This window comes from Leucopleurus acutus (assembly GCF_964270905.1).
Source record: "Leucopleurus acutus genome assembly, chromosome: Y".
In the NCBI taxonomy this organism is placed as follows: domain Eukaryota; kingdom Metazoa; phylum Chordata; class Mammalia; order Artiodactyla; family Delphinidae; genus Leucopleurus; species Leucopleurus acutus.
The window spans coordinates 13,707,493-13,995,850 of NC_139164.1; the positions used below are offsets into that span (position 1 = coordinate 13,707,493).

Sequence of the window (288,358 nt, forward strand, 5' to 3'; positions counted from 1 at the left end):
CATGACTTTTTTTTTTTAACATCTTTATTAGAGTATAATTGCTTTACAATGGTGTGTTCGTTTCTGCTCTATAACAAAGTGAATCAGTTGTACATATACATATGTTCCCATATCTCTTCCCTCTTGCGTCTCCCTCCCTCCCACCCTCCCTATCCCACCCCTCCAGTCAGTCACAAAGCACCAAGCTGATCTCCCTGTGCTGTGCGGCTGCTTCCCACTAGCTATCTGCCTTACATTTGGTAGTGTATATATGTCCATGCCTCTCTCGCTTTGTCACAGCTTCCCCTTCCCCTTCCCCATATCGTCAAGTCCATTCTCTAGTAGGTCTGTGTCTTTATTCCTGTCTTACCCCTAGGTTCTTCATGACATTTTTTTTCCTTAAATTCCATGTGTATGTGTTAGCATACGGTATTTGTCTTTCTCTTCCTGACTTACTTCATTCTCTATGACAAACTCTAGGTCCATCCACCTCATTACAGATAGCTCAATTTCGTTTCTTTTTATGGCTGAGTAATATTCCATTGTATATATGTGCCACATCTTCTTTATCTATTCATCCGATGTTGGACACTTAGGGTGTTTCCATCTGTGGGCTATTGTAAATAGAGCTGCAATTAACATTTTGGTACATGACTCTTTTTGAATTATGGTTTTCTCAGGGTATATGCCCAGTAGTGGGATTGATGGGTTGTATGGTAGTTCTATTTGTAGTTTTTTAAGGAACCTCCATAGTGTTCTCCATAGTGGCTGTACCAATTCACATTCCAACCAGCAGTGCAAGAGTGTTCCGTTTTCTCTGCACCCTCTCCAGCATTTATTGTTTCTAGATTTTTTCATGATGGCCATTCTGACTGGTGTGAGATATATCTCATCGTAGTTTTGATTTGCATTTCTCTAATGATTAATGATGTTGAGCATTCTTTCATGTGTTTGTTGGCAGTCTGTATATCTTCTTTGGAGAAATGTCTATGTAGGTCTTCTGCCCATTTTTGGATTGGGTTGTTTGTCGTTTTGTTATTGAGCTGCATGAGCTGCTTGTAAATTTTGGAGATTAATCCTTTGTCAGTTGCTTCATTTGCAAATATTTTCTCCCATTCTTAGGGTTGTCTTTTGGTTTTGTTTATGGTTTCCTTTGCTGTGCAAAAGCTTTGAAGTTTCATTAGGTCCCATTTATTTTTGTTTTTATTTCCATTACTCTATGAGATGGGTCAAAAAGGATCTTTCTGTGATTTATGTCATAGAGTGTTCTGCCTATGTTTTCCTCTAAGATGTTGATAGTTTCTGGCCTTACATTTAGGTCTTTAATCCATTTTGAGCTTATTTTGTATATGGTGTTAGGGAGTGATCTAATCTCATATTTTTAGATGTACCTGTGCAGTTTTCCCAGCACCACTTATTGAAGAGGCTGTCCTTTCTCCACTGTACATTCCTGCCTCCTTTATAAAAGAAAAGGTGACCATATGTGCATGGGTTTATCTCTGGGCTTTCTATCCTGTTCCATTGATCTATCTTTCTGGTTTTTTTGTCAGTACCATACTGTCTTGATTACTGTAGCTTTGTAGTATAGTCTGAAGTCAGGGAGCCTGATTCCTTCAGCTCCGTTTTTCTTTCTCAAGATTGCTTTGGCTATTCGGGGTCTTTTGTGTTTCCATACAAATTGTGAAATGTTTTGTTCTAGTTCTGTGAAAAATGCCAGTGGTAGTTTGATAGGGATTGCATTGAATCTATAGATTTCTTTGGGTAGTAGAGTCATTTTCACAATGTTGATTCTTCCAATCCAAGAACATGGTATATCTCTCCATCTATTTGTATCATCTTTAATTTCTTTCATCAGTGTCTTATAATTTTATGCATACAGGTCTTTTGTCTCATTAGTTAGGTTTATTCTTAGGTATTTTATTCTTTTTGTTGCAATGATAAGTGTGAGTGTTTTCTTGATTTCACCTTCAGAGTTTTCATCATTAGTGTATAGGAATGCCAGATATCTCTATGCATTAAAATTTGTATCCTGCTACTTTACCAAATTCATTGATTAGCTCTAGTAGTTTTCTGGTAGCATCTTTAGGGTTCTCTATGTATAGTATCATGTCAGCTGCAAACAGTGACAGCTTTACTTCTTATTTTCTGATTTGGATTCCTTTTATTTCCTTTTCTTCTCTGATTGCTGTGGCTAAAACTTCCAAAACAATGTTTAATAAGAGTGGTGAGATTGGGCAGCCTTGTCTTGTTCCTGATCTTAGTGGAAATGCTTTGGGTTTTTTGCCATTGAGGACAACGTTGGCTGTGGGTTTGTCATATATGGCCTTTATTATGTTGAGGAAAGTTCCCTCTATGCCTACTTTCTGGTGCGTTTTTATCGTAAATGGGTGTTGAATTTTGTCGAAAGTTTTCTCTACATCTATTGAGATGACCATATGGTTTTTCTTCTTCAGTTTGTTAATATGGTGTATCACGTTGATTGATTTGCGTATATTGAAGAATCCTTGCATTCCTGGAATAAATCCCACTTGATCATGGTGTATGATCCTTTTAATGTGCTGTTGCATTCTCTTTGCTAGTATTTTGTTGAGGATTTTTGCATCTATGTTCTTCAGTGATATTGGCCTGTAGTTTTCTTTCTTCGTGACATCTTTGTCTGCTTTTGGTATCAGGGTGATGGTGGCCTCATAGAGTGGTATTGAGAGTGTTCCTCCCTCTGCTATATTTTGGAAGAGTTTGAGAAGGATAGGTGTTAGCTCTTTTTCTAAATGTTTGAAAGTATTCACCTGTGAAGCCATCTGGTCCTGGGCTTTTGTTTGTTGGAAGGTTTTTAATCACAGTTTCAATATCAGTGCTTGTGATTGGGCTCTTCATATTTTCTATTTCTTCCTGATTCAGTCTTGGCAGGTTGTGCATTTCTAAGAATTTGTCTGCTTCTTCCAGTTGTCCATTTTATTGGCATAGAGTTGCTTGTAGTAATCTCTCATGATCTTTTGTATTTCTGCAGTGTCAGTTGTTACTTCCCCTTTTTCATTTCTAATTCTATTGATTTGAGTCGTCTCCCTTTTTTTCTTGATGAGTCTGGCTAATGGTTTATCTATTTTGTTTATCTTCTCAAAGAACCAGCTTTTAGTTTTATTGATCTTTGCTATCATTTCCTTCATTTCTTTTTCATTTATTTTTGATCTGATCTTTATTATTTCTTTGCTTCTGCTAACTTTGGGGGATTTTCTGTTCTTCTTTCTCTAATTGCTTTAGGTGCACGGTTAGGTTGTTATTCGAGACGTTTCCTGTTTCTTAAGGTAGGATTGTATTGCTACAAACTTCCTTCTTAGAACTGCCCTTGCTGCATCCCATAGGTTTTGGGTCATCGTGTCTCCATTGTCATTTGTTTCTCGGTATTTTTTATTTCCTCATTGATTTCTTCAGTGATGACTTCGTTATTAAGTAGTGTATTGTTTAGCCTCCATGTGTTTGTATTTTTTACAGATCTTTTCCTGTAATTGATATCTAGCCTCATAGCGTTGTGGTCGGAAAAGATGCTTGAGACAATTTCAATTTTCTTGCTATTCGATTTTTAACTGGCAGAATGGCAGTGTCACCAGGGCTAGTGTAAGGCACAGTAAGCCCTTTCTTAATGTAAGCTGATATCAAAAGTTCTGTTTCTTCTGTGGCTTCCCGCCTCGATAGGTATTGACTGATATTGGACAGGGGTTTATTTTGGCCTGTGGTAATTTTAATGGCTGCTGCAGATGTATTTTCCCTATGTCAGTAGGATCAAGTGACCCCAATTCTTCAGGTACTAAGCCTGGCAGTTTCTTGTTCAGCATCACTCTCAGTCACAAACATTATATGATGAAGAACTCTGAGTAATCTTTTAGGGCTAAAACCATTTCTTCCTTAACAGTAAAAGAAATATGAGCATCATAAGTTCCTAATAAATCTATACTTTTCAGGTTCATAGGGGTATATTCTACTAGGAAAAAGGAGTTCCTTTGTTTAAGTTGTCCTAGTTATAATTCTAAAGGTAATGATCTGAGCCTCTTAATATTTGCATTAGAAACCCCTACCATCTGTCCTGAGGTGTTAGAGAGAGAGAGCCTTTAATTTTGATAGGGTTCAAAATGTAAAAGGTAGCCTCTGTATCTATTACTGCTTTAATTGTTTTCTTCTCATATAATCATTTGTATTTCTTCCAGGGTGTCAGAGAGGAGAAGGTTCCCTCAGATCAGCCTTACTCTTGTTTAACTTGAAATTACAGTCTGTATCTGGTTTCCCTTCTAGGTCTCTCTTTTCTTGTCTTGCAGTTTCCCCAGTAATGACCCGGTGTTTTTCAGTAAAAGCAAATTTCAGAATTTAGCAGTCGCGGATTGAATAGGGTTGGGTTAACTTTAGACTGACATTGATTATTTAATTGTTGCAACTGAATGTTCATAATTTTTATAGAGGCATCTTTTTCTTTTTAGTACTTTTGAAAAGTTGGTCAGCCAGCCTGACAAGGGCATTTGTATGTGATACAGACAAATCATGTCTAAATGATTAACATGCCTAAATCGTGTCGTTTAGAGCAGCCGATTCCTCATCCAGACCTTCTAAAAAGATGGAGTTAAGCAAAGAATCATCTTGGTGGTTAAACAATGATTCGGGTGTCATGCCATGATATTGTTTAAAAGTTTCCTTGAACCTCTCATAGTGATCCAGGATTGATTCATCTCGTGTTTGTTTACGTTGCTGAATCTTTGACCAGTCGGCAGTTTTTAGAAAAAGCTCTGTGATAATTCTGAGTAATTTATGAGCTAACTCCTTGCATTCACCTTGAGCCTGTGGGTTGTATAAATCAAAATTTGTTAAGGGGTCTCTCCATCCTGCTTTCTCTACCTATTCCTTTGTTTGACTTTTAGAAACTAATAGCTGTATTACTTGATACAAATCGGAAAACCTGAGCTCATAGGTTTGGACGATTAGCTCAAATTCCTTAGCAAATCCCAGTGGATCTTGACTACATTCGAGAAAGTCCTTAGCTAAACTAAGTTCTGCTCGGGTCCAGGATGTGTACGTAAGTGCAGAGCACAGTTCACCTCTTCCTGTAATAGGTTTCTCCTTCAAGGGAGCTATGAGTACTTCTGATCTTATGTCTTCCTTTCCCGGGGAAGGGGAAGCAGCAGGAGAAAGGGTTGGTGGAAGAGAGAGAGAGCGCGTCTGGGTTAGGCAGTTCGGATAAAGGAGGATATAAAGAAGGAACGGAGTGAGAGACAAGGTTAACGCTAGTGGCTTTTAAAAATTCTAGTATCATTTTGAGCAACCTTTTGTTGATTTTTTGCGAAGAAGTTACTGTATCATTTCCCCTTTTAGAAGCTTCTAAATACCAATTGAGATAAGCATTCCATTCCTGTTTGATCTTTTTCTAGCTGCATATGCAAAAAAAAATCCCCCGGTTTTCAAATGTCAACACAGACCCAATTGGGCCATTTAAGGTTGAGATCTCTTAGTGTAATTGCCCTAATTCGGTTGGTCCTTGCAAGCGTGAGCTCCATACGTATTGCACGTGAATCTGGCTAGAGTGTTAGCGTGGAGGCTGGCTTTCTGACACGCCATGTTTCTCTGTTTGAGAGTATCTGTTTCCCATTTTAAAGTTGAATTTGTTGGGGATAAAATTTTCTAGTGAAATTGTGGGGTGGGCCAGTGTGCTGCTTGTGAGTCTAACTCCTCCGGGATTTTGCCCTAAAGTCGTTTTAGCTCCTTTTACGTGTCTTGGGTTTTCCCTCTGGTAGTGTAAAACCACCACAATGCTCAGAACTTATCCGTGCTCCCAGCAGAGCAAGCTTTCGTTAAAATGAGTGGGTTTCCGCATAGGGATGGTTGCACAGTACAAGCACTTGCCTCCACCACTGCTGCAAGTTAATTATAGAAAACCGGACATCTCAAGTGAGTGAATGCAGCACTTTTCTACATAGGGGAAGATACAGGAGTCTAGGCTCACTGAAAGCATTCCTTTGATATGCACCTTAGCTATCTAGGGTCAGAATCATGTTCTTTCCCATCCTGAGTCCCCTCTGGGTGCACCATCCGGGGCGGCTGTAGTGGCTGAGGGCTTGATGGTGGGCTTCCTGTTTTTATCTTGAGTTCCCTCAGGGCTCAGCACTGGGGGCAGCTGTAGTGGCTGATGGCTGTTGTTCACTGATATGGCAGGTGGCATCCTTAGTCCACAGCTTCATAAGTATTTTTAAAAAGTTAGGTATTTCCTTTGAAGTCCTATTTGTTTATTATTTAGTTGCATTTTGGTTTGTTTCTTTTGTTGTTTATTTGGGATCCAGTTAACAATCAAGTGTTCCATTTACTTAACATGATATAATTTCTTTTCTGATTTGAGAATACCTTATAGATACCATACCCTTTTCCAGTCAAATTCTTCAGTGTATTTTCCTAAAAACAATGATTCTGCCTCATTACCACAGTAATCAAAATCAGAAAATTAACTAATTAGTACTATTTTCAAATCTATAGACATATTTAAATTTAACCAATTGAAACACAAATGTGGTTTAAAGAAAAAGAAAAAAAATTTTGTCAAGGTTCCAATAAAGGTTTATGCTTTGCTTTTACCTCTCAAGTCCCTTTATCTTCATTATTCTGGAACATTTTTGTCTTTTATGACCTTAACATGTTTGACAAATTCAGGCCCATTATTTTGTGGGATGTCCCTCCATGTGGCTTTGTCTGATTTTTCCTCATTAGATTCAGGTTTGTGTTTTTGGCAGAAATATCTAGAAGTGACGTTGAGTCAAATGTATACTATCAGGAGACACATGTTGTGAATTTGCTATACTGCTAAAGAAGTCAGCTTTATTTATGTTGTTAAAATGACGTCTGTCAGCGTTTCTCCACAATAAAATTAATATTTTTCTCTTGTAGTTAATAAGTGTCTTGGGGGGAGATCGTCCCCCTTAATTTTTAAAAGTAAATTTTTTGTTATAAGTTTGGAATCACAGCTTTGTTTTCCTGTCGTCTGTATCATAATCCAACACTGTCATTTATTTTGATGCTAGTTTTATGCTTTTAAAAGAAAACATGAAGTGGGGGGTTTCAGTCTTCGCTAAAAATCCTGAAGCAGTCCTAGGAAACCATGTCCCTAGAGAGCAAACAGTTTATAGATCTAAAAATCAAAATATCGGTCAATTTTAGTCCTATTTGATTTATGTGAATGGATCCATAGTACAAGTGTCTGATTTTAAGTTTTTTTTACATTACTGTATTGTAAACTCCTAGATTTAATCATGCCATTCTCTTTTCACAGCCAGTTGTTTAGCCTAGGTCTGAGGTCCTCAACCTGATAATCATATGCCAAACAAAGTATATGGATTTTTTTCTTGGGGAGAGGATCCATAGGCTTCAGTATATCTTTAACGGATCATTATGGGAACTTTTTGCATAAATTGCCTTTATTTTCCACCCACATTAGTTTATTTTTCATTTCAGCCTCAGATTGATTCCCTTAAACATCTTTCCCTTAGGTCATCGCTTTGCTTAGGATGCTGTATCTTTTTTCTGACTCATCAGTGCAAACCTAGGTACTTTACCCTAACTTGCAGACCTGCTAATAGCTAAATAGATCTATTTAGCTATTAGCTAAATAGACCTGCTATTAGCTAATAGGCTTTTTATGGCTTCCCCCAACCCCCTAGTCTTTTTGGTGCCACTTTAAAGTTTTCTCCTGAATTTTTACATTTGCTTTGTGCCCACTCTATGCCATTTCAGACTGCGTTCTTTTTCCTTTTATGTCACACATTACTCAGATTTTCTTCTTGATGATTTTCCCGTAGTAATTCATCCTGAATTCCGTGAGTATTTACATATTACAGTCAATACTACACTGTTGCATATTGTTTTCATGTTTCTTTGGAATTCTTCAGGTATTTAATGCGTGTAACTGATCTGCTCAATGGATGATACATTTATTGATAGCAGGGACAATATATAGTTTTCTTTAATTTTTGTAGATACCAGTACCTACTCTCCATATCTATTCTTTCCTCAAGTATTTATTGAACACCTGTTACGTACCACCGATTACACATGCAACAGCACAGAAAAGAAACAGCCCTGCTTTCAAGAGCATGCATGCAAGAGACCAAATAAATCAGTAAAGTATAATACTGATTTTTTTGAGCTTTTAAAGCTTTATTAAGTTTTTTATTGTGGCAAATATATAACATAAAATTTACCTATTTAACCCTTTCAGGTGTATAATTTAGTGGCATTAAGTACGTTCATAATGTTGTACAGTCATTGCCATTACATTTCCAGAACTTTTCCGTCATCTCAAACTGAAACTCTGTACCCATTGAATAGTAACTCCCAGTTCTTCCCAAACCAGGTCTTAGTAAACACTGTTCCACTTTCTGTTTCTATGAGATTGCCTAGTTTGGCTACCTCCTATAAATGCGGTCATACAATATTTATCATTTTGTGTCTGAATTATTTCACTTAGCATATGTCTTCAGCGTTCATCCGTGTTGGTTGCATCAGAATTTCCTTTCTTTTTAAGGCTGTACAATATTCCTCTGTACATATGTGACACATTTTGTTTATACATTCATCTGTCGATGTACACTTGAGTTGCATCCATCTTTTGGCTATGATGAATAATGTTGCTAGAAAATTGTTATACAAATATCTGTTTCAGTCCCTGCTTTCATTTCTTTTGGGTATATACCTAGAGATAAAAATGGGTCATCATATGGTAATTCAACAGTAAATTTTTTAAGAATCCATCATATTTTCTTCTACAGTGGCTGCACAATTTTGCATTCCTGTGAGCAGTGCACTTGAAGTTCCATTTTCTCCCAGTCTTTGCCAAAACTTGTTGTTTTCTGCTTCTTTCACAATAATTATCCTAATGGATGTAAAGTAGTATTCGTTGTGGATTTGCTTTTTATTTCCCTAGGGATTCATAGTGTGATCATATTTTCATGTTTAATGGCTATTTGTATATCTTCTTTAAATTCTTTGCCAGTTTTAAAATCAGATTTGTTTGTTTTTGACTTGTAGGAGTTCTTCAGATACTTTGGATATTAATTCTTTACTGGATACCTGATTTGGGTATATTTTCTCCCATTCAGTGGGTTGTCTTTGAGGTCTGTTGATTGTGCCCTTTTTACTTTTGTGGCCGGTGCTTTTGGTGTCATATCTAGAACATCATTGCCACGTTGTGGCAAGTTTTCCTCCTCTCTACTAAGACAGAAATTAATGGCTATAAACTCTTACCTTACAAAGGAAGAAATATCTCAAATCAACAAACCAAAACCTTACAACTTAAAGAACTAGAAAAGAGGAGCAAATAAATGAGAACTAGCAGAAGGAAGGAAATAATGATTAAACCAGACATAAATAAAATAGAAATCAACCCTGCTGACAGCCCTCCTGACCTAGGACTTGAGTTCCATAATTGTGAAAAAATACTTTTCTGTTGTTTAATCTCCCTAGTCTGTGGTATTTTTTTTAATAGATCTTTATTGGAGTATAATTGCTTTACATTGTTGTTAGCTTCTGCTGTATAACAAAGTGAATCAGCTATATGTGTGCATACATCCGCATATCCCCTCCCTCTTGCGTCTCCCTCCCACCCTTTCTACTCCACCCTTCTAGGTGGTCACAAAGCAGGGAGCTGATCTCCCTGTGCTATGCGACTGCTTCCCACTAGCTATCTGTTTTGCATTTGGTAGTGTATATATAAGTCCACGCCTCTCTCTCACTTTGTCCCAGCTCACCCTTCCCGCTCCCCATGTCCTCAAGTCCATCCTCTGCGTCTGCGTCTTTATTCCTGTCCTGCCCCTAGGTTCTTCAGAGCCTTTTTTTTTAGATTCCATATATATGTGTTAGCATACGGGTATTTGTTTCTCTCTTTCTGACTTACTTTACTTTGTATGACAGACTCTAGGTCCATCCACCTCACTACAAGTAACTCAGTTTCGTTTCTTTTTATGGCTGAGGAATATTCCACTCTATATATGTGCCACACCTGCTTTATCCCTTCGTCTGTCAGTGGACACTTAGGTTGTTTCCGTGTCCTGGCTATTGTAAACAGAGCTGCAGTGAACATTGTGGTACATGCCTCTTTTTGAATTAGGGTTTTCTCACGGTATACGCCCAGTGGTGGGATTGTTGGGTCGTATGGTGGTTCTATTTTTAGTTTTTTAAGGAACCTGCGTATTGTTCTCCATAGTGGTTGTATCGATTTACATTCCCACCAACAGAGAACCTCAGACCCCAGGGAATATTCATCAGAGTGAGGTCTCATGGAGTTCCTCATCTCAGCACCAAGACAGCTTTACCCGATAGCCTACAAACTCCAGTGTTGGAAGCCTCAGGCCAACCAACCAGTAAGACAGGAACACAATCCCACTCGTTAAATTAAAAAAAAAAGAGAGACGGCAAAAAATTATGTCACAGATGAAGGAGCAGGGTAAAAACCTACAAGACCAAATAAATGAAGAGGAAAGAGGCAATCTACCCCAAAATGTAAGAGCAGACACTGTGCTGCTTTTTAAGAGCAGCTGTGGCAAACTAACACCTGAAGAAAAAATGATTTGACCACCGTCATTGTCAAAACACTCAAGGACTTAAGTAGAAATAAAATCCCTCAACATATTAAAGTCCATGTATTGAAAATCCATAGCAAACCTCATATTAATGTTTGCTTCACATATTATAGAGCTCTTACGTTTGGTTCAAATGTATTTATAATTGTTAAATTTTTCTGAGGAATTGACATTTTTATCAATAGACTTTTCATCAATATGTCAATATTAAATTGACATATATATCAGTCTTTGCATTCTGTAATGGTTTTTGGCTTGTATAGTCTCCCTTCTCTCTTCTTCTGGTTACTATTTCCACAGAATATTTTTTCTTTTACTTTCAAGCTATCTGTGTCTTTAGATCAAAAATGGGTCTCCTGAACAATATGTTGTTGGTTTCTGTGTTATCTGTTCTGTCAGTGCCTGTCTTTGGGGAGTTTAGTCTCTTTACGTTTAAAGTAATTTCTTACAAGGACGCTTTCTGTTGCTGTGTTGTTACTTGTTTTCCCTGTATCTTACAGGTTGTTTTGCCCATCGTTTCCTCCATTTCCTCTTTCTTTTACATTTAGTTGATTTTTTGGTTGTTTGACATGTTTCGTATCCCTTCTCATTTCCCTGTATGTATATGTGATAGGTTTTTTTGTGTGTGTGGTTATCATGGGGATTACATGTAGGATCCTAAAGTTACAACAACCTAATTTGAATTGACACCAACTTCACTTCAGTCGTGTACCAGAGCCACTGATAATAATCCTCAGAGTGAGAAATCAACAAGATGGCAGACGAGGAAACTCTAGGCTCTCTTCCCCCATGGAAACATCAAATATATAATATACAGGTCAAAATAGTTTATAAGAACTTTAGAAATGAGTTAAGAACCAAGTACATGTCTAATCAAGAAAGGCTGCATTCAAAACAGAAGGAAATTTCATGCCATTTCGCTCACCTTTACCCCAGACCCTTTCCAATGTAGCACAGCATGTTTGGGAAGAAAATGCCAATTCTCATTTCTTCTCTCAGGCAAAGGTAATGAGTGGAACCTGCTTACAGTGTTCTGCCTTACCTGGGGACTACCGTAAGGGCTGGTTCTTGTCTTGCCAGACTCACACCACTAATGGTATAGTTTGGATATCAGCTTTGAGGCCACATATATCAGGGCTGCTGCCACAGTATGTTAGAGCCGCAGGGGGTCTGCAGTCCTGCTGTCAGCCAGGAATAAGAGGTTATAGGCAGATGAATATAACAGAAAATACGGTCCAGAAAAGAACCAGGGTGAGAATTTAGTTATATTAAGACGTTTAAAGGCAGCTGTATATACTGGTAACAGGAATCAAAGCAAGCCCAGTCCTAGGAAAGAAACGTCCTCAGACAACTTTTCTAATTGCCTGTGTCCTCCACGCTTCTCCTTATCATCTTACTGTGGTTTCCTTAAATGTGTCCAGGAATTTCTCTCTTGCTGCTTTCAGTGTTACATCATTATCTTTGTTCAGTTTGATACTAATGTGTCTTGTTGTGGGTCACCCTGAGTTTATCCTACTTGTAGTTGTGAAGCTTCTTGTATTTATATGTCTATTTTGTCAAATGTGGAAAGTCTTCCTATATCTTCAAAAAAATCTTTCTACTACTTTCTCTTTTCTCCTTATAAGGATCCCATAATGGTCCACTGACACAGTGTCCTATAGATCCTATGGGCCGTGTTCACTTTCCTTCAGTCCTTTTTCTTTGTTTGCTGGATTCCTTCTTTTCAGTTGTCCTGTCTTCCAGTTTGCCTCTTGTTTTTATATCTAGTTAAATATGTCATTTTACCTCTTTAGTGAATTTCTTCATTCACTTGTTTTATTTTTTTCACCTCCAGCTTTGCTTTTTTAGAAAGTAATTTATATCTTTTACTCATTATCATCATTATTATTTTATTCATATATTGTTTCCTGATTTCCTTATTTTTTGTCCATGTTTTTTTCCTTTTGCTCTTTGGACATACCTAATACAATTATTTGAAATCGTAGGTTTGTTGTCTGTGCTTGCTTTGAGATGATTTCTGTTGCTTTATTTGCTTCCTTTGAATGGGCCATCTTTCCATGTTTCTTTCTATGCCTTGTGATTTTTTTTGGTTGTTGTTGAAAATTGCACATTTGAAAAAACAGGCACTTTTCCCAGATTTTGCAGACTGTGAGCCTTGACATCACCTTGAAGTGAAAGCTTATGACCTCCCCAGTTTTTTCCGTCAGTGTGTGTTGAGTCTTTCCTTCAGCGTGTGTTGCCTGACCCTGCTTTCTGCTTTCTCAATTCCCCTATATAAATAGCTCAATTTTTGAAGGCTCAATTTTCCAGATTGTGTGTACCCAGCTTATTGTAGGGCTTTTTGTGGTCTATTGTATGTTTATACCAGTAGGTCAGTCCAGCAGCAGCTTTCAGGAGTCCCGCCTGCTGCTTCTGATCCTTTTCTATGACTAAGATGGGCCATGCTGCTTCTCCTGCACCTGAGATTCAAGTGAGGCAAAACTAGTCCAAACCTTTAGCTCCCTAACATGTAAAAATGTTACAAGTAAGGTCTACCCTACTTTTTCTAGTTTAAGGGAGGGAATTGGGAACTAGGCTGCTGTCTCCTCTAAGTTAAAAGACCATGGTCAAGGGTTAGTAAAAAATGAAATGCTGTAAACTTTCCTACCACTTGAATATTTTTTCACTTTGAATATTTTATCATTTTTCTTCATTCATTTGCTTGCTAAAGACTGTGATTCTTTGCAGAGGGTCTATTCAGCAGTGTATGGTTTTGTTTTGTTTTGAGGTATAGTTGAGTGTTTTTTGATGTTTCCATGAAGAAACCAGGACTTAGAGCTTCCTAGTTCAGCATTTTCGCAAAATCACCCTGATTTAAGAAAGCATTTTAACAGAGAGGCTAACGAACAAATAATATCATGAGGGTTTAGATTTTTAGGAATGGTGGTCATTTTGAGGCATCTCTGAGAAGGTGAATTTTGAGTAGAGACCTTAAGGAAGGAAGTGCAGGATCTGGGGAAGAGCATGAGGCACTGAGGTGGAAGGCCTAATATGGTCAGAGAATAGCAAGGAGCATGGGCTGGGGCGATGAGCAGAAGCAGTTGTCACAGCTGAGAGCAGAGTTAGTGAAGGGGCCAAATTATGTAGGGTCCACTCAGGACTCTTGTTTTTTTTCTGAAAGGGGTAGGAAATTGAGGAGTAGTTTTGAGCCCAGGGGTGACGTGATTGTACTTCAGTTTTACGGGGATCTCCATAATTGCACTAAGAATTGACTCAAGGGGAGGGTAGGCATGGAATCAGGCAGGGCAATGAGAAGTGTATAGCACTAATGTGCTGAGTAGGAGATGATGGTGACTTGGATGAAGGGTTGGTGACAAGGGGTCAAAAAACGCCTGATTTTTTCTCTCTTCACTTTATTGAGATATAATTGACATAAACACTGCGTAGGTTTAAAGTATACATCATAACGGTTGGACTTACATACATGTTAGAATGATACCAGAGTAAGTTTAGTGACCATCCATCATCTCACATAGATACAAAATTACAGAAATAGAAAAAAATATTTTTCCTGTAATGAAAACTCTTAGAATTTACTCTCTTGACCACTTTCATATATAACATACAGCAGTGTTCATTCTATTTATCATGCTGTACATACATGCTTAGTAGTTGTTTGTCTTGTAAGTGGAAGTTTGTACCTTTTGACTGCCTTCATTGAATTCCCCCTCCCCCAATCCCCACCTCTGGTAACCACAGATCTTGTCTGTTTTCAGTGAGCTTGTTGGTTTTTGAAATATAACTGACCTACAACACTTTATTAGTCCCTGTTATACAACATACTTCTGTACATGTCAGAGTGATCTCCACAGTAAGTCGAGTTAACATGTGTCACGACACAAAGATAGTGTGCAGGTATTGGCTCCGTTCCCCACCCTGTATATTCATACCTGTGATTCATTTGTTTTGTGATTGTAAGTTTGTACCTCTTAATCTCCCTCACCTATTTCTTTCCTCCCATCACCTGTCTCCCGTCTGACAATCCCCTGTTTGTTCTCTGGATTTATGACTCTGCTGCTGTTTTGTTAGGTTTGTTCAGTTATGTTGTGTTTTTAGATTCCACATATAGGTGAATCCGTACAGCATTTGTCTTCCTCTGTGTGACTTATTTCACTAAGCCTAATAAGCTCTAGGTTCATGCATGTGCAAAATACTTGTAATTCTGAAAATTGTGCCAACGCAGTTTCTCTTGGTCTAGATAATGGAGTGTGAGAGAAAGACAGGAGTCCAGGATGACACTAAGATTTTTTTGCGTGAACAAATGAAAAACTTTTGGTAGAGTACAGAAATTCACGTTTAGACTCATTAAATGTGAAATGCCAGTTAGAGCTCCAGTGGAAATGGCAAGGTTGTTTGGTGACTCCACTAATTTAATGCTTGTGTTCTAGAAAGAGTCGTGGTAAACAATAAATTACTATCTAGGTTGATAAGGAAACCAACACAGAAGATCTCTTCCCGGAAGAGGTGGCGAGTCTGCCGAAGGGGAGGCCCGGCCGCAGGGCCCGCGGCTCGCCCTTCACGCGGAGCAGCCCCGTTGTCCGTTCCCAGACTTTTTCGCCCGGAGCGCGAAGCCAGTACGTTTGCAGAGTAAGTCGGGAGTCCTTTGCCACCTGCCTGGAAGGATTCTTCATCGGTCACGGGTGGGGCTGGGCAGCAGAGTGTTGGAGCTCCCGGCAGATCCTCACCTGCACGCAGGGTTGAGAACTCTGAGACAGGTGGAGGGGGAGACCCCACCTGCTGTGGTCCGTGGAGACAGGACAGCAGGTTGGAGGTTGGCCGGCCGTGGCCGTGTGACAGTGACGGCACGGACTAGCAGAGACGAGGAGCTGTTGAGGATAAGTGCTCACGACGCAGCAGACTGGGGCGCCGTTTGGCTCGAGCAGAGCTTTGACCCTCCCGCTCCTCTTGACGGGGCTCGTTGGAGAAAGCATCTTCCCTTGAAAGGGCTACCAAGGGGCCGCTGCATTAGGGCAAAGCCAGAGTTTGATCATATGAGAGAGGCAGACCTTCAGGCCTCCGTGGGAGACACTGAGGGGTCTCCAGGCCCACCCTCAGGCTCAGAAATTGGCTAGGACTCACGGAACTCAGAAAAGCCGTCGTATCCACGATGATGGTGCGCCGCAGGGAAGGGGTGCCGACCGACGCGCAGAGGGAAGGGGTGCCGACCGACGCGCAGAGGGAAGAGGCGTCGGGCAGCGCTCCAGAGAGACGTGGTGGAGCTTCCAGCCCTTCTCCCGCAGCGGAGTTGTGCGGCAGCTCTCACTTCCCGGAGCAGTGGCAGCGTGCCCGGAGCACAGCGACCAGGGACGCTCACCCGAGGCTTGGTGCCCAGGGGTTTTGTAGGGGTGGTCACGGGGCACAGCTGGTGGCCGGCGTGGCTGACCTTCGTCTGCAGCCCCTCCAGGGTCAAGCTGGTGGCCCAGGGCCCCCCTCACATTGTCAGCAGAGACTGTGCGGCCGGGCCAAGGTCCCCAGGTAAACAGAGACACTTAGAACGTTCTAGGGACTTACAGGTCACTGCCCAGGAGCTGAGCAGGGAGCCCACCATTCTTGGGCAGGGAATCCTTTACTCACAGGAGGGAGCAACAGGGGCTGGGGCCCGGGTGGCCACCACGTTTGCGAGGCCTGCAGCTCCTCTCCCCACGCAGTGAGGTGTCCCGGTCGCGCTGCCCCGGGCAGCCCAGGGTCAGGCGCGGCACTCCCGCCCCATCAGGCTGCGGCCCTGTGGGGCCTGATGCTTCATCACGCGGCTGGAGGTGCCTGATCGAAGGCCATCCTTCCTTATCCTAGGCTCCTGCCGAACCCCTGTGGAGCAGCCTCCTGCCTGCTTGCTGAGGAGGACGGGGCGGTGAAGGAGGAAGCCCTTCACCTCCCCAGAGACAGGCCTCCAGCCCCGGCACTGTGCTTTGCGCCCAGCACAAAGGCACACGCACTGACCGGCGATACTTCTAGAGACCTCTGTTTTTATATATGTTTGTGATGACTGGGAGGCACGTAAGTGCAGTGCTGCAACATTTCCTGCTATCTGGGGTTCACTGGCATGGAAAGTAAGGCCGTGAAGGCCAGGACTTTGCTTTCACACAGATACATGTTGATCCTGAAATGAAAACCTGCCGCCAAGTGAAATCCGTAACGTCTCGGCTCCCGTGAAGTCGGCATTATTTATTTTTCTTTTTAAAGACAGGCCTTTTTCCCTTGACGGGCAGGGTGGGTGTTAGTGGTGTGGTCTTGTCCTCCTGCCAGGAATGAGGCTCTTATCTGGAACGCCACTCTTCCCAGCTCTTGCCAAAGCTAGAAACACAGCAAATGAGAATGACTGATAAAAAGTGAAAAGCACTGAGGAGAGTGCGGGTTTTCATGAGCGTCACACCGTACCAAGTGGCAGTTGGCATTGATAGGACCGAAATTGTGTTGCGCGATTAGCCTGGAAAACCTCAGCTGGTTCGGTTGATGGACCTGAAGCAGGGGTGGGGCCGGGGGTTGGTCTGCTTATTTGGTTTGTCTTTGTTTGGCCTGAAACTCTTGTGTGGGGTTTTCTTGTACGCGAAACCCAAAGTCTTGGTAAAAGCTCTAAACGTCGTAACTGTTTGAGTACCTGCACGAGAACCAAAATAATCCAGTTCAGAGTACACAGAGAATCAATGTTGAACTCTTGAGGAAGTGTTTCTGAACCGCCGTCTTTTTCGTGTAGCTTTATCGTAGTGACAGCGACAGTTCAATGCTGGCCCGCAAGTCCCCCTTTGTCCGAAACAATTTGGAAAGACGAACCCTTCGCTCTAAGCAGGTATGTGCCACGTAGACTAATCTGCCGTCTGTATGTACGCTGGGAGTTATTTCTACAAACCGGAAGGGGTAATATTTTAGGTAAGATTAATTGAAAGGTAATATGTTTATTTCCTTGTTTACTTAGATATAATTTTTAAAAGTGTATATAATGTCAATGTTACCAGTATTTGTTAATTTCCTAAGATAATGTCATAATCTAAGATAATACATGATCTTTACATTTTAAAATATAATAAATTAATAAACAGCCATTCTGTATAAGAGATTCTTCTTTCTTTTTTGACAAGGGAGTATATACAGTTTAGAAAATTTGGGTCTTTCACCGTGGCGCATTCTCCTACATAGGACTGTTCTACAGTTTTCCTTTATATACACCGGATTTTTTCTCCACGTCACGCCAGTTTACACAGTTTTGCTCCTTTTAATTTGTAAGGTAGTGGTTCCCTGACTTTCCCGGGCAAGAATTCTTTGAAAGAAAAAGAAATTCCCAGATCTCCTTGTGGTGGTTGTATTTAGAGTAGCCGCTGACTGAGAATGATAAGAAAATACATAACTCAGCAACAAAAGTATTTCTCAGCAGCCATGCTGTTGGCATTTTGGCCTAGGTCTGTCTTTGTTGGGGGCTGTCCTGTGCACTGTGGGCCGTTGAGCTGCATCCCTGGCCTTGACCCACTAGTTGCCGGTACCACCCCCTCCCCCAGTTGTGACGACCAAAAATGTCCCCGGAGGGCCCAAGTCACCCGTGGTTGGGAACCAGTGAGCTCTACTATGAATTCAGGAGAGCTTTTAAATGAGTTTGTGTTTATTAAGTCACTTAGATTTGCATTTAACTTCTGTATATGTGCAAAATAGTGTTATGGGTGTGTAAAACGCATACAGTTATTCAGTCCTCCCAACAACGCTGATAGGCTCGTGGACTTGTGATTTTGTTGCGCTAACTGCCTTCCCCAGCGTTGTTAGCCGTGGCGTGGGAAGTACTGCTCTCAGTTCCGTGTACAAAATTCTATTCTCGTCTTAGAGCTTTCTTGAAAACAGGAGACTTGCTTACTTCAGGCGTGTGTGGGGAGGAGCGTTTTTTGTTGTTGTTGTTGTTGTTGATGTTCGGCCTCGCTGCGCGGCTTGCAGTTGTAGTTCTCTGACCAGGGATTGAATTTGCAGCCCAGCATTGGAAGCGGGGAGTCCTAACCATCGGACTACCAGGGAATTCCCTGGGGAGGAACGTTTTTGACAGCTTGTGTGTGTTTAACCAGAAAGCCCTCAACGTGGTTTATAATGTGCTTTTTTCCCGTTATACAGTAGGCCATTAAGATTTTGCCATGTCGGTCTATTTTTCATCTTTTTACAGTAGCTGCGTTTTCTGCGGGCCTTATAATGTATTTGATCACTTTTCTCTTGTCAGGTATTTAGGAATTTTTCTGTCATAAAGCTTTTGCACATCATCAGCTGTGCCTTTCAGGTGCAAGTCAAATGAAATTTCAGAACCAAAGAAAACACAACATTTTGTGGCTCTTGCTTATATTGTCAAGTAGCACTTGAGAAAGATGACGCCCTCCTGCCCCGTGTGAGAGGGTCTGTTTCTCTGCGCTTTAGCCAAAGCCTAGGTCGTCATTACAGCGGACAGCTTGCTGTCACTGGCTCGTTACCGGAGTGGAGGTTTGAACCCGTGTGGCCCACATCCATGTTGTGTTGGCGTCGGGCCACGCTGCGGCTGTCTCTCTCCAGTGGGGTCGGTCACTCGGGGAAGAAGCTGCGGGAAGGGCGCGGGCGGGGTGGGCGCGCTTACGGCCGCGGTCTCGCAGCCCTGCAGGTCCTCCGTGGCGGCGCTGGCGGCGCGCACGTCCCTGGACCTGGAGCTGGACCTCCAGGCGTCGCGGACGCGGCAGCGGCAGCTGACCGAGGAGCTGTGCGACCTGCGCGAGCTGCGCCAGCGCCTGGAGGACGCCCAGCTCCGCGGCCACGCCGAGCCCCCGGCCTGGCTGCTGCGCGACGAGCGCTTCCGGAGCCTGCTGCGGGAGGCCGAGAGGCAGGTGAGGCCCCGGCCCGCCAACGCGGGGAGGGGGCAGGCGGCCGGGCCTTTCTCGCCTCCCGGTGCCCGGAGCTGGCAGGGGCTTCCATCGCTCTTCCTTAAAACTGGAAGCAAACCCGTCTGGTTCACCCCGCGTTGCTGTTCCAGACGAGACAGACCAAACTTGACTTCCATTCAAGAACAGGCAGCTGAGAAGACGCTGAAGAAGGCCTCCAAAGGGGTGTGCCAGCTGCGCGGGCGGAACCTCAAAGAGCCCATCCAGCTGGGTGCAGGCGTTCAGGTGGGGAGAAGCCCAGGCCTCACTCTCGCGCTTGATGTTTACTGTCATACCTTTGTCATTATGAAGAGTAAAGTAAGTATTGAGAGAGACCCACAAGGAAGTCGAGAACAAAGCTGGAATCCCCACTGCTGTTAGCATTGTGCGATTTTTCTCCTGATTTATTTTCTGTGGAGCTTTAATTAAGGCCAGGTATGATCATTTTTGTTTAATTTTGCATTCAGCTTATTAAGAATTAACATACCACATGTTACTACCTAACCTGTTATTTTTTTCATGACTGATTTCATCTAATAAACATAATTCACTTACCGGCTCTTGTAACATCTTTTATGTTTATGATCATAAATAACAGCAATTTACATATGTACAGTATGTGTTATCTTTGCTTTTTAAAATTTAGAGTGAAGCATACTCTATATTCAGGAAAATATTCTTTTCTTACAAAGATAGTTTAGTGAGTTCTCATAAACTGAACATGACAGAAATCAAAACATTATCAGCATTTCCAGATTACTCTGCAAATTTCCTTAAACACTGTGTTGCATTCTAATGACATAAATTAGTTTTGCATGGTTTTGTTCTTTTATACAGCCGCAGTTAACACAGTTCTATCCATACTACTTTGTGCCTGACTTTTAGCTTTGTTTTTTTCTATACCTGTAATTTTTATGTCCTTATCATAAAATAACACAAGATATTATAACCACTTCCTTCAGTTTTGATTTAGAATTCATATATTGATATATTTTTAAAATGTATTCATTTGTTGATAGAACAAGAATGAACACTTACTATGTAGCAGGCACTCTTCCAGCCACTGGAGGTAAGTCCCTGCCCTCCTAGGAGTATCATAAATTCTATTAAAATTTTGAAAATTTGTGTACAAACATATATTATGGGAATTCAAATTCTGATTGTTCTTTGAACAAGGAAAACCATCATTGATATGAGAGCTTCCTGCCAGCTTTCAGTGTCTGCATATCACCTTCTAACATAATTTTTTCCATGCCCTCCCAGGGAGAAGATAACATTTTTCACGAGACCGCGGGCTAACATATCTCTGCTGCCGGTTGATGATGTTTGATGAAGTATTTATCTGCCTATTTTATTTCTGCGAAGTTCTAAAATTGTCTAGCTAAAATTGTCTTTCAAATATTTGTGCAAAGTTATTAATATACAATTTTTTTTCGAAAGTCTATAAATACGTATTTTTTGATAGTGACAGGAGCAGGGCTTGGCTTTTCCTTGTTGTTAAATTAACATCTCAAACAGGTTATTTTATAAAAGAGTAGCTGTTGTGTGAAGATTCGACAGTTTCCATGCTGTTTTCTTTGACTTGAAGGGTGGAAGACAGAAACTCAGGCAAATTCATGTCATTTATTGATGGTTCTTTTCTTCCTCCTTGAAGGAGAATACTGACTTTAAGATGTATTTTAAGACTGAAACTTGGTTCTTCAGTATTTGCCATGTGGTAGAATGGATCTTTGGGGCCAGTTTTGTGTTCTGACATCGGAAATTCAAACACTATGTGCTGAACTCGTCACTCGTCCCGTTTCTCCTGTGTGCATTTATCATGTATAGTGTACACTTTCGCACCCTTTATGTTCTGTTAAGATGCCACCTTAGGGGCTCAGTCCTAAGTCAGTGCGGGGTGCGCTTTGCGGAGCTTGGTCTCCCACGCGGGCTGGGCACCCATAGCCCCTGGTTTCCGTGCACGTTTCCGTGCCCACCCCGGGTCTGAGGCTGGTCACGGAGCCCCCGGCAGGCACACAGCCCACCCTCACCCGGCCTCGGCAGCCCCGCCTGCCTTTCCAGTCCGCCCCATCTGATCCTGACCGACAAGGAGGGCAGTGGTGGAGCTACTGCTCTGCTGCTCTGCCCTGCAGGAAAGTGAAAATAGAAGAAGGAAGGTGCGTTTTCACTGAGTCACTGGATCCGCTTATGGATAGAGCAGTCACGGCATGGACATGATAACATTTGAAGGCGCTTTTTTGAGGAAGCCAGCTTCTGTGGGAACTACAGCTACCAGGCGAGTCACTCACAGGAGAGCATGTGCTTTCGCTCAGAAGGCCCCCGCCCATGCTGGAGTCTTGCCAACATTTCTTAAGAAATCTTAGAACTAGCTCATGAGGAAAAAAATTTTGGGGGGGGGGAATTCTTTATGAAATAAAACTATACCATTCTTTTAAAATGCCAGATGTTATAGTTTGCCTAATATGTATTTATTATATATGAAATGCACTCCTTCATGAGGCCTCAGAGGAGTAAATGAGGTGAGTCACACAAAATGTAAGAGAAAACGGAACCCACCTCCTGGGTCTTTATGCCCCTCCCATGAAAGTGCCCCTCCCCCCTTAGTCAGCAGCATCTCTCCTCCTTGGTCTGTAAGCACTCCCTTGTATAACCCACCTTCCTTTTCACATTTATTAAAAATGCATTTTGTAAAAGCATTTCATTGATATGTGACCTATCATGGACAGTGAAGTTGTCTGTGGTGGTAAGGCTGAAAACTGTGTGCTTTTTCACACTTGTCACTTCTTGCTATGTATTTCTGCCTCTAGTCCCGGTTTTTTCTCTTTTTTCTTTTGCTAATTTCTCTGCATATATACCCACAACAGAGGTAGAGACACAAAACACATGAGTGCTTGCCAGAAGTGACACCCCCAGGAGACAGCGTTGCTGCTCGGGTCAGGTTGGTGGCAGGCCCTCTCTGTCCCCAGCTGTTGAAACTTCAGATTGATGGGTTGGCTGCCGCTGGACTTTGGGGTGTGTGGAGAGCAAGTTATATGCGTTTGAGGTACATGGCTCCCCAGACATGGGAGAGCCCCGGCCGCGTTGCCGGGCCTGTGTTTAGGCACTGCCACTTGAAGCTCTAAGTGGGTGGAAAGGTTGAGGTAGCTTTCCTGCTAACCCCTACAAAGTAGCAACGTGGGAAAACCCACTGTGCCAATACGGAAAGCCCGCAAGGGTTTTCAAATGTCACTGCCCACTAGACACAGGTTTCTGTTTGGAATGCTTCCCCACCCCAGAGTTAAAAAAAAAAAAAAAAAGAAAGAAATCGCTTCTTTGCCACACCAGAAACAAATGCAGACCCAGCTTTAGTATCAGTTCAAGGAGTGCTGTGTTTTGGCGCCTTTCCCCTGTGCTTCTCCGCCTCCCTCCCGCGTCTGTCTGCTTTCGCACCTGAATGGGACCATAGTGAGAAAGGAAGGAAAAGCCAGGCCAATGAAGGACGGGGAGGTGACGGGTCCGTGCTGCTCGCAGGCCGTGCTGGAAGTGGCACGTGGACAGCGACAGAGGCTAAGCCAGCAGGCAGGGCACGAGGCACCCTAACTGGCTTCTCTTTCGTGATCGATTGTGCAGCTTCCGACTAGTTAAGACTGCCACCCCTGGAAAATATCCCACATGTCCGAAAAGTGAAGTCCAGTCGTCTTAAGGCGTATTTTCTTATGTTTAAGTTTGCCCGTAATCGTGCCTTGGACAATCCGAAGTCTGCCACCAGGGTCCTTTAGAAACAGTGTGATGAGTAAAAGGGAATTCGGTCTTCATTTCATCTGCTCACGTAATTGTCACCACGGAAATAAGTAACTTTCTGTTGTGGGAATAAGTTATAATCAGTATTCATCTCTGTTTCTATCACTGTTCTAATTGTGTCATTTGTATTGTTTGAAAGCATTTCTTCTACAAAATTAAACTAACCTGCCTTAAGAACAGAATGGAAATGTGTGTGATTAAAAAACATGTAATTAGAGACTTAAGTATATTAAAATGTATATAATTGTATTCAACATAAAAAATAGAGGTATGAAAATAGAATAGTACAATGAAGACACATGCAGCCCTCTCCCCTACCCCTTCAACATGGATCATTCTTGGCCCATCTTGTTTGGTCTACACCTCCGCCCGCCCCACCTTCCCGAGTTCTGAAGCAAATACCATACACCTTTCTGGTTGAGCTGGAAACATTTCAGTACATATGGCTAAGAGAGAAAGACACACACAGTATCCTTATCACATCATAACATTTAATAACTCCTCAATGGCGTTCATCATCAATGGTTCACCTTTTCACTTGCCTCAAGATCATTCCTTTTTTTTTTTTTAACTGAACAGAATCTAAATATCTGTTTATTGGGATTTTTTTTTTAAGTCTGTGGTGTTTTGGGGGGAGGGGGAGCTTTCTTGAGATAGAATTCACATACCATACAATTCACCCTTTTAAAGCATGTAATTCATCAGTTTTTAGTATATTCGGAGTTTAGTACGTTCGTAGTGCAAATGCTACAATCAATTGTAAAACTTTTTCCTCACCCCAAAAAGAAACCCTGTGCCGGTTAACCGTCACCCCATTTCTCCGCCCACCCCCGGTAACTGCTAATCTTTCTCTCTCTGTGGATTTGCCTATTTTGGATGTTTCCTGGAAATAGAATCACATGCTATGTGTGCTGGCTTTGTTCGCTCAGCATCATGTCTTCTGGGCTCGTCCACATTGTAGCCTGTGTCAGGACTTCACTCCTTTCTATTGCTGAGTAATATTCCTTTGTGTAGATAGACCACATCGTGTTTATTTGTTCGGCAGTTGATGGCCATTTGGGTTGTTTCCACTTTTTGGCTGATAGGGATAATGTTGCTGTGTACATTTGTGTACAAGTTTTTGTGTGGACATAGGTCTTTATTTCTCTTGGGTCTATACATAAAAGTAGAATTTCTAGATCATATGGTAATTCTATGTTTAACCATTTGGAGAACTGCCAGACTATTTCCAAAGCAGCTGCCCATTTTATATTCCTACCAGCAGTGTACAAGGGCTTCAATTTCTCCACTTCCTGGCCAACATTTGTCATTTTGATCATTGTCATCTTCATAGGTGCACAGTGCCATCTCAGCGCAGTTGTGTCGTTTTTTTTTTTTTTTTTTTTTATGGAACGCTTCACGAATTTGCGTGTCATCCTTGTGCAGGGGCCATGCTAATCTTCTCTGTATCGTTCCAATTTTTTTAGTATATGTGCTGCCGAAGCGAGCACTGTGTCGGTTTTTAATTCACAGGACCCACGCCCCCTACCACACACACACCTTTGTAATTTGTGTGTTTTCTGATCTCCCACAGCCTGGACTTGGCTCATTGTATCCCTGGGTGTAGTTTAACATGTTCCTCTGAACTTTATTTCCTAAAAATAAATGCTGAAAAAAGCTGTTGTTGAACCTAAAAGCTTGATCAGATTCCCTTTTGTTTTTTTCCTTTCTTTTTTGGGGGCTGGGATGGGTGGCAAGACATATCTTCATCCATCAGGTAGCTTATAATGTTTCTTTTTATAGGGTTTGCAACTATTGATAATCAATACCTAGATCCATTAATTCACTAAGGGTTGCAAAATGATGATGTTCTCTCAATTTTTAAAACATTATTATTTACTTTGAAATGCTTTTATTAAGAGAAACTTACTAGTCTATTTGGTTATCCAGTGGTACAGTTTATATGGGAAAAGCAAGATAAATGCTTGAATTTTTTCTTTATTGACCAGTTTTGAAAATAATGGTTTCCCCAGCACTGTTACAGTGGTGACCAATTTGTTTATGGATTTTTTTTTTTTAGTATCGTTATTAACACAAATTTAAATATGTTTGGTGTGCTTTAATCCATTGGAGTGGTTATCCTTATTAATGCTCAAATTCCCTCCTCTGTAGCTGAGGCAGACTGCTGGTTGACTGCTGGGTCCTTTTTAGATGTCCTCAGGAGTCTGAGATGGCTTTCTTGCTACTGAAACGGAGCGGGACCCTACAGAGCTTTCCCAGGGACAGACACTTGCCCAGGCCCTGTGTCCCCTGCCCACCTCTTGTGTGTAGAAAATCCTTAGCATCTTAGACCTTCCCTGAGTTCCAAAAAGAAAAATTTAATAAGAGAAGAAAAAAAAAACCAGAAACAAAAGAAAATATTCAAGTAAGACTAATAACAGTTTAGCCATAAAACAAGGTCAAGGGCCTTTGGTTCTTCCTCAGGGGCTACAGATAATACCCTGGGCTGTACCCTTCAGTTGTCTGCAGGCACTAAAACCTCCACCAGGTGGAAGAAGTTAATTGCGTGCTGGTCACATAGACCCCAGACCAGTTGGAACCAGAAGGTTGATGATCGAGATTCCTGATTTTTTAAATCACCCTGTTACCTCACCATCAACCCATGAGAGAATTGTGCACGAGCTAGCTGATCACACACCCTGTCACCCTCTCGCTCACACTGTCTTTAAAAACCCTTCCCTGAAAGCCACTGGGGAGCTTGGATCTTTTGAGCTAAGCCGCCAGTTCTTCCTTGGCCTTGAAACAAACGCTGCGCTTTCCTTCACCACAAGCCAGTGTCAGTACATTGGTTTTGCTGCTCTATGGGTGAGGGGACCAAGTTTGGTTTGGTAACACTACCCTGCTTGACCAGATGTTTGTGACCTGGAAATGGTCATTTCTCCAGGGAGACTTGGTTTCTTGGTGGCAGGAGTACTCGTTACTGCTGGGTTAGTCATTGTTTTTAGATTTATTGTCTCTGTTAAGTAGAGTGACAATATTTTCTTGTCACGCATCTCAATTTTTGCTTTGAAACAAGTGATCAGACACTGCCACCTCATTTTGGAGCAAGATTTGCAGGCCCTTGGTTGCATCCAAAGGCAGAGGCTGCACGTCTTTTGGTTTGGAAACATCGTGTCTGGGACCTGTGGCGAGAGGCACGCAGCCTTTTAGAATCTATGGTTTTCCGTCCTTCCCACCAACAGACACTCTGGCCAGATTGCTTTTCCTACTCTGCAGTTACAGACAGAATCCCCTGGGTAATAAACACAAATTGTTTTATTGCAATGGAATTAGTTTAAAAGAAACGCTTTGCAGCACTGCCCAATAGAACTATCTGCAATTATGGAATTGTTTTATATCTGCACTAAAATATAGTAGCCACTAGCCACATGTGGCGATCAGGCACTTGACATGTGGCTAGTGTGACTAAGGAACTGAAATTTATTTTAAAAATATTTTTTAATTAAAAAAATATTTATTTATTTAGGCTGTGCCAGGTCTTAGTTGTGGCGTGCATGTGGGACCCAGCTCCTCGACCAGGGATTTAACCTGGGCTCCCCGCATTGGGAGTGCGGAGTCTTACCCCCTGGACCATCAGGGAAGTCCGTGAATTTTAAATTTTATTAATTTAAATTAATTTAAACTTGAATAGCAGCTTGTGGCTAGTGGCTACCATATTGAAGCAGTGCAATTTTACCCTGTATTACTGTGTAAGGGGAATAATTATGTCCAACTGGCCAGGGGTTACATGCCCTGCTTTCCCCGTGGGTGGGTTTATGTGAGTTGACAATGGTGTGCAAATGAACTGGGCCACGTGGGGCTTTATATATAGGTGTGTGTGTGTTAGATTGTGAGTCTTTATAACTTTTTCCACTCGGCTCAAAATATGCTAGGTATTTTGATAAGCAGATATAGGGGTACACATTTTTCCTTGCGTCTCAGGCTGCAGTAAGGCTCTGCAAAGCACTGCTTACTCTTTCCAGAGCCCTCACTTAAGCCTCAAAACGCCCCCAGGTGGTGGATCCTTTTACTACCTCTACTGCTCCCCACTTTCTAGAAGGGAAAATCGAGGCTTGCAGAAGCTTGACAAATAGCACAGACAATAATACTGTAATGTGGTTGTTATGTAATACTTCAAGATGGCGTCTGAGAACATTTGAAGACATTGTTGGTTCTGGTGTAACACTGTATCCCAGAGACAGTTGTTTTTTTTTATTTTGTTTTGTTTTTTACCATGTAGTGTGCTTCCATGTCTACGAAAACTTCCCTTCCCTCTCTGTGTCCTAGTCACTGGGTTCCGCTCCCCAGAGATAACCACCCTTTGCAGCTTCCTGTGCATCAGTTCTGAAATAGTCTATGAAGATACAGGCAATCATACTTCCCACGTGCCAGCAGTACCACATTTAAGGGATTATAATGAAGCAGAGCTTCCAGCATGTTATACAATGGTGAACTCTTTAAAATGACTGGGAAGGGCCTGCCCTGGAGGTCCAGTGGTTAAGACTCCGCGCTTCCACTGCAGGGGGCCTGGGTTTGATCCCTGGTCGGCCGGGGGATTAAGATCCCTCATGCTGCGGGACTCGGCCAAAAAAAAAAAAGAAAAACAAAGCCTGGGAAATGGAAGATTTGAGTGAATGAAATTATACTGTATAAGCAGGGTTTCTCTGCTTCGGCACTAGTGATATTCTGGGCTGGAACCTTCTCTGTTGCAAGGCTGTCCTGGGCACTGTAGGTTGGTGAGCAGCATCCCGGGCCTCCACCCACCAGATGCCAGGGCCCCCCCCCCCCGCCCCGAGGTGTGGCAGCCAAAACTGTCCCCAGACAGTGTCCCATGTACCAGCAGCAGATAAGAGGAAAAAAAATGTAAACGATTCAAAGGGATTAAGAAGTAGAAGTCTGTGAAGAAAGCAGAAGGCGCCAGTATGGAGAAATTAAAGCTCAAAGGTTATTACGTAAGTGTTTGAAGAATCTTTTCAGGAAGGATCTTAACGGCTATCTTTCAGTCTTCGCACATAGCAGAATAAGAAGTGAATTTAAATGGAAGAGAAATTAAGGCTGGACCTGCGGACGATGAAATGGTAACATCAGTTCTGAGCTGCCATCTTCCTTCCTAAAGATTTTTATGAGCAGAATAACCTAGGATGATTAGGAATTGTTCTCTCCGGGCTTTGCAGTTAAGATTTGAGAATCTTCAAGGAATGAAATCTGCGTTAAAAAGTAGCAAAATGTACATAATCCATGATCATGCCTCCTACAGTGCTTAAAAAAAAAAGCAATAGCTGTTTCTTGTTATCAAAGCAATGCATGTTAATCGTAGAAAAATTAGAAAATGCTGCTAAGCTAAAAAGAAGAAAATGAGAAATACCCTTAATCTCACTAATGAGTGAAATACTAAGGTTGATACTTTAGTGAATTTGCTTCCCAGTTGTTTTCTCTGTTCAAAAGTATTTGTGTAGATATAAATATATTAAACTGTAGGGGGGGAAACTCTTCCCTTCTTCCCTTCTAGGTTTCTTGACTGGTCTAATAATTAAATTGACATAAGATGGATTAACAGGAGGGAAACAAATTTAATTTCCTGTGGTAGGGGAGCCCATAGAATTCTGAGACTCCAAGAAGTCACCAACGCAGGCAGCTTTTATACCTTCTAGACAAGAAAACCATAAGTTTGTGTAGAATTGGAGAAACAAAGGGGTTTGGGCTTGGGCTAGCAAATTAGTGCAAGTAACAAGGTTTGTTTATACAGCCTTCCAGGTGGTGAATTTCCTGTCTCCGCAATAAGGATGCCTTTTATCCACCTGGTGGGGGGCAGGGTACCTTCACATGCCTTTGGGGGGACCAAGGAAGGTCAGAGTGTCTTTTATTTGCACAGGCTGTTTCTTAAGTAACTTTAATTCAAAATAATCAGTATGCCAAGTGGCCTATTTTGGGGGTGGCATCTTCTGCTTCCCTTCAACACCTACATACATTCGTCGGATCATTCAGCACATAATGCTTTGGAGCTTGCTTTTTTTCATTTAAGACACGGTGAATGTCCTTCCATGTCGAAAAGTATCTATTACCATATCTGTTTTAATTCTTGTGTTGTATCGATGTCTTATAAACCTAACCTATCCTCTGTTTCTGGCCACTTAACTTGCTGCTGGTGCTTTGAGGTCATAAATAATATTGCAGCAATTCTTCCTTTCACGATTCTTTTTTCCTAATGCGGCTAGTTCCTGGAGCAAATGACAGCAATAGCTGTCGGGCCCACTCTATGTTTCAACCCGCGCATATTTGCAAGGTTTTTGGTAGGAATTGCTAAACATCCCACCAGGAAGATTGTTCAATTTACATTCTTATGGCGGGGGGGGGGGGGGGAGAATCTTTTTTTTAAGTCCTTGCCAAAAGGACAATTTCATGGGTGGAGGTGGAGGATGTTGGAAGTGATCTCATTCTGTTGAAAACCGTGCGCCCCAGTTTTAGGCTTTTCCTGAATTGCCTGTTTGCTGTAATGTTCTTCACACTTGAACAATCACCTGGAGAAGAGAAGGTGAAACTAACCTACTGGCAAAAAATTCGCCCCGCGACGAGGAAGGTGCCTCTGCTTGAGTCATTTCCGCCAAGCGGGAACACAGAGCAAGTCACTTCGGACCTCGGAGGGCATTTTATAGACCGCCCCGCGTCCCAGCTCCCGTCGATTCTTGGAACTCCCACCACCGTAGTCCCGGCAGCCCAACCCCAGCGGGCAGCGCGTCCCGTGTCGGGGACGCGGGGTTCTCTGTGCACCCGAAGGAACCGACTGTACGAGGCTTGGAAGGGCCGGCCTCCAGAGCCGAGGTGACCCAGCCTGCCGGGAAGGGCTGAGTGGCTGCACGGAGCACGTGACGCTCGCAGCCTGGCTCTTGGCTCGGGGTAGTGGGGGCCCGCCCCACGCGCCAAAGGCTGAAATCGGCTTCTGCCTCCGGCAGGAAAATGAGCTTGTCAGTTTCTGTCTCTAGTGGGCCCTCAACCCACTGGAGCATGGGATTTCGGTAGCATTTAAATTTTATGTCTCAGGAATCTGAAAGCAAAAGGTAAGTTGCTTATCACTCAGAAAAACAAATGAGAGGAAGGACCTGGAATACTGTACGGCCACTTTGTTGATTTTTCAAATCGAGTTGAAAATAATCGATCGCTGTGCGAGACAAGGGCTGTTATTTAGCCCCAAATTAGAGACTGACCTTCTGAACAGAAATGTGGTTAAATCAGGAGGGGATGGTGGTAAAAGGGCCCGGGGTTAAATATAGAAGGACATGAAAGCTGCCGCAATAAATAGCAAGCAAGTAATAACCCTGGCCTGCTTGTGAAACAGCCCGTTTCACATCTCTTTCAGGGGCGCCAGCGAAGGTGATGTTAAAATTGCAATTTAAATTCAAACGAAAGGAAACTAATCTATATGAAACTGGAATACAAATAAAAACAGTTCCTGCTTTTGCTCTTTCACATTTCAAAAACGTTTATGTGGTTTGGCAAGAAAGTTGGTATCTTCACTTATTAAGTCTGAAATATGCCATTTCAGATTTATGAAATGATCACAGTTGGAATTTTCTAAGTCCCTCTAGGCAAGGCTATTTCAGTTGTGAATGAGAAATATTGACATTGTACATATTTTCTGTAATAGAAGACTCACTTCCGCAGAATGTGATAAAAATTAGAAAACGTATAATAATGAGTTATTGCGAATTAACTTTCATGTCTGAGAGATCACATTCTTTACCAGAAGATTTAGGAAAACAGACACAAGTACAACCATGCTCATGCACTAGCACTTTACTTTGAACAGTCAAATGTTCAAGTAAGAAGTATAACTACGTGGTGTCACTGTTGTTTTCTTCGGCAAAAACACGTTGATATTGGAATGCAGGTATTGAGAGTAATTACAAGCATTATTCATCAGTGCAATTGGTATTACATTCCACAACGTATATGCTTCAAATTAATGTATTTGATATACGGTTTGAAACATGGACCCTCTATGCAAAATATGTATATGCATTCTGTATTTTAACTGTCATTTTGATTTGCACAAAATAGGTTTGTTTATTTAGTTCTCCACTGCATTTGATAAAGACTTTAAAAGACTAAATTATTTCCTTTCATTACTAATCACCTTATTGAAATCCTATTACCTCTGTGGAGCCTGGAGTCATTTGGGTCTCCCCTTCTGTGTGCTGTTTGTTTCCCACAGTTGGTGGAAGGCTAGGCCAGCTGCCCACACCAAACACACCGCCCTGAAAGGAGAGCAGAGCGAGGCTTCCCGGCCACTCGCTCTTCGCCTCCAGTGACTTCCAGGGTCTTCCCTCCCTCCCCTCCTCGCCCCGAGGGCGTTACGTGGCGGCGTGGGCCCGCCTCCCGGTGACGTCAGCAGCCATTGCACCGAAGAAAGGATGCGGCGCAGGTGGGCGACCGGCCTGCGCCATGCGGCACTGCAGGTAAGGGACTCTGCAGGAGGAGCCCCTGCAGCCCGTCGGCGCCCCAGAGTGGGGTTTCTGGCTGCTGCGGATGCTGCAGGCACCAGGCAGCAGGGGGGGCGCGGAGGGCGGTTGCTGCAGGCTCACGCGTGACTTGGGTCTTGGCAGGCGCACCCTGGGAAAGTGGGCAGGGGCCAGACTAAAAGACCCGGGCTTCTTTCACAGGAGGGGAAAAAAATCAGAAATGATCACAGTACACGCATTGTAAGGAGAGACAGGGGCTGCTTGGCAAAGATAACTGTTTACCGACGGTCATTGTGCTTCTTAAATAATGACACATTTACTGATTCTCCTTACAGGGGTTTGTCCTCAGTAGTCAGCCTGATTTCTTTCAAAGCCAAGCTGCTTTGCTTGAAATGGAGTGGAAAATTCTTGGTTAGCATTTGAAGAGCTAGATGTGCGGTCTAAATTGTTTGGCATTATTTTGCAAGGTTCCAGCATTTAAAGGGGATATGTCAGAAATGTGTTTGTTTTCTCCAGGTGTTTTAAATAGATTAAAATATAACAGTATCCAATAAAATAAAGCTCCCAATGTGCGTGTAGGAGAGTGCAAACCAGCTACATCTGTTAAGATCAAAAAGGTCTTTAGAAGGGGGTGGAGCTGGAAATGAACACCAAAAGCCATGAATTTCCAGTGTTCATTTTGTTTTTTACGCGGACCTCTCACTGTTGTGGCCTCTCCCGTCGCGGAGCACAGGCCCCGGACGGACGCACAGGCTCAGTGGCCATGGCTCACGGGCCCAGCCACTCCGCGGCATATGGGATCTTCCCGGACCGGGGCACGAACCCGTGTCCCCTGCATCGGCAGGCGGACTCTCAACCACTGCGCCACCAGAGAAGCCCTCCATTGCTAAGTAATTTGCTTGCTGAAAGAAGGGGCTTGATGACTGCAGTGGCAGATGGAGGAGGGATCAGCTGACTTCAATTTTAGCAGGACAGGAGGTGGGATTTTAATGGACTCTTTTGAGAGTTCACACCTGTGTTTACATTCCTTTCTCTGGTTCACATACGACCCGAGGCCAGGACATGTGTGGGTACCCTTAAGAGGAGAATGTGGCGTTCTTTCCTGTAAAATGTGACCCCTCTGGAAGCCGTGGTATCACTGAATTGTATTGGAACTCACACCATGTATTATTTGACCCATCCAGCAACTGTGGGAGGACCTGTAAAACAATGGTATTTTAGTTGATAATTAATAAGGCATTTTTTTCAGCGTTTGGACGCCCTGATGTGTTGCTGCAGTAATTCAGTAATTAATTTACTGCAGTTTTCTTCATTTGGTTCAGGTTGGCTATTAGAGTCAAGGTCCTCAGGCCCCTACCTTCCCTTGTTCCCCAGCCCAACCCTAGACAGAGCAGATGAGAGACAGATGTAGTAGAGACCTGATTCCACTTCTGGCTTTGGGACTGTGGAACCTGGGACAAGTCACTTTGTGTCTTTGGGAGTCAGTTTTCTTGTCCCCAGAGTGACCAAGGAATTTATATCAGGGTTTCTCAGCCTTGGCACTATTGACGTTTGGGGCTGGATAAATCTGTTTGTTGTGGGCACCGTCCTGTGCCCTGGAGGATGTTTCTTTAGCTGCATCACTGGCCTCCACCCACTAGATGCCAGTGGCCCCCGCCCCCCAAGTTGTGACAATGAAAAATGTCTCCAGACCCTGCCACTTGTTCCCTCGTGGGGCTCCATTGCCCCTGGTTGAGAACCACTGATTTGGATGATCTTAAATGTTCTTCTGGCTCTGGTATTCTAGAGTTCATTTTCCTATGATTTGTTTCATGCTGAGCCTTAGGTCAGAGATCCGATTCCCTTTCATGATGTTGTCAATGCGGAGACTTTTTTATGCTCTGGGGTTCCAGAAGTAGCTTCAGTCAAAAAGGGGAGGCCTGTTTTGTGTGCCAGTCGTAGCTGGGAAGCTAGCTTGCCAGAGTGTCAGGGAAGGAGGGAAGAGCACAAGCAGTAGACCAGCGTGTCCAGAACTGGGGTAGACCAGAGTCCCCATCCTTATCTGCAAAAGTGGGAATAGGACCCATGTGGAGGTGTCGAGGGGAGGGAGTGAGGTAACGCGGGTGCTGGCCCGTTGTGGCCGTCACGGTCATGCGCTTTACGCTCCAGTGTAGGACTGGCCGCTAAAGGTCTGGCTCTGACACTTCAGAGAGCGGCTTTTGCTGCACCACTTCACCTCTTGGAACCGTTGCCGAAAATGTAAATGGGGCTACTGTACTTGCTGGTCCTGCTTCTTTGGCTCTTGGGGGGATCAGATGGATGTAAGAGGGTCAGCAAGCTGGAAACTCCCGGGAGACAGGAAGCAGTCATGGCAGTGGCATTGCGAGGCATGGGCTATGTGTAGTGGGTTTGGGGGAGGGAGCTTATAATCAAACAATTATCCTTGTCCCCACCACGGGCCTGGGACTGTGGTGTGCCACTCCCCCAGTACCCTTGCCCTCAGCTCGCTCTCTCAGCCTCTTCCTGGCCCCATAAAAACTGCTCTCCTGGGGGAGGGTTGGTTCTTTAGCGAGAAGGAGCCAGTGTGCAGAGGCCGGGGCACAGGCAGCCTCCTTTGTCCACTTCCAGCCATTTTCTTTACAGGTGGCGCCCACAGCTGGCCAGGTAGCTTGTCCCCAGAATGGCTTGGCACGCTATGTGGGTCATTGGGCGTTGTCTCTGCACCCAGTCAATGATGTGAAAGAAAATGAAAGAGGAGGAGGGCTTCCCTGGTGGCGCAGTGGTTAAGAATCCGCCTGCCAATGCAGGGGACACGGGTTTGAGCCCTGGTCCGGGAAGATCCCACGTGCCGTGGAGCAGCTAAGCCCGTGCGCCACAACTACCGAGCCTGCGCTCTACAGCCCACGAGCCACAACTACTGAGCCCACGTGCCACAACTACTGAAGCCCGCACGCCTAGAGCCCGTGCTCCGCAACAGGAGAAGCCACTGGAGTGAGAAGCCTGCACACGGCAAGGAAGAGTAGCCCCCGCTCGCCACAACTAGAGAAAGGCCCCGCGCAGCAAGGACGACCTAATGCAGCCAAAAATAAATAAAATAAATAAGTTAAAAAAGAAAAAAAAATGGAGGAGGATTCTCCATCAAAAGCGACTTAAGCGATGGAATGACTGTCCTAGGCAGCTCTGCTGCTGTGACAGAGTACCACACACCGGGTGGCTCATCAACGACAGACATTTATTTCTCACAGTTCTGGAGGCTGGAAGTCTGAGCTCAGGGTGCCCGCATAGCTGGGTTCTGGTGAGGGCTCTCTTCTGGATTGCAAATGGCTGCCTTCTTGTGTCCTCGCATGGGGGGAAGAGAGCTCTCTGGCCTCTTCTTATAAGGGCACTAGTTGCGTCGTGAGTGCTCCATCTTCATTACTTAATCACCTGCCAAAGGCCCCACCTCCTAATACCATCACATTGGGGATTGGGATTTCAGTATATGAATTCTGGGGGATACATTCAGTCCATGACAATAACCAGCTATAACTTGTGCCCTTGATTGGATCCTGGCTTGAACAAACATCAGTAATAGGCTTTGGGGACACCTGGGTTATTTTTATGTGCCTGCCTCCTAGATCATGCGAGGAGACTGTTGTAAATTTGATTAGATGCCATAATCTCGTGGTGTGGTAGGCATCCAGCTCAGCCACTCCTCATTCCTGACACCGAAACAGTGAGATGAGACATGGTTGTTTCCTGCTGCCATGTTTCAGGGTGATTTGTTACACAGCAGTAGATAACTAACACGTGTATATGTACAGGAGTCTTATTTTTCAGTGATGCATGCTGAAGTAGTTAGGGGTGAAGTGTCATGAGAGCAAAAACTTTTAAATTTTTTTTTTTTTAACATTTTTGGAGATCTTTTTAATGTATGGCTGAAGAGAAGACAGATGAATTCTCAAACCTGCTTCTGCGTTCAGTCTGTTGCAGTATCACCTGTCATGTAGCCTCTGGAAAATTCCACTGTACACTCATGAGAGAATGAGAATGGAAAAAGGCAAATAAAAATGTACAATTATTATAAGAATGTTTTCGGCAGCATGGACCCCCTTAAAAGGCCTTGGGGACCTCAGGGTGTTCCCAGACTACACTTTGAGAACCACAGTAATTTACTTTTAAATGGTTCAATTGAATGGAGAGAGAGCGAGAAGAGGCAAATACAGTCAAATAGGAACACTGGTTGAATCTGATTGGTGTTATTAATTGGACTCTTCTCCATAATGTACTGTGTATTTGAAAATGTGCACAATAGGAAGTTCAAAAGAAGGTAGAAAAGAAATGTAGACTCTTGGACATGTGAGGGATTCTGATTGAGATCTGAGAGTGAAGCCCAAGGGGAGCATTCTTAACCTGAGCTCCAGGTGCCCTTGACCGCACGAACCTGAGGCCCCAGGTGAGACCTGCTGGCCCGGAGGTTCCCAGCTTGCCCAACTGCCCTCCAGCCCTGCACCCTCCCAAACCAGACCCAGGGGGATTAGTTAGTGGCGAGGAGGGTGGGTGTATGAGCCCTCTGCAAATTCTGGCATGTGGGCTGCGGGAAAGGCCTTATTATCAAACCCTTGCTTGACTGTGTTGTCGGCCTGGCCAGAGATAAGTTGTCCTTTCTGAGGGCAGGGGTGGTTTCCTTTCTAGAGAGCGATAAGTAGTTTTTGAATGACTTGTTTTCCATCGAAATAGTAATAGATGCTTTCTGGGAGGATTTCACGCAGGATAAAGGTTATGGAAAGAAAACAAAGTCTCTTTCCCATTCCCGGTCCCCCATCCCACTTGGAAAGGCAACCACTGATAAGTGTCTTATATACTGTTTCAGAAAATGTCTGTGCAAATACATCCATCTATAGAATGTACGTAGCACTTTCCTTTCTCTTTTTTCTTCACTAGGATGTAATTTACGTGGAATGAAATGCATAGATCTTAATTCAGTTGGTTTTGACCAACTGAAGCGAACATTCTTGGTACTCCCACAGGGCCTCATCTTGCCCTCCTTTAGTCAAATCCTCTGGCTGGAGGGTACCACCATGCTGATTTCTGTCAGCACAGTTTACTTTCGTCTGTTCTTGAACTTCATATACCTGGAGTCCTATGATCTGTACACTCTTATGTCTGGCTTCTGCACTGATTGTGCATGATTGTGAGATTCATCTGTGTTGTATCATGTAGCACCGATTCATTCATTCATTCCATTTTCTTGTGAAAGTACTTGGGAGAGTAATATACTTGATAGACCTCGTTTCTCTTAGTCCTGCTGTTTGGAAGCTGTTGTACATCAGCTCGCTCACAGCATGTTCCAGAGTGTGGACGGTGTGCAAGTTTACTTAACCAGTCCCCTCTTGATGGGTGTGTGGATTCCTCAAGCTTTTGTAATCAATGCTTGTGGTATTAATGCCAATGTAAAAATGCCAAACAGGAAAAGACCTCTGGGATTAATTAAATGCATAGAATTTAGATGTTGGAAGCTAGCTAGCTTCAAAAATCAAAGCAACCCTTATATTTTACATATGACCAAGAGATGTCCCGAGAAGTCAGGTGACTTGCCCAAGGTCACGTGACCAGTGGCGACAGAGTTGGGGAACAGCCCAGGTCCCCAGATGCCTTGTACAGAATGTTCTTTTTTGCACTGTAGGCTCTGTGAGGGAAGGAACCGTGTGTGCTTTGTTCAGCACTGTAAACCCAGCACATAGCACGTGGCAGAGTAAGTGCTCATTAAATTTTCGTTGGATGAAAAATTAAGTGAAATGTTAGTACCCTGAGAAAAGACCACCGATATCCTGAGAACTGCAAAGGCGTTTCCATGAGACGTGAGCCTCGATATTCTTTCGTTCATTCATTCATTCACTCCCTCATTTACTTCTTTGTTCAACCAGTATCTGTTGGGTCCCTGCTGTGTGTCTAGGCCAGGGTTTCTCACCCTGGACACTATGGGCTCTCGGGCTGGATGATTCTCTGTGGTGAGGGCTGTCCTGTGCACTGTAGGATGTTTAGCAGTGTCCCCGGCCTCCACCCACTCGATGTGGGTTGCAACCGTTCTCCACTTGTGACAGCTGAACTCCAGACATTGCGAAGTATCCCCTGGTAGGGAAAATTGACCCCAGTTGAGACTACCAGTCTAGGCACTGGGGTTTACCATGGAACCAAATGGCCAAGGTTCGTGCCTCGGTGGAAGTGACATTCAAGTCGAGGAAAGAGAAGATAACTGATGGGTTGTGCTGTCGCATGAAATATAGTGGGAGGCGGAGGGTGGGCAGTGGTGGATTCAGAACCCTGGTTAGACAGGGCGGTCACGGAGGCCCGTCTGAGGGCTCACATGTGACCAGTGACTGAGGGGGAGACACGTGAACATCGAGGGGGCAGAGAGCTCGGGCTGAGGGAACAGCCAGTGCAAAGGCCCTGAGGCGAGGCAGCAAGGAGGTGGCCGTGTCCAGAGAAGAACCACCCAGAGAAGCGTGGTGGGAGAGGTGCTTGGAAGGGTGGCTGGGGGGACCCTGTGGGGACTTGGAAGGAGTGGCACCAACCCTGGTGACTCTAGGTGTGATGGCAAGACACTGGGTGCTCTTGAGTGGGAGAGTGACACTTCTGGACTTGTGTTTGAAAGGATGGCTGTGGCTGCTGTAAGGAGAAAAGTCAGATGTGGGTGAGAGAGAGAAAGCAGGGTGGCCAGCGAGGAGGTGGGGACGGTGGCCACGTGAGCGGTGACCTGGGTGGCCAGGTGAGCTGTAGCTTAGAGGACCGTGCCCTTAACTAAGTTAGCAGCCACGTCGTGCTCGGAGCCAGGTGGGCCTTGGACATCAGAGGAGCACGTGTGGTCAGGTCACACTGTGAGTGTGTGATTACAGCGCCTCGAGCTGGAGGCCACCTACCGCACTTGTCAGCACAGTGTCACCAGTGACGGGCGGCAGTTTGCAGGGACAGCAGAGGCGACAGCTCTTGTATTCCACATACGACACTGGAAAGGCTCCCCTTCCGGCCTCCTGGTGTGGATGAAGTCGCTCGAGCTTTCTCGCGGGCCCTTGAGCCTGCCGCCTGCCTCTTTCCCCGTGAATTGGCTGTTCTCTGTCTGGAGGGCTAAGCCACCCCCTGTGCTGGCCAGCCTGGGTCAACCACGGTCCACTGTCGCCGAGCCCTCCCGTGCAGGTCCTTGTGCCGGTCCTGAGAGCAGGGAGCTGGCCGTCGGTTGGACTGATGGAAGTTTGAGACCAGAGCCTTCCCTGTTGGAGGTGACTGTCCGCCTCCTGGGGTCCCGTGCGGGGAGAGCCCCGCAGGCTAGGCCGGGCCCTCGAACCCCCGAGGATGCTGCGGGGCCCACTCCCACCAGCGGGAGCGCTGATCCGGGGGTGGGGGTGGGGTTTGGCTGGAGGGAGCGTGACACAGACACGCGGAGTTCTGTTAATCCCCTCGGGAGGTCTGTTCCTTGCCCTGGTGCCCGGGGACCTGCTGACTCATTTCTCGTGGCTGCTGTTGCTTCTCCTGGGCTCGCCCCGCACTTTTTACCACATCTCTGGGGTTGGCCAGAGCTTACCTCCTGCCGGGATCTTAGCCTCCCTTCTGGGTTGCGATGGTCAGTGTAAAATTTATTGTTTCCATCCACTGGAGCCCTTGGAGGTGCTGGTTGGGTTAGGACGAGAGGGGCCACCGCAGCGATCCCAGACATATTATTTTCCTCTTAGCTCCGTCAGGCCTCCCACCAGCCTGCCTTTTGCCCAAAACATAGGAGTTGACTGACGTTTCAGCCCTCACCTTGGTAACTCCGCTGGAATACGGTGAAGCCACCCCGTGGCCATGTTCCCGCTGTGGCCTTGCTCTGAGGACACTGCGAAGGACGCCTCGAGGCTGCATTGGAGGACTCCGTGCATTTAACCTTCACGGAGATGCTAGTTGTGAGTGTCTGTGACATTGTTTTCATCCACGAGGGGGAGTAGCCCACATGAGCAGGAAGTAGATTGTTGCGGAGGAAGATGGTCTGCAGAGGTCCCAGGAGAGGGAGGGACACCTCGGCCTTTCTCACGAGCATCGTCTTCAGCCACTGTTATGGGCTGATATTGTGTCTCTCAGAGCTCACATGGGTGAAGTCCTAATCCGTAGTACCTCAGAATACGACCTTACTTGGAGACGAGATCTTTATAGAGGTAATCAACTTAGAACGAGGCCACGAGGGTGGCCGCAGTCCAGCGTGACTGGGGTCTTTATAAGAAGAGGAGGTTTCTGCACAGACAGGCGCAGAGCGAAGAGGGTGTGAAGGGGCGCGAGGAGAAGGCGGCCGTCTACCAGCCAGGGAGAGAGGCCTGGATGGATCCTGCCCTCACAGCCCCCAAGGAACCAATCCAGGCGTACTGTCGCCTGGATCTCAGGCTTCTGGCCTCCAGCATTGGGAGACAAGAAGTTTCTGCCATTTGAGCCACCCGGCCTGTGGGGCTGGTCAGGGCAACCCAGGTGAACTAATCCAGCGGTGTTTTCCAGGGCACACGAGCCATCGCCCACCCGGGAGGTTGGACGGTAACCCAGCAGCCTTTACTTGAGCGCTTTCCGCGCAGTTTAGGAGAGGCTTGGCGAGCAGTGCCCTCTCCGTGGAAGCAGGTAGCTCTTGGGTCCCGAGAGGAACGAGGCGTGTTCAGTCCTCTCACGACCCAAGAGGAAGGGCCCTCAGGGCGCCGGTGGGAATCTGGCTCCCTGCTCACTGTTTGTGGGACTTGGGCTTGAGACCTAACCTCCCCTCTGCCTCAGTTTGCTGATCTGTAACGTGGGCCTGAGGGTGACGGCATTTGCTTCAGAGAGTGTCAGGAGCCCTGGTGGTGGATGCGTGTGAAGCGCTTAGGACGGGAGCCCTGTACAGAGTCGTTGTTGTTCTTACTACTGTGAGGAGGGGGCTCTGGAGACGGTCTCCATCCTTGGCCCTGGGTGCCGGGAACGTGGAGAACTCATGGCCATCTCCCTGCCCTCTGGTGGGGGGGATGTGAGAACAGAGTCCATTGCGTCACCGGAGGCCGTGTGCAGTTGGCCTCGGCCGCTTCCCAGCACGCAGGCCGTGTTCCGAAAGGGGACACATAGCCGCGCAGCCCTGGGGCCACAGGAATCGTGCCACGGAGGGCGGCCGCGCCCTGCACCAGCTCGCCAGCCTCGGGGGTCAGAAGGGGTGTGGGAGGGCTGGGTGCTGGGCAGGGGCCAAGGCGGAAGCAGGAGGGGGAGGTAGAAGTGACCCTACCCCTCTGTGCCCTCTCCAGGCACCATTTTGAAGCTGACAAACTTTAATTCTCACGTCTCTTTCTGCGCATCCTGCGGCTTGAGCTTTCTTCTCTTGGGGACGCCCGAGGGTGCCGTGGCCCTCGGCCTCTCGCCACGTGGCCACCAGGGGGCTCGTCTCAGTGTCAGCGCCGCTGGGCCTAACCCCCCCGGGGAGCGCCGTGCGGTGGCTGGAGCATTGGCTAGAGGGGGTGGATGAAGCGTGGCCCGTCACCCGCCTAAAGGTGTCTGCATCTTGAAAGCGAGACTCCATCATCTCAAATGAATTTGAAGTTGCTGGGGTTTCAGGTGAGATGGCGAGGGGAGGGGAGGAGCTTTGACTAGTGGGGGAACTGGCCTCCAGGACGGGCCCGATGACTGCCTCCTGTGTTCATGGCCAGGTGCAGCCTCTCCCACACTGAGTCCCTCAGGGCTGACTGCCACCGGCGGGGTGTGCTGGAAGGGACGGCGTGTGACTCGCCAGGCTAGGTCATAAGAGACGGCTGCTTCCACCTCGCTCCCGTGGAGCACTTGTTTTAGAGGAAGCTGACTGCCATGTCCCGAGGACGCTCAAGCAGTCCCGTGGAGGCGCAGGGTGCAGTGGAACTGAGCCCTCGCGCCAACAGCCAGCACTGCCTTGCCTTCAGATGCCTGCGGCCCTGGGCAACAACCTCCGGAGAGACCTCGAACCAGAAAGACCCAGCCAAGCTGCTCCTGAATCCCCAACCCATAGATACTGTGTAAGATTATATGTGTATGATTTTAAGCTGCTGAGTTCTGAGGTGGTTTGTTATGTAGCATTCTAGATAATACACCTGGGGAGGAGAGGAGCTCCATGCACAGTTTAGGTTATTGAGTGTTAAGTTAGGGCATATTGATGATGAGCTCCAGTGTACTGATTTAAGTAAATGGACAACTGTGTATATTTCAGGAAAATGTCTACTTCCCTGTGCATCTTCATAGCCTGGAGACTTCAGTCTCCACTAGCCCCCAAATGCCAGTGGGGTTTGGATGTCTGCTGTCACTTCAAGCACCCAGCATTGCAAATCTGGGATGCCACTTTCTTTGGGAGCATCTCCCCTTTTCTCCCTGCACCAGTGAAATGTGCTCCGGCCTGTAATGCAGCTTGGAGCCCATGTCATGGTGGGTTTGCCAATCCCAGTGCCCTTGCTCCGTCAGAGGGTTTAGACTTTGGACATGAATTATTTCAGTGGGAGATCAGTTTTTCTAGTTAGGTATTTTAAAAGAGAAAGAAAGTAGTTCACAGGCGCACTTGCATTGCTACAGAGGATAAAACTGCAGACCATGGTGCATGTGAAAGGCGATGCAATCAAAGAGACATGTCCCAACCTCTCATTTTCACGTATAGTGACTTGAGTATGGTTTTCGTATTCTTTTTGTCCTGTGTATACTCACAGGTAAGCTATCTTGCTTGTATGTATTTTTGAGTGTGCCTGTGCAGTGATGTCCCAAGGATTGAGCTGACTTCTTGATACAGTTTTCTATCTCTAGATGGATACAATATTGTTTGTTTTTTTAAAAAAATGTTTATATAAATGTGGTTGATTTACAATGTTGTGTTAGTTTCAGGGGTACAGCAGAGTGATTCAGTTATACGTATATATGTAAATATATGTATTCTTTTTTTTACATTCTCTTCCATTACAGGTTATTATAAGATATTGAGTAGAGTTCCCTGTGCTGTACAGTAGGTCCTCGTGGGTTATCTATTTCATATTTTAATCCCAAACTCTGAATTTATCCCTCCCTACCCCTTTCCCCTTTGGGAGCCGTAAGTTTGTGTTCTGAGTCTGTGGGTCTATTTCTGTTTTGTAAGGAAGTTCACGTGTATCATTTTTTAAGATTCCACATATAGGTGATGTCATATGGTATTTGTCTGTCTGACTTACTTCACTGAGTGTGATCATCTCTGGGTCTAGATGGATGTAGTTTTAATAACGCTCCTTGTAGAGGAGAGATCGTGTATGCGGTGGGTGAAGCTTTTTAGGGTTAACAGATATTGTAACTGTACAGCAGGCTCAGCAAACACTGCCTCAAAGGTGCAGATGGTGGATGGGGGTGAGTAACGCAGGCCTCTGCCCTCAGGAGCTCAGAGGCAGCAAGCTTTGAAACAATGATTCCAGTTTATAAGTAAGATCGGTAATCAAAATAGTAGTAATTAAAACACGACGGGAAGGATGCAGGGAAGGAAATGGAGTGGGGAACAGGAGCGGAATGAAGGGTTATAAGGGCCCCTGGTTGTTAAAGCCCGGTCTGCGGGCCAGCAGCAGCAGCAGCCTTCCTGGGAGCTTGTAAGAAAGGCAGATTCTCGGACCGTGCCCCAGAGCTGCTGAAGCTGAATGTCTGCGGGCGGGACGGGGACCCAGCCCTCACGATTTGCCAGGTCACCTGTTGCAATCAATAAAGTGTATCAGGGAGTTCGCCTGCATTCTTACATGGATGGCAGGTTTTACTTTGCCCATTAGTACAACTTATCCATTTGGTTTCTTTTAAGGGTCGTGCTTTGGTGTCATCCCTAAAAACTCTGCCTAGCCCTAGGTCACGAAGATTTTGCCCATTTGTACTGGGCGGTAAACATCACTCAGGGATTTACGCAGGCAAAGGCATCCCTGGTTGAAGAAAGAGAAAATGGCCTGCGATGCTGCCTTCATTTGGGTTCTCTCAGAAGCGGAGCCTGAGACGAGGATTCTGGTGCAGGGCGTTTCTTGGGTGCTGCAGGGACCCTGGGAGGGGCGACTGGGAGAAGAAGGCACCCGTTAGAGCCTGGGCTGTTAATGCAGCTCCCCATGTGGGCAGCCGGAGCTTAACTGCATGCTTTGGAAACTCTAGGAAATGATGCTTGCAGTGTCACGAGCTCCCCAAGTCACCTGTGGGTTCACTAGGAGGACCTAGGGGACTCGGTGTATAGTTGTCTTCGCTGCTGTGACTTCCTCTGATGGAAGGATATAAAGCAAAATCAGCAAAGGGAAAAGGCGATGGGGCAAAGTCTGGAGGAAACCAGGCTCTGGCTGCCAGAGTCCTCTTCCCGTGGAGTCCCACAGGGATGCGCTTCCTTTTCCCACAGTGAGCTGAGGCAACACGGGTGAAGTGCTCTCTACCCAGGAAGCCTGTTAGTCTCAGTGCGCACATTTCTGTTGGGGGGCGGGTCCTGTAGGCACTCTCTGTCCAGCTTGTATCAAAATTCCAGACTCCCAGAAGGAGAGCAGGGGTTCAGTATCAGTCACAGTATTTGGACAGCCAGTTTAGGTACCGCGAGCCATTCTTATCAGTTCTGGGGATGGTGTCAACCCTCCCAAAATCCACGTTCCCAGGTGCCAGACGAGGGCCAGCCTTGCCAGCAGGCCTTCCTGAAGAGAGCAGTCTCTGGCCTGCAGTGCTAAGTCTTTTCTGCACAGGTATGAAACACATGCCTTGAAATGACCCCATTCAGGGGGCGAGGGAGTGGGAGTATTTATGCACCAGTTCCCGAGACATCGGTTAATACCTGCTCTCAGTAATGCTCTTCAGGCGTGCCACGCCAGCAGAGCCACCTTCCACGGGGCCGGAGGCAGTGACCTCAGGCACACACATACAGTTGGGAATCAGCTGGAGCTCACTGGAAGGTCTTGAGGGATATGGGTGGGGCACTGGAAGCATCAGGTACAGTAGTTATTCTAGAAATTGGGTGGGGACGACAGAGCCGTGTGTCCAGGGCAGTTCACATGCGTGTAGTCATGCGGCAGTATTACAACTGTGGGTGAAACGACCAAGGTCAAGGCTTCCCTCTAACTTCCTTGGGGTGTGGCAGGAATGCTGGGTGGGAGGCACAGGGAGAGCCATGGATGGGCACCTCCTCCCTGTGTCTGCCTGTTTCTTTCTCTTCTTCTGAGCCTCTCATGTGCATATATTTGTTCACTTGATGGAGTCCCATAAGTCCCTTAGTGTGTGTGTGTGTGTGTGTGTGTGTGTGAGAGTGAGTGAGCATTGTGGGGGCAGAAGATACTTGTATGTTTAACAAATGTTTGCTATAGCCTCAAACATGCATGGCAAAATAATTTTTTTTCTTTATCCACACGAGCACATTGGGAGACCCGTGTCTGCTGTGTAATTTGAAGTTAGCTGTGAATTTGTATGGGATTGCATTTTTGAAGCGTGTCATGGGGTTGTGTGCACAGAGATCCAGGGCATGAATAAAGGCAGGCCCGCGTCCCCTCATTCATTTTAAGGTCCTGATTTCCTCCCCCCCCCCCCCCCCCCCCCCCCCCCCCCCCCCCCGGTCAGAGAACTGAGTGGATGGGGAGCTGGCCTGGCTGCCCTAGGAGGAGGGGCTGGGGGGAAAGGGTTTACACTGGATCACAAGTTCATGATGATGATCGTGGTAATGCAGGCCTCGAGTAGAGGTGTGACACTCTTCAAAGGCAGGAGCTCCAAGACTGCCCTCTTCCCCAGTCCCCCCTCCAGGATCACAATCTGCATTTTAATAAGACCCCAGGGGATTCATGGGCTCATCCCAGCCTGATTCAGGCTCTCAACTGAGAGGCTGCACTTTGGAAGCACCTGGGGAGCTTTAGAAATGCTGATGAGTGGGCCCCCCAGACCCGGCTTTAACTACTCCGGGCTGGACCTGGGGTTGGGGGCCTTTGTGAAAGGCCCCAGGTGATTGGGCTGTGCAGCCAGGGCTGGGACAGGCCTGGGACCTGCTCACTGCACCTCCACAGAACTCTCCTTTCTCAGCCACCAAGACACCTGCCCTCCTGCCTGCCTCTGACCATGGCGGCTTTTTTAAATTAATTAATTAATTAATTAGGCTGCGTTGGGTCTTCACTGCTGCACGCCGGCTTTCTCCAGTTGTGGCGAGCGGGGGCTACTCTTCATTGCGGTTCACAGGCATCTCATTGTGATGGCTTCTCTTGTTGCGGAGCATGGGCTCTAGGTGCACGGACTTCAGTAGTTGTGGCACGTGGGCTCAGTAGTTGTGGCTCGCGGGCTCTAGAGCGCAGACTCAGTAGTTGTGGCATACGGGCTTAGTTGCCTCGTGGCATGTGGGTTTTTCCCGGACCAGGGCTCGAACCTGTGTCCCTTGCATTGGCAGGCAGATTCTCAACCACTGAGCCCCCAGGGAAGCCCCTGACCACGGCTTCTTAATCTGCTTGGTCCGTGATTCTGTCTCTGGCCCCCAGTCCCGCCTGGCTCCCCGCGTTTCTTCTTTTGAGATTCTTTTCCCATATAGGCTATTAGAGAGCACTGAGTAGAGTTCCCTGTGCTGTACAGCAGGTTCTTAACTAGCTGTCTGCTTTATATCTAGTAGTGTGTTTATATGTCAGCGCCGATCTCCCAATTCACCCCTCCCTCCTCCCTAGGTTTCTGACTTCAGCCCGGTTCCTTTTCTATAGTCAGAGTGTGGTCCGCAGACCGGCAGCAATAGCTTGTGAGAAATGCAGAGTCTCAGGCCCTACCCTGGCCATGCTGGATCAGAATCCGCATTTTAGCCAGCTGTCCAGTGCTCCAAATGTGCAGGAAGGTGGGAGAGGCGCTGCTCTCGCTGTCAGGGCCGGGAGAACTGGTGGGAGGGGCGCCGCTCTCGCTGTCAGTGCGGGGAGAACTGGTGGGAGGGGCGCCGCTCTGGCCGTCAGGGCCGGGAGAACTGGTGGGAGGGGCGCCGCTCTGGCCGTCAGGGCAGGGAGAACTGGTGGGAGGAGCGCCGCTCTCGCTGTCAGGGCGGGGAGAACTGGTGGGAGGGGCGCAGCTCTCGCTGTCAGGGCGGGGAGAACTGGTGGGAGGGGCGCCGCTCTGGCCGTCAGGGCAGGGAGAACTGGTGGGACGAGCGCCGCTCTCGCTGTCAGGGCGGGGAGAACTGGTGGGAGGGGCGCCGCACTCGCTGTCAGGGCGGGGAGAACTGGTGGGAGGGGCGCCGCTCTGGCCGTCAGGACCGGAAGAACTGGTAGGAGGGGCGCCGCTCTGGCCGTCAGGGCGGGGAGAACTGGTGGGAGGGGCGCCGCTCTCGCTGTCAGGGCGGGGAGAACTGGTGGGAGGGGCGCCGCACTCGCTGTCAGGGCGGGGAGAACTGGTGGGAGGGGCGCCGCTCTGGCCGTCAGGACCGGAAGAACTGGTAGGAGGGGCGCCGCTCTGGCCGTCAGGGCGGGGAGAACTGGTGGGAGGGGCGCCGCTCTCGCTGTCAGGGCGGGGAGAACTGGTGGGAGGGGCGCCGCACTCGCTGTCAGGGCGGGGAGAACTGGTGGGAGGGGCGCCGCTCTGGCCGTCAGGACCGGAAGAACTGGTAGGAGGGGCGCCGCTCTGGCCGTCAGGGCAGGGAGAACTGGTGGGAGGGGCGCCGCTCTCGCTGTCAGGGCGGGGAGAACTGGTGGGAGGGGCGCCGCTCTCGCTGTCAGGGCGGGGAGAACTGGTGGCGTTGGCGGGAGCCAGGGAACCCGGCCTCAGGAACTGGAAGGCCCTTACTTATTCAGTTTCTCGGCTGTCGCTGTTGACATTGGCGCGGACCGTTCTTTGCTGTTCGGCCGTCCTGCGCATTTAGGATGTTTATCAGCATCCCTGGCCTGTACCCACTTGATGCCACTCCCCGACCTCCCCCGCAATTGTGACATCTGAGAATGTCTCCAGGCACTGCCAAGTGGCTGCTTAGGGACACAGTTGGCCCTGGAAGGCCACTTTGGGGAGAAATGACCTGTGAATCCACATGGTTCAAAGGTCACCAGTTGACTCTGGGGCCCCCAAATATAACCCCTGCAGGGAAGTGCCCAAAAGGCTCGTTTGGTCCAGTTTTGAATTAAGGCAGAATTTCTCCGCCTCAGCGCTGTCGGCACTTGGGGCCGTCCTGGTCACTGTAGGGCGCTGAGCAGTATCCCTGGCCTCCACCCACTAGATGCCAGCAGCACCCCTGTCAGATGTGACAAAATGTGCCCAGTGACCCCTGGGGGCAGAATTACCTGTTGGGTGCCACTGGTCCATCCATCTTTGGTCTGTGTCGCCCGGTCTCATCCCCCCGCTGTAGACCCGCCGTAGAGGTGGTGGCTCCCAGGGTAGCCACTCCCCTGGAAAGAGGGTCCTCCTTTTCTCTGTCGTCCGCATGTGGCACTGCATGGGTCCCCTGCTGGCCTCACAGCCAGTCGCTGTGCCTGGCGGTTGGAGACTGTCATTGGCCAGCCTGGGTCACGTGCCCACGGTGGGGAGGGGAAGCTTTGGTGCCAAATGGAGGGGAGGGACAGTTCTGGGGGCGAGAATGACCTGCTCTTGCATCCCTGTGCGGAGCTAGATGCTCGGCTGCACTGCCATCTAGTCAGTAACCAGCTCGTCTAGCGAATGCCAGGTGCCGGCGTTTCTCTGCCCGTTTCCAGGCCACCTCGGAGGGCGCTCAGCCCTTTTACAGGTGAGCAGCCCAGGCTCGGCGGGGCTGGCGAGGCACCCACATTGGCCCGCAGGGCCCAGGTGTCCTAAGCCCCCATGCCCCCTTCAGCTTCTTCCTCCAGGCCTCCCTCCACGGGCCTGTCAGAGGGCTCTTTCAGAGCATCCTCTTCTTCTCCAAACACTTCTGCATCTCAAAAGAAAGTGAGCGTTTTTAGACAGCCCCGAAGTCCCTGCCCATCGAACTGGAGCTTTTCTTCCCTCCATAGTCCCCTTCTACCCAAACCTCCAGGACCGTGGAGAGTGGGAAAGGGCTTGTGCTCCAAAGAAAAATGATACTACTATCGCTGGAAGAAGGAACAGATGTGCTGGGCAAAAGCCACAAATGAGAATCGTGCCTAAGAAGCTGCATTTCCTGATGGGCAGCCCACATTTTCAAACACTTCTTCAAATTGCAAAGTATAGCAAACATGCCCCAAAGTGCGTAACACCTGACTGTATGGCTTAATGGATCGAACACGAAGTCTCCATGTCACCACCTAACGTATAATTTATAGGATGCCACGTAGATGGAATCACACAGTGTGGATTCTGACGCGACTCGACTCTTCGGTCAGCAGGCTGTGTGAGACACACCCACTGCAAGCACACCTTGGGAAGCACTGGAGTCAGAGGGTGTGTAGAAGAAGCCACTGAAGGTGACAGAGGAGTGGCCACGGGTCGGAGCGGGAATTGGCCTTGAGTTGCTCAGGGCACAGAGCAGAAGCCATGGGCTGTGGAGACAGGAGTTCCTGTGACCTGAGGCAGGAGCTGGGGCTAAAGGAGGCTGAGGGAAGGATGGCAGGTGAGGCAGGGCGGGGTACTGGTTGGAGCAGATGGAGAGGAGGCAGGCCCCACTCAGTGGACTCAGCTGCCCCAGGCAGCAGGGCTGCTCACACACCACCCTCTGGTGGCCCCGTGGTGCAGTGACACCCCCTCTGAGCCCCAGGGAGCCCAGGCTGGTGGCCTTCAGAGGAGCGGCCAGCACCAAGGAGCTGGCGGCCAGCAGACGTCAGCCCTGAGTTTAGTGCCTGCTGTAATCCATGCAGGTTGCAAGAAAAGTGACTTGTGATTGGTTGTTGGAGCTTCTGGAAAATCTGTAAGACATGAAGCTTTTTTCCATATATTTTGTTTTTAGTTGTCATCTAAGGCTCTGAACTCAGTGTTCTGGGATCCTCTCCTCCTTGTGTCCTACTCCTTTCACGGTCTCTTGTGAGTATGTGTGATCTCTAGCCCTGATGGCCTTGACCACTTTGTCAAAGTGATGCTATGACCATATTCGTATTCACAAGCCAGGGGCATCTGGTGTCTTGAAGCATTAGGATACCTAACTTGTTGGAGAAACTTTTCTAATGGTAGGATATCCTAGAAACCTTGATGTGTATGTGTATGTGTTAAGAACTACCTTTTATTCCCTTGCAGCTTGCAGCTTCCAGGTTGAAACGTCGCTCGGGAGGTCCTGTGCTTGCATTTGCAGGGTCCCATCCTTCCTTTCCAGAATCCTGTGCAGGACAGCCATACCTCTTCATCTTTTTTTTTTGCTGTACGCGGGCCTCTCACTGTTGCGCACTCTCCCGTTGCGGAGCACAGGCTCCGGACGCGCAGGCTCAGCGGCCATGGCTCACGGGCCCAGCCGCTCCGCGGCATGTGGGATCCTCCCGGACCGGGGCACGAACCCGTATCCCCTGCATCGGCAGGCAGTCTCTCAACCACTGCGCCACCAGGGAAGCCCGCCTCTTCATCTTTGTACATTCCCAGTGATTGGTGATGCTTGCTTTGCTGCTTCTGTTGGTAGGTGAGGCTTGAAGGCTTGCCAGTGGCTCTGGCACTGTGGACAAGGGCCTGGCAGGTGGCAGATGCCCCGTGACTGCTTGTGTCAAGTAGCGCCCAGCAGCCCCCGAGCGCGGCCTCTTTCTGTAGGTCGCACGTCAGGGCACACAGGCACATGTCTTCTTTCTGCTCTGTCTGGGCTGCTCTGTGTTTCAACGACCGAAGGGCTGAGTAGACGAATTGTAACCGAGGCTGCATGGCCCCTGAGCTGAAAATATTTCTCATCTGGCCCTTTGTAGGAAACATTTGCCAAGCCCTGAATGGCAGTTGAGTTACTGCGAGGGCACAGGGAGGAGACAGATGGCAAGGCCAGCTTGCTGGAAAGGCTCACGGGGCCGGGATGAGGTTTTGGTGGCAGTTTCTCCCACGCCCACACTGCCAGAGGAACCTGCTGGAACTCACCCTTGGGGTGACCAGCCTTCCTTGCTGATTGGAGACTTTCGACTTTTTTTTTTTTTTTTTTTTTTGGCCGCACTGTGCAGCCTGCAAGATCTTATCTCCCCGACCAGGGATCGAGCCCGGGCCCTTGGCAGTGAAAGCGCGGAGTCCTAACCGCTGGACCGCCGGGGAATTCCGAGACTTTTAATATTTTAATCTGGGTGATGACTTTTCGTTCCATCTGCCCAAGTCATCTGGGGATTAGCTAGTAGTGTCATGGTTCCAAGTGGGAAACCAGCCAAATGTCCATCCACAGTAGAATGGATAAACTCACTGTGGTCTGTTTGCACCATTGAATACTATAGGACAGGAAGCGGCAAAGAAGGTCATCCCGTGGGCCAAATCCAGCTCACTGCCTGAGCCAAAATGAGCTAAGAATTGATTTTTATATTTTTTAATGATGCAAAGAAACTGAAGGAAGAATAATACTTGGTGACAGGTGAAGATTATATGAAATTCAGACTTCATTGTCGATAAATCGAGTTTCATTGCCAATAGCCCCAGCCATTAATTTGTGTATTGTCTCTGGCTGCTTTTACGTGACAGTGGCAGAGTTGAGTAGTCCCGACAGAGGCCACGTGGCCCACGAAGCTACAGATATTTACTCTCTGGCCCTTAATAGAAAAAGTTCACTGTTGTAGAGCATAGAGAATGAACGAATGATAGTTAGATAAACTCAACACCATGGGTAGATCTTACAACACAGTGTAGAACAGAAGAAGCTGGAAACAAAATATCCCGTTTATGTAAAGTTCAAAAACGGGCAAAATTCATCTGTGGTGTGAGGATAGTGATTACCTTTACAGGTGGGGTAGGGGCCTGGAAGGGGCCGTGAGGGAGCTTCTGGGCGCTGGTCACGTTCTGTCCTTGATCTGGGAGCTGGTTATGTGCGTGAGCTCACTTTGTGAAAATTTGAGGAGGTGTACACTTAGGACTTTTGCCTTTTTATGGATAGATGTTTATTTCAATGAAAAGCTTACTTAAGAAAAGTTATTTCAGTCTGACAGCTCCTCAAAAGGTTAAATGTAGAGTTACCATATGACCCAGTAATTCTGTTCCTAGGTGTCTACCCAGGAGAACTGAAAATACATGTCTACGTGAAGACTGGAATGACCATAGCAGCATTAGTCACCATAGCCCCAAAGTGGAAACAGCCCAGATGTCCATCAGCTGATGAGTAGACAAACACAACGTGTGTATATCAAATACAACGGAGTATTATTCACCCATAAAGAGGAGTGAAGCACTGATGCTCCAACATGGGCAAAACTTGCAAACATTATAATAACAGAAAGAAGCCAGACACAAAAGGCCGCATATGATATGATGCCATTTCTGTGACGTGTCCAGAAGACGCAAACCTGTAGAGAAGGAAAGCAGATGAGTGGTTACGAGGGGCTGGGCCAGGAGAGGGACTGCTGTGGGCATGGGGTTACTTGTAGAGGATGAAAACTTCTGGAATTAGATAGTGCACCTCTGTAGCCAGAAGGAGAAGGTCCCAAGATGACAGCCACCTCGCCTGCTCTTTCGTGCTGCCCTTCCAAGCACAGGTGACTCGAAGGTTGACAGGGGGAAGGCCTGACTTCTCCACCAGGTAATCCAGACCTGTCCCCAGATCCAGGCCAGATGAGTAATGCAGAGCAGTTTCCAGAACGTAAGTAAAATGAGGACGTTAGATTTGCTACTTCTGTTTACTAAAATAGCAGTTGCACGAAAAGCAGGGCAAGTTGGAAGATTGTAGATAACTCACTTCCTGGACTTGCCCTGTGATTATGCCCAGGCCAGTCCGGCGTCCCTGGTCTCTATTTCCTTCTGGCTTGATTGGAGAGGAGCAAGCATCTTCCTAGCAGCTACTGGTGCGCATGCATTTCCATCAAGGACAGGAGCGTGGACTCTTGGCTTCTTGTTGGTTACAAGATCCCCCTGCTTACCTGGGGCTTGCTTTTTCTACGTTTTTAATAATCTTTTCTGAGTTGCACTTTTGGGTTCCCATTTCTAACTGTTAAGGGCAATAATGCTCACAGATATCACTATAGCTTTTGAGGATGTGAGATTATCACTCAGATGATCTCAATTTTGCCAACAGTGAAGATTATGTTCTTTTTTCAAATGATTTTCTGCTCTGTAATGACTGATAGAAACAGCTGGCAGTGAAGACAGCTCTGAAATTTCTGGAAAGTTCCCTAGGCTTAACCAATATCTGTGCAGAGACAAAAAGTTTTGATGAATAAAGATTCTTTGCTTGTCCCAGAGCGTGTGGAAGGGGCGGGTACTAAGATTCAGTCTCTGTGACATCTGCTCTGGGTGGAAAGCACCTGAGAAACAGTCCAGCCCAGGACTGTAGTTTTTGAGAGGAGGGCGGTGGGGGTCAGCGGGGCTCAGCGGAGGTCACACAGCCAGATGGGATTCACGCAAATTTCTCGGTTAGTGGTCTTTTCATTTTGAGTAGATGTATTTAATTTGAAAGAAAATAGTCTCTAATAAATGTAAACACTTTGAGGAGTTTTCAGGAGAAGATATTTAAAATGCCAGGCATGGATTCATGTTTTAATGGCCTCACGAGTTCTTGGTGAACAGAAATCGCAGCAGGTCCCCCAAACGTTCAGTTTGACTTGCTTAATCTCCCTGAGCAGAACTGGAATCCATCAGGTCCCTTCTGTGAGCTACAGACATCAAAGGACTGATTAGATAAACTTTGGCAATGCGGGAACATGCAGGGTGGTAAGGAAAATGTGTTTTCATGAAATACTTAAGGGTTTTTTTTTTTAAACATTATTATTATTATTTTATTGGAGTGTAGTTGCTTTCCAATGTTGTGTTAGTTTCTGCTGTACAACAAAGTGAATAAGCTATACGTATACATATATCCCCTCCCTGTTGGACCTCCCTCCCCGCCCCCCCTCCCCCCGCAATCTCGCCCATCTAGTTCATCACAGAGCACTGAGCTGAGGTCCCTGTGCTGCACAGCAGGTTCCCACTAGCTATCTGTTTTACACGTGGTAGTGTATATATGTCAATTCTAATCTCCCAATTCATCCCACCCTCCCATTCCACCCCCCATGTCCATTCTCTATGTCTGCGTCTCTATTCCTGCCCTGCAAATAGGTTCATCTGTACCATTTTTCTAGGTTCCACATGTATGCATTAACACAACGATATTTGTTTTTCTCTTTCTGACTTACTCCACTCTATATGACAGGCTCTAGGTCCATCCACATCTCTACAAATGACCCAGTTTCATTCTTTGTTATGGCTGAGTAATATCCCATTGTATATATGTGCCACATCTTTATCCATTCATCTGTTGTTGTTTTTTTTAACATATTTATTGGAGTATAATTGCTTTACAATGGTATGTTAGTTTCTGCTGTATAACAAAGTGAATCAGCTATATGTATACATATATCCCCGTATCTCCTCCCTCTTGTGTCTGCCTCCCACCCTCCCTATCCCACCCCTCTAGGTGGTCACAAACCACCGAGCTGATCTCCTTACGCTATGCGGCTGCTTCCCACTAGCTTTGTTTTACATTTGGTAGTGTATATATGTCCATGCCGCTCTCTCACTTTGTCCCAGCTTACCCTTCCCCCTCCCCATATCCTCAAGTCCATTCTCTAGTAGGTCTGCATCTTTATTACCGTCTTGCCCCTAGGTTCTCCTGACCTTTTTTTTTTTTTTTAGATTCCATATATATGTGTTAGCATACGGTATTTATTTTTCTCTTTCTGACTTACTTCACTCTGTATGACAGACTCTAGGTCCATCCACCTCACTACAAGTAACTCAATATTGTTTCTTTTTATGGCTGAGTAATATTCCATTTTATATATATGTGCCACATCTTCTTTATCCATTCATCTGTCGGTGGACACTTAGGTTCCTTCCATGTCCTGGCTATTGTAAATAGTGCTGCAATAAACATTGGGGTACATGTCTCTTTTTGAATTATGGTTTTCTCTGGGTATATGCCTAGTAGTGGTGTTGCTGGGTCATATGGTGGTTCTAGTTTCACTTTTTTTTTTTTTTTTTGCAGTACATGGGCCTCTCACTGCTGTGGCCCCAACCCGCTGCCGAGCACAGGCTCCAGAAGCGCAGGCCCAGCGGCCACGGCTCATGGGTCCAGCCAGTCCGCGGCATGTGGGACCATCCCGGACCAGGGCACGAACCCGTGTCCTCTGCATCGGCAGGCGGACTCTCAACCACGGCGCCACCTTGGAAGCCCCTATTTTACTTTTTTAAGGAACCTCCATACTGTTCTCCATAGTGGCTGTAGCAATTTACACTCCCACCAAAAGTGCAAGAGGGTTCCCTCTTCTCCACACCCTCTCCAGCATTTATTGTCCGTAGGTGTTTTGATGACGGCGTTCTGACTGGTGTGAGGTGATACCTCATTGTAGTTTTGATCTCCATTTCTCTAATAATTAGTGATGTTGAGCATCTTTTCAGGTACCTCTTGGCCATCTGTATGTCTTCTTTGGTGAAATGTCTATTTAGGTCTTCTGCCCATTTTTTGATTGGGTTGTTTGTTTTTTTGATATTGAGCTGCATGAGCTGTTTGTATATTTTGGAGATTAATCTGTTGTTGGTTGCTTCATTTGCAAATATTTTTTCCCATTCTGAGGGTTTTCTTTTGGCCTGTTTATGGTTTCCTTTGCTGTGCAAAAGCTTTTAAGTTTCGTTAGGTCCCATTTGTTTATTTTTGTTTTTATTTTCATTATTCTAGGAGGGGGGTCCAAAAAGATCTTGCTGTGATTTATGTCAAAGAGTGTTTTTCCTATGTTTTCCTCTAAGAGTTTTATAGTGCCTGGTCTTACATTTAGGTCTTTACTGCATTTTGAGTTTATTTTTGTGTATGGTGTTAGGGAGTGTTCTAATTTCATTCTTTTACATGTAGCTGTCCAGTTTTCCCAGCACCACTTATTGAAGAGACTGCCTCTTTTCCATTGTATATTCTTGCCTCCTTTGTCATAGATTTTTTGACCAGAGGTGTGTGGGTTTATCTCTGAGCTTTCTATCCTGTACCATTGATCTATATTTCTGTGTTTGTGCCAGTACCATACTGTCTTGATGACTGTAGCTTTGTAGTATAGTCTGAAGTCAGGGAGCCTGATTCCTCCAGCTCCATTTTTGTTTCTCAAGATTGCTTTGGCTATTTGGGGTCTTTTGTGTTTCCATACAAATTGTAAAATGATTTGTTCTATTTCTGTGAAAAATGCCATCGGTAATTTGATAGGGATGGCATTGAATCTGTAGATTGCTTTGGGTAGTATAGTCATTTTCACAATGTTGATTCTTCCAGTCCAAGAACATGGTATATCTTTCCATGTGTTTGTGTCATCTTTGATTTCTTTCATCAGTGTTTTATAGTTTTCTGAATACAGGTCTTTTCCCTTCTTAGGTACATTTATTCCTAGGTATTTTATTCTTTTTGTTGTGAAGGTAAATGGGATTGTTTCTTTGATTTCTCTTTCTGATCTTTTGTTGTTAGTGTATAGGAATGCAAGAGATTTCTGTGCATTAATTTGGTATCCTGCAACTTTACCAAACTCATTGATTAGCTCTAGTAGTTTTCTGGTGGCATCTTTAGGATTTTCTTTGTATAGTATCATGTCATCTGCAAACAGTGACAGTTTTACTTTTTCTTTTCCAATTTGTATTCCTTTTATTTCTTTTTCTTCTCTGATTGCTATGTTGAATAATAGTGGTGAGAGTGGACATCCTTGTCTTGTTCCTGACCTTAGAGGAAATGCTTTCAGTGTTTCACCATTGAGAATGATGTTTGCTGTGGGTTTGTCATATATGGCCTTTATTATGTTGAGGTAGGTTCCCTCTATGCCCACTTTCTGGAGAGTTTTATCATAAATGGGTGTTGAATTTTGTCAAAAGCTTTTTCTGCATCTGTTGAGATGATCACGTTTTTTATTCTTCAGTTTGTTAATATGCTGTATCACATTGATTGATTTGCGTATGTTGAAGAATCCTTGCTTCCCTGGGATAACTCCCACTTGATCATGGTGTATGATCCTTTAATGTGTTGTTGGATTCTGTTTGCTTTTGTTGAGTTTTTTTTGCGTCTACGGTCATCAGTGATGTTGGTCTGTAATTTTCTTTTTTTTGTGATATCTTTGATCTTGGTATCAGGGTGATGGTGGCCTCGTAGAACAAGTTTGGGAGTGTTCTTCCCTCTGCATATTTTTGGGGGAGTTTGAGAAGGATAGGTGTTGGCTGTTCTCTAAATGTTTGATAGAATTCGCTTGTGAAGCCGTCTGGTCCTGGACTTTTATTTGCTGGAAGATTTTTAATTACAGTTTCAATTTCATTACTTGTGATTGGTCTGTTTATATTTTCTAATTCTTCCTAGTTCAGTGTTGGAAAGTTGTATCTTTCTAAGAATTTGTCCATTCTTCCAGGTTGGCCATTTTATTGGCATATAGTTGCTTGTAGTAGTCTCTTATGATCCTTTGTATTTCTGCTGTGTCAGTTGTTATTTCTCCTTTTTCATTTGTAATTTTATTGATTTAAATCCTCTCCCTTTTTTTCTTAGAGTCTGGCTAAAGGTTTATCAATTTTGTTTATCTTTTCAAAGAACCAACTTTTAGTTTTATTGATCTTTGCTATGTGTTCTTCTTTTCTATTTCATTTATTTCTTCTCTGATCTTTATGATTTCTTTCCTTCTACTAACTTTGGAGTTTTTGTTGTTGTTGTTCTTCTTCTTTCTCTCCTTGCTTTAGGTTTAAGTTTAGATTGTTTATTTGAGATTTTTCTTGTTTCTTGAGGTGAGATTAAATTGCTATAAACTTCCCTTTTAGAACTGCTTTTGCTGCGTCCCATAGGTTTTGAGTTTTTGTGTTTTCGTTGTCATTTGTTTTTGTGTATTTTTTAATTTCTTCTTTGATTTCTTCAGTGATCGCTTGGTCATTTAGCAGCATAGTGTTTAGCTTCCACGTGTTTGTGTTTTTTACAGTTTTTTTTTTTCCTGTGATTGATTTCTAATCTCATAGCATTGTGGTCGGAAAAGATGCCTGATGAGTCCAGGAGGGATATGAACTATTACTGTACCCATTTTACAGATAAGGAAATTGAGGCACAGAGAGTTTAAGGCTTGGGTAGAACCCCATGGCAGACATAAGTTGGCCTGGACCTTAGCACAGAAGTCTGGTTTTTCCCGGGAAGCAGAGCCAATCAGATTTAAGAGGATGGACAAACCAAAAACTGTTAAAAGAAACTTTGTTGTTAACTTGAATGCTGATTTAGTAACTCAGAATGAGGCGTGGGCTAGAATTTTCAGGAAAGGTGCTCTCTGTTCTCTGTACCTGAAGTGCTCCTGGAAGCCATGGCACAGAGCCAGGGACTGCTTGGGGGTGTTCTTGGTGGCTCCTACCATCCTTTTCTGAGGGTCAGATGTCCCCCAAATCATCCTGAGGATGCCAGTGCAGAGGAGACTGGTCTGGACTCATGAGGCTGTGCAGGAGTCAAACTGACAAGCTAATTCTCTTTGTACTTTTTTTTTTCTAGGCTGTCTCATCTGCTCACATATTTATTTTTGAGTCTGTTTATCCTATGTGTGATAAAATTGGGACTTAGACATTTTTGGTAGGTGCGTAGATGGAACCTAAAAAAATTCTGTAATGGGGCCTTGCCTTTGTTACCGCAGCGGTTCAGAGATAACCACACACTTAAAGGAACTCAAAACACTTCAGTGAAGATTGACCACATGCCAGAGACAGTGATGGGAGTGCAAATATAAGTAAGTCATTTTTCGTCACTGCAGAGGGTCATGGTGGAGTGGGAAGATGTTCCAGCCACAATGTAATTAGGAGTTCTGATAATGCTTTGGGGCAGAGTGACATCAGCAAAATGGTAAGATAGAAAGCTGCGGCTATTGTTCCCTCACAGAAACAGCAATAACAATGATATAGAGACCTTTATGAGAATTCTAGATTCCAGTCAGGAAGTTGCAGGACCCCAGAAGAGCACAAAGCCAAAAACAGTTGCTTTGAAACAGATAAGAGGAGTGATTTCACTTTACCTGTGTCGGCCCCTCCTCCAAGATGGCACAGTTCAGCAGTGAGAGAGACTGCCTGCAGTTTCTCCTCCTGGGGAAAGAGAGAGTAGAACGTGTCTCCAACATCTCAACCTTTCAGAGCCCTACCTCAGGGCTTGCCTTCCTCCCCACTTATAGCACTGATGGAACCAGCATAGGTTGGAGGCCTGAGGGTAGCTGAGAACAGTGAAAGTGGTGGGTGGCTTGTGGCAGCTGGCATGGATTTGCATGATTGGGAGAAGACCCTCAACTTGAGGCTTCTCACTTATGAGGGAGAGGAGTAAAGAGTGCGTCCAATGTCCTGGCTTTTCTGAGGACAGCCTGAGGGGACTGGTTTCTGTTTAACTTCATTCCTCATTTGCAGCAAGAGACAGGAAGAGAGGTGGAGTTTGCATCCAGCTCTCTGGATTTTTGCAGGGCTGCCTGAGGAATTGATTTCTCTTTGGTCTGATTAGAGGTACGGACAAGGAGCTGCCTGGTTGCCACTGAGAACCCAGGAGAGTGAGGTGGCTTGCTGCTATAGAACCAGAGAACTTGCAGAGCCAAGGACAGATACCAGAGGGAGCAAGAGGTTATGATCTCGTGAACAAATAAACTGGCAAGTTCCTTTAATTAGTACTTTACACGCACAGGTCCAGAGAAAATGCATCAGCAGAAAAGGTTTGAGAGGCCTCCAGATTCTCTAGTGGGCTGACTGGTGAAGGTCCTTCTCGGTACAAAACTAGTTTGTAAAGACTGGGAGAGGTGGCTCTCTTTTCACATGTGTAGATACCAATAGCAAAGTTGAAAGAACATGATGAATGGGCAAACACGACTCAACCAAATAAACAAAATAAATAACCAGAAACCAATCCCAAAGAAACACAGGTATATGATTTACCTGATAAAGAATTCAAAGTAAACTGTCATAAAGATGCTCAACAAGCTCAGGAAAACAATCCATGAATAAAACGAGCATTTTAACAAAGAGATAGAAAATATAAAAAAGGAACAGAAATTTTGGAGCTGAAGAATATAATAGTAGAACAGAAAACCTCACTTGAGGTGTTCAACAACAGACTTGATGGAACAGAAGAAAGAATCAGTGACCTCAAAAGCAGGTAATTGGAAATTATCCAATCAGAGGACCAAAAAAAAAAAAAAAAAAAAAGAGTGAAGAAAGCCTAAGGGACTTAAGGGACTCCATCAGGTGAAAAAGTACATGTATATGGGAGTCTCAGAAGAAGAAGAAGAGAAAGAAAAGGGCAGAAAGCTTATTTAAAGAAATAATGACAGAAAACTTACCAAATCTGGGAAGGAAAATGGACATCCAGATCCAAGAAACCAAAAAAATTCTGTAAAAGATGAATGAAAGAAGTCCACACTGAGTCACATTGTAATCAAACTGTCAGGAGTCAAAGATAGAACTGTGAAAGCAACAAGAGAAATCCACTCATGTCATACAAAGACTCCCCCGTAAGACTGTCAGTGGATTTCTCAGCAGAACCTTTGCAGGCCATAAGAGAGTGGGATGACATATTCAAAGTGCTGGGGGAAAAAAAAAAAAAAGAAACCCCAGCTAACCAGGAATTCTATATCTGGCAAAACTGTCCTTAAAAAAATCAAGGATAGATAAAGACTCCCAGGTAAACAAAAGCTGAGGGAGTTCATCACCACGAGACTTGCCTTAGGAAATGCTAAAGGGAGTCCTTTGAGGTGGAATGAAAGGATGCTAAACAGCAACACAAAAACATTTGAAAGTCTAAAGCTCGCTGGTAATCATATGGACAAATACAGAATACTGTAATGCTGCAGTGGAGGTGTGTAAATCAGTGAATTCTGGTATAGAAGTTAAAAAAATAAAGTATAAAAAAGAACTATACCTATAAAAAATGTTAACAGGTGCACAATATAAAATATGTAACTCATGACATCAATAATATAAAATGTGTATGGGGGGAGAGGTAAAAGTGTAGAGTTTCTGTATGTGATTGAAGTAAGTTGTTATCAACTTAAAGTAAATTTTTATCACTATGTTTTATGTAAGCCCCATGGTAACCACAAGAAAATACTTATAGAAGATACACAAAAGAAAATGAAAAGGAATCAAAGCATGTACCTACCAAAGAAAAAAATCAAATGAAACACAAAGGAAAACAGTAAGAAAGGAAAAGAGGAACAAAAGAGCTACAAGACAGGCAGAAAACAATGAACAAAATGGCAGTAGTAAGATCTTTCTTATCAATAATTATTTTAAATGTAAATGGATTAAACTCCCTAATCAAAAGACTTCACGTGGCTGAATGGATTAAAAAAAAACCAAGATCCAACTCTATGCAGGCTGTAAGAGACTCACTTTAGAATTAAGGACAAATAGAAGCTGAAAGTGAAAGGATAGAAAAAGATACTCCATACAAATGACAACCAAGAGAGCAAGATGGCCAGAAGAAACAGAGGACTTGAACAGTGGTATAGATCAAGTGGACCTAACAGACATTTGTCGAATGTTCCACCCAACAGTGGCAGAATACACATTCTTCTCAAGCACACACAACATTCTCCAGGATAGATCTCATGTTATGTCAACAGAATAAGTCTCAACAAATTTAAGAAGATTGAAATTATACCAGCTATGCTCTCTGATCACAATGGAATGAAACTATAAATCAGTGCAAGGAAAATAGGAAAGTTCACAAACATATGGAAATGAAACAACGCACTCTTGAACAACCAGTGGGTCATAGAAGAAACCAAAAGGAAAATTAGAAAATATCTTGAGACAAATGAAAACAAAAACACAGCATGCCAAAACTTATGGGATGCAGCAAAAGCAGTATTAAGAGGGAAGTTTATAGTGATAAACACCTACATTTAAAAAGAAGATTCTAAATAAACAACCTGACTTTACACCTCAATGACCAAAAAAAGAACAAACTAAGCCCAAAGTTAGCAGAAGGAAGGACATAATAGTGATTAGGGGAAATAAATGAAATACAGAATAGAAAAGCAGTTGCAAAATCAATGAGACTAAGAGTTGGTGTTAACATCAATTTTTTGTTAAATAGCCCCATCTTTTTGTTAAAGGTCAACAAAATTTACAAAGCTTTAGCTAGACTAAGAAAAAAAAGGAGAAGACTCAGATAAAATCGGCAATGAAGGAGGAGACATTGCAACTGATGCCACAAAAATAAGAAGGATTATAAGAGACTCCTATAAGGAGTTATATGCCAGGAAACTGGATAATCTAGAAAAAAATGATAAATGCCTAGAACTATACAACCTGCCAAGACTGAATAATGAAGAATAGAAAATGTGAAAGACCTGTAACTAGTAAAGAGGTGGACTTTGTGATAAAAAAGCCTCCCAACATAGAAAAGCCCAGGACCAGATGGTTTCATTGGTGAATTCTATCAAATTTTTAAAGAAGAATTAATTCAGTTTCTTTTCAAACTCTTCTAAAAGAAATTGAAGAAGAGGGAACACTTCCAGACTCTTTTATGAAGCCAGCATTACCCTGATACCAAAGCCAGAAAAAGACACTACAAGAAAATAAAATTGGAGACCAGTATCCCTGATGAGTATAGATGCAAAAATCCTCAACAAAATACTACAAACTGAATTCAACAGCATATTAAAAGGATCTTACACCATGACCAAATGGGATTTATCACTAGGTGCCATGATGGTTCAACATCTGAAAATAAACCCATGTGATACACTACATGAACACAATGAAGAATAAAAATTACATAATCATCTCAATAGATGCAGAAAAAACATTTGACAAAATTCAACACCCTTTCGTGATTAAAAACATTCAACAAGCTAGGATAGCTTGTTGAATATGAAAAGCCCACAGCTACCCTCATGCTCTGTAGATCCTTTCTTGCCTTTAAGGATTGGATAAAAGACCTAGGTGTCCTTTGTGTCTTCCGAAGTCCCTGTGTAGGTAAATACGGTTGTGTAAGAGAGATGCTCTTTCTTCAGGATGGACACCTCCAGCGTGAAGTTCGATTCCATCCTGTCTCTGTTGCCAGCTGTGTTATCTGTTGCTGCAACTAACTTAGTTAGTTGTCCTCCCTGGCAACTAACTTAGCCATCTTCATTTCTTCTCTCCCTCGGAGCCCACGTAAACCATACCTGTTAAACATTGTTACGATGCTGCTACATGACAGCCCTTTCAGAAACACCCGGTGGCTTGAAACAATAACCATCCCTTTTTCTCACGGTCTGCAGGCCAGCTGCGTGGTTTGATTGGGTCAAAGCCACCTGCTCTTGGCTGGGCTCACTCATGAATCTGTGCTTGGTGAGCCTGGATGACCCAGGATGGCCTCAGTTGAGATGACCCACCTTGACTCCCTGTGGTCGCTCATCTTCCAGCATCTAGCCTGGCTTCTGCTCGTGGCAGAAGGCCCAGGAAGAAAGCAGAGGCTGCGTCGCCTTTGGGGTCTAGACTCAGTACATGCATGCTATCACTTCCACTGCATGTCCCAAGGCCAGCCCTGATTCAGGAGCTGGAGAAATAGACTCTACCTCTTAATGAAGAGGAGCCGCAAGGTCCCACTGAAAATGCTGTAGATGCAGGGACAGGTAGAGAATCTGAGCTGGTTCTGTGTTCAGTCCACCGTGTAGATCGGGAGTCAGCAAACGTTTTCTGTAAATGGCCGAATAGTAAACATTTGAGGCTTTGGGGGCCATTTGGCCTTTGTCATAACTACTCAACTGTGCCGTTGCGATGTGAAAGCAGCCATAGACAATATGTGGAGTGGGCATGGCTGTGTTCCTCTAGAACTTATTTACAAAGTCAGGCAGCAGGCCGGTTTTAGCCCACAAGCTGCAGTTTGCTGTGCTCTGACCTCGACGATCCAGACCAAGTAGGAATCTCAGATGCAGGATCTAGGATGCTGTCCTTCCTGAAAGCATAAGCAGAGGTGTCATCTGCCAGCAGAAGTGCTCTTATTGGAGAGAAGAAATAAAACCAGGTGAGAGGAGCAAGGGCTCCCCTCTAAGGTGTGCAGATGACTATAGTTGACCCTTGAACAACGTGGGAGTTAGGGACACTGACCCCCAGTGCAGTCGAAAAGCCGCATCCTGCTCTCACTGCCTCAAAACCAAAGGAATTGATGAATGACTCACCCAAGGGCAGGAAGCTGAAACAGTCTGGATAGAATCAGGACTCAAACCCTAGTTCTTGTGATTCTACATATTGGGCTCTCTAATCGAACACAAACTTTTCCCCTCACGTAGGTAAAGATCTGTAAAACGAAAATACAGGTATGATACTTATCGAACTAAATCCACGTATAAGTGGACCCACCCAGTTCAAACCTGGGTTGTTCAGGGGTCAGCAGTCTTTGCATCCCTTTGGGTGCCGTATTGAACTTAACACAGGTTAAGTTTATTTCTCATCAAGTCCCTGGAGTTCATTCCTTTTTGTTCCTGTGTTTGGCTGGATTCTCATTTCCTATCCATCTATATCTCCCAGGGGATCCCAGATAGAATTCTTTCCATTTTTCTTTTCTTAAAGTTTTTGGCCATGCCACACAGCTTGCAGGATCCTACTTCCTTGACCAGGGTTCGAACCCCTGCCCTCAGCAGTGAAAGTGCTGAGTCCTAACCACTGGACCACCAGGGAATTCCCTCTTTCCGTTATTTCTGACCTGGATGCCCTCTTCTTACGCTTCTGGTCCTCCTGTCTTTCTTAACCTGAGCTTCAGAAGCGAAGTCACCACCTCCTTCTGGGCCCCCAGGGAAAGGCTCCAATTAGATCTACGGATTAGATCATGTTTATTTTCCTTTACCAATTATGCGTCTGATTGTCAGGACGATGACATGCTCCACCAAAGTTTAAAGATACATTTGTTCTCCAGAGTGACTTTTTGTTTCAATCATTATTGCCTGGAGTTGTTGCTTGACTAGAGATTTGGTTAAATTTCAGGTAACATGAACTTCTTTTTTTTTTTTTTTTTTTTGCGGTACGCGGGCCTCTCACTGTTGTGGCCTCTCCCGTTGTGGAGCACAGGCTCCGGACGCGCAGGCTCAGCGGCCATGGCTCACGGGCCCAGCCGCTCCGCGGCATGTGGGATCTTCCCGGACCGGGGCACGAACCCGTGTCCCCTGCATCGGCAGGCGGACTCTCAACCACTGCGGCACCAGGGAAGCCCATGAACTTCTTTTTAATAGAATGTCCAGGTCTCTGTAATTCTTCGATCTGCTGGCTCGGGTTTTCTTACACGGGCTACCCATTGTGGGTCAGCAGCCTGCCATCTTCTTTTTCCCCTCAGAGATTTTCTTTACCGCATAAAATACAAGGCTATTACCATCTTGTTTTTCTAGAAATGAAAATGAAATCTTTGCTTTCTAATTTTATTCCTTCCCTTTTATTATTGGTTGCCACTGACTTCTGCAATATGATTCTTCCCTGGACATTAATCAGTGGGTATAGTTTTCAGCTTGACATGGCTCAGACTTCAAACTTTTAAAGTAGCAAAGTTGCATAGACAGTCAATAAATCAATAACTATCGCCATTTTATTGCTTGTAAGGTGATTACTCCACTTTGCCTGTAGCGACTTTTCAATTTGATCAAAATGCAGTTTTGTCAGGTCGTGGTTGAGTCCTCCAGATATAAAAATACATAAAGCAATTGAGAGAATCCTGTGCTCAAATATTTTAATAACTACCCTGCACTTCTTTAACCATCTTATTCCGGCACTTTTGTGGTTCCCGTCCTATAATTCAAATTTCCATGCTCTTTGCCAAAGAAATTTTGGTTTAGTGTTTATTCCAACCTCTTGTCTTTGTAAGAGTGTATTATTTTTCTTGCTAACTGGTGGTGAACATTGGTCCTGCTGCAAAGCGTTTTCTCTGTGTCTGATTATTTCTTGTGTGATCTGTAAATCAGGTTCTGATGGTGGTGTAACATGGAAGATGACTTGGTTTATTTGAGATTGTTTTCCAGACAATGGGAGGCGGAATAATAGGAGTGGAATTATTATCTTAGGAAAGGAAGAAATCCTCCACTTTGCTTACTGCCCTGGCAGCAGGCACCCTTTTGACTGTATTTTAAGGAAAATTAGAAGTGAGGGCCTGCACTCAGGGCTGCTTACCCGGGGCAGTGTGCTGCCAGCCTGGTATGGCTCTTTGTCTTAGTCTGTTCCTGCTGCTATAACAAAATACCACAGACTGGATGGCTTATAAACAACAGACCTTTATTCCTCACAGTTCGGGAGGCTGGCAGTCTGAGATCAGGGTGCCAGCATGGTCAGGTGATGGTGCTTTTTCCAGTCACAGATTTCCTATTGTGTCCTTACATGGTGGAAGGGGCAGAGGAGCTCCCTGGGGCCTCTTTTATAAGGGCACTAGTCCCATTCTTGAAGGTACTGCCCTTATGACCCAATCACCTCCCAAAGACCCCACCTTTAATACCATCCTTCGGGGGTTAGGCTTTCAATGTATGAATTTGGGTGGGGAGACACACACGTTCAGACCATAGCATGGCTCACGTGGCAGGTTGTCCTGCCTCCTTGTCATCCCCATGGCATCCCCCCCCGCCCTGGTGCAGAGGACCACTCCCTCTGTGGATCACCTTGGCTCCCACCAGTGAGTTGAGTCTTAGCATTTTCACTCTGCTGTTGCTGTACGTCTCGAGTATCCGCAGAGGTTGTCTCCCTCAGTGGTCCGCTTTATCTCCCAGGAGAACCGGTTACTGGATTGACTACAGTGATTTGGTTTTGAGTGGTATGCCTCAACCCTGTTTCCCCCAGGCCTCTCATGTTGATGCCCTGCTTTTGCAGAAGGTGAGGTTTTCCAGAAATGGTTATAGTTGACCCTCATTATGAGCGGTTGGTTCCGTATTTGTGAATTTGCCTGCTCACTAAAATGTATTTGTAACATCCAGAGCAATACATGGGGCGCTTGCCCAGTCATTCGCACAGTGCACGTGCAGAGCCTCAAAAAGTTTGAGTTGCCAGGAATGCACGATCCCAGCTGAGGTTGGAGAAATTGGTGCTCTGCCGTCTTGTTTCAGTGCCCAGACCAGAAACAAGCGTTCTTTTCACAGTCTCTTTAGTGCCATATTTTTCGCATTTTTGTGCTTTTTTTATTGGTAATTTTGCCGTTTGCAGTGGCCTTGAAATGCAGGGCAGGAGTGTCTGTAGTGTTTCGAGAAGCCTTCTGTCTGTAGCCTTCACGAGAAGGCTGTGCTGGGCCTCATGGAGAGAATATGTTTGTTAGACAAGCTTCCTGCAGCGTGAGTAACAGTGCTGTTTGGCTATGAGTTCAGTGGATGAACCAACGATATATATTTGATAAGGTGTCTTTAAACAGAAACACACAAAACAAGGTTGTATATTGATTGGTTGCTGAAGATGTTCAGCCACCAGAGGCTCGAAGGAACCTAACCCTGTAACTTCTCTTGGGGACGGTGATTTAGTACTCACTAATTCGGTGGCCATGGTGACTTTATAGCACAAAACTACCACAAATAATAAGAAAGTAACATTTGTCAGAAACAGACTCACAGACTTAGAGAATGAACTTACGGTTACTGAGGGGAAGGGTGGAGGAAAGGGATAGTTAGGGAGTTGGGGATTGACATGTACACCTGCTGTATATAAAATAGGTAACCAACAAGGACCTACTGTGTAGCACAGGGAACTCTGCTCAATATCCTGTAACAACCTAAATGGGAAAAGAATTGGAAAAAGATACATGTATATGTATAACTGAATCATTTTGCTGTACACCTGAAACTATCACAACATTGTTAATCAACTATACTCCAATATAACATAAAGATTTAAAAAAAAATTAACGTTTGTGTCTCCCCAAAATTCATATGTTGAAACCTAATCCCCAATGTGATGGTGTTGGGAGGAGGAGCCTTTGGGAGGTGATGAGGTCATGAAAGCTGAGTCCTCATGGATGGGATTAGTGACCTTATAAAAGAGACCCCAGAGAGCTCCACCAGATGAGGACACAGTGAGTAGATGGCCATCTGTGAACAGGAAGTGGGCTCTCACCAGACACTGAATCTCTAAGTAAGTGCCTTGATCTTGGACTTCACAGCCTCCGGAACTGTGAGAAATAAATGTGTGTTGTTGATGAGCCACCCAGTCTGTGGTATTTTTGTTACAGCAGCCTGTGCTCACTAAGACAGACTATATGTATCTTTCATCACAGCAGAGGTGCCTATGCTGAAATGTCTTTCCTGTGCAAAAAAATAGCACACGTGGATTGTTCTGCCAGGTCCGTGCAGATGTTCTGCTCACGTTTTTAACGACAGGTTTTCTCTCCCAGGTGTAAGTAGCATGGTCAATGCAGGAGCGATGAGTGGCTCTGGAAACCTGATGGATTTCCTTGACGAGCCGTTCCCTGATGTGGGGACGTATGAGGACTTCCACACCATCGACTGGCTGAGGGAGAAGTCACGGGACACCGACAGACACAGAAAGGTACATGCTGTTCATAAGGACACTGTGAGGGGAATCCCTTCGGAGGGCTGGGCCATGCTTCTATCGGACAGTCACTGAGCTAGAGCTTGGGTTCATGTGTCGTGTGCTGAGCTAGGTTCTAGAGAAGAGAAGGGCTAGTGGGAGAGGCAGAGATGTGGACAGGTAATTCTAATACCAGGTGCTTTGGGTGGAAGGCTATGTCATACAGAGGTGTGGTGTGGAGGGCAAGGAGTGGGGCTCTGGAACCAGACAGATTGGGTACATCCTGACTTTGACATCTTTAGGCTGGCTGACTTCTGGGGTGCCATTTCTGGACCCCATCTTCTCATCTGTAAGGATGGAGTTAATTATACCAGAAGATTAAATGGGGCTCTATGTGTATGAAAGCACATATTACAGTGCCTGGCCTCTAGTAGGCAGTCAATATATATTTTTATGGGCTGCAGTAAAGTTATGTATCAAGTGCTGTGGGGTCATTTAGGAGGGATGTTTAGGGAGGGAGTTTTTAGAGAGGGTGCGATCTCAGTTGGGTCTTGAAGGATGACTAAGAATTTGCCAGGCAGAGGAAGGGGAAAGGATTCTCATCAGGAGTGGCTTTTTTAGGTCACAGAGGCATGAAATACCGTGGCACATTTAGGCAGTTCAAGGAGCTCTAAGGTTTGGTGGCAGATTCACGGAAGGGAAGGACTAGAGATGAGTCCGGCCACGTGGGCGATGGGGCCACATTGGGAACCACTGAGTAGACCATGAAGAGGAGTTTAGATTTCCTTTTTTTTTTTTTAAGATTTATTTTATTATTTTAAAATTTTTTTTATTTTTGGCTGCGGCGGGTCTTAGCAGCAGCACACGGGATCTTCGTTGAGACATGCGGGATCTTTTCGTTGTGGCGCGTGGGCTTCTCTCTAGTTGTGGTGGGTGGGTTTTCTCTCTCTACTTGTGGCTCACAGGCTCCAGGGTGCGTGGGCTCTGTAATTGTGGTCTGTAGTTGTGGCGCACGGGCTGCAGAGCACATGGGCTCTGTAGTTTATGGCACGTGGGCTCTCTAGTTGAGGTGCGCCAGCTCAGTAGTTGTGGTGCGTGGGCTTAGTTGCCCCACAGCATTTGGGATCTTAGTTTCCTGACCAGGGATCGAACCTGCGGCCCCTGCATTGTAAGGTGGACTCTCCACCACAGGACCACCAGGGAAGTCCCTGGATTTCCTGTTTACTTATTTATTTATTTGTTTATTTTTGGCTGTGTTGGGTCTTCATTGCTGCACGTGGGCTTTCTCTAGTTGTGGCGAGCGGGGGTTCCTCTTTGTTGTGGTGCGCTGGCTTCTCATTGAGGTGGCTTCTCTTGTGGAACATGGGCTGTAGGCGCACGGGCTTCAGTAGTTGCGGTGCGTGGGCTCAGTAGTTGTGGCTCGTGGGCTCTAGAGTGCAGACTCAGTAGTTGGGGTGCACGGGCTTAGCTGCTCTGCAGCATGTGGGATCTTCCTGGACCGGGGCTCGAACCCGTGTCTCCTGCAATGGAAGGTGGATTCGCAACCGCTGTGCCACCGGGAAAGCCCTGGATTTCGTTTTCATGGCCACAGGATACAAGAGAGATGCACTGCCAGGGGAGAAACAGGAAGCTTGGAAATGAGCTCAGGAGAAAGAGGAAGAAGATCTGACAGAGGGCAGTGAAGTGCCGATGGAGAGAGGCTTGGGGTCCAGATCCTTCACAGGAGCCATTGCCAGGATGGAGGTGGGCAGTGGGGCCAGGATGACACCCTGGCTGTGGTCAGAAGAGGGTGATGCCTTGGATGACGAGAGGAGGGAAAGGGGACGCGGCAGATTTCAGGGGGAGGCCGCTGAGTTCGGTTTCAGGCGCTATGAGTTTGAACTGTTTGTCCAGCCTGTGGCTGGAGCGGGTAGGCAGGCGAGAGAAGCCTGTGCCGTTCAAGGGCAGGGTCAGGGCTGTTGGTGGAGCGTGAGGGGTCCTTGGCATGCGACTGGGTGCTGAAGCTTTAGAAGCGGCCCAGGTGGCCTGGGTCTGGAGAGAGAGGTCAGGAGCAGTTGGGCCCCAGAGCAGTGCCAGAGTTAGTGGGTTCTGGGGGGCAGACTGGGGCTCAGTGACGGATGCTTAGCGGAAGCAGATAGAGGTGAAGGAGGGCAGCCAGCAGAGTGGCCACAAGTGAAAGGCGGGAGAGAGTGGCGAGGACGGGGCCCCCTCCACGGAGGGGTCAAGTCGGAGACGAAGCAGCCGTGAGGGGGCCGTCGGCGACCGAGGGCGAGCAAATCCAGCGCAGCGCGTGTCCGCTCAGCGCCGGTTCCTTGGCTCGCAGCCTCGCCCGCACGTGCGCATGCTCTATATGGCTGCTCCTGTGCTACAACAGCAGAGTCCAGTAGTTGCCACGGAGACCATCTGACCTGCCGAACTGAAAATATTTACCTTCTGTCTCTTTACAGAAAATGTTTGCAAGCCCTTGCTCGAAAGGGTTATGAGGGGAATGATGATCTCAGGAATGTAGGTTTCTGTTAACACAGGGAGGCAAACGGGTGCTCTTACAATGTGTTTAGATGTAACCATCTGCCTGGAAAGCGTGATCCAGGCTGGCTCATTCAGCCTTCTTGCTGTTAATCAAAACTACAGTGAGGTATCACCGCACACTGGTCAGAATGGCCATCATCAAAAAATCTACAAACAACAGTGCTGGAGCAGGTGTGGAGAAAAGGGGACCCTCCTACACTGTTGGTGGGAATGTAAGTTGATACAGCCAGTATGGAGACCAGTATGGAGGTTCCTTAAAAAACTGAAATTAGAGTTATCACGTGATCCGGCAATCCCACTCCTGGGCATGTATCCAGAGAAAACTCTAACTTGAAAATATACATGCACTCCAATGTTCATAGCAGCGCTATTTACAATTAGCAGTAATCACGCCTCGGATAAACCTCATTGGCTATGATACTGCCACTGCACAAAGCTAACAGCACTATTGACAATAGCCACGACATGGAAGCAACCTAAATGTCCACTGACAGAGGAATGGATAAAGAAGGTGTGGTACATGTATACAATGGAATATTACTCAGCCATGAAAAAGAATGAAATAATGCCACTTGCAGCAACATGGATGGACCTAGAGATTATCATACTGAGTGAAGTAAGTCAGAGAAAAACAAATATCATATGATGTTGCTTATATGTGGAATCTAAAAAGCTGGCACAAGTGAACTTATTTACAAAACAGAAACAGACTCACAGACATAGAAAACCAACTTATGGTTACCAAAGGGGAAAGAGGGTGGGGGAGGGATAAATTAGGAGTTCGGATGAACAGATACACACTACCGTATATAAAATGGATAAACAATAAGGTCCTACTGTATAGCACAGGGAACTATATTTAATATTTTGTAATAACCTATAATGGAAAAGAATCAGAAAAAGAATATATAGGTATAACTGAATCACTTTGCTGTACACCTGAAATTAACATTGTAAATCAATTATACTTCAGTTAAAAAAAGAAAGCTCTTGGGACTTCCCTGGTGGTGCAGTGGTTAAGAATCCACCTGCCAGTGCAAGGGACATGGGTTTGAGCCCTTGTCTGGGAAGATCCCACATGCCGCGGAGCAACTAAACCCGCGTGCCACAGCTACTGAGCCTGCGCTCTAGAGCCCACGAGCCACAGCTACTGAGCCCATGTGCCACAACTACTGAAGCCCACACGCCTAGAGCCTGTGGTCCGCAACAAGAGAAGCCACTGCAATGAGAAGCCCATGCACCTCAACGAAGAGTAGGCCCTGCTCGCCACAACTAAGAGAAAGCCCGCGCACAGCAACGAAGACCCAACGCAGCCATGAAGAAAGGAAGGAAAGGAAGGAAGGAAGGAAGGAAGGAAGGAGGGAGAGAGGGAGGGAGGGAGGGAGGAGGGAGGGAGGAAGAAATGAAGAAAGAGAAGGAAAGTTCGTTCTTGTTGTTAACGTGTAGCTTGGAAAATGAAAGAAGGAATTGAAGTCTTTGTCGAAGAGGGTCTTTTGTGAACAGACCTTACGATTTAGGCTAAAATAATGATTTGTATTCAAAACGGTGACACCGAAGTGATGTCTTCCTTCAGAATGGCTTTGAAATAATCAAAGATCACATCACACTTAGTGAGGTTTTTTTAAGTAAGTGAACTTTTTTGGATTCTTTGGAGACTACCATGGCATCTTTCTAGCTCTGTGAACTAGAAAGCCCATTTAACCACTGTGCTAGGTAACTGAAAGAGTCACGTTAGCGGCAGTCTAGTTGCTTCATTATATTCGTTTTCTCAATCACCGTGTTTCCTGAGGAAACAGTTTCAGAGAAGGAAGCCTGAATTGGAAAGTGTGTCCACATCAGCTCCGATGTCTTTCTGCTTCTAGATAACCAGCAAAAGCAAGGAGTCCATATGGGAGTTCATCAAGAGCTTGCTGGACGCCTGGTCGGGATGGGCGGTGATGCTGCTCATCGGCCTGCTGGCAGGTGCGTGGAGTGTTTCTCTTGTACTTCAGGCAAGGGGGCTGTTACTTGAAATACCTAAGGGCACAGTACACGACGATACACGCAACATAAATCTATCATCAGTAAAGCAAAAAGACCCCAAGGCACGGACAGGCCCAGGTACGGTCATTGGAGCGCGGTACCGAGAAGGCGGGTTGGCCCTTTCCACACTGTACAAAGGTTTACCGCCATGCTGGCTTTTATTGAAAACACACCTTCTATAGTACTTGGCCACGTAGAAGGCGAGAAAGGACGGGAACATGTTGGTCTCTAAAAATAAAACATATGAGACTGGCGTTTACTAACACCGGCAGGCCCTGAGATGAATTGTAAACATCGAGAGACGCTCACGGTAACGCGAGACACCACAAGGTCTGAGGTAGGCCCGGGGCGGGGGGGTGCCTCCAGCCCATGGGTTGTTCTGACCCTCAGGGACTCCGTGTCCTTCATTTTTATAATCCCAGCACCATGTTTGTGAGCAGTAGCTGTTTCCAGAATGAATGAATGAGTATCTGGAGGGGACACCTCCCCTTTTCATAGAAAATGCACAGCCCTCCATGGAAATTGTTTCCTGAAACTTACTTGCTTTTAGGAGGCTGTCTAAGGAGAAAAAAATTTGATCATGCTGAAGAGATTCCCTTAAGAAACTCCCCCTGCCTGTAGTAACACACTAGTTCTGCTTATAGGACTGATCAGAGAATGGCTGTGTGATACAGGTTGAATATAGTACATACTCGCAGAGCACCTGCGGGGCATAGGGTAAAATTTTGTGATTAGAGGACTTTGATTTCTGGCTGCCCTGTCACTCGTTACATCTACAGTGGTAGGAGGGGCCTGGTTGCTGGGGAGGGGCTCCCTCTGCCTGGCATGTCCTAAAGGGCCCAGGAGAGTGCTGAAGGGGCAGTCCTCTCCTTCCGGCCACAACAGCTACCCACCCATTCCGCCCATCCTGTCCTTCTCCTCCCAGTGGCACTCCCGGTATATATTGGGAGCAGTGCTGGGAGGGAATTTGAGTTCATGGACATATGGTATTTTGCCACCCATTTGTTTGGCTCTATGAAGTCCTTTAAAGGTAGGTGGGGTGGGGGGAGGGCGGGGAGGGTAGTTTGCTGCGAACTTCGATGTCTTTCTTTAGAATAGATTTATAAAACTGTACCCTGTGTTATTCTTGGCTCCTGGGAAGGAGGGATGAATACGGGAAATGAAGGAATCAGAGTAGATGTCTTGGCGTCCTGCTGGAGTCACACAGCATAGATTTATCAACTGATCTCAGAGCCCTGTCGGGCTATCTTTAGCAAGTCAGATACCGACCATCGGGCTTCACTGTTAATCCGATTTCCATCAGTTCTTTCAGGAAGAATCACCTGGGGAATTAAAAAAAAATTCTGCTGCCCAGGCTTCAATTAAATAGTAGCTCCCTGGAGATGACACCCTATCATTGAGTAAAGCCCCCTTTCCCCTGTGATTCTGATATGCAGCCAGGGGTGAGGACTGCTGGAGAAGGGCGATCCCATGGTCACATCAGCAAATGAGTATAGGAGGGAGGCAAGAAAGAGATGATCTTGGCAGTGAAGGTGGCGAAAGTGTTCTTTTGATCTGGATGAAGGAAAAGCCAGAAAACTGCCCCATTCACCTTCCCGTTCCCCAGTGGCGAGCCCCAGGGGTCCCACTGTCTGGCTTGTCACCTCCGTAGTGGCAGGCAGCCCGGCATTATATTCCGACGCCCAAGACGGAGAGGCCCAAGCTGCGGCTCCTCTGCAGGGCGTTAACCAGGAGCCACCACTGGGTGTCGCTGTTGTCCCACACAGGGCAGTTTTTGTTCCAATGTCGTCACCTGCTTGAGGTGTTCTCTGACCACCTTTTCTAAAAGCACGTCTCCCTCTCTGAGCCTCTCGCCCTCGCCCACTATATGTATGTATGTGTGTGTGTATACACATATATATAAATACTGATCATATCAGGATGTGATAGGTATGGTGATGGGGAGTGCCTGGGAAGTACACTTAGCCCAGACTTAGGAAATCAGGGGAGGCTTCCTGAAGGAGGTGATATAAATGCCAGCATCTGGAAGATAAATAGGAGCTTGCCGGGTTGGGGGAGGACAGTGCTATCTGAGGCGGTGCAGAGAGGAGGGCCTGGTGTGCCAAGGAACACTGTGCGTGGGATTCGTGATGGAGAGAGAGGAGCCTGGAGAGAAATGTGGGAATGGTGGTCAGAGCCTGTGCGCTGCTGAGGATTCGGATGTTCTGGCTAGAACAGTGGGCGACTGCTGATGGAACCAGGAGAGTGGCAAGGCCAGGTCGCCTGAGGCTGGCATATGGCTGCCTTCGGGGAATTGATGTTGTAATAAGGATCTAGTAAAAGTGTGAAAAGTTTGGTAGCGCAAAAGTATTCCCTGCCTTCGTGAAAGACTGGAATGGGTTATTCTAGAAAGAGACCTAAAATGGCCTTCTCTGACCCACTGCACACTCGATTTTATCCCACTCCTATCGGCCTTTAAAGTAGTTATTTACATATGTAGCTCCTCAGTCCTTTATCCATAATTTTTTAAAAATCCAGAAAGTTCTAACAAGTAAGATTTTTCAAGCTGGATTCCATTTGATGGGAAAACTTTATTTCAATGACAAGGCAGTTATAAATGGTTTTGTCTCCATTTTGTCTGAATTGTCAGGTTTCCTGGAGGATATTCATGTGTGTGATGCCAGCATCCTGCCCCAGAAGCCGCTGAGGGGGTTACATGATTTATAGGGTGTAGGTACCCTGTTTCTAAGATTCGGAGGGCTGGTTCTGAAAGCTGCTCGGCCCAAGGGGCTTGCGGTGGGGGTCAGCGCTGCGGGTCTCTCCCTCCAACCCTATCGAAGACCCCCAAGGACAGCGTATCATTGGCCTTTGTGTCTCACTGGGCTGGGCACCACTTTTGCCACACCTGGTGCCCTGCCACTCGCTCAGGTGACCTCAAGACTGAAGAAAGAGGCTTCCTGGGTGCGTGGCAGCCCGGGGCACGGGCATCTCCGCCTGGCCCTCTGGGCGCACGTGCTGCCCTGGCCCATGCCTGCCGTCCCTCTGAGTGGCTCTCGCTGCTTCTTCCAGGCACCCTGGCCGGGGTCATCGATCTCGCCGTCGACTGGATGACAGACCTGAAGGAGGGCATCTGCCTGTCCGCCTTCTGGTACAGCCATGAGCAGTGCTGCTGGACTTCCAATGAGACCACGTTTGAGGACAGGGACAGGTGTCCCCTGTGGCAGAAGTGGTCGGAGCTGCTGGTGAAACACTCGGAGGTGGGTGCAGGGGCGGGTCCTGGCTGGGAGCCCCGTGGCTGGTGTGGGGGGACGTCCGAGCTCTCACCTTGCAGTGTCTGTCCTGACCGTCGTTGTGGCTACTACGAGTGCCACTTGGCTTTTTCTAGCTCTAGGGTTCAAACTTCACTTGGAAAATCCTTTTCCACTATTTCATGTCCACTATGTATGTATTTTCTTTAAAGCCTTTTGTTTGGCTTCATTTTTCTTACTGAGAGAGATCTCTTGATCATGCTGAAGAAATAGGGTTGATTTTTTTCCCTTCTGATTGAGAAGAAAAGTTTTTTAATAACAGATTTAGTAAGACATGATCCATATTCCGTGGGGCGTACCCATTAACGGGTACAATGCGATGGCTTTTAGGATATTCACAGAGTTGTGCCACCATCACCTCGATCTAATTTTAGAACTGTTTTTTTTTAACATGTTTTTTTATTCAAACAGTCGCAAAAATTATAATTATCCTCATCAGTTCACTCAGTCCCATGTTATTAATTTTTTCATCTTGGTCTTTTGTTAGCACTTTTATGAATTCATCAGTTTTCCATTAGAGTTCTGAAAATGCTTATTCATTCAGTTCAGCAGTATAGTCAATTACCAGAAACCTGTACTTGTCAGAGCCTTTTCCATGAATTCCTTGAAGATGAAACCCTTTTATAGGAACATTTTTGCAAAAGCATCAGAGTACACCCAGAACTGTCTGTAAATGACAAAAGACTTAAAAATGGCCATGGTTAAAGATTTGATGAAAGTTCATAATAATGCAGTTGACAAAGAAATTTAGTTATTTCTGAGATATACGTTTTAAAGTAATAACTAGAATTATGACTTATAACATTATACCAGGGCATATAAGATTTTTAGAATTTCATGTAATGTCTGAAATATTTATATTAACATATTTCCATACAAATAACCCAAAGAAAGTTTAGTATTAGTTTCTTTTTTTTTTTTATACAACACGTTCTTATGAGTCATCAGTTTTATACACATCAGTGTATGCATGTCAATCCCAGTCGCCCAGTACAGCACACCACCATCCCCACCCCACCGCGGTTTTCCCCCCTTGGTGTCCATACGTTTGTTCTCTACATCTGTGTCTCAAATTCTGCCCTGCAAACCGGTTCATCTGTACCATTTTTCTAGGTTCCACATACATGCGTTAATATACGATATTTGTTTTTCTCTTTCTGACTTACTTCACTCTGTATGACAGTCTCTAGATCCATCCACATCATCCACATCTAAACATGACTCAATTTCTTTCCTTTTTATGGCTGAGTAATATTCCATTGTATTCTTTATCCATTTTTATGGCTGAGAAATATTTCATTGTATTCTTTATCCATTCTTTATCCATCTTCTTTATCCATTTGTCTGTCAGTGGGCATTTAGGTTGCTTCCATGACCTGGCTGTTGTAAATAGTGCTGCAATGAATACTGGGATGCATGTGTCTTTTTGAATTATGGCTTGCTCTGGGTATATGCCCAGTAGTGGGTTTGCTGGATCATATGGTAATTCTATTTTTAGTTTTTTAAGGAACCTCCATACTGTTCTCCATAGTGGCTGTATCAATTTACATTCCCACCAACAGCGCAAGAGGGTTCCCTTTTCTCCACACCGTCTCCAGCGTTTGTTGTTTGTAGATTTTCTGATGATGCCCATTCTAACTTGTGTGAGGTGATGGTGATACCTCATTGTAGTTTTGATTTGCATTTCTCTAATAATTAGTTATGTTGATCAGCTTTTCATGTGCCTCTTGGCCATCTGTATGTCTTCTTTGGAGAAATGTCTATTTAGGTCTTCCGCCCATTTTTGGATTGGGTTGTTTGTTTCTTTAATATTGAGCTGCATGAGCTGTTTATATATTTTGGAGATTAATCCTTTGTCCATTGATTCATTTGCAAATATTTTCTCCCATTCTGAGGGTTGTCTTTTCGTCTTGTTTATGGTTTCATTTGCTGTGCAAAAGCTTTTAAGTTTCGTTAGGTCCCATTTGTTTATTTTTGTTTTTATTTCCATTACTCTAGGAGGTGGATCAAAAAAGATCTTGCTGTGATTTATGTCAAAGAGTGTTCTTCCTTTGTTTTCCTCTAAGAGTTTTATAGTGTCCAGTCTTAACATTTAGGTCTCGAATCTATTTTGAGTTTATTTTTATGTATGGTGTTAGGGAGTGTTCTAATTTCATTCTTTTACATGTAGCTGTCCAGTTTTACCAGCACCACTTATTGAAGAGACTGCCTCTTTTCCATTGTATATTCTTGCCTCCTTTGTCATAGATTTTTTGACCAGAGGTGTGTGGATTTATCTCTGAGCTTTCTATCCTGTACCATTGATCTATATTTCTGTGTTTGTGCCAGTACCATACTGTCTTGATGACTGTAGCTTTGTAGTATAGTCTGAAGTCAGGGAGCCTGATTCCTCCAGCTCCATTTTTGTTTCTCAAGATTGCTTTGGCTATTTGGGGTCTTTTGTGTTTCCATACAAATTGTAAAATGATTTGTTCTATTTCTGTGAAAAATGCCATCGGTAATTTGATAGGGATGGCATTGAATCTGTAGATTGCTTTGGGTAGTATAGTCATTTTCACAAAATTGATTCTTCCAATCCAAGAACATGATATATCTCTCCATCTGTTGGTATCATCTTTAGTTTCTTTCATCAGTGTCTTATAGTTTTCTTCATACAGGTCTTTTGTCTCCCTAGGTAGGTTTATTCCTAGGTATTTTATTCCTTTTGTTGCAGTGGTAAATGGGAGTGTTTCCTTAATTTCTCTTTCAGATTTTTTCATCATTCGTGTATAGGAATGCAAGAGATTTCTGTGCATTCATTTTGTATCTTGCAACTTTACCAAATTCATTGATTAGCTCTAGTAGTTTTCTGGTGACAGTTTTACATCTTCTTTTCCGATTTGTATTCCTTTTGTTTCTTTTTCTTCTCTGATTGCCATGGCTAGGACTTCCAAAACTATGTTGAATAAGAGTGGTGAGAATGTACATTCTTGTCTTGTTCCTGATCTTAGAGGAAATGCTTTCAGTGTTTCACCATTGAGAATGATGTTTGCTGTGGGTTTGTCATATATGGGCTTTATTATGTTGAGGTTGGTTCCCTCTATGCCCACTTTCTGGAGAGTTTTATCGTACATGGGCATTGAATTTTGTCAAAAGCTTTTTCTGCATCTATTGAGATGATCATATGGTTTTTATTCTTCAATTTGTTAATACAGTGAATCACATTGATTGATTTGCGTATGTCGAAGAATCCTTGCATCCCTGGGATAACTCCCACTTGATCATGGTGTATGATCCTTTTAATGTGTTGTAAGATTCTATTTGCTAGTATTTTGTTGAGGATTTTTGCATCTATATTCATCAGTGATATTGGCCTCTAATTTCTTTTTTTGTAGTATCTTTGTCTGCGTTCGGTATCAGGGTGATGGTGGCCTCATAGAATGAGTTTGGGAGTGTTCCTTCCTCTGCAATTTTTTGGAAGAGTTTGAGAAGGATGGCTCTTCCCTAAATGTTTGACAGAATTCACCTGTGAAGCCATCTGGTCCTGGACTTTTGTTTGTTGGAAGGTTTTTAATCACAGTTTCAATGTCATTACTTGTGATTGGTATGTTCATATTTTCTATTTCTTCCTGGTTCAGTCTTGGAAGTTTATACCTTTGTAAGAATTTGTCTATTTGTTTCAGGTTTTCCATTTTATTGGCATAGAGTTGCTTTTAGTAGTCTCTTAGGATGCTTTGTATTTCTGCAGTGTCTGTTATAACTTCTCCTTCTTCATTTCTAAATTTATTGATTTGAGTCCTCTTCCTCTTTCTTGATGAGTCTAGCTAATGGTTTAGCAATTTTGTTTGTCTTCTCAAAGAACCAGCTTTTAGTTTTATTGACCTTTGCTATTGTATTCTTTGTTTCTATTTCATTGATTTCTGCTCTGATCTTTATGATTTCTTTCCTTCCGCTAACTCTGGGTTTTGTTTGTTCTTCTTTCTCTAGTTCCCTTAGGTTTAACATTAGATTGTTTATTTGAGATGTTTCTTGTTTCTTGAGGTAGGCTTGTATAGCTATAAACTTCCCTCTTAGAACTGCTTTTGCTGCATCCCATAGGTTTTGGATCATCGTGTTTTCATTGTCATTTGTCTCTAAGTATTTTTTGATTTCCTCTTTGGTTTCTTTAGTGATCTCTTGGTCATTTAGTAACGTCTTGTTTAGCATCCATGTATTTGTGTTTTTTACTTTTTTTCCCCTGTAATTCATTTCTAATCTCATAGCCTTGTGGTCAGAGAAGATGCTTGATATGATTTCAGTTTTCTTAAATTTACTGAGGCTTGATTTGTGACCCAAGATGTGATCTATTCTGGAGAATGTTTCATGCACACTTGAGAAGAAAGTGTAATCTGCTGTTTTGGGATGGAATGTCCTATAAATATCAATTAAATCTATCTGGTCTATTGTGTCATTTAAAGCTTCTCCTTCCTTATTTATTTTCTTTTTGGATGATCTGTCCATTGGTGTAAGTGAGATGTTAAAGTCTCCCACTATTATTGTGTTACTGTCGATTTGCTTTTTTATAGCTGTTAGCAGCTGCCTTATGTATTGAGGTACTCCTATGTTGGGTGCATATATATTTATAATTGTTATATCTTCTTCTTGGATTGATCCCTTGATCATTATGTAGTGTCCTTCCTTGTCTCTTGTAACATTCTTTATTTTAAAGTCTATTTTATCTGATATGAGTATTCCTACTCCAGCTTTCTTTTGATTTCCATTGGCATGGAATATCTTTCTCCATCCCCTCACTTTCAGTCTGAATGTGTCCCTAGGTCTGCGTCTCTTGTAGACAGCATGTAGATGGGTGCGTCTCTTGTAGACAGCATGTAGATCGGTCTTGTTTTTGTATCCATTCAGCAAGCCTGTGCCTTTTGGTTGGAGCATTTCATCCATTCACGTTTAAGGTAATTATGGATATGTATGTTCCTATGACCATTTTCTTAATTGTTTTGGGTTTGTTTTTGTAGGTCCTTTTCTTCTCTTGTGTTTCCTACTTAGAGAAGTTCCTTTAGCATTTGTTGTAGAGTTGGTTTGGTGGTGCTGAATTCTCTTAGCTTTTGCTTGCCTATAAAGCTTTTGATTTCTCCATCAAATCTGAATGAGATCCTTGCAGGGTAGAGTAATCTTGGTTGTAGGTTCTTCCTTTTCATCACTTTAAGTATATCATGCCACTCCCTTCTGACTTGTAGAGTTTCTGCTGAGAAATCAGCTGTTCACCTTATGGGAGTTCCCTTGTATGTTATTTTTCCTTTTTCCCTTACTGCTTTCAATAATTTTTCTTTGTCTTTAATTTTTCCAATTTGATTACGCTGTGTCTTGGTGTGTTTCTCCTTGGGTTTATCCTGAATGGGACTCACTGCGCTTCCTGGACTTGGGTGGCTATTTCCTTTACCATGTTAGGGAAGTTTCAACTAGAATCTATTCAAATATTTTCTCTGGTCCTTTCTCTCTCTCTTCTACTTCTAGGACCCCTATAATGCTAATGTTGTTGTGTTTAATGTTGTTCCAGAGGTCTCTTAGGCTGTCTTCATTTCTTTTCATTCTGTTTTCTTTATTCTGTTCTGCAGCAATGACTTCCACCATTCCTGTCTTCCAGGTCACTTATCCATTCTTCTGCTTCAGTTATTCTGCTATTGATTCCCTGTAGTGTATTTTTCATTTTAGTTATTGTGTTGTTCATCTCTGTTTGTTTGTTCTTTAATTCTTCTAGGTCTTTTTAAACATTTCTTGCATCTTCTCGATCTTTGCCTCCATTCTTTTTCCAAGGTCCTGGATCATCTTCACTATCATTATTCTGAATTATTTTTCTGGAAGGTTGCCTATCTCCACTTCATTTAGTTGTTTTTCTAGGGTTTTATTTTGTTCCTTCATCTGGTACATAGGCCTCTGCCTTTTCATCTTGTCTGTCTTTCTGTGAATGTCTAGAACATTGTCATCGCCCCCAAAGAATCCTTTTTGGATCGGCAGTCACTCCCCATTTCCCCACGTCCGCCAGCCCTAGGCAACCATGAATCCACTTTCTTGTCTCTGCAGATTTCCCTGTTCTGGACATTTCATGTAAATGGAATCATACAATCAATCAGTGGACTTTTGTGTCTGGCTTCATTCACTTAGCGTAATGTCTTCCAGGTTCGTTTGTGTTGTAGCATAGATTGGTACTTTACTCCTTTTCATGGCCAAATAACATTCCATTGTCTGGATAGAGCACATTTCATTTCTCCACTCATCAGCTGAGGAACATGGGTTGCTTCCACTTTTGTGCTATTATGAATGATTTTCTTTGAACGTTTGTCTGCAGGTTTTTGTGTGGACGTATGTTTTCACTTCTTTTGGGTAGATACCTAGGGGGGGAATTGCTGGGTCACATGGCAACTCTATATTTAACCTTTTGAGGAGCTGCCAGACTCTCTTCCAGAGTGACTGCACCACTTGAGACTCCAGCAGCAGTGTATGTGGGTTCCAGTTTCCCCACATCCTCACCGACCCCAGTTGTTATCTGGTTTGGATTATAGCCCTCCTAACAGGTGTGAAGTGTTGTCTCATTGTGGATTAAGTTACCATCTTCCAGTGCATCTTAGGAGCACGTTACAGAGGATGTTTGTGGGCCTTCTGTGATGGGAATATCCCAGGCCCAGGGGATGTAACAGTGAAGCACAGACCTGTTGCTTGCCTTCATGGCACTCCAAGCTTCAGATCCACATACACATCTTAGCTGGGGAAAAGGGTTAATTTCTAACCGAATTCAGTGGTTACCACAATGACTGTGGGTCATCGACAGATCAGAAGCCCAGGTGAGGGGGAGTTAGGTTGGAACGATTCACATTAGGGGCAATGTGAGGACCATTCAAGCTAGAAGTGTTCTTGGAAGATAGATGTGATCCCTTTATTCTCCTCTTCCTTCTCCCGCTCTCTTGCCCTATTGACTTAATGCAGCTGAAGACATTTGGAATGCACTTTGGCATTTGCTAAAGCTCTTTCTCAGTGGAGTTGAAAATTAATTCCTTCAAATCTCAGAAGTAGACCGGGATCTTGAAATCTCATACGTTCTCAGTGCTCTCCATTACTTCCAAAAATAAATTCTCTACTTGAGTTGATGGAGGTGGGCAGGCAGAATTGGCTGGGCGCCATGTTTGATTTCTTCTCTCCTAATTTGGGGGGAAACATGGCCGTCTAGCTTTTCAGACATTTCTAAGATTTATACTTTGATTCAAAGAATTACTGTTATCAAGGGTGAGACGTTATTTTTAGTCTCAAAAAAGTCCATTTTTCGGGCTTCCCTGGTGGCGCAGTGGTTGAGAGTCCACCTGCCGATGCGGGGGTTCGTGCCCCGGTCCGGGAAGATCCCACATGCCGCGGTGCGGCTGGGCCCGTGAGCCATGGCCGCTGAGCCTGCTCGTCCGGAGCCTGGGCTCCGCAATGGGAGAGGCCACAACAGTGAGAGGCCCGCGTACTGCAAAAAAAAAAAAAAGTCCATTTTTCACTAGGTGAAATGTATTCCTCGGTCTGATTTCTCACCACATAGGGTGTGAATATCTGTGATTGTTAAGGCTAGAGCCGTCTCCTGGAGCGTGTTTTTGCGTTTTACAGGCACACGTGTAGCCGTGCCCACAGCCTGGCTTGTAGGTGCCCTCACTTTCCCTCTCCATCACGTGCGGCATCCAGATGGTGGCAAGAAGCTGAGGCCTGGAGAATTGTGGTCTCTGCCCACAGACCAGGTCCTCAGCCTCAGAGACCCCAGACTGTGTATTTGGTTCAGAAAATGTTCCCCACACATCAGATAATTTGAACTATTGGGGCGGTGCCTGAGACTGCATTTCCAGCCCACACCCAGGTCCAGGGACCACATCTGGGTAGCAGTATTCTAAAATGCAGTTCCCACACTTCCTCACTGGCAGGGCAGCTGCGTGCTGCGGCACGGATGTGGCCTTCATGAAAGCAAAGAGGCTGATCCACCATACACGAGACCAAACAAACCTTCCCGGGGCTCGAAGGCAGAATTTTCTCTTACACCTTTCATTAACTTGAGGGCCCGGAGCCATTAAAACCAAGCCTCATTCACAGTTTCTATGACTGCTGAGATCTCACCTGGTAGAAGGTGTGTGTACACAGCTCCCGGAGAAGCAGCCAGCGCTGTGTGTGTGAACCGACTGCAGCAATAGCAGCAGCTGATAAAGCCAACCCTGCCTCTTCGCTGACACAGGACCCGGAGAGAAGCTGCCTGGCGGAGGGGCAGGTGCGTCGCTCGGTTCTGCGGTGGCTCACGTGTTCTTTCTTGTTCTGTGTCTCGTTTAGGGTGCCAGCGCTTACATTCTGAATTACCTAATGTACATCCTGTGGGCGTTGCTGTTTGCGTTTTTGGCCGTCTCCCTGGTACGAGTATTTGCACCATACGCCTGTGGCTCTGGTATACCCGAGGTGAGTGGGGGCTGAATGAATTTCTTTTGTGCCAATAATAAGAATAGCAAATGCTTATGTGGCACTTCTGTGCTAAGCACGGTTCCAAGCATTGGACATCTGTTCACTCATTTAGTCCTCACAGGGAACCTATGAGGTAGGTACTGTTATTCTTCATTTGACAGTTGGGGAAACTGAAGCACAGAGAGGTTAAGTAACTTGCCCAAGGTCATTAAGCCGGTGAGCTGGGAGTCGAATTCAGCTGTCTGGCTTTATGCTCTGTTGCTTCTCAGATGCTTAAATTCTTGTCTTTACAAACCAGGCATAACTCTTAAAGCCTGTGGAGTCAGAGTCCATCAACCACACACACAAACGTGGCACTCTAGTAACTCATAAGTGCGTCTGTGGTAGAACGTGAAAGAGGACAACAGTGGAGGTTTACTGCTCAGAAAGCTTACTGATGAGTAGACTCCCTCACCACGTTTTGCTCTTCTGGTGACAGGGTAATAGCAATCTTTAAAAAATGAATTCCACGTTCAGTACTTGTGCCGTGAATGCACCCTTGTGGGTTCAGAGTTCTTCTAAATATTTTTCAGCACTTTCTTATAACCAGAGTATGATGGAAGTGACCTCATCGACCAGGAGGAATGCCCAAGACCAAACTTCAAACCAAGGAGATCTGCTGGGTTAGAATAATGATGCTTGAGCAAATTCCCGAAAAGCCCACATAGTAAAACTTTTAGCCAGAAATCATTTTAAAAGCTCTTAGGTGATCATTCTAATCATTGCTGTTCCATTCTCCTTCAAGTCGGTGCTTCAGCAGCGCCCATAGACGGCGTAGATGCCGAGTCAATAAAGATGTGAGCGGTCATGGCAGTGCACCCACACTCTTTGGTGGTGTCGCCAGCACCGCCGCTGGTCTGGACAGTTCATGCAAAGGGCTGGGGTAATTGAAGGATCATCGAAAGGAAAGCTCAACATTGTCTTGATCCAGGAAAAGATTAAAAAAAAAAAAGACTATTTCATGCTGAACTTTGGATGGTTTATATGAGCATGTTGCTGCAGGAGCCTGAAAAATAAGCTGCAATACCATCCTGTTTCCTCGGTACAGCCAGTGCTGCTCTAAGGCACCATATGCATTCCTAAAAATCACAAAACTGCATCATCAAAACGACAGAGCTTGTGGGGAAGATGGGGCGAGGGGCACAGCACTCAGAAACTTCACTGGTGACACATGAAAAAGATGGGAACCTCATAAAAGCAGTAGCAGAGTTAGACACACATTAAATGGTTAAGAAACGTGTGAATACTCCCCTAGTGCATGCGTGAGCTGGGAGTCGTCTGAGACGTGTGCCTGTGTGCATTTTGTGTAGCCCTGCACGGCTCGATTCGCAGCTGCAGTTTTCCGCCTTGTGTTTCTCCCAGATGAAATTGTGCAGAAACAGGTGTGAAATTGGCATTATGCTCAAGTTCTGCCCTGACGCATGAATGACACTGGAACAAATTTGGGTTTTGCAAACAAGTGTTCAGGCAGAACTGACTGCGTTTTATTGGATATCGAAGACCGAAGGCACCTGGGACACTAAAAAGAACAGATTACTGTTGGCATCTTGGTTTCTGATCGCAATGCCCAACAGCAGGCGCTTTTCGACTCAAGCCGCCTATGAAAATAAGGAGATGGCCAGTGGGGAACTGGTGGGGAATTTAAAGCAGCAATAAAAGATGTGGGGGCAATCCCATCTTCCCTTTCCAAGAACCAGAGATGCGTGGCTTAGCTCACAGACAGACAGGGAACTCTATCTGGGAGGGGCTGGCTGGACCTGGTCTTTGTCCAAAGCGGGCATCTTTATTTGTGACAGCTGAACTCAAAAGGAATAAACTACTGAGTTGAGCATTGTTTCCTGTGTGACAAAGCACAAGGAACACACTGACGTGGATAAAACTCATAAAAGCGGTATCAAGTGAAAAAAGTAAGTTGCAGAAGAATATCTAAATAAAGTATGAATCTATTTATGTAGAGTCCCTAAAACAGCCAAAATGAAACAAGCATACTGTTTAGTGATACACATATGTGCTAAAGCTATAGAGAAAGGCAAGGGAATGATTGGAGGCGGGAGGAGGAAGGTTCCACTGAGGAAGCAAACAGGGCTTTCAAAGGTACCTGCTCTTCTGTCCTAAACTTGGTAGTGGGTACATGAATATGCTTTCAGCCGCATATAATATGTAACAGGTTCATGTTTCTATTTATAAAAGAGTTCACAATAATCTTTTCAAGTACCAGGAGCCCAGTGGAGATTTCATAATTAAGCTTTGGTTATTATGATTCAGTAGTAGAAAATTTTCCCTGTTATTATAGTAGAGCTTGAAATTCCTAACCTAAGGGTGCAATACCTACCCCAGTTCTTGGAGGAGAGGGGCAGAGTGAAAAGTAAGTGCAAATAAGTAGTTCCTGGATATAAAGAATGTCTTTTCAGTTAAAACCCAACCAACTATGCAAACAGCTCTACTCAGTTTGAGATACAGGGCTATTCTTCACTTCAGGAAAGATACTAAATGAGATCTTTAGAAAATACACTTCCCATCGTAGGAGGTGATCTGCTGTAAGCTGTTCCTGGTGTGCAGTGTCTGAACAAACTTTGAAGGCAGTGCACTTCTACACAGGTTAAAAATCACTCATCCTTTATAATGTTTGCTTCTGAAACATTTAGATTACTTTGGATGACAACGTTACTGACCAGGGTTCTTGACCTCCTTAATCAATAGAATGTGATCAGAGGCCAGGCAAGAAATTCAGGCAAGGCTTTATTGGGGCCAGAGCTGCAGCAGGGAGGGAGGGAGAACAAGTAACATGTGCCCTTGCTGGCTTACTTGCTGGGGGGCAGGGCGAGCTGGTTCCTGATATGTGGTGAGGGGAGGGGTGTGTCCAGGGGTCCGGCCGGAGGGGAGGCTTAGGGGGTCTGCCCACCCCTTTGGTGGTGTTGAGTGCAGCGGGCATGCGTAGTGCCCTGCTTTTGCTCCTGGCTCTTCAGAAGTGGCAGTGGGGCTTTTTGGTCTCTTTGTATCTTGTTGTCCAGAATTTGCCCCAACCGGGCATGCATGCAGTTACTTTTAGTCCCTTATAATTTCTCTGTATTTTGTTGCTAGATGTTTGTCCAGGTACAAGCATTGCAGCACTGCAGCAAAGGGTCCCAGGTCCCAGCCAGTGTCAAAAATTCCTTTGAAACGTTAAAAAAACCCCACAAATTTAGAGACCATTTCTTTTCTGTGTAATAAATGGTCTTGTATTAGCTCTACAAAGCACATTTAAAAGTCCACACTAGTTCTTGGGCTTCAGAACTTAGAACGAACTGGGCAAGGATGACTCTACTACTGTCTGCTTCATTCATAGAACCACTGTGGACCGTATAAGAAATCACGTCCTCCTACGGACTTGCCTGGTAGCACAGTGGTTAAGAATCTACCTGCCAGGGGCTTCCCTGGAGGCGCAGTGGTTGAGAGTCCGCCTGCCTGTACAGGGGACACGGGTTTGAGCCCTGGTCCGGGAAGATCCTACATGCCGTGGAGCAACTAAGCCCGTGCATCACAACTACTGAGCCTGCACTCTAAAGCCCACGAGCCACAACTACTGAAACCCATGCGCCTAGAACCCATGCTCCGCAACAAGAGACGCCACTGCAATGAGAAGCCCGCGCACTGCAACAAAGACTAGCCCCCGCTCACTGCAACTAGAGAAAGCCCGCACGCAGCAACGAAGACCCAATGCAGCCAAATAAATAAAATGAAGGAAAAAAAAGTAATCATGCCCCCCTAGAACTTACTTTGAGTTGATGTTTCAGTTCTATACAATGTGAACTCTCTCACAAATATTTATTTGCCAGAGAGGTTTTAAAGTTACCACCATCAAGTCACAAATGTGCTGCAATACATTGCCCTAAAGCCCTGCTTGATTCAGTCTCTGTTGATCCAAATTAAAGCAAGCGATTGGATTTTGGCATCTACTGGGAATGAATTTGCCTTCTTTAGTCCCTAGTTTGATCATGACAATTTTATAAAGTCATTTTAGAGAATTACAAAATACCTCTTACATTGTTCAATTCACCACATGTCATGGCTGGCAAAGGCTCAGGTAATTTAGAAGCTTGTAATTTTCTAAATGGTGTTACGCTCTTCAGCTGTACCCTGGGGTCCAAATCCACATTAACTAACTGACAAAAAATTATAGATAATTTTATTCTAGGCAACACAAAAGGGCAGGATAGTGGCAGGCATACTAAAACGTCCCTTAAGTAAAGGGATCTGAGATCCCCAGAGCACAGGCTCAAATAGGCCCACTAGCACTAGTTAAAGACCAGTTTAACCACTGCTAGTTTGTCTGCCTTTAGTTAAAGGCTAGTTCAAGAAATACCATCTGATTGTAGAGCTGGAAGCCCTCACTTGTGTTCTCTAGGAAGGATCTTAGTGAGTTCTTTCGAATGGATGCCCACACGCTCGCTCACTGTTGGTCTTTGTCCTTGAATTAAGAAACAGATCTCTATCAAGATCTCTGTCTTGTGCCATACACAACAGGCCGTCGGCTGGATTTGGCCCGTGGGCCATAGTTTGCCGACCCTGATCTAAAGTTCAATTGATACTTTGTTGTATTTGCTTTGTCACATATCCAGCCAGATGTCCCTTTATCTTGGCCATCTTTTAGTAGTGAAAAATTAACAGTTAAAATCAATAGATACAGAACAGTTAAAATCAATTTTCAACACAACAGAGGGTAAAATGCACAGGATAAATGCCATAAATAAAATGAGACTCTGATAATTATTTATTCAGTTCTCATTATGATCTCTCATTACTCTCGGACTTATTAAGATTTACTATGCATTGAAATTGTTTCAGGGTTCCATTAATATATAAAATTAGGCATTAATTTAAATTCTCAATATAAAATTATAGCTAAATTAACAACTAAAGCAGCCTGTCCTCCATATGATTAGTGAATCTCAGTTTGAAAGATGCTTCTCAGAGGAGGGAGAGGTTACTTTCCTAGCCGTGGTGCTGAAGCGGCTCACTCCCTATCGTTCTCCATCCTGTGTTTCAGATAAAGACCATCTTGAGGGGCTTCATCATCAGGGGCTACTGGGGCAAGTGGACCCTGCTGATCAAGACTGTCACCCTGGTGCTGGTGGTGTCCTCGGGCCTGAGCCTTGGCAAGGAAGGGCCGCTGGTGCACGTGGCATGCTGCTGTGGCAACTTCTTCAGCAGCCTCTTCTCCAAGTACAGCAAGAATGAGGGCAAGAGGCGCGAGGTGAGCAGGTGCAGGATGAAGCGCCCTCCCACCCTCTCCGGGCTCACCAGTACCCGCTGATTTGCCGGAAAGGCCTCGGGCTGACGGGGAGCTCTTTGCTTCGCAGGTGCTGTCAGCTGCGGCCGCTGCTGGGGTCTCTGTCGCCTTTGGTGCTCCGATCGGGGGTGTGCTTTTCAGTCTGGAAGAGGTGAGCGTGGGCTCTGGAGGGCCCCGTGGTTCTGAGCGCCGAGGAACACATGGGGGGTCGGGGCGGCAGGAGGCTTCCCTCTCTAGCCCTCTGAGGACTAGATGCGAAGGAGGATTGAGAGATTCCTGCAGCTCATTAAGGAGCCGCAGTGTTCGCCATGAAATACGTGTTTTCGAGTCCTGTTGAAAACGTGCCAGTGTGATTTCTGGGGGAGATTTGCAGTCTCCTCTCTTGTTTTCATAAACAACACAATGAAGCATTTTTATGTTTTGCAACGCAAATGGATCTAGTCCAGCAGTTGGCCCACGTTGTCTGTAAAGGGCCCGGTAGCAAATATTTTAGGCTTTACGGGTCTCAGGGCTCGGTCGCAACCACTGGGCTCTGCCCTTGTAGCGTGGAGGGTGCCGCAGACAACACGCACGTGCGCGGCGTGGCTGCCTTCCCACAAGACCTTCCTTACGGATGCTGAAGTTTGGATTTTATATCATTACCACTTGTCACTAAGTCTTGTTCTTTTGAATATTTCACATGTCACAAAATAATTCTCTTTCCCCAACCATTTAAAAATGTACAAACCATTCTTAACTCATGTGCCCTCCAGATACGTTTGCTGGGCCAGGGGTTTCAACCCATGATCTGTTGCCTGGAGAATCAAATCAGAGGTTTCTTTTCTTTTAGGAGGGTCTCTGTGCCATAAACAGAATTATGATGAAGTGTTCTCATTTCTCATAAAAAATAGCTCAAACACACCTTGACTAGTATCCGTTCCAATTTTAGACATAGAGTCCTTTAAATATCTTTGTTAGTGCATTTGGGCCATACTCACACCTAGGTTGAGGAAGTGCCCATCTTTGGTCTTGAGTGTGACTTTGTGGCCTATGCCAGCAGGTGGCTGCTGATCAGGGGCTGGGGCTCAGGGCAGCTCTTTCTTCCGCCAGTCTCTGATTTTCCACCTGTTCGTTGGTCGCAGGTCAGCTACTACTTTCCCTTAAAGACCTTGTGGCGGTCCTTTTTTGTGGCCCTGGTGGCAGCCTTCACGCTGCGATCCATCGATCCCTTTGGGAACAGCCACCTTGTCCTCTTTTACGTGGAGTATCACACGCCCTAGTACATGGCCGAGCTCTTCCCCTTCATCCTGCTTGGGGTCTTCAGGGGCTTGTGGGGAACCCTCTTCATCTGCTGCAACATCGCCTGGTGCAGGAGGCGCAAAACCACCAAGCTGGGGAAGTACCCGGTGCTGGAGGTCATCGCGGTGACCGCCATCACTGCCATCGTCGCCTACCCCAACCCCTACATGCGCCGCAGCACGAGTGAGCTCATATCCGAGCTCTTCAATGACTGCGGGGCCCTCGAGTCCTCCCAGCTCTGTGACTACATCAATGACCCCAACATGACGTGGCCCGTGGACGACATCCCCGACCGCCCGGCCGGGGTCAGGGTTTACACAGCCATGTGGCAGCTGGCCCTGGCGCTGATCTTCAAAATCATCAATACCATATTTACCTTTGGCATGAAGGTAAGTGAAGGGGAGGGAAGGTGTCAGGGGAGGGAGGCAACCTTTGTACTTCTGGGGATAGCACCCTACTCCCCAGAATAAGATTGTGACGAGGGGAAAAGGGGAGGTGACCTTATTGAACGTTCTTATGCGCAGGGCACTTGACATTCTTTTAATCAACAAGAAACAACGCTTTTGATAAACAGCAAGCCTATGGAATAGAGATTTATAACCCCATTTTACAAGTGAAGAAGCTAAGGCTTGGAGTATATCATTCATATGGAGACGTGTACAGCTTGGTGAATTCTCACAAAACATACACACTTGTGTGACCAGCACCCAGGGTCAGGAGCAGAACACTGGGAACCCTCCAGAACCCCCTTGTATTCCATGACTGTTGCTTTTTGTGGTATTCTTACGAATTAAAAAAAAAAAAGTCTAGGCACTTCCCTGGTGGTCCAGTGGTTGAGAATCTGCCTTCCAATGCAGGCGACATGGGTTCAATCCCTAGTGGTAACTAAGATTCCACATGCCGAGGGGCAACTAAGCCCGCCTGCCACAGACTACAGAGCCCACGCGATCTGGAGCCCCCATGCCACAACTAGAGAGAAGCCTGCGCGCAGCAACGAAAGATCCTGCGTACCGCAACTGAGACCCGACACAGCCAAAGTAAATAAATAAATATAAATAAATAAATATTAAAAAAAGTCTGAGAAGCTGTGCACTTGGGTGCAGTGGTCAAACACAAACCTGAATTTTTGCTTTAAGAACAAGGAAGGATGAACGTTATTAACTAGGTGACGTCTGATGCAAAGGGATTTATTTTCTTATGGTTCCTGCTGGGAGAAGTCTGCTGTGAAGGTACAGGGGATTAAATGATGGGGGGGATAAGGGGTGCTCAGAAAGGAACAATTTCCTCAGGAATGTCTCACACTCTGGAAATCACACCCCAGGATCCAAACTTAACTTGAATTTGGGTAAAGATCCACTTGCATCCTCAGATTGATGACAGCTGGGGGGTGGGGGTGGGTAGGGGTGACATAAATGCAGCTCCCAGTCAGGATCGGCGGTCACATGCAGTCTCCACGAACAGAGTCAAGTCTGTTCTGTAGCACATGTCTGATCACTAGAGGAATGAACATGTTTTTCACACAGCAAATATAAAACACGCTATTACCAAGGCCTTTCAGTTTCAATGGTCTATTTCTTTGCTGCATCTAGCCTGGCTTGAACATTATGGTAACATGATTTATCATGGTCTCCAGTCTTTATTGTATGAGGAAGATGAGAGAGAGACGCAGACAGACAGACACACACACAGACACCAACACCAGTGTGGCCACAGTTAGAACCCAGTGGACCAATTTTTACCCCATGCCTCTTCACTTGACCTTCGGTTTTACTTCTCTTTCAGTACGCCTGGGATACAAATGAAGACTATCTCTTCAAAGCAATGGTGGTTTTCTCCATGAGAAGAGTTCCCAACAGAGAAGCAACTGAGTAAGTAAGCAATGAAAAGTCTAAATTGATTGTTTGCAAGTATTACTTGAGACAGGACATTAATTCAAAACTCAATCTTGAAAATAAGGTATACATCTAATTTTTAAGGGACCCACATTTTAATTAAACATTATAAAGAACCTTTATAATCTAGCTCAGCTTATAGTTTATATCATGTTCTAACAATGCTTTTCATTTAATAGGCACTATGAAGATAAATATAAAAATTTCTAGTTACATGTCATAAGCTTTCTACATTTCTCTCTCTATATATATTATACATTATAGGTGGAAGTTATATAAGTTGAAGATTAAGATGCTGACAAGGTAGGTTTCATTCTGAGGCCTCTTCTTTCAGCTTGTAGGCAACACCAAATCTTTGTAGGCTCACATGACCTCTTCTTTGTTGAGCGGGAAGTGGCAGCGGGGAGAGTGAGCATTCTGGTGCCTTTTTGGATGAGGGCGCTAATCCTCTCTATCAGGGCTCCACCATATGACCTCATTTAACTGTAATTATCTCCTTATAGGCCCTATCTGCAAATATTAATACATTCACATTAGGGGTTAGGACTTGAACATATGAACTTGGTGGGGGCAAGGGGATAAGTGCATAGCACTCATTTTGAAAAGAACTTACATATGTATAGGTTCATCGCACCGTTGGTCTCTATCGTAGCACCTTGTTTATTTTCTTCAAAGCCTTAGTACAACTTTTAATAGTTTTACATTTGAATCTGTTCTTCCGAAGGATTCTTCCCTATTTGTGGTGTTTCCTTCCATCTCCATTTGTGATTAGGGTAACACTCCTGGTTTCTCTCTACTCCCTTACTTCACTCTTCCCTTGAGAGGTGAAATGACTGATTTGATTGGTGGGCTGGAAGGATAAACTGGGCATGGGTTTGCTTCTCTTGAGGAGCCGGCCTGCCCTCAGCATGCATTTTTCTGCGCTGCCCCCCACACTAAGTACAGAATCAGGCCCTGCCTGGGCAAGCTTACACATCCACGCGGCTGTCCGTGCTGTCCAATGTCAGTTGAAAAATTGAAAAGCGCAAACCTAGATTGGGGTCAACAAATTGTTTTCCTGTAAATGCTCAGGCAGCTTGAGTCCCAGCAGTACTGCTCTCAGGGGGCTGAGCGATGAGGGCTGCCTCACGAATCGGAATGTGTTTAAGATGCAGTACAAGTGCTGCCGCCTAACGGTGGCTGCTTCTTTACATGAGCAGGTTTCCTCTATGGGAAAGGGCACCGCACAATGCAAGATGAATTGAAAACAACTTCCCAGACAGGCTGCCTCTCCCGAGTGTGGTGGGTAATAGAAAGGCACCACTAGCTTGGCAAATGGATCCGATTTTAAATGTGCTTTTCCGAGGTCTTTTGGTGCCAGTGTGAGGCAGAGTGGATTCTAGAGGGTGGGAAGTATGCCTGTTAGGATGGCTTTAGGGATTCAAATCTTGAACATTGGCCGGTTTTTTAAATCGTTTTTTTCCTGTCCTGTCACTGCTTATTTCTATGGATAGTGCAGAAAACTTAGAGCTACTGAGATGCACTGGGTGGAAGATGTAAAGAGTAACTCACTAAAGATAGTCAAATAATGCACAGAGTAATGAAGACTCTTCGTCCCACCTTTCACTCAGTCCTAACTACGGTATCTCATATCAAGCGCGATCACCTCCAGTGACACAGGGCTCAGTGTCTCCTCTGCATATTTGGGAACGTACCGCCAGCCTACCCTTGACCCAGTATAAGCTGGATTGACTCTGCCAGAGGGTGTTCTTCCTAAAGCGAGGTCCTGGCCACATCCATGAAGGACTTGCAGGAGAGCTGAACGGGTCCAGTCACCATGACCCCAAGCGGGCAGTGGAAGAGAAGGTCGAGGTTCCGAGAGGCAGAGGGCGAGGCCCTGCAGAGCGGGTGCGGCGTGTCCACGGCTTTCCCCGCAGGACAGGGGCGGGGATGGGTCCCGGTGCGGGTGCACCACGCAGCCCGCTGGGAGCTGACAGCTGGGTCCATGTGATGGGCGCCCACTAGCGCCCAGGCCACACTAGTGGCCCCCTTGCACGTTCCCCTGCCCACCTCAGGTCAGGCAGAGCTGCTAGCAGAGAGAGGAGTCGTCTGCGAGAGGAGAGGGGGGCACATCCCTCCCCAGCTCGCAGACGTTCCCAGGGCCACTTCCAACTGCCACCGGAGTAGCAGCACCTGGAGCGCGAGCCACCGTGATGGTGTCCCCAGCCACTGCCACTGTCCCGTGGGTGGAACAGAAACCGGCGCCTGCCTCTTAGCTGGAGAAGTCTGAAGGCAAAGGCTGGCTTGAGCCTCCATGGCTGGGTGAGAGAGGGCGGCTTTGCCAACAGCCTGCACTGGGACGGCTGCCTGCACTGGGACGGCTGCCCGCCCGGCCCGGGGCCAAGCAGAGGCCTCCGGAGGGAGCTGCACGAGTCGCTGCCCGTGGGGCCCGAGATCCAAGTGCAGGGCAAAGGGAAGGCGGCAGAGCGGGCAGGGAGGGGCGAGATGGAAGCCTTCGGCCCCGGCCAGAGTGCGTCGTCCTTGTCAGGGGAAGGGGCAGTGCACAGGTCCCCAGACGGTCTCCTGAGGCCCCCCGGGTGCACTCTGGGTGGAGAACGCTAGGACCCGCCCCGGCAGGGTCCACCAGCGGCCAGAGGGCAGCACAAGGAGCCTGGCTAGGGAAAAAGAAGCTTGCCTTTTTCTCTCCTGTCGGATCCCCGCGCTCTCCCACCTCCCTTTTCCATCCCCCGGTGAGCGGGACTGCGGGGAGGTAAGGGGCGAAGCGCAGGAGGGGTGGAGCCAGGAGAGTAAAAGAACAGAGCAGGCCTCTGAGGCCAGCACGGCCGGGGGCGAGGGAAGCCCTGTGTTAGGGGCGGGAAGACAGTTCGTCTAGGTTTTGATCAGACCAGACCGGCCTGAGCTCTTTAAGGGCCAGAAGTGACAGGCAAGCTCCATCGCGCCTCCTCGAGATGCTGTCAGGGAGTGAGGGAGAGAAAGAGCTGACAGAGCGCCCAAGGCAGTGGCGTGAGAAGCAGAAGCCTCTTCTTCACGGCGCTCCCCTGAGGCCGCCTGTGCCCTACACTGCTGGATGGGGGGCCAGAGAATTAAGTAACCTCTGTTGGAAGCCTGCTGTGTAGGCTGCTAGGTAGGCCCTGAGATGTAAATGATGGGTAAATCCAGGTCGCACACAGCACAGGCCCACACCCAAGAAGCCGGCCCTGGGAGTCATGGAAGACAGACGAAATGTGACAGAAACAAGACAGTTCCTTTGAAAGCATTACTTACAAATCTTGATATCCAGTGGTTTTCTTGCTCTTCCCTGGATTTTCTTAAAAGTAGAACGGAAGAGGGAAGGACAAGTTTATGTTGTCTGAAAGTAGAAAGTTCTGGTTTCATTGGATCAGATTACTTGAAGGTTTCTTGGGACTTTGATTGAAGATGGTAAACAGGTGTTTTCAAGATTTTATAATAAGGTTTAGGCCAGGTTTTCTAAAATAGTTTCATAGGAATTTTTAAATGTTGAAAGTATTATCTCAGGAAAATATGATTGAGTTTAAACTTTAGTCTATTTTCCAGGAAAACTGAGAAATCTAGTTGCCTGGTTTACTCCAATATTGGTTGTTTAGAATAATTTATCATTTTTAGCAGGAGAGGCAGAAGTCTAACTCAGGCCTAGCGTTCCCTTTCTGAGTAACATGATGTAGGGCACGGACTGGATTTCTTCCTCTGCCTAATTATTCAAGGATAAGCCTTGTGATCTAAGAACGAACGACATGCTCTTGTATCCACGGTAAGGGGATTAACGGTCTCGTGCCTGTTAAACAGCAGCCCAGCTCCTGTTTAGTCCTTTGATTTCCAGAAACAAGAGCCCAATTCTTCCCACCCTAGTTGGCCCTGTCTGGCGCCACTGATGAGGAGTGGCAGTGGAGCCAGTTCTGAGACAGTTACCTTCAGACCAGGGCTCCCCACACTTGAGGGATGGGAGTGGCCCTTTCTACCCTTTTAGTGATTTGCTGACAGGAGCGACTGTATATGTGTAAATACTACAGCTTTGCGAAGCAGTCGGACAAAATTATTATTCCAGTGAATACAAAGAGTTCCATCAGACCCATCTATATTTACAGATCTTGAAAGTGTAGGTTTGCTGTTTAGCTGTGCTGATGCCATTTCAGTCATTTATTTATTTATTATTTTTATTGAGGTATAATGGACAGATCCCGTTGTATTAGTTGCGGGTATACGGCACAATGATTTGATATTTGTGTGTATTGTGAAATGATCACCTCAGTAAGTCTAGTTAACATCCGTCACCGTGCATCGTGATGTAATCTTTTTTCTTGTGCTGAGAACTTTGTAAGATTTAGACATTTCAGTTTATTCATTACATCAAAACATACTTTAAAAGACACGTTTAGTTCAGTAAGTGCTGTTGGCTGATTAATGTTTCATTTTGTGCAAATCTTAGAGGACATTCAGTGTGGTCACATTTAGAAGAAAGGGCGTGGAAGAAGTCACGCTGGTTGGACATAATCTGTCACTGGAAGGAATCTGCGTCTTTTGGTCGCCAAGTAAATTATCTACCGAAACCCGTAAAATCACTCTTCGTGGTACTCCCTTTAGCACCCCCTTTCCTTACATGTACACTTCCTCTTGGCTACCTCTATCTGCACTATATTCAGGAGTCTTCTTACACTAGAGAGTTGTCTGTGTTATGTTGTCTGAATATTTGTGATTGGGGAAACAAAGTTTTAGGGAAGTAATCTCCCTCCTTTCCTTCCTCCCTTTTCTGTTATTGCCGTGCTGGCCCAATTTACTTTCTCAGTTACTCTCTCTTGGAGTAATGTAGAAACAGTGAGTAAAAACAGTGGAGCTCATTACTCCGTTCTGTTAGTTCATTCATCCACCTATTCACATCACAGTCACTGAGCGCCCACACGGGCCACACTTCAGGAATACAGGGCCGCACAGGGCAGGGTGGACTTGGGCCTTGGCCTCGTGGCCCAGGGCCCAGAGAAGTCTTGTGTTGCAGATGGACAGAGTGTTTGATAGGCTCCCAGGGAACGCTCAGCTGATAAAATTGAAAACGGTGCTCAAAGCTTGGAGACTATGAAGCTCTACTGTGGGTAGAAATTAGAGCCCCTCCTGACAAAGACTGTGGACAAACCACGTGGAATCCAGAAGCTCTGTGCCCTCTCCTCTGTCCTGCATCTGTTCTCCGACGGAGCATGGAGCCTCGTGGGCAGATCCGGGCATCTCGGGAGTTTTGGCTCCCACTTTGGTTTTAATCTTCTGGTGAGCTCACACTGTGACCTTGATCTTCAAGCGTCTTAATAGCACTAAACTCCTAGACCTGGCACTTATGGGCAGGGTCGTGCAATCTAAATGCCCCTGCAGTAGAACGCTTTTCCTAACCCTCCCTAACCATAGCGGCTAACCCTTGTTAGCTCTCGGTAAACATCTGTGAGTGAATGCTTAACGTCCTGGCTCTTAAACCAGGGCCCCGTCTACTGGGCTGCAGTGGACACAAGCAGACGGTGTCCCACCCACCATTTCTCCCTCGTGTTGCACCTGAGTCCCCTGGGCGGATACGCCCACGGTGAAGGTGGCGGGAATGGCCACAGTAGAAGGAGCTCCCGGCCGCCTCCATTTTATCTCTTGTTGGACCTCAGTGTCTTACTCTTGAGGTAGCCAGGACATCCGTTAATTTCCCAAAGGGTCATCCAGACAAGGAGGAAGCCCCAGCCCACGGGGGTGTCTCCATCGTCCTCTGCAGCCTCTGCCTTGCAGCTGGCTCCAGAAGCAGGGCTGTGCTTTCCCCTGGCCCTTTCCCCACAAGCTCGCTACTTTGGGAAGTGGGTTTACTCATTACCAGTTCAACTGCCTGGATCGGAACAAAATGTAAACACATCTCTGTAGTTCTGTTTCTGTAGTTGATATTTGTAGAGCAGAAGCTTACTGTTTTGTGTGCTTAAAACCTTTGACTTACTTTTCCTGGCTAAACTATCATGTAGGAGGGATACTTACTGCTCTTCTACTGAGGAAGACGCTAAGCAGTTAACCGTACCCTCACTGACACACGAAGGTCTCAAGCCCTTTCTGGTAACTCACGCAGAGTGCAGTGCCTTGTCTCATGTCTAGCAAATGGCAGGGAGTAAACTTCAGAATAAAAGCTTGATTTATAGAGTTTCAGCCCAGGTTGTTTTGTATGTAACAGTAACTGTCTCCACTGAAAATGTTGAGTTTAATATTTTCAGCCAGCAATTTTAATGTTTTGGACATCTTTATTTCTAAGTAGATAACATATTTTCCTGTTATTTGCTGAGGTGCTGTGTTAAAGCCTGAGTTGCCACCCAGTGGAAACACGGAATGAAGGACTTGAATTCATAGTAAGGGATAGCGGGTTCCATGGTGATGGGGACAGAGGAAGCGCTTGGGCCACAGTGTGTCGATGCAGCTTGTGTGCATCCCTCCTCCTGCCTTGGTTTCTTCACAGCACATCTCCCCACCTGTCAGTGTGTGTACATTCATTTAAATGTTTACCTTCTGTCTCTGCCCCCTTAGAAAGCGTGCTCCATGGGAGGGAGAAGGGGCTTTGCTATGTTTACAGCTCATTCTCTGACCCTCTAAAGGGGAAACCTTGAAATTCATGTTTGAACAGTATTTGAAGAGGCTTTAGATGGAACAATACAGGCAAAGTGTCCAAATGACCATTTACTTGGTTTCCGGCCCCCTGTATTATGCTAGCAATATTACTTTGTATATATATATTTTTTGATTTATATAAACAGCTTGTGCTACCCATAATATGCCACTTCCCATCTTTTTCATTTGACAGTGTATTTTTGAGATATACCCGTTTAAAAAAAATGCGTAACTCTAGATCGGTAGTTCCCAACTGGGGGTGATTTTTGTCCTTCAGCGAGTGTTTGGCAGTGGCTGGAGACATGTGTGATTGTTTTTACTGGAGGAGGTCCTGATGATTTCGAGTCCACAGAGGCCAGGTTTGCTTCTAAACATCCCGCAACGCACAGGGCATCCACATCATAGAATTATCAGGCCCAGACCGAACAGTGCAGAAACCCTGGGCTCTTTCTTTCCTTTAATCTGTGGAATGGTAGTCCCTTGATAGCAATACCATATTTACTTTATCCCTTCCCCTGTTGGTGGACATTTAGGTTCTTCCAATGCTCTGCTCTGACAAAGGGGGCTGCGAAGAACATCCTCACCAGTGTGTGTGTGTGTGTGTGTGTGTGTGTGTGTGTGTAAGAGTGTTTCTGGTGGCCGCACTGTGTTCTAGGAAACACTTCCAAATGCCGCTTCAGAAGGGCTGGACCCATCGACACCCATAGCACTGCCTGGGATTCCAATTCTCTGCATCATTTCCAGCATTTGATATTTTTTAACTTTTCAATTTTTGCCAACCTGAAGATGATAAATGAGTAGCTCATTTAAAAAAACACATTGTCTGATTGTTAATAAGGCCCAAAACATGAGTCATTCACACCCCACAGCATTCTGCAAAGTGGGGGATATGTTTTTGCCAAGCACACACCACTTCATTTTGTTCCTCTCTGTGTCTTTGCAAAAGGCACATTTTGGGAGACCGGGTGTGACTGTTTCTGCCAGTAGAGGGCACTGTCCCTCAGTGGCTCTCCACCAGTGTCATTGTGCACCGCGCGCCCCGCCCCTCGCCCCCCAAACATCTGGCAGGGCCTGGAGACGCGTTGTATGTTTACAATATGGATTATCTACTGGCACCTAGAGGATAGAGACCAGGGATTTTGCTAAAACCCTACAATGCAGAGTTCTGTGCCCCACAAACAAAGACTTGTCTGGCCCCAACACAGCCAGGGTGGAGAAACCATCATGTGGATGAAATCCTAATGTTTGAATCTTTGAAAGAAAGACCATGACAATCTCTAGGATACTGAAGCTATTTTAGTATTATTTAAAATAAGAACCACCTTTAAACCGTATGAAGTGGGCAGTAGGGGAGACGCACGCCTTCCTGAGAAGGGTCTTCTCAGGGGCAAAGGCAGCAAGGGTGGGTGGGCAGGAGGGAGTGCAGGCCTGGACGTCAGCGGTGCTTCCTCGGGGCGGGCTCTGCAGGTAGGAGAGGTGGCTCTGGGGCTTGGCAGCTCCTGGCTGGAGTGGAGGGAGCTGGCCTGGCGGTCCGTGCCAGTGACTCAGGCAGTGGTAGGGCAGGGGTCAGCTGGGTAAAAGAAATGTGGGTTTGAGTGTCAGGAGGAGGTGGCTTTGGCTCTCAGGACTCAAGGGGGACGTCAGGCTGCAGGAGGCCCAGGCCCGGGAGCGGTGATCCGCTCCCATCTCTGCAGCGAGGCTCTGTGACTGTGCCCTGGGCCGGTGGTGGGGGTGGGGGTGGGGTTGGGGGTGGGGGTGGGGATGAGGGTGGGGGGGTGGGGGGGTGCGGGTGGGGGGGTGGGGGACGGGCCTCACAGCAGGGTGGGCGTCAGGCAGGGCTGCTGTCAGGCCGGGGCTCAGTGTCCTCTTCTCGGAGGCGGTTGCACCGGGAGCAGATGCTTCTTCTCAGGGGCCTCGGCCTGGGCAAAAAGGCAGGGACCACTCCATTCCTCAACACGGGCCGGAAGGCCGACAGCCTGGGCTCGGGGCTGTCAGACCTCAGAGGCCCGTCGAGCCGCCTTTGTCCTTGCTCGCGTCGGCTGAGGGCCCTCAGCGCGGTCTCCTTGGCACAGGGTTCCGGGGACTCCTGGCTGGGCGGACACGTGGACAAGCTGCTTAGGCTTTCAGCGGGGGTGGTACGGATGTCCCCCAGGCTCTGCGTGTGGCAGGAGAGGCGGGCGTTCCACCGGGACCTCATCGTGAAACCGTTGCCACGGCCGGAAAACCCCAGCCCCGAGAAGGTGTGGTGGGGCGGCCCACTGGGAAGGCGCTTCCAGGCCTGGAGCACCAAGGACCCGCGGACCGGGTAGTACTTCCAGGTGCGCAGGGTGGTGGGGAGCGGCCTGCTGTGGAACCAGAGCCCGCGATCCTGGCGGCGGCGGCGGCAGCGGCGGTGGTGGCACAGGATTTGGCACCCGTCCCGGCCCATCGGGAGGCAGGTGCCACGGGCGGGCCCGGTCCATGGGAACCATGGGGACCGGCGCTTCCGGGCGTGGGCTGGCTGCGTGGCCTTGGCCGTGCCCAGGTACCAGCTCAGATAGCTGCCCGTGCTCGCGGGTCAGCGGGGTCGGACCTTCGACAGGCTTTGGCTTCTGGGCGGCCCCGAAGTCTGTAGACGTCAAGCTTACGGCGCTGAGGCGACCGTTGGCATCGGGGTGTGGGACGGTTCGTGGGGCGTCAGAACCTCTGGGCACGAGGTTCTGCGCGCGCCAGGCCGGGGCCTCGTGGACCCACCCGGGGCTTCGCGGACCCACCCGCGGTGGACGAGGACCCGGGGCCTCGCGGACCCGGGGCCTCGCGGACCCGGGGCCTCGCGGACCCGGGGCCTCGCGGACCCGGGGCCTCGCAGGGCGCCCCTGTGTTCTGAGCACAGGGGATCCTTTAGCTCCCACTGCTGGCCCAGGCGCTTGGCTCTGGGTGGCGGGGGAGCCCTCCACTTTTTGCCCTTGACATTTAAAGGGAGGAAATATAATAATTTGTACCAGGTCCTGAAAATTGACTGAAGGGCACTCTCTTTCATTACTGTAAAAATGAACAAAATGCACTTGAATGCTCCTTTAAGGAAAAAGAGTGAATTTACTTGTATTTCTACAGAGGCTGTGTGTTTCTTCTAGAATGGTTGCTAATGTCACTTTGTGTAATTTTATTCTTAAGGACCTAGTGAAAGCCTTTTGGGACTTCTTTTTTAACCCGGACAACACTGATTCTACGTGGACTCTCCTAAAGTTTTCAGTCCTCATCCATTCACAGATAGATAGTGTTCTCTCTCAACACTAATAACATTTCTCTTCTTTCATTTCTACTGATAATGAATAGTTGAAAATTTCCAACTTCCAAAACAAACTTTCCAAGGGCTGTTGGGTAACTGATTACAGTGCTGAGGTTTGGAGGTCTGTTGATGGTGGTGTGAATCAATCTCTTGTGAAAATTTCCCTCAAAAGCACACGCAGAAGGGACCTATTCGGCCAGCTCCATGGCTGGCATGGGAGACGGAAAGTAGAAGCCTGCAGTGAATCCAAAAGCGGTCAACAGATTCTGTCCACATGTGACAGGTGGATGGTTGAATGGTGAGGACACTAAACAGAGTTTAATGAGGAAGCCCCAGAAGGTTTCTGAGGTCAGAGAGAGGCCACATGTTTTGGGATGCCACGGTGTGGTCAGCTGGTGAGTGTGGGGGATGAGATCCCTAACACTGTCCGCTCACTGATGAATTCCTGTTGTTATTCTTGTTTTGGTCCGATTCCTTATTTAAGAATGATCCCCAGGTATATGATTTTGAAAACAGAGAAATTCCAATGGTATAATTTTCTTTTTCTTTTTATTTATATTTTTCCTTATTAGTCATCCATTCTATACATATCAGTGTACCCATGTCAATCCCAATCGCCCAATTCATCCCACCACCACCGCCACCACCACCACCACCCTGCTGCTTTCCCCACTTGGTGTCCATACGTTTGTCCTCTACATCTCTGTCTCAATTTCTGCCCTGCAAACCGGTTCATCTGTACCATTTTTCTAGGTTCCACATACATGCGTTAATATACAATATTTGTTTTTCTCTTTCTGACTTACTTCACTCTGTATGACAGACTCTAGATCCATCCACGTCTCAACAGATGACCCAATTTAGTTCCTTTTTATGGCTGAGTAATATTCCATTGTATATATGTACCACATCTTGTTTATCCATTCATCTGTCGATGGGCATTTAGGTTGCTTCCATGACCTGGCGATTGTAAATAGTGCTGCAGTGAACACTGGGGTGCACGTGTCTTTTTGAATTATGGTTTTCTCTGGATATATGCCCAGTAGTGGGATTGCTGGATCATATGGTAATTCTATTTTTAGTTTTTTAAGGAACCTCCATACTGTTCTCCATAGTGGCTGTATCAATTTTATTTTATTTTATTTTTTTTGAGATACGCGGGCCTCACACCACTGCGGCCTCTCCCACTGCGGAGCACAGGCTCCGGACGCGCAGGCTCAGCGGCCATGGCCCACGGGCTCAGCTGCTCCGCGGCACGCGGGATCCTCCCGGACCGGAGCACGAACCCGTGCCCCCTGCACCGGCAGGCGAACTCCCAACCACTGTGCCACAAGGGAAGCCTGTGGCTGTATCTATTTACAGTCCCACCAACAGTGCAGGAGGGTTCCCTTTTCTTCACACCCTCTCCAGCATTTGTTTTTTGTAGATTTTCTTATGATGCCCATTCTAACTGGTGTGAGATGATACCTCATTGTAGTTTTGATTTGCGTTTCTCTAACAATTAGTGATGTTGAGCAGGTTTTCATGTGCTTCTTGGCCATCTGAATGTCTTCTTTGGAGAAATGTCTATTTCTGCCCATTTTTGGATAGGGTTGTTTGTTTTTTTAATATTGAGCTGCATGAGCTGTTTTTATGTTTTGGAGACTAATTCTTTGTCTGTTGATTCGTTTGCAAATACTTTCTCCCATTCTGAGGGTTGTCTTTTTGTCTTGTTAATGGTTTCCTTTGTTGTGCAAAAGCTTTGAAGTTTCATTAGGTCCCATTTGTTTATTTTTTTTCCATTTGTTTATTTTTGTTTTTATTTCCATTACTGTAGGAGGTGGATCAAAAAAGATCTTGCTGTGATTTATGTCAAAGAGTGTTCTTCCTCTCTTTTCCTCTAAGACTTTTATAGTGTCCGGTCTTACATTTAGGTCTCTAATCTATTTTGAGTTTATTTTTGTATATGGTATTGGAGAGTGTTCTAATTTCATTCTTTTACATGTAGCTGTCCAGTTTTCCCAGCACCGCTTATTGAAGAGACTGTCTTTTCTCCATTGTATATCCTTGCCTCCTTTGTCATAGATTAGTTGACCATAGGTGCATGGGTTTATCCCTGGGCTTTCTGTCTTGTTCCATTGATCTATGTTTCTGTTTTTGTGCCACTACCATATTGTCTTGCTTACTGTAGCTTTATAGTATAGTCTGAAGTCAGGGAGTCTGATGCCTCCAGCTCCATTTTATTCCCTCAAGACTGCTTTGGCTATTCAGGGTCTTTAGCATCTCCACACAAATTTTAAGATTTTTTGTTCTAGTTCTGTAAAAAATGCCATTGGTAATTTGATAGGGATTGCGTTGAATCTGTAGATTGCTTTGGGTAGTATGGTCATTTTCACAATATTGATTCTTCCAGTCCAAGAATATGGTATATCTCTCCATCTGTTGGTGTCATCTTTAATTTCTTTCATTAGTGTCTTATAGTTTTTTGCATACAGGTCTTTTGTCTTCTTAGGTAGGTTTATTCCTAGGTATTTTATTCTTTTTGTTGCAGTGGTAAATGGGAGTGTTTCCTAAATTTCTCTTTCAGATTTTTCATCATTAGTGTATAGGAATGCAAGAGCTTTCTGTGCATTAATTTTGTATCCTGCAACTTTACCAAATTCATTGATTAGCTCTAGTAGTCTTCTGGTGGCATCTTTAGGATTCTCTATGTATAGTATCATGTCATCTGCAAAGAGTGACCTTTTTATTTCTTCTTTTCCAAATTGTATTCCTTTTATTTCTTTTTCTTCTCTGATAGCCATGGCTAGGACCTCCAAAACTGTGTTGAATAACAGTGGTGAGAATGGACATCCTTGTCTTGTTCCTGATCTTAGAGGGAATGCTTTCAGTTTTTCACCATTGAGAATGATGTTTGCTGTGGGTTTGCTGTATATGGCCTTTATTATGTTGAGGTAGGTTCCCTCTATGCCCACTTTCTGGAGAGTTTTTATCATAAATGGGTGTTGAATTTTGTCAAAAGCTTTTTGTGCATCTATTGAGATGATTATATGGTTTTTCTCCTTCAATTTGTTAATATGGTTTATCACATTGATAGATTTGCGTATATTGAAGAATCCTTGCATCCCTGGGATAAATCCCACTCGATAATGGTGTATGATCCTTTTAATGTGTTGTTGGATTCTGTTTACTAGTATTTTGTTCAGGAGTTTTGCATCTATATTCATCAGTGATATTGGTCTGTAATTTTCTTTTTTTGTAGTACTTTGTCTGGTTTTGGTATCAGGGTGATGGTGGCCTCATAGAATGAGTTAGGGAGTGTTCGTTCCTCCACAATTTTTTGGAAGAGTTTGAGAAGGATGGGTGTTACCTCTTCTCTAAATGTTTGATAGAATTCACCTGTGAAGCCATCTGGTCCTGGACTTTGGTTTGTTGGAAGATTTTTAGTCACAGTTTCAATTTCATTACTTGTGATTGGTCTGTTCCTATTTTCTGTTTCTTCCTGGTTCAGTCTTGGAAGGTTATACCTAAGAATTTGTCCATTTCTTCCAGGTTGTCCATTTTATTGGCACAGAGTTGCTTGTAGTAGTCTCTTAGGATGCTTTGTATTTCTGCCGTGTCTGTTGTAACTTCTCCTTTTTCACTTCCAATTTTATTGATTTGAGTCCTCTCCCTCGTTTTCTTGATGAGTCTGGCTAATGGTTTATGAATTTTGTTTATCTTCTCAAAGAACTAGCTTTTAGTTTTATTGATCTTTGCTATTGTTTTCTTTGTTTCTATTTCATTTATTACTGCCCTGATCTTTATGATTTTTTTCCTTCTGCTAAGTTTGGGTTTTGTTTGTTCTTCTTTCTCTAGTTCCTTTAGGTTTAACATTAGATTGTTTATTTGAGATGTTTCTTGTTTCTTGAGGTAGGCTTGTATAGCTATAAACTTCCCTCTTAGAACTGCTTTTGCTGCATCCCATAGGTTTTGGATCGTTGTGTTTTCATTGTCATTTGTCTCTAGGTATTTTTTGATTTCTTCAGTGATCTTTTGGTTATTTAGTAACGTATTGTTTAGCCTCCATGTGTTTGTGGGGTTTTTTTCCCCTGTAATTCATTACTAATCTCATAGCGTTGTGGTCAGAAAAGATGCTTGATATGGTTTCAGTTTTCTTAAATTTATTGAGGCTTGATTTGTGACCCAAGGTGTGATGTTATCCTGGAGAATGTTCCATGGGCACTTGAGAAGAAAGTGTAATCTGCTGTTTTTGGATGGAATGTCCTATAAATATCAATTAAATCTATCTGGTCTATTGTGTTATTTAAAGCTTCTGTTTCCTTATTAATTTTCTGTTTGGATGATCTGTCCATTGGTGTAAGTGAGGTGTTAAAGTCCCCTACTATTATTGCGTTACTGTCGATTTCCTCTTTTATAGCAGTTAGCAGTTGCCTTATGTATTGAGGTGCTCCTATGTTGGGTGCATATATATTTGTAATTGTTATATCTTCTTCTTGGATTGATCCCTTGATCATCAATGTAGTGTCCTTCCTTGTGTCTTGTAACATTCTTTATTTTAAAGTCTATTTTGTCTGATATGAGAATTGCTACTCCAGCTTTCTTTTGATTTCCATTTGCATGGAATATCTTTTTCCATCCCCTCACTTTCAGTTTGAATGTGTCCCTAGGTCTGAAGTGGGTCTCATGTAGACAGCCTATATACGGGTCTTGTTTTTGTATCCATTCAGCAAGCCTGTGTCCTTTGGTTGGAGCATTTCATCCATTCACGTTTAAGGTAATTATCGATATGTATGTTCATTCCTATGACCATTTTCTTAAGTGTGTTGGGTTTGCTTTTGTAGGTCCTTTTCTTCTCCTGTGTTTCCCACTTAGAGAAGTTCCTTTAGCACTTGTTGTAGAGCTGGTTTCGTGGTGCTGAATTCTCTTAGCTTTTGCTTGTCTGTAAAGCTTTTGATTTCTCCATCGAATATGAATGCGATCCTTGCCGGGTAGAGTAATCTTGGTTGTAAGTTCTTTCCCCTCATCACTTTAAATATATCATGCCTCTCCCTTCTGGCTTGTAGAGTTTCTGTTGAGAAATCAGCTGTTAACCTTATGGGAGTTCCCTTGTATGTTATTTGTCATTTTCCCCTTGCTGCTTTTAATAATTTTTCTTGGTCCTTAATTTTTGCCAATTTGATTACTATATGTCTCAGCGTGTTTCTCCTTGGGTTTATCCTGTATGGGACTCGCTGCGGTTCCTGGACTTGGGTGGCTATATCCTTTCCCACGTTTGGGAAGTTTTTGACTGTAATCTCTTCAGATATTTTTTCGGGTTCTTTCTCTCTTTCTTCTCCTTCTGGGACCCCTGTAATGTGAATATTGTTGCGTTTAATGTTGTCCCAGAGGTCTCTTAGGCTGTCTTCATTTATTTTCATTCCGTTTCTTTATTTTGTTCCGCTGCAGTGAATTCCACTATTCTGTCTCCCAGGTCACTTATCCATTCTTCTGCCTCAGTTATTCTGCTATTGATTCCTTCTAGTGTAGTTTTCATTTCAGTTATTGTATTGTTCATCTCTGTTTGTTTGTTCTTTAATTCTTCTAGGTCTTTGTTAAACATTTCTTTGCATCTTTTCCACCATCTTCTCCAGGTCCTGGGTCATCTTCCCTATCATTAGTCTCAATTCTTTTTCTGGAAGATTGCCTAGCTCCATTTCATTTAGTTGTTTTTCTGGGGTTTTATCTTGTTCCTTCATCTGGTACATAGCCCTCTGCCTTTTCATCTTGTCTGTCTCTCTGTGAACATAGTTTTTGTTCCACAGACTGCAGGATTGTAGTTCTTGCTTCTGTTGTCTGCCCTCTGGTGGATGAGGCTATCTCAGAGGCTTGTGGAAGTTTCCTGATGGGAGGGACTGGTGGATGGTAGAGCTGGCTGTTGCTCTGGTGGGCAGAGCATGGTAAAACTTTAATCCACTTGGCTGGGTTCCCTCCCTTTTGGTGTGTGGCCTGAGGCGACCCAACACTGGAGCCTACCTGGGCTCTTTGGTGGGGCTAATGGTGGACTCTGGGAGGGCTGACGCCAAGGAGCACTTTCCAGAACTTCTGCTGCCAGTGTCCTTGTCCCTTGGTGAGCCACAGCTGCCCCCTGCCTCTGCAGGAGACCCTCCAACACTAGCAGGTAGGTCTGGTTCAGTCTCCTGTGGGGTCACTGCTCCTTCCCTTGGGTCCTGGTGCGCACACTACTTTGTGTGTGCCCTCCAAGAGTGGAGTCTCTGTTTCCCCCAGTCCTGCTGAAGTCCTGCAATCAAATCCCACTAGCCTTCAAAGTCTGATTCTCTAGGAATTCCTCCTCCTGTTACCAGGGCCCCAGGTTGGGAAGCCTGTTGTGTGGCTCAGAATCCTGACTCCAGTGGGTGGACTTCTGTGGTATAAGTGTTCTCCAGTTTGTGAGTCACCCACCCATCAGTTATGGGATTTGATTTTATTGTGATAGCGCCCCTCCTACCATCTCATTTCGGCTTCTCCTTTGTGTTTGTATGTGGGGTATCTTTTTTGGTGAGTTCCAGTGTCTTCCTGTCGATGATTGTTCAGCAGTTAGTTGTGATGCCGGTGTTCTTGAAAGAGAGAGTGAGAGCATGTCCTTCTACTCCGCCATCTTGGACCAATCTCTAATTTTCTTTTTAAGACATTTTTCACGATAGAAATGACTCCATACGTATCTAACCTATCTCTTAAAGTGGTAATAGCATCAGATCGGATGGTCTAATGCCATTGGGTATGCATTTCTTTTTTTTTTTTTTTTTTTTCTGTATGCGGGCCTTCCACTGCTGTGGTCTCTCCCATTGCGGAGCACAGGCTCCGGACGCACAGGCTCAGCCGCCATGGCTCACGGGCCCAGCCGCTCCGTGGCATGTGGAATCTTCCCGGACTGGGGCATGAACCCATGTCCCCTGCATCGGCAGGCGGACTCTCAACCACTGCGCCACCAGGGAAACCTGTATTTCTTATAATGTATTTTTCTTTCCAATGTCTACAGAATTTCCCACATCCTAATCTGCCGTATAACCCAGTGGGTATCATTCTGGTTTTTGGCTAAAGACCCTCCAACAAACCACAGTCTTCTGCTAGTGACCTACAGGCACTTATAAGTGAAACACCCACATACCTTTACTGGTAAGTCAACATGCTGATTAATTAAAAGCCATTTTCATAGACTTTGAAGATGTTTGTTTTTTCTCACACACCAGGAGGTAAAGGATTTCACTGGCCAGTTAATATTGGAGTTTAGCATATATCAGTGGTGCTCAACCAGGGGTGAGTTTGCAAAGGACATTAGCGAATGTCTGGAGACATTTTTGGTTGTCAGAACTTGGGGCTACTACTGGCATCCAATGGGTACAGACCAGGGATGCTGCTAAACATCCTACAATACACAGGACAGCCTCCCATAATGTAACTGTTGGTATATTTATTGGGACCACATAAAATGTATGGAAAATAAACAATGCATTGAGAATGACCACTTAAGGAGAACTGACATCAAAGGCATCTTTATGATGTCTTCCTATTCAATTACATTGTATGAATTTTATTATTTCAACTTTTTTGTGTCCCTTAGGAATATTTCACAGTTTTCTTGTTAACATTTTATATTAAGTTCATTCTGAGGTATTTCAGTTTTTTAGTTTCCATTATAAGTAGAGTTCTTTCTTCCATTATATCTTCTGTGATTTTTGTATGTCAAAGGAATTGATTTCTATAAATTAATATGGCACTCCACTCACTAATCAGTTTTCTCATTTCCTTTATGTTTTTTGGTCTAACTGTATTGGCTACTACCAGAATTAAATTCAATTTAATATTCAGTATGCTAATAATAGTGGAGTTAGTAGATATCCTTTCCACACTAGGCATACTACTTACTTTTGAGCTGATGTTAATCTACTTTATCAGCTTAGGGAATTCTTTTATTTATGTTTTATTAAAAACAATAGATGGTGACTTTTGTCACATATGTTTTAGGAATCTGTGAAAATGAAAATACGAGTTTTCCCTTTAGATTTGCTAATGGTATGAAGTACATTAATCATAATGATATCATTCCTAATATTGAACCATCCTTGCATTACTGGAAAAAAAATCCTACTTGGACAAGATATACATTTCTTCTAATGTACTGATGGATTCTGTTTCTAATATTTTATTTAGCTTCCTTTTTTTCCTTAAATATTCTTGAGGGATATTAGCCTCTTGTTTACTTTTGTGGGGGGAGGGTCCAATCTTTGGTGTATATTGGTCTCATTGTTATCTTGGCTTCATAAAAAGGAATTTGGAAGCTTTTGTTCTAGTGAAAATATTTTAATCAATAAAAATCCAATACATACAAGTAAAAGCAGTTATTATTATTATAGTTTAGTTAGTTTATGAATTAAACAGGATTTTCTGTGTTAGTGTATTAACCACCAGTTAATCTTAGTGTCTAAAGGAAAGAAAAATAGCACGTAAAAACTCCTGACTTAGAATACAATTTCTGTGTAGGTATTGTTGGCTTCTGTCTTTAGCCTGAAATTCTATAGTAAAATTCCCTTAAGGAAATTAAAGTTTTGAACATATCGTTTCCAGCATTCATTTGTTCCATTTAAAAGAATCTTGGGCTTCCCTGGTGGCACAGTGGTTGAGAGTCCGCCTGCCGATGCAGGGGACACGGGTTCGTGCCCCGGTCCGGGAAGATCCCACATGCTGCGGAGCGGCTGGGCCCGTGAGCCATGGCCACTGAGCCTGCGCGTCCAGAGCCTGTGCTCCACAACGGGAGAGGCCACAAGAGTGAGAGGTCCATGTACCGCAAAAAATACCAAAAAACAAACAAACAAAAGAATAAAAGAGTCTTAATTTTTATAGTGATTCTACACAATGCATATACAGTAAAATATATATTACTGTCAGGAATTTAAAGTAAAAAGCTTATCTTTTTTATGTTTTAAGTCCTCTCTCTGGTTAATTTGAAGTATCTCCAAATACATGTCCAAACTGAGACAAGACATTAGCACATTTTAATAAAAATGTATAAGCATTACAAGATGTTAAAAACTGATGCCAAAGTTTGAGCCTAGCCTTGTTTTAAAGGGGCAGCTAGAATTTCTTAATACAGAATGTGGGAAGAACATACCTGATCATGATCTACCTCTATGGGCTGCTTCTTAATCATCCAGGTGACAGACTCCAAGAGTGGCAGGGTAGTCAGGGACCCTGAATAGGTCCAGTAATCCAGGCAGGTGGGCATCAGGCAGGAAGAATCAAATAATCCACAAGGGCATTCTGGGCAAGAGAAGGGGCCATCAAGGTATCATTTAGTGGAGAAAACCACTCAGGAATTGGATGATGAGGTGACGATACCAGCGGAGTCTAGGGAACCAGTAGTGGTCCAGAGGAGCTCCAGGTACCTCTGGACACCTTAGGACAGCATCATGCCCACGCTTTGCTCCTGTAATTAACTACATATCTCTCTTTTTAAACTTTAAATATAATTGACTTTAAAAAATTGAGATATAATTGACAACTGTGTATTTCTGATAGTTCTCACTAGGAGACATTAGGTGGTAGCAGGTGCATAAACAAGAAGACCCCTTTTTTTTCAAGAGAGACTAATAGAATTCTTGTTTCTAAAGTGCAATGCAAATTAATCTTAGAGGCTGGACAGAGGTATCCACCCTGAAGGATGTGGGTAATTGTTCTTAAAGCTGGACAAGCCAAGTTCTGTCAGACTTTTCTGTGCCCCCTGCCTATGGGAGCGTAGCTAGAGCCCAGAAGGCTTCCCTGAGTGTTTGCACAGGACTGAGAAGGAGCAGGGGTCGGGAGTAGAGGAGGGGACTCATGTTCCTGAGTTTCTGAGTGCTCAGTGGCATGGCAGCCAAACCAGAGCCGTCTGTGCCCACCAACAGGATCACGTCTGTCCTCTGCAAAGTGTCCCAGGGCCAGGAGCTCTCTTAACACAAGCATCATAAATGATAAGTTGTCTTAAGGGGCAGCTTTCAAAGAGAGCCTGAATTACACTGAGGTGAATTAACATTTTCCCTTTCAAAGTGCCGTGTTAGTGTCTCCACTCTGAGATTAAAACATAAAATATATTTCAAGTGATTTAGGGGGAAAAATTACCTTATGTGTAATTGATGCCGTAGTATCCACTAGTTTCTGGTGCTCTTTATGATGTTTGCCTAGCTAAAGAACAATAGATGAGAAAATATTAAAAACAATTGACATCTCACTCTAGAATTGTAATAGAACGTGAATTAAAATCAGACACCTGGACTTCCCTGGTGGTGCAGTGGTTAGGAATCCGCCTGCCAATGCAGGGGACACAGGTTCGATCCCTGGTCCGGGAAGATCCCACATGCCATGAAGCAACTAAGCCTGTGCACCACAACTACGGAGTCTACACTCTAGAGCCCGCGAGCCACAACTTCTGAGCCCACGCGCCACAACTATTGAAGCCCACGTGTCCTAGAGCCTGCACGCAACTACTGAGCCCATGCGCCGCAACTGTTGAAGTCCACGTGCTCTAGGGCCCACGTGCCACAACTACTGAAGCCTGCGCGACTAGAGCCGGTGCTCCACAACAAGCAAAGCCACTGCAGTAAGAAGCCCATGCACTGCAACGAAGAGTAGCCCCCGCTCGCCGCAACTAGAGAAAGCCTGTGCACAGCAACGAAGACCCAACTCAGCCAAAAATGAATTAGAAAATAAATAAATAAAACATATTATAAAAAGTAAGATAAAGTCAGATACCTGGTGAATACCTAAAAACAATCCACAGTACTGGAACTGCACTTAAATTGACAATTTAGAATGTTATAAACATCACTGAGTGAAAGTAGATACAAAACAAATGAGCAGGCTGTTTGCTGATAGGCTGGAACCCACAGTCCGCAGGAAAACGTGTCCCTTACTCCATCAGCTTCCCTCTCTGGGTCTCACTGGTACTTGGCGCACAGAGGCTCTGGAGGCTGAAGCTGTCAGGGCAAGCCAGCGCGTAGTAAGGCCCAGCTTTCAGTTCAGGCCCCTGAGTCCTGAGGAGCTTCAGTGCAATAGCTATGTTTTCCAGTTTCTATATTTGATGCTTTGATATCTGAGGCCTTGCTGATGCTAGAGGGATCACCTCTCCCAGGGTTAGTCAATTGCTAGAGAGAACAAACAACAGGGAGCATGCCTTTCATGTACAAACCAACCAATCCAGAGCTCAGACCCCAATGACTTCCTTTTTGGGATTCTTAATACTCTGAGCTACTATTCCTCTGCCCTAGTCACCCCAGGGCCACGTACCAGACAACTGGGGGAAGCCTCTATGCCCAGAGCCTGCTGAAATTATCCAAAGTGGCCAATCCTAAGCCTGCTTATGTTGTCTCACCCATTCCTTCCCATGGAAACACAACAAAGGTTCTGTCCATATCTTCCCCTGCTCTCTCTGCCTCCTGACCACCCCTGGTGCTTCCCCATGTGGCCGTGCATGGCATGCCATGTCTCCTCTTTTTAGGTATTTGTGAGTATAATAAAATTCTTCCTTCATGATAGCCATTTCCACGTCTGTGTGTCTTACCATACTTGACTAGACTAAAACCTGGGTATCCTTAAAACACTCAGCATCCAGAGTGGACTAAGGCAGGGAGCCTGCAGGAGGCCTGTACCTATGGAACCTGCAGGAGCTCAGAGGTGCTGTGCAGAGTATGATCCACAGATCTCCAGTCCAGTTCTCCAGGTGCTAGGTGAGTGACATGGCAGGAAAGCACTTAACCTCACTGACCTTTACTTTCTCCATCTAAAAATGGAGATGAGGGTCCACCACAGAGACTTCTATGGGAGATAAATGAAGCACTCAGCAAATGTATAGTCACATCACACTCTTAAATGTTTAGTTCCTTTCCTGAATTTCCCTTAGTTGTTTGCCTTTATCTTTTTACTCCATTTAAAATACATTCTTATCAAATCTCACATTTTAACTGATATTTATTAGTATTATTTGCTTTTATTCTTTTATACCAGTGCCTAAAAATAGAAATGTAATGCAAACCACAGAGGTAATTTTAAAGCTTCTAGGAGCTCCATTGAAAAAGTTAAAAAAAAAAAAACCACACAGGTGAACTTAATTTTGAAAACATTTTATTTTACCAAATATATTCAAAATATTGTCATTTCAACATATAATCAATGTGAAAAGTTACTAAGTCTTGAAAATATGTTGTGTATTTAATACATACAGCACATATCAATTTGGATGCTAAATTTTCATCAGAAATACTTGATTTGTATATTTTACACTTGAAAATGTAGATAACATACCCAAGCTGTTCCAAACATTTTTATTTTCCAATAACTGAATTGTCAGTTCCTAAATTTAAATGACAATCAACTGAAGCAAAATTTAAAATTCATTTCCTCACATACAGTAGCCACATTTCAAGTGCTCAACAGCCACACATGACTTGTAGCTACCATATTGGACAGCCCAGTTTCATACCATTTGAAATATATTCTTAACAGTCTTGTATTTTAAGCATTTTTTATCTTACCAATGTATTGATCCCCATATTCTTAAAGTAAATAACAATATTCTAATGTTCTATCTTTTCATTCTAGAATACAACACATCATTTAAACTTGGTGAGGTTTTTTAAAATATTTTAAAAAATATTCCTACCATAGCCAAACCATCTTCCTCCAGTTGCTGCATCCTCAAAGCTTTCAAATTGGATTGCATTCTGATGTACCAAGTACAGTTGAAACACCACTAAAAGAATTACTGCCTGACCATATAGGATTGCTCCAAAATAATTCAGCAGCCTTATTCAGCATACACTATTTAAACATGTTTCCCTACCTAAAATAAAGCCACTGGGAAAAAACATGACAATCTGATGCAAAATGAGATAGAAATAAAGAACAGGAAGAAACTTATGCAGGAGCAGCAATTAATTCCATGTGGATTAATATTACTTTGGAATAAAGAGATTTATCTGGGGAGAAAATTTTTTTAAATTATATAGTAAAGTGAGTAACATTTCAGTGAGGGATCAACATTTGTTCATTCCCATCTTGATTTGCAGGAAATACTAAAATCCAAAATCCATTTGCATCAAAAGGAGAGAAGATGCTTATCTTGAGAGAAATAGATTCTCCTTATGGGAATTGGACAGGAGTTGAAGACACATTTTTTTTTTGAGGGGTAACCACTTAAAATGTGTTTGTTTCTATTTTTAATGTAACATTTAAAATTAAATTAGGGGAAAAGTTGTAAGAAGAAATTTTATTTCCTTATATGCTCCCCATACTTCCCTACAAATTATTCTTGTCCATCATTCATGAACTTTCTGGCATTGCCATCCCCAGAGCCTCCCAAGTGAGACAACTCAAGGTCATGGTTAACTTTGCCTTCTCCTTACTTGAAGCCTTCTCATCTCCAAGTCCTGTTGCTTTTATTTTAAAAATGCTTGTTAAAACTTGCTCTCTCTCTTTCGACTGCCAAAGCCTTCATTTAGGCTCCCACCGTCTCCCACATGGATTAAGCTGTCCTGCACGGTTGCCTGGGTCAATCTCAAAAAATAAAGCAATTGACCAATTATTTAGATGATATCATGCTATGCCACTCTGTTTAAAAATAACCAGTGTCTCATAAGCCTACTTTCCACCTACCCTCTTTTTTAAAAAATATATTTTTTAAAAAATTTTATTTTATTTATTTATTTATTTTTGGCTGTGTTGGGTCTTCGTTGCTGCGCGCGAGCTTTCTCAAGTTGAGGTGAGCGGGGGCCACTCTTCATTGTGGCGCGTGGGCTTCTCACTGTGGTGGCTTCTCTTGTTGAGGAACACAGGCTCTAGGTGCGTGGGCTTCAGTAGTTGTGGCACACGGGCTCAGTAGTTGTGGCTCACCGGCTCTAGAGTGCAGGCTCCATAGTTGTGGCGCACGGGCTTAGTTGCTTCATGGCATGTGGGATCCTCCCGGACCAGGGCTCGAACCCATGTCCCCTGCAATGGCAGGTGGATTCTTAACCACTGCACCATCAGGGAAGCCATCCACCTACCCTCTTAATCTTCAATGATCACCAATCTTCCTGCTTCTTCCCACAACACACATTCTCATTCTGGCCACTTGGGGTTTTGGCCACTTTCTGAACATCTGCTTCTGCACATGGTTTTCCTTCAGTCTGGAATGCCCTTCTAAATTATGTGATTAAAAAGAGTATCACCAGTCAATAAGTCCATGTATCTCTCTTTCTGAAGAAGGATTCATCACTAAAAAATAATATATCTAACCAATTCAAAGACACAAAAGCTATAATCATCTATATTATTCCAAAATTAAAAAAAATTAAGTTCTAAGGCCAATGAAATAGAATTAAATGCTATACATATTAATAATGAGAAACTACAGTGTCTTAAAGATTTATATATAAAAGTATATATAGTACCTATACTATTTATATATGTAATGTCATCATAGCACTGTAGAATAAATAGCATATAAATTAAATATTTTTACATCATATGTTTTCCTATTTTAGAATTATAAAAATTATTTTAGATTTGGATAGCCCAAGTCTCATGGATCAAATTATTACCTTTACTTGGATAATTTCCCCATATTAGACATTCACATTTATATTAATTCATAAAAGTTGATCAATTTGTTAAGTACCTGATGAGAATTATCAATTACTCTTGTTGTTGCTGCTAGCACAGCTGCTGATTTTGCTGCATCTACTTTTCTCCCCCATAGAAAGCACTTGCAAAAATCAGGACAGAGCTAACATTTCTACTTTTGACAATTGCTACTTCATTCCTCAACTTGAAGCCTGAGGAGAGTTGCTCTGCATGTGACCAAAGCAATGCACAAGGAAACAAGGTGTGAAAAAATAATTCTCATCCTTCACTGTCACAGCCAATCTAGCAATACTATTCTTTATCCTTTGGTTTCTCTGTCATTGAAGGGTTGATCATCATGATCTGCCCTTTGAGACTCTAAAAAATCTGAAGCTTTAAAGCTATAACCCTACCTCCTTCAAAATAAAACCAAGTAAAACATCGTTTAACACACCCAAAATACCTTCCACGTAGTAAAAATAAAGCTAGGACAAGAAAGATACAAAGGCCCATCAATATCTCACACTGTACTTGACATGTTGTCATAGTAGCTACCAATCTTTATTTCTATACCCTCTCCTTCACTTAGTTTAGAAAATTTCCCTGCGTGATCTCATTTGTTCCCACAACTTTAGCTACTTTCTAACTTCTTGAAAACTCTCAAATTTTTATCTTTAGCACAGATAGCTTCTGACCTTATATATCCAGCTCTCTACTATATAGATCCATTTGGAAGGAAAATAGGCAACCGAAACTCAGTATATCCAAAACAGTTTGTTGCTTTTTTCTTTTTTTTTTAAATTTGATCCTCCTTCTCAATATCAAGTTGACAATAGCTTCCTTATTATTATCACAAATACTTGCCATATAGTCCTATTACAGCCCTTGTTAAACTGTACAGTGACATTTTCCTGTATGACTCACTATGTAATAGTTGTGAGGTCCTTAAATGTAGGCATCATGGCTTAATTTTTTTCTTCCAGTGTTATTGACATATAATTGACATATAGCAACTGTATATTTAAGGTGTACAGCATGGTGATTTGACTTACATATATCGTGAAACGATCATCACTAGAAGTTTAGTGAACATACTCCAGCTCATAAAAATATAAAAGTAAATAAATAGAAAAAAATTTTTCTTGTGATGATAACTCTTAAGGTTTATGCTCTTAAAATCTTTCATGTATAACACACAGCAGTGTAAATTATATACATCATGTTGTACATCACATCCTTAGTACTTTTTTATCTTATAACTGCAAGTTTGTACCATTTGACTGCCTTCATCCAATTCCCCATCCCCCACCTATGGTGACCACAAATCTGATCAATTTTTATATGAGTATTTTTTTGGGAGGGATTGTTTTTGATGTACAGTTGACATACAACACTATGTTAGTTCCTGTTACACAACATGTAGTGATACTATATTTCTGTACTTTTCAAAATGATCACCATGATAAGTCTAGTTACTATATGTCACCATACAAAGATATTACATTATTATTGACCATATTCTATACGCTGCAAATTTCATACCCATGACTCATTTATTTTGCAGCTAGAAGTTTTGTATCTTTTATTCTTCCTTACCTATTTCTCCCCTCACACCAACGACTTCCCCTCTGGCAACCAGTTGTTTGTTCTCTGTATTTTTGACTCATTTCTGTTTTGTTTTTATTTTGTTTTTTAGATTCCACAATAGATGAAATCATACAGCATTTGTCTTTCTCTACCTGACTTATTTCATTTAGCATAATGCAATCTAAGTCCATTCAGTTTGTTCCAAATGGCAAGATTTCATTTTTATTTTATGGCTAATATTCCATTGTACGTATATACAAGTACTTTAAAAAAATTTAGTATTTAGTACATCACATTTATTAAGACATGTAGATGGAGTAGAACTTTTGACTGGTCTCTTTTCTGCTTTTTTGTTATGCTGTTATGTACTGAACTTTCCACATCAAAGTCATTCAAAGAATCTAATATACCAGTACTTCTTTATCCATTCACCTACTGATGGCACTTAGGTTGCTTCCATATCTCTCCTATTGTAAGTAATGCTGCAGTGAATAGAGGAGTGCCTATATCTTTTCTAATTAGTGTTTTCATTTCCTTCAGATAAATGCCAAGGAGTGAAAAGGATCATATGATAGTTCCACTAATATTTTTACTTTTTTGAGGAATACCCATACTGTTTTCCACAGTGGCTGTACCAATTTACATTCTCTTCAACTGTGCACAAGGGTTCCCTTTTCTACACATCCTCACCAACACTTATTATTTGTTGTCTTTTCAGTAATAGAATTCTGACAGGTGTAAGGTGATATCTCACTGTGGTTTTGATTTACATTTCCCTGATGATTAGTGATGTTGAGCATCTTTTCATGTGTCTGTTGGCCATCTGTACATCTTCTTTGGAAAAATGTCTATTTAGATCCTCTGCCCATTTTTAAGTTGGGTTGTTTGTTTTCTTGATATTGAGTTGTATGAGTTCTTTATATATTTGGGTTATTAGGCCTTTATTGAATATATCATTTGCAAATATCTTCTCCCATTCATAATGTAGCCTTTTTGTTTTCTTGATAGTTTCCTTCACTGTACAAAAGCTTTTTAGTCTGACGTAATTCCATTTATATATTTTTACTTTTGTTTTCCCTGCCTAAAGAGACATATCTAAAAAACAATTACTAAGATTGATTTCAAAGAGCATACTGCCTATGTTTCTTTCTAGAAGTTTTATGGTTTCAGGTCTTACATTTAGGTATGTAATCCATTTTGAATTTATTTTTGTGCATGGGGTGAGAGAGTAGTACAGTTTGATTCTTTTGATGTAGCTGTCTGGTTTTTCCAACACCAATTATTGAAGGGGCTGTTTTTTCCCCATTGCATATTTTTGCCTCCATTGTGATAGATTAGTTACCCGTATAAGTGTGGGTTCATTGCTGTGCTCTCTACTCTGTTCTATTGATGTATGTGTCTGTTTTTGTAACATATTGTTTAGTTTCGTAGTATAGTTTGAAATCATGGGGTATGAGACCTCCAGGTTTGTTCTTCTTTTTCAAGATTGTTTTGGATACTCTAGGTCTTTTGAGTTTCATACAAAATTTTAAATTCTTTGCTCAGGTTCTGTTTCAAGATTGCTTTGGATACTCTAGGTCTTTTGAGTTTCATACAAAATTTTAAATTCTTTGCTCTGGTTCTGTGAAAAGTGCCATTGGTATTTTGATAGGGATTGTATTGAATCTGGAGATTGCCTTGGGTAATATGGTCATTTTAACAATATTAATTCTTCCAATCCATGAACATTGTGTACCTTTCCATCTGTTTGTGCAAAGTTCAGTGTCTTTCATCAATTTCTTATAGTGTTCTGAGTACAGGTCTTTTACATCCTTATTTAGATTTATTCCTAGGTTTTTAAATTCTTTTTGATATGATTGCAAGTGGAATTGCTTTCTTAATTTCTCTATCTAGTAGTTAGTTGTTAATGTATACAAATGCAACAGATTTCTCTATATTAATTTTGTATCCTGCATCTTTACCTAATTCATTAATGAGCTCTAGTACATTTTTTCATGGCATCTTTAGGACTTTCTATTTACAGTATCATATCATCTACAAACAGTGTTAGTTTTAATCTTCCTTTTCATTTGGATGTCTTTATTCATTTTTCTTGTCTGGTTGCTATGGCTAGGAATTCAAACACTATGTTGAATAAGAGTGGTGAGTGTGGGCATCCTTGACTTGTTCTTGATCTTAAAGGAAATGCTTCCAGCTTTTTCACCATTGTGTATGATATTAGCTGTGGGTTTGTCGTACATGGCCTTTATTATTTTGAGATTTGTTCCTTGTAAACCCACTTTGCTGAGAGTTTTTTTTTTATCATATATGGATATAGAATTTTTTCAAAAGCTTTTTCTGCATTTATTGATATGGTTATATGATTTTTATTCTTCAGTTTGTTAATGTAAGGTATCACACTGATTGATTTGCAAATATTAAACCATCCTTGCATCCCAGGGATAAATTCCACTTGATTGTGATATATGATCCTTTTAATATATTGTTGAATTTGATTTGCTAATATTTTGTTGAAGATTTTTAATCTATGTTCATCAGTGATATTTTCTTTTTTTGTGATATCTCTGTCCAGTTTTGCCAAACTGGGTGATGCTGTCCTTATAGAAAGAGTTCAGAAATGTTCTTTCCTCTTCATTTTTTTGAAATAGTCTGAGAAGGATAGGCATTAAATCTTCTCTAAAAGATGGATAGAGTTCACCTGTGAAGCTATCTGGTGCTGCACTTTTGTTTGTTGGTTTCTTTTCTTTCTTTCTTTTGTTCTTCTTTTTATTTTGTAATTACTAGTTCAATGTCACTACCAGTAATCAGTCTGTTCATATTTCCTATTTCTTTCTGGTTCAGTCTAGGAAGACTGCACATTTCTAGCAATTTGTCTATTTCTCCTAGGCTGTCCATTTTATTGGTGTATTTGTTCATAATAATATACTGTGAGCCTTTGTATTTCTGTGGTTTCTTGTAACCTCTCCCTTTTCATTTCTAATTTTATTGATTTGGGTCATCTCTCTTTCTTTGTTTCTTTCTTTTCTTTCATTTTTTTTTGTTGTTGTTGAATATAGCTAAAGGTTTATCAATTTTGTTTATATCTCCCTAAAGCCGTTTCTTAGTTTCATTGATCTTTTCTATATTTTTAGTCCCTTTTTCATTTATTTCTCCTCTGATCTGTATGATTTCTTTCCTTCTACTAACTTTGGATTTTGTTTCTTCTTCTTTTTCTAGTTCTTTTAGGTGTGAGGTTAGTTTATTTATTTAAGATCTTTCTTGTTTCCTGAAGTAGTCTTTTATAGCTATAAGTGTCCCTCTTAGAACTTATTTTCCTGCATCCCACAGATTTGGAATCACTGTGTTTTCATTTTCATTTGTCTCCAAGTGTTTTTTATTTTTTTCAATTTCTTCTTTGGTTTAGTCAGTAATCCATTGATGTTTTAGTGGCATATTGTTTAGAGTCCACATGTTTGTGTTTTTTTCCAGTTTTTTTCTTGTAGTTGATTTCTAGTCTCATAGTGTGTGCTGGGAAAAGATGCTTGATATGATTTCAATTTTCTTAAATTTACTGAGACTTTTTTTGTCTAGCATGTGATTTGTCCTGGAAAATGTTCCATGTGCACTTAAAAAGAATGTGTATTCTTCTGCTTTTGGAAGGAATATTCTATACACTTCTATTTTTTTTTGGCTGCGCCATGCAGCTTTCAGGATCTCAGTTCCCTGACTAGAGATCGAACCGGTGCCCCCTGCAATGGAAGCACGAAGTCCTAATCACTGGACTGCCAGGGAATTCCCTTTATATATCTATATATTAAGTTCATTTGGTCTAATGTGTCATTGAAGGCCTGTGTTTCCTTATTGATTTTCCGTCTGAATGCTCTGCCCATTGATGTAAGTGGGGTAGTAACACCCCCAACTATGATTGTGTTACTGTCAATTTCTCCCTTTATGTCTGTTAATATTTTGTTTATGTATTTAGGTGCTCCTATATTGAATTCATATATATTTACAGTTGTTATAGCTTCTTGGGTTACTTCCTTGATTTTATGTGATGTCCTTCTTTGTCTCCTGTTACAGTGTTTATTTTAAATTCTCTTTTGTCTAATATAAGTATTGGTATCCTGGCTTTAAAAAAAAAATTCCATTTGCATGGAATATCTTTTACCATCCCCTCACTTTCAGTCTGTGTTTGTCTTATATCTGAAGTGATTCTCTTGTAGGCAGCATATATCCACTCCATGACTCTTGTTTAGACTATTTATTCCATTTACATGGAATAAAGTCATTATTGATAAGTATGTAAGTGTTGCCATTATGTTAATTGTTTTTGGACATTTTGTAGTTCTTTTTTTGTTCCTTTCTTCTTTTGCTCTCTTGTTTTGTGGTTTGATGACTATCTTTATTGTTAATGTTTGGATTCCTTTATCATTTTTGTGTTTAACTATTATAGATTTTTATTTTGTAGTGATCGGGATATATATATATATTTATTTATTTATTTATAATTTTGTATATATAATTATTGTAAAATGCTAACATCTTAAGTTCAAATGAATTAAGAATCCTGAATTTTTACTCCCCCTCAACATATTTACTGTTTTTGACATCAGACTTTACATCTTTTTGTTTTGTGCATCCCTTAACTGTTTATTGTGGATATAGATGATTTTACTGCATCTGTCTTTTAACCTTCCTACTAGATTTATACATGACTGATTTACTATCCTTACTGTATATATGCCTTTACTATAGATTTCATATTTTGTAGATTTCAGATTTCTAGTTGTAGCCTCTTTTTTCCTTAGAGAAATCCCTTTAACATTTCTTGTAAAGGTGGTTGGTGGTGCTGAATTCTTTTAGCTTTTGTGTGTCTGTAAAATTTTGATCTCTTCATCAAATCTGAAAGAAAGCCGTGCTGTGTAGTGTTATTGGTTGTAGGTTTCCCTTTCATCACTTTAAATATATCATGCCACTGCTTTCTGGCTTATAGAGTTGCTGCTGAAAATCAGCTGATAGCCATATGGGAGTTCCCTGATATGTAATTCATTTTTATGGTATGTAAATAAAAATTTTAGAACATGACAGAAAACTCACTGTGCTTTTTCAGACTTTTGATATAATATGCTACTGTACAAACTTTGTTAAATCAAGATTAAAGACCTACATGACAGATTTCTTTCAGTGTTCACATTAGTGGCTTTGTATAAAAAGATTCTGTGATGGAGCTGTACACTATAATTTATTGTAAAAAATTAGTAATGTGTCCATAAGATTTTACCTCCTCTTGTTATTGCATTTTGTTTATGATGTGGGCATGGCTGGTGTCCAGGGATCCCAGGGCTGGTGCTGGCTTGCTGGTGGGTGAATAGTGTCCTGATACAGCAGGCTGTGCCACTGCAGTGTCCTGGGGCTAGTGTCCACCTCCTGGTGGGTTGAGCCAGTGATCAGGGGATGTCGGGGCTGGTGCCCATCCAATCGTGTGTGAGCCTGGGTCCTGGGGCTAGTATCAGTACCCTGGTTTGCTGAGCCCTCTGGTGGACAGGCCTGGGTCCCAGGGTGGCTGTGGTCTCACTGTGTCTTAAGGCAGCCAACTGCTGGTGGGTGTGGCTGTGTCCCGCCTTTAGCTTCTTGGCCTGAGTTGTCCCAGTACTGGTACAGATAGGCTGGTGGTCAGGGCTGTGTCCTAGCATAATAAGCTAGAAGGAGGATTCCAAAATGGCACTTGCCAGGGCCAGTGTCCATGAGGCAGAATGATTTCCCCAGAATGCCTCTCTCCAGTGTCTGTGTCTGCAGGGTGAGCTCCAGTTACCTCCTGCTTCTCCAAGAAGCTCTCTAAGATCAGTGGGTGGGTCTGACCCAGGATCCTTAAAATTACTGCTTCTGCCCTGGGTCCTGGAGTGTGTGAGATTTTGTGTGTGCCTTTTAAGAGTGGAATCTCTTTCCCACAGTGCTCAGGCTCCCCTGAAATTAAGCCTAACAGGTCTTCAAAGCCAAACGTTCTGGGGGCCCATCTTTCTAGTGCAGGACCCCTGGGTTGGGGAGCCGGATGGGGAACTCAGACCCCTCACTCCTTGGGGAGAACCTCTACAATTGTAATTGTCTTCCCATTTGTGGTTGCCCACCCAAGTGTGTGGGTCTTGACTATTCCACATCTCTGTAACTCTGATCCATCTTGTTGTGGTTTCTTCTTTATATCTTTAGTTGCAGAAGATCTTTTCTGCTAGTCTTCAGGTCTTTCTCATCAATAATTGATCTGTAAATAGTAGTAATCTTGGTGTGCCTATGGGAGGACCTGAGCTCAGGGTCTTCCTACTCTGCTATCTTGGCCACTCTCCCTATCACAGTATAATTTTTTTGTGTTGCCAAAAAATAGTATAATTTTGGCAGATATTCAATACATGTTTGATGAATGAATGGACATACCTCTAATATCTTGTTTTGAATTTTAATTTTAGAATTTCTGTCTACCTAGTTGTTCAAATAACAATCTTGCATAGTCATCCCATGTTTTTCTTTTGGTCCCTATCCCCCCACACCTACATCATTCATCTTATCAGTTATTTAATTCTGTTGTTTTCCTTCAATTGTAATGCCTTCTTCATCTCCTGTCTGTATTCTTCCAAATACTTTCTAACCAGTTCTCATGACTTCAGCTCCTCCTTTGTTCAATTCCTGTTAAATATATCTTATTCAAACACAAATTTGATCATATTATGTTACTGTTTAAAAGAGTCTTCAATGGTCCCTCATTGCTAGCAAAATAGTCACCTTTTAGTTTGGCATATAAGATCATTCTTAACTTGCCTTCCAATACTTTATAATTTTCCAAGTTAGCTATATGCTACCCACATTATTCTATTTTGCATTTTGAACATTCATTATTTAATTTCGCTTGCCTCCTTTAATGCATCTGCTAATTGGTCTTTGTCTTTTCTTGAATCATTTTGGTAATTTTATTTTTTCTAAAAAAATTATCTCGGGCTTCCCTGGTGGCGCAGCGGTTGGGAGTCCGCCTGCCGATGCAGGGGACGCGGGTTCGTGCCCCGGTCCGGGAGGATCCCACATGCCGCGGAGTGGCTGGGCCCGTGAGCCATGGCCGCTGAACCTGCGCATCCGAAGCCTGTGCTCCGCAGCGGGAGAGGCCACAACAGTGAGAGGCCCGTGTACCGCAAAAAAAAAAAAAAAAAAAAAAAAAAAAAAAAAAAAAATCATCTCTTTCGGATAAGTCTTCAAACATGTTGCCATTGACTTACATAGAACATTATAAAACTTTTAATGTGTATTTAGTCTATTGCTATGTCCCTATGTTCTTATTTAGTCTCTAATATATGTATTTTCTCCCTTCCCCCTCAGAATAACCTTGCCCAGTATTTGATGGCAGAGTAAGTCTGGGCTCCTGTGATGCTTCAGTTACAGTGGCTCCACTCTGTTCTGATTTCTATATAAGGTTTATGAGTAACAGTTTGCTCAATATGTTTGAAAATCATTAATCTAAGGTAAGATACATAGAAATTCACAAGTAAATCTGCAATTAAGCTTCCAGTTCCCAGGATCCAGACCTCCACTTTGATCCCCAAACTTCCTCTTATCATGGGTGGGGTGATCAGGCACTGAGTATACAACTCATGCTGTCTAAGCATGGCCATAAGATGGACATAAGAATGATAATTTATTAATTTAAAAATATAACTGTCATATGGATACGGATACTGACTTTTTAAAAAACAGTTTCTTTTTAATTTAATTTAATTTTTTTGGATTTTAAAAAAATTATTGGAGTATAGTTGATTTACAAAGTTTTGTTAGTTTCAGGTGTACAGCAAAGTGAATCAGTTCTACATATACATATATCCACTCTTTTTTAGATTCTTTTCTCACATAGGCCATTACAGAGTACTGAGTAGAGTTCCCTGTGCTATACAGTAGGTCCTTATTAGTTACCTATTAGTTATCTATTTTATATATAGCTGTGTGTATATGTCAATCCCAATCTCCCAGTTTATCCTTCCCTCCCCACCCCTTTCGCCCTGGTAACCATAAGTTTATTTTCTACATCTGTAACTCTATTTCTGCTTTGTAGATAAGTTTATTTGCACAGTTTTTTAGATAAGCAATATCATACATTTATCTTTCTCATCTGTTTTACTTCACTCAGTATGACAATCTCGAGATCCAGCCGTGTTGCAAATGGCATTTTTTTTTATAGCTGAGTAATGATCCATTGTATATATGTACCACATCTTCTTTATCCATTCCTCTGTTGATGGACATTTAGGTTGCTTCCATGTCCTGGCTACTGTAAATAGTGTTGTAATGAACATTGGGGTGCATGTATCTTTTCAAATTATGGTTTTCTCCAAATATATGCCCAGGAATGGTATTGCAGGATCATGTGGTAGCTCTGTTTTGTTTTTAAGAAACCTCCATACTGTGCTCCACAGTGGCTATACCAGGGTACATTCCCACCAATAGTGTAAGAGGGTTCCCTTTTCTCCACACCCTCTTCAGCATTTATAGTTTGTAGACTTTGATGATGGTCATTCTGACAGATGCGCGGTGATACCTCATTATAGTGTTGATTTGCATTTCTCTAATAATTAGTGATGTTGAACATCTTTTCATGTGCTTTTTAGCCATCTGTATGTCTCTCTGGAGAAATGTCTATTTAGATCTTCTGTCCTGACTTTATTTTTATTTATTTATTTTTTGGAGTACACGGGCCTCTCACTGCTGTGGCCTCTCCCGCCGCGGAGCACAGGCTCTGGACGCGCAGGCTCAGTGGCCATGGCCCACGGGCCCAGCCGCTCTGCGGCACGTGGGATCCTCCCGGACCGGGGCACGAACCCGTGTACCCTGCATCGGCAGGCGGACTCTCAACCACTGCGCCACCAGGGAAGCCCCTGTCCTGACTTTTTTTATTATTATTTTTCCTAAAGCCATTTCACATTGAAACAAAATTATAATCAGCAAGCAAGTCATTGATGATCATGGAAATCAGAATCCAGAGAATGAGACATCACAAAAAATAAGGATTTTTAGCAAAGATATTTTCATAAAATGAAACACTTTAAATAATGCCCCACCTCATTATTCAGGAAAATATACATTTATATTGCTCTTAGATACATAATTTTATAGCTTTCAGATTAGCAAAATATGAAAAGTCTCCTCATTGGAAGTGTTGGTGAGGATGTGCAGTAATTTGAACTGTTACATATTTACTGAGGTGAATAAAAATTTGGTATAAACACATTAGAAAACAATCTGGCACTATCTGATAATAATTAAGAAGTACATAAACTATGAACCAGTTGCTTTCCTAGATCTTTCAAGAATCGCTTGCATATGTACTTAAGAAGGCATGTATAAGAATAGTCAGAAGAGTATAATTCATACAATAAAATAATTACAAAGAAAGTCTAAATTTTCATGAGTAGAATGTGGAGAATATAAATTGATGGAGGCATATAAATGAATACTGTGGGCTTCCCTGGTGGTGCAATGGTTGAGAGTCCGCCTGCCGATGCAGGCGACACGGGTTCGTGCCCTGGTCCGGGAAGATCCCACACGCCGCAGAGCGGCTAGGCCCGTGAGCCATGGCTGCTGAGCCTGCGCGTCCGGAGCCTGTGCTCCACAACGGGAGAGGCCACAACAGTGAGAGGCCCGCATACCGCAAAAAAAAAAAAAAAAAAAAAAAAAAAACTATACAACAGTGAAATGTTACTCCTACAAATATCAACATGGATGAACTTCTAGACTATAATATTGAACACAAGGGGCAAGCTGCAAAAGCACACATACTGTTGGTATTATATTTTTTAATTTTTATTTTATTTTTTAATACAGCAGGTTCTTATTAGTTATCTATTTTATACATACTACTATGTATATGTCAGTCCCAATCTCCCAATTCATCCCCCACCACCCTGGCTTCTTGGTGTCCATACATTTGTTCTCTATATCTGTGTCTCTATTTCTGCCTTGCAAACCGGTTCATCTGTACCATTTTTCTAGATTCCACATATATGCATTAATATACGATATTTTGGTATTACTTGTACAAAGTGTTTTAAGACAAATAAAGCAATATTATGTTATTTAGTGATATATACTAAGAGTACAGACAAATGCATGGGGCTGATAAAGACAAATTCAGTATAGTGTTTATTCCTGAAATGGCAGGAATGTTTACACAACGGCTTCAAGTATATTGGTAATGTTTTACTTCTTACACTGTAAAGGCTATGAAATGGTTGTTATGCTATTCTTTGTATCTTCTTGGAAGACAAATCATAATCTTAAAGTCTTTGGTAGTCATTGAAAATAGAACACACCAAAAAATTCAGAAATAACTTTCGTAATACTCCAATGATAGGATATTTCCAATGTCCAAATTCTTTCTAATTGTCTTCTATCCTCATGGCTCCACCAAAGGAGCTCTGACTAAAATTATCATTGAGTTCAATGTCTCCATTGAGATTTAAAAGTACAAGCCTGGTGATTTATATTATATGCCCATTATTTTTCCCTTCCATGTGGCTGGTACAGAGGTCTTTGAGAATGAGTTTTGGAGAATGACAGTGTATAATGCTAAGCTTACATAAGCATAACTCCAGTGTTAGCACTGTTTCAGATGTGATCACGTTATTAGACCAAATAAACAGTCTCCTGGCACCTGGTATGTAAGTATCAATTCAGCAAAGCCTATATCTCTATTCTAACAAGCAGAGAACTCGTGAATTAGTTTGCCTTTACCTGGCAAGGATAACATTATGCCTTCATATCCCTGCCTCAAGGTTACTTCAATTCTCCAATAGGGTACCACAATTTAATCCATGAGGAGCTTGTTGGCTTTACTCTCCCATAAAATACTTTATCTATTCAATGATTTACTATTTTTGGTGATATATTGCTGATAATAACTGTTACATAGTACCTGGAAAATAGAATGTATCTAGCTGTCTTGATTAAATATATGAGTGGTAAAGAATGGGAAATATGTTCCTGTGAAAATTAAGCATCCTGACACTTATGAAATTTTTGTGGATTCTTTCAACCAGAGCATATAGAACATCCCTGTCCAAAGCAAAAATCAATTTACAGCTGACTGGCAGATAACTTGCTACCATAAAGGAGAAAGCTGAAGACAAATTTAACTTACTAAAAATCATATCATGGAGAATTTGAAAGAATTTGCATTTTTTATGTACTGTTTTGTTTCAACTCAAGGAATATATTCAAATTATTGTTTTACATAGACAGGGTTTTTTCCTTTTTGATTTTCTGATTTTAATTCTGGAATCATTTTCCTTATTCTGGAAGTACTTCCTTTTCAAGTTGCTTCAGTGAGTATCTCTTGCTGGTAAAACCTCTTAGTTTTTGGGTTTTTTTCAGAAGATATATTTATTTGGATCGTAGTATTCTTCAATGAAACTTCAACTGTGCAAATATTTGTAGACTGAAATTTAGTTTCTCTCCGCAATTTGAAGATATTATATCTCTCTTGGTTGGATTCCATGGTTGATGTTTTAAAATAATCAAAAATGTGCTAGAAAAATTATGTTACACATTCTCTTTCTATTCAGCATATTTTAAACTTCTCTTGCATATTTGCTTTGTCTCTCTGTATTCAAATATTCAGGTCTAACTTCCTGTACTTAATTCTTTTCTCAGCTGTATCTAATTTTCTATTTAATTTATCTATTATATTTTCAATGATCTTACATAACTTTAACACACTTCAGAAAAAGCTGGGACTTGCCTGTGGTGCAGTGGTTAAGAATCTTCCTGCCAATGCAGGGGACAAGGGTTCCATCCCTGGTCTGTGAAGCTCCCACATGCCATGCAGCAACTAAGCCCTGTGCCACAAATACTGAGCATGTACTCTAGAGCCCGTGAGCCACAACTACTAAGCCCACGTGCTGCAACTACTGAAGCCCGCACGCCTAGAACCCGTGCTCCGCAGAAGAGAAGCCACAGCAATAAGAAGCCTGCGTACCACAATGAAGTGTAGCTCCCGCTCCCCACTAGAGAAAGCCCGCTCACAGCAATGAAGAGCCAACACAGCCAAAAATCAATCAATCAAATAAAATTTTAAAAAAAAGAAAAAGGAGAGAACTGCAAATTATTGAAAAGTAGGTAGCTGTCATTTCAAGGGTGAACTTTAGTAGAACATTCCTACTATTAAAATTATAAATATCGATAATAACACTGCTAACTCATAGACATCTTAAATTATAATTTTTAAAAAAGCTTTCCATATGGCAATTGACCTGCCAATCAGAAAATATTAATTGTATCAAATACTTTAAAATTTTGTTCATTAAAAAATAATCATTGCTTGTGATAAGCTGTTGTTTCATGAAGAATATATTTTTCAAATATATTTACTACACCAAGTACAAATGCTAGCATGAATTTAATGTTTTATTTGAGAATAGCTAGAGTATAGGCAAAAAAAAATCTGAAGTTTTGCATCATGATTTTTTAAATGTTACAAAAATTCTTGAGTATCTAAATTACATTATTATGGTCATCATAGAGATTATTTTGGGAACTGTTAAAAGTGACATTACCAAACTGATATATTATTAATTTAATATTATAATTTCATATTGATTAAAATAATTCATATTTTTAGTGGTAAGTCCTTTTTTGTTATCAACATAACAAAAATATTCCATAGTGATTTTTTTCAACGTACAATGTAGTAGGTTAGTAGAGGGCAGGACATTCACATGTAACAAAAGACATCCTTGTCTAACAGACAAAATTTGAAATATGATGTGGAAGAAAGTAAATATGGTAGTTAGAGAAAAAAGTGACCTATATGATGCCATGACAATAGGAACAGTTTGAAGCCTGGATGGTGACAGGACAGAGTGGATTGGATCAATTTCCTGGAAGCAGAAAGATGGTGGTCACAAGAGAAAACTATTTCCTACAATATGGAAAATTGTAAACTAGATGAATAATGTATCAACAAAAACATCACAAAACTATAACATGAATATTATTGTTAAAAGCATGCAGTTAAATGATTTTAGATTCTTTAACTGAGATAAGGAAGCTTAAAAACTCATTTGTTTAAAAAATATTTCAAGTCAACTTTGCTGAAGGCACAAGGGTAATTCACTGAGTTTCCATTCCAACTGGGAAAATTAGTGAATTAATTGATTATTTCATTTAGCAAATAATGAGCATGTTATATCACAAGAAAGATGTAAAAGCATGAGTAAGGGTAACAGTGGAACAGCCTGGTAAGTATACAGAGAAAAGTCTAAAGTTCAGCTGGTCAGGAGGACAGAATGCATGAAGGGGAGTAATAGAAAATAGATGTGGAGAGGCAGGAGGAGGATCACAGGGGCTGACATGCCAGAATAGAGAGATTAAACTTCATTCTGCAGCCAGAGATACTAAACCTTTCTGAGCAGAGAAGCAGCAAATTAGAATTGTCCTTCAGGGATGCAAAGCTCCCAGCAATGTACAGATAGCTTGCATTAGGAAGAGTGAGACATTGCGAATTCAGATTAAACAGCTATGTCAGTAGTTCAGGTGGTGAAATTCAGGGTCAAATCAACGATGCTGGCAATAGCAAAAGAAAGGAGGGACTAGATGGGGAAGACTTTCTGAACTAGGAGGGACAGGAGTTGGCAATGAGTGGACTGTGGGTTAGGGTGAAATTAGATCTCAAGAGGGAAAGTAGTGTTTTCAAGTCTGAGTAACCTGTAATAATGGAAGGGACAGAAACTAAAACAGGAAACCCAAGAGGAAGATGAGTTTAGCAATGGGAGGGTGATGGAGTCAGTTTGTACACTTGACTTTGTGATGCAAATGGGATATCTGTGTAGAAGTAACCAGCAGATGATAAAAATATATGTGTACACTGGCACACACACATGCATACATGCATGGGCAATAGAACAAGGAAGAAAACAAAATGTCACTCTTATTTTCTGGACTCAAACCTTCCCTCAGGTTGTAGGTGCATTGTATGTGGGGGTGAGATGAATTTAGTGACAACCAGTTGACTTTGTTGGACCTCTTTGGGAACTGTTACTACAGTAGACAATTCAAAGCCTCTGGTTTTGATAACAGCGTCATAGGCAGCTGACAATTGCCACTCTTTCAAAATATGATGACATGTCTCCAAAACAGTGCAGATGTTCTGGGTAAAACTCAGTTATCTCCGGTCCACGAAGTTAATTAATTAATTAACAACCATTTCCAAATGGTTTTTAGTCCACAACATTCCCACTAGTTCCCTTCAGTCTTCATATTATCACAAAGATTTTTGTGGCAACCATGATCCTCAACAGTTTAATTTTTAAGTCAATTCTGTGTATAAGCTGTTTACATTGCCTGTTATTTCTGTGTCCCAGGCTTAGATAGAAAAATATGATCAACGTCTATATTCATCTCTCCAATACAGATAATTTGCTGAGCAGAATGGAGGGTGGAGAGAGGGAAGGAGGGGGAGAGGATGGAAGGGGAGTGTGAAGACTCAGGATCATCCTCGATACAAGCTAGCTTTTATTGATCAGTACTATGTGCCAAGCAATGCTCTCGAAAGTACTATTATTATCTCTGTCTTTATTTTTAAGAGAAGGCATCTGAGACTTCTATTCCTTTTTTAAAAAAAGCAATTTTCTGAATGTTGCACAGTTAGAAGTATTTGCTTTGAGAAAGACTCTGCTTTTTATGAATTCTAAAACTAAGGCTCTTAAACTTACTGCCTGATTCTCAAAGAGTTATGGAAGACTGATTGCCACAGAGCGGTTCCATCCCTGAATGCCATGTTTCCCATTTTCCACCCGATATCTCCCCCTTGTTAACCCTGTAGCTCAGAAGACCCTGTCTTTTGTAAATATATATACCACTCTAACAATGATAATGTCTAACCTGTTCTGAGCTCTCATTTGGTGTAAGAACTTTGTTAAGAACTATTTTTACATGAATAATCTATTTGAATCCTCAGTGCAGCCCTATAATTATTCCCTTTCACAAATGAGGAGTCAGAGGTTTGGAAAGAGTAAGTAACCTGTGCAAGGTCACACAGGGAGGAAAGGTCAAGTAAGACCCTGAATCTCTAAAATATACATAATACGTATTACTGCCATTGCATTCAGCAAAGCCTTCACACTGGCCCTTTCATGGGCCAATAAACTGTGTTTCTGTGCTTTCCCAGTTTTGAATATGAAATACCTACCTCTGTAAACACTGCTCATTAGCCTAACATTACTACATCTTTCCTCCTCAACTTTAAGTCCCTGATATTGTTTTACAAATGTATCCCAGGAATGAAGTCATCTGTTCTCCTAAACTTACTACAGCCTGGCATTAATTGTTTCTCTAAGTCTCTCATTTAGTCTTCATTATTCAACCCTTTGTCCCATTCACTGGTCCTTCTATTATTCCTCTCATTTTTCCTTATAACTTTTGTAGCCATATTCAAGAACTAGATATCTACATAATATGAAAATAATTTTTAGCCTTCTATAGTCATTTTGAGGTCACTAATGCAGTATCAATGATATAATTAGGAAGTTATCTCAAGCATTGAAAATAATCACAAATTCTGAAAATGTTAAGGAATAAATTACTACAAACAGTAAGGAATTGACTATAATTACATGAGCACACTATTTCACTAGTTGAAATGCCTCAAACGCAATAAGAACTTGCACACATGAAGGTCCAAATCCAGAGATAAACCTAAAATGGTTCAGAGATTTACTTCAATAAGCTCAAAAGTGAAAACAAACAAAATCCCTACATTAGGAAGTCCACGAATTACCTCCACTTATGTGCCTGGTCTTTTTATCTGTGGCCCATATGACAGCACAGTCTCATTCAGCTAAACCCCTTTGATTCTGGCTAAGAACTGTGAGTACAAAAGCACTTGAATATATGGGAAATTGTTGGGTTCAAGTGTGGGGCAAGCAATTGGTATGAAAATAAGGGAAAGTTTAAAAGTTCATATTGTAAACCAATTTTCCCTCTCCTTTAAAAGCTAGTGGGATAGAAAACTACTTCCAAAGAAACCTCTTTGAAATCACAGCTAGATATTGCAAACATACTCTTTAGCTGGTAGGCCCACTTTGTCTTCTTTCTACAGCTGGATATGTACTTCTTTTGAATTAAAGATAAAAATACGTTGTAAAGTGCTACACAGTATGAATCTGGTGATTAATGGCATTTTGTGCACACAGAATCTAAAGAATCTTTATAAAAAATATTAGCACACACACACACAGTAAGTCTCCTACATGCAAACGAGTTCTGTTCCAAGAGCATGGTCTTAAGTCCAATTGTTCATAACTCCAACAAAGTTAGCCTAGGTACCCAACTAACACAATCGGCTGTATAGTACTTTACTGTAATAGGTTTATAATACTTTTCACACAAATAATACATAACAAACACAAAAAATAAAGAAAACATTTTTTGTCTTACAGTACAGTACCTTGAAAAGTACAGTAGTCCAGTACAACAGCTGGCACACAGGGGCTGGCATTGAGTGAACAGGCAAGAAGAGTTACTGACTGGAGGAGGGAGAGGAGGTGGGAGATGATAGAGCTGAAGGATCCTCAGCAATAGGAGACAGAGGGCAAGCTCCAATTGCACTCACGTCTGACGTTGGTGGCACAGGTTCTGGTTCCTTGCTGGATTCAATTCTATTTACCCTCTTGAAACAATGATCCAGTGCTGTCTGGGTAGTAGCTCTTTTTTTTTTGGTCATAGATGACATGGTAGCACTGGATTGCATTCTAAACGGCTCCTGCAACCTTCATGTACCATTCTAATTTCGGGTCATGTTCCTCAAAGTCTAACAGTGCCTCCTCAAATAAAGAAAATCCTTCTGCCATTCCCTGCACCGTGAACCTCTTCTTAGCAGTACCAGCTACGTCACCCCTGCTCTTTTGCTTGCTTCCGGACATCCTAGGCTTGAAAAATTATACTGTACTACTGTATTCTTTTTTTTTTTTTTTTTTTTTGCAGTACTTGGGCCTCTCACTGTTGCGGCTTCTCTCGTTGTGGAGCACAGGCTCCGGACGCGCAGGCGCAGCGGCCATGGCTCACGGGCCCAGCCGTTCCGCGGCTTGTGGGATCTTCCCGGACCGGGGCACAAACCCGTGTTCCCTGCATCGGCAGGAGGACTCTCAACCACTGCGCCACCAGGGAAGCCCTGGACTACTGTATTCTATACAGTACTCGACAGTAAAGTACACAAAAGCACAACCACTTGCAGAGGATGCACGCACGTGACACTGTACGCCAGACATGTGAACTAACTTATGTGATTGGATATGCAAATGCATCTTTGAAAGTTTGCAACTTAAAGATTCATATGTAGGGGACTTAGTGTACACATATATATACACTTAGTCCTTTATCTGTATATCTATATATCTACCTATATCTACATGTACATAATACTTAGATATACTTGTAGATTATTCCACATTTACCCCTGCTTGTCAGACTTCTTGGGTCCGGAACTGGGGGTAGTTGGTAGACCACATATAAAAAACACTGGCAGAAGACTGACTCTGTGAGTATGTGTGTAGATCAGGAGTTCAGTTTTGATCATTTGATACTTGAAGAGGAATCCAAATGAAGATGTCTGTATGATGTGTGTTGGCTATATGGGCCTGAAGTTCAGAGGTATGATCTATTCTGGAGATATAAAATTTTAAATTAAGGGAATATTACTAGTTAAGCTGAACAATGAAAGTGGAAGAGATTTCTTATGGAAAACGAGTAGATTATAAAGAAAATGAAATTTAAGATCAAGACCAAAGGAATTGTGAGTTGGGAGAGAAAATAGCAAAGGAGACTGAAAAGGGACAGTTAAGAAAACAGGTATCAAAAGGGAGTGTGGCATTAGAGAAGCCAAAAAAGGAGTCTTCAGGTAAAAGAGAGGCTCGGAATGTAGGTTCTCTGGAGCAGCCTGTGTTATGGCAGAGCTAGGAAGTAAGGAACTAGAAGTACTAAAGCAGACCCAATAGGTTGTTTTCTTTGAGAAAGGGAGAAAAGTCATGGGGCAGGAGCTACACAGTAATGGGTTTCTTGGGATGATTTTATTAAATGGGAAGACTAAAGTGGCTTAAATGCTATTGAGAGGATCTAGTAGAATTGAAGAAATTGAAGATACAAGAGAGTGAATATTTTATAGTTTCCATAAAGGGGAGAGGGAATATATGCTGCATATATTAGGGTTCTTAGTTGCAAAAAACGTAATTCTCTCACTAGTTCAAGTAGAATAAAATAATTGCTCCTGATTGGTAGAGACTCTGTCATGTTTATGTCCTAGTTGTAAGGCAGGTGGAAATTTGAGTCACATGTTATGTTACAGAGGCAAGTCTCATAACATAGGATTTTATAGAATATAGATAAGTTATTAAAAATGTAATGGACATCTGCTATAGGATATCTACTATAAAAGCCAACACATGGGTGGAAGAATTAGCCTTAGTTAGTAGCTTAGAAATTTCCTCTGTGGTATGGAAATAAGAAATAACAAATGGATGATGATCTGAAAGTCAGTTTTGAGAGATGACATCTGAGGGCAATAATTTCTCTCAGAGAAGTAGGACATAAATTCATCTTCTGAGAATGAAGGGAAGAGTAGAGTTCTGAGGCTTGAGAATGTGGAGATTTTAAATGATCATTGTGGAGACTGGGAAAGAAGGCTGAAAAAGCAGACATAATATTTATGAACTGTGTAGAGGTTTTCACTGTAGGATGTTGACTATGAATTTATAGTGGTACCAATTCTTCCAGTTAGATGACTTTATTTATAAAAAACAATCAGGGACTTTCCTGGTGGTCCAGTGGTTGAGAATCCACCTTCCAATTCAGGGGACTTGGGTTCGGCCCCTGGTGGGGGAACTACTAAGCCTGTGCACCACAACAACTTAGCCCGAGTGCCACAACTAGAGAGCTTGCATGCCACAACTAGAGAGAAACCCACACACCACAGCTAGAGAGAAGCTTGCAAGCCACAATGAAAGATCCTGTGTGTCACAACTAAGATCAGCACAGCCAAATAAATAAATATAAAAAAAAATAAAGGACAATCAGAGGCAGGGGGATGACATGGAAAAGATGGATACCCAGGTTCGAATTCTGTTTGGAAGTCGTATGAAATGTTAGCGAAGAGTTGGGAGGTTAAAGATATTAGAAAGAGACTGGCATAGATCTACAAATACCAAGTAAGTTTGCGTAGCCGTCATGGCCATTGGCTAGTGTTATCATATAAAACCTGAAGTGTACTTGAGCCATTAGTATCTGCACAGATCCTGTATGATGTGAGTTGGCCTGTTATTGCAGCCTGTCAAGGGTTTTTGGTTTTGATTTTGTCATCCCTAATATTCACTTTTCTTCCCGGCTTTGTTTAACCTAGAAATTTTATAAACTGACTACATCTCCATCCAAGTAACTGATGAAAAAGTAGAGCAGGACAGGCTAATTATATGGCCCTGTAATATGCTAAGAAATTAACCCAAATGCTTAGATATGTGGACTTCAGTAATCCTTTTTTTCAGTGATAGAATCATAGAATTTTATAGCTACGCCTCCAACCCTCTTTCCTAATTCTTTCACAGCTGAGCAAGATGATGCTTAAGGAATTTACATAATTTTCCCAAAGTCACCAACTAGGTGGTTAAAATTCAGTATCGGAACTGAGTTTTCTGACAGAGGACACTTGGGTTAGTGACTCTTCCCACACTACTTCTCTGTTCCCTTATATGAATCAAATTCTTTTCAAATTTGAAGATTTCTACTTTTAAGTAAATTTTTATTTTCTATTAATGAACATAGAATACTATCATTATGTCTTCAGTCAAATTGATTCTCCACTTTTTAGCAATCCTTTTAGGTACAACTGTTAGTATGGATGAAGTCCCAGGGAGAATGTTACATTCATATCATCTGTCTGTTCCCCAAGATTATAGTGAGAAGATAAATATTGCTTTGGCATCATGACAATACAAATGCAAATTAAACTGAAATTAGAGTTCTGTAATTATAAGTAAATTTTGATTCTGTCTGTTCCTTAAGGGTATGTTGATTGGAATCTGCAAACTATCTTTATAGCTATTGGCTGATAAAAAACTAAGTATTCATTCACAGTCAACACTTAAACTGTAATGTAATAATACACAAATTTTTATGTGAAAATATTTTCCAAACTGTAAGTTTAATTATTAATAGTGTTAGACTAAGCTATGAACTTTTATAAGAGTAAATTTCTCTCTTTTCTTTTTCCATTGGGAACAAATAAAAATTTAGATTTAAGAATGTTTTCACACTCATTTAATCACTGCAGTACTATAGCATAAGTTTTGAAAGCCATTTTGGAGTTTGAATTTCAGATCTGTCACCTTACAGTTGTGGTAGTTGGAGAGGGCTATGTAGTCTTTTTGGCTTCAGCTTACTCATGAGAAATGGGATTGTACTACCTGTCTCATTAGGCTGTGGGAAGTAAATAACTATATGATATGTATATATTTTAACATCTTTATTGGAGTATAATTTCTTTATAATGGTGTGTTTGTTTCTGCTGTATAACGAAGTGAATCAGCTATACATATATGTATATCCACATACGCTGTCCTTCTTAGGTCTCCCTCCCACCCTGCCTATCCCACCCCTCTAGGCGGTCACAAAGCACTGAGCTGATCTCCCCGTGCAATTCAGCTGCTTCCCATTAGCTCTCTATTTTACATTTGGTAGTGTATATGTCAATGATACTCTTACGTAATCCTGGCCTACCTATCCCCCTCCCAGTGTCCTCAAGTCCATTATCTTCGTGCGCGTCTTTATTCCTTCCCTGCCCCTAGGTTCGTCAGAACCATTTTTTTCCATATATATGTGTTAGCATACAGGATTTGTTTTTCTCTTTCTGACTTACTTCACTCTGTATGACAGACTCCAGGTTCATTCACCTCACTGCAAATAACTCAATTTTGTTTCTTTTTATGGCTAAGTAATATTCCATTGTATATATGTGCCACATCTTCTTTATCCATTCATCTGTCTATGGACAATTAAATTGCTTCTATGTCCTGGCTATTGTAAATAGTGCTGCAATGAACATTGTGGTACACGACTCTTTTTGAATTATGATTTTCTCAAGGTATGTACCCAGTAGTGGGATAGCTACTGGTATCCCAGTAGTTCTGGTAGTTCTAATTTTAGTTTTTTAAGGAATCTCCTACTGTTCTCCATAGTGGCTATATCAATTTACATTCCCACCAACAGTGCAAGAGTGTTCCCTTTTCTCCACACCCTCTCCAAGGCATTTATTGTTTGTAGATTTTTTATAATGGCCATTCTGATTGGTTTGAGGTGATACCTCATTGTAGTTTTGATTTGCATCTCTCTAATGATTAGTGATGTTGAGCATCCTTTCATGTGTTTGTTGGCAATCTGTATATCTTCTTTGGAGAAATGTCTGTTTAGGTCTTCGGCCCAATTTTTGATTGGGTTGGTTTTTTTTTTTTTTGATATTGAGCTGCTTGTATGTTTTGGAGATTAATCCTTTGTCAGTTGTTTCTTTTGCAAATATTTTCTCCCATTCTGAGCATTGTCTTTTTCTCTTATTTATGGTTTTCTTTGCTCTGCAAAAGCTTTTAAGTTTCATTAGGTCCCATTTGTTTATTTTTGTTTTTATTTCCATTTCTCTATGAGGTGGGTCAAAAAGGATCTTGCTGTGATTTATAACATAGAGTGTTCTGCCTATGTTTTCCTCTAAGAGTTTGATAGTCTCTGGCCTTACATTTAGGTCTTTAATCCATTATGAGTTTATTTTTGTATATAGTGTTGCGGAGTGTTCTAATTTCATTCTTTTACATGTAGCTGTCCAGTTTTCCCATCACTGCTTATTGAAGAGGCTGTCTTTTCTCCACTGTATATTCTTGCCTCTTTTATCAAAAATAAAGTGACCATATATATGTGGGTTTATCTCTGCACTTTCTATGCTGTTCCATTGATCTATATTTCTGTTTTTGTACCAGTACCATACTGTCTTGATTACTGTAGCTTTGTAGTAGAGTCTGAAGTCAAGGAGCCTGATTCCTCCAGCTCCCTTTTTCGTTCTCAAGATTGCTTTGGCTATTCGGGGTCTTTTGTGTTTCCATACAAATTATGAAATTTTTTGTTATAGTTCTGTGAAAAATGCCAGTGATAGTTTGATAGGGGTTGCACTGAATCTGTAGATTGCTTTGGGTAGTAGAGTCATTTTCACAATGTTGATTCTTCCAATCCAAGAACATGGTATATCTCTCCATCTATTTGTATCATCTTTAATTTCTTTCATCAGTGTCTTATAGTTTTCTGCATACAGGTCTTTTGTCTTCTTAGGTAGGTTTATTCCTAGGTATTTTATTCTTTTTGTTACCATGGTAAATGGGAGTGTTTCCTTAATTTCTCTTTCAGATTTTTCACCATTAGTGTATAGGAGTGCAATAGATTTCTGTGCATTAATTTTGTATCCTGCTACTTTACCAAATTCATTGATTAGCTCTTGTAGTCTTCTGGTGGCATCTTTAGGATTCTCTATGTATAGTATTATGTCATCTGCAAACAGTGACAGCTTTATTTCTTCTTTTCCAATTTGGAATCCTTTTATTTCTTTTTCTTCTCTGATTGCTGTGGCTAAAACTTCCAAAGCTATGTTGAATAAAATTTGTGAGAGTGTGCCTCCTGGTCTTGTTCCTGATTTTAGAGGAAATGATTTCTGTTTTTCACCATTGAGAACAATGTTGGCTGTGGGTTTGTCATATATGGCCTTTATTATGTTGAGGTAAGGACCCTGTATGCCTACTTTCTGGAGAGGTTTTAATCATAAATTCGTGTTGCATTTTGTCAAAAGCTTTTTCTGCATCTATTGAGATGATCATATGGTTTTTATCCTTTAGTTTGTTAATATGGTGTATCACATTGTTTGAGTTGCATATATTGAAGAATACTTGCATCCTGAGATAAACCCCACTTGATCATGGTGTATGATCCTTTTAATGTGCTGTTGGATTCTGTTTACTGCATGATATTTTAAAGTGTAAAGAACAATCTCTATTTTATGGTATTTTACAGTATGAAGATGTAATTTTTGAGTTCCTAGAATAAGAAAGAATGGAGAAAAAGAAGCCTACACATGAAATCTGTTCTCTTTTTCTGAAAGAAGTTAGTTTCATTTATAAATTTCACCATGGTAATGCATCAAACAGAATTGTGGTATCATAGTTTGTACTGCAAAATGTGATTATGGCTATATTTTTAATAAATATTCTATATTCTATATATATTCTATTTATGCTATATTCTTTATTCTTGTATGTTGTGAACAAAGAAGAACAGAGAGCATTGCTCACCACCCAGTTCTACAAGGATCAACCCACTGCATTTCCCCACTGACAGTGCCCCCCAAGGGGAATTCAGGATGAAATCAGGATGAGGCCCTCTGTGCTTTGGATAAACAGCCCCTATATAGTTAGAAGAATATCTCAGGAAGGGCTCCAGTGACCCCAGATTCTTGCATCTTTTTGTACATAGAAAAGCACTAAGATAATAAACTTGAGATGTCTGTTCTTTGTGACTAGCAATAATCTTTTACCAAGATGTGTGCTTGACTACATGTATTTCCCAGCCAAAAAATTCATTTATATGTACTGCTTCTTCCCCTACATCTTCAGAGCAGTTCCTCAGAGCAGTCTCCCAGGCTATAGTCCTCAGTGAGACCTTAAATAAAACTTAAACTTGCAACTCTTATGTTGTATGTTTTTCTGTAACTAGAGAACATCAGCTATTAACTGTGAAGATAGTTTCTTTAGTCTTGTTTAAAAATGGTTATAAAATTGCTAATATAAGTCTATGTCAGGAGTTGGAAAGCAGGTGAAATCGACACGCATCATGTTTTTGTAAGTAAAATGTTACTGGAGTCATGCCCATTCATTTACATTTTGTCTATGGCTGCTTTCACGCTACATAAGCAGAGTTGAATAGTTGTGTGGCTTGTAAAGCCTAAAATATTTACTATCTGTCCCTTTGCATAAAACTGTTTCTAACCCCTGTTTTATTTGACTAAAATCAGTAAGACTGTGAGGAGATGAGGTTTAATTACTTTAAAATTTTTTCTTTAAGATATCAAGATTTGGAAAAATGTTGAAAAAATGCATAAAATTCTGGACTTTACAAAAGAGCTGTTATGATAATTGAAATTGTCCCTAGTCTATTTTTTTAACTTCTGCTATTATACCTTTTTTCTTAAAAAATTATTTCTAGTATTTATTTTTGCTTTTATTGCTTCATTCTCCATAATGCCTTTCTAAATTAAAAGCATACCACCATTATTTAGACACTAACTTTTTCCCTGTAAAATTCAATAAACAGGGGACTTCCTTGGCGGTCCAGTGGTTAAGACTTCGCCTTCCAATGCAGGGGGTGCGGGCTCAATCCCTGGTCAGGGAGCTAAGATCCCACATGCCTTGTGGCCAAAAAACCAAAACATAAAACAGAAGCAATATTGTAACAAATTCAATAAAAACTAAAAATGGTCCACATTAAAAAAAAAATCTTAAAATTCAATAAACATGAAGACTTTTGTAGACTTATCATAGAAAGGATCTTAAGTAATACAAAATAGGTAATGGGATAAAGATCACTTGTTTAACAAATATTGAACATGTGTACATCACTAAGTGGTAGAATTATCCCAATTGAGACATAAGATGTTTTAAGTAATTATCATAACATGTATGCATTCTATGAATTGAGTTTAATTTTTTAATATGACTTATACATTTTAGTTTTTCTGTTATTGAACTGATTTTCCTTTATCACTCAAATTATATTCCCACGTCTAGAAGAAATGGGCTTTTCATTCATACAAATCTCAATTCTTATTTAAAGAATGTGTTCCCTGAAATTACTATTATACTGGGCATGTTTCCATAGTATGAAAGTATTGTAATCAGAAAACTTTTTCAACAAAATTAGAATAATTTTCCCTTATGATAGTTGTACCACTTGATTGATTGAATTTTCTTTGTTTTCCTGATGGGCATTTTGATACTGCAGAGGTATCAAGATGTTATTATTTTGTTATTATTTAGTTATTACTAAAAGTTATTTAGTAATAACTTTTAGTTATTATAAAAGTCACCCACAAAAATGCTACTAAGACTATCAACTTACTAAGTCACATTTTTTCAACTACTAGAAGAATATGGAAATAATACAGTAAATTAACGTGACCTAATTTTGCTAAACAATTATTTAAGCATGTTAATTTGTGAGTAACGTTTCATTAATGAAACTGTGTTTGATAAGAATTTATTGGGTTCATACCCACACCACTATCAGGAAATGCAAAAATATCTTTTCTCTGAAGAAACCCATAATATAGCAAAGGACAGATACACAGGGATAATTTGTTATGCATCTTTTTATTACTAAGAGGGAGGGCTTCACAGAAGTAAAACTGGTTATAAAAGGCATTCCAGACAGAAGGCACAGAATAAGCAAAGCAATAGAGGAGTCTGGAAACACACTGGAAAACCAGCTCCACAGCTTTAATGTATTGTACACCATCACAGAGGTAAAAATGTGTCTTAGTTTTCATGGTAGTTTCTCAGCTTTATTATTTTTTTTTATTTTGACCATTACAAAATTAAACTATCCCATGATTAACTTTTTATGATTAAATTTATTTTGAACTTAGTTTCCACAAAACATTTAACAAAATAAAAATCTCAGTGCTTTAACATTATATTTGGACCTCAGCAAATTTATCAGTATTAATGTGTTCATTCATTTTTTAAAACTCACATATTCTTAGACAACAAAGCAAATAACAACCAAAACAACAACAATCAAAATCTTACTAATAATGGCCTATTTGAACTATGTTTTTTGAGATCTGCCTCTAGCTAAATTTTAATGAAATTAAATAAAATGGTAGAAAAAAATAACATTGATCAAAATTCTTTAGAAATGCTACACTATTATTAAAACATTACTTCCTGACGAATTTCTTTAAGCCTTTGTAAGTAAATTGGTATTTATTTTCAATTCTAGCAAGAGAAATAGAATTCAGGAGGAATTTATTTTCAATTCTAGCAAGAGAAATAGGATTCAGGAGGATCCATAACAATGCTACCAAGGTAGCAATTACTGTATATCATTACATAGAAAGTACTATAATAGACATTTTATAGTTATTATTACATTAAGTCATCTAATCCTATGGGCATATTAGTTTTCTATTGTTTCACAATAAATTATCACAGACCTGGTGACTTAAAACAAGGCAAATTTATTTTTCAGAATTTCCACTAGCTGGGTTCTCTGCACAGGGCTGCACTAGGATGAAATTAAAGTGCTGGTGAGGGGCAGTTATCTCATCTGAGCCTCAGGGTCCTCTTTCCAGCTCAGTGGTTATTGGTAAATTCATTTCCTTTTGGATGTAGTAGTGAGATCCTTTTTTTTTTTGGCTGCACGACATGGCATGCGGGATCTTAGTTCCCCTACCGGGCATCAAACCCAAACCATGCTCCCTGCAATGGAAGTGCGAATTCTTAACCATTGGACCATGAGTGGAGTCCATGAGATCCTTGTTTTTTCTTACTGGCTGTCAATTGCTCTGGGCTCCTAACTAGACGTCACCCTCAGTTCCCTGCCTTGTGACCACCATGTTTGTTTTCCTCCAGACCTGCAGGCATGCCTCCCTCCAGTTTCTCCATCTAGACTCAGTCTTACAAAATTTATAATCCTGCAGGTGACAATGTCATCATCTTTTGCCTTATAACACAACCCCATTAAAGAATGACTATCTTACACTTATAGGTTCCACACATATTCAAGGGGAGGGGATTCTACAGGGCAGGAACCCCAGGGGAGGAATCCTGAGGACCATTTTAGAATTCTGCCTACCACAGCTATGCACATATTCCTTCCATTTTATGGATTAGGGAATTAGGATTTAGAAAGGTTTAGCGATTCGCTTAAATTCACACTGCTAACATGTGGCAGGGATAACAACAGTCTGATTTAAAAGACAGAGCTCAAAACTATTTTATTTAACATCCTCTTTAGGCCTAATGGTATAGTAATCAAATTTTCCTTAGTATGGTTAATTCACTTTCTTAGTTTCAATTTTCCAGTCTGTACAGAAGACTTTCAAATTTATGTCTTTAATCCTGATGCCTTGCTTAAGCTATATGTCGCTATCTCTTAGCATCTTCTGCAGTTTTATAATTTTATGACCCCGTTCAAATTTAACTCATCCAAAACCTATTTCAAGAAATTACCCCTCCTGAAGTTCCAATTTCTATTAAGTGCATCATCATTTTTCTTGCCTGTACTGCCATCTTTGTTCTTCCCTCTTAGCTGCACTGTGGCTTAATTGAAGGCTAATATCCTTCTCCTATCATGGAGCTTGTCTATGGACAAGGCTCAGTCGATACCTATGTTTTTCTTTCTTTTTTTTTGGTACCGAGGGCTAGTCAGTAACCAATTCTTTCATTTCTTAATTTGAAATATGTCTGATATCCATCTGTTTTGCTTCATTCTCATTGGCATTACATTTAGTAATGACAATGCATGATTTGCCCTTTTTTTAGGTAAGCATTTTTTTGCAGTCATTTAGTAAATATACTAGATGTTTTCCAAATGCTGTAAACATGCATGGCTTTTACTCTGTCTGCGGTAGCATTTCAAATGCATTTAATTTACTTAAAGAAGTAGAATCCAATAGTAAAAAAAGTAGTAAATAGTAGTGAATTACAGAAATGTTGCCAACAGTTTAAGATTAGAAAAATTACTATTAGCAATTAATAAATTATTCAATTACTATTAAATATATAGAGCCTATTTTCATAACATAAGCATTTTCCCCCCAGAAGAATGATACTTTAAAAATAATTGCTTATGGATATGTTAGTAAAGTAATGCCTTAGGTAAGCTTATAGAGCTCTAGACTTCTGAGTACCTACAAGGACGTCTTGTGTTTAATGTTAGCTGATATGAATGAACACACATAACCTGCATAAGCATTTTATTGTACTAAGGTAGAGCACTGGGGAGTGGCTAAGTTTGTGGAGCCCAGAGCCAGGCTGCCCGAGAGTCCATCTCATTGTCTCCAGTTTCTATTTTGTGACCTTGGGGAAGATATTTGACCTTTCTGTGTCTTGTTTTTTTTTTTTTCTAAAATGAAATATTAATAATAGCATCTATCTCACAGATATCCTAGAAGAATGAAAGGAATTAATATTTAAAGAATTTAGGCCCTTGTCTGGTACTTTGTAATCACTATATAAACAAATTATTGACAGTAGAATATTCTGGATATTTTAAAGATTCATTTTTCTAAGACTATGCAGATATAGTTCTAGTTTAAGGATATTTAAAAACATCCATATAAAAGCATTTCATTTACGATGCAAGAAATAATGTAGAAAATTTTATTAATAATTACCCACGACAGATAATGTTTACAAAGCATTTTTTAGAAATAGAGAAAATGGTGTCTCATACTATTATCAATATCATATTAAAATTACTATGTTATCTCTTATTATTTTATATTATTATCGTTAATTTTTCCATAACCAGGTCCAACTTCTACTTGGGAACAAATTTCTTGAATTGCCTTATCTTTTAGCAGATATATTTTTGAAGAATTTTGCCATGGTGGTTAGATTTCTCTGAGCAACAAGCACAGTGAAATAAGCACAGGAGCAGGATCAAATCTGTTTGTAGGAAGAGAGACTGTGGCATGGGAAGTGAGACATAGATGTGGTCTGAACCTTTTAGCAGCCTTGTGTGAGGAGAGAGACAGCTTTATCATTCCTAACTGCCAGCTGTGTGCTTGATGTGAGCTGGATATTTTTGAGATTAAATCAAAAGGCAAAAATTGGGTCATAAATCCTATGGAGTTTTGTTCTGGGAAATATACTAGGAAACAAAGTGTGGTGGCAATCTTGAGTGTCCCCTCCATGGCCTGGCAAAGCAAACACGAGACAGAAATAAAAAATTAAAATGGATACAATTAAGTTACAGAATGATTTCAGGCTTAAGATCCCCATTCAAAGATGATGCCTTTGGTTTAAAAGTTACCACAGCAAAATCTCTTTGCAGAGTCCCCATTTCCAGGATCCACTGAAAATTCTTTCCTTGGGCTCAGTATGGCCAGAAGGGATTTGTCAGAGCTTTCTAATTTTACAACTATTAGATAAAATGATGAGGCAGCTGGGTCACTGGAAGGTGAAACATCCAAACCAGGATTTTGCTGGCTTAGAGAAAATAAAAGTAATGTATAAAATAGCAAGTCCCATGGAGCAATATCAAGAAAAGTGAAGAGAAAGTATACAACTACAAAAGATATTTAAAGCAAGGAGTCTCACAGTGTCTTATTTTCATTTGAAAGCTGGAGCCAGGAGCAAATACTCACTTTCTTTGAGCAGGTTAGGAATATCTTGCTAGGTTTTATTTTACTCAAAATAAGTATGAGAAACATATTGATAATGTGAGGTTCTTCTTACTCTGTCCACCCCACATTCTGGTCTTTCCCTTACACTTGAATCCTCCTCCTCTCATCTACCTCATCTTGTGTCCAGGGGAAAGTTTTGAAAGCTAGCTAAAAACACAGGAAAAGGAAATTCTCCCTGACAAGTGTTAAGCAAATTGCTCGCAGTATCCAGTGCAACATACATAATTGAGCTCTGTGGGTGTGAACCAAACATCCACTGACTGAGTGGTCATTTCCACAGGCCTGAATTTTAACACAAGATTTGATACTGGCGTAACTTCAGTTCAGTGGAAAGCAAATGTTCATGCCATATATACTTTTGAAATCTTCTAGGCCTCCTCAGGGCCATGATTTATGAATTACTTAAATAGTCTGTCATAGAGCACACCAGTTTTCTTCTAACATAAGGTGCTTTCAGGCATTGTATCAATGGCCATTGACAACAAGTTTCTTGATCACTGCTATGTTCCAAGAACTCATTTTGTCATGTAAATAAAACCCTTCAAGTATTCAAATATAATGAGAAATCAAGGGAGCATGGCTTTAGCAAAAAGGGGGAAGGAAGGTATAGCACAGGGAACTACAGTCAATATCTTGTAATAATGTAAAATGGAAACAAATCTGAGATTATATATATATTATATCCTATATATATATTTAGAGTGTCACATATATATACATATATATATGTGTATATATATATATATATAAAACTGAATCACTTTGCTGTACACCTGAAACATTGTAAATCAAATCTATTTCATTTTTTTTAAAAAAAGGGGATGAAAGAATGAGGTCATAAACAGTGAGAAAGGAGATGAGGGGAGAGAGGTGGAGGGAACCAAGCATGACTTCACCTCAGTCCTCAGTGGTGCCTGGGTTTGTGCCCAGTGGGTGAAGACGACTCTGTGCAATGAACAAGGAGGTCTTTCCTTCATGAAAGTGGTTACCATTGTCTTGCATTGAACAAAAACAAAACTTCTTGTCTAAATTCAAGTATATTTTGGAACATGTTTTGTGGCCACTCTGCATGAGCAGGATGGACTGCAGCCCAAACTTTGGTTCCTGTGTAGAGAGCAATAATAGCAACACACAAGGGGTAGATGAAAGGCTTGTTCTCACATTACAAGTCCCTCTGGGGTTAACAAGGCAGGCCTCCCAAGTTGGGATGAAATGTTTTGAGAGGGCAGGGAAAGAGCCTGGCTGGGATTTTATGGTAGTTAGTGGGTGGGACTGGGCTGACACTTCCTGGGTATGGGCCTGGGCTTGTGTGACTTGAATTTCCCAGTTTCAAAAGAAAGGAGCACCCAATATTTCCTATCAGCATGCCCAGATACAGGGCATCAAGAGAAGAGAGAGTGAGGTTTAAAAGTTGTCAGCAAACATCAGAAAATGGAGTCAGACTCCTTACTATAATACTCAGCAAAAATTGCCAATTGGTGTTTGTGTATTTGCATTATTCTCTTCTACGTCAGCTTACTTTTTTTTTTTTTGTCAGCTTACTTCTTAAGTTGCCTCAATATTTGGGCACTGTCTATCACCCTAGCATATTCTTCCATAATATCTAACTATTTATGGATATTTCAAAGTGCTGGCACCAAAACATTCTGTTTAACACTCCCAATGCCTTTCAAGTCTTACTTTCTTGCTGAGTCAGCCAGCTCTCTCCTCACTGTCCCACCCTTTACCAGCTACTGCACTCTGCCCTACTAGAACTATTCTTCTTTCAAAAAGCAGGTCAAGTCCCTTCTTCTGTAAAGTCCACTCTAATCACTTATGTTCTTGTCAATTTCTATATGTAGTTTCATTACGAAACTCAGTGGGCCTCCTGGACACAAAAGCCTTTCTGTGTCCCCTTCCCTGAGTTCCAAAGGGCAGGTTCAAACTGTTGCTAATCATTGAATGGAGGGGTTGCAGAGACAAGGGAGGAGCAGTCAAGAAACAATAGTGCAGCCTTGGGGCAGGATCCTGGTTCTTCCTCAAGGGATATACATAACAATATCTTTGAGCTCTTCTGCAGAAGAGCTCACCAAATGGAAGATGTTCCAGAGAAAAGGTGCAATAACATCTAGAAGATCTCTAGATTGAAGGAATGCAGGCCCTGCACACACCCTGATCCTTTTCAGCAACCCCAACCCTTGACTACAGAACTCTTTACATCCCTCTCCCTCAGGTTGGGATACAAGGTTTTGAGGGCATTACCCTGCTGTGGACCCCTTTGTCTGGCAAAGCAATGAACCTATTCTTTTGTACTTCACCCAAAACTCTGTCTCTGAGATTTAATTCGGTGTTGGGATTCAGTATCAATTAGTAAATCCCCGAAACAACTGATGGGAATAATTGTTTATTATTTTATCCAAATAACTATTGAGTGTCTGGTGTATACCAGATGCTGTTCTAGGTTCTGAACAAGACATAATTTCTGTGTCATGTCATGTTAGAAAGTCACATTACAAGCAACTTTTCATAACAGTGGGCAACTTTATGGAAGTCTCCTTAAATAGGGTATACTGGAGTTTAATTTTGAATGACAAATATATTTATTTATAATATTTATCTTTCACTATTGATATAAATCTTAAAACTTTGTACTTTTAAAAGTCATGTAGTTTTGCACTGTATAACCTGAATATTATTTGTATTGTTTGTATCTACATCTTTTTAAAACTTAAACACAAATTCGACATCAATTACATGGAAGGAAAAAAAAATTCACTAATTTACCTGAACAGTATTTTATGTGTGTGATTCTTAGACCAAGTGACTTTTCAAATGGTAGTAACTGAAACACAATAACTACAATTACTTACAGTCATATAAAAAGTTATAAGAAAGTAAGCTGTGAAAATTGCTTTTCACTGAAAGATGCTTTTCAACCAAAAGGCTTAGCTTTAGTTGGGCCAGATTTTCTCCCTTTTGTTCTTTTTAAATATTAATACAAATTAGATTATTTCTTTTCTCTATATATGTTTCATATTGTGTTCAAATGATTTCTCTATATTTCTATTTATTTAGAGAGAAGAAAACTTGTAAAAATTTTCACATTTTCTTAACAGTTCACAGAAAGTAATTGTTTCTACTGAAACATAATTTACAAGATTTTGAAATTGATGTAAGCTGTATTTGTGGTTCAATACATAGACAAAATAGTTTAAAAATCAATAGAATGAAAAACAAATATATTTGAGGCACCACACCCAGGAGAAGTACACTGGGGTGAGCAGCATTGAAATTGTTTCAAAAAACCTTGACCATCACAAACATGGTGATTGCTGTCATTTGCATATAATATAATGTAGGGAGCAAAATTTGCTACCCCAAAATTTGTCTCTTTGGCATGAGAATTAATAGGCTGATTATTTTTAAGAAACAGAAGACTCAGGAGGAACCTGAGACCTTTCCTCTAACTGCCTAAAAAATTTAGATAGAAGGCTTATTCCCAAAATAGAGTTATCACCAGAGGCATCTGCAAAGAATATGGGCTGGATGTGGTGGGAGAAGGGGGCCTAGAGATCAGAGTCCACTGTGTGTCCCATATTTTGTTAACATTTATTAACAGACATGTGCTTTTCCATCTCCATGGGAATTGCCTTCCTCCCCTTTGAAGTTCCAAACCACTACCCACAACATTCTCTTTTGTCTTTAGCTGAAGATGGTATTTAAGGTGAGGGTTTCAGGCATTTTGGTAAGTTACTCATTTCTCTTAGGTCTCTCCCAAGTATACATGTTATCAAACTTCTGTTTGACTTTTTCCTGTTTATCAGTCTCATGTCAATTTAATTCTCAGATCATCCAGAAGAACCTGCAAGGCTAGAAGAAATTTCTTCTTTCTCTATAATAGAAAAATAGAAAGTTTAAACCCACCAATTGTGTCTCAAAATGTGATCTTGACAGTTCAGTATAATTTTAACAAGAGATATGAAATAAAGCAAATCAGAGATTAAACAGATGTGTGTAATTATAAAAGCTGGTATCTAAATATTATTTGACAGTATCATCCAAAATCTCATCTAATGTCTCCTGGATATGAGATCTATCCATCGAGGTCAAAGGCCTAGATGGAATTTGGAACATCTGAAGAGCTTCACTGAAAACAACTTTCTCTAATGTAACTTCTGCTGTGTACAGAGCTTATTACATTGCTACAGATTCTCACCTGACCAGTATGATCTATTTTTAACTCCTGTGATGTTTCAATTGCATTTCTAAAAATAATATTTTCTTTGCACATGCACTTTTGTTTATCATTGCCCCTAATTGCATCTTTAAAATGCATGCTGTGACTATTTAGCCCTAAAGCAAACCATGAACTTCTTTTGTTTTGTTTTGTTTTGTTTTGTTTTGCGGTACGCGGGCCTCTCACTGTTGTGGCCTCTCCCGTTGCGGAGCAACAGGCTCCGGACGCTCAGGCTCAGCGGCCATGGCTCACGGGCACAGCTGCTCTGCGGCATGTGGGATCTTCCCGGACCGGGGCACAAACCCGTGTGCCCTGCATCGGCAGGCGGACTCTGAACCACTGCGCCACCAGGGAAGCCCCCATGAACTTTTTTTAAATGGAGCATGCTTTGATTGCTATGACTTCATTTTCTACATGAAATGAATATCCCTCATGTCTATACTATGAAATGAACAATGCTAGAGGAAGACTGTATCCTCCAGATGGCCTGTCCGGTTCTAATTCTCATAACACCCATATTCAACAAAAATGAGGTCATGCTTATCTCTATTCCCTAGGCAATCCCAAGGCAGCAGAAACATAAAGGCTATAAGCATTCCAAGCTCATAGGAGCTCGGGACTGCAAAAGGGGATTTCCCCCTCCTCTACATTCTTCAATAAAGCTTATTTCAAAAATTCTTTATAAAGGATGCATTCCTGCAATTTGTAATCTATATAGTTCATTCAGCAATGTTCTACTGATTTGATTTTCTTGAATCTCAAAGTCAAATATGATGGTATTTATTTATTCATTCAAAATTATTTATTGAGCACCGTTTAAGCAACAGACACCATGCTAAATGCTACAGTTGAGTATATGTGGAGGGTTTCACAAAGAACGGTAAACAAGTAAATACATTAAATGGTTATACATTGTGATATGTGCTATGGAAAAACCAATCAAAAGGCTGGGATGCAGAATAATAGCAGTCAGTAATGCTGTCTCTGAGGGATAGCTTTTAAATTAGGCAGTGAAGGATTAGATTATAGTTATTAGGAACAATAGCCCACTGGCCAAATACTGCTCACTGCCTGGTTTTGTAAATTAGGTGTTGTTGGAACATAGCCACACTCTTCTTTTATGGTTGTCTGTGGTTGCTTTTGCACCAGCAGAGCTGAGTGGTTGCCTATCGATTTGAGTCTTTACTATTGGTCCTTTTACAAAACAAGTTTTCTGATCTTGGTAGAAGGTGCCATCCACTCAAAGAATGGAGAAGAAGATTTTGAAGCAAAGGAAATCACAGGGCAAAATGACTGACATGAAAAACAAAAACAAAAACCATGGCATATTAAAAGAATTGAAAAAAATCCAGGTAGCAAGTGGTGAAGCAGGGAGACAGTGGAAGCCTCAGAGTCTGCGGTGAGCAGTTTGGGTTTTTAGTATTACAGAAAGTTGGTGGAAGGTTTTGAGAGGGGAGTGATATAATCTGATTGTTCAGAGATTTTGCAGCTGATCCTTACTATGTGCACATTGTAAGCCATTCATATTCATTAACCTATGTCATTCTTACATATTATAAAGTAAATAGTATTATTTTCCCTGTTTTACCAAAGAGAGAAAGAAAAAAATAAGCTGTTTGCTCAACATGATACTCTTGCAAATGGTAGAGACGGGGTATGGATCCAAACCTTTGTTTTTAAAAAGTTTATTTTATTTTATTGAAGTAGAGTTGATTTATATGTGTTACTTTCTATCGTACAGTGAAGTGATTCAGTTTTACAGATATAAACACATTCTTTTTTATATTCTTTTCCATTATGGTTTATCACAGGATATTGAATATATTTCCCTGTGCTATACAGTAGGACCTTATTGTTTATCCATTCTATATATAATAGTTGGCATCTGCTAATCCCAAACTCCCAAGCCATCCTTTCTCCACCCTCCTCCCCCTTGGCAACCACAAGTCTGTTGTCTATGTCTATGAGTTTATTTCTGTTTTGTAAATAAGTTCATTTGTATCATATTTTAGATTCCACATATAAGTGATATCATATGTTTGTCTTTGTCTCACTTAGTTCACTTAGTGTGATAATCTCTAGGTCCATCCATGTTGCTGCAAATGGCATTATTTCATTCTTTATGGCTGAGTAATATCCCATTGTATATATGTACCGCATTTTCTTTATCCATTCATCTGTCAATGGACATTTAGGTTGTTTCCATGTCTTGGCTATTGTAATTAGTGTTGCTATGAACATAGGGATGGATGTATCTTTTCAAGTTATAGTTTTGTTGAATCCAAACATTCTTGATGTGGAGTTCATGATTTTAACCACTTAGCTGAACATACCTACTTGTCTGGATGTCTGGAGTGTTGTGTCTGCTATGATGCCTAGGGTGGTCATGTGGTGTTTGTGTGTGTGTACAGAACAGAATTGGAGAAATGAGTATCTTGGGAGACTGTGGAAATAGTAAAGGTGTAATCAATTTAGTGTCCTGGTCTATGGGACTGAACACTGAATGGAAAATGTTGAATGACTTAGAGGGATGTCTCAGAGGGAGAAGAGTTTGGAGAAAGAAACAGTCGCCCACATTCAGTGCTGAGGAATGGTGAAGTAGTAGGAGAATTGAAGAGTGCACCCTAGAGTTTTCAGCCTGGAGACTATGGTTCTGGACAGACCTGTTAATCAGTAATCAACAATTGTATTTAACGCTATATTTCTATTTTTTCCAGAAAGATAACATGAATATGACTAAACTATGGTAGAAGACTATTTCCTTCTGAGTCTTCATTTAATTTTTTTATTTTCCAGTTTACCAAAAATATTAGCTACAATAATGTACTTATTTCTACATTAAAACTTTGTAGAAGATGAATATTACATTACATAATATATTCATTTTTATGTTTTATTAATTATAGTTGTCTTTTTCTGAGTAAAATACCTGCCAAAGGAGACATTATCAGATAGAATTATAATTTATGTTCTTGGAACTAGGTGATTTGTTTTCACATATAGGTCAAATAAACCATTTTGATAGCATTAGAAATAAGTTATAATAGGTTAATATATATATTTTTCTTAAATATAGGTGGCCCACATTGAATATACTGAGTTAGAATAAATAAATAAGAATTGAATATAATGAATTGCTAACTATCCTGGTGAAGTAATAGCAGTTGCAATTCTCTTAGTTAGGAAATAACTATCTCCAACAATATAAATAAAGTCAAAAAAGGTAATGGAATAATGAAATGGTCTTTAGAGAGCATAAAATAAATCGACTGTCCTTTCTCTCAAGGGTTTCTGTGTGCATTTTCATCTCTGAAAAGAGAGATAGTGTATATTAATACAATTATTCAGATTAAAAATTCAACTTAATTATAGGAGAAATTTCCTCTCCTATAAGGAGACAATTACACTTGCGTTATGAGCATTAAAAATATCTGCAACTCAATCTTGGCCTCCCCCGTGTTTTTTCCCCAAGTCTAGATATACAGGACTCTTAGAATTATATATTTTAAAATCTTCAACATATTCATTATTATTCAATCATATTCAATATAATTTGTTTAGATTTAAAAACTACTCTTTGCAATAAGATAGACCAGAGAAATAACTACAATACAAATTAATTTTAATGTATTTGTTGCTTAAAGATTGTCAGTACACAATAGGGAGAACCATTATTAAAGTTTTTAAAGTAACAATTATAGTGAGGTGTACATGACACAAATTTAGATTTTCACTACAATGTAGTATTCCATTTCTATGTTCACATGCAAATAATGTTGAATGTACTAAGTTTAATTTTGTACACATTTTGTTTGATTGGATGTTTTGCTTCTAAATCTGTATTATAATTCTAAATCTTCTAAAATGTTGCAAAATATGACAAAGGGAAGTTAAGAGAGTATTATTTTAAAGTCTTTCTTGGGATGAAATATTTAATATATTTTGTAACTGAAAAAATAATAAAAGGGTAAAATTTTATTTAGATTTTCAAATAGGTGCCACATATTAATATTATTGTGATAAATTTTAGACTGTCATTTAGATGAACAGTTTTCCCTGAAGATTTTGTTCATAATTTTTAGTTATATTGAGTTTTACCAATAGAATAACATTATAATAAAATAATGTCTTGAATAAAAATGTTCAAGTTTTTTTCTCTAGGTATACTTACACACACACACATGCACACAGATTAATTTATAATTTGTCACCCTCACCAATGGCAGGACTGTAATAAAGAAACCACAGTCTAAAGTTATTTATTCAAATGAGCACACTCTTAAAAATCTCAAAGGTAAATGGAAAAGATTGTGTATTTGAAAAGATTGTGTAATCTTCTTAAAAATTATTTATCCTTATTTTGGAAACATCAAAGATTTCATTAGCCAGTCACAAGCCACTTATGGGGACTGAATCTACTTTAAAAAATGTTTGAAGGGAGAGAGACAACATCAATCCTTCCAAACAGTCATAAAGTAATTAACTGAAAGTAAATTGTAAACAGGAAGAATATTTTCTTCAAACAAATCATGTTTCTACAAAGGTGAAATAAAAGGCTTTGGATTTATTCTACTGCTAAAAAATGAGGAGTGAATTGGGTTTAGAAGTACAGTTTAGAGTAACATACATCCAAATCTTTTACAATTACCTTAACACTGTTTTGTTATATCTATCTATATCTATATCTGTATCTCCAAATCTATATACTTCACTGCAATATATTTGCCATTACTGCCAAAATATAATTATATCAAAAACCTTCTTAAACGTGTAAATAAGTTTGAAAATTTCTTGACTGGAAAATCCTCTTACTATCCAAAATCTTATTCCAGTTTTTCTTATTCTGCTATTGTGAGATAATATTCTTTTACTTCTTTCATTCTAGAGATGAGATAATTTATATTTGGAACTGATGGTGTATTTTCTGAATCTATGGAAAATTTTGGAACTAAACAAACTTTACCTATTTTTATTCTATCACTTTTGCTTTTCTCTCATTTATTTATGAGCTAATGAGTTTTTCATTTCTCCTATTTTCGTTTTGTTTCTTGAATTGTTTTCTCATTTTCTTACTGTTGAATAGTAATAGTTTGATATTGTTAATTAATGCTACACTTTCATCTCAATAACTCCTTTTTTTTTAAAAAACACACGCACACACGAACACATTTTTAATTAATTAATTTATTTTTGCTGTATTGGGTCTTCGTTTCTATGTGAGGGCTTTCTCTAGTTGTGGCAAGCGGGGGCTACCCTTCATCATGGTGCGCGGGCCTCTCACTATCGCGGCCTCTCTTGTTGCGGAGCACAGGCTCCAGACGCGCAGGCTCAGTAGTTGTGGCTCACGGGCTTAGTTGCTCCGCGGCATGTGGGATCCTCCCAGACCAGGGCTCGAACCCATGTCCCCTGCATTAGCAGGCATATTCTCAACCACCGCACCACCAGGGAAGCCCCATCAATAACTCTTTAATCATTGCAATCTCGTTATATTTTTAAAACTTTCTTCCACTTAATTATAGGTTAGTGACTTTTGAATTCTTTTATGAAAAATAGTTATGGATATTTACTTACATAGATATGTGTATATATGTATACTTATTAATTTACTTATTAAAGGAAACTGAAAATGTCCCAATGTAGTTTGGCTTGAATCAGGCTTGGTATCATGTCTGTAGTGACTATAAGTCTATTTTCTTCTACCTCAGTTTGGTCTTGGAGATCTAAGAAACTCAAAACAATGATTATTTCAGTGTTTTGATCAGGTATGTGCAGCATTTCACTCACTTCTGAAAAGTTCTGGTTGTGGTGGTTGAATGACAAATCCTTATATCCTGGTTAAAAAAATTTTCTACCTTCTTTGGAAAACTGAGCACGAGGGCCCACATGAACCACTCTACCTCTCTGACCTGCCACTGAGAGAGTTTGCCTTTATGATCTTGGGCAAAGTGGAAGAAGCACTTTGTAAATGGTGTAGTTCCTTGGCTTATATTGGCTGCAATTTTAACTGCAGCTCTATGGCTGACATGTCTCATATTAATTTATAATTCTTATTCTTGTTCATTATTCTTTATTTCAGTTTAAAAAATTTGTCAAAGTCATACATATAAGTTTTTTAAAAACATCAGGCGATGCCAGGATGTTTACCATAAAACTAGCAGATGGAATGGCAGAGCTTCGCACAACTCAGGCTCATTCCCAGAGTCAGTTAAAACAACACTTTCAGTTCTTTCATCTGGTGGCTTTCTCCATAGATCTAAAAATATGTTTGCTGATTTTTTTAAAACGTAACAAGTTTAGCCGTTATTTGTTGATTTGTTAAGAAAGAGGAGGACTTGGCTTTTAGTAATATTACTTCACGTACCCTATCTATATATCTGTATCTCTTAATCTATATATGTGTCACAATTTGAAACTATTTTGATCAGTACAATTACATTCTTTTAACTATGCCAATAATGCTCATTGCAGACAAAGGTATTTATTTATAATATTTATATGCATATACCAATTTTCATTGTGTTTTTCAATTTTCTTTTCTCTGTATCTTGCAATTATTTTAGCCATTATCAGACCCTCAGCTCTGCCCCAACACGTCAGTTAGTCCTCCATGAGCACCTGTCCTCCTTTTCCCCTAGAGCTCTTTCTCCTGGAGCCTTATGCCCCTCAGTTCCCACTGCCCTGTTGATCTCTGGGCCTAACTGAACAGCTCTATGATAGGACTTGCCTTCCCTGCTCTCCTATGGCTACCCCATTCTCCTATATATCATGTCGTCCTTTTCCTTTGTTTACTCTCTCTCTTTCCTGAGTTTTAGCCTTTTGTATCTCATAAAGAATGACTGGAGTTGGAGATGGTTCCTGACACACAGATGATCAGGGACACTTCCCTGAAAAAGTGATCTTTGATCTGAAGCTTGACCCATCAAAGATCTAGAAAGAGTGACTTGTTACATTAAAAGCTCCTAAGAAAGTAGTGTTTTGTGGGTGTTTGTTAGTAACAGAGGGAAGTATACAGCCTACTTATGGGAAAACTTGGAATGGTATATTATAAGGTCCAAGGTTTATTCAAACAGGATCCAGGTCATTTAGGGGCTTGTAGTCCATGATAAGAGTTTTGGAATTTAGTTTCATTTCAATGAGATGCCACTGGCCAGTTTTAAGCCAGGGAGTGATAAGAGATATTATTATAATAATATGGAACTGATGACGGCAGGCCTTTTTGATGACCTGCATTTCTTCATCTGAAGAAGAAAAAGCTGGTAAAGTAGATACAAAAGAGATTAAATATATTTCAGTGATCTGGACTAAAGGAATAGGTAGATCTAGTATAAAAGATTATTTTTTAATAATAGCAAATACTAAGACATTATGTAGGATAACAACTCTAAAAAATATGTTTAGTGAAAATATATACCCAGATTAAGAAATATGTAGATGGTGAAGAAATGAATGAAAATGCAGAAGACAATTGTTAAAGTTTTGACAATGAATTAAAAGGTAAAAATAAATTTTGCTTGATGGGGAAGTGCAGTTGAGGAAGGGTTTGGAAATGTAGATGCCAAGAAGGTTAGTGCAGGAGTTAGAGAGGAAGCAGGAAGCAGGGAGAGGCTGAAGGTGAAGGTAGCAAATGGAGAAAATGGAAACCCAGGTAAGTGTGTGGACAAGAGGCCACACAAAGATTGAAAGATTGAGGATTCAGACTACCTGAGAATGAGGAGCCCTGCATATTGATCTAGAGAGATTTCAAGGATGGAAGAACAGAGAGGAAACAGATGCCCATGAAGTAAGAAGTGAAGTCATTTAATATCTCTGATTCATTTAACAAATACACTGAGCATCTATTTGTTAGGCATATGTCAGGTGATAGGTATGTAATGACAAGACATGTTCCCTGTTCTCAAAACGTTCCCATTTAGTAAGGGGGGCAAAAAATTAAGTATGTTTCATTGCACTGGAAGCATCTACAAGACAATACTGGTACTCAGGGATGGAGCAACTCTTCAGATTAAGGTGGGAAGCGGAGGGAGGGTTGCACAGAGCAGGTGGTGATTTGCTGATTTACTGAAAAATAAATATCCACCCAGTAGTAGACACAGAGAGGGTCAGAGGGGAGTTCATGACAGAAATAATACTTTGTGACAGAAAAGAAAAATATTAAACTTTGGAAAGTGCAAGTTTTACAGTATTGGAGGCCCTCAGAAAGTTCAGAAAGTGAGAGTAGAAAGCAAAGCCTAGATCATGAACTCCCATGATCAGGATTCTTTAGCATATAGGTATTTTCATAGACAATCTTGAGTAACAATCATATTTTTTATTCAGAAATATTCCTATGATAAAAGTAGGGTGATGATTTTCGGGGCTGAGTGGGAAGGGATTGAGATTGGAGACAAATACTGTAACATTATAGGGATATTTTAAAATAGAATAATTAAACATGAGCAGTGGGAAGGGAAAGAAAGGGTGTGAGTAATATGCAAACAAAATTAATAGGACATGGGATTGATTGAGTGTGGGTGGAACTGACCTAAAGAAAGGTGACAATGCCCAGATTTCTCCTATGAGCAACTGAGAGAACGATGGCTCCATTAAGCTAGGCTGGGGATGTAGGAGCAAAAGCTGGTTTGGTGGTCCAGACAAATGATGGAACTGGGATTCAGGAGAGATGTCTGGGTGAGGGAAGGGGGTGGGATAATCAGAAAGAAGAAAGAAAATGAGTCACCTTTCTTGAGTACCTACTATGTACTAGGAGCTGTGCTAAAAATCTTGTAAGTGATATGTTGGCTGCTTTTACTTCTCACTTTTACATTTGAGGAGTTCCTGGTTCAGAGAAGCTTTTGCCCAATTTGCTCTGGCTATGAGGTACCAGAGCTGGCATTCAACTACATGTCTGATTCATTAGTATTCTGCTCCCATTTGTTGCATAAAATTTGGGGGAAAATTGCTACATAGTTAGTATTTGAAGACATGGGAATGTATGAGGCATATGGAGGCAAAGGGAAGAGTATTTGGAATGAAGAAGACATGTATAACAGTATTGAGGAGCAACTAGAAGAGACTGAGGTAACAGCAAAAGGTGAGAGAAAACAAAAAAAAAAACTATAGTTGTGTCAAAGAAGCCAAGAAAGTAGAACATTTAAATGAGGGAATATAATTAGTGTCAAATGCCATGGAGAAAGGAAGCTCTGTTAATAAATTCACTGGACTTGAAAATTCCTAAACCCAAGCACAATTTATGTGCTGGTGGGACAGAAATCCATTTGTAAGTAGTACTGATAGATATTAATAGTAGATGAATTATAACTGGTAGATGAAAGAACAGACTTTTAGTTTAGGCAACTCTTTAAAGAAAGTTGATTACAAAGAGAAAGAAATGGCTAAAAGCTTATACAGAACTAAAAAAGATATTTCTAGGGTGGTTATTTAATAAAGAAGAAATTTGGGGGAGTTGTGAAGTGAGAAAGAGGCAAGATATGGGAGAGAGGGGTACATAATACAGCAAAGTCCTGGAGGAAGAGAGAAGGAAGGGATGGGATATAAAACCCAGACAGAGGTAGGAATTCACTAGAGTGAGAGTCAGAACATTTCATTTTCAAAGGATCCGAGAGCAGGGTGAGTAAGAACAGATATAAACAAGAATGTAGGTGTGTGGTATGTCAAGAGTGTTTACTCCTCTGGCTTCTTTTTTTTTTTTTTTGCAGTACGCGGGCCTCTCACTGTTGTAGCCTCTCCTGTTGCGGAGCACAGTCACCAGATGCGCAGACTTAACGGCCACGGCTCACGGGCCCAGCTGCTCCGTGGCATGTGGAATCTTCCCGGACCGGGCACGAACCCGTGTCCCCTGCATCGGCAGGTGGACTCTCAACCACTGTGCCACCAGGGAAGCCCAATTTTTAAAAATAATTTCCATTCTCATTTTAATTTCATTTAGCACAGGCAAAATTCCAAATGTACATGTATCTGTGTTTCTTAACTAGTTTATACTAAGTAAGATTTTTGGTAGCACAATGCATTCTGTGCTCTTTGGCTTGAGAAATACCTAGAGATTTCTAGCAAAGTTCTTTAGGTATAGATATATGTGCCCATCTTCAAAAACATTTGAGTAAGTGGTGTTGGTTGGAATAGTTATGTTGAATTACCAAAAGGCCAGAAGGCTTTTGTCTTGGCAGGAATGGAGTGATATTTGAATATGAGACATAGTATTTATTATAAAAGAAATAAATTGCTTCTCACAAACACTTCCTTAAATGGAAAGCAAAAGTTGGTCACTTTTAGTATTGCAGATGATTGACTAGAAAGAAAGTCCATGTGCCAGAACAAAAGTGTTAATACTTGAAATAGCCTCTTTTTCTTATTTTTGGCACCCAACTAAAGGACAACTTGGAAAATCATAAAAAGCAATGAAAACAAGCCCTTTTAACAGAACATCTTTATTTTATGCTGAAATCCATTAACTTTGGAACATATTGTATTTAAATTCACAGGCTATAATCATATGCAGATTGGGCTTCTAGTTCATTCCTAATTGATTTTAATCACGTAGAGTGATCTACAGCATAAAATGTTAATTTTTTTTTAAATGGGCATTTTTTCCCCTTCAATGTAAGAATAAGGTTAAACATTCAGATCTCTAAAACCTGTATTGAATGTGTGGCAGTATTTTATATCTAGAAGTAAATTTTGCATGTTTTTGTGTACTTGTACTCTCCACCATACTGTCATTGACAACTCCAGAGCAATTCTTCCTTCTTGATCCTGTACCAAAAGCAGAAATACAACATCAGTGAAGCTACGAGCCTAAGTTTGAGTCAGACAAATTCAGATTCGAGCTTGAAGTGTAGTGTTTCTATCATATCAGGCTGGTCTTGCAGGAAGAGGGAGCAAAGTGGACTGGATAATAAATGGTGAGGAACTGGGAGTCCTCAAAGTGGGGAGGAGAAGAAAGGTCTTCTCCTTTCTTCAAGAAGAAAGGAGGCCGCTGAATAGAGTGGAGAAATCCTGCACCTGTAAACAGCCTCCTGTTTATGGTCCTGGATACTTGAAGCTCCAAGCCAGACAAATGAAGAGGTTGCTATAATGGAATATAACAAAGGGTCTGGGGTGCTATGGAAACACATAGGAGGGTCCTTAACACAGACAGGTGGTGTTGGGAAAGCCATCCCAGCAGGGGCAAGCTCTGAGCTGAGGTCTAAAGGAAGGCCCTGACTTAGCCAGCAGGACACTGCAGGAACAGTCCAAGAGATGGAAGCGTCAGGTACAGAGACACAGGTTGGAAAAAACAGAGCTGGTTAGGTGAGCAATAATACTACAGTATGTCTGGAACCTAAGGTATAGAAGGCAAATGCATTCAAGGGAAAGGAAGGTTGCGTAGAGATGAAACTGGTCAGGTGTCCTCGACCAGGTCACAGCACAGCTTGAATTTGCTATATATGGAAAGCCATTGAGGATTAAGGAAAGGAGGGGCAATGATCAGCCTTATGATTTATAATGATAATTCCTGCAGTAATGTAGGGCAAGTATTTGTTGGTTAAAAAGTAGAGAGTATTTGTTGGTTAAAAAGTAGAGAGTTGGTTAAAAAGTAGAGAGTAAAAGTGAACAGAACTGTTATGTTGCCTTCAAATAGAAAATGATGAGGGCCTGAATTAGTGCAGAGAAAAATCTAATAGTTACCAATGGGGAAATAAGTGAGGGAGGAGCAAGATAGGGGTAGGGGAGTAAGAGGTGCAAACTACTATGCATAAGATAAATAACCTACAAGGATATACTGTGTAGCACAGGGAAATATAGTCAATATTTTATAATAACTTTGAAGCGAGTATAATCTATAAAAATACCAAGTCACTATGTTGTACATCTGAAACTAAACAAATATTATAAATTAACTATCCTTAAATTAAAAATAGAGTGGATCTAGCATGACACTTAGAGATAAAACACAAAAGTGTAATTCTATGTCAATTATATATAAAGTGTTTGAAAAGACTTTGCCACTTTGAGTTATTTTCTCCCCTGAAATCCTCTACTTGTCAGATTCTTCCTTCAGTCCTACAGGCATATACGAGAAATCACAAGCACAAAATGAATTGAGTTTTACTCCTCCTCTTGCTCATTTCCAATTCATTACCCAGAATAAGTACATGCTTAAATTTTAAAACATTTTTTTCTTTACTCTTAAAGTTCTTCATGCATTTTTAAATTAAGATTTTAATAATTGAGGGAAAAAATAAAAAGCTTACCATATGACTCCTGCCTATATTCCCCACATGGAATACAAAATGCTTTCATAAGAAGATCTGTTCTGGACTTCCCTAGTGGCACAGTGGTTAAGAATCCACCTGCCAATGAAGGGGATATGGGTTCAAGCCCTGGTCCAGGAAGATCCCATATGCCGTGAAGCAACTAAACCTGTGTGCCACAACTACTGTGCCTGTGCTCTAGAGCCTGCAAGCCACAACTACTGAGCCCATGTGCCACAACTACTGAATCCTGCATGCCTAGAGCCCGTACTCCACAACAAGAAAAGCCACTGCAGTGAGAAGCCCGAGCATGGCCACAAGAGTAGACTCCACTTGGTGCAACTAGAGAAAGTCCACACACAGCAATGAAGACCTAAGGCAGACAAAAATAAATAAATAAATAAATAAACAAATAAATAAATAAACTTATTAAAAAAAAATCTATTCTTCCTTATCCTCATTCCCTCCTAGTCCTTCCGTCAGCCAGTAGTCAGGACCTGAGCGGATGGTCATGAAGTTAATGAAGTTCAAGCTTCAGGGCCCCTCACTGGCATTGATCCCTCCGAGGTCCTGACAAAATTACCAGCAGGGTGTCTGCATGGCTTTACATTTGTAAGTCTTCTCAAGTAAGTGAGTATAACTCCACAACGAGCTACACCATTTTCTTCTTCTATGCTGAAGTCCTCTGTCACACTCCTCCTTGGGTTGCATACTTTTGAGTGGCCAGGGACATTTTAGGGACCTAGTTAATGGTGGTTGACTTGGGAATACATTTAGTTTGGGTTTTATAAGCAGTTATTTATGAGGTTCACAGTGACTTGTTTGAGTATAATTGGCTGATTTCTAGTTGTCCAGGTGCTCACCCAAACTGGGACAGAAATCAGAGGTGGTCCGAAGGTACGTGATGTGGGAGATAGAAATATTTTACAGCCATTTCTCCGATGAAGAAATTGAAGCTCGGTGAGGCTAGTGAGGTCCCTGAGAGTGCATGATACACCAGTGATAGAAGGAAGATTTCTGTATGCACTTGCTTGATACCAAAGATCATTCATTTTCCATCATATCCAATAACTCCTCAGGGACAGAGGGCATCTAAGCCAATGGATCCTGTACACTCAACACTGTTCGCTCACATGATATGTATGGCATGAGTGACGGGAGTGGATGAAGCCAAAATGATGGTTCAGGGCCATGCTAGTATTTTCCCAGTGCCTGCTGTGTGAGGTGAACTGTTGGTCACTCTTTGCTTGTAGAAAAGCAGCCTGATCTTTATGAACACATCACCAATTCATACATACCCATTGGAAACCCTGGATTAAAAGGTATAATACAGGGACTGTCAACATGGTGGAGGAGTGAGACATGGAGATCGCCTTCCTCCCCACAGATACACCAGATATACATCTACATGTGGAACAACTCCTACAGAACACCTACTGAACGCTGGCAGAAGACCTCAGACCTCCCAAAAGACAAGAAACAACACATGTACCTGGGTAGGGCAAAAGAAAAAAGAAGAAACAGAGAAAAAAGAATAGGGATGGGACCTGCACCTCTGGGAGGGAGCCGTGAAGGAGGAAAGGTTTCCACACACTAGGAAGCCCCTTCTCAGGCGGAGACTGCAGGTGGCAGAGGGGGAAGCTTCGGAGCCACGGAGGAGAGTGCAGTAATAGGAGTACAGAGGGCAAAGTGGAGAGATTCCTGCACAGAGGATCAGTGCTGACCGGCACTCACCAGCCCGAGAGGCTTGTCTGCTCACCCCCAGGGTGGCCGGGGCTGGGAGCTGAGGCTTGGGCTTCGGAGGTCAGATCCCAGGGAGAGGACTGTGGTTGGTTGGGTGAACACAGCCTGAAGGGGGCGAGTGCACCACAGCTAGCCGGGAGGGAGTCTGGGAAAAAGTCTGGACCTGCCTAAGAGGCAGGAGACCATTGATTCAGGGTACGTGAGGAGAGGGGATTCAGAGAACCGCCTAAACGAGCTCCAGAGATGGGCACAAGCTGCAGCTATCAGCGCGGACCCCAGAGACGGGCATGAAATGCTAAGGCTGCTGCTGCAGCCACCAAAAAGCCTGTGTTCAAGCACAGGTCACTATCCACAACTCCCCTCCCGGGAGCCTCTGCAGCCCACCACTGCCAGAGTCCCATGATCCAGAGACAACTTCCCCGGCAGAACACACAACACGCCTCAGGCTGTTGCAATGTCACACCGGCCTCTGCCTGAGCAGGCTCACCCCCGCATTCCATGCCTGGTCTGAGTGAGCCAGAGCCCCCTAATCAGCAGCTTTAACCCTGTTCTGTCTGGGCAGGAAAAGACACCCTCAGGGGACATACATGCAGAGGCAGGGCGAAATCCAAAGCTGGACCCCGGGAGCTGTGCGAACAGAGAAAGGGAAATTTCTCCCAGTGGCCACAGGAACAGCAGATTAAATACCCATAATCAACTTGATTTACCCTGTATCTCTAGAATACCTGAATAGACAACAAATCATCCCAAAATTGAGGGGATGGACTTTGGGAGCAATTACAGACTTGGGGTTTGCTTTCTGCATCTAATTTGTTTCTGGTTCTATGTTTATCTTAGTTTAGTATTTAGAGCTTAGTATCATTGGTAGATTGGTTTATTGATTTGGTTGCGCTCTTCCTTTCTTTAAAAAAAATAAATATAATATACATATTTTTTCCTTTTTCTCTTTTTGTGAGTGAGTATGTGTATGCTTCTTTGTGTGATTTTGTCTGTATAGCTTTGCTTTTACAATTTGTCCTAGGGTTCTGTCTGTTTTGTCTTTTCTTGTATAGTTTTTAGTGCTTGTTATCACTGGTGGATTTATTTTTTGTTTGGTTGCTCTCTTTCTTTTTTATTACTTTTAATTTTTAATAATTTTTATTTTTTATTTTAATAACTTTATTTTATATTTTCTCCTTTGTTTATTTCTTTATTCCTTCTTTCTTTTTCTTTTTTCTTTCTCTTTCTTTCTTTTCTTTTCTTTCTTTCTTTTTCTCGCTTTTCTTCTGAGCCATGTGGCTGACAGGGTCTTGGTACTCCAGCTGTGTATCAGGCCTGGGCCTCTGAGGTGGGAGAGCAGAGTTCAGAACAGTGATGCACCAGACACCTTCCAGAGATCTCCATCTCAACGATAAGACGCAGCTCCACTCAGCAAACAGCAAGCTAAGTGCTGGACACCCTATGCCAAACAACTAGCAAAACAGGAACACAAACCCTCCCATTAGCAGAGAGGCTGCCTAAAATCACACTAAGTTCACAGACAACCCCAAACACACCACAAGATATGGTCCTGCCCACCAGAAACAAAAGATCCAGCCTCATCCACCAGAACACAGGCACCAGTCCAGTACACCAGGTAGCCTACATAACACAATGAACCAACATTACCCACTGGGGGCAGACACCAAAAACAATGGGAACTATGAACCCAGAGCCTATGAAAAGGAGACCCGAAAACACAGTAAGTTAAGCAAAATGGGAAGACAGAGAAACATGCAGCAGATAAAGGAGCAGGTAAAAACACATCAGACCAAACAAATGAAGAGGAAATAGGCAGCCTACCTGTAAAGAATTCAGAGTAATGATAGTAAAGATGATCCAAAATCTTGGAAATAGAATGGAGAAAATACAAGAAACGTTTAACAAGGACCTAGAAGAACTAAGGAGCAAACAAACAATGAGGAAAAACACAGTGATATTAAAAATTATCTAGAAGGAATCAATAGCAGAATAACTGAGGCAGAAGAACTGATAAGTGACCAGGAAGACAAAATTGGAAATAACCACTGCAGAGCAGAATGAAGAAAAAAGATTGAAAAGAATTGAGGACAGGCTCAGAGACTTCTGGGACAACATTACATGCACCAACATTCAAATTATAGGGGTCCCAGAAGAAGAAGAGAAAAAGAAAAGGTCTGAGAAAATATTTGAAGAGATTATAGTTGAAAACTTCCTTAACATGGGAAGGGAAATAGTCAATCAACTCCAGGAAGGGCAGAGAGTCCCATACAGGATAAATCAAAGGAGAAACACGCAAAGAAACATATTTATCAAGCTAACAAAAGTTAAATACAAATAAAAATATTAAAAACACCAAGAGAAAAATAACAAATAACTTACAAGGGCATCCCCATACGGTTAACAGCTGATCTTTCAGAAGAAACTCTTCAAGCCAGCAGGGTGTGGCAGGACATATTTTAAGTGATGAAAGTGAAAAACCTACAACCAAGATTACCAGCAAGCATCTTGTTCAGGTTCGACAGAGAAATTAAAACCTTTACAGACAAGCAAAAGCTAAGAGAATTCAGCACTACCAAACCTGCTTTACACCAAATGCTAAAGGAACTTCTCTAGGAAGGAAATGAAAGAGAAGGAAAGGACCTACAATAATAAACACAAAACAATTAAGAAAATGGTAATAGGAACATACATATTGATAACTACCTGAAATGTAACTGGATTAAATGCTCAAACCAAAAGACATAGACTGGCTGAATGGATACAAAATAAAAAGACATGTATATATATGCTGTCTATAAGAGACCCACTTCAGATGAAGGGACACATACTGACTGAAAGTGAGGGGATGGAAAAAGATATTCCATGCAAAAGGAAATCAAAAGAAAGCTGGAGTAGCAATTTTCTTATCAGAAAAAAATAGACTTTAAGATAAAGACTATTACAGGAGACAAAGAAGGCCACTACATAATGATCAAGGGATCAATCCAAGAAGAAGCTATAACAATTGTAAATACTCATGCACCCAACATAGGAGCACCTCAGTACACAAGGCAAATGCTAACAGACATAAAAGGGGAAATTGAGAGTAACACAATAATAGTAGGGGACATTATTAACACCCCACTTTCACCAATGGACAGATCATCCAAGGTGAAAATAAATAAGGAAACACAAACTTTAAATGATATATTAAATAAGATGGACTTAATTGATATTTATAGGACGTTCCACAAATCAAACCTTGGCAAATTTAAGAAAATTGAAATTGTATCAAGTATCTTTTCCAAAGATAATGCTGGAAGAATAAATATCAATTACAGGAAAAAAACTATAAAAAATACAAACATATATAAACTAAACAATACACTACTTAATAACCAAGAGATCACTGAAGAAATCAAAGAGGAAATCAGAAAATACCTAGAAACAAATGACAATGAATAGATGATGACCCAAAACTTATGGGCTGCAGCAAAAGCAGTTCTAAGAGGGATATTTATAGCAATACAATCCAACATAAAGATACAAGAAAAATCTCAGATAAAAACCCTAAACTTACACCTAAAACAATCAGAGAAAGAAGAAAAAAGAAAAAAAACCCAAAACCCAGAGTTGGCAGAAGGAAAGAAATCATAAAGATCAGATCAAAAAGAAATGAAGGAAACAATAACAAAGATCAACAAACCTAAAAACTTGTTCTTTGAGAAGATAAACAAAATTGATAGAACATTAACCAGACTCATCAAGAAAAGGAGAAGACTCAATAGAATTAGAAATGAAAATGAAGCAACAATTGACATTGCAGAAATACAAAGGATCATGAGAGATTATTACAAGCAACTAGATGCCATAAAATGGACAACCTGGAAGAAATGGACAAATTCTTAGAAAAGCACAACCTTCCAATACTGAACCAGGAAGAAACAGAAAATATAAACAGACCAATCACAAGCACTGAAATTGAACTGTTATTAAAAACCTTCCAACAAAGAAAAGCTCAGGACCACATAGCTTCACAGGTGAATTCTATCAAACATTTAGATAAGAGCTAACACCTATCTTTCTCAAACTCTTCCAAAATATATCAGAGGGAGGAACACTCCCAAACTCATTCTACGAGGACACCATCACTCTGATACCAAATCCAGACAAAGATGTCACAAAGACAGAAAACTACAGACCAATATTCCTGATGAACATAGATGCAAAAATCCTCAACAAAATACTAGCAAACAGAATCCAACAGCACATTAAAAGGATCATACACCATGATAAAGTGAGGTTTATCCCAGGAATGCATGATTCCTCATTATACACAAATCAATGTGATACAACATACTAACAAATTGAAGGAGAAAATCCATATGATCATCTCAATAGATGCAGAAAAAGCTTTTGACAAAATTCAACACCCATTTATGATAAAAACACTCCAGAAAGTAGGCAAAGAGGGAGCGTGCCTCAATATAATAAAGGCCATATATGACAAACCCACAGTCAACATCGTTCTCAATGGTGAAATCCTAAAACCATTTCCACTAAGATTGGAAGACAAGTTTGCCCATTCTCACCGGTATCATTCAACATAGTTTTAGAAGTTTTAGCCACAGCAATCAGAGAAGAAAAAGAAATAAAAGGAATCCAAATTGGAAAAGAAGAAATAAAGCTGTCACTGTTTGCAGATGACATGCTAATATGCATAGAAAATCCTAAAGATGCTACCAGAAAACGACTAGAGCTAATCAATTAATTTGGTAAAGTAGCAGGATACAAAATTAATGCACAGAAATCTCTGGCATCCTTATACACTAATGGTGAAAAATCTGAAAGAGAAATTAAGGAAACACTCCTGTTTACCATTGCCACAAAAAGAATAAAATACCTAGGAATAAACCTACCTAAGGAGACAGAACACCTGTATGCAGAAAACTATAAGACATTGATGAAAGAAATTAAAGATTATACAAACAGCTGGACAGATATACCATGTTCTTGGATTGGAAGAATCAACATTGTGAAAATGACTCTACTACCCAAAGCAATCTACAGATTCAGTGCAATCCCTATCAAACTCTCAATGGCATTTTTCACAGAACTATAACAAAAAATTTCACAGTGTGTATGGAAACACAAAAGACCCCAAATAGCCAAAGCAATCTTGAGAACGAAAAAGGGAGCTGGAGGAATCAGGCTCACTGACTTCAGATTATACTACAAAGCTACAGTCATCAAGACAGTATGATACTCACGCAAAAACAGAAATATAGATCAATGGAACAGGATAGAAAGCCCAGAGAGGAGCCCAGGCACATGTGGTCACCTTATTTTTGATAAAGGAAGCAAGAATATACAATAGAGAAAAGACAGCCTCTTCAATAAGTGGTGCTGAGAAAACTGGACAGCTATATGTAAAAGAATGAAATGCGAACACTCCATAACACCATACACAAAAATAAACTCAAAATGGATTAAAGACCTAAATGTAAGGCCAGACACTATATAACTCTTAGAGGAAAACATAGGCAGAACACTCTATGACATAAATCACAGCAGGATCCTTTTTGACCCACCTCCTAGAGAAATGGAAGTACAAAGAAAAAATAAATGAGACCTAATGAAACTTAAAAGCTTTTTGTACAGCTAAGGAAACTATAAACAAGATGAAAAGAGAACCCTAAGAATGGTGGAAAGTATTTGCAAATGAAGCAACTGACAAAGGATTAATATCCAAAATATACAAGCAGCTCATGCAGCTCAATATTAAAACAACAAACAATCCAATCCCAAAATGGGCAGAACACCTAAACAGACATTTCTCCAAAGAAGACTAAGATTTTCAACAAACACATGAAAGGATGCTCAACATCACTAATCATTAGAGACATGCAAATCAAAACTACAATGTGGTATCACCTCACACCATTCAGAATGTCCATCATCAAAACATCTACAAACAATAAATGCTGGACAGGGTGTGGATAAAGGGAACCCTCTTGCACTGTTAGTGGGAATGTAAATTGATACAGCCACTATGGAGAATAGTGTGGATATTACTTACAAAACTAAAATCGAACTACCATATGACCCAGCAGTCCCACTAATGGGCATATACCCTGAGAAAACCATAATATAAAAATAGTCATGTACCACCATGTTCATTGCAGCTCTATTTACAATAGCCAGGGCATGGAGGCAACCTAAGTGTCCATTGAGAAATGAATGGATAAAGAAGATGTGGCACGTATATACAATGCAATGTTACTCAGCCATAAGAAAACACCTAAATTGAATTATTTGTAATGACGTGGATGGACCTAGAGACTGTCATGTAGAGTGAAGTAAGTCAGAAAAAGAAAAACAATTACTGTATTGTTAACACATATATATGGAATCGAAAAAAAAGAAAAAAAGGTTCTGAAGAACCTAGTGGCAGGACAGGAATAAAGATGCAGATGTAGAGGGCTTCCCTGGTGGCACAATGGTTGAGAGTCCACCTGCTGATACAGGGGACACGGGTTCCTTCCCCAGTCCGGGAAGATCCCACAGGCCACGGAGTCGCTGGGCCCATGAGCCATGGCCGCTGAGCCTGCGCGACCGGAGCCTGTGCTCTGCAACGGGAGAGGCCACAACAGTGATAGGCCCGTGTACCACAAAAAAAAAAAAAAAAAAAAGATGCAGACGTAGAGAATGGACTTGAGGACATGGGGTAGGGGAAGGGTAAGCTGGGACAAAGTTAGAGAAGGGCATGGACATATATACACTACCAAACATAAAATAGATCGGTAGTGGAAAGCAGCTGCATAGCACAGGGAGATCAACTTTGTTGCATTTTGAACACCAGAGGGGTGGGATAGGGAGGGTGGGAGGGAGGTGCAAGATGCAGGGTATATGGGGTTATATGTATACGCATAGCTGATTCACTTTGTTATGCAGCAGAAACTAACACAACAATATACGGCAATTATACACCAATAAAGATGTTTTAAAAAAAGGTATAATACAAGATAAAAATTCTGTTGTTAAACTTAGTCAAAGAATATAGCTGTGCAGGTCATGTCAGATATCATTCCTCAAAGGCAGGAGATATGGTAATACTCTAATATAGATAACTTACAGTATGGTTTTATATATTTGAGTGCAGCTACAGCCCAAGCGGGATTACTGTGAACATTTACTAACTACTTAGTCCACACGAGGCAGCACAGTAATGACTTTACATATGTTTTGTAATTTAAATAGTCAAATGAGGCTATTATATGATTAAATAATCTGAGAGAAGCCCATGGCCCAGTGGCATCCAGGAGGTTAGTGACTATGGTAGACAATATCTAAGGTTTACTGGGACTTTACCTATCTCTACTTCCAGAACAAGGAGAACTGAACTTTCCAGTATTGTGCCTGGCGATGAGATGGGAGCTGAAATGGCTGGCCGCTTTGGAATGGATATTCTGATTGCTGGTGCTCAGCTCTCCAGCACCCCCTTCTGGTGCTACCCAGGCTGCGGAAGATAGCTCATGTGCACAGGGGCCATCAGAGCAGCCCAGCCTGGATGCTGAGCCACCCCAAAGAGCACAGCTTCTTCGGAGCAACTGTGGCCTTTACACACGTCAGACAGGGAGATCAGCTCCGTGCTTTGTGATCACCTAGAGGGGTGAGATAGGGAGGGTGGGAGGGAAACGCAAGAGGGAGTGGCTATGGGGATATATTTACACATAGAGCTGATTCACTCTGTTATACAGAAGAAACTAACACAACATTGTAAAGCAATTATACTCAAATAAAGGTGTTAAAAAAAAAAAAGAAAGAAACGTTTAGCTTATTAAAGCCAATGAGACTACTGGGGCTGCTTGATACTGTGGCACACCGTAGCCTGAACAGGATAACATCTGAACCCAAGCTAATGTAATTTCAAAAGTCATATTTGTTCTTTTAACTGCAAAATAGTGTCTCCTGCTTCTAGGCTATTTTATTTTTAAAATGTTTATCATATGTTTGGTTATAAAAGTAATTTATGAACTGTGTGAACAAAAATATATAGAATGTACTCAGAAAGAAATGAAAAATCTTCTCGCAGTCCCAACGCAATTAAAATTTTGGTGTATTTTATTTTCAGCTTTTTTTTTTTTAACATCTTTATTAGAGTATAATTGCTTTACAATGGTGTGTCAGTTTCTGCTTTATAATAAAGTGAATCAGTTATACGTATACATATGTCCCCATATCTCTTCCCTCTTGCATCTCTCTCCCTCCCACCCTCCCTATTAGGTGGTCACAAACCACTGAGCTGATCTCCCTGTGCTATGTAGCTGTTTCCCACTAGCTATCTAATTTACATTTGGTAGTGTATATACGTCCATGCCACTCTCTCACTTTGTCCCAGCTTACTCTTCCCCCTCCCCGTGTCCTCAAGTCCATTCTCTAGTAGGTCTGAATCTTTATTCCTGTCTTTATTCCTAGGTTCTTCTGACCATTTTTTTTTTTTTAGATTCCATATATATGTGTTAGCATATGCTGTTTGTTTTTCTCTTTCTGACTTACTTCACTCTGTGTGACAGTCTCTAGGACCATCCACCTCACTACAAATAACTCAGTTTTGTTCCTTTTTATGGCTGAGTAATATTCCATTGTATATATGTGCCACATCTTCTTTATCCATTCATCTGTTGATGTATACTTAGGTTGCTTCCATGTCCTGGCTATTGTAAATACTGCTGCAATGAACATTTTGGTACATGGCACTTTTTGAAGTATGGTTTTCTCAGGGTATATGCCCAGTAGTGGGATTGCTGGGTCGTATGGTAGTTCTATTTTTAGTTTTTAAAGGAACCTCCATACAGTTCTCCATAGTGGGTGTATCAATTTACATTCCCACCAACAGGGCAAGAGGGTTCCCTTTTCTCTACACCCTCTCCAGCATTTGTTGTTTGTAGAGTTTTTGCTGATGGCCATTCTGACCGGTGTGAGATGATATCTCTTTGTAGTTTTGATTTGCATTTCTCTAATGATTAATGATGTTGAGCATTCTTTCATGTGATTGTTGGCAATCTGTATATCTTCTTTGGAGAAATATCGATTTACATCTTCTGCCCATCTTTGGATTGGGACTTTTGGGTTTTTTGATACAAAGCTGCATGTGTTGCTTGTATGTTTTGGATATTAATCCTTTGTCAGTTGCTTCGTTTGCAAATATTTTCTCCCATTCTAAGGGTTGTCTCTTTGTCTTGCTTATGGTATCCTTTCCTGTGCAAAAGCTTTTAATTTTCATTAGGTCCCATTTGTTTATTTTTGGTTTTATTTCCATTTTTCTAGGAGGTGGGTCAAAAAGGATCTTGCTGTGTTTATGTCATAGAGTGTTTTGCCTATGTTTTCCTCTAAGAGTTTGATGGTGTCTGGCCTTATATTTAGGTCTTTAATCCATTTTGAGTTTATTTTTGTGTATGGTGTTAGGGAGTGTTCTAATTTCTTTCTTTTACATGTACCTGTCCAGTTTTCCCAGCACCACTTATTGAAGAGGCTGTCTTTTCTCTACTGTATATTCTTGCCTCCTTTATCAAAGATAAGGTGACAATATGTGTGTGGGTTTTTCTCTGGGCTTTCTTTCCAGTTCCATTGATCTATATTTCTGTTTGTGTGCCAGTACCATTCTCTCTTGATTACTGTAGATTTGCAGTATAGTCTGAAGTCTGGGAGACTGATCCCTCCACCTCTGTTTTTCTTTCTCAAAATTGGTTTGGCTATTTGGGGTCTTTTGTGTTTCCATACACACTGTGAAATTCTTTGTTTTAGTTCTGTGAAAAATGCCAGTGATAGTTTGGTAGGGATTCCATTTAATCTGTAGATTGCTTTGGGTAGTAGAGTCATTTTCACAATGTTGATTCTTCCAATCCAAGAACATGGTATATCTCTCCATCTATTTGTATCATCTTTAATTTCTTTCATCAGTATCTTATAATTTTCTGCATACAGGTCTTTTGTCTCCTTAGGTAGGTTTATTCCTAGGTATTTTATTCTTTTTGTTGCTATGGTAAATGGGAGTGTTTTCTTAATTTCACTTTCAGATTTTTCATTATTAGTGTATAGGGATGCAAGAGATTTCTGTGCATTAATTTTGTATCCCGCTATTACCAAATTAATTGATTAGCTCTAGTAGTTTTCTGGTAGCATCTTTAGGATTCTCTATGTATAGTATCATGTCATCTGCAAACAGCGGCAGCTTTATTACTTCTTTTCCAATTTGGATTTATTTTATTTCTCTTTCTTCTCTTGTTGCTGTGGCTAAAACTTCCATAACTATGTTGAATAATAGTGGTAAGAGTGGGCAATCTTGTCTTGTTCCTGATTTTAGTGGAAATGGTTTCAGTTTTTCACAATTGAGGATGATGTTGCCTGTGGGTTTGTCATATATGGCCTTTATTATGTTGAGGAGAGTTCCCTCTATGACTGCTTTCTTGAGGGTTTTTATCATAAATGGGTGTTGAATTTTGTTGAAAGCTTTCTGTGCATCTATTGAGATGATCATATGGTTTTTCTCCTTTAGTTTGTTAATATGGTGTATCACGTTGATTGAGTTGCATATATTGAAGAATCCTTGCATTCCTGGAATAAACCCCACTTGATCATGTTGTATGATCCTTTTAATGTGCTCTTGGATTCTGTTTGCTAGTATTTTGTTGAGGATTTTTGCATCTATGTTCATCAGTGATATTGGCCTGTAGTTTTCGTTCTTTGTGACATCTTTGTCTGGTTTTGGTATCAGAGTGATGGTGGCCTCGTAGAATGAATTTGGGAGTGTTCCTCCCTCTGATATATTTTGGAAGAGTTTAAGAAGGATAAGTGATAGCTCTTCTCTAAATGCTTGTTAGAATTCGCCTGTGAAGCCATCTCGTCCTGGGCTTTGGTTTGTTGGAAGATTTTTAATCACAGTTTCAATTTCAGTGCTTGTGATTGGTCTGTTCATATTTTCTATTTCTTCCTGGTTCAGTCTCAGAAGGTTGCGCATTTCTACGAATTTGTCCATTTCTTCCAGCTTGTCCATTTTAGTGGCATATAGCTGCTTGTAGTAATCTCTCATGATCCTTTGTATTTCTGCAGTGTCAGTTGTTACTTCTTCTTTTTCATTTCTAATTCTATTGATTTGAGTCTTCTACCTTTTTTTGTTGATAAGTCTGGCTAATGGTTTTTCAATTGTGTTTATCTTCTCAAAGAACCACCTTTTAGTTTTGTTGATCTTTGCTATTGTTTCCTTCATTTCTTTTTAATTCATTTCTGATTTGATCTTTATGATATCTTTCCTTCTGCTAACTTTCGGGGTTTTTTTGGTTCTTCTTTCTCTAATTGCTTTAGATGTAAGCTTAGGTTGTTTATTTGAGATGTGTCTTGTTTCTTAAGGTAGGCTTGTATAGCTATAAACTTCCCCCTTAGAACAGCTTTTGCGGCATCCTATAGGTTTTGGGTGGTTCTGTTTTCATTGTCATTTGTTTCCAGGTATTTTTAGATTTCCTCTTTGATTTCCACAGTGATTTCTTGGTTATTAAATAGTGTGTTTTTTAGCCTCCATATGTTTGTATTTCTTTCAGATTTTTTCCTGTAATTGGTATCTAGTCTCTTAGTGTTGTGGTCGGAAAAGACACTTGATACAATTTCAATTTTCTTAAATTACTAAGGCTTGATTTGTGACCCAAGATATGATCTATCCTGGAGAATATTCCATGAGCACATGAGAAGAATGTGTATTCTGTTGTTTTTGGATTGAATGTCCTATAAATATCAATTAAGTCCATCTTGTTTACTGTATCATTTAAAGCTTTGTTTCCATATTTATTTTCATTTTGGATGATCTGTCCATTGGTGAAAGTGGGGTGTTAAAGTCCCCTACTAAGATTGTGTTACTGTCAATTTCCTCTTTTATGGCTGTTAGTATTTGCCTTATGTATTGCAGTGCTACTATGTTGGGTGCATAAATATTTACAATTGTTATATCTTTCTCTTCCATTGATCCCTTGATCATTATGTAGTGTTCTTTGTCTCTTATAATAGTCTTTGTTTTAAAGTCTTTTTGTCTGATGTGAGAATTGCTACTACAGCTTTCTTTTGATTTCCATTTGCATGGAATATGTTTTTCCATCCTCTCACTTTCAGTCTGGTATGTGTCCCTAGGTCAGAAGTGGGTCTCTTGTAGACAGCATATATACAGGTCTTGTTTTTGTATCCATTCAGCCAGTCTATGTCTTTTGGTTGGAGCACTTAATCCATTTACATTTAAGGTAGTTATCAATATGTATGTTCCTATTACCATTTTCTTAATTGTTTTGGGTTTTTTATTTGTGGGTCTTTTCTTTCTCTTGTGTGTCTTGCCTAGAGAATTTCCTTTAGCGTTTATTGTAAAGCTGGTTTGGTGATGATGAATTCTCTTAGCTTTTGCTTGCCTGTAAAATTTTTAATTTCTGCGTCAAACCTGAATGAGTTCCTTGCTGGGTAGAGTATCTTGGTTGTAGGTTTTTCTCTTTCACCACTTTAAATATGTCCTGCCAGTCCCTTCTGGCTTGCAGAGTTTCTGCTGAAAGATCAGCTGTTAACATTATGGGGATTATGTTTTACTTGTTGTTTTTGCCTTGCTGCTTTTAATATTTGTTCTTTGTATTTAATTTTTGATAGTTTGAGTAATGTGTGTCTTGTCATGTTTGTCCTTGGATTTATCCTGTATGGGACTCCCTGTGCTTTCTGGACTTGATTAACTATTTCCTGTCCCATATTAGGGAAATTTTCAACGATAATCTCTTCACGTATTTTCTCAGTCCCTCTCTTTTGCTCTCTTCTTCTGGGATCCCTATAATTCGAATGTTGGTGCCTTTAATGTTGTCCCAGAGGTCTCTGAGACTGTCCTCTATTCTTTTCATTCTTTTTTCCTTATTCTGCTCTGCAGTAGTTATTTCCACTATTTTATCTTCCAGGTCACTTATCCGTTATTCTGCCTCAGTTAGTCTGCTGTTGATCCCTTCTATAGAATTTTTAATTTCATTTATTGTGCTGTTCATTTCTGTTTGTTTGCCCTTTCATTCTTCTAGATCCTTGTTAAACGTTTCTTGTATTTTCTCCATTCTATTTCCAAGATTTTGGATCAGCTTTATTATCATTATTCTGAATTCTTTTTCAGATAGACTGCCTATTTCCTCTTCATTTGTTAGGTCAGGTGGGTTTTTGCCTTGCTCCTTCATCTGCTGTGTGTTTCTCTGTCTTCTCATTTTGACTAACTTACTGTGTTTGGGGTCTCCTTTTCACAGGCTGCAGTTTCGTAGTTCCCGCTGTTTTTGATTCTGTCTCCAGTTGCTAAGGTTGGTTCAGTAGGTTGTGTAGGCTTCCTGGTGGAGGGGACTAGTGCCTGTGCTTTGGTGGATGAGGCTGGATCTTGTCTTAGGTGGGCAGGTCCACGTCTGGTGGTGGTTTTGGGTTGTCTGTGGTCTTATTATTTTAGGCAGCCTCTGTGCTAATGGATGGGGTTGTGTTCCTGTCTTGCTAGTTGTTTGGCATAGGGTGTCCAGCAGTGTAGCTTCCTGGTCTTTGAGTGGAGCTGGGTCTTTGCGTTGAGATGGAGATCTGTGGTAGATTTTTGCCATTTGATATTACATGGAGCTGGGAGGTCTCTTGTGGACCAGTGTCCTGAACATGGCTCTCCTAGCTCAGTGGCACAGCCCTGATGCCTGGCTGGAGCACCAAGAGCCTGTCCTCCATACGGCTCAGAATAAAAGGAAGGGAAAAAAAGAAAGAATGAAAAAGATAAAATAAAATAAACTTATTAGAATTAAAATTTTTTTAAAAATAATTATTAAGAAAATAAGTTTTAAGTAATAAAAAAAAAGAAGCAGACAGACAGAACCCTAGGACAAATGGTAAAAGCAAAGCTATACAGAGAAAATCACACACAGAAGCATACGCATACACAGTCAGAAAAAGAGAAAAGGGGTTAAATATATATATATATATTATTGCTCCTAAAGTCCACCTCCCCAATTTGGGATGACTCGTTGTCTATTCAGGTATTCCACAGATGCAGGTACATCAAGTTGATGATGGAGGTTTAACCCGCTGCTCCTGAGGCTGCTGGGAGAGATTTCCCTTTTTCTTCTTTGTTCGCACAGCTCCAGGGGTTCAGCTTTGGATTTGGACCCGCCTCTGCATGTAGGTCACCAGAGGGTGTCTGTTCTTCGCTCAGACAGGACGGGGTTAAAGGAGCAGCTGCTTCGAGGGCTCTGGCTCACTCACGCCGGGGGGAGGGAGGGGTGCGGATGTGGGAAGAGCCTGCGGCGGCAGAGGCCGGCGTGACTTTGCACCAGCCTGAGGCATGCCATGCGTTCTCCCGGGGAAGGTGTCCCTGGATCCCGGGACCCTGGCAGTGGCGGGCTGCACAGGTTCCCGGGAGGGGAGGTGTGGATAGTGACCTGTGCTCGCACACAGGCTTCTTGGTGGTGGCAGCAGCAGCCTTAGCGTCTCATGCCAGTCTCTGGGGTCCTCGCTGCTAGCCGCGGCTCGCGGCAGTCTCTGGAGCTCCTTTAAGCAGCGGTCTTAATCCCCTCTCCTCGCTCACCAGGAAACACAGAGTGAAGAAAAAGTCTCTAGCCTCTTCGGCAGCTCCATACTTTTCCCCGGACTCCCTCCCGGCTAGCGTGGTGCACTAACTCCCTGCAGGCTGTGTTCACCCCGCCAACCCAAGTCCTCTCCCTGCGCTCCGACCAAAGCCCAAGCCTCAGCTCGCAGCCCCGCCCGCCCCGGCGGGTGAGCAGATAAGCCTCTTGGGCTGGTGAGTGCCGGTCGGCACCGATCCTCTGTGCGGGAATCTCTCCGCTTTGCCCTCTGCACCCCTGTGGCTGCGCTCTCCTCCGTGGCTTCGAAGTTCCCCCCTCCGCCACCTGCAGTCTCTGCCCGAGAAGGGGCTTCTAGTGTGTGGAAACCTTTCCTCCTTCACAGCTCCCTCCCACTGGTGCAGGGCCCGTCCCTATTCTTTTGTCTCTGTTTATTCTTTTTTCTTTTGCCCTACCCAGGTACGTGGGGAGTTTCTTGCTTTTTGGGAGGTCTGTGGTCTTCTGCCAGTTCAGTAGGTGTTCTGTGGAGTTGTTCCACGTGTAGATGTATATCTGGTGTATCTGTGGGGAGGAAGGTGATCTCTGCGTCTCGCTCTTCCGCCGTCTTGAAGCTCCTCCTCCAGCTTTATTTTCTATACATGAGTATATATATTTTTTTACATTGTTGAAATATTACTGAAAGTAATATTACAGTAAAATTACTGCTTTTTTATACAAAATAACTTTTGTCCAATGTCATTAGATGTCCTTTGAAATTTGGTTGGTGGAAGGTATAAATAATTCCTTACCTTTGCCTCGCTTGCTAGCTCTCTTTTTCCTATTTTAAAGTGCACTTTTTAAAATTACTTTTTTAAAGCAAAAAGAGGATAGATATTCTGTTACCCTGATCCAGGAACCTAGTCCCATATGATAATAAATGTTGTCCCTAAATCCCATCTTGTATACCAATAGTTTAGTTGCTCATAGAGAATCAATCAGATATTCAAATAAAATAACAGTTAACTGGTTAACAGCTGACTGAGCTGAACAATTGTTCACCTTACTGACAGTCCTATGAAAACATAATCTTGTATTTTTTTACCCTAAAATTTATCTTAAATATTTATCTTTGTTCTACAGTACTTTTATATTTCTTGCACACCTGAAATCTCTGAAAAGTGTTATAGCACTAAAAATCATGTTATAATGATCAAGTTCAAGGAGAAATGATTATATGTTAAAATACCTAGAACTATGAACTTTCCAACTGCAGAACTGACATATGTTACAAAAAGAAGTTATGATTTAAATACGAAAATATTGTACCTTTATTCCATCAGATGAAAAACTAACCCAAGATAGAATGAATAGTTTTTATTTGGTAAGAAAGACATTATTTATTTATTTATTTATTTATTTATTTATTTATTTATTTATTTATTTTGGCTGTGTTGGGTCTGCGTTGCTATGTACGGGTTTTTCTCTAATTGTGGCGTGTGGGGGCCACTCTTCGTTGTGGTGCAGGGGCTTCTCATTGCAGTGGCTTCTCTTGTTTTGGAGCACGGGCTTCAGTAGTTGTGGCATGCAGGCTCAGTTGTTGTGGCTTGCAGGGTCTAGAGCACAGGCTCAGTAGTTGTGGCGCACGAGCTTAGTTGCTCTGTGGCATGTGGGATCTTCCCGGACCAGGGCTCGAACCCAGGTGCCCTGCATTGGCAAGTGGATTCTTAACCACTGTGCCACCAGGGAAGTCCCTGGCAAGACATTTAAAAAGTCTGTGCTGCTCAAGCCTGGATGTTAGTAATATCAATACGGTACAACCCTTTCTTTTGTTTTGCTTTTTCTCATTTATCTGTCACTGACGTAGAGGTTATTTTTCAGTTTTTCCTAGGGGCACTGCTCATCTACCTCTGCAGAAACGATAAGTGGTGAAGTCATGTGAAGCTTAGCCAAGTATAATGGTTCATCAGTATTTCACCATCCAAAAAATAACTTCTATTCTGCACTTCAAGAAAATGTGCATGGATTTGTAGGCTTGTGAAAGGAGCCATAGTAGAAACTCTGCAGGCAGAAATTCTTTATGTACATAACAATACATCAATAGGCAGCTACCCTGCAAGTTCTCCCACATGTCCTGCTTGAATAGAGACACAATGAAAACAGGCTCACTGTGGTGTCTAATCCCATCATATTTTTCATGTAGAGTCCATGATGGTCAAGTGCTTCAAGGAAGTTAGATATTCCTTGCAGGTGGGCACTAAGATTTTGCTGAGGTATGGGGAAATTCTACAGAGTTCTGGAATAACAAGGATGACAACAAAACACCAGCAGCAGTTACCATTTAAGTTGTGATTACCGCGTGACAGCCACCTATACTAGGAAATTTAGAGATTATTAGATCTAACAAGTGTATGAAATAGGCATATTCAGATTATAAATGAGGGAACTAAAATAGAGATGTTAAGTAACTTGTACGATATTCAAAGATAGGCAATATCTAAAGCCCAGCGCTCTTAGCTATTTTGTTACATTGTCTCTGTGTCTGAGAGAACTGCACAGATCACCTGGCCACTTACTGGTTGCATGACATTGAGCAAGAAAGTTAACGTTCCTCAACTTCTCTTCTGAATAATTAATATCCTGCCTTTATCAGGGAGTTATTGTGAATATCAGAAGGAGTTAACAAATGTCAAAGTGCTCTGTCAACTTGAAATGCCATATAAATGTGAACTATTTTATAGTCACCATTATTGGTCAGAGTAATTGTTTTCATAATTGGAAACACTCCGCAGTTTCTCTCATGAAAAGAATAAATCTGAAGCCTGGGACTCAGAGTGTGGTCCACAGAGCTACAGTGTCAGCATCTCCCAGGAAGTTTTTAGAAATGTAGAATCTTAGGCACCAACCCTCATCTACTGAATTAAAATCTTCCATTTTTACAAGATTTTCAGATGATTCTTAGGTGTATTAAGTTTGAGAAGCCTGAAGATAGAGGCTAGATTATGGATATTTATCTGTTTAGAAGTTTTAGAGACTTTAGATTTTAATACAGGTAGCAGATTCTCCAGATCACTGAGATGTCTCCACATGAGTGGATTAGAATATAAGATCTTAGTATACCCATCCATCCCAGGCAGTTTCTTAGCATAAGTTGTACTGAGGGTCACAAGAATGGGCTTGCCTTGCTGCTCCCTTATAGCAGCATCTGTGGCTCTGGCAATCTATCAGATCGTGGGAATAGACATGTGCTTTATTGACATGATTTCCAAGTGATAATCTTATTTTTTGTTATTTTGGCTGGCTCACTGGTATGTTTGACTTTATGTATGGTGTCTATTTTCTTTTACTAGAGGAGAAATGGTAGCCTGCACACTTCAGAAGGATTTGGCAGATGTTGGGAGCTGATATGGGTTACGTACATCAAGGTTTCAACTTCTAAAAGCGGGCTATGAGAAAGATGAGGCCAATGATGTGACATCTTTGGACAATCATTCTGGGTGATTTCTCTTACATCTTTGGATAGGAACATCACAGGAAGCTTGAAGAATTCTAACAAAGGAAAAAAGAGAGTAATAATTCTCTTTATAAGGCAGTAAAGGGAGTTAGATGAGAGAAATGTGAGTAGAATAATGAAAACGGTCAATTTCAACAATGGACTTGTTGAACTTTGTGGGAAAGAAATGAAAGAAAGTGGCAGTAATAATTAATCTTTGAAATTATTTACTTAAAGCAATTTTAGCTGAAAAAATAGCTGGGAAATCCTAAAGACAATTTGAGGAAAGAGGCAGGGTGTTTAATTAAAAATATAATATATAATCTGAATACAAAAATGGAAGCTAGTAAATGAGTTCAAAAGTCATGATATAGATTGCTCAGGGGGAGGAATAAAACATGAAACAGATAATTCTCTAAAGGATGTACTGTCCAGCCAGAATTTAAGAGGAGGCAAGGTGTAGGGTGGATAAAGGATCTCATTAAATCACACAACCGTTAGATCCACTGGACTAGAACTTGGGTTCTCTAACATATTCAAGTGTTCTTTCCAACTACGCATGAAATGTACTTAGTAGGGAAACATTTATCAGATAGATTAAATCATGAAGAAATTATGATCCTAATTAAAACATAAAAGTGTCCCTAAGTTGCTTTCACTTAGAATGGTCAGAGACCCACAATGACTAGCAGGTGAATTCTAAAGCTGCAGGGTTAATATTCATGAAGACACCAGCCTGCATGAAGCCTTCGTAGCTTGAATAGAAATAGAACCAAATTTAGGGGTAAAGGCTTTTGAGGGAGCACAAGATATTTCTTAAATGATGGTATGAAGGAAAAGGCTTATAATGTTTTATAATATATTATGTATATTCAAAGTAAACAGGTAGGATTTATAGTCACTGAAAGTGTCTTATGTGTGTTTGAAACTAAAGACAAACTTGGGAAGAGCAGGAAATGATTTATTCCATCTGCATGTGTCACAGTAAGCAAGAAAACAGGAACAACAAAACAATATATTAAGGGCAGAAAGTACATAAATCTACAAAATATTTTTAGAAGAAAATATTTTATAGAACAGGGTGTCTAAAGTGAAGGTCTTCTAATAATTACACAATCTCAAAATCCATTTGCATATTTGATTGCATCAAAACTGCAAACTTCCATGTAATAAAGTGTTCCATAAATAAAAGCCATATGGACACATAACATATATACATATTATGTATACATATAGTATGTATCATAATATATAGAAGGGTTTTTTTTATTTTATTGAAGTCTAGCTGATTTACAATGTCACATTAGTTTCAGGTGCACAGCACAGTGATTCAATTATAAATCAATTATTTTCAGAAAGGTATTTGTATAAACAATAAACATATCAAAGATTCTTAACCTCATTAGATGTCAAGAAAATAAAAATTGCAAATTCAGTGAGATACCCTTTTTACTTTATCAAATTGGCACAATCTTAGAAAGACTTGATTATGTCAAATTGACAGTTTTACAAGGGACCCCTCATTCTCACACTCTGCTGGTAGAAGCACAAATTGGTGTGATATATTTGGAAGTTTCCATTGTAGATTCTATGCCCACTTAAAATGATTGTCTCATAACCAAGAAATCCCCCTTCAAGTAAACATTCTTACGTGACATATATATTTTTCTTAAATATACAGATATTTCTGTGTAATGTTTTTCATGCTTGGCAGTAAGAAAAAAGCAAAGAATGCAAATGTCTACCAGTAGGGGAATGGATAAATGCATTCAATGATACATCAGAATAATCTGCTGCATTTACAGAGAAATAGGTAGTTTATACAAAGAGTATTTATGTGATAAATATCCATGATATATGGTTCAGTGAAAATAAGTTACAGTTGATATATGTATACATATACACATTTATATGTGTATATATATTATCACTTTAAAATATTTATATAATTATATACTTTCTTATGTATTAAAACAGGCTTGAAAATAGAAAAGCAAAACTGTTGAACTGGTGCTATGTGGAGGTGGCTTTGGAAAGGGATGAGAAACTGTCAGTTTTAACATAATCATTGCATTATTTGAATTTCGTATAGCAAGCAAGGAGATTTATAATGAAAATAAAGATTAAAACAGTTGGCACTTCTCTTTCTGTGTCTTTCTCCTTTTCACAAGGAAGACTGTTGTTTTGTGACATTCTGAACCTCTGCATCTTCTCCCGAGGCTGCCTCTCCTCCAGCTGGACCATAACACTCTTCCCTCCAGTAACAGCAGCTGTGCAGTCCACAAGTTCAAGATGCTGTTATTCAGCAGTGTGCTCACTTTCAATTCAAAAATTGTTTTTTTTACCTTGATTGCAACACATTCAAGGACAATTTTTGAATAAAAAATGGCAAGAGCATTAGCTCATTAAGGTGCTAATGCAACTTTAAAGTGTGAGAAATAAGGATGGGGAAGCGGACAAGGGTTTGTGTGGGACAGCTGATAAAAATGATGATTTCCAAATGTAACATTTAAGTTATGTGGAAGAAAAAAGAGGGTGGCAAATTTGAAAGTCCATCATATTAATCAATCATTAATCCAATCATTAATTAATCATTAATCAATCATTAATCATTAATCCGGTGGTTTCTCTTGATATGAATATGGAAGAAATGTTAGAGACTATTTTAAACTTGTGGTTGAATATGTCTTATTTCAGTTTGTGATTAGATTTCAGTGCTCATAGGCATCAGCTGTCTCATGCTGCTTCCATAATTTTCTATCTTGATCCCTCAATTTCTAGTCTCTTAGGGGGCTTCCCAGTCAATTACAAGGGATGTCTCTGGTACTGAAACTTTTAACCCAGCTTTTAGTGCTGGGGTCAAGGATATTATTTTGTAGCATAGCAATCAAATGACATTTCCAGTTATAGCCAACTTCTAAGATTGTCATTTCTTGCTAAGATTTTGGAAAAGGATATGATTTTGTATCTAGTGATTCACTGTCTTAAGTCACGTGAAAATGAAAACTAGTGACATTTTCACAATGTTTTTCACTGACAAGATTCAAAGCATTTTCACGGCATTCATTAAGGTTTGCAGGGCCATCTACGCAAGTGGAGAGAAGTTTTGTCTGAAATGGAGAATGAAAAATTACTTAATAGGACAAAAGTAGAAAATAAAAACCTATGGAGACGAGGAAAAACATAATGGTTTAAAACATAATTACATTCCATGTAGAAAGAAACAAATTACATAGACCGAAATGTGATTACTGAAGGCTTTTCTCCCATCTCGATGTGCCTCAGCTGTCATGTGATTTATATAATATGCTGTGTCTAACACATCATCACCATCATAATTACTGTGCGCCAGACACTAGGCTAACTTTACATCAGTTACCAGTTATTATATACACCCAACAATCCTGTTGTGTTTAGAATTAGGGGGTTGGAGTTATATCTCATTTCAAGATGAGGAAACTGAGACCCTGAGATCGGCATCTTATCCAAAGTCACACATAAAAAATAATAGATGAGGATTTGAACTTAGAAACGTTGGTGCTTGTGTTTATATGTTTAATTGTACTTTGTAGACCACATGAATGATGACAGGGGATCAGAATTAGTCCCTGATACAGTCTTTCTCTAAAGCAGCACTAGATGTGTTTGAGGGATACTGGGAGGCCCCAGCCCAGTAGGAAGATCTTCATTATTAAGTTCCAATTACTTGAGTCAGTGTTAGATATTTTCATGGAAATAAAGTATTTTTGTCATTACAAAATATAGAATGTGATGGAGACAGGTGATTCACAGAAGAGGAAATCCAAATGGATAATTAATATTTGAATAGATTTTTAACTTCACACGTTATCAGGGAAATGCCAACAAAAACAACTATGGGGCTTCCCTGGTGACGCAGTGGTTGAGAGTCCGCCTGCCGATGCAGGGGACACGGGTTCGTGCCCCGGTCCGGGAAGGTCCCACATGCCGCGGAGCGGCTGGGCCCGTGAGCCATGGCCGCTGAGCCTGCGCGTCCGGAGGCTGTGCGCCACAACGGGAGAGGCCACGACAGTGAGAGGCCCGCATACCGGCAAAAAAACAAAAACAGAAAACAAAAAACTATGAAGTACCTTTTCACATCCTAGAGTTTGCAAAAATTAATAAGTCTGACAATGCCAACCGCTGGTGACGATGTGGAGACACGATAGCTCTCACCCTACACAGGGTAGAATACAGACCACTGTGAGAGCAAACTGGAGTTGTCTAGTGTAGTCCTGGGTGTTAGTATACTCTGACCCAGCAATTTTACTTCTAGTTACTAGCTCTAGAGAAGCCACACATGCACAAGGAGACATTTACAAAATTAAAAATTTTTGGAACATTGGTTGTATGGAAAAAACCCAACAACAATAGAAAATAAATAAATGAATAAGAACTATGTGTATCAAAATGGATCAATTACAAAGTAGCTGACCTTCACACTACTATATATAAAATAGATAAACGACCAAAGACCTATTCTATAGCACAGGGAACTATATTCAATATTTTGTAATAAACTATAATGGAAAAGAATCTGAAAATATATATATATATAAAACTGAATCACTTTGCTGTACACCTGAAACTAACACAACATTGTAAATCAACTACATTCAATTTTAAAAAAGCACAAAAAAATAGTTGACCTAAAAAAGCAGACTGTCAACAGATATATATAGGAGAATGGGATTTATACAATGTATGAAAGTTTCCAAAATGATACTTCCTTTTGGGGGGGCCTATATTTAAATGGTTTAACAATTTATAAAGTAATAGTAAACACTACCTCCAGGAAAGGAGATTCAGAAGTGGTCTTACTGGAGGTTTAAATTTTGTCTTTAATGTTATATTTAACATATGTTTAAAAGTAAATATGGAAAAATATGGAGATTTGTTAAAGCTAAGGGTTTGCTACTTGATGTTTACTATTCTCTATCCTTTGAATATGAATAAAATATTTCACAATAAGCGAATATGTACTAAGAGAATGGAAAATGCAAAAAAATGACAAAAAAAAAGAATCTAGCTGGCACACTATAATATGGTTGGTTATGATAAATACTTGTAGTTATTATTAAAAGTAAAAAAGGAGTAATTAAGGCTTCATGCTTATTCCTCCCATATAACACATTTTTTGTTTGTTTTTTTGGGGTACGCGGGCCTCTCACTGTTGTGGCCTCTCCCGTTGAGGAGCACAGGCTCTGGACGCGCAGGCTCAGCGGCCATGGCTCACAGGCCCAGCCGCTCCGCACCATGTGGGATCTTCCCGGACCGGGGCAAGAACCCGTATCCCCTGCATCGGCAGGTGGACTCTCAACCACTGCGCCACCAGGGAAGCCCTATAACACGTTTTAATCTATATTTAACGTTGATGGTGAGAACTGGTATCTCAGTATACATCTCTGTTATTTAATTTCTCCACCTATCAGAACAGCTTTGCCCAGATATTGCAGAACTTAATCTCTCTCTCACTCACCTCTACCTTCCGAGTGTGGTCCACTCTGACTGCCCTATTAAAACTGCTGTCGCCTCCCTCCCTCCAGCTTGAGAGGCCCTGTCCTTGTTTCTCTGCTTTATATTTCTGCATGGCATCAATTACCCTTTCACATCATATTTATCTTATTTACAAAATTGCCTTCCTACTGTTAATGCCTGCTTTATGAGGCAAGTATTTTTGTCTGTGTTGTTCACTAGTTTATTCCCAAACTGGTTAGAGGGTAGGCACAGGTGCTTAATAAATTTTTCTGAATAATTGAATAGATTAATGATGGCACTTAAATTTCTCATTTCCCATGTATATGAGATATTTTTGATTAAGCAAATTGATATATGTTGCTGAGAAGAAGCCCTAAGAAGAAAAATAAGTTGTTCAAAAACCTAGTTATTCAGGTAGCTGAGTAAATGCCTGAGCAGTGACTTAGGGGGTTCTCAGCTGTGCCTGCACAGAACTGAGGAACCACTCCCTCTCTGTCTCTCCTTTTCTCTCTCTCCTTCCCTCCCTCTCTCTGAATTAAAGCAGCTGTGCAAGAACATCTCTTTTCCTGAGTAATTTTCTGTCACTCACTCAGTCCCGCCCTGCATGTCTTAAACAACTGCTGCAGTCTTCAATCTTTATCTAAGATTCACCCCTTCACCCTTGTTTAATTTACTCACTTAAATATTCAGGCTATCTCGCAAACAGCAGTAATTAGAGTCATTTTGAGGACCTTCATACCCCCTTGCTAGCCATGGACAAAGTAGCCTGGCTTCTGGTGCGTTCTGCATGATAGAGCTTGAAGAATTGTGAGAATTGTTGGAACAGGGCGATGGGTTGTGAATGAATGATGTATTCTGCCTTCATGATACTTAGTGGGAGCTATTGCAGATAGAATACGTTAATTTAGATTTTTATCTTCATTAAACTACTTTGTTCATGCTTGTTAACTCCCAGCCAAGAAATTCAGCTGTATAGTATCAATTAACTTACTTTAATATATATTAAAAATTCATAGAACTAAAAAAATCTTTTTTTTTTTCGCCTCATGGAGGTGTCACAATAGTGTGAGCACAGGGTAAGTTCATGAATTCATTCAGTTTTTCATTCTATATATTCTATTTATTCATTTATTCATTCTATTTATGCATTTTATTTATTCTATTTATTTAGTGAACACCTACTATGTGCAAACACAGTGCTGGGTGTTGTGGACTTAACTATGAGAATAATTGACCTTTGGTGTAGATGGATTTAAAACTACAGCTATGATGGAAAACATAGTAGTGTATATTCTTAATATCAATCAATTATTTAGTTTCCATTTGAGCAATTCCTTTTTCCCCTACATCTGTTTAGCCTGCATCACAGGATGTCCACATACCCAGGAGAAGTTGCTATCACAGGAAATAAAATCCCCTCAGAGATGGGAGTGTTCATGCCAGACTGCTGTCAGGGGTTTCTTTTGTTCACATTAATAACTTTTTTTTGGTATTAATTCCTGACTAAAAAAATAAAACGAAGTGGGTACTATTATTATTCGATTATCAGAACAATAAAACTGAAGTATACACTGAGGCAGGTCACTGGCTCAGGTTCCCAGAGTGGAACCAGGTTCCTGACCCAGGGGTCTAACACCTCTTGTTGTCTATTTTTGTGCCCAAATGAAAAATGATTTGAGGAATTTTACTAATCCTTGTCCATTCAACCATTGCAACCTCTAGTGAAGAAAGCAATTCAAAAAATAATTTAGACTATTATTTTCTAGTGACTTCCGGTGTGAGAGCAATCATTTCAAATTGAGTAGCACCTAAAAAAATTCATAAGCACATGTATTAGATGACTATAGTAAATGCACTATTACTTTCCTGAAAAAGTTGGACCGTTGGCTTCAATTACATGAAATGCACAAGTTAGCGTATTCATCCCCATGAACTGAGTGTATAATTTTTCTACAGAGATTATATTGATTCTTATTAAACACTAAATAGATTTTAATATTTAACAAGTTAAAGTGTTCCTGTGACATGGAGCTTAAATGCATTTGCTCTTTACTATCTGTGTCTGAATCCAGCTTCTTCTGTAGCAGAATGATTGCTTATCCAAGATAGAGTTAAAACTGACTTTTTTTTTTGAAACTGTTACACTGTCTGCCTGACTTTTGGGCCCTCTGCTGGATTCATTGAACTAGTTTAAACATAAACTTAGTTTTTATCTTTCCAATGTAGGCATTTTCTGCTTTAATGTATTTTTGCCTTTCTGGTCATGGGCTATTTCAGGGTGAAGGACAGAATATGTGCAGCTATTTGATGTAATACACTATTGACAAGGCGGTATGTGTACCTGCCAGAGAGCCCACCTGTCTACTGGTTGATGAAAGGATTGTTAGGAACGTGTTCCCTCTTGGAGTCCCCTCCTAGCTTTTGGCAATAGAGTTCTTTGGGAAGAGCACCAGCTCTTGTGAATGATGCCAGGACTACTGTTCCATTGCCAACATGGGCACATGCTAATTTACAGCCACTAGGTGTCCTGGGAAATAAACAAAGCTATACAGGCCTTGGGGAATATTATTATAAATGATATCATTCATTTAATTTTAAAAATCCATATAAAAGTAGACAATAAATAAAGGTACTGTTGCTTAAATGAACTAGTGTAAAATGTGTAACTTGAAATACCAATTTTAGATCAACACTCCCCCTACCTACCCCTCTTCAGAAGCACTGTGGAAAATGCAGGACTAGTATTTTTTTAAAAGTTCTCTGATGATATAAAGAAACATGTGTTATTAGAGGGGGAGCTTGTGTACTGCTGGGTAACATGACAGATCACCTATGTATATACATAAATAACTGCTGTCTAAGGATTTGATTGGCCACATCTAATCAAGAACCTGTTGATAACTGAGAATAAGCCAGGTATCAGCAGTTTCTTGGGTATGCCAAACCCAAAGGGGAGCAAATATTTGCTTGCCATCAATAGGCTGCTGCTGTAATGGGGGTAATAAACCAGCTAAGGTCTCTCACACAACAGAAAGAAGGGGTATATCCAATTATATCTAGTAATTGCATTTAATACAAGGTTATTTTAACACATGGTTATTTCTCTTGGGAAACAATTTCTTTAAAGGACTAAATAAAGCATATTTTAAGTTATTTTTGAAAGAGGGTAAAATGTATCTGTGATTTTTTAATACCAGCAAACAACTGGGGATAATGTGAGAGAACATTTTTCATATCTTGTTAAATACAAATGGACAATTATTACCAGAACTTTTTATTACGAAATGATTTAAAAGTGGAATTATATAAAGACCTACATGGGAGTCTGTTCTTTATAACCCAAGAAAGGACTCATGATCTTTACATGTAGGGGGAGTGCTGGTAGTTTTATGACACTGACATTATTCAAGGATATCTCTGTTTACTGGAATTTCTAGACCCAATCTCAGAAAGACAAGTTTTAATCTATATTTATGTGACCATTACCTTTCTCTCTTTTACTTTTGTTGTTTTTAGCTTGTTTGTTTGTTAAGTCAAATATATTTTGGTTCATGGTAATTTCCAAAAAGTGTTGATAGGGCAGTTTTATGCCAAGAACTTAAATTCTAGCCCTGCCTGCTCTACCAACATGTAGATTCCAGTCCCACAAAGAAGGGAAAGGAAGCAGTGCTCTGTCCGCCCTGGTCCCCTTCACCCAAATAAAGGGATTCAAGGGGAACTAGTCAGGAGAAAACATGACTTTGAGATTCCTCTGAAGATTCATGGCATTCCCATGAAATATACTCAGGGCCTGAGAAACTCTCATTTGCAAAACATCTCACAATGGCAGTTGTGCATCTATTTCTGTGATTATTTAATTCATTTCTACCGTCCTGTCTATGAAGGCTCCGTGAACATGAGAACCATGGCTTTCCTCTTCACCATGCTTCCATGTATCTTCAGCTCGGCCACAGAGGAATAAGCGATTTTGTAATTAAGAGAGACCAGTAATCTGCATCCCTCTCTGCTCCTTCACCAGAGTCCCTGGGGAAAGTTAGGGCTCTGGGGTGGTCCCCCTTGTCCCTTAGACAGGGGAGTCCAGAGCAGTTGTTGACACGGTCCCTCTGATGAAATCACTTAGGGAAACTAAGGCTTCTGCTCGTAGGCTGTGGGTCAGAACTCAGATTCCTCTCAACACAATTCAGAGGCAGAGAATCCAGAGGCCTCAAGTGTCTTTCACTCTTCATACTTCTTGCCCCTTTCTTTCTCTTCCTTAATTCACAGAAGCTGTGGCAAGACTATGCCAGAGGGAGGGCAGCATGCTAATTTTGTGAACACATTACCATTTATAATTGATTAGCATGTATCACAATAATGATTAATTATGCTATTAACTTATGAAGGGTAAATTAGTTGCCTGTAATTTTCATTGTTGCTTCAAACTTTGGTATGTTCAGCCTTCACAATTTACTGCTCACAAGTAATGTGAACTCATGTATTTGTTCAACTCATAAAGTGTTGATTGAGGGCTGTTCCGTGCTAAGCACTGCACCTGCTCCTAGACACGGATGCGGAGGGAAGAAAGCAGGTGGCTCCCGTCCCCAAGGAGCCACCAGTCAAAGACACCACAGCCCTGTGCTTCTGTGATGTGAGACCTGGAGCATTGATAGGACTTGGCACGAAAAGGGTTTAGATTGGGGCAGGAGGGTGTTCTAACACAGACAAAAAAGCCTATCAGCCTATGCAAAGTTTTCTAGCAGAGGAAACAAACAAACAAAAATTAGGGAGACTATTGCACCATTATTTTCATTTTTTGATCTTCTCAAGTTACAAAACTGATCAGCTCTTATTTTAGTCATTTTATTCAGATTGGCTTTTTTTTGTCGTGTTTCACTTTTTGAAAAGTTCATTCATCTTTTTTTTAACCCTAAATGTTTGCAGAAAGCAAATTTAAGCTAAAATTAAAAATGAGTATTCCTTCCAATGTGCTGATATTTTCTCACACCCAAAAGAAACAAAGTAACTATAATCTACACATTAAGTTATTTATTTATCTATCTCTTGCCTTGGATATGCCCATCTATCAGTTTTATCATAATGTGTGCTACCTAATTACAGGATGGGTCTTCCGAGCCGGCGAAGCCTTCTGGAAAATCATTAATAACACCAGAGCAAAGGAAGTGTTCCTGCCTTTTCATCCAAGTTTGGGGTGAGTTACAAAAATCAATTGGGGAAGAGAGCATGGTGCTTATAGTAACTGACTGTAATTTACCTGTTTCTCTGTAAAGGTAGCCTGTTAAAAATAATGTTTCTTAAAATCTTATAGTAGCACAATGTTCTACTTTAATTTAGTGACATATTTCCTGTATACAATAATGTGTTATTTCTTTGTGACTCACAAAGTCATAAAAATTTTGCTAAAGTTGTAGAAGTTGTAAAAAAGTTTGCTAAAGTTGTACAATAATGTGTTATTTCTTTGTGATTCACAAAGTCATAAAAATTTTGCTAAAGTTGTAGAAGCACAGTTTATAAAATAACGGAGAGCTTCATTTAGATTCCCCACCATGTGCACACAAATAGGTTATTTCATAATTTTCTAAAATTATATGAGCAGTGGAAGATGTCCTGCTGGCTGATCCAAAGTACTTTGCTGCGAGGAGTGAGAAAGATTTCATTTAGATCGTCTAAATCTTCCTGTTCTTTCAGTTAATGGTTATGTAAATTTTGTAGCAAGTGATGATTCTAAATAAGAAAATCATAGTGTAAGGAATAATTACCATATATTTATTTAGTTGTTTCTGGTATATAAAATGGTGCTTATGATATAAAAGTAAATTACACAGCAATGTGGAGCATCATGGACTTCTTGTGGTTTGAGCAGTCTTAAATGCCAGACAGTGAGGACTGTGATGGTGATGACGGATTATTGCTATTTAGGCTCACGACAGTAAAGTGATATGAAGATGCACTTTTCACAACACAAATATGACAGTGTCAATACTTAGAATAGTGCCATCATGTGACTTTTTTCTTCTAAATTTAGTGCATGGGCTAATTTTGAGGAGACAGGTGTACATTCTGAGCCTCTTTAAGTCCCAAAGTTACAGAATTAGACCTTTCAATTTCATGCAAATTCAGGGCAGTTTGGAAGAAAAGATACAGAATCTGGCTTGAATCTGACTGAAAGGTAGGTAATGTACAAGATTCAAAGAGTGTGGGTGTGGCAAATTTGATATATATAAAATATATATTATTTATATATACACACATATATGCATATATAAATACACACATATACATATACACACATGCCTATATGTGTATATATACATACATATAAATATACACACACATATATGGTATAAAAAATTATATTAAGTAAATGAAATGACAGTTTGGGAGAAAATATTTATAAATCTCGTATCTAGTGAATAGTTTGTACCCAAAAAAGCACAACACAGTAATAAGACAAATAATACAAATAAAAAAGAAGAAAATGTTTGAATAGACATTACAACAAAGAAGATTTATGAGTGATCATTAAGTAAATGAAAAGATGCTCAACATCATTTGTCACTAGAAAAATGCAAACTAAAACCCTAATAACTTATCACTTCATTACAGTCTCTATAATTCAAAGGCAGATGTAGATGAGAACGTGGAGAAATGGGGGCTCATACATTGTGGATAGGAATGCAAAATGGTTTAGCCACTTGGAAAACAGTTTTGCAGATTCTTCAATAGTTAAATATAAGTTTACCTTACAAGCCAGTGTTTCTACTCTTAGGTATAGACCCAAGTGAAATAAAAACGTGTCTACATAAATACCTGTACATAAATGTTTATAGCAGCATTGTTCATAACAGCTAAAACGTGGAAACAACCACCTAAATGTCCACCAAGCAGTAAATGGATTTAAAAATTGTGTCATAACCACACAACAGAATGCTATTCGGTAATATAAAGGAATAGAGTACTGAAACTAAATACTACAAAGCATTATGCTATGTAAAAGAAGTCAGAGGCAAAAGTCCACATATTGTACAAGTTCATTTTATGAAATGTCAAAGAAAGGAAAATTTATAGGCAAATAAATAGTCTAATGATAACCTTGGACTGGGGAATAAGAATGAAGAGTGAATGCAAATGAGTACAAAGAGATTTTTGGGGGTGATGGAAATGTTCTAAAATTAGATTTTTGTGATGACTGTACAACTCTGCATATTTACTTAAAATGGGTGAAATTGATAATATATATCAATTAAACCTCAATAACACTCTTAAGTAAATTATACTTTTAGATACTAATTAGCACTAAAGCTTCAGAGTATAATCAGCAAGATAAAATGTACTTCAGAGACTGAAAAAACTCAACATTTATAGAATTCCTGAAAGGAATTTTTAAAAGATTTTGAATCCACAAAGAGTTGTCTAAAATATATATTGTTTTCTTGTATCCGTTGTTATTCTCCTTAGATTTGCAAGCTCCATGAGAATAGATATCAGTCTTCTTGGTCATTAGTTTATTCCTGGCTTAGAATGGTTCCTGTCTCAGAGGTGTTACTGAACACATATCTGATAAGTGGATGAGTGGCAGGGTCCTCATCTAGCTGGTCAACCTCTAGAAGAGAAATTTCCCATCCACTCAGCTGGGGTTTACAATCAGGCATTTGGATACTGAAAAGAATAAAACAGGAGGTAGCAGAGGGCTGATCCCCTAAACGGAGCCCCATGAGGACATTGAGAGCTGAGACCAAACAATTCTAATAGCAAAAAGTTGACATATTCAAATGGGACAATTTGAGGAAAATTTTTTGCCAAAGGATTATTGAAAACTCATGCTCAGGTTATAAGAGACTTGTAGGATTGGAGCAGAAACCTGGGGCTAGAAAATGGGAGGAGCCTCAGGAAAAGGGCCTGAGGCAGGAGAGGAGGAAAGGGTTCCTGGAACCCAATGGAGAGAGCTGTGCAGAGACAGCCTCCTGGAGAGGAGTGGGGACTGTTGGTCAAGGTCCCAGCTGGCAATCCCTCTCATGGGGGAAGCAAGAAAACAAACACTCTGACCTCATTCTCCTCCCCCCTGCTGATGTCCCTCTGGGGCTTTTTATGTTCCAGCCCACACCAAAGTCTGGGGTCCCTTTGGGTCAACTTCTTCTATGAATCATGGTGGAGAGCGGATGCTGAGATACAAATGGAGGATGTCAGCCCAGGAGTGAGCCTTGGACCACTGGTTAGATGTAAGGAGGAAGGAATTGAGGTAAAATGCAGGGGCTGAGGATTAACACCCATTACACAAATTCCTAGCCTGCACAAACAACCACCCTGCAAAGGCAGACTGAGAAGGTCTTAATACAGGCTGCCTTATGTCTAGAATACTTTAGGTATGGCAGGGCTGAGATTTCAGAGGGCAATCAGTGGAGGAGCTGGAAGAGGTTAAAGTAAGCAAGTGTTGATCTTGTCTGCACTGAACCTCATTAGGCTGGCACCCCTAAATTGTGCCACTCTTAAAAAAGCAAAACCATTTACCACTTCTTCCTGCAGTTAGAATAAATAGCCGCTAGGAGAAAATAACAGATCTTGATTCAGGAGGCTTAGAGCACCAGGAAGCAGGGGCTCAAGAAGTGATGCGCCTCCTGAGTTATGTGCTTCTCTTTAGATTAATGTATTTGTTTCTCAAGGCTTCTGTTATGAATGACCACAGACAGAATGACTTAAAACAACAAATGTATTCTCTCACAGTTCTGGAGGCTAGAAGTCTGAAATCAAGGCATCGACAAGGCCATGCTCCCTCTGAAGGCTCCAGGGAAGAGTCCATCCGTGCTTCCTCCCAGCTTCTGGTGGTTGCTGGCAGTCCTTTCTGTTCCCTGGGCTGCAACTCCATCACTCGATTTCAGCCTCATCTTCACATGGCCATCTCCCCTGACTGACTCCACACCTCTCGTTCCTTCTAGGGGAATGAGGCATCAGATTCAGAGCCCACCCTAATCCAGTATGGTTTCCTCTTTACATCTGCAAGGACTTTTGGGGGTACACCATCCAAGCCACAGCAACTAATGACAATAATAATAAAAATAATAGGGCTTCCCTGGTGGCGCAGTGGTTGAGAGTCCGCCTGCTGATTCAGGGGACACGGGTTCGTGCCCCGGTCCGGGAAGATCCCACATGCCACGGAGTGACTGGGCCCGTGAGTCATGGCCGCTGAGCCTGCGCGTCCGGAGGCTGTGCTCCACAACGGGAGAGGCCACAACAGTGAGAGGCCCGTGTACCGCAAAAAAAATATATATATATCATAGATAATAAAAACAATAAAGATGACCTCATTCTTATGAAGCATTTCATATACTATTTTCATACTCATTATGCCCCTTTTCACCTCAACTTTGCCACTTTACTTTTTCAGATCTCTAAACTGAGAGGTGGGCAGGCAGGCAGAAGCAGGGTTGGGCATAGGGTGCTGTTACTTTCTGCAGCCCAAGGTCTCATTTGACCCTCTTCTGCCACTGGCCCTGACCTTATTTACTACCACTTCTTCTGCTTGATATGTAGTCACTGGCTAAAGTTATACTTTTACAGGTTTAAAATGGTAGGATAACCTACCAACTGCTATGTGGTACAAGGGAAAGTCCTTTTTAAATTGTAGATTTAATAATTTTAACATTAACATTATTTTGTGACACTATTAGTTTAGTTACTGAATTGGTTAAAACTCAAGTAATAATTTCAATATCAATTTACACCCTTGACCATGTCTCTGAATGTATATATCTGTTATATGGTAAGTAAATAAATTGAATATAAAGACAGTAAAAATCTTATCTATTGTAAGGATCTGTGTGGTCTCTTAAAACATTATGGTTTAAACAATGCCTGGGGTAGTCAACATACAATGTTGTACCTAATAATGTCATTTATGGCTTAATGTTCAAGTTCTTTAAGCTACCTCTTGTGCTCTAAAAATATTTCTTGGGGACTTCCTTGGAGGTCCAGTGGTTAAGACCCTGCACTTCCACTGCAGGGGGCGCGGGTTCCATCCCTGGTCGGGGAACTAAGATCCTGCAGGTGTGTGGGGTGGACTCACCCCCGCCAAAAATTTCTTGGATGAGTGTATAGATACATTTCCATTTATAGGTATATCTGTGCTTTATTGCTAAACAATCAAACCTTTTACTGATTGAAAGCTAGAATGCACTTTTATAAAATACCATTGAGAAATAACTAGGTATAGCAAGGTTTTGAAAGGAAAGAAATCCTTTGAAAATATAATGTTGATTAATGATCATTGTTATATCAGTTAGGATTCTTCACTGCAAATAACATAATTCCCGACTCAATTTGGCCTCAGTGATAACAAGGATTTATTGTCTTAGGTAACTAAAAATCTCCATAGATAGAAAAAGTTTCAGATGGATTTCATCAGGGGCTTAGGTTTATTCCCTGGCTATTTTTCAGCACTCTCCTCTGTGAGTTGACTTTTTACTAGGCTGACTTCCCTAGCTCAAACAAGAAGGCTGCTACCACTTGTGGCCTGTACAATTCATCCTCCAGTTGCAGCGATCGGGGCTGTCACCTTGTAAGTGTTCTCATCAAGGGATCTGAGGCCCACGCTGATTGGGGTGAGTGTGGTCACAGCGTCACCCTTAGCAATTTCTCCTGGCAGGGAAATGAAACATGCTGACTGCCTCAGTGAATCAGAGACTGCCCTGGATCAGAGCTGAATGAAAATCAGAATAAGTCTTAAGAAGAGCTACAGTAGGGTGATCAAGTGTCCATAACAAATGCCCATAATTTTTTTCAGTAGTATTTCTTGAACTCTTTTTGGTGTGGCTGTCTCCCCAGAAAAATGCATATAACCAAATTTCTATAATATGTTTTCTTCTCCATCTGTTTTTATTTTTATTATTGTATAAGAACACAAGTTTAGATCTACCCTCTTAAATTTTTAAGCACACAATGCAGTATTGGGAAACATCAGTACAATGTTGTAGAGCAGAACTCTAGAGCTTACTTATCTTATGTAACTGAAACTTTATACCCGTTGACCAGCAGCTCCTCATTTCCCCCTCCCCCTGCAACTCTGGGCAACCACCATTCAACTCTTTGCTTATGTGAGTTTGACTGTTTTAGATTCCTCATAAAAGTGAAATCAACACCATTGGTGGGAGTGTAAATTAATGCAGCCAGTATGAAAAAAACAGAATGAACGTTCTTCAAAAAACTAAAAATAGAACTACTCTATGATTCAGCAATCCCACTTCATTGCAGTATTATTCACAGTAGCCAAGATATGGAGACAACATAAATATTCATGGATGGATGGATGGATAAAGAAAATGTAGTATATATTCTCTCTCTCTCTCTCTCTCTCTCTCTATATATATATATATATATATATATATATATACACACACACACACACACACACACAAGAATATTATTCAGCCTTAAAAAAGAAGGAAATCCTGCCATATGAAACAACATGGATGAACCTGGAGGATATTATGCTAAGTGACATGACTCAGTCACAGAAGGACAGAATTGTATGATTCCACCTACATGAGGTATTTAAAATAGTCAAAATTACCCATTTTATTTACACTTTTTAATAAGTTTACATGTCTTTAGATAAAATCCCTGACCCACATAGGCAGAAGTCTAATTTTTCCAATTGAAATGAAAAAAAGTTTTCTCTCTGAGGTTAATTTTTAATTTCTTAAAATGCAGATGCATTTTTCTTCTCTCCATTTTTGATAAATTCTTAAGCTTATGCTAGAAGTAAAATGTAATTTAGAGGAATATATGCAATTCATTGTTGAATACATATTTTTATTAAATAATCAAAGTTGTATGACTGTGGGGAATCTTATTATGGTAATTCTATATTTGCAAAATGAAATAATATTATATTTGATTATCACTAAAGATCTTAATAAGTATTTTTCATCTAAAGCTCTAAAATTAAAAATTTTCAATTACATTGGTAGGAAAATAATTTTATTCATATGTAAAGACTTACCCTAGACTTAAATATTACAACCATCTTCATGATGAGGGCATTCATTCTGTGCAACAATTTAGGTTAGTGTAGAAATACAAATACAAAATATTGAAGACAATGAGATTTACATGTCTGATAGGAGAGATGCTTAACAAATCTCAGTTATTACACTAGTAAAAGATATCTGTCTTAAATTAATATTAATATCTCATTAGAATGCATGCAATAATTTATTCTAATATTGCAAAGCCTGTTTTGACCATATGTATTTTTGAAAACAATAATACTATGTAGGAAAATGGTAAAATGTCTAGTGAATAGATTAGTCATATAATCATGAGTCAACACAAACTCATGTTGAGTTTAAAAGTATTTTCTGAAACTAGAGGACTAAAGATTGTTGTCTATGCAAGGTCACTAGAAGCTTAAAATAAAAATATTGCTTATACAGTACTGAGGGCTTCCAGATGTCTTACACTAAATATTTATGCCTTCTTGTCTTTACATCCAGGAAACAAATTGAGAAAATATAGCACATTTACATCAGTTATCTTGTTATAAGTTAACTCATGAATAAATATTTTCTCATTCTTTAGGCTTGATGTTATAACTATTCCTTGGATGTCCTAGCGTAAGTGTAACTCACTCAATATTTCTATACCTCTTTTGGTCATTATAAATTAATGTTAATTTATTCAATAAATAAATATTTGTTTAGTAACTACTGTCCTAACCTAGGTTCTTCAGAAAGTAGAGCCTGACCTGGAGATAAAAGCTAGCATGCTGCTATTTTTTCAGAGGGTGAAATCCCATAGAGAGAAATGAGGGAAGAGAGCACTGAGGCAGGAAGGGAGAGAAAACCTACACACGGATGCAAAAATCACCCAGCCACCACTCAGTGTCAAGGCCATGCTATTGCTTAATTTCATACAACTGCCTTCTGAGAGGTCATATAAATGATCACTTCTTCTGAAGTTTAAATAAGGGAGAACTTATTCACCTCCTTCTGTTTCTTCGTGGTGAGGTTGTGAACTTGTCTGCATTCTGGGCTGTGCCCTGCAGAGTGTGCCATGTAAACTTGGTCACCTTAGTGACAGCTTTGGATAGAACAAGGATAAAACCCCAGAGACTAGATCTGCAGAGGATCTACAATGAAGACTTGATCTAGTACATGAGAGTTGTCTGAGATACATACTATGTACCGCAGATAGTGGGGACCGATTAGGGAATTAAACAGAAACTGCTCACTGGAGTCTGTTCTAGCGTGGGTATATAGACAATCAGTAACACGCTGTAGATTGAAAGATAAGTGCCATGGGGAACACTGAGCAGGTGGGGTTGGGAAGGGATTGGGGGCAGGTGGGATTCAATTTTAGATACGCTGGTGAGGGTCAGCCTCATGCGAAGGTGACATCTGAGTGAAACAGCCAGCAGGAATGCTGAGCAGGAAGGAGCTGGTGTGGTAGGATGGTGAGACAGAGGGGCAGGAGGGTTAGTGTCCAGAGGCAAACCAGGTCAGGCAGCATCTCAGAGGACACTGCAAAGACTTTTCACTATGAATGAAAAGGACTTTGTACCAAAAAGGATTATATGAATTGTATAAATCAGGTTTTGGCTTCTGTGCTGAAAACAAACAATAAAAGTACAAGGTGGAATCAGGAGGACCAGAGAGAAGGCAACTGGGATATTCCAACTAATTTTATATAGTTGCATGGTTCCTTAAGATGAAAAACTTTGATAATAAAAAATTTTGATGTTAAAACGCTATTTGTAGAGTAGAAGAATAAAATTTTAACATATCACATCATCATAAATATATCTCTATAAGCCCTAAACATATGAAAAGTTTTATTTTCTATTGAAATTTGGAATCTGATTTGGTCATTTGATTTTGGATAAACATGAAAAATACTTCTCAAATCAAACCTTTCAATTATGGATTGTACCACTACTAAATTCTCTGAGGATATCGGTACTTTAAATATGAAACTAATTTTTCTTTAAAAAAAACTCTCAATTACAGGCAGTTTGCTTCCAATAACTAATAACTAATTTGTTGTTCAATTTTTAAAGTGCATCAGCATTGAATCTGAGTCCTGCTTTGTGTATTCCCATAACAAAATTTTAGTGTTAAGGACCATTATCGAAAAAGATTCAAAAAGTGAACTTGGGTTTTTAGTATTATTTTCCATTTAGTTTGAAGAGAAAAGTGAATTAAAAATGTAAATGTATCATATCTGATATAAAATAAAAGATGTAATATAGATTTTAAAAATTCTTCCTCTCATTGTTTATTGTTGTTGCACAAATGGTTGTATATGATGGATGTTACCAATAATTTACTTTACATTATACATAACTTGTATTGTTATCTCCTTGGCATCATCATGGTAATTTCATCTTTTTGAAGAAAAGCAAAATTTTATATTTTTCTCCATAATTGAGGTTATTATTTAACAGTTGAATATAAATTACTGAAACACCAGATTTTTATACTCCTTATCGTCTTTCTGTGTTTTTCACTTTTCTACTTACTTTTGGAAAAAAAACACTGACAATTGTTTTGAAATGAGATAATTTCATATATTATCATTTTTTGCATTTTGTTACCTGATTTTTTCCTGTATCTTTTACTTACTATTTCTCATTTCATTTTTTTAGGCTTATTCTTTAAACTATTGTAAAAGTAATCAATGTTAATGAGATTATATTTTAAGTTATTATTCTAATTAGTTCTCCCTTTTTGAAATGTCAATCCTTTGAATTAATTATTTTCATATGAATATGCATGATGTATTTTTCTAAAAGTCCATCTAATTTATTTTGCTGATTACATTGCTAATCACCTAGATAATTTTTTGTTATCCTCATCAAATTATGTTTACTGAGGTTTATGTTTATGAAATACTACTATAACAGGTGCTATAAGAGCCCTCTATGGCTTAATCTACTATGACTAACCCTTTGCAAGTCTATTTAATTTTCCACACTTCATCCTCTCTCATCCAAAACTTAATTTCTCTGATACTTTAGATGCAATAAAAGAGGCTTTACTGGTCAAAATTTCACTTCATAATTTGAGTGATCATCTATGTTTTATTCCTGCAGAAGTACCTCCTCTTCTTTAGTAATATGAATTATTATAACTTCAGGGAACTACTTCTGCCATATTCTCTATACTACAACTCTCAAATCCTTATTGTTGGTTTTGGCCTGTTAATTTTAGCAGTAAATTTGTGAGCAGGGGACCCAAACCTGGCTAATCAATGTTCTTCTCTTAGGTTTGTTTTCCTTTCTTGGAATAAAAACCAATGCAGTGAAAGAAGGGCTACAAGTGACCAGTTTTCTGGCTGGTAAATTTTTCTGAATTATTTATTTTGGTGTGAATGTGGATGCCATATATTTTACTGGGAAACGCTTCTAATTTAATGTGCTGGTTGCACTGCTGTCTATCCAGATAAAGGAATTTGACCGGCAGATGAAGACAGAATTAGAGATGGTCAATAAAAAGGCATTATTATGATGTTTCCAGCTCTGGTTCTAGTTATCTTTGAGTCCAACTGTACCAGGCTCTTTCCATGGTTTAGTTACATAAGACAGCAATAGATTACTTATCTAAATTATTTCTGACTGTAATTTTCTACATAGTTGGAATTAGTTTAGTGTCCCTAACTACAAGAGATCCCTCATGCCATAGTAAATCACATTACTGGGCTTGCAAATATCATGGCTGGGGTTAAAGTGTTAACTCTGTACATGGAAATGAGGTGGGAAGATAGAGTTCTGTATTTTGCCTCAGCATCATCCCCTTCCACTTAGTAGAAATCAGAGAAATGTGACCTTTGACAAATGATACAGTATTAATTCACTTTCTCTATACGAAGGAAGGAACTGACATAACAAACAAAGGAAACTTCAGCATTGCCAGGAGGATATTTAAAAAGCACTTAACTCGCCATGGAAGCAACACCAACAATAAAAAAAAAAGTCGTATAAATAATATATAATCCCTTCTTTCTGACACTAGTAGTTCTCTGCTCATGTTCCTACAATAATATTAAATCATTACTATGAGGAGACCTAGATTTATAAGCCACGTTTGTCCTCTGAGCAAGTTCACAATTGCCTTCCTAGGCAAGAATGTTGGCTTTTCGTTCTTCCTTTTCTGCTTGCCTTGTAATGTGAAATTATACTCATAGTGTGGCAATAAACTTGTGATAGGTTTTAGAATCACTAGATATCTCCATGGCATTAAAAAGCAATCCAAAGCCTCAGGTACATACTGATTCATTTTAAAACCAACTCAATAGTTTCTCTAGTGAGAGAATGGAATGAATACCATTTTATTTAAGAACTAAAGAACGTTATGTCCCAATAGTTTCTGATCGTACTTGGGAGCTAGTTCCCTGGGGTACAGTTTCTAGTTTTCAATTGTTTTGGAGTAGGAAATAAAAGAATAAAAGTTAAAGTACTAGCAGGTTTCTTCAATATGACATCCTTTATTGCTATAAAACTACCTCGGGTTAATTCCACACTAAAACTGCGAGAGCATGACACTCAAGATATTACATTTTTTAAAAGACCTAAAATGCCAATTCTAAATTACAGTGTAAACCAGCAATCTAACTTATAGGGTTTTAGAAATAACCAAAATATCCACTGTGTGATGAAACTTAAGATATAAAACCATGAATTGGTTATTTCCCTTGAAATTTTAGATTGACATTCCCACAATATATTACATATGTCAAGCATTAGTAAGGGACCTGAAACTTAGTAGGTATTCTAAACATGTTCAATTAATGATTAAATGAATGAAAAGAAAGAAGTTTTTCAAAGTTTATAAAGTCGTCTTTGTGGCAAGTGTAATTATCATAAAATTTCAAATCCTATGCTTCAAGGACGTGAATCCTTACTTGTGAGGGTCCCTCATTCCTATTCTTCATCTGCAGTTTGGTCTGTGTTGTAGGTAAAAATTGATACTGGAGTTTGTGAATTGATTCGTAAAGTCCTGGGGACAGAGTAGGAGAATAAAGCTTTATGTCTAGTTAGTCATTCAGATAGTGAATTGAGGGAACTCAATATACAGCTGATAAATATATGAATCAAGCGGGAAGTGGGCAGAAGGAAGTAATTTTCCAAATTGCATATGGGTGATTCAGTGCATTAGGAAAACATTACAAAATCTGGGGTTTGAGATAAAATAAAATGAATGAGGCAGAACCCTGGATCTATAGAGACCATGAAGTACTGGGGGGAAAGTACATAGGCTTGGATAGATCTAAAGCAGTTCGAGATTTTGCTATTATAACACTATTGCCCCATTAAAACAGCATACTCTCAGCATAAAAAGTAACTGGATAAATATTTTTTCTTTTCAAAAATTTCAAACTGGTTTATTAAAGGGTCACTCTCTCCCTTGTTATGGAACTATACCTCACATTTTATACTTTTAGGCAACTTGTCAAAAATATTTACATTCCTTACATGTATTATGCTCCTATATGTTGAAATTATTTTTAAACAAAAATTATTTTGTCTTCAAATTTTCTAATACCAAGTGTTATTACCAACAAAAATGAGCCAATGAAGTTAGGTTTAAACCTCACCGTAGTAATACCTGAACTCAAGTATTTACTGAAAGTATAACATTGGGATGGGTATTGTAGGCATCAAAAAAGACTCTAAGATTGATACTTGCCCTAATGGACCATGTAATCTTTTGAAGGAGACAAGGCATATCACATAAGACAAGTTAGAGAGGAAAAAGAAAACACTGCCAAAACACAGAGCAATGCATTACAAAATGCTAAATTGTCTATAATCAAAGACTATGGTCTATGGTACAGACAACATCCTTCATTTGATATTAAAGATTTTAGATTAAAAGTTATGGTCCAGTTGTATAAATTTTATTATTAAATCATTAGATTGCAATACAGAGTCCCTTCAGTTAAAAGCTCTTCCAATATATTGTTTAATAAATAATAGAATTATGTACTATGCAATGACTCATTTTTTAAGAAGGTTTTATCCTAGATATACTCACTAATGCCAATAAAAATATCCTGTAAGAGGATAAAGGCCAAAATTTATTCTTTATTTTAGTTTTCTGACACCACGGTAACTTCAATTATTATATGTAAACATAAAATGAATATTTATTCACTTTGCCTACTTTATTATTATATATTTCTAGTGGAGTAATGCAAATGAATCACCTTTGAAAACAGGATGCACCTTGCATTTCCACAGAGGCTACGGAGACATGTAACATTTCCTTAGATTACTTAATTATAAGAAAATTACCACAAACAGAATTAAGAGTAGCATTTCAGTCCTACCGAAAAAGATGTCTTTTTATCTCTAAAATGCCATAGATGGGGTAAAAAAAAACAATTACTTGCTACTTCTACTGCAAAGGTTGTAATATTAAACTTACTTTAAATGACAGTTTTCTCCATGGGTTAGAAAATTAGCTGCTAAATAGGTCCCAGCTTTTGCAAACAATCCATTTTTGTTACCAATATTCTCAGTTAATTAAAAAAGCTGAAGACTTCTATGACATGAAGTCCGATCTATCAGAATTTAATTTTTGTCTGCCCACTTCTAGTTACGCTGTATTTACAGCTGCCACTCACCCATTCTTTCTCTAACTGGTTGAGAAAAACTTAATGTGTCCTCAACTATTAAATATTCATTCCCACTGATATGTTAATTGAATTTTAATATGGAAAACCATGAAGAAGTATTGAATAGGTCACAAATTTGATCGTCTTCAAAATGTTTCTAATTTTGCCTGTTTGGCTTTACGTAATACAGCATTTTTTTCTGCCTTTGTTGAAAGTATTTCTAAAATTTTTATTGCTCTGTGAAATCATTGTGTGGAATAAGTCCTGCAATCTCACTGTTTCCCTAATCCTTTCACTCCCCCATCCCTGAAGGTGAGTTCATGCCTTGTCTTTCCTCAAAATTGTACCACCTATCCTTTCAGTGAGAAAACAGTAGCTCAGAAAAGGCTCCCAGAGTCCTCCCAGCCACAGTAGAGGAGAAGTCTGTGCTCCTCCCAGGGCCCCCGCCCTAGCACACTCCTGAGCACCACTCTGCCAACTCTGCTTTTCTTACAGGTGAAGATTTTTTTGTTTCTATTGTACCATTCCCATGAGTATACAGACTTACTGTTGTTTTGCTCCTCTTAAAAGAAACAAAGAAACAAAAACCCCTCCTCTTGCCTCTGCTATCTCCACCCACCGTCAGTGATCACTAGTTGTTCCCTTAAGGCCCCAGAAGCTTCTCCTCATCCTTGGGACAAAGGCCAAGCTCTTCACTGGGCTACTGACCTCTTCAGCCTCAGCTATACCACCTTAAGGTCCCGCCTCTCTGAATTCACTTCTTCCCACACTCCTGCTCCCAAGATTTCACTGTGCAAGCCTGTCTCCATCACAGCCTGTGCCAGGTCACTGAATGTCTGTAAGGGTCACACTTTATCTGTCTTGTTACTTCTGTATTCCTGGCACTTAACGCAGGACAGGAAATTGGAAATATTGGCATTTGGGTGAAAGAAGGAACAACTGACGACGCTCAGTATTGCTCAATATATATTGGTAGGCTACCCATCTGAAAAAACAGTGTTAGCAATACAAATATAGTAATTTGGTTGTGAAGTATGACTTATAGATTCTTGGATGATACTGGCCAGCATAATTTCTAACATTCTCTTGTTTAAATGTAAAAATCTACTATAAAAACTTCCTTCTTAACCAAATGGAAATACAATGTTGTCTTTCCACTACAAGTTACAAAATTATTTCACGAGTTGATTGAAATAGTAACATGTCATCAATGATAATAAAATTTCACAGCCCTCAAAATAAATGTCTGATTTCCTAAAACCTTCTTTTTAATGGCAGTTCTCCTCTACTGAGGATACAATTTTTCATCATGAGATCCAGGTGTAAGAATTTATCTCTACTTTGTGGGGAAAAAATTGTTTTCAAATAGGATAAAATATATAAAAAATAAAGTAAGTGTGCCTCCCATTGTGGTTGGCAGGAAGCTAGTACTTCATATTCCCACTTCACTTCTGTAAGTGGGAAAGAAATCTGAACTCTGCCTGAAAGCCACTTAGTACTCTGGCTTCTCTGAATTCTATTTTAATGTAAAGTCACCATTATGCAAAAAAAAAAAAAAATGCCTTTGAACTACTGGCATCTCATTTTTTTTCTTTTTTTTCTTTGTGGTGATTGTGACTGGCATTTGAAATTACTTGAAGAGAAGTAGCTAAATTAACAAAAAACACTGAAAATAAGCTAGAAAATAGAAAATTTGCCTTTTGTCCTTGTTCAGATTTCACAGATTCAAGGACTGAAGAGAAAATTTTCATTAAAAATAATCTCCAAGATGTATACCTAGGCAGCCAGCCTTTATTCATGTTCAGGCTATTTATAAATGTCTATAAACCCCACATACTCTGAAGTCATTGTTCACCAACACATTAAGGCATTGTTTAATGCCCTGGAAAGAATTTATCATCTAACACACAGAGTCAGCTACATGTTGTTGACAATCATTATTATTCAATCAATAAAAAAAAACTTTACCAGAGGGAAAATACCTTATTCACTTAATAAGATTATTTTCCCATCCTATTTTATCTAAGCATATAATTCTCCTCTAAGTTACAAGTCATACTCCTGAAAAATCTCAGGATTTCACAGCAGATTCTTAATCCATCTTTGTTTTTTACAACTAGCTAATGACAAATTAATTGTACTTAATTTTCACTGAGCTTTATCATAGGCATTGAGAAACCACTGCTTTCCTATGAACATGCTTTAAAAACAATGCAAAGACTCAGAGGTTTATTTTATAGCACTCTAGATTCACAAGGAACATGATTTAAAATCCTATGTTGGACATATTAAGTGCTAAAGAGCTCTGTTGTGACAGATACATATACATACATACACACACACATCTGTATAGATACAGTGTTCTGAGTTTTGAAGGCAATCAAATACATGTCAATAAAATAGTGTGGATGCCAAATACAATATCAGGGGGGTACTTGCAACCTCTGGGTTATATTAATGAGATTAAAGAGTTCTGAATAAATCTGCATACATTTAAATGAACTTGGTACCAGAGCAAATGTTTAAAACTTTTGTGAAAAAGAAGGATATAGTTTGGTCTCTGGCACCTAATTCATATTCCTGGATAAGTGTTTCCATGTATTTTTCTTTTCCTTTGTTTTGAACTTTGTGGAACCCTTAAAAAGAACACCACCAGAAGAACAAAGAAGTGCACTAGAGGATCACTGCAGGCGTCCTGTTCTCAGGAGCAGACCTGACACCGTTCTCTCCTGAAGTAAAAACAACAGGTGCTCAGACAGGCACAGAGAAGGCTTCCTCCATCACTTGTCACGCCTTCTTCTCTCAGGGAGAAAACAAAGTGGGGGAAAGGACTCTCTCACCTCAGTTTTGACCATCTTAAAAATATAAGCACCTGGGGCTTCCCTGGTGGTGCAGTGGTTGAGAGTCCGCCTGCCGATGCAGGGGACGCGGGTTCATGCCCCGGTCCGGGAAAATCCCACATGCCGCAGAGCAGCTGGGCCTGTGAGCCATGGCCGCTGAGCCTGCGCGTCCGGAACCTGTGCTCCGCAACAGGAGAGGCCACAACAGTGAGAGGCCCACGTACCGGAAAAAAAAAAAAAAAAATACAAGCACCTGGAAAGTAGGGTATGTTTTGAAACTTTACTAGAAGTGGGTCGACTCTTTCATGAAGATGGGTTATAAGTGACAGCTCTTTGTGCAGAGAAAAGCTTGAGCTGTTTGCCCATCTCCCTCATTCCTCACTTAGGGGCAGAACACTTCTGTGTGAACGTGTTGGGATGATTACCAAGTGCGGCTACAGAATGCATTCTTTCCTTCCTGAAATTCATGGCAATCTTTCTTTGATAATTTAAAGAAAATCTGGTCTGGGAATGAATCAGTTGACTAAACTTTGTCTAGATATGGAGATATTTTCCCCATCCCTTTCTAAGCTTCCCCTTCACCAAATTTTACTTTATTGGATCAAACTGTGCACTTATACTTAGTGCTTTTTTTTCCTCTTTTACCATCTCGAAAAATTTTGTCTTTACTTTGTGCCTTGTTTCTGACTTATCTGTGGTACCTAGGAATCCCACAGTGAAATACCACTTTTCTCAAATCTCACCCTTTTTAAATCTTCTAAAGATTTCTCAAGTAATACAAAGAAAATAAAACAACTTTTAAGCTACTGTGCTAAAATTAAATTGTATTCTAACTATTCTAGAATAGTCTTTGTAGCTGCTGGTGAGATTTCATGTCTTTATATTGGAAAACGTTTGAAATACAAGATTAAATACCTTGTGTTTAACCATTTAATAAGTGGTTCAGTGATTAAGAATTAAACATTTTATATCAGTTATAGCAGAGATTTATCTTAGTGTCCACCTATACAGTTTGGGGAAATGAAGAATCTTTTCTACCTACACAGCAGACTTTATTTGAAGTTAAGAATTAGTCACATATTGCTTTAATCAGAAGTCAGCTGTCAGCTATAATTATCTTTTCCATCTAGAAAAGAGAAACCAGGAAGCAACAGATATTCTTGTTTCATCAACAACTGCATGTGTGAAATAATTCTTTTAGCTTCTTGGTAAGGACTTCTGGCTTTCTTTTTTGATCTACCATGAACTTGTAAGACAAAGTAACTGGATATATTTTCTTCTTAAATTTCACTTGACCCCTCTATTTAGTATAGTTTATTTCTTCACAAGTGATAAAATAAGATTTGAACTTTCTTGTGTTGATGATATCTGGAATTAGAATCTTAATAAATATTTGCCAATTCTGAAAAAAGCAGTAAAATGTGATTACCTATGGGAAAATTTTCTATAACACACAGAGTGATGAGTCAAAATGCTAATATTAAATGCAGAGAGAATCTTGTAAAGGTGAGCATTATTTTGTAAGGTCAAATAACAATTAAATGGTTCAAATTTGTTTTGATCAATTGATTTTTACTTACAATTTACTCACTTCTTAAACTTCATTCACACATTTGGCCATATGAAGTTATCTAGATGGAATTAATTTCATCCATTTTGCCTCCCCAATGCACAGGTGTACATCCATTTTCTTTTATAATATGTCTCTATATCTAGTTTTAGTGTGGGGAGAAATTACAGGGAATTCCAGATGAATGAACTTGAACAACTAAATTAATCTTCTTGAACATAACTTTACTCCCATATACAATGGATAGAGTAATTCCTACTCTCATTGAGCTAGAGTTGCAAGATTTAGCAAATGAAAATGTAAATGTGAATTTCAGATAAATTTTAGCATCAGTGTTTCCCAATTATTTTTTATTATAAGTGTGTCCTGAATATTGCATGGAAAATATTATACTGAAAAAATGATTCACTGTTCCTGTGAAATCTAAATTTAACTGGTTCTGGCTTTCACCTGGCAATCGCTACACTGAGCTGTTTTAGAGAGTAAATCAGATGACTTTTCTAGAATGGCTAATAAATGGTAGATATCTAACAATTTTTTCTTGCCTAGTCCTGTGATTTATTATTAAAGAAACATGACTTCAATTAGATTAATTCTTTGTATCCTGTATCTGGTGAAAAGCCTGATATATTTTAAGCAGATTAGTAAATATATATAGTACAGAATAAATGTGTTTTGTGTGTGTGTGTGTGTGTGTGTGTGTGTGTGTGTGTGTGTGTATCCATGTTCAGGGCCTGAAGCTGAGGAGTAGTTAGTTTGAAAAGGGGAGATTGATTATGAGAAAGGCTGGCAAGATGGCAGAGCAGAAGGACTTGAGCTCACCCCTTCTTACAAAAACACCAAAATCACAACTAACTGCAGAACAACAATCGACAAAAAAATGCTGGACCTACCAAAAAAGATACCCTTCATCCAAAGACAAAGAAGCCACAACAAGACAGTAGGAGGGGTGTAATCTCAATAAAATTGAATCCCATACCTGCTGGGTGGGGGACCCACAAAGTGGAAAATAATTATACCACAGAAGTTCTCCCACAGGAGTAAAAGTCCTGAGCCCCACATCAGGCTCCCCAGCCTGGGGTGCTGGCAATAGGAGGAGGAGCCCCTGGAGAATCGGGATTTCAAGGCCAGCAGGATTTGATTGCAGGAACTCCACAGGACTTAGAGAAACAGAAACTCCACTCTTGAAGGGTGCACACAAGGTCTAGCATGCCCTAGGACCCAGGGAGAAAAGCAATGACTTCATAAGAGAGTGGGCCAGACCTACCTGCTAGTATTGGATGGTCTTCTGTGGAGGCAGGGGGACAGCTGTGGCTCACTTCAGGGACAAAGATACTGGCAAAGGCAGTTCTGGTGAGTACTCATTGGCGTGAGCCCTCTTGGAGGCCACCATTGCCTCTCCGAGACCTAGCCCCACCCAACAGCCTGTAGACTCCAGTGCTGGGACACCTCAAGCCAAACAAACAACAGGGCAGGAACACAGCCCCACCCATCAGCAGACAGGCTGCTTAAATTCTTCCTGAGCACTGCCCTGCCCACCAGAGGGACAAAACCCAATTCCACTCACCTGTGTGCAGGAACAAGTCCCTCCCACCAGAAAACCTGGAAAAACCTCAGCCACCTGAGGGCAGAGAGCAGAAGCAAGAAGAACTGCAACGCTGCAGCCTGCAGAAATGAAACTGCAATCACAGAAAGTTAGACAAGATGAAACAGCACAGGGATATGTCTCAGATGAAGGAACAAAGTAAAACTCCAGAAGAACAACTAAGTGAAGTGGAGATAAGCAATCGACCAGAAAAATAATTCAGAGTTATAATAATGAAGATGATCCAAGATCCTGGAAAAAGAATGAAGGCACAGAATGAGAAGATTCAAGAAATGCTTAACAAAGACCTAGAAGAGCTAAAGAATAAACAGTTGAACAATACAATAACTGAAATGAAATATACACTAGAAAGAATCAATAACAGAGTAACTGAGACAGAAGAACAGATAAGTTACCTGGAAGACAGAATAGAGGAAATCACTGCTGTGGAACAGAATAAGGAAAAAAGAATGAAAAGAAATGAAGAAACCTAAGAGATCTCTGAGAAAACAGTAAACACACCAACATTTGCATTAGGGGTCCCAGGGGTCCCAGAAGGAGAAGAGAAAGAGTGACAGGACCTGAGAAAATATTTGAAGAGAAAATAGCTGAAAAATTCCTTAACATGGGAAAGGAAAGAGTCATTGAAGTCCAGGAAGAGCAGAAAGTCCCAGGCAAGATAAACTGAAGACACATGCAAAGAACATAGTAATCAAATTGACAAAAATTAAAGACAAAGAAAAAATATTAAAGGCCACAAAGGAAAAGCAAAAAAAAATAACATACAAGGGAATTCCATAAGGTTACCGCTGATTTCTCAGAAGAAACAGTGCAGGTAAGATAGAAATGACATGATATATTTAAAGTGATGGAAGGAAAGAACCTACAACCAAGAATACTCTATCCAGTAAGGCTCTGATTCACATTAGATGGAGAAATCAAAAGCTTTATAGACAAGCAAAAGCTAAGAGAATTCAGCACCACCAGACCAGACTAGCTTTGCAACCAATGCTAAAGGAACTTCTCTAAGCAGAAAAGAAAAGGCCACTACTAGAAACAAGAAAATTACAAATGGAAAGCTCACCTGTAAAGGCAAACATACAGTAAAGGTAGGAAACCATCTAAACACAAATATGATATTGAAACCAGCAATTGTGAGCACAAATGCATGATATTGGAAATGTACTTGAAATCAAAAGACCAGCTATGTAAAACAATCTTGTTTATATGTAGACTGCTATACCAAAACCCCATGGTAATCATAAACTGAAAATCTACAATAGATACACACACAAAAAAGAAAAAGGAATCCAAACACAACACTAAAGTTAGTCACCAAATCACAAGAGAAGAGAACAAAGAGGAAAGGAAGAAAAAAAAGCTACAAAAATAATTCAAAACAATTAAGAGAGAGCAGGAAGATGGCGGAAGAGTAAGACGCGGAGATCACCTTCCTCCCCACAGATACACCAGAAATACATCTACACGTGGAACAACTCCTACAGAACACCTACTGAACCCTGGCAGAAGACCTCAGACTTCCCAAAAGGCAAGAAACTCCCCACGTACCTGGGTAGGGCAAAAGAAAAAAAAGAATAAACAGAGACAAAAGGATAGGGACGGCACCTGCACCAGTGGGAGGGAGCTGTGAAGGAGGAAAAGTTTCCACACACTAGGAAGCCCCTTCGCGGGCGGAGACTGTGGGAGGCGGAGGGGGGAGCTTCGAAGCCGCGGAGGAGTGCACAGCAACGGGTGCGGAGGGCAAAGCGGGGAGATTCCCACACAGAGGATGGGTGCCGACCGGCACTCACCAGCCCGAGAGGCTTGTCTGCTCACCCGCCGGGGCGGGCGGGGCTGCGAGCTGAGGCTCTGAGGCTCGGGTTTCGGTTTCGGACAGAGCGCAGGGAGAGGACTGGGGTTGGCGGCTTGAACATAGCCTGAAGGGGTTAGTGCACCACAGCTAGCCGGGAGGGAGTCCGGGGAAAAGTCTGCACCTGCCGAAGAGGCAAGAGACTTTTTCTTCCCTCTTTGTTTCCTGGGGCGTGAGGAGAGGGGTTTAAGAACGCTGCTTAAAGGAGCTCCAGAGACAGGCGCGAGCCACGGCTAACAGCGCGAACCCCAGAGACGGGCGCGAGCCGCGGCTGAAAGCGCGGACCCTAGAGACTGGCGCGAGCCGCGGCTGAAAGCGCGGACGCCAGAGACTGGCGCGAGCCGCGGCTGAGGGCGCGGACTCCAGAGACGGGCGCGAGCCGTGGCTAGAGGCGCGGACCCCAGAGGCAGGCGGGAGACGTTGGGGCTGCTGCTGCCGCCACCAAGGGGCCTGTGTGCGAGCGCTGGTCGCTCTCCACGCCCCTCTTCCGCGGAGCCTGTGCAGCCCGCCACTGCCGGGTTCCCGGGATCCGGGGACGACTTCCCCGGGAGAGCGCACGGCGGGCCTCGGGCTGGTGCAGGGTCACGCCGGCCTCTGCCACCGCAGGCCCGCCCCGCACTCCGTGCCCCTCCCTTCCCCCCGGCCTGAGTGAGCCAGAACCCCCGAATCAGCGGCTCCTTTAACCCCGTCCTGTCTGAGCAAAAAACAGACGCCCTCCAGCGACCTACACGCAGAGGCAGGGCCAAATCCAAAGCTGAGACCCTGTGAGCTGTGAGAACAAAGAAGAGAAAGGGAAATCTCTCCCAGCAGCCTCAGAAGCAGCGGATTAAAGCTCCACAATCAACTTGATGTACCTGCATCTGTGGAATACCTGAATAGACAACCAATCATCCCAAATTAAGGAGGTGGGCTTTAGGAGCAAGATCTATGATTTTTTCCCCTTTCCTCTTTTTGTGAATGTGTATGTGTATGCATCTGTGTGAGATCTTGCCTGTATAGTCTTGCTTCCACCATTTGTCCTAGGGTTCTATCCGTCCATGGTTTTTTCTTAAAAAAATTTTTTTAATAATTAATTTTAAGAAAGTTATTATACTTTACCTTCGTCCTTTCTTTTTCTTTCTTTCTTTCCTTCCTTCCTTCCCTCCTTTAGACAACGAATCATCCCAAATTGAGGAGGTGGTCTCTGACAGCAAGATTTATGATTTTTTCCCCTTTACCTCTTTTAGTGAGGGTGTATGTGTATGCTTCTGTGTAAGATTTTGTCTGTATAGCTTTGTTTCCAACATTTGTCCTAAGGTTCTATCCGTCCCTTTTTTTTTTTCTAAATAAGAATTTTTTAATTCAATAACTTTATTATACTTTATTTTATTTTTACTGTATCTTCTTTCTTTCTGTTTTTCCTTCTTTCCCTCCTTCCTTCCTTCCTCCCTCCCTCCCTCCCTCCTTTCTTTCCTTCTTGCCTTCTTTCCTTCTTTGCTTCTTTCTTTCTTTCTTCCTTCCTTCCTTCCCTCCTTCCTTCCCTCCTTTCCTTCTTTCTTTCCTCATACTTCTACTAATTCCCTCTACTTTTTCTCCCTTTTATTCTGAGCCGTGTGGATGAAAGGCTGTTGTGCCCCAGCCAGGAGTCAGGGCTCTGCCTCTGAGGTAGGAGAACCAACTTCAGGACACTGGTCCACAAGAGACCTCCCAGCTCCACATAATATCAAACGGCGAAAATCTCCCAGAGACCTCCATCTTAACACCAGCACCCAGCTTCACTCAACGACCAGCAAGCCACAGTGCTGGACAACCTGTGCCAAACAACTAGCAAAACAGGAACACAACCCCACCCATTAGCAGAGAGGCTGCCTAAAATCATAATAAGGCCACAGACACCCCAAAACACACCACCAGACGTGAACCTGCCCACTAGAGAGACAAGATCCAGCCTCATCCACCACAACACAGGCACTAGTCCCCTCCACCAGGAAGCCTACACAACCCACTGAACCAAACTTAGCCACTGGAGACAGACATCAAAAACAGGAGGAACTACGAACCTGCAGCCTGCAAAAAGGAGACCCCAAACACAGTAAGATAAGCAAAATGAGAAAACAGAAAAACACACAGCAGATAAAGGAGCAAGATAAAAATGCACCAGACCTAACAAATGAAGAGGAAATAGGCAGCCTACCTGAAAAAGAATTCAGAATAATGTTAGTAAGGTTGATCCGAAATCTTGGAGATAGAATGGACAAAATGCAAGAATCAGTTAACAAGGACCTAGAAGAACTAAAGATGAAACAAGCAACGATGAACAACACAATAAATGAAATTAAAAGTACTCTAGATGGGATCAATAGCAGAATAACTGAGGCAGAAGAACGGATAAGTGACCTGGAAGATAAAATAGTGGAAATAACTACTGCAGAGCAGAATAAAGAGAAAAGAATGAAAAGAACTGAGGACAGTCTCAGAGACCTCTGGGACAACATTAAACGCACCAACATTCGAATTATAGGGGTTCCAGAAGAAGAAGAGAAAAAGAAAGGGACTGAGAAAATATTTGAAGAGATTATAGTTGAAAACTTCCCTAATATGGGAAAGGAAATAGTTAATCAAGTCCAGGAAGCACAGAGAGTCCCATACAGGATAAATACAAGGAGAAATACGCCAAGACACATATTAATCAAACTGTCAAAAATTAAATACAAAGAAAGCATATTAAAAGCAGCAAGGGAAAAACAACAAATAACACATAAGGGAATCCCCATAAGGTTAACAGCTGATCTCTCAGCAGAAACCCTACAAGCCAGAAGGGAGTGGCAGGACATACTGAAAGTGATGAAGGAAAAAAACCTGCAGCCAAGACTACTCTACCCAGCAAGGATCTCATTCAGATTTGATGGAGAGATTAAAACCTTTACAGACAAGCAAAAGCTGAGAGAGTTCAGCACCACCAAACCAGCTTTACAACAAATGCTAAAGGATCTTCTCTAGGCAAGAAACACAAGAGAAGGAAAAGACCTATAATAACGAACCCAAAACAATTTAGAAAATGGGAATAGGAACATACATATCGATAATTACCTTAAATGTAAATGGACTAAATGCTCCCACCAAAAGACACAGATTAGCTGAATGGATACAAAAACAAGACCCTTATATATGCTGTCTACAAGAGACCCACTTCAGACCTAGAGACACATACAGACTGAAAGTAAGGGGATGGAAAAAGATATTCCATGCAAATGGAAACCAAAAGAAAGCTGGAGTAGCAATTCTCATATCAGACAAAATAGACTTTAAAATAAGGACTATTAAAAGAGACAAAGAAGGACACTACATAATGATCAAGGGATCGATCCAAGAAGAAGATATAACAATTGTAAATATTTATGCGCCCAACATAGGAGCACCTCAATACATAAGGCAAATACTAACAGCCATAAAAGGGGAAATCGACAGTAACACATTCATAGTAGGGGACTTAAACACCCCACTTTCACCCATGGACAGATCATCCAAAATGAAAATAAATAAGGAAACACAAGCTTTAAATGATACATTAAACAAGATGGACTTAATTGATATTTATAGGACACTCCATCCAAAAACAACAGAATACACATTTTTCTCAAGTGCTCATGGAACATTCTCCAGGATAGATCATATCTTGGGTCACAAATCAAGCCTTGGTAAATTTAAGAAAATTGAAATTGTATCAAGTATCTTTTCTGACCACAACGCCATGAGACTAGATATCAATTACAAGAAAAGATCTGTAAAAAATACAAACACATGGAGGCTAAACAATACACTACTTAATAATGAAGTGAGCACTGAAGAAATCAAAGAGGAAATCAAAAAATACCTAGAAACAAATGACAATGGAGACACAACGACCCAAAACCTGTGGGATGCAGCAAAAGCAGTTCTAAGGGGGAAGTTTATAGCAATACAAGCCCATCTTAAGAAGCAGGAAACATCTCGAATAAACAACCTAACCTTGCACCTCAAGCAATTAGAGAAAGAAGAACAAAAAAAACCCCAAAGTTGGGCTTCCCTGGTGGCGCAGTGGTTGAGAGTCCGCCTGCCGATGCAGGGGACACGGGTTCGTGCCCCGGTCTGGGAGGATCCCACATGCCGCGGAGCGGCTGGGCCCGTGAGCCATGGCCACTGAGCCTGCGCGTCCGGAGCCTGTGCTCTGCAACGGGAGAGGCCACAGCAGTGGGAGGCCCGCACACCGCAAAAAAAAAAAAAAAAAAAACCCAAAGCTAGCAGAAGGAAAGAAATCATAAAAATCAGATCAGAAATAAATGAAAAAGAAATGAAGGAAACAATAGCAAAGATCAATAAAACTAAAAGCTGGTTCTTTGAGAAGATAAACAAAATAGATAAACCACTAGCCAGACTCATCAAGAAAAAAAGGGAGAAGACTCAAATCAACAGAATTAGAAATGAAAAAGGAGAGGTAACAACTGACACTGCAGAAATAAAAGAGATCATGAGAGATTATTACAAGCAACTCTATGCCAATAAAATGGACAATCTGGAAGAAATGGACAAATTCTTAGAAATGCACAACCTGCCAAGACTGAATCAGGAAGAAATAGAAAATATGAACAGACCAATCACAAGCACTGAAATTGAAACTGTGATTAAAAATCTTCCAACAAAGAAAAGCCCAGGACGAGATGGCTTCACAGGCGAATTCTATCAAACATTTAGAGAAGAGCTAACACCTATCCTTCTCAAACTCTTCCAAAATATATAGCAGAGGGAGGAACACTCCCAAACTCCTTCTACGAGGCCACCATCACCTTCATACCAAAACCAGACAAGGATGTCACAAAGAAAGAAAACTACAGACCAATATCACTGATGAACATAGATGCAAAAATCCTCAACAAAATACTAGCAAACAGAATCCAACAGCACATTAAAAGGATCATACACCATGATCAAGTGGGGTTTATTCCAGGAATGCAAGGATTCTTCAATATACGCAAATCTATCAATGTGATAAACCATATTAACAAACTGAGGAGAAAAACCATATGATCATCTCAATAGATGCAGAGAAATCTTTTGACAAAATTCAAAACCCATTTATGATAAAAACCCTGCAGAAAGTAGGCATAGAGGGAACTTTCCTCAACATAATAAAGGCCATATACGACAGACCCACAGCAAACATCATCCTCAATGGTGAAAAACTGAAAGCATTTCCACTAAGATCAGGAACAAGACAAGGGTGCCGACTCTCACCACTCTTATGCAACATAGTTTTGGAAGTTTTAGCCACAGCAATCAGAGAAGAGAAGGAAATAAAAGGAATCCAAATCGGAAAAGAAGAAGTAAAGCTGTCACTGTTTGCAGATGACAGGATCCTATACATAGAGAATCCTAAAGATGCTACCAGAAAACTACTAGAGCTAATCAATTAATTTGGGGAAGTGGCAGGATACAAAATTAATGCACAGAAATCTCTGGCATTCCTATATACTAATGATGAAAAATCTGAAAGTGAAATCAAGAAAACACTCCCATTTACCATTGCAACAAAAAGAATAAAATATCTAGGAATAAACCTACCTAAGGAGACAAAAGACCTGTATGCAGAAAATTATAAGACACTGATGAAAGAAATTAAAGATGATACAAATAGATGGAGAGATATACCATGTTCTTGGATTGGAAGAATCAACATTGTGAAAATGACTCTACTACCCAAGCAATCTATAGATTCAATGCAATCCCTATCAAACTACCACTGGCATTTTTCACAGAACTAGAACAAAAAATTTCGCAATTTGTATGGAAACACAAAAGACCCCGAATAGCCAAAGCAATCTTGAGAACAAAAAAAGGAACTGGAGGAATCAGGCTCCCTGACTTCAGACTATACTACAAAGCTACAGTTATCAAGACGGTATGGTACTGGCACAAAAACAGAAAGATAGATCAATGGAACAGGATAGAAAGCCCAGAGATAAACCCATGCACATATGGACACCTTATCTTTGATAAAGGTGGCAGGAATGTACAGTGGAGAAAGGACAGCCTCTTCAATAAGTGGTGCTGGGAAAACTGGACAGGTACATGTAAAAGTATGAAATTAGATCACTCCCTAACACCATACACAAAAATAAGCTCAAAATGGATTAAAGACCTAAATATAAGGCCAGAAACTATCAAACTCTTAGAGGAAAACATAGGCAGAACACTCTATGACATAAATCACAGCAAGATCCTTTCTGACCCACCTCCTAGAGTAATGGAAATAAAAACAAAAATAAACAAATGGGACCTAAGGAAACTTCAAAGCTTTTGCACAGCAAAGGAAACCATAAACAAGACCAAAAGACAACCCTCAGAATGGGAGAAAATATTTGCAAATGAAGCAACCAACAAAGGATTAATCTCTAAAATTTACAAGCAGCTCATGCAGCTCAATAACAAAAAAACAAACAACCCAATCCAAAAATGGGCAGAAGACCTAAATAGACATTTCTCCAAAGAAGATATACAGACTGCCAACAAACACATGAAAGAATGCTCAACATCATTAATCATTAGAGAAATGCAAATCAAAACTACAATGAGATATCATCTCACACCAGTCAGAATGGCCATCATCAAAAAATCTAGAAACAATAAATGCTGGAGAGGGTGTGGAGAAAAGGGAACACTCTTGCACTGCTGGTGGGAATGTGAATTGGTTCAGCCACTATGGAGAACAGTATGGAGGTTCCTTAAAAAACTACAAATAGAACTACCGTATGACCCAGCAATCCCACTACTGTGCATATACCCTGAGAAAACCGAAATTCAAAAAGAGTCATGTACCAAAATGTTCATTGCAGCTCTATTTACAATAGCTCGGAGATGGAAACAACCTAAGTGCCCATCATTGGATGAATGGATAAAGAAGATGTGGCACATATATACAATGGAATATTACTCAGCCATAAAAAGAAACGAAATTGAGCTATTTGTAATGAGGTAGATAGACCTAGAGTCTGTCATACACAGTGAAGTAAGTCAGAAAGAAAAAGACAAATACCGTATGCTAACACATATATATGGAATTTAAGAAAAAAAATGTCATGAAGAACCTAGGGGTAAGGCAGGAATAAAGACGCAGACCTCCTAGAGAACGGACTTGAGGTTATGGGGAGGGGGAGGGGTGAGCTGTGACGGGGCGAGAGAGAGTCATGGACATATACACACTAACAAACGTAGTAAGGTAGATAGCTAGTGGGAAGCAGCCGCATGGCACAGGGATATTGGGTTGGTGCTTTGTGACAGCCTGGAGGGGTGGGATGGGGAGGGTGGGAGGGAGGGAGACGCAAGAGGGAAGAGATATGGGAACATATGTATATGTATAACTGATTCACTTTGTTGTAAAGCAGAAGCTAACACACCATTGTGAAGCAATTGTACCCCAATAAAGATGTTAAAAAAAAAAACAATTAAAGTGGCAATAGGAACATACATAGCCATAATAACCCTAAATGTAAATGGATTAAATGCTCCAACCAAAAGATATAGACTGGTTGAATGGATACAAAAACAAGACTCGTATATATGCAGTCTACAGGAGAGCCACTTCAGATTTGGGACACAGAAAGTGAGGGGATGGAAAAGGTATTCCATGCAAATGGAAATGAAAAGAAACTTGGCATAGCAATATTCATATCAGACAAAATAGGCTTCAAAATAAATACTATTACAAGAGACAAAGAAGAACACTATATAATGATCAAGGGATCAATCTAAGAAGATATAACAATTGTAAATATATATGCACCCAACATAGGTACACCCAATTATATAAGGCAAATACTGACAGCCATAAAAGGAGAAACTGACAGTAACACAATAATAGTGGGGGACTTTAACATCTGACTTTCAACAATGGACAGATTATCCAGACAAAAAATCAATAAGGAAACACAGACCTTAAATGACACATTAGACAGGATGGACTTAATTAATATTTATAGAGCACTCCATCCAAAAGCAGCAGAAATTACATTATTCTCAAGTGCATATGAAATGTTCTCCAGATTGATCACATGCTGGGCAAGAAAGTGAGCCTTGGTAAATTTAGGAAAATTGAAGTCATATCAAGTATCTTTTATGACCACAATGCTATGAGATTAGAAATCAACTACAAGAAGAAAACTGTAAAAAACACAAACACATGTAGGCTAAACAATATGTTACTAATCAACCAATGGGTCACTGAAGAAATCAAAGAGGAAATTAAAAAAATACCTAGAGACAATGAAAACGAAAGCACAATGATCGAAAATGTATGGGACACAGCAAAAGCAGTTCTAAGAGGGAAGTTGATAGCAATAAAACCTTACCTCAGGGAATAAGAAAGATCTCAAATAAACAACCTAACTTTACACCTAAAACAACTAGAGAAAGAAGAACAAACAAAAACCCAAAATTAGTAGAAGGAAAGAAATCATTAAGATTAGAGCAGGAATAAATGAAATAAAAATGAAGAAAACAATAGCAAAGATCAATGACACTAAAACCTAGTTCTTTGAAAAGATTTTTTAAAAAGTTGATAAACCTTATCCTGACTCATCAAGAAAAAAAAAACGGAGAGGGCTCAAATCAGCAAAATTAGAAATGAAAAAGGAGGTTATGACAGACACCACAGAAACACAAAGGATCATAAAAGACTACACAGCAACTATTTATATGCCAGTAAAATGGACAACCTAGGAGAAATGGGCACATTCTTAGAAAAGTACAACCTTCCAAGTCTGAATGAGGAAGAAATAGAAAATATGAACAGACCAATCATAAGTACTGAAATTGAAACTGTCATTAAAAACTCCAAACAAACCAAGGTCCAAGACCAGATGGCTTCACAGGAAAATTCTATCAAACAGTTAGAGATAAGTTAACACCTATCCTTCTGAAATTATTCCAGAAAATTGCATAAGAAAGAATACTCCCAAACTCATTCTATGAGGCCACCATCATCCTGATACCAAAACCAGAAAAAGGTGTCACAAAAAAAGAAAATTATGAATGAATATCACTGATGAACATAGATGCAATAATCCTCAACAAAATACTAGCAATCTGAATTCAACAATACATTAAAAGAATCATACACCATGATCAAGTGGGATTTATCCCAGGGATGCAAGGATTTTTCAATACTTGTAAATCAATCAGTGTGATACACCACATCAACAAATTGAAGAATAAAAACCATACGATCATCTCAGTTGATGCAGAAATGCTTTTTGACAAAATTTAACATCCATTTATGATAAAAACTCTCCAGAAAGTGGGCATAGATGGAACATAACAACATAATAAAGGCCACATATGACAAACCTACAGTTAACATCATACTCAGTGGTGAAAAGCTGAAAGCATTTCCTCTAAGATCAAGAACAAGACAAGGACGTCCACTCTTGCCACTTTTATTCAACATAATTTTGGAAGTCCTAGCCATGGCAATCAGCGAAGAAAAAGAAATAAAAGGAATCCAAATTGTAAAAGTAAAACAGTCCCTGTTTACAGATGACATGATACTATACATAGAAAATGCTAAAGATGCTACCAGGAAAACTACTAGAGCTCATCAATGAATTTGGCAAAGTTGCAGGATACAAAATTAATACACAGAAATCTGTCGCATTCCTATACATTAACAATGGAATATCAGAAAGAGAAATTAAAGATACAATACCATTTACCATCACCTCAAAAAAGAATAAAATACCTAGGAATAAACCTATCTAAGGAGACAAAAGTCCTGTACCCTGAAAACTATGACAGTGTTGAAAGAAATCGAAGATGACACTAACAGATGAAAAGAGATACCATGCTTTTGGATTGGCAGAATGAATATTGTCAAAATGACAATATTGATATACTACCCAAGGCAATCTACATCTTCAATGCAATCCCAATCAAATTACCAATGGCATTTTTCACAGAACTAGTACAAAAAATGTTAACATTGTATGGAGACACAAAAGACCCCCAATAGCCAAAGAAAAACGGAGCTGGAGGAATCAGGTTCCCTAACTTCAGACTATATTACAAAGCTACAGTCATCAAAACAGTATGGTAATGACAGAAAAACAGAAATATAGATCAATGGACCAGAATAGAAAGTTCAGAAGTAAGCCCACACACCTATGGTCAATTAATCTACAACAAAGGAGCCATGATTACACAATGGAGGAAAGACAGTCTCTTCCATAAATGGTGCTGGGAAAACTGGACAGCTATATGTAAAAGAATGAAATTAGAACACTCTTTAACAAAATAATAAAAAAAAAACTCAAAGTGGATTAAAGATCTAAATGTAAGACTGGATACTATAAAACTCTTAGAGGAAAACATAGGCAGAACACCCTTTGACATAAATCTCAACAGTATCTTTTTCAAGCCATCTCCTAGAGTAGTGGAAATAAAAACAAAAATAAACAAATGGGACCTAATTAAATTCAGAAGCTTTTTCACGGCAAGGGAAACCATAGACAAAACCAAAAACAACTCACAGAATGGGAGAAAATATTTGCAAATGATGTGACTGACAAGGGATTAGTCTCCAAAAATCTACAAACAGCTCATATGGCCCAGTATGAAAAAAAGAATCCAATCAAAAAATGGGCAGAAGACCTAAGTAGACATTTCTCCAAAGAAGACACACAGATGGCCAAGAGGCACACGAAAAGATGCTCAACATCACTAATTATTAGAGAAATGCAAATCAAAACTACAATGAGTTATCACTTCACACCAATCAGAATGGCCATCATCAAAAAAATCTACAAACAGTAAATGATGGAGAGGGTGTGGAGGGACGGGGACCCTCCTACACTGTTGGTGGGAATGTAAATTGGTACAGCTAGTATGGAGTACAGTATGGAAACTCCTTAAGAAACAAAAAAATAGAGCTACCATATGATTCTGCAATCCCCCTCCTGGGCATATACAGGAGAAAAACGGTTTGAAAGTATACATGCACCCTAGTGTTCTTTGCAGCACTGTTTACAATAACCAAGACATGGAAACAATCTAAATGTTCATCAACAGAGGAATGGATAAAGAAGATGTGGTACATATATGCAATGGACTATTACTCAGCCATTAAAAGGAATGAAATAATGCCATCTGCAGCAACATGGATGGACCTGGAGATTATCATACTAAGTGAAGTAAGTCAGACAGACTAAGACAAATATCATGATATTGCTTACGTGAGGAATCTAAAAAAAAATGATACAAATTAACTTATTTTCAAAGCAGAACCAGACTCACAGACTTTGAGAACGAACTTATGATTACCAGGGGGATGTGTGTGGGGAGGGATAGAATGGGAGTTTGGGATTGACATGTACACACCACAGTATTCTGTAATAACCTTTGTTTATGTATGTGTGAGTGTGTGTAAATATATGTGTAAATAAATATATTTGTAATTCGTATAGATAACACATGCAACACACTGTCCTGGAGCAGGGGTTCAGCAACTATAGCCACTGGACCAGATTTGGTCCGCCACCTGGTTTATATGGCCTATCCATGACCTAAACATGGATTTTACAATTTGAAGTGTTTCGGAAAAATTAAAATTAAAAAATTATAATTTGTGACATGAAAAGTATATGAACTTCAAACTAAATAAAGTTTTATTGGAGCACAGGAACATCCATTTGTTTACATATTATCTATGGCTGCTCTAGTATTAAGCGATGGTTAGTCTCATGTGTTAACTTCACTAGGTTATATTATTCAGTTGTGTTTTTTTTAATGATATTATTTATTTATTTAATTTATTTTTGGCTGCGTCGGGTCTTAGCTGTGGCACTCGGGATCTTCACTGAGGCGTGTCGGCTCTTCGTTGTGGTGCGTGGGCTTCTCTCTAGTTGTGGTGTGCGGATTTTCTCTCCTCTAGTTGTGGCGTGCAGGCTCCAGAGCATGTGCGTTCTGTAGTTTGTGGAACACGGGCTGTAGTTGAGGCGTGTGAGCTCAGTAGTTGTGGCACGCGTGCTTAGTTGGGATTGAACCTGCGTGCCCAGCATCGTAAGGCTGATTCTTCACCACTGGACCACCAGGGAAGTCCCCATTCGGTTGTTTAATCAAACATCAATGTAGGTATTTTGTAGATGTGGAGCACATTTACAGTCTACTGACTTTAAGTAAAGGACATGAACCTCAATAGTGAGGGTGGGGTTCATCCCATCAGTGGAGGCCTTTAGAGCAATACTGAGATTTCCAGGAGAATAAGACTAAAACATCAGCTCTCGCCTGCCTTTCCAGCCTGCCAGTCTGCCCTAAATAATTTGAATTTGAGACTGCAGCATTAACTCCTGCACGAGTTTCCACATTGCTAACTTGCCCCATGGGGTTTCTGCTTTTCCAGCACAAACAATTGTGAGCTGATTCCTTGTAATAAATTATATGCAGGTATCATTTCTCTGAAGAACCCTGAATGATGCCCACTACAATAGCAGAACTGAGCAGCTGTGATAGAAACAGTAAAAATATTTACTTTCTGGCCTTTTACAGGAAACTCTGTGATAGACACATAATATGTTTAAGGTATGTGTTCTTTCATTCTTCCACACAATTTTGTATTCAGCCAATATTTACTGATGCCTATGTATCAGGGATTGTGTGGGAAATTAGCAATAGAAACAATGACATACACTCTATGCTGGTGACTCTCACAGACTAGTGGGGATGGTCAGTAAAGCGGCAGTGCTGGGAAGGTGGGAAGCAGGCTGTACTGAGTGGACACACCAGAGGGGCATCTAATACAAACAAGCCTGCGTATTAAGGTTGTCTGCATTAGCAAACATTTGGTCCTGTCCAAAACGTCCAGAAGATATTTGATCCACCCACAAAGCTCCTTGAATTTGGTCCTATCCAAAATGTCCATGAGCATTTTTGATTCATGCCAAATTGTTTTGGACAGGACCAAATATCAAGGACATTTTGACACGGACCAAATATTTTATGGACATTTTGGACTGGATCAAATTTAAATATTACCTAACAGAGGTCACAAACTCAAATGCCTTCAATGGTGGGCAGGTAATAAAATCAATTAGCACGTATGGAATGGTGGGGACCATGACATCTCAGAACCCGCAGTCTCCACATACTGATATTTAAATCTAAAAAATTCAAAGGTCTGGTGCAAGCCAAAGAAAACAAATCTTCAGCCTTCAAAAGCTGCTAATTTGAAATATCTGAGATGAAACCTACCGCTCCTCATTTCATAACTGGGCATTAAAACCCAAGATCTTAAGGAATTTGACTAAAGCCCCTCTGTTTATTCACGGCAGAGACAATACTGGAGTCCAGGTCTCCTAGCTCCCGCTGAATTTCCTTACTTCTTTCTGTGGCAATACCCCCGAAGGTTAGGACAGAATTATAAGGGGAAGAATGGAAGTCAAAATTAGGCTAGAGAAGAATCTTGCCCTTACAAAAAAGTTTATGGTGAGAAACATATTAAGTATACATTTACACATTTAGATAGCATCTGTGATGTTGTCAGGTGCCCTGATGTTTGAAAGAAGTGGGTAAAAACAATATCTCACTTTTGTTTTTGTTTTGCATTTTCCTAATTAATAATAAACAGGGCTTCCCCGGTGGCTTAGTGGTTGAGAGTCCGCCTGCCAATGCAGGGGATACGCGTTCGTGCCCTGGTCCGGAAAGATCCCCCATGCCGCGGAGCGGCTAGGCCCGTGAGCCATGGCCGCTGAGCCTGCGCGTCCTGAGCCTGTGCTCCGCAATGGGAGAGGCCACAACAGTGAGAGGCCCGCCCGCGTACCGCAAAATAAAAAATAATAATAATAAATAAATAATAATAAAAAGACTTTCATACATTTAGTAGCTATTTATTTCTACTCCTGAAAAATATCTTGTATTTTGTCTAATTTTCCATAGGTTGTTTTGCTTTTTTCTTATTAATTTATAGGAATTAAAAGTGTTCTGATATTAATCCTTTGTGTACAACTTCTGTATATATTCTTTTCATGTACCTTTTCCCATTTTTGGTTTATTTTTCCACTTTCCTCAGTGTCTTTTGATGAATTGGAGTTCTTAATGTTTTCACATTTATCTTTTCCTTTATTGTAAAGTGTTTTTTGTGTCTTACAAAATCCTTACATATCCCCAGCTCAAAGAGAAACTTTCTTATATACTCTGCTAAGGTTGTTTCTTCCCACATTTTATATTTAAGTGTCTAATTTCCCTTGAGAGCGATTTTTGTATGTGGCATGATGGAGAGGTACAAGTTTACTTTTTCCCATGTGGAAAGAGTAAGACAGTTTGGCAGTTTCTTACAAAGTTAAACAGTCATATGATTTGGGAATTGTACTCCTCGGCATTTATTGGAAGGAGTTAAAACTTCTTGTCCACACAAAACCTGTACATGAATGTTTCTTGTAGGTTTTTTCATAACTGCCCAAGCTAGAAAACAACTATGGTCTCTCAATAGACAAATGGGTAAATAAACGTTTCACACCTATACAATGGAAAATTATTCATTGATTAAGTAAAAGAGGCATCAAGCAAGAAAAAGACATGGAAGAAACTTAAATACATATATGGTAATTGAGAGAAGTCAGTCTGAAAAGGCTCCATGCTATATGATTCCAACATATGGTGGTATGGAAAAGGAAAAACTATAAAGGCAGTAAGAAAGCAAAGCAGTGGTTGCCACAGGTTCATGGAGATGGGGGAAATTTGAACAGGTAAAGCACAGGTGATTTTTACGGTGGTGAAATTACTCTACATATATTCTAGTTGTGTATACATGGCATTACACATTAGCCAAAACCACAGAACTGTACAACACAGAGTGAGGGCCAAAGTAAGCTATCTACTTCAGTTAAAAATAATATATCAAGAGTGGTTCATCAATTGTAATAAATGTGCCATGCTGATACAAGACATTAATAAGGGGAAAGTCTACATGACAGTTGGGGGTGTATGGGAACTCTGTACTAACTACTTAAGAAAAGTTTTTGAAAAATGGAAGAAAAGTAAAAAATAAAAACCCCAGAACTGCAAGTGTTATATTCTAGCCTATGGTAATTATAGGAAAGGAGCACCAAAGAGGAAAAGGGGGTTATCCTGTCCCCTGTCTTCCTGAGAGCTGCTTCAGGTGGGCATTGGACCTGAGTTCATCGTGGCCCAAAGTTTCTGGTGTGCTTGGGTGTGCAGGAGAAGGGGTGCAGAGAAGGTGGTGCATCATGATACTGGGGTAAAGACCCTGGCGTCTGGGAGAGTTAAGCTTCAGGGCTCCTCACTTGTAAAGGCTTCTTTCATGATTATGTTCCTAAATCAGAATTTGTAATTTTGCTGTATTTTTCTTAAGAAACTCCCACCCTCAAAACTATATAAACTTTAGTCCCCACAAAACCTGAGAAGGATATATAAAAGAAAGTCATATCCAAATTTGACATTCTGGCCCTACATAAGAAAAGTAAGGAGGCCCAGTGAGTACTCAGTTTATACTGTTCATACAGCTCTTTTTTTTTTTATTTTTGTTCTGCTGATCATATTTTTTAATGTCTTGCCGAACTGAAACTGTCCAGATTACTCTATCTTGTTAAGAATTCACCAAACTCGGAAATTTCCTGGAATCTGAAAGATTAAAGCCAATATGACTCAGATTTAAATCAGATTGTTTTTCTTGAATAATAATTCACAATATTTTAGTACAGCTTTTTCCACATGAAGGAGAGTTGATATATTGATAGATAACTTTACAATATATACTGTACATTCAAGTCAGAACAGAATATTATCTGAAATAAAAGACAGTCACTTGTCTCATACCTTTGTGCTTGCTTGTTTCCTTTTTATTCCAGGTTCAAGTAATTAGAAACACTTCATATAGTTTTAGAGAGAAACAGAAGGTCTGTCAATACCAGTCAGAAATTTTTATGAGCTTTTCTGTTTCTCTATATGAATCATATGTGGGGCAGAATGGTGAGCTATTATTCAATATGTTGGGGCTAATGGGGCTTTAAATAAAATGGTAACAGAGCCTTAGAAACTAAGTGTTTCTAAATTCAAAGGAATGGTTTGTCTTTACCAAGGAAAATAATATCTCCCTGCACAGGAGCAGTATTATCAGTATGCACCTTTGCCTCCTGAGAATGCCATATAACAATGTCTGAATGTTAAAATTAATGATGTGGAATATGAGGCCTAAATAGCCCTATTAAGTCGAAAAAAATGCCATCAATTCTTAAAGTGAAATAAATGTTGCACTTATCTAAAATATGCACTTAATGGAACAAAAAAATTGCTATGTTTCAGAGAATCCAAAATGTTTTTTAACTATATTTAATTCAAAAATATCTGAGTCTTGGGAGATTGCTTCACAACCCCTTTACAGTAATAGTAAAAAGTAATAATGTCTTTTTAAGGATCTAATTTTGCTAGTGAATATGAATGGTGTTCAGCTTATATCAGTGAGTCTCGAGTGGGAGTGATTTTGCTCTCATGAGGACACTTGGTCATGTCTGGGGACATTTTTGGTTGTCACAATTGGGGGGTGTTACTGCTGGTACCCAGTGAGTCGGGCTGCTAAAGCTCCAGTGATGTACGGGGCAGCCTCAACAAGGGATGCCGGTGCTGGCACGTTTGAGAAGCCATGAGATAGACAAACTGCTGCAAGTAAATATCAAATTTATATAATCAGGGTTGGGGTTATATCGAGAAGTACCAATAATTTTAAATTCCCTACTTATTCATTTCTTTCCAGTATGACCTCAGGATCTTGACAGACACTGTCAGTTGAGGACGGGGTCCCCTCCATGTGCTTTCCTTTGCCGTGTTTCTTCCAAAGGGGAACTGCTCAGTTCAGTCCTAAAGAGGTGGCCAAGCTAATGCTGACCCTCAAAATCCTAACCCTGGACTGTTTTCCAAAAAGCATCTCTTAAAACTGTGCTGTTTGAAGGTGAGGCAAGATACATTTTCTTAACCTCTACCTGGCTGCCACTAAAACAAAGTCCAGTGCTGCATAAAGTGTGAAACTGCATTAGGCCTGTAAAAAGCAACAGAAATAATAGAAGAGTGTTGACAGAACTTTTAGTGGGTTGAACTGCAGTCCACCAAAAGATAAATGCACCCAGAACCTGAAAATGTGTTCTTATTTCAAAAAAGAATGTTTGCAAATGCAATTAAGGTAGGATTTTGAAATGAGATCATCCCAATGAGGGTCAGCCTTGAGTTCAATGATAAGTGTCCTATTTAGGGGAAAGGGCACAAATCTACTTCTAGATTTCTGTGCTCCAAAACTGTGAGAGTATATACTCTGTTGTTTCTAAGCCACCCTCTTGTGAGGATTTGTTACAGCAGCCCCAGGATGCTACTGTAGAGTCAGAGATCTGAAAGATGTGAGGTACACCGTGGGAGTCTGCTGATGTCCAGGCAGCCCTGGAAGCTGGAGGATTGGTGTGTCAGACAATTCCAGGTCATTCGAAGGAGTAGAGGCAGAAATGAGCTACAGAATGTGCTGGATGTCTGTTGTGAAGGGCAGCAACCCATGACTTGATGCTGCTTGTGAGCAGGATGGCCAATGGATACCTAGAATCTGAAGGAGTTTGATTTCAACACAGAAAAGGTAAGGAGGTGGGCCAGGCTTGGAAGCAGTAGTGCTCTTTGTCAGGTAAAAAGCATCACTGTGAAGAAGCTGTGAATTGGTGCCCTTGGGGCAGGACTCTAGTCACCAGCTGGAGTGAGGGAGACAGGATGGATGAGTGTGTGAGGGCATCTGGGTGTTAGTGGGCCAGCCTGTTCATCAGGGAAATGTTCTAGGCCTTGGGGAGTTACTCAGGGCCCCCAAAGCCCGGCATCCATTTGACTCATCGGAAAGCAGTGGAGCTCATGTACCCATGGTTTCTCCAGGATATGCCGAAATTGCTGACTTGGAACACGTTTTTCTGAGAGTCCTAAGGTTAAACGTATTATAGCTATGGTTAATAAGAGATGGAAAAGGCAAGTGACGGACAGTAAAAGCAAAAAGATAGTATGTTAAAAATGCTGATTAATAAGAGGAAACAACCAGAAAGCTATAGCAATGACATTGCAAGTATATTTGCCTTGTTCTAGATCTAGAACAGTACCTGGCACATAGTAAGCACTCCATAATTTATTATTGAATGACTGAGTAAATTTATGAATGAATGAACTTTGTGGGAGAAGAGAAAGTTTATACTTAGTTCTTCACTGAACAAATTCTACATTGAAGCTATGATGCTATTATCACTATTAATTTTTCTTAAAATACATTAATATTCAACATAAATTATATAAATTCCAAGGCTATTCTCTTTCTAAATTAAAAATTAATCATATCTGACTATACATGAAAATGATTTATTTGAAGCTAAAACACTTGCCATTAAATATTTTATTTAAGTATATTGAATTAATCTACAATATATAATCAAAAGAGACAGAGTAATGTATTTGTATCTTATGGAAACATGTGTTAGTGTGTTAACTATTTTTTCTAAGATTTCATGTTATTGATATTGCAGGTTGTTGCTTCAAACCAATGTTCCCTGAGTATTTGATTTTATATTAAAAACAAAAGCACTTACAATCACTTTGGAAGGTCTGGCAGTTTCTTATAAAATTAAGCATAAACTCACTTTCATTCTTGGGAAATGACCCAAGAAAAATAAAAATACATGTCTCCAAAATGGCTTTTATAAAAAATGTCATAGTAGTTTTCATCATGAAAACAAAATGATGGGAACAGCTCAGGTGACCATCAAAGGGGGGCACATAATGAAATATTACTCAGGAATAAAAAGTAATGTACTACTGATACACTAAAAACATGGATGAATCTCAAGCACTTGCTGGGAGAAAAAAGCCTTATAAAATAATATATGGTATACTATAGTATGTTTCCATGTATATGAAGTTCAAGAACAGTTAAAACTATTCTATGTGGGAAAAAAGTCAAAAAGCAGGTCCTCCCGGAAGATCCAGGGGAAGGGATTCATTGTGAGTGAGCATAAAAAAACTTTGGGGGATAACGTTCTACGTCTGCTAGGAGTTTGCATTTCACAGGAGGATGTATTTGTCAAAATTCATCTAATGGAATGTCTAAGATTTGAGTATTTCAATCTCTGTGACTTTTACCTCAAAAGAAAAAAGAGCTCTGCAAGCAAATATTGAATCTAGTGATATGCATGCTGCGGTATTTAGCATATAGAGTACCAATAGGCAACTTCTGAAATGCATCAAAAGTGGACTGATGGACTAAGTAGGGAATGGATAAGTGTGTAATAAGACATGTATGATACAATGTTGATGATCCAATCTAGATGGTGGTAATATAGGCATTAAAATTCTTCAGCTTTTCTGTATTTTGAAAATTTTCATGATAAAACGTAAGAGAAAATTAAAAGCCATTTTCATAGCTCATGCTTCCTTTTTCTAATTAACATTCACAGTGGGAATGCTTAAAAATCATTTTAAAATATTTCATTTCCATAGGAGCCAAAAATACTAGCATAATTCTATTTCACTACAAACTTTTATTCAACTTAGTTTGTCTGTTTTTAGAGGTTTGATCATATTTTTGTTATTCCTTTGTGTTTTCCAGTTTTTAAATTATTACCAAGTAATATGATTTGATCTTCAATAATCATGGTTAATTTTATAAATACACACTACATTACAAACTGTCCTGGTATAAACAGTTAGTCATTTTTTTAGTTAGATGATGACGACCTGACAAATTTCAATTTGAGCACTTTCTTGTGGCCACTGAAAGTAATTTATATGGAACCACTGTGAAATGGTAAATTTGCAGGTAAAGTTCTATCTCTTTTAATTCCACTAACCAGGACACATAATGATCTAGATTTAAAGATTAATTCCCCTTTTTATAATGATGGTAATTGATTGCAGAAATATAGTCCACAAAGCTCTTTTCTTAACTGTAACTGCAGAGTCAACCCAATTCCTAAATCATCCCGGTGCATGAAGATCTTGATAACCCCTAGGATGATTTGAAAGTACCACATGACATGGAAACACTGAAGATCAACTTGTCACAACAAGTTCATGTTAGCATTAACATTTTACAGTAGTTTAAAAAAGGATTTCTTCCTTCCTTCCTCCCTCCCTCCCTCTTTCTTTTGTTCTTTTTCTTTCATTCTTCCTCTCTTCCTCTCTCTCTCTTACTTTCTTTCTTTTCACTGTTAGTAACAAGACCCTGCAGGTGAACTTTCCAATTGGTTACTCAAGTTATACTCTGCTTCTCAGAGAAAGGACCTTATGGGCAGGTATTTCAAGGACTTGAAACTTGTTGAGAAATTGATCTGCATGAACCTAAGGTTCTTATTTTGAAGGAATATTTGGTACATGCATACTGCCTAAATAAAAACTCACTTGATGAGACTCACTTTTAAAAAGGAAAAAAACCTAAAAATATTTTATTAATAATTTATGTTCTTGAAAGATGCTAAACATTTATAAAGATAAATTTATTTTATATTCCAGAAATACGGTTTTTAGATTATAACCATATACTAATATTTGGTATAATTCTTCTTAAAATTCTTCTTAAAATTAATAGTACAACATAACACTATTTAAGGTACATTTGATTTTTCACACTGTGTTCCAGCATTAATTTTGTCAAGAATATTTGTGGACTTCATCGGTTTTCGCAAGACCCTATTTAATATGTTGTTATTCAAATAATTTTTATTTGAAGCACATCTCTTGTCATAAACCTTTTGATTATCTAATTCTAGGCGATTGTTAGGTGGCTGGAATCTGCCAGATTATCATTGGACAATGACTTTTAAAAAAATTAATTAATTAATTTTTGGCTGCATTGGGTCTTCGTTGCTGCGTGCAGGCTTTCTCTAGTTGCGGCGAGCAAGGGCTACTCTTCGTTGCAGTGTGCAGGTTTCTTATTGTGGTGGCCTCTCTTGTTGCAGAGCACAGGCTCTAGGTGCATGGGCTTCAATAGTTGTGGCACACAGGCTTCAGTAGTTGTGGCACACGGGCTTAGTTGCTCCATGACATGTGGAATATTCCCGGACCAGGGCTCGAACCCGTGTCTCCTGTATTGGCAGGCAGATTCCCAACCACTGCACCACCAGGGAAGCCCAACAATGACTTTTAATGTAATAAGTGACTTTATGGACTCCTGTAACTTGTCGTATTTGCAACTTTACTTCAAAATCAATTTCTTATTAATTTTACATTATGTGAAAATCAGAGAGAAGAATTACAGCATCCAAAGATGTGATCCTGATTGGTCATGAATCGTATTCAGGAAGGAAGAATAAGTAGGCAGTCATGTTAACAGTGAACATTTTTATACCGTGATAAACCTAACTGTCTTATGCTACACTGAATGTGGGAACACAGATTATAGAGCACTCAAATAATGGATACTTAAACAAGGAGGTGTCTGTCATATGTTTTATTATTAAATACAGTTAATGTCACTGATAGTGTCTGGTTAAGATAGGGAGCATTTACACACTCGCTACTTAAACATCTCAACCTCCTCTGACAGAGTCTGTATGGAGCTTGGGGAGATGTGAGAAGGTAAAGGGAAGAAAATGGACTATTCTAGAAAACAGGCAGAATTCATCAAGGTTTTGCCCAGATGTCAGATTTTTGACAAATTTCAAATATTGTTTTTTACAGCTGATGAAAACATGTGGAGATCTTGAGATTATTCTGTCATTCTCTGATTGAGAAACATGTGAGTCATGGAGAGCTGTTGGGGAGAGGCCGGGTATTAAAATGACTTCTCATCAGCTAGCTCATTTTGTTATCTGAAAGACATGACTTTCAGCTCAGCAGTGTTTGTCCGTATGTTCCACCCCATCATCGTTCTGTCTACCCCATCATCATCTTCTATCATTCTTGTGTGTGTGTTGTGATTATGTAGTTAGCATTAATCCTCTCCTCTCCCACAGACCCTGAGAATTGAGTAAGCTGAAACACCGGTTGTCATTGATCCAACCACAAACAGAATTCCTCATATCATAACCGTAGATACAATTCCCAGTTCTTCCAATAATGCATATTCATATGTTTGTGATCAATGACATGCAATCTTAAATGTCATTCATACTTTACCTCCGTTTCACTTTCTACTACCAGGCTTTCTATGCTAGTCTCAATTCTATTCTTTTTTCCATATTTCTTCAGAATCTCACCTCTCCAGTACCATTGTTTTCCTTTATAAACAAAAAATTTCTCCATATTAGCCCATTCCCTTCTGCTTTTAAGAGCTACATCTCTTGTTCTTAATTTAAAATCTTTCCTAGATCCCCGTTCTGCCTTCAGCTACTGCCCAGGTTCTGCCATTTCTGCAAAACCACTGTCTCAACTTCTTTTCAGTTCACCTCTTGAAACTGTGGTCATGGCTTTTTTTTTTAATGCTAAATCCAATGTTTTTTTTCTAAACCATTATTTTTTTGATCTTCGTGCTTTACCCAATAAAAATGTCCTGAGTCCTGAATTTCTTTCCTTTGACTTCCTGGATGACTTCCTTATTCTAGCTTGCTGCTTGCCTGTTTGATACCCCTTCATCTTTTGTCAGTTTAATCACACTTTTCCTAATCTAACTGTAAATTCTGGTGTTCCCATTGTGAAGATTACAACTCATTTCCTCTATATCCTACATTTCAAGCTGATCAGTACTACTATTATCTATTTGTATTTATTCCTTACCTTTTTATATAAGCTAATTTTTTAAAAGGTAGACTTAAAACACTATGGTAAATGGATATATTAACATTTTCAAAATTGGATGAAAGTTATATTAATTTGCTAGGGCTGCCATAATAAATACCACAGACCTGAGTGGTTTAAATGACAAAAGTGTATTTTATCACAGTTTGGGGAGGAAATCCATCTCAAGGTATGGGTAGGTTTGGTTTCTTCTAAGGCTTCTCTCACTGGCTTGCAGACTGCTGTCTTATCACTGTGTCCTCAAGTAGACCCTGTGTGCTAACATGTGCCTCCTTTGTGTCTAAATTTTCCCTTTTTGTGAGGACCCCAGTCAGATTGGATTAGGACACACCCTAATGATCTTCTTTTAACTTAATCCTCTCTTTAATCAAAAATTTTTTCCAACTTTGCTGAGGTATGGTTGACAAATAAAAATTGTGTGGATTTAATATGTGCAATGTGATGTTTTGATATATGTTCACTTTAAGAAATGATTACCACAATCAAATGAATTAACATATCCACCACTTAACATAGTTACATTTTTTGTGTGGTAAGAGCACTTGAGATCTACTCTTTCAGTAAATTTTAAGAATACAATACTACAGTCACTATACTGTACAAAGAAGACATACAACTGGTCAATAGGTATATGAAAAAGGCTCAATGTCACTAATCACCAAGGAAATACAAATCAAAACCACAATGAGATCTCACCTCAAACCTGTTAGGATGGCTGTTAGCAAAACATCAAAAGATAACAAGTTTTGGTGAGGATATGGAGAAAAAGTAGCCCTTGTGCACTCTTGGTGGGGATGTAGATTGGTGCAGTCACTATGTAAAACAGTTTGGTAGCTCCTCAAAAAATTAAAAATAGAACTACCATATAATCCAACAATTCCAATTCTGGGTATGTCCAAAGTTAGTAAAATAGCTATCTCAAAGAGTTATCTTCCCTTGCATGTTCAATATAACATAATTCATAGTAGCCAAGATATGGAAACAACCTAAGTGTTAACAGATAAATGGATAAAGAAAAAAATATATATATATACACACATACATACCTATATATGTATACATACATTTTCAGTCATATATATATATTACATATAAATATTATTCAGCTTTACAAAAGAAGGAAGTCCTACCATTTGTGACAACATGGATGATCTGGAGAACATTATGCTTAATTACTTCTTTAGAGGCCAGATCTCCAAATACAGTCACATGTGAAGTACTAAGGCTTGGGAATTCAACACATGAATTTTGCAGGGAGACAATTCAGTCCACAACAGTATCTATAAAATGATACCAATGATTCATATCTAGATTGACCTTTTATCTTCCCCCAAGGTTCCATATCTGAGAAAAAACAATTGGCAAATATAGACATGCTAAAGATATACCAGCACCAAATTGAGCTTTTAGGTAATCTGAAGGCTCAAAAGACAATTGATAGGAAAATAACTTTCTCACTGGTAATAAATGCCATGTCACTTCTTGCTGCCCCTGACATGACCCCACAGCTCCAATGGGGAAGACCTCACCTACCCTCAGGCTTCTGTGTCTCAGTCCCTCAGCTGATGGAGGCTTCTTTTGATTCCTGTGCACCTTCTCTTCTCCTTAGCTGAAGTCTTGCTAAAGAAAATTAATCTAATTTACATATGTACATATATATATATAACCTTTTAAAATTTATAATATATGTACATACTATCAAATAGACATGATATTGTTTAATCCTCTTAAAAATAATACAGCCCAAGGTAAATTTTAAAAAATTAGTAAGAGTTAAATTGCTACTGTGCAATTGCAAGTAATCTTATCTAAAGAGAAAATCTGAATGTACATAATTACACAGCAGGACTATCCAAATAATTAAATGATGAGCTTGGATTTTTAAAGTCATGTATGGAAGATAGATGACAAGATATATAATCAAGAATGAAAAGAAAAAAATTGGAACAAACAGAAAAATAATTTCCAGAAGATAAAAATTTAAAGTAAATGTGACCAACTGCTAATATTTTAAACAGGAAGAATTTAAATCTGTTATGCATATGTTAAAAATGCACATGTATATATGTATATACCCATACATATATTTATAATTAAAGCTATCTTTCTATCTATCCTTAGGATTGGATAAATTACTACTTAACATAGTACTAAGAGATCACTAGGGAAGCATGATGCTTGTTTTGATTCTAATTCTTCTTGTGGAGGAACATATCTAAAACTGAAGTGGGTAGAGAAGAACTGTAAATAGAACTTTAAGTTCAATTTATTGGTAATACAACAAGAGCTACTCATTAGTTTAGAGGAGTTTACACCTGTAGGCTTAACAAGAAGAAAAACAATAACACCAAAATCAATGCTAACAACAATAATAAATCTTACAAAAGTTTTAAAACATCTGTTGTTGCCCGCGTTCATTTAGCAAACATAGTCACTGAGCTTGGTGTGCCTACATAGCTCTCTTCTGCTTAAATCACATTTCTTGGGAAGACGTTGAAGGAAGGAAAAAGATCTACCTGAAGCAGAATATGTACGCAAAATCAAAAGTAGGTAGGATAACCACTCAAAGAAAGTTGGGAAGGTTGTGATGTCAGCCTTAGATAGGTATCTAAGTTTGAATACAGATCTAAGAATTCAGAGGCTAAGAGATCAAACTAGTACAGACCAAATGGGAGTGGTGGAAAGAAAGGGGTCCTGAGTACACAATATTTTATCTTTATTTTTACATTTGTAAACTCGTATATTGGTACGTAGGGAATGCCTAATAAACATTTTAAAAAATGATGAATGCTTATATTATGTTTGGGAAAGTTATTAATGATTTATATGAAGTTATCCATCTGGACTAGAATCTAGTACTTTTTCAATTACCTTTAGTTAAGAGTCAAGTTCATAACTAGTTAGTCAGGTTCATAATTAATTAGTCAAGCGCCAACTTTTTTGGGTGAATAGAAGTCAGGGAGACAGAAGACTGGAGATAAGCAAACCTTGTACCAAAAGGGAGAATGTATGAATTTCAGAAGATTTCCATATTTGGACAAACACCAGAAACATTTTCAGCCAGATGCTTTGTGAGAATATAGACCCTTCCTTAACAATTCGTGCTGACTGACGGTTGTAAGCAGATCAAGGAAAGATGATGCAAACACCAGTTCTTGCTTTTAACGAAGCATTTGAAGCTCGTGTAAAATTAGAGGTGATGACCTGAACCAGGAGTTGGCAGAGCATGGCACGGGGTCAAATCCAGTCCACAGCGTACTTCTGTACAACTTATAAGCTATGAGTGATTTTTTACATCTTTGAAAAGTTGTTTAAAAAAAAAACAAGAAGGGAAGAATACATGAAAGAGACCCTATGTGGCCCAGGAAGCATAAAATATTTATTGTCTGGCCCTTTATAGAAAAAGTTTGCCGACCCCTGAACTAAACTATTTGTAAAATTTCTTGCCACTCTAATAAGCTATGTTTTTAGGGCATAATCCCCTTGATGACTGCAGTGTTGCCACAGTTATCCAATAAAATGCATTTAAAGTTGAATTTCAGATAAACAAAATATTTTTGGGACTAGTATGCCCCATGCAATATTGGGGACATACTTATACTAAAAATTATTCATTATTTTTCTGAAATTTAAACCTCACTGGGAAACTTTTATTTTATCCGGCAACTCTTATGTTTGCAGATATATGTGAATGCACTGGTAATATTTTGTATCTACAGCTGGTTGAACAATTTGCTCAAAGGCATTGTCAGGCAATCTAAAGTTAAGTCTAGAGAGAGTGTTATTGAGAGGTCATAGGACTTTGTCCTTGGACTCATTTAATCTATGCTTAAATCAATGCACTGCATAAAGATCATGAAAAAGATCATATAAAGCACATGAAAGGTGTAAATCTCTAGAGACAGCTAAGGACCATTTTAAAGTTTAGATGGTCTAATCAGTGTAAAATTGATAGTTATAGACAAGAAATGACCAGAGTGAGAGGGACTTGACAATTAGTGAGAGTATTATTTTCTTCCCTAAAGTGAAAGTGACTTACTTTATTTACTCCATCACAACTATGTACAGAACTATACTTGTGACATGTGTTTTGCAGAGTGTGTTTGAATAGAAAGGAATCTTTTCTAAAGTTTGAAAATGTCATATAATTTTGGAAGGTTAAATTTGGAATGGTAAGTAAGAGCAAAACTGTCCAAGACTCTACTTTAAGGATAGATGAAAAAATGTTCACTAGCAGAGATTTTGGCAAATATGTAATTTCAAAGCAATGTGAATAGTGATGTGGAACATGAAGGATCAGAATAAGAAATGGATCAGCATGATATGAACAAGACTGGATACGTATTATATTTGTAAATTAATATAAATGATTATAATGATTGAATGTGATTAAAAACCTGTATAGGAATAGAGTAAATAGCATTTACACAAGGGTCACAGTTACCACCAGAGTTTCTGGCTTTGAGTTAAAAAGCAGAAACATAACACTCTAATTTAGAGATGTATGAAGCATTAGTGTGATATGTTAATGCCTTAAAATATATAAATACTGAAACGTCAGAAGGCATTTTAAAAGACAGCATTTCAAATGATCTAAATGTAAATTAACCTGATATATGTGGATTACATCTTTTTTTAATAATACAGATGGGTTAAAATGAAGGGAACATTGCTCTACAATAGGGAACGATTCTATATGGCTATGCTTTGGGCTTTCAAACGTATGTTCAAACATCTGAACAATGGTATGGTTGATTTCACAAACTCTAATTGTGTTCAGAGTCACACATTCATCATTTTTTAGCAATTCTCAATGTTGACTATTTTCAAGTGATTTCACAGTAATCTTTTTGGATATTCATACATAATGCCTTTTTATCACCTCTATAAAAAGTGAATTATAAATCAATTTAACGTGAAAATGTGTATAATTTTCAAGCTTCTATCTAGTAAAGAAACAGAAAAGTATATAAACTCAATGTGTAAGAGAAAAAACTCAGGCTTCTTTTGCTTTTGTTTTCATTCTTTACCTTTCCCCATGTGTTAATTGAGTACAGGTTTTTGCCAGACACAGTTTTGGCATGGCACATACTAATTTGAACAAGGGAACTAATTTTAAGTGGCTCTTTTGCTTTTTATGCCAAGAAAATGTCATATGCTGCACATGGGAATCCATAGCAGATAGGGCTTTTAGATTCCTTCTTAAACCAGGTGTTAGAAATTTGTGAAAAAACAAAAAACATTTTTCAGAAAAGCTCAACAGAAAACTTGAACAGTTTTTTTGTGGTGTCATTGAAGTGCATCTAATTAAAGTCATAGTTTTCTTTTACATCCTAGAAAGAAATGTAACTACATCACTCTGCATGACAGTGCATACTCTGTATGACCTACTTCCAGGTATTCCAGAGTCTGTACCCACTGTATACATACTGATACAAACCTACAAAATTGGTTAAGTAAATATGATACAGTATCATAGAAAATCATAAGCATGAGAATATCGTTATTCCCATGTAATTAGATATGATAAGACCTCAACATAAGAGGTATAAGTGTAATGCAAGAGTTCTGGTGTAATGTGCCATTTGATATGCATGTGATATGTGTGTGTAATGATGCCAACATGATAGAAATAACAAGTAAAATTTCTCAAAAACTTTGAAAATTTACGTTGTCGATTTTAGACTTCCATTCTAATTCAAGGTTGCAATTCATTCCATTTTCTTTCTTCTGAATTCTATTATAGAAAACACTAGAGGATAATCTTCAGTGGTTTATGATACTCTGAGCTCAAAATTTGGTTGAACTGCTTAAATTTTTTTAAAGTAGTACATATTTATGAAATACTTTTGAAAATTAAGGGTTATTTTCAATTTATTCAGGACAAGGAATTATAGCAAATATTCAGTGATATACTAAAAGTATTTCATCTAGCACTTGTGTTGCCATGTTTTAAATCCTATGATAGTCATACGGAAGACACATCCTGGAAACTTTGTGTTAGTTTTACTTTAAGCATGTTTGTAAATATCATAGTCTAAATAGTTTAGACTTTATCTACAAAAGAAAAGTAAATGTAAGTGTTCTGAAGAGTTCTTTAACAACCCATGTTAGAAGGACTGCCTTCATGTACAGATTGAAATGAATATAAAATTTGAAAAGTTTTCTATCTTTTTATCTATAGTTATTCACAAATACCATGGCTTCTGAAGTCATCCTCTCACTCATTGCACAGCATCATTTCTTGTTTAATTATTCCTATTGACTAACTTTATCAATTCTTGACATAGTCTAACCTTTTCAATCCTATACTTCCGTTGCTACCTGAGTGAAAACTACATGTCATTCCTTGTTCAAACTTCTTAAATGGTTCCTTCAGGCACCAACCTATAAATATATACTCTTTTGTATTTTATTCAGGATCCATTATGCTCAGACTGCGTGATGAATTTTCCAACATCAAGTCTTCATCTCAATTCACATTAAAATCTATGTCTCCCCAGTAATAAATTACTTCTACTCCCACTCTCCCTTTCCTAGGCCTTTCCATTACTAAGCCTGTGTGTGTGATGTTTTGTCTGCCTGCAATGACAGTCTATGTATTATGTATCTGGTGGACACTTGATCATCCCTCAGATCTCTACCTAACTACAAACTCCCTTACTCCCCTAAGGAGATCAGAAGCCTTCCTTTTCTGTTTTCCTATATTGGCGCTGTATTTTGTTTGTATTTCAGTTAGAGTAAATACCTATCTGTATTAGAGTTACTTGTGTATCTCCTTGAGTCTTAAGAACATGCTTTTAATTAATGTATGCTCACAAAAATTAAATTCTATATGAAAACCCACCTTTTATTTGGGAAGTATATAATAGTTATGAAATGAGAACAATCCAAATATAAATGACTAAAGATAAATTTATGTAAATTTTTAGACTCTTTTAATCCATTTTTGAACTATTCATTCAAAAGACGTTTATTGAGAACTTACTATGTAACAGAAATTATCCTTGCCTTGGGGGGATAGAAAGGTAAACAAAACAGATATTTTCTAATCTTATTGAGCTTATAGGTTGGTTTATCTAGGAAAAAGTCAATAAAGTATATTAATATAATAGAAAAAGGCCCATAGGTCTATTTAATGATAAATAAATATACTGCTAATGGAGTAAAGCTGAATCTAAAGAAATTCCATATGCTTACAGATATATAATTTCCTTATTTAGTTCAAGGCATATGTGTCACATAAACTATGCAAGAGACTTTTGTCCTTTATGTATATTTGTTGTGATTTTTTTAAGTTTATTTATAATGGAATCATAATAGTTATCAAATAGTGAGTAGATTTATACCCAATTTATATTACTTGTGAGAATTTAAAATAATAGCATTTTATATTTCCAAAAATATAAAAATAGTATGTTCAAATATGTAGAGTACAATGATAAATACAGTAGGAGAAAATATCCATAAATGGTACACTTATGGTACATTAAGCTATTGTTACACTTAACAAGCAACGTCAAATTTTTAAAGTAATGGCCTATAATAACAAAGTGGAACCAAATAGTCAATACCATTTAAGTCAGCATGCACGCTCTCATCCTAAAATACAGGTTAACAGGTTAATGATAACATGAGCTAATTACCTAAATGGAGATTTAGCGAGTAGGCTGGCATAAGCTCAGAACTCTGTAGAGAGTGTTCTTATGCTTGGGAACCTTTAGTGAAGCAGAGACTGGGGGATGGAGTTCCAGTTCCATTTCTTGAATCATATTTTATGTGTGGATATATGAGCCAACTCCTCATATATCCAGAGAAATCACTAGCATAGGGGTGAAGAAAAGCACACACACTATTTTACCATGAAATGTAATGCATGCATTTAGCCATAAGATGGGAAAGCAGCTTGACACTGGAGTAATTCTAAGTAATGAGAACAATACACTTTTAGTACACTTTGGCAGAATGGATGAAGATATATGTATTAGTATAATGCAAAAAAAAGTTTTTTGAACCCATGTAGATAATCCCACTAACCAGGAAACTTCTAAAGTTTTCCCACTTTTCCTTTTCATAAAATGATATAAGGAATATATTTTACATCATCAACAGAAATACCTGGTTTTCTTCATGAAGATCTGGAAGTCCATCAATAAAGACAACCTCTGATTCTGACAGTGGTTTTCCTGGTACATAACCAATAGATACACTTACTTTTATAGTCTTCCCTAGAATAGTCAGTTCAGCTTTACATGGATCCAATTCTTGCCTGCAACCATTTAGATAAGAAATTTATGGTTTTAGCATGTGTTGTAAAATCATCTGTTTGACCAATTAATTACGCTATTAACAAAAGAAGAAAGACTTAAGTATATAGATTATCTCACCATAAAACCAACAAAGCCAGAAGTAGATTAGTCTATTCTAAATTAGAAATCCTTAATGATTTTAGCACATAAATATAAAGTTAAACTTTAATGAAACAACAAACTGTAGCAATCACCTAATGAAATAAACAAATCCTGATAATAAACAGATGTTTCTCAAAAATGACTAAAACAATGTTAGAGCATAATAGTCTACTTCAGTTTTTTACATTGTTAATTTTCTCTGTGAGTGAAAATTATTGAAAGGGATCAGGTTTATATATGGTTATCTGGTGTACTATATATCTTTAGGTCGAAAATAGTAATACAGCAGGGAGTAAATAGTTGTGGAAATATAAACCATAGCAAGAAGCATAGCAAGTAAAATTAAAAATATAGTAATTTAAATATAACTTAATTAGGAGATTTCCGGTAATAATTTTTATGTGCCCATTACTTAGAAAGATGATAAATGCTTCAACGTGTAGATATGCATGTCTCATTCACTCTAGCCATCTATTTAACTAATCATCTAATCCAGTTATTAGAAACAGTGGCCCATAGGCCAAATCTTGCCTGCCACCTCTTTATAAATAAAGTTTAATTGGAACAGAACCACACATTTTTTTACATATAATCTAAGGCTGCTTTCATGGCAGAGTTGATAGTTGCAACAAAGACTCTGAGACATGAAGACCCAAAAATATTTATTATCTAACACTTTATAGAAAAATTTGGTAGACCCACTGTTTAGCCAATTTATTTGTTTACCTACCCAGCAAGTAACCTTAATTATAATCCTTTTCGAGATACTCATATTGTAAGACACCCATGTAACATTCACCTATGTCATCCTATATTATGAATATGTGACATTCTGCCTCTCCTTTTATCTATCTTTATTAAAGTACAGTTGATTTACAACATCATATAAGTTTCAGGTGTACAAAACAGCGACTCAAATTTTTTATAGATTATACTCCATTTAAAGTCATGACAAAATAATGGTTATATTTCCCTGTGCTGTACAGTACTCTTCTGTAGCCTATCCATTTACTATATGGTAATTTGTACCTCTCAATCCCCTACCCCCATCCTGCCTCTCCCCACCATGGTCCTCCTCACTGGTAACCACCAATCTGTTCTCTGTACTGGTAAGTCTGTTTCTGTTTTGCTATATTCATTTGTTTTATGTTTTAGATTCCATTTGTAAGTGATAACATAGAGTATTTGTGTCCCTCTGATTGACTTATTTCATGTCTCTCTCTCTTGACTTATTTCAGTAAGCATGATACCTTCTAGGACTATCCATGTTGTTAACAAATGGCAGAGTTTCATTTCTTAAAATTGGGGTTTAGTTGATTTACAATATTATATTAGTTTCAAGTGTACCGCATAGTGATTCAAAATTTTTTAGGTTATAATCCATTTACAGTTATAAATTATGGAAGCAGCCTAAGTATCCATCAACAGATGAATGAATAAAGAAGATGTGGTATTTACATAAAGTTTTAATTGAATGATGCAACGGGTAAAGGGTAAATCTCTATGAACTACCATATTGTGATCATACTCAAGTAAGTCCCACCTAGGTCAAGAGGTAGAAACTTACTGTTAAGAATCCAACTACAGTACACTTTATCACACACCCTTCAATTTCATTTAACATTGTGCTTTCCATATTCATCTTTGGCATTGAATTTAATAGCAGCTTGTTCTTTTTCAACATATTTTATATAGGTATTTTAAAAATTACTTATTCCAGTGTTGGTGTACATTTTGGTGCTATCATGAATATTGATGCTATAAACATGCTTGTATATATTGTTCAGTGCAATATATATGCATTTCTGTTGAGGATTTAACAAAAATCACTTAGAGTTCTCCATATTTGGGATATATGCTCTGCTGGTGTGGCGAACATTTTATTTTTCTTTGCAGTGTCTCACATTTTTACTTTCTTAATAGTGTCTTTTAATGATCAAATGCTCTTAATTTTGATGTATGGCAATTGATCAAACTTTTATATAATGATTCATATTTTGTTGTTGTTCCTTTTCTATGTCATTTTTGAAAATATTATTTTACTACTGACTACTGATCCCACAATCCATAGGGATTGGTTTTTTATATAGTCTCAGGTATGTATCAATCATTAATCAGGGGGGTCGAGGGAAAGATGGCGGAAGAGTAAGACGCGGAGATCACCTTCCTCCCCACAGATACACCAGAAATACATCTACACGCGGAACAACTCCTACAGAACACCTAGTGAACGCTGGCGGAAGACCTCAGACTTCCCAAAAGGCAAGAAACTCCCCATGTACCTGGGTAGGGCAAAAGAAAAAAAGAAAAAAACAGAGACAAAAGAATAGGGACGGGACCTGTACCAGTGGGAGGGAGCTGTGAAGGAGGAAATGTTTCCACACACTAGAAGCCCCTTCGCGGGCGGAGACCGCGGGTGGCGGAGCAGGGGAGCTTCGGAGCCGCGGAGGAGAGCGCAGCCACACAGGGGTGCGGAGGGCAAAGCGGGGAGATTCCCGCACAGAGGATCGGTGCTGACCGGCACTCACCAGCCCCAGAGGCGTGTCTGCTCCCCCGACAGGAGCACTAAGGTGGTGGCCTCTTTTTACTATATTTGCATTGGCTATGACTATATTTAGACACAGAATGTTCTTTAGAACTGAAATCACTTACTATGTTTACTGTTTCATTCATTAGGATTGAACTGAAATCACTTACTATGCTTCTTGTTTCATTATGCCACAATAAGATGAGATCCTTTGGTCTCTTTTATTATAATTCTATTTTTAAAAGTCAAAAATAATATTTAAAGATAAACCAAACCATCTGCTTAAACATTCTTTTGCAAAATGTAAGCATAGTGGAGGAAACGCACAGATAGCATGCGCTCATGAGAAATATGCAGGTTTTGGAATCATGCTTCAAATACTTAATCTGTGCTTCTTTGTAATTGGAGAGTAAACCCCAAAGTGTTATGAGGAGAAGTAACAAGCTAATGCTGGTAAAATGATTTGCAGAGTTTACTATTTGTCCAGCACATAGTAAACCCTCAGGAATTATTTGCTATTATTATATCTATTTCTATATGATCTAAAGTTTAATTTATTTTTTAGCTCAGGAGAGTGCCTTTTCCATTATGTGATGGCAGTTATTTGAATGCTTTAATTGGAAAAGGATGATAATAGAAAAAAATGCTGTTTCATAGAAAAATAATAGAACTTTGAAGAACCTGGGTTTTTATTCTTTAATTTTCAGTACTTACACAAAATGTAAAAACGGAGTTCCCAGAACCATGTCGAAAGCAGAGCCCCTTATCATTTCCTGCCTTTTGGTCTGTCTCTGCTATGTGCCAACTATACGGATCTGTGTGCATTTCTGCCTCACTTTTCCGTGGCTGTCATTGGTGTTACCACCCAGTGCCTCCCCACACCACTGGTAAGCCTCAAATCCAGCTGTCCATCCTTCAAGCAACTCCCTGGGTAGAGTTAAGTGTTCCTCCACGCACACTCGGCATCTTGCACACTCTTCCAGGTAACATTTAAGAAACTTAAGAGTAATTCCTATCTTTATCATGATTAAATTCTTGGACCTTTAAGCAGAGTGGTGATAGAGTTTATCAACCCAACCAGGACACCCTTATACAAGACAAATGGTGAACAGAAAGAAACGTAATAAAAAAATTTTACGTTCAAAATTTTCCATTGGTTTTTGTATTCAATTTGTTGATAAAGTTTATGTCCTTTATAAAAGTAGCTCCACCGTGTATTATGCATAATTACAACAAAATGTGTACATTTACATGTAATAAAAAGTGACTATCTTTTTAAAAATGTTTCACCTTTCCAGTGACTTCATTTCTAGTAATACTACACATTTTATTGCACTATGTTGATTAAAATGGCCTGGTTTTAATAGTCCTTGTAATCTTATGACTTGAAGCATTCACATCTTGATTTGAATGCCAGAAATATACACATACCACACAGTAAGGATTTCTGTCATCAATCACAGAGCAGTTAAAAGCATAAATGTTTGGAGTTACAGGACTTTGCCTTTGTTATCTATGAGAAAAATTTCTTCCAATATGTACTGTGAAGTATAGGTTTGTGAGGTAAAACTAGGTAGCTAGATATTACCTTCTATTGGTAAAACACCATGACATTTTTCACAGGTATCTAGTCTGAAAAATGTATTTGCTTGGCATGTATTTCAGTGGGAGAAAACGTTTGAAACAGGTGTTATTATGCTTGGCATATACTACATGCTCAATGTAGATTCACTTTGTTCCTCTTCAGTTTCAGTGTCTCATACTGTCATCTAAAGGCATTCGTCCCCTTCTCCATCTCCTCTAGTTCCTCCTCCCCTTCTCTTTTCCTTTCTCCTCTCCTTCTTTATGTAGTAATTCCTCAGAAATATGAAAGTGTAAAATACTACTCCTATGCACACTCAATGCCTTACCTGTTTTGCCCCACCCAGCATTTCCAGCAAGTCCACTAAGTGAAGGGATGTCTCTAGGCTGCCACCTACCCTCCCAGCATCAAATGTGTTCACACTCCATTTCTAATGCCTCATGTCTGGATTCTTTTCTTTGCGTTTTTCTTTAGCATGTAATGTGTGATTTTTAAAATTTTTCTTGGACTACAGTTGATTTGTTTTTTATGTTGTGTTTATTTCAGGTGTAGAGCAAAGTGAATCACTTATGTATACACTTTCTTTTTTAAATTATATATTTTTATGCAGCAGGTTCTTATTAGTTACCTATTTCATACATATTAGTGTATATATCAATCCCAATCTCCTAATTTATTCACCACCACCATCACTCTACCCCCTGCTTTCCCCCCTTGGTGTCAATAGCTCTGTTCTCTACATCTGTGCCTCTATTTTTGCCCTGCACACCGGTTCATCTGTACCATTTTTCTAGATTCCACATATATGCGTTAACATATGATATTTTTCTCTTTCTGACTTACTTCACTCTGTATGACAGTCTCTAGGTCCATCCACGTCTCTACAAATGACCCAGTTTCGTTCCTTTTTATGGCTGAGCATTCTATTGTATATGCGTACCATATCCTCTTTACCCATTCGTCTGTCAGTGGGCATTTAGGTTGCTTCCATGACCTGGCAGTTGTAAATAGAATTGCAATGAACATTGAGGTACATGTGAATTTTTGAATTATGGTTTTCTCTGGGTATATGCTGAGTAGTGGGATTGTTGAGTCATATGGTAATTCTATTTTTAGTTTTTTAAGGAACCTCCATACTGTTCTCCGTAGTGGCTGTATTAATTTACATTCCCACCAACAGTGCAAGAGGGTTCCCTTTTCTCCACACCCTCTCCAGCATTTGTTGTTTGTAGATTTTCTGATGATGCCCTTTCTAACCAGTGTGATGTGATACCTTAATGTAATTTTAATTGCATTTTTCTAATAATTAGTGATATTGAGCAGCTTTTCATGAACTTCTTGCTCATCTGTATGTCTTCTTTGGAAAAATGTCTACTTAGGTTTTCTGCTCATTTTCTGATTGGGCTGTTTGTTTTTTGGTATTGAGCTGCTTGTATATTTTGGATATTAATCCTGTGTCAGTTACTTCTTTTGCAAATACTTTCTCCCATTCTGAGAGTTTTCTTTTCATCTTGTTTATAGTTTCCTTTGCTCTACAAAAGCTTCTAAGTTTCATTAGGGCCCATTTGTTTAATTTGTTTTTATTTTCATTACTCTAGGAGGTGGGCCAAAAAAGATCTTGTTGTGATTTATGTCAAAGAGTATTCTTCCTATGTTTTCCTCTAAGAATTTTAGTGTCTGATCTTACATTTAGGTCTCTAATCCATTTTGAGTTTATTTTTGTGTATGGTGTTAGGGAGTGTTCTAATTTCATTCTTTTACATACAGCTGTCCAGTTTTCCCAGAAGAACTTATTGGAGAGACTGCCTTTTCTCCATTGTATATTCTTGCCTCCTTTGTCATAGATTAGTTGACCATAGGTGTTTGGGTTTATCTCTGGGCTTTCTATCCTGTTCCATTGATCTGTATTTCTGTTTTTGTGCCAGTACCATATTGTCTTGATTACTGTAGCTTTGTAATATAATATGAAGTCAGGGAGCCTGATTCCTCCAGCTCCATTTTTTTCCTCAAGCTTCGGATATTTGGGGTCTTTTGTGTTTCCAAACGAATTGTAAAATATTTTGTTCATTTTCACTATCATTATTCTGAATTCTTTTCTGGAAGGTTGCCTATCTCCACTTCATTTCATTGTTTTTCTGGGGTTTTATCTTGTTCTTTCTTCTGGTAAATAGTCCTCTGCCTTTACATTTTGTCTATCTTTCTGTGAATGTGGCTTTTGTTCCACAGGCTACAGGATTGTAGTTCTTCTTGCTTCTGCTGTCTGCCCTCTGGTGTATGAGGCTATCTAAGAGGCTTGTGCCAGCTTCCTGATGGGAGGGACTGGTGGGCAGAGCTCAGTAAAACTTTAATCTGTCTGCTGTTGGGTGGGGCTGAGTTCCCTCCCTGGTGGTTGTTTGGCCTGAGGCGACCCAACACTGGAACCTACCTGGGCTCTTTGGTGGGGCTAATGGCGGATTCTGGGAGGGCTCACACCAAGGAGTACATCCCAGAACTTCTGCTGCCAGTGTCCTTGTCCTCATGGTGAACCACAGCCATGCCCCACCTCTGCAGGAGACCCTCCAAAACTAGCAGGTAGGTCTGGTTCAGTCTCCCCTGTGGTCACTGCTCCTTCCCCTGGGTCCCGATGCACACACTACTTTGTGTGTGCCCTCCAAGAGTGGAGTTTCTGTTTTCTCCAGTCCTGTTGAAGTCTTGCAATCAAATCCCACTAGACTTCAGAGTCTGATTCTCTAGGAATTCCTCCTCCCGTTGCCGGACCCCCAGGTTCAGAAGCCTGAAATGGGGCTCAGAACCTTCACTCCAGTGAGTGGACTTCTGTGATATAAGTGTTCTCCAGTTTGTGAGTCACCCCAAGTCTTTTTTTTTTTTTTTTGATTCTTTTCCCATGTAGACCATTACAGAGTATTGAGTAGAGTTCCCTGTGCAGGTTCTTATTAGTTACGTATTTTATATATAGTGTGTATATGTATGTATAGTGTATAGTGTGTGTATATGTCAATCTCCCAATTTATCCCTCACCTTCTTATCCCCTGGTAACCATAAGTTTGTGTTCTACATCCGTGACTCTACTTCTGTTTTGTAAATAAGTTCATTTGTACCTTTCTTTAGATTCCACATATAAGTGACATCACATGATATTTGTCTTTCTGTGTCTGAGTTATTTCACTCAATATGACAATCTCTAGGTCCATCCATGTTGCTGTAAATGGCATTCTTTTTTTCTTTTTTTTTTTCTTTTTTCTTTCTCCCTTTGTTTCTGCAGCACTGGCTACTCCAGCCCACTTGTCTTGGCCAGGCTCCCTAAATTTCAATTTATCCAGGACCCCAGATTCCCACTTTGTGGAAAGGATGCTAGAGAGAGACAGAAATATTTTAAATGGATAAACATTCTAATAATTAAAAATATTCTCTTAGAACTATATTAGTTCTGACATTAATAGCTTTGCTGGAAGACTGCCTTACTGACTTGCCAAAATGTGCTAGTGCCACTGTCATTATGCCATTCATTAGTCAGACTCCTTTGTGATGCATGTGTACTCCAAAGATTAATCATGAATCCAGAAAGGAAACAACCTTTCTAAGGAGATAACACAATATACAACTAGTGGTACATAAAAATATAAACATTAGAAGCTAAAGCCTGAAAATTCTAGTAAGGAAATAAATGGTTCGTATTTGCCCTTTTACTTAGTTAAATTGTTAGAAGTATCACTGGAATATTAATTAAGTGATAGTAGTCTATTAATCTAAAGTGATAGAAGGTATATTGCATTAACAAACAACTAAAATTTAACAAAAGAAGTTAGTGGATTTTATATTAGAATTTGTACAGTAGATTTTTATACTTCTAATATGTTGGCAAACATTTTTCTATTTTGGATAAATTATAAATGGATTTATTTACATTTTGGAAATATTATGCACATTTTTGGGTACAGTCAACACACACAGGCAAACACATGCATACATGCACACACATACGCATATACAGAAAAGCTCAATTTTCTGACCACCAGATACCAGGGTTTCATAAATTTTAATTTAAAAACCCTTAACCAGAGTTGACATCCATTTAGCAAAAAGTATTTTAAATTCAGATTTTATACTTCCATGGTGCAGTTACAATAATATACTATAAGTTTCTGAAGAAAACTGTGAACATATTTGCTTATGTTGCACATTGTCTAATCTCTTTCTAAATAAAATGGAGACAACTTTCTCTCCTGTCTGGTAATGTCAAAGTGCAAGCAAATTAAAGAGGCATTGGAAAGAGACTTGGAAAATATTAGTAGACTAGGATAGAGCACCTAGAGCATTCCGAAGTTGTAATTCCTGTAAAGAAAATATTTTGCCACGCTAATTCATCTGTGCTGAGAGGACTACTAGGAGTACTGAAAGACAAAAAGGAAGAGAGGTATTTCATTCTTTTTGTTTTAAATTTTTATTTCTAATTCAGAGACTTTATCACTTAAAAATAAACAGCTAATAAAGTACCAAACTGCAGCAGGTATGACTCTAAACAAGAAGGAATATAAACACTAAACAGCAGAGCTGCAAATCAAAAATAATTAAATGTAAGAAGTCATCCAGAGGGAATTTCCAGAAGCCCATAAAAAGGGAAAATCTGCTCACAACTAGAAAAGGGAGGAAGGGTTATAAATAAGAACAGGCAAAAGCCAAACTATTGACTGAATTGCAAGAAAATAAAACCCCAAATTTAAAAAGAAGAGGCCACTTTATGATAGAAATACAGGACATTTGGCTAAAAGAATACTATTCCATTGAAAGAAAATTGTATTAGGTACGGTGTACATACATCAGCCTCTTTGAGAATCTTTCTCCAACCTCTTGCTATCTTTCCAAGGCCACCATACCCCTGCGGTGACCCCATGTTGTTTATGAGACCAGGTCTTTCATCCCATTGCCTTCTGTCTTTACCAAAGTGGATCTCAACAATCCAACCAGAGTCAATGTGCCATCAGAGATGACTGCAAGAACTCCTCTTGTCCCTACCCTTAATATTCATCCCCAGGAGGCTAAGGAAGTAGAGTTTTTTCCTTCTTTCCAGAGCCACCTTCTCCACAGCACAACGGATCTGTGATCAGGGTCAGGATACTGGGAAGCCCACAGTTGCCAGAGGGGTCAGCTGAAATAGTACTATTTCAGCTTATTTGTGAGACACATGGCTGAGAGAATCTTCGCCAGAATTCAGTGGTGTTGAATCTTTTTCCTGTTCACATAGTGCTGGAAAGACTCACATGTAACAAAAATGATTTCATGCATTCAATATACAAAACTTAATTTCTGAATAGAATATATTTCCATGCATTCTATCCTGGTAGTCCTGTTCGTCACAAAGGAAGGAAATTACCTGTCACAGGTCTCTTGGGACAGAATCACTTGCCTGTCTCTCCTCAACTCACTTTCCACAGAGCAGCCAAAGTTATTTTTTCCCTTTTTTTGTTTTTCTTTTTTTTTTTTTCATGAAATCTGCTTGTGGCACTCACTTGATTAAAAGCTTCTTGAGTTAGTTCATTTTCTATACTATATAGTCCAGGTTTTCACCACCTGGTCTCTTTGAGAGATCTTTCCTGATTTCCCAGGAAAAATGTACTGCTTCCAGGATCGTTGTCTTCTTTCCTATACTATATACCACGTAGTTGTATAATGTCCTGCTTCCCTATCTGCTCTGTTTCTGCCATTCTACTCTGAGTTCCTGTTATTCACTTTTTTCTCTTATACTCAGCACTTTATGGAAACCAAGTGCTAAGTTATTAGTTGTCACAGGTGTAATGAGTGAATGAGTCAGTGAGTAAAGGGAAAAGCCTATCCCTGACTGGGGCTTGGCTCTGCCTACAGCCTTTAGTTCCTTCCAGTCTCTGGTTCCTCCTAGTGTAACTGGATTGGATAGCGCACCACTCTTAAACTTGGAGTATGTGGCCACAAACACTAGGTCCATTATATTTCTCATGAATATTATATTTTGTCTTCTCAGGGCCTGTTTTCCAACGTACAATATGAATGATTTCCTAGAGAAATGACAGCAACAAAGACGTAATGCAGCCAAAAATAAAATAAGGCAATGCTTTGTTCTGTGGCTTTAGCATTTCCTTTACTTTGTAGAACTGTAGGATGACTTATTGTAGGGGAGAGAAACAGTAGAATGGGTCAAGTTGCTTGAATTGAAATGAGCAATGTAAACAAGACAAATATAATCATGCATTAAACCTTTTCTTTCCTTGAATACCTACTGTTGTTTCTTTTTTCTTTTTTGCGGTACGCGGGCCTCTCACTGTTGTGGCCTCTCCCGTTGCGGAGCACAGGCTCCGGACACGCAGGCTCAGTGGCCATGGCTCACGGGCCCAGCCGCTCCGCAGCATGTGGGATCTTCCCGGACCGGGGCATGTACTCGTGTCCCCTGCATTGGCAGGCGAACTCTCAAACACTGTGCCACCAGGGAAGCCCTGTTGTTTCTTATATTTTTCTTTTTCTTTTGTACACATGTATCATTAATGATTCCCTAGTTTTAATGAGTAAACATTTCTAAATATGTCTGCCATTTCAGTAAACTTAATTAAATTTCTGCTGGAAGATTTAATAATACATTTTCTGAGTCATAGATGATATCAGATTTTTATGTTTCCTTCAAATACTGTCTTCAAAATATAGCAACATGAAATAGAATGTGGATATTTTACATGGATAAGGAGTTACTTGCCTGCATTCCAGGCAAGCAGAAAAGCATGGGCTCAGAAGCAGGATGGCACAGTGTGATTACAAGGCAACAAAGAACCCACAGGCAAGAGTGGGATGAGCAAAAGGATGGGGGAAGGAAAAATAGAGGGATGAAGGCATTACAGAAAGAATAGATTACACTGAACAGTTTAGGCAGAGGGGTGACATAGTGAAAGGTGACATAGTGAAAGTACATTAAGTCTCATAATGGGCAGTTGTGATAGGTAAGCAAAGCAGCTCAGAACTATGCTATTAACCTGGGCACATCCCGAGGACAACTTGGACTGAGCAATGGAAGTGCCACGTAAAACAGTGACTGATGAGGGTGATTTGTCTGTTTTCAGAAATATGAAATCTTAGTAACTATTTTAGCAAGGGTAGAAGAAGAGAGATGAATCAAATCAACTGTAAGTTTTCCAGTCTACTTCAACGAGAGTGGTAATGACATACATACAGACAAAGGCACTGGGTATAAATGGAGGTGCATCAAATACACACTTTTTAAAAAGATATTTGTATTCTCCATTTTCATTTGTGGCAGTTTTCATACCTCTCTATCTTCCACGTAAGACAGCATTTATTATCTTTCATAGAAACACCTATGCTAACATGTATTAATGTAGGAAGTATTCTAAGTGATTTACAAATTTTGATTTGATTTGTCCTTGCAATATAAGATAGTTCTGAAATTATTATTACAAAATTTTACAGATTAGAAAGCTGAAGTACAGAGAAAAAACAAGGTCACAAAGCTTATAAGTTCTGAGGACAGTTTTTGAACCCAAGTGGCTTTTGCTCTTATGTTCTGGTATCTATGGCTTCCTTCCTCCCAAATAGCCAGTTTAGGATATTCAAGTTGCATTTGTTCTACCTTTTTTAACTCTTACCTCCTCCATTTTTTCTTAAAATTCAGATCCTCTTCATTTTCTACTCATCCTGTTACAGCAGCAGCCTTACAACTGGCCTTATTATCCACACCCTTCCTAGTTTAAAGAATCTTCTATTTGGGAAAACTAATTATGCTCCACTATCACACTGAAAAACTTTCAGTGGTGGGTTGGGGTGAAGGTGAGATAGGTGAAGGGGATTGAGGTACAAACCCCTAGCCATGGGGATGCAATATACAGCATAACGAATGTGGTCAATAATGTTGTAATAAGTTTGTATGAGAACAGATGGTTACTAGACTTATCATGACAATCGTTTCATAAGGTATGCAAATGTTAATTCACTATGTAGTATATCTGACGCTAACATAATATTGTACATCAACTTTATTTTCTTATTTTTTTATTTTTATTATTTTTACATTTCTATTGGAGTATAATTGCTTTACAATGGTGTGTTAGTTTCTGCTTTATAACAAAGTGAATCAGTTATACATATACATGTGTTCCCATATCTCTTCCCTCTTGCGTCTCCCTCCCTCCCACCCTCACTATTCCACCCCTCCAGGCGGTCACAAAGCACCGAACTGATCTCCCTGTGCTATGCAGCTGCTTCCCACTATGTACATCAACTTTATTTCAATTAAAACAAAACTTTCAATCATATCCAATAACGTTTGATATGAAGTCAAAATAAGCATAGAAGGTAAGACCATTTACAATCTGATGAGTGAATTTATATCTGACTTCATTTCTCCAAACTCCGCTCAACAAATCTGCTCTCCAAACAGAGTCTCACTGACACCCTGAGCTCTGCCTTATGTTTCATGTCTCTTGGCTTTTGCATACACTATTTCAACTGAAAAGGAAATTTCCATGGCTAACCAGAAAACCCCTGATCAGCTTTCACACTTGTAGATCATGCTGTGTTTTGGCCAACAACTCTCTGGGTCTGATTTCGTTTTCTTTTTAACATGCACTTGGATTCTTGGTTGCCATGCCATGCCTGTACAATTGAATGTACTGCCCCAATTCAGGAGTGAGAGCTTTACACAACCTTAGTATCCTGGCTTCATGTTTTTGAGTCAAGCCAGAATAATCTTCTCACATCCCTCAGCTCTTTGTCATCTTTGTGGTTTCTCTCTTTGTACGTAAATATATGACTCTTGCATAAACTCCTGAAATCCCCCTGGCCTCAGAGAAGTTTCTAAGCCTCTGGTCTCTCCTCCCAAATCAAAATGTCCAAGGCTTCAATCCTCAGAGCTTTGTGTTTGCTATGTAACAATGAGCAGTATTTTGCTAAAAAGATGAACAAATCACAGCTACTGTGTGTATTAGAAATATGCTGTTTCCTCCAGTTTGAATATCTGCTTAATTCATCTAAAATGTGGAGCTCATTACAAAGGCCTCTGAGGAGGTAGGATGCTCTCAGTCGTTTTGTTCTGTTGCAGCAGAGATATTGTGCAGGGTAACTTTTGAAATTTTGTTGATGACAGCAAACCAACAGGTTTTAGATAAAGCAAGCTCAAGAATCAGTGAAAGATTTATTTAAAATTTAGAATTAGTGAAAGAGAAAGTTCACATTGAATGAAATAATTTATGATAAGAATAAATTGAATAAAATGATGAACATAAATAAATCCAATTTGTTAGCTAAAGTAAACATCACTTTTTCTCTTCTTTTGCCCCAGAACATCCTGTCTGAGTTTTCTTAATTATTGTCTAATTATAAATTAGAACAAATTGACAAAGATTACTATTTTTATTTTTTTTAATGTTTACAAGAGATGAAGATAAATGTGAAATAGCCACATCCAATAGTTTCCTTTGACATGTGGTGTGAGAAGATACAAGAGCCAGAAAATAAAACTGCATTCAAACTGCATACACGAGCCAGAATATAAAACTGCATATAGAACTGCATTCAAAACTGAATCTCTGGAGGACACAGCTGAGGATGGAGTGCTAAAACTTATCAAATTCTTTGAAACTACATAATTTACACAATTTGGATGAGCAGGGAATTAAATTGCATATCACCTTAAGATAATAAGTATTATGGCATAATAATATAAATTATCATACATATTTGGCCTAAGGTCATTATTAAGATCAACTTCATTCTGTAATTTACATTTTTGAGCCCATGGCTGGTCACCAAAAAGAGAAACCTACTCCAATTAATGGCAGTAAAAGAGTTTAGTAAAGATAGACCGACACCTGGAAAAGAGGAGCAGTCAGGCATAAGGTCAGAGGAGGTAAGATGGCCTAGCGACCTCTGTATCTGCCAAAGAGCACCGTCACCCCAGAGCTCACCTACTCACTCAGAAACTCAACGTGCCAGTACTGCTTCAGGGTTTCCACAGCCTCCTCTACCAAGATGGTGGTCAACTCTAGTTTCAACCCAGCATGCATTTAGCTCAAGTATCTACCAGCATCTGACTAAACACACACTACCTGTCTTAATTCTAGAGGGCCAAGAAAATGATAATGGCATTGCCGGCTTAGAATTCAGGGTGCAATCTGTTAGTGCAGTGACCCTGAGTCAGAGGAGTTTTCTTAGGAAGAGGGTTAATGCTAAAGTATATTAACCTATATGTAAGCCACATAGCTATTGTTATTAAATAACCTTTTTATAAAAATTAATTATATGTTATGTTGTAATTTTGTCTATTACAATGAATGGATATATGGTATCTACATGTACTTTAGAAATTTATTTGTAAGGTTATGGGCCCGTAAGGAGAGTTTTATTTATTTATTTAAACATTTTATTGTAGTATAATTGCTTTACAATGGTGTGTTAGTTTCTGATTTACAACAAAGTGAATCAGTTATACATATACATATATCCCCATAGATCCTCCCTCTTGGGCCTCCCTTCTACCCTCCCTATCCCACCTCTCTAGGTGGCCACAAAGCACCAAGTTGATCTCCCTGTGCAATGTGGCTGCTTCCCACTAGTTAGCTATTTTACATTTGGTGGTGTATATATGTCCATGCCACTCTCTCTTTGATTTCTTCAGTGATCCCTTCGTTATTAAGTACGGTATTGTATAGACTCCGTGTGTTTGTATTTTTTTTTACAAATTTTTTCTAGTAATTGATATTTAGTCTCATAGCAATGTGGTGAGAAAAGAAACTTGATATGATTTGAATTTTCTTAAATTTATCAAGGCTTGATTTGTGACCAAAGATATGATCTATCCTGGACAATGTTTCATGAGCACTTGAGAAGAAAGTGTATTCTGTTGTTTTTGGATGGAAGGTCCTATAAATATTAAGTCCATCTTGTTTAATGTATCATTTAAGGCTTGTGTTTCCTTATTTATTTTCATTTTAGATGATCTGTCCATTAGTGAAAGTGGGGTGTTAAAGTCCCCTACTATGATTGTGTTACTGTTGATTTCCCCTTTTATGGCTGTTAGCATTTGCCTTATGTATTGAGGTTCTCCTATGTTGGGTGCATAAATATTTACAATTGTTATATCTTCTTCGTGGATTGATCCATTGATCATTATGTAGTGTCCTTCTTTGTCTCTTGTAATAGTCTTTGTTTTAAAGTCTATTTTGTCTGATATGAGAATTGCTACTCCAGCTTTCTTTTGGTTTCCATTTGCATGGAGTATCTTTTTCCATCCCCTCACTTTCAGTCTGTATGTGTCCCTAGGTCTGAAGTGGGTCACTTGTAGACAGTATATATACAGGTCTTGTTTTTGTATCCATTCAGCCAGTCTATGTCTTTTGATTGGAGCATTTAATCCATTTACATTTAAGGTTGTTATTGATATGTATGTTCCTATTACTATTTTCTTAATCATTTTGGGATTGTTATTGTAGTTCTTTTTCTTCTCTTTTGTTTCCTAGAGAAGTTCCTTAGCACTTGTTGTAAAGCTGGTTTTCTGTTGCTGAATTCTCTTAGCTATTACTAGTCTGTAAATGTTTTAATTTCTCTGTCAAATCGCAATGAGATCCTTGCTGGGTAGAGTAATTTTGGTTGTTTTTCCCTTCATCTCTTTAAATATGTCCTGCCATTCCTTCCTAGCTTGAAGAGTTTCTGCTGAAAGATCAGCTGTTAACCTCAAGTGGATTCCCTTGTATGTTATTTGTTGTTTTCTCTTGCTGCTTTTAATATTTTTTATTTGTATTTAAATTTTGATATTTTGATTAATGTGTGTCTTGCCATGTTTCTCCTTGGATTTATCCTGTATGGGACTCTCTGTGCTTCCCAGACTTGAATGACTATTTCCTTTCCCATATTAGGGAAGTTTTCATCTATAATCTCTTCAAATGTTTTCTCAGTCCCTTTCTTTTGCTCTTCTTCTTCTGGAACCCCTATAATTCGAATGTCGCTGTGTTTAATGTTGTCCCAGAGGTCTCTGAGACTGTCCTCAATTCTTTTCATTCTTTTTTATTTATTCTGCTCTGTAGTAGTTATTTCCACTCTTTTATCTTCCAGGTCAATTATCCGTTCTTCTGCCTCAGTTATTCTGCTATTGATTCATTCTAAAGAATTTTAAATATCATTTATTGGTTTCATATCATGGTTTGTCTGCTCTTTATTTCTTCTGGGTTCTTGTTAAACGTTTCTTGTATTTTCTCCATTCTATTTCCAAGATTTTGGATCATCTTTACTATCATTTCTTAGAATTCTTTTTTCAGGTAGACTGCCTATTTCCTCTTCATTTGTTTTGGTCTGGTGTGTTTTTACTTCACTTCTTCATCTGCTTTGCATTTCTGTGTCTTCCTATTTTGCTTAACTTACTGTGTTTGGGGTCTCCTTTCTGCAGGCTGCAGATTCATAGTTCCTGTTGTTTCTGGTGTCTACCCCTAGTGACTAAGGTTGGTTCAGTGGGTTGTGTAGGTTTCCTAGTGGAGGAGACTGGTGCCTGTGTTCTGGTGGATGAGGTTAGATTTTGTCTTTCTGGTGGGCAGGACCACGTCCGGTGGTGTGTTTTAGGTGTCTCTAGCTTTATTATGATTTTAGGCAGCCTCTCAGCTAATGGGTGAGGTTGTGTTCCTGTCTTGCTAGTTGTTTGGCATAGAGTGTCTAGCACTGTAGTTTGCTAGTCATTGACTGGAGCTGGGTCTTAGCATTGAGATGGAGATCTCTGTGAGAGCTTTCACTGTTTGATATTATGTGGAGCTGGGAGGTCTCTGGTGGACTAGTGTCCTGAACTTGGCTCTCCCACCTCAGAGGCACAGGCCTGACACCCAGTCAGAACATAAGACCCTGTCAGACACACAACTCAGAAGATAAGGGAGAAAAAAAGTAAGTAAGAAAGAAAAACTTTTGGGAAGTCTGAGGTCTTCTGCCAGCATTCAGTAGGTGTTCTGTAGGAATTGTTCCACAAGTGGATGTATTTCTGATGTATTTGTGGGGAGGAAGGTGATCTGCACGTCATACTCCTCTTGAAGGTCTCTCTCCCTGCTAGTTTTGGAGGGTCTCCTGCAGAGGCAGGGTGTGACTGTGTCTCACCATGAAGACAAGGACACAGGCAGCAGAAGTCCTCAAGCTTTATTTTTAACGTCTGTCAATAAATGTTATGAATAAGATATAGAATGCATACACTACTCATACGCACACCAAAATGTATCCATTTCCTTTAAAGACTATGAGCAGTCAATAGAGGATGGTAGATCGCCTTTCCATTTATGAGTATCAGAATTCTATTGATTGCAACAAACAGATGATAAGTAAACTGACACCTGGTTAGAATTGTAGATAGTTCATGTATCACAGAGGCACAGTTTGACCTTGGAAGAAAGGTTGAGATAAGGATGTGGAATAAAAGAAATATTATCTAGTGTTTTTATGATATTAGTATTCTGAACATGTTACTCTTATTTTTTGAACTATTCTTATGTTACTTTACACATTCTTATAACCAATAATATTAATATTTTAAGCCCAACTCTTCTGTACAAAAATACATTAGGTAGCTACAGAATTGGAAAAGGGCTTTATGATTTTTTATGGCCTTAGTATCTTTGTCTCGCAGGTTGGGTTGCCTGAGAAGCAGACTCTATAAGGAGATGGTTGTGCAGGAGGTTTATTAGGGGGTGATAGTAAGATCAACACCTTCCAAAGGCAAGTAGGACTAAACAAAGGGAAAAAAGTTGAGCCATTATGTGGTCTCAGTGGAAGCCCCTGCCAAAAATATGGGAAATTCTGAAGCTGGAATAACACTTAAAAATCATACGCACTTGTGCTAGATGACTGGGTCAGTCCATCTATGATGACTCTGTACAAACATTAGAAAGGAAGGGGTGTTGACAAATAAAGACTTCAGTGAATAAATGTTGACCTGGGACTAAGACCTGACCTTGGCTAATGCAGCTCTGCCATACGTGTGGGAAGCTGAGAGCTGAGGCCTTTTTGTAGCAGCACTTGCAGCAGCTGTAGAAGTCTGATTTTTATTCCAGAAGCGGGATCTGGGAAGTATACAGTATGACCTCCCGGCTCCACGTAATATCAATATCAATATATTAGTATGACCACCGTACTAATTCCTCCAAAATTATTAATGGCAACTGCTAAGGTCTCAAGTAATACAAATCAATCCCCAAATTATATACATATTTTAAGGTTCACCTTATTTGTAATTGTCAGTGATATACTTGTTACCCGTATTATATAAATCTAGTAGTTCAGTAATTTTGAATTTATATCCCAAATGGTTTATATTACATAAATTCATTAAAGTAAATACTCTAGGTCTCTTTTGCTTAGTAGGATACTTGCAAAATATTATTAATTTTGAGGGACCACGATTTTCCTCCATCATAGCACTTATCTCTTTACTCTTTGATAAATTCCTAGCAACAACAAATTATGCTCCAGGTACAATAAAATCTCCAAGTTATAAATATGAAGCTGCGTTTAAGCTAGCATCCATGCCTTGGTCAGTTTTTGCAGCATTAAAGATAGGCTTAGAATTTGTATTGGAATGATTTTATTTTTCCTTGCTAATCAAATGCCCTAATTTCAAAAGGTTTAATCACACATTCAAACAATGTGCATTTCTCAGAAAAGGAATTGCCTAGACATGGCAAAGTTGAACTGTATCAACTAAGTACCAATGGTTGTTAAAATATCTTCATCATGTATATCAAAAGTGGACTGTGATGTTAAGTTTATTATATTGATTAGCCACAGATTGTTGTTTACAGAAGTGAGTTTCTCCTAGGAGTGAGTTAGTGGAACATGCATAAATATTTTTAAGTCAAAGCAGAGTGAGTTTGATTGTTACTGCAAGAACCTTAAATAGATTATTTTACATTCTCAGAGCATGCATCCGAAAGAAAACTGTTTTGGAAAACTGAGGTGATAGAGTCAAGATGATGGACTAAATTGGCCATGGCAAGGTTTAGTCAGTGTTTTGTCTATTTTTATTATTGATTGCATAACAATGATTACAATAACTGTGTAGAGCTTCAATTTGCTTACTAAGGTGGCTAAGAGACTGACATTGGCAGAATTTTTTTTATGTGGCTTGCTTAAGCAGACCTTATTTCTCATTATTTTAGGACAATGTCAAAAACAAAAACTGGGCTTCCCTTGTGGCGCAGTGGTTGCGAGTCCGCCTGCCGATGCAGGGGACGCGGGTTCGTGCCCCGGTCCGGGAAGATCCCACGTGCCGCGGAGCGGCTGGGCCTGTGAGCCATGGCCGCTGAACCTGCGCGTCCGGAGCCTCTGCTCCGCAGCGGGAGGGGCCACAACAGTGAGAGGCCCGCGTGACGCAAAAAAAAAAAAAAAAAAAAAAAGCTAATTTTTCCCCATCTTAAATTCTAAATTAAATTCTATATTTTAACTTTTTATATATTCATTCATTGCTTGGAAATTTAGAAAAAAAAAGACACTGATATCTTATGATTGAGTGCATTGTTTTCCAAGAAAATAATAAGTAGCACAGTGGCATGTTTGTTTGTTTGCTTCTAAACAATACCAAACAGTATCCATATTAACAATTCACTAATTTTCAAAATACCCATCTTTTATTTATATATCTCTTTTTCTTAAAGACAGTGAATGTTTAAGTCTTACATTAGGAGTAAATCCACTTCAGGTAAAATGGTCCCTGCTATTGATGGCTTTCTTTCAACCTGTGCAGAATTCCAGCAGGAACATTGTAACATTAATTGATCCATTAACAGTCTTTGAAATGATGAAAAAAGTCCAATTTGGTTAAAACTAAATAAGCTTAAAGTAGATCTGTGATATTTCTGCACCACAGGAATTTTAAATTATTGCAAGAACAAAAGTAGGCAGGACTATTCTTAGAGTAGACCAAAGCCTGATTTCTCATGACATAAATCTGAGCTACAATGTAAGTTCTCAATGGTCTGTTACTGCTTTTAGATGAACTTCACATCCTTCCTCTTGCTATAATAGGTCAGAACATAAATATGGATTGCTGATATTTTATTATCAAAAACTTAAAAATTCATTTAAGATATTTCATTCTGTCAAAATAAAACATATATGTTCTGTCAAAACTGTTATTTTTCCTTTGTTAGGTATTTTACTTAATTCAATAGCCAATGTGAAATAATTTTACAAAGTGAGCCAATTTCTTCAGGCACCTGTAAAAACATTTTGCAGTTAAATTCTCCTGGCAGGAACACTAAGCGCTTCAAAGACAGATAGTCGTTGGGATGTGTTTTCTAAGGCTGAGGAAACTGGCTTGATTTGAAGAAAAAAAAATTCCAGATCAAATCATCTTTTCAAAGTTTTATGTTATAAAACTCTAGGGGGTCTGAATCAAGGATTACTCATTCTTCTGTGAAGCTGATGATGCTTCTTGAGAAAAATCTTGTTTCTAAGCTTTTATAAAACTGTTTCTATGGAATCTAAGTGTTCCAATGAATATTAATAAGAGTTTCTCAGAAAGAGTTCACTGGGCTTACAGGTAACTCCCCCAGCCAGGTATTTGGGGCCAAGACCACCAATTCGGCTTTCTAATTCTTGTAATGCATGTCCAACTGTTTGTTTGCTCACCAAACACTTGTCCTGAAACAGAAACATGGGGTACTGAGGACATATCGCCCCTAAAGCTAGAGAATTACCTTGGCTCTGCATCATCATAACCCCAGTCATGGTCCTTAGTATCTATCCCCTCCTCACATATGCCAAGTTGTGTCTTTATATCCAGCTAGGTCTCTGAAAAGCCACATTCTTGTATTTAATTCTCTCAGTCTTCAGCCTTATTATCATTCTTGATTTTATAGTTATTTTCTCAAGTATTAGAGGACTTTTATAAAATTAAGATATTTGAAAATTACTCTTACATTTTAGGAAGTTTCATCATTGACAATTATAATGCTGAATGGCCCTGGTGTAGGGAACCAAATGGCAATGTTTTGCTAGAATTTAGCATGAAGAAACAATATATTTCTTCAAAAATTGCAGTACACTTTTTGTTCATTTATTTATCAAAGAAATATGGGGGCCAGAGACTGTGCTGGATGCTAGGTACTCAGTAGGGCTCCCGGAAATCTCACTGTTAGCCAGCAAGACAGACCAAGGCTATGAAGGGCTGTGAGAGCACTGAGGTCTACTTTTTGGGAGACTTTGGAAGAGGTTTCCATAAGAAGAGGTGACATTTGACATGGTGCTCAATCATGAATAAACATTTGTAGGCAGAAGAACAGGAAAAGGTCTTAGGGGCAGAGATAAGTTTTGCAAAAGTGCAGGTGTGAAAGGTAAGCAGAAAAGGTATGTGAGGGTAAGAAAGAGAAATTCGGGAGTTGAGAATGGACAGCTCTCACTGGGTAGGTCATAAAGGACTTGAGATACTGAGCTAAAGAGTATCACTTTCACTCTTGGACCAAGAAGACTTCACAATGTTTTTAAAGCAGGCAAAGGACACTCAGTACTGCTTTTGCCACAACCCATAGATTTTGATATGTTTTATTTTCATTTTCATTTGTCTTTAGGTATTTTTGATTTCTCCTTTGATTTCTTTGCTGACCCCACAGTTGTTCAGTAGCATGTGGTATATAGTCCCCACATATTTGTGATGTTTCCAGCTTTCTCTTTGCCTTAAAGGGAGCATTGTTGCTGTTTTTCTGTGCATTTGTTTGCTTATGGACCTGCCACCTTTTCCTTAATTTGAATGTAAGAACAGTATGTGTTCATGTTTTTCTTCATATGATTTACAAGTACTTTGCTATGGAGAGTGTCCAAGGGATGTGTTTGATCTAAATATCAATAACCTGATCTCAAATATGGATAAATGTCAAAAGCAATAAAACATCCTTCTTTAAAAAAGGAATTATTGAGTTTATCTAAGAATTATGCCTTTGTTTATGTACTTTCTACATAGAGACAATAAACTTTATTTAATAGGATGAGTCATGGCATCTTGAACACAGCAAATACTTGTGAATGTTTATTAACAACTTTGATCACTTTATATCATGATAAAATAAACACCAGAACCATAAACAAACATGAAACCCAATGTTCTCTCTTGCTATCCTGTGCCTTGTTCTTAGGTCTATTTTGAAGCTGACATTTAAAAACCAGGTATTGCAAATAGACTGCATTGCTGTAGAATTCAGAGCGTATTTTCTCATTCAGAAAGTGGTTTTCCTTTTTTTCCATTTTTAATAGAATCCAGCTTCTACACTACATAAAGATCTGTGTTTTAATTTAAAGAATGAAGTTAACACTTTTATTGACTACTATAATTCTGTAAAATACAATAAGCATGACCCAATCACAGTCACCAGTTAATGTATGAATCTATCTTGTTTGGTAGAAATCCATTTACTGAGGAAGAAAAGAGCAATGCTGATCAAACGGAAAAGGAGATCATTTGTCTTGAATTTTTTGGCAAGCAAGTCTAGGACACTCCATAAATTGTGTCTGTCACTTAAATTCTTTTACAGAGCATTTGAATTTCAGAATAATGTAAGTACTTTAGTGATTTGATTCACTTTCACAATCAGATCTGCTAGAAAGAATAATCCGCAAAATTTATCAGCTTGTCAGATCCTTAACCCTTCGAAAGAAGACCATGACATTGAAATTAACCTAATAGAAAAATCACTCCCTATCACACACACACACACATACACACACATACACACACACAGAGAATACATTGTTATGCCTCATTATACACAGGATATTGGCTAATATAATAAGATCTTACATTCAGAAATGATACCTTGCATACTTCATAAACTGAAAGTCTTGTCTATAACATGTAAGTTTAAGGGATAGTTAATAAATTAGAATTTTTGAAACAAATAACTATGAATGTACCTACTGGTGTTAGGAATAATCATGAAAGAATCTTTGCAAATACATGTGTGAAATAGATTGAAAATAGGTAACTGACATTGATTCCTTAACATGTTTGAGTCTTACCTACCAAATTATCAAATAGATAACTTTTTCTAGGTAAATCATGGTTTTGGATTAAATTTCATAATAAAAATAATGGATTATTCTCAAATTTGGAAAAGATCATGAACATTATGTATTTAAATATTCTTAGGGTAGGAAAACATCTAACATTTATGCTATTTATGTATAATTTATATCCTCTGATTTCCCCTACTCGTCTAAAATTTATTTGAGAAAGCTTATACTAAAAGATTAATACAAAATAGTCATGGCAAAGGATAGGAGGTAATCACAGAAGCAAAGATCTGAAGATAAGAAGTGTAGGAACGTTATAAAAGCACAGAACCTGAGTTATGACAGTTGTTGACACTGGAAACAAAACATCTCACACTCAACATCCTGGAACTAAATCAAACTGGGATTTTGTGGGTATTATATCATGCTCATTATTTAGAAAGAGGTAGAACATCATTTTATCTGGAGAGAGAGAAGTTAGTTCCTAGACATTTCTATAGTTTAGCATGTAGAATTTTCAAAGTCAGTTTTTAAATGGCATGCTTTTCCTATGCATTTATTTCTGATTAAATTTATAAGGTTTTTGCATAATTTCATTAATAGGTTTATTATTTATTCTTAAAATTAGATATTTGGGAGATGTAATATTTATATACCTGTGTTATAAAATTATAATCCTTTGTGTTATTTTTAAATATTTTGCAGTATTTGATTAATACAAGTTGTTTTATATTTTTAAAAAATCACACAGCAAAGCTTGGAAATTTGGAATGATATTTACACCTTTTTTTAAGTTAAAAATATTGAATAACATTATTTAAATGTTTCTTTAATATTTTGAGTAAATTTATTTGATATTCAGCCACTCTCATTAGAAGTAGTATCTGTAAGCAAAAGTAGGAAATTTTAAGACAAATGTTAACATTCAACAGAATATTTCAGATGCATTTTTATTATAATTAGCAGCAAGATAACTTCCTTTTCTAACTCATCATGTGTGTAGTTCTACTTGTGAAATGGTTAAAGTCTTTGCCTAGTCACTGGAGGTTAGACTTGGAAATACAGTTGTAAAAGTTGGAAATAGTGTCCTGAGCATGTGCATTATGTTATTTTCTTGTATTTCAGAAAGATCAATCTCAGTATAATTCTATGACTACTTGCTGCTGAATATTTTTTTAAGATCACATGAATGTACATTTGAAAGGATAATCATTCTTGCTATGGTAGTATTTTATTTAAAATCTCAACTGAGAGAGAACCTGGTCCTCATTCATGTATAGCATCAGAGAGGAAATAACATACTCTCCTAGGCACTCTACCGTAGAGAGAATGTGTGGATTGAGAGCAAATGGCACTGGGCAGTGTCTTCCTTTGAATGCCCACAGCAGAGAAACTGAGAGAAATCCATTCACAGACAAATAATACTGCTTGGTTTGTCCTATAATTTAGTATTTCTAATATCATGGTATTCAGTTAACTTAAAAAATACTTAAACTACGTGTCTAGGTAAAATTTTCCAATAAGTTATTTTATCAATAGCAAAATGAAATGATGTTAAGTAAAATTAAACATATCAAATTGAGTAATCATTTTGATATGTCTAAAGGAAGGAAAAATCATATTTTTTCAATAAAACAAAAATAAGATATATATCACATGTGATCAAATTTATAAGTATTTCTATGTGTAACTTTAACATTTTATTTTGATCAATTGATTAGAAAATGGGAAACTTTGTATCAGGAATTAGTTAATTTTCATTTTATAAACATCCTGTAATTTCTGGGGCTGAATGAGATAATACAATTTACTGATTGTTGGTCTTATTTGTATAGTTAAGTGGCTTGAAATGGAGACTTTCTCAAACTATTGCATTTCTCAGAGTTTTCATGAAGTTTAGCTTATTTTCTAAAAATTTCATTCATTTTACAAGTAAAGTGTGTTTAAACTCAGTGGTGTGTTATTTGGCATTGTCCACAGTTTGACCTCTTAATACTGATACTTTTGGTCTCCTACAACTTTTAAAATTTGAGCTACTCAAGAACACGAAGTAGCCTACTGTGAATCCCTGCTATTCTTTATAGACAATTCTGAGCTTATACAATTAGGTCTTAGGTATACGACGATATTTAGTAGCTGCCTACAAGTGACAGAATGAAGAAAAATCAGTAAAATGGGGCTTCCCTGGTGGTGCAGTGGTTGAGAGTCCGCCTGCCGATGCAGGGGACACGGGTTCGTGCCCCGGTCTGGGAGGATCCCACATGCCGTAGAGCAGCTGGACGCGAGAGCCATGGCCGTTGAGCCTGCGCATCCGGGGCCTGTGCTCCGCAACGGGAGAGGCCACAACAGTGAGAGGCCCGCGTACTGTAAAAAAAAATAAAAACAAAAATTCAGTAAAATGATAAGAACTTTCTCTAAGAAGCGATGTATAAACTGAATTTTAAAATATAAATTATTTTAGAAAAGCTGACAATGTGTCATATAAATATATAAATTTTGCTTTGTTATTTTTGATTTAGAATAAAAAAGCATATACTCAATGATGCATAGATTAATAGCATATTTCATCCTAAATATATTCCTAAGTAATATCTAAAATTTGTAACTATTATTTATAATTTAAAAGAATAAATTCTAATAAATGTATCTTTTTTCTTACTTACAAATTTGTTACAATTGTTGGTTTTAAAATTATAGTGCTCTATCCATCTATACAGGAACTAGCTATGGAGTCAATACTTGACACAAATGGATATGTTGCTTTTGAACAATTTTATGACTTTTGTAACCTGTTGAAATATCAAATACAACTGATAATGATATATCCCATTGGGGGTGGGGGAATAGTAAAATGCATTTATTCAGATACTCAATGAGACAAAAGATGGAAAATGTAAGTGCTCTTCCTGCTATTATCATGTTAATCAAAAATATATGGAGAAAACTACAAATTAAGTGAAAATCCAGATGCCAGAAGCATAAAGCATTTTACTTGGCCTCGACATAGTGAAGTTTAAAGTATACACATTGACATAAATAAGCTTAAGATATATATTATTGTTTTCAGTGAAAGGATGCCACCTTTTTTCATGAAAAAATTTTAAAATACCCAAGAAAATGGAGATAATCATTATTTATCATTGACGCTAAGTATTCAGAGCAATATGCTTCATCACTAGAACCTGCAAATTCACCCAGGAAGCAAGTATCAAACTGTGTTAAGTGCAATAACTTCATGTTACTCATTTCACTGCTGTGTACAGATAGATCCGGACACACACATCTGCTTACATTTAAACACATATAAATGTAACATAAATGTTTTCTATAGAAAATCTAACTTATTTAATAAAGGTGATTGTTTTAATAATGAATATGTTTTGTCTATTCACTTCAACAATATGGCAATGTAGTCAATTCCACCAGTCTGTGAAGAAAATCATTCTTGACATGAGTACATTCAGCCTGTGAAGACAGTCTTGAAATTGTTACTTTTGAACATAAATATTTCTCTTTTTGTATAATTGATAGCATATTTTCTATAATAATGACTAATTTGCTATTAACTGCACCAAAAAGGTAAAGCAAATAACAGTTGTTTCCAGAAAAAAAATGGATAAGTATTCCTTGGGAAAATTCAAATTGTACATTTAAAAGTTATACTCTTAAATGTGATACTGACCCCCCAGGGCAGTTGCATGTAGACTCATTGATACATTCTTCACATAAACTTCCATTTTGACGTGGTGGTTTGTCCCAGTACATGGTTTTAACTGCTCATTTTTCAGGTTACGTAACAAAAACCCAAAGAATACAAGGTTGGTATATGCCGATAAGGCAGAAATATTTAAATACACAAAAACATTGTTTTGTCATCTTAATGATTTTGTATATTACTGAACATGGTTTATTATAAAATGCATGGTTTCAAAATAATTCATGTCTGTTAATATTTTACACTTTCAAGTACCCAAAGTGATACTGACTTTTCTTTTTATTCTCAAAAACTAAAAAATTAAATTGTAATATATATTACAATTTTCCTTGTCTTTGCCTATGTAAAAGTATAACCTCAGCACTATTTGTTAATCTATTATATTTTTCTGTCAAAAGTCAATAGATGTTATACTTCTTGCTCTTTTTGGCATTGAACTTTAAAGAGAACAAGTCTTATTCTATAGTAGAATATAACTTTATTTTTAAAAAAATATTTTAAGCTCAAGATAGTGAATTAAATACATTAATATTGGTCTCACAATTTCAAATTATAATTTTAGATGTCTTCTACAACTTAAAAATTGGCTTATGTATATTTTATCTTCCATTATTATTCTTTAGCATTTGTTTTGGTTTTATTTAGTAATCCATGTTAGCAGTTCATTGACGCTCCTTCTTGTTAATAACCTCTCATTTTTACTATTACCTTTATGTTTAGTAAAAATCTTCCATATTTATTCTTCACATCACAATTTTGACTTTTATACTCATTCTACTAACTGCTTCTAATGGAGATTTTATTTATTCTCCTGTATTAATCTTTAGCCGTATTATTCTCATATGTTATTCAGATGACTATTCTTACTTTGCTCTCAGTCTTCATAACTTTTTTCATAGTGTATTGTATATTCATTTATTAAGAGAAGAAAACAACTGTGTCAAACTAGCTTCTTTAATTTCTAGCAGATCTCGTAAAAAAGTATACTTTCCTACTGCAATATTATGAAGTTTTCTTCCTCTATGTTGCAAAATTTTATGGGCCTCATATTGACCTTTATGTGAATTAATATAAGAAAAATCCTAAACAATCTTAACAGTTGCCTACAAAATAGTAGGTTAATTCTGTTTTTTATCTTCTTGCCATTTCCTTGTCCACTATTGGAACTTACCTGAAGGTTTTTACCTGATAGACTGAATAATACAATGTTTTGTGCCCATTTAGTGCACCGATACTGCAAGAAGAATGGAGACATACCTGGAGTCATTGATATTCTCTGCCACCAAATAATACACAGTATGTTTCCTATGTGGATGTGAGTTCTGTCTGTGCCTCAGGCAAATTTCATATTGTGAGCTGTGCCTCATACACTTCATGAAGAATAATGACTGATAGAAAAAATACATGTCCTCAAAGAGAAATTGAGCCCAATTTCATGTTTTTCAATCTGCTAAAAATAGCTTACGGAAATCCTGGCTTCTGCCATTTCATTTTCAGTAATATGCTCTGTTTTCTCTTACATTAATGAAGATACTATACTTCTCTTGGAATTGATTTAAAAAGCCAGCAGCTGTCTATTAAGTAGATCTCAATAGGGAATAACATTGAAAACTAAATTTTTATCATGTGTGCTCATAACTCTACTAAAATTGAGAAAGTTAGAGTCTCTTATAATTAGCATCATAAATGATATGAGGAGAGTCCTTCTATGATTCTTTGAAGATACCTAGACTTACAAATATAGCTAGCTTTAATTATGCCAATATAACTTCATTCATCATTCATATTCAGTGTACGAATAAGAAAGCCATAACTACTCAATAGTTTTACACGTATAATTAATCTCTGTGACCTTATTTTATTTGATACCTTGTGCCAAGCTAAATAAATATGTAAGAGAAGAACAAACCTGACTTCATGTTGGATCTATTCTTTTGGCTCTAACCTTTGTGCTCTCTTGCCTCTGCTTAGGTATGCTGGCTCTGAACCTTTGTAAAAGAATGTTGCCTTTAGCCTAAAATATAAAGTAGCCCATTCTCAAGGCTCTGTGTCCCAGGATTGATTATTTTTAATTAAAAAATTTTATTTTTTAAAATTTATTTTACTTACTTATTTTTGGCTGTTTTGTGTCTTTGTTGTTGTGCCAGGATTGATTTTTAAAGGTATAACATTTTCAATTCATATACAGATAAAAAATTTCAGAACAGAGAATAACATTTGTCTGGTTGGAGGTTTACAGGAACATCATTACCAGACCTACATGGACAGCTGCAAGAAAAAAGGATTATCACATCCCCTGGGGGGTGGGAGGTCTGGCTGGCACCAAGAAGTTGGCAACAACCAGCCACACTCCCTCCCCTTTTGGTATAAAAGAAGCCTGAATTCTAACTCGGGGAAGATTCTAATTCTAATTGAATTCTAATTCTAACTTTGGGACACTAATCCATCATCTCCTCAGTCTGCTGTCTTTCTGAATAGTCTCTATTCTTTGCCCCAAATAACTCATCTCTCAATTTATTGGCTTGTTGTGCAGTGAGCAGTACAAGTGTGGACTCAGTAACAAGTACATTTATGGAAGCATAGATAGGTTGGTAGGTGGATGGATGAATGATAAATAGATAATACATTATTTTGTTAGAGCACATTTTAAAATGCCTAACAGGGCTTCTCTGGTGGCGCAGTGATTAAGAATCCACCTGCCAATGCAGAGGACATGGATTCGAGCCCTGGACCAGGAAGATCCCACATGCCACGGAGCAACTAAGCCTGTGCGCCACAACTACTGAGCCTACGCTCTACAGCCTGCGAACCACAACTACTGAAGCCCACCTGCCTTGAGCCCAAGCTCTGCAACAAAAGAAGCCACTGCAATGAGAAGCCTGTGTAACTGCAATGAAGAGTAGTCCCCGCTCACCACAACTAGAGAAAGCCTGTATGCATCAATGAAGACCCAACGCAGCCAAAAATAAATTAATAAATAAATTTATTTAAAAAAATGCCTAATATTGACAGATTGTTTATGAAGCAATAAATGTGGATTATTCTGTAGTTTATCATAATATATTTTAATAATTCACCTTTCTTTGTGTAGCATTCATACTGGAGGTGTTCTATTTCTAATTAAATGAAAATGCAGTGAAATATTATCTTGAAAATCAGGTTAAACCTTTATTTTCTCTTTCTTTAAAATGTGTGTACTCACTGTCAGTATTTGATGTTTTCTGGGTGTGTCTTAGGTCTGGGCAAATTGGAATAACTTCTGTATGCCATATCTTCTGATGTGACACAGAAGATAGGTCAACCTTTATTTTTCTGTTTAAAGATCTCACTAACATTAATGTACTCCCTTAAAAGAAAAGTATTTCAAAATAATTTTTGAAACTCAACATTCCTATACAAACACTAAAAATAATGGTAGTTTGGAAAGTTATTATAGACCTTCAGGTATATAAATATAAATAAATATAAAATATATATTATTTTATATTTTATAAATATAAAATATATACAAAATTTAAAACAACAAAAGGACAAATTGGAAGATTGGATATACTGTCTGTGTCATTTTCTAATACATTATTTTTTGGCCTGAATCTCTGAAATATGACTCTGCAATCATTTCATTGTTATTTTTACTGAATAGTTGTCCATTTTTTAAAATAGAATTTAAATTAAAAAACATCAGTTTCTTATTCATGAGACCAGCTCAGGATTACCTTTAAATTGTAGCCAAATAACAGAATATAGAGAAGTCACATCATTTTCCAAGGAATACAAAAACAAAGTATTTTTTCTTCTGTTAAATTTCTGGCTGCTGTTTTATAATACTTCTTAGATTTAGTCAGCATTTTTGAAGCTTGTGTAGATTAGAAATCTCTTAAGAACTGCCCTGACAGCAAGAAAAGCCCTGTTATCTTCTATTCATAAAAATGATTATTTTGGAGAGGCACTTTCCTTCAGTAGCTTTGGAAGCTTGTTTATATAATGTACCAACAGAATACGATATTCAGAGAAATTAGAAAACTACAAAAATATAAAGAAATTATGCAGTATCTACCCATATGGAAATTAATAAATAAAAGGAAATTCCCTAAATACACATATTCAGAATATTACTGGATAATCAAATTGGATATGAGTGCAGAAGTAACTCAGTACCTGATGGAAAGATAATGTAATTTGAGAACTACATCATTTAATGTATAATCATACGCAGAAAAAAAAGAGAAAAAAACAGGAACAAAAACTCCCCAGATATGGCTGGAACTTACACATTATTTATCAATATTTTGGATGGTGACCAAATTGTCATCACTGGCTGCTTTGGCCTTTATCCATCTTGAGGCTGCCTGGATAAAAACAAATGCTTCCTGGGATAGCAAAGCAACCAGGTAGTGAAACCGAAATTCTGAACCACCTCAAATATTCTTCCTCACCACTTCCTCACTGTACCTGTTGATATTGTAAACACAGAAAATATCAAGTTAGAAAATATCAAAGTATTATAAACACGGAAAATATCATTTTTCTAACTGTAACAATGTCATGTTGATACCGAAATCTGTATTTAAAACATACATGTTTATCTCAATCTCTGTTCTCATTTACTCTCATTTGGTGTTTGCTCAGTTGCTAAATAATGGAAATTATTGTACTCTAGTCATGTATCACACTTTCATATTAACAATGAAGACCTGTGGATTATCTCAATCTCTGCCAATTATAGACTTCTTGCTGTCACTTGTTTCTTATTTATGGGTACCTTGCCTTTCACAGGGCCTTTTAAATCTTGGTTTCACCCCATTCATCCTTCGAGGCTCAGCTCAGATAATATGTTCTCTAATCTCACAAGCAAAATTATTGACTACCCCCCAAGACAGAGTCTTCACTGAATTAAAAAAAAGTTTCTATTTATTTTAAATTAAAAATTAGGACTCGGAAACCCATGGAAATATACATATATTTTCAAATTTTTTAAATTAATTTTTATTGGAGTATAGTTGCTTTACAATGTTGTGTTAGTTTCTACTGAACAGTGAAATGAATCAGCTACACATGTACATATATACCCTCTTTTTTGGATTTCCTTCAATATTGATAAAACTATGTTATCAATGTACTTAAGATTCATTGAAATGAAAACCAAAAAAAAAAATCTTACCTAACAAGTAGTAATAATTCTTTCTTTCAAAAAACTAAAAGGGCTTTGAATGAAGAGAAAAGAAAAACACCAAAATAAATTATCAGTAACATGTTACCTATCTATGTTAGGTAGTTTCATATTGAAATTGGAAACAGTTTTAAATTCTTTGTGATCTTGGGCTTTTTGATATTTAAGTAGGGTCTGTAGTTTTGTGTTATTTTTGTTTGTTTGGATGGCTGCTGCTTTGTTAACTGGTTTATTGCTGGTTTTTAACTTCACTGGGAAAATGAAAGGTAATGAAATTAAATAAAGCCTGCAAGAGTTAAAAGAGTCTTATATTCTAGTAATATCACCGCATCCTGTTAATGTGCTAGATTTCTGTCGGGAAGCTCAAGACTCCTTAAATATCTCATAACAGTAATGTGGGCAAGTAAACAAAAGGGAAATAGAATGCCAACTTATATAATTGAAAAATAAGTAAGGTGCTATATAGAGATTACTGTCTCTGGTTGAAACAGAACCAAAAACTATTTTTCCCTCAGCTACTTTGGCCCAGAGTGGGTGATGCTCATGCTTATATTTTTATGCCATTTTCTTTCGAATACTCCACAGTATACAAATGAAGTCAACATAAATGGTTATATATCAATACAAATATCTCAGGTGTAAGATGAATATATTGGTTCATTTCTCTTGGGAAGTTAATTTGCATTGCTTCTGATGAAAAGCTGTTCATCCTCCTTATTACAAGATGGTTATTTTAAAACACTCTGAAATAAATGTTTGACCTTCAGGAATCGAGTTCTTTTGGAGGAAATCCCAGATGTGCATACAATTAGAACCAATGTTGAATATCTAGTGTTGCCAGGTTATTAATTAAATTCCTGAACATAATGTTTTTCTTCCTGAAATGCAACATTTAGTAAATTACTTTATAATTATGCAAACATTGTTTTGTATAGATTTTGCATTTTAATGAGTTAGGGAAAATCATAATTTAAAATGAAATCAGAACTTGAAAGAAAATTCTGGAGCTAAAGAGCTGCCATCCAGGCATAATAACACAGGCTACTTTCACTGAGGCTGCAATTCCTTTGTCATTTTAAAAGTCACATATTTTCTGTTTAATTATGCTTTTTTGTCTTCTTTGGAAGAAGTTTCAATATAAATTCGCACAGGACAGATAAGAATCTTCCAGAGTGAAGAACATCTGTCTTTTTTCCATAGAATTTTCTTTATTATTACCTCTCAAATATGTTTCTATTGCTCTAATTTGGTTAAATCAGGCTTCAGGAAGCAAAAGTCCAAGGATCAATGTAAGCATAACTATTATTCCCACTATTATTCCCCTATTATTAATAGGACTAAATATGTATTAATTGCTAAATGAGAATAAATTGTTATGGGAGAATAATTATCTTAAAATATTTGAAGTTTTTGATTTGTTAAATATTTTGATCCCATCCCCATTTTGTGCTTTTTAGAACATAATCAGTGTACGGAAGCCTCAAACTTAAAATATGATGGAATTCTATAAGTAGAGACCTGGAGTGAATGACTCAAGTTGTGGCATAAATTGTGTGAATCATTTGATATCTCAGCTGTCTGAGCCTTTTGCTAAGTTCTCTGTGAAACGATATGCTTTATAAAATAAAAAATAGGAATATAGGAACTGATAAACAGGAGTCAAAGATATTATAAGGCTAGCAATATCGTAGGAAGGATAGATACATAAATAGACTTATAGATGATAGATACATACATATACATATAATGTGTTTGTATATATATATATATATGCAGTATAGACATACAGAGACATACATCTTTCAATACATTACTGTAAAGATATTTAACTTGTAGTTACAGTTCCTTCTTTCATTTAACTCATTTGCTTATCTCTTACCATAAAACATCTTTTAAATATAAAGGTCAACTAAAAATACATTCAGACAAATAGAAAATGGAGAATTCATCCCAGCAGAAAACCTGAAAATGATATTCTAAATAGTGATTATCATATGTTTGGTAAAGAGAAATCTGTTGGAAGCTTGGAGATATAGGAAAGAAATAAAATGGCACAATGTCGATAAGTATAGATAAGTATTGAGTGTATAAAATTATAATAATAATGTCTTGAATAGTTTTAAATATATGCAGAACAACATATACAAAATATGTAGATATCTACAGAGGGTTAGATGTGGTTCAAATGTTTAACGTCTGTGTATGGTCTGGAATGTGGTACAAGTACTGATTTTTATTAGAATATGGTAAGGTAATTAAAAATTTATAACCCATAAGGTAAGCATGTAAAGAGTAGTGACGGTGTGTGTAAATATCAATTAATATGGGGAAATGGAATGACAAAATACGTAAACCCATTTATATTTACGTATAAGTTTACATCTATGAAGAAATATAGGAGAATCATTCCATCAAAGACACACGGGAATCCAAATTACAAACTGAAACTTTTTTTTTTATTTTTTGCAGTACGTGGGCCTCTCACTGTCGTGGCCTCTCCCGTTGCGGAGCACAGGCTCTGGACACGCAGGCCCAGAGGCCATGGCTCACGGGCCCAGCCGCTCCGCGGCACGTGGGATCCTCCCAGACCGGGGCACGAACCCGTGCCCCCTGCATCGGCAGGCGGACTCTCAACCACTGCGCCACCAGGGAAGCCCACAAACTGAAACATTTTTGTTCTTGAATACTACTTCCAAATATTTGGATTTATTACATCTGAAATGGCACCTAAAAATCCTTTTCTGAAAAACTCCTAGGATTAGCCTTATCCCAAACCTAAATCACAGAAAAAGAAATGTTAAAGAATATTCACAGACAATATACATTATGTCCAAATGTCCAAGTATTATTCTTATAAGAACTGTGATATGCTAAGTCAATGATAGTAGATAAATCTTATGAATCCGACACTCCTTACTCTTGTCCTGAATACATGGACTACTAACAAACTACAACACTGTTTCTGCTTGACTGTAGGGACTTTTCTTAGCCCCTTTCCCTTCAGACCCCCAGTAGCTACTTGTAATCCCCTACAGTTGGGAAAATTGTAAAAAGATGATTTCACTTCTCTATATACTTTCAAAATAAAAGAAAAAATATGCCAAATAGCAATTATTGATGACCCTGTTCTGTGTTAATGATGCAGTGGCTGGAAATTAATAACCAAACAATAAACAAAATTGACAAGTAACTCAGAAAGCATAACTTAAAATGCCATATTGACTGATGGATGACATTGGAAATCAAACCTGAAATAACATTCTACTTAGAAAACACTGCAAAAAAATTGGATATCAAATTTCTAGAGTACAAGCAAACAATACCCCAAGTAAAATCTCTAGCCTCCAATTTTGCATTACCAAATAACAAAGAAAATTTGATAATTTGTAAATTACCTAAAGGTTAACAAAGAAATAAAAAGTAAAGAAAGCAAAGAGCAAGACATTGGAAAGTTTAGTAAAGCTAGGGAAAGGAATTCTATAATTAAATGTATATAGTATTAAATTTAAAAAGCAGAAAAAAATGAGAATTGTTAAATATATGAATAATTTCCTTGAAAATAAAAATAATTGTATAAACTCTATTCTAATTAGAAAGAAAACACAATACATATAAAAATCAGAATAAAATTAAGAAACAAACATTAATTCAGAAAAAATTATTATTTAAATGCCAATGATTTTAATGATTATCTTGTCATGTAAATTAGTAAATTGACTCAATAAAGCCTTGGAAAGTGTAAGGAGTTTAGAGAATAACTAACCTTCCTAAGAGTAATAAGCAGAAATATTTATTTTGTTGATTGGTTGGTAAACCCTAAGTAATTTTTTCATCCTTTCAAACCAGTTTATTTTAAATATTTCAGAGTACAGAGTAAGAAGAATTTTCCATATCTTGTGTAAAATAAACACAAAACTGTAACACTGAAAACAAAATTTCTAGAAACACATAAACTTTTAGGGAGTGATGGTGGGAATGGGACAAAAACGACTGGTTCATGGGAGATGAAGCACAAAGCAAAAGAGTAATCATGATCTTGAAATGTCCTTCGGAAGTAAAGCACAAGCAACCGACAAAAGTTTTTAAATAAATATTTTAAAAATAAATAAATATAAACACACACAAAAGTCCATTATTGTATGTCTATACAAAAGTGTTTAAAAATTATAAAAGTAAATAAAAGCAAATGTTACTGTATCATATGGCTATTGTGCCATATTATTACTTCCCCCTTTATTTCTATTTAAATGTTTTAAATTGGAAATGGAAAGATTCCATCTTATTTATTATCTACTTAATACCAAGCCAACACCATGTGGCATGGAGACACAAAGTCCCATTAAATTCAGAAACAAGAAGATGACCACTTTTACCACTAGCATTGTACTTGATCCTAGAAATTTGACCAAACAGTACTATAAAACCAGTTAAGTAAATTTTTTAAATCTACTCTTTTTTGTAGATAATACTATTATCTCCCTGGAAAGAGAAGTGTAACTGTCTTTATAAGAACTGTGATTAATTAAAGACACATTTCCCAGAAAGAAAAAAGAAATGATGAAAAACCTGTAAAAAGTATTCCAAATATAATTTCAAATTGTAAATACTCAAAATTATTTATTACTCCATGAAATCAAAATCAGATACAACTTCGTGTTTCAGATTGGAAAAACAATCAGATGGATATGGAATGTTTTTATTACCAGCTGGGAAGTAAGTCATATGAATTATTTTTAGTATATACCAATGGTAAGTACTATGTAATGTGTGGTTTAACTATATGAAAAATGAGTATATAATATATATTGAATGATCATATAATGGATAACTGTAATATTCAGTCTTGAAATATAAAATAATAGATTGCTCATTGATAATGTTTATACATATACATATGTATATATACATATATACCCAAATAATTAAAATACGAAATTACATTTTCTCTTAGTAATGATACTAGAAGAGTTAAGTTTCATTCTTTATTCTATTTTATAAATAGAATACAGTACAATTGCTGATTAACATTGTATTTTCACTGAATTCTGAATGAATTCTGAATGAATTTCTGAATTCTGATGAATATATGTATATGTTTTTCCTAAGTCAGATACAACTATTCCAACAGCACTAGCACATTTTATGCTATCTTATATTTACTAAAAACATGTTAGAAATGTGAAATGTGAAGTAATGGGAGAAACTTTTTAGCAAGCTTACCAGAATTTATGCACTCAAATATATTTTCATCCTTAAAAAGCCAATCTGGATGGCCATACGTTTATTCCACTGATATCATTTCCATTTTTAGAACTTATCTTTTTAAATTGCCACCAAAAGCTTCAGCATATTACTTTAAATATCGAATAGGAAAAATATTTTTTCATTTTAAGATGGAAGTCCAAATAGCTTCTAGAGTTTGGTCTGCTTAATAAAATGGGATATCATACTGCATGACAGTTTTTTCATTATTTTATTTAAAGTTAGGTGTGATTTAAAAGTGACAGTTATGTTTTCTTTCTGTATTGTCTCCACACTGATTTTTATAAGGCAATTATAAAAAATAAGTTTTGAAATTATTATGAACATCTCTTCAATGTAAGACCAAGCATAAAATCTCAAATAACATAAATTTTAATGCTTAATCTCTGATATTTTTGTATCAAAAGCTGCCTTTTTACTATGTAGCCCCTGTGAAATTTGTTCTCTATGATTTACAAAGAATATAATATGATTGTGATTTTACGGGTTTTTTTCTTTAATCTTATTAATGTGAGGGCATTAAACTGACCTCTAAAATACTGAAACAAAATTTTGTTTTTAAACTAGGAAATATTTGGCACTCAGTTTGCTTAGGCGGCCAAACAGGCTGAAGGGGGTACTGAAGCTGTTTAGGCACTATTATTGGGAGGTTATGGTTGCCTATTTTCTCTTCAGACCTTTGACATATACATTATATTCTTAGTGGTGCAGCCTGGCCTTAGCATCCTTATTTGCGTGAGCCAAAGCTGTCTAGTCAGCCATGTAATTGCCCAAAGAAGTAATCCTATTATTCCAAGGGAAGATATTTTTACTTTGCTAAATGAGAAAGCAAGCTACAATACTGATCATTAGACACATTTGAGATATGTTAAACAAATGTATTAACCACCTTATCCACTAGACAATTTGATTTCAAGAAATACTTGCCTGTAAATCCTGGGAAATATTTGCCAAGGAAATAGCCACGCAAATGTGTACCTGTTGCTCAATTTTTGCTGGGTGCAGATTTACAATCTTCAGTTTCTATTTCACAGATGTGTCTTTCACATCTTTGCAGAGAGCTACAACTGCAGGTGTGCAAATGGGTCAGGCAGAGGCCTTGCATTGATGTGCTCTGGTTTCCTAAGCAGTCACCAACATTGAGTATACCGACTCTAAACACATGATCAAGAAAACAGCTGCATCTGAAAAGCAAAAAACCCAATTAGTCATATAACCTAACATATTTAAATGTTTATCGCATATTTACTTAAATCCCCAGCATGAGAACATATTAAAGAAGGTGTGGTGTACTTTTAAAATATTCTTGTAGGAAGTGGCCATTCTTGGCAAAATTTAATTTTGTTTATCGTGCAGAATGATGCTTGAAAAGAACTTTGGCAACAAACAGATCTAGACTCAAATACGGGTCCTGCCACTTAACTGCTATGTGACATGCTGAGGTGAAATGATGGTGCGTGTGTGTCAGGATTTTTGCAAAAATGTGCTGGAAAGTTCTCTAGCGTGAGTGCCTGAAAATTATGACAATTTTTGATAGTAGTATAAATGCCGGACATTAAGCTTTTGATTACCAAGGCATTCATTTCAAAGACATTCATCTGAAATAAACACACTGACAGCTACACAAGTACATAAAAAGCCAAGCCAAGCCCCTACCCCCCATGAACTTTCCCACTTTAGAAAGCCCTGTTTGACCTTGATAAATAACCTTTAGTGGGGACCCTGCTTTTCCCTTCCTGCTCTTTAATTCCCACATTCATATTTTAAATTCACTAATAGAATGAACACTGAAGCCACTAGGCACCCCACCCCGGACCCCAGTAAAAGCAGAACCCCAGGTCTTCTCTGTCTCTTTACCTGAGCTGCGACTTTGCTGTGTGGCCCAGGAGTGCCATCTACCCTCCTCCACAAACCATGGTAATAAAACTTGTTTGTCAAAGTTCTCTGATGGTCATTGCTGAGGTGCGTCTTACAATCATGATAAGAACCACAAGGGCCAGTCTGGTGGCCACATGGGCTCCAGTTGGGGAAATGTCTGTGAGGGCTGCCACAGGTAGTGCAGGCCAGGTGAGGGCCCCGGGCATTCCTGGACAATGGCATCATTATTGATAGGCTGATCCAGCACAAAACAAGTTTGAAATATTTCTATTTCATCTCATGCCTAAAACTAATAGGATTTTAATTAATACTAGGTTCTATTGATAGTATTCATTCATTCACTCCTATATTCGTTCCGTAAGTATATGTTTGCATTGTCTGTGTGATTGGCATTGACCTAAATGAGTTAATGCTGATGTGAACAAATTTCTGGCTTTATCTCAAGTAAGGCAACCTCTGCTTACCCTAATATTTATAACTCTAATAGGTTTTATTGCAAATGCTTGAGTATCTCAGTTCTTTAGTTGCCTATAGTGTAAATCTCTGAAGGCAGGAACAATAGCTGTCTTATTCCGTCTGAATTCTTATCACCAGTATATATGTTAGTATATGCCAGTTCCTAGCACAGAAAGAAGGACCCAAGAAACCTTGTTCAATGTGTAATGATTGAATAAATAAATGAGGTGCTGGAAAGACACTCAGAATTCGCAGGGGGTGGGGAAGGTGATAAGTAGATTATTACAATATCTCTGAGGTTGGATTAAGTAAAAATATTCTGGGAATTATTAAGAGAGGAAATTAACCTTTCTTACAAGATGGGATGATGAGGCAGGAGAAGAGTTATTGTATATTGTGTGTGTGTGTGTGTGTGTGTGTATTATACACATAATGGATTATTCAAACTCAATTTTTCACTGAGTGCAATTATTCATTAAAGATATAGATGAAGGGCGTCCCTGGTGGTGCAGTGGTTAAGAATCCGCCTGCCTGGGCTTCCCTGGTGGTGCAGTGGTTAAGAGTCAGCCTGCCGATGCATGGGACGCAGGCTCGTGCCCCGGTCTGGGGGATCCCACGTGCCGCGGAGCGGCTGGGCCCGTAAGCTATGGCCACTGAGCCTGCGCGTCCGGAGCCTGCGCATCCGGAGCCTGTGCTCCGCGACGGGAGAGGCCGCGGCGGTGAGAGGCCCTCGTACCTTAACCAAAAAAAAAAAAAAAAAAAAGGATATAGATGAAGGGCAATGCCAAGTATTTTTCAGATAATTCTTTAAAAGCTATATTGGAATTTTTAAATATCTATATTTCTTGAGTACATGAATACAATTCATTGAGTCATTTAAAATTTTTTAAGTATAGATTTCAATGATGTTGAAAATCCTGATGAGACTTTAATAGCATACACACAAAATTAATTCCTATGGTAATTTCAATTTAGCCAATATTTTCTAGTAGTTTTTAATGTGGTTTTCTCTATTTGAAGATAATTGTGAAAT

At 40.0% G+C, this 288,358-nt stretch overlaps 1 protein-coding gene across 1 annotated transcript; it reads left to right on the forward strand.

Annotated features, from left to right (window-relative positions):
* Positions 1-30,266: 30,266 nt before the first annotated feature.
* LOC309978901 (H(+)/Cl(-) exchange transporter 4-like) lies at positions 30,267-195,245 on the forward strand (the record flags this gene model as incomplete). The annotated part of the gene is given in 11 exon segments (XM_082865565.1): positions 30,267-30,315; positions 67,940-68,094; positions 72,468-72,567; positions 75,676-75,863; positions 84,228-84,350; positions 89,419-89,625; positions 89,732-89,812; positions 90,783-90,917; positions 90,921-91,328; positions 92,722-92,807; positions 195,203-195,245. Coding segments are annotated over 10 exon segments (1,515 nt in total). The 5' UTR covers positions 30,267-30,315; positions 67,940-67,950.
* Positions 195,246-288,358: the final 93,113 nt, after the last annotated feature.